Here is a 222,881-nt window from a genome sequence, read left to right on the forward strand (position 1 = left end):
AGAGAGAGAGAGAGAGAGAGCATCATCAACAAGCATCAAGGAAGGCATTGATTGTGTTAATGAGAAAAGCCATCGTTATCATCATCATCATTATTAAAATGGATCAACATTCGATGGCCAATGGCCAGAAAATTGTTGTCGTTTTTTTTATTGAACATATTGTCCACACACTAAACAATGGCAATGACAATTCAAATCAATTTACAATGAAAATCGATGGCAAAAGCCAATAACCCGAAAAATGAATGGTCAACATGTTAATGTTGTTGTTGTTGTTGTTATTTGGGCGACAACTACAACAACAACTGTCAAGTTAAGTTGAATAATCAAATCAGTTCATTTTATTTATTTTTTTTTTAATTTTTATTTTGCATAGGCTTTTGTTTTGTTTTGTTTTTTTTTATTTATAATTTTTCACATCCGAATATTAACTAGGTCAACGCAAAAAATCAATCATGAATCACCACGACAATGATGATGTTTACCAAGTTAACCACCACCATCATCATCAACAGTCAACATGAATGACATGGGAAACTATTTTCTGTTGTCACCGGATATCAATATGTGTGATGATGTTCGGTAAAAAAAAAATCATTCTAATTCAATCGATCAATGATCAATTTGTTATGAAGAAACAACCACATTGATAATTACACGATTTTTTTTCGCTTTGAAAATCGAATCCAATCAAATTAGCAAACAAACAAACGAACAAACAAACAAAAAAAAACAAATAAATCAAATTCAGGCGACAAATCAAGGTCCGATGACGAACAAATGGGGAGTGGTAAACAAGAAATTAGGAAATTTTTTCTTTCAGTTAACAGCAGTTTTTTGTTGCCTCAAGCTTTAAATGCTTCCGTACACACATTAGTAAGTAATAAGTAGATTATTATAAATCTTGCTAGAGTGATAATAATTGATTGATATCGATTTGCAATTTGTCGATCAACCATCATCGATGGCCATTCAATCGATCGATTGCATGCCAAATATCATATTACAATTATATACTTATCACACACACACACATACACAAACATAGGGGATCAACATTTTTTTTCAATGTTTCGAAACATTTTTATTCGAAGATTGTTCAATGTATGTTAATTGGAGTGAAAATGAATTTTCTTTCCGGTAACAAAAAAAAATTTTGAAAATTTCCAGTTTGTAGTCAAAGAAACTAGATGGCGTTAGTTATGTTGAAAAGTCATTTTTTTTGCAAAAAAATAAAGGTTAAAGACTTTTTGTGTGATTATAGCCAAACAATTGACATTGACATTCGAATGATGATGATGATCATCCATAACGATATAGCAAAAAAAAATAAAAAAAATTGGTCATAGTTATTTATTATACACGTGCAACAATAAAAACACGCGATGATCATCGATGATGATGATGATGATGATTGACAATTGTATCTGACTAATTGAATACTCCACCTTCTACCACCATTCATTCATTCATTTATTGACTATTGTCATTGTAATCACAAAACAACAGATTGTGTGTGTGTGTTTGGCACGCGTCATTCACGTTCAAAATTTCAAATGAAAGTTATCGACGAACAAATAAAAGAACAACAACAGAAAAAAAAATCATCATCATCATGATTATTGTCGATTGGGTTATATCGAATAGCATCGTAAGTAAAAAAAAAGCGAGTCGATCGGTTTTTCTTTTATTTTCTTCTTTTTTTTTATCTCATTTCTACCTGCCTGTCTATTTTTTTCTACCATCAAAATATACACCATCGTTTGACGGTTGATTGCTCACACAAAGCATATGGTGTACGCGCGCGTTTACGATACACGAACGCCACGAACGTTTTGTTTGTCAAAATTTTATTCAATTCAAAATTCATGATTTTGGCCATTTTTGGATTCGAACATACAAACACACACAAAAAAAAAACATTCGATCGAATATTTTTATTGTGAAAAAAAAGAACATGAATGCCAAGACAGGTTGGTTTGTTTGTTTGTTTGTTTGGCATCTAAACCAAGAGTAAAAACCTCAAATAATTTGAATATAATTCCTACCCTATATATCATTATTTTGAAATTCAATTGATTTTCAATTGGTTGGGTGTTATTCAAGATCAATGCTGATGATGATCGATCCATTGAATAACGGTTAGATTGTTGTTGATGTGATGTGATGTGATGATGATGGTAATTTATTTATCTTTGTTTGTTTTGTCTTTACAGATATATACGAAAAACTTGGGCGAGTCATTTTTTAAAATGTAACAAATACGAGATATGCAAATCACCAACAACAACACACACACCCACATCCATCGAATTTTGTAACAACAACAACAAAAACTACCGTTATTACGTGTACATCAATTCATTGTTGTGATCGATAAATAGCAACAAGAACAACAGTTGAACCAAAAAAAAAAAAAAACTAGACAAGACCAAGGCCCTAGTCTAGTAGTGTTCAAATTCAATGTTGATGATGATGCTTGACTAACCTTGCCTAATAATTACAAAAAAAAACAAAACAAAACCAAAGGGACCCTATGGCGATCTTCATCAAGTCATTGGATCATAGACACTGACATCCATCATCATCATCATCATTGGATGATGATGATGTTCCAAATGTCCAAAAAAAACAGAGATAATTATTCGTTTGAAAAATTTTTTTTTCCTAATTTCGTTGTCTAAAATTGATATACGTGACATACATATTCATACATATAGGTGAAAGCACCAAAAAAAAAAAAAAAAAAAAACAAAAACAAAAAGCTACTGTGTGTTTGATGGACCATAATGATAATTACAACACACACACACAAGGATCTATTACTGACTAGAAAAAAATCTCGGATATTCCCATGACAACCATCATCATCATCATCATTTTTTTTTTTTGCTACTTGTTGCTAGTTTTGTTCAATTGTGTTGACTATATATGCACCTTATTGGTGTGGATGAATGTAAATTTAGCAAAGAATCCATGAGAATGGAATCCAAAAAAAAAAAACAAAGACAGACTTTTATATGTCAAACATTGCGTTATCTGAATTTTAGCTTTTTTTCAAACAAAAAAAAAAATTTTTTTTTGGTGGTTGATAATGGTGTGGATGAATGTAAATTTTTTTTTTTTTTAATTAATTAGCTTATTATTATCAAACAGCAACAAAAACCAAACGGTTTTTCTCTCTCTTTTGACTAATTTTTTTTTCTGTTACCAAAAGATAATCGAAACAGACACACAGACACTGAACATTGATGATGGATGATGATGATTTTTAATTCTGAATACAATCATCAATTGGGTTATAATTCGTTTTTTGTTCTGTTGTTGTTGTTGTTGTTGCTCAAATAAAATAATAATAATCCTGGCTAATTCGGTTTACCATTTGTTTGTTTGTATCGCATCGTTGGTTCCAACAGCAACAACAACAACAACAGTGGCTGTATAGTAAGAAGAGGGAAAATGAATGACCTGTGTGAATTGTGAATAAATGATGATGGTAAGATGATGGCCATTACACAACCAGAAGAAAAAAAACTGATCATTTCGATTCGAATATAATGGCTATATTTATACTGATGACTTTCTTGGTACAATACCTGGAATCGAATAAAACTAGATCATTATGGTATATGCCTCATAACTGCTATTCACAAAGCTACTGGCCATTCATTCAGAGAACCATATTATTCAACGAATCGATGATGATAATGATTCAATCAATCAATCAATCAACAAACAAATAAAATCATATTATAACACTTGAATGCTTGTTTGATTATTATTTTGAAAATTTTTTCTTTTTTTCATCATTTCAACAGAAATATTATTGACATTCGAACAGAAAAATAAAATATGATGATGATGATGATCAACAATATTGTCACAACCACCAACACATCGATGTTGAAATAGCCATTTTTAAACGTAGTTCTGTTTTTTTTTTTTTTTTTTGATTCCATAAATAAAGAATCTTTATTTTCATTCAAAAATTTCTCAAACTAAACTACCACGACGCGACGCACCTTTCTTTGCACCACAGACAATCATCTCATCTCATCAATATACAAAACTGACAGGTATGTCTGGTAGATATTTTTTTTTTTCGTTGAATCATCACTTTTTTTTTTGATACATAGTTGTTACCAGAATAATCGTTACGGAAATTGAACAAAAAAAAAAATTTTGAAACTTGAAATTAATTTCGCTTACCCCAGTGAAATAGAAACACACAGTGCCTTATTATTTTCCAATTATGATTTGCTTTTCAATTTTTTTTTATTCTCCAAAAGAAAAGATCAAAAGAAATTCTTTTGTTCTTCATTTGAACTTGTTGGTTTGTTGGTTGGTTGGTTGGTTGTTCAAACAATCAGCCGCTCGACCTTATGGACCTAATGGATAAATAATTGCAACTCTCTCTCTCTCTATCTCATTGCTCGCACCCAAAGGTGCTATTTTCGGCACCTTTTTTTCTTGTTCATATCCCAAACCTTGGTTAACACTTTGACATTTCATAATAATAATAATAATAACGGTCAATTGCATGGTTTAATATGGTTACATTCCAGATATATACGCCCAATATATTTCACACCATACAAACCATAGAATGACCAATTCAATTTTTTGAAAATTTTTCAAAAATTTAATGGACATCCAATGTGTATTATCGGTTGGTCTGCTTGAATTGATTACGGATTTTCATTTTCTTGTCCGAAATTGATTATGATGATCATCGTCATCGTCATCTGTATTATTCGGCACTTTTGAAACTTTATATACACAATTACGAATAGGTATATGATGATCAATTTCAATTTTCCAGTGTTGATCATCTGATTGATTGATTTGAAACTAAAAGGAAAAAGTAATATAAAAAAAATGGTCATTCAATGAAAAAAAAACAATCATTACAGCAATTACCTTTGTCCATAATCACCATAATCATCATCATCGTCGTTGTTGTTGTGAACCTCCCACCGTGAAGCAAAAAAAAAAATATTCGAATGTTTTCAAATATCTCTATGTTCGATAGTATCGATTGTCTTTAAAAAAAAAATCACCATCCTAATTGATTTGTTATTGTTTTTTTTCGGGTCAGCAAATGAAATTTTTGTTTTTTCATTTTCTTTTCTGACCACCCTCAACAACCGTTTCCTCTTTTAATTTCGAGAAAGAAAAAATTTACCCACATAAAAAAACAACAGCAATAATAATTCATCATCGATCAGAGAAGAGATCTATCAAAAAAATATTTTTTTTTGTTCTTCTTTTAATTTCAATGACAAATACACCACTGAGATATGAAGAATGATGAGAAACAACAAGATCATAGATGGAACAATGGAACATACTCAATTATGATTATGATGATGATGATGACGACCCACTACTGTGTTTTTCATTTTTTGATTTTCTGTTCGAATCGAACTAGAAAAAAAAGTAGGCAAGTAATTTTTAATTGCTAAAAAAAGTAATTTCTTTTCTTGTTACATACCTTTCCTCTCCCCCCGAAAAAAAATCGATCTTATTGATGATCCATATTGTGTTTTTTTTTTGTTTTTATTTCATTTTCTTCTTTATGTAGACAGATTGTTGAAAAGTTTAAAAAATTCATTTTTGTGTGTCCATGGTCAGAAAAGAACGAATGAAAAAGGGTCATATCATCATCATCATCGTGAGAACATCGATAGTTTTCGAATGAATTTCTATAATCTCGATGTATCGATATTGATGGTGTGTCAGCGTGTGTGGTTGTGTTCTACATTTTGACTTCCGAATAACAACAACGGACTTTCAATCATTCTTTTATCTCAGGTTAGTCAGTAACAAAAAAAAACCTCATTCTCATTAATCAACTTTTGATGATGATCAACTGAAACAACCCGTTATATTGAACTACGTGGACTAACCAATCTATCCACAAAAAAAAATAATGTCCAGACTTATCACGCGATCTTTATTTTTTTTTTTTTTTTGTTGCTGTGGCTCAAAGTTTTTTTTCGTATGTACAAAGTTCTTGGGACCATAATTCATTTTTCATTATTCCTGTTTTTTGTTTTGTTTTGTTTTTTCATTTCATTTAGATCCAGAAAACAACAACAACGAAACGAAAATGAACACTTTTTGATTTATTACTAAAAGTGAAAAATAGAAGAAAAATTTACAACTTTATCAATCACATTAACAACAAACAAAGAAAGACAATTTTTTTTTTTTTTTTTGATTTAAAAGCTCTAAATTCACAACCAACCAGTGAACTTATTGTGTGTGTGTGTGTGTATGTGTATGTGTTCCATATAATGAAGAATATATTTGGCTACTGGTTCTGGCTATATCAATATCTAACAACTACTGGTATATTATCATATAAAAATACGACAATGAAACAACAAGTGAACTATCGTTTACACTTGTTTTGTTTGCTTCTTGAATATGGTCTGATAAACATTGCCCAGCATTTGATGATGATGATGATGATTACCGGGATTCATATAGAAATACCATCATCTTCATCATCCTATTCGATATATTTTGACTTTTTGGCCCCCTTGAAAAAAGGTAGTTAGATTGTTATCATCCTTATATTTATTTAAACACTGGTAACGAATACTATTCTTTTCTATAGAAGTGTATGTGGTAGCCATTCATCCACATCGATCACATTCTTTGCAATGATTATCTGTGTGTGTGTGTGTGTTTTTGATGATGAAATTAAATTATCACACCATCTATATATGAAGACAATGAACATCATCATCATCAACAACAACAACAACAGGATGGAAATCTGTCATTTAAATAAAGAGAGAACATCATCAAGTAAAGTAAATCAAAGCAATCATGAATTGTGGAAAAAAAAATAAAACATCGGTGGCAATTGATCAAAGATGATGATGACGATGGACACCACCCAGATTGTCGGCATTAAAGAATTTTTTTTTTGAAATTTATCAATTGTAATTTGCTACAAATTAGAGGCTATATAGCAAATGATGATTATTTTGAAATCGAAAGTGGGTGGAGGTGTGAGCATTATACGATGTCCATTGCAAAAAAACATTGATCTTGTTGTTGTTGTTGTTGTTTTCATACGACAGCGACAACAATCAATCTATTGGTCAATCTCAATTCGAATGTTTTTTTTTTGTCATTTTGGTGGCCCAACAAAAAAAAATTGTGATTGACAATGTGATCGCGTGTGTGTCTGCGTACACACAGAGAGTATAATTTAAGGACCACACACACACACACACACCGAAAGTTTCTGGATCATTGATATAATCATTTAAAAAGATATTTGATATCTTAACTTGTTGTTGTTGTTGTTATTACAAACGTTGTCATTATTTGATGATAACAACCTACAACATGTCAAGTGATAATCTCAATCCTTTTTTTCTTTCTTTTTTTTCATAGACTTGTTCATGTACCAATTGGACAAAGACTAATTGGTGGTGGCCACATATATTGTCAATATACATGAATATATGACCAGCGACAAGTCAATTTGTTATTATATGAATGAATGTTCTCTACAGCCAATTATGAATCGACAAATTTTTCTTCTTTCTTTTCGTTCGTTTTTTTTTTGGAGAGACCCACGATAATTTATAATCACTTTCCATATGTTTATAATCACTTTCTTGTTCATAAATTACAAATTCATATGGTAAGGCCATGTGTGTATACTGTGTAATCAAAAACAAAATTTTTTTTGCTTGTCCAGTTTTTTTTTGTAACCACAATATTATATGGTGTTATAATAATACTTTCGTTTTTTTTCACAGTACAGGGGCCAATTTTGTTTCATCTCTTTACAAATTGATGATGATGATAATTTGCAACGGTTTCAACCAACCGATCATCATGACAGGTAACAATAACCAAAAAAAAAAATCGATCGATCCATTTTCAATCAATGATGATGATGATGATGATGATGATGATTAGCAGAAAAAAAATGGAAAGTGACGAAGCATTTTGTTCACCGAAAAAAAAGTATAATCCAATCATCGCCAGTAATAATAATAATAATAATAACAACTAAGAAGAAAAGTTTTCACTTTTTTTTTTGATTGATCACCAGTACCAGTACCATCGATTCGAAGGGGTTAAATTTATTAGTTCGTTCGAATATAACATAACCTGCTGTGAATACCATACCATAAACAAACTGTTCGAATATTGAAACATTCGAAAAATTGTATCAAAAATAAAATGAAATGAAATGATCACCATCATCATCATTCAAGGTAATTGTCATCTGTGTGTAGCATCTAGAAAAAAATATCTAATTTTGCTGTTTTTTTTGTTTTTGTTTCAGATATCAAATTGTAAAATATCATTAGCTACCGAAGGTGACAATTTACCATCATTATCATTTTAACCTGTTGAGATTAATCTCAATCTAATAGTCAACCTATTGTTTTTTTGTCATTTGGAAAATGTAAATGGAAAATCCGTTTTTATTTATTCGATCCAGATATTTTTTTTCTGTTGCTATCGACAAGGTTGTCTCCTGTCTAGACTTTTGGTTCGATTAATCAGTTTTTTTTTGGTCATTATCATCATTATGGTTGGAAAAAAATCTAATTTTTTTTAACATTGAAAAGATGTTTTTTACAATTGATGATAATGATGATGATGATGACAATTGGATATTGAAAAATCGCCATCATCAAATAAATAAATACAGTGAGTATAATAATAATAAGAAAAGCCAATTTCAGATAATAGATCCAACAATGTTTTTTTTCTTGTTGCAGTTTTAGCTGTTGTTGTTATCTATCGACAAGTGTTTTTTTCTCTTGTATGGATGACCAGACCAGAATGTAAAAAAAACTTTGTATCTTTACTCCGTGAATTGTCCAATGATGATGATGATGATGATGATGATGATGGCTCATCAACAATCGATGGACGACGACGATCAAACAACGAACATTGTCCGCATACACACACACACACACATATACAATGATAATATGAATCGACCGCCTACCGCCTCTATTGCTACTCTACCTGTCTCGAATGAATGATCACAATCTAACATTGTGTGTAGTGATCACTTATATATCGGTATTTGAGAATGATGATGGGCAAAAAAAGGCACCAAATCAGCAGCGGAACCAAATAAAAAAAACCAGCCCCATATACCTTTAATATTCAGTGATGATGAAGATTCATTATGAACGTACCAACCAAATGATGAACGTGAAACCCTACATATGTGTGTGCAGACAGGTAGACAATAACAACAACACACAACAGTCTGACAGTATTATCCATGATTTGCTTTCTTTCTTTTCGTTTTTTTAGCTTTTCACCAATCATTCATTTATTCATGGTCGCGTATATAAAAAGGTTCGTCGAGGTCGTTTGTAAGGTCCATTTCACATCATCAACGTGGACACAACGTACACGCGCTTGTTTATCGTGTTATCATTATCATTGTGTATGTTTGTGTGAATGTGCCAATCATGTTGACCATAACATCAATGGATTCTCGAGGTCACCATCATCAACAGCATCGATCTGCAACAAGTGTATCATCTGAACAACAAATATATTCACCACCATTATCTATTTATAGCCAGCATTCATCACCACCACCGCCAACAACATCAGCGATGATCAATAATAATGAATTCTTACATTATGAATTAAGTAATAGTAATGGTTGTCCGGAAACACCTACATCACCCATGGCAATGTTTCCAATGACAATGACATTTCCGGATCATCATCATATTGTTTCCTGTAGTAGTAGCCAGCCAAATTATTATCATCAACAATCTACCACAATCACTGATGATGATGATGATGATGATGATGAAGATGATGATTCTGAAAATGATAAATCAATATCTTGCCCATTTTCCAACGCTGCCAAATGCTTGAATACCTCAATAGCCAAGATAAATAATGAAAATCCATGTAAATTATCAACATCGAAACGATCCACTAGCCGAAACCATTCTAAAACTAAACGAAATCGAGAACAACAACAACAACAACAACAATCATCACGTTCAATCGTATCGAATATAATTCTCAAGAAAAGACGTATAGCTGCAAATGCACGTGAAAGACGTCGTATGCATTCATTGAATACGGCATTCGATCGTCTACGGCAAGTAGTGCCATCAATAGGTGATGATAGAAAATTATCAAAATTTGAAACATTACAAATGGCTCAAAGTTATATAATGGCATTAAGCGATTTATTGGATTGTGCACGTGCCACCACCACCACAACAACAACCAACATTTCAAATTCAGATGGCTAACTGAAAAGAATTTGTATCGTTTTTTTTCTGGCTTTCTTTTTCATTTTTAATGTAGATATTTGTACAAACAAAAAACATGTGCTCATTCATTGTACATCGTATTGTAACCACATTGTATTTTTTTTTTCATTTAAAATTGATGATGATTTTTTCGGATGTTTTGCTATTAAATGAAAAAAATAAAAAAAAATTTCCTAATTGATCTTAAATATTTGACCTTGTTTCTGCTGCTGTTGCTGCTTTTGTCTTTTTTTTCGTTGAAATGAAGAAAAAAACGGTTTATGAACAATTAAAAAAAGCCTGAAAAGTCCTAGATATGTCAGTTGCAAAAAAACAAAACAAAAAAAAATTTTGACACACGTTCATCTATAGATGATGATGAGCAAATGTAACAGTCAGTTTTTTGTAATTTTTTTTTCGGTTTTGTTTTGTTTTTTTCTGTTTTTGTTTTCGATTAAAATCGATCATAGATCAATCAAAAAAAAGATGATGATGATGATGGTATGTTGTTTTTTTTACAAAGAACGTTCTGGATCATAATGTTGACCTCAATGTTATATATTTTTATGACCTTTGTGTTGTATAAAGGTATCAATCAGCCAGTCTTGAATACTATGATGATCATAACAAATCTTATATGCCGCGGTACTTTTCGTCGACCATTGATTTTGATCTTATGGCCATGATCTTTTTCAAATAACTCACTCATTCATTCACTCACTCAGTCACTCACTGGTTATATATCGAATCAGATAATGATGATGATGGTCTTCTTATCTAAATGATGATTTTATGCTTATTATATATCGACCAAACAACAGGAAAAAAAAGACATGGTATGTATACACACACACACAATAAATCGATACAATTGATTGGTTGATCATTTTTGAAAATGAATGAATGGAGACATTTGTTGCTGTTGTTATCGTTGTTGTTGTTGTTGTGAACAAAGTTTGCAAAAAATGATTATTCATTCAGTAATAAGGTTGACAATTTGATTCATTTTGGGTCTACACAAACATAATGATTTCATTCAATGATTCGATGACAGATTTTTTTTTCGTTGATTTCAATGCAAACAACAGTAGCAGTAGCATTAGAAGATTTGTATCTTGTCATGATCATCGTCAATCAACACTTTCACTTTCTTTAAAAAAAAAAATTCAAATTTTTTTTTTATCTTCCATTCCATAGTTGGTTTGTGATGATAATAATGATCCTCTGTCTTATCACAATCAATCAATTGCCTCTTAAATATTTTTTTTTTCGATCGCAATAGGAGACAAGAGACGATTAAAATCATTCATTCATTCGAATAAAATTGAAAAATGACCATCACCATAATAAATAAAGACATCAGAATTTAGCCATTCTTTCTTCTTGTTTATCAAATGACAAATCTGTCTATAGCGATGGTTGTGTGTGTGTGTGTGTGTGTGTGTGGAAACATTTAAATTTTGATGATTGTATAATCCGAAAGCTTTTTCTTCTTCTTCTTCTTCTTTAGGTCGAAATATATGTAAAATACATTTTAAAGTTTTTTTTTTATTATTGTTATTCATTACAATTTGATGATGATGAGGCTCCTGTTCCATTACAACAATGTAGCCACAATATTCTGTTATTGATATTGATTTTGATGATGATGATGACGACATGAGGCCAACATTTTTATTTTATGCATCGGCTTCTTGTGTTTTTTTTTTTTGCTTGCTAAACCAAAGGTAATCCAATGACCCATACAGGTGACATCAATTCATTTTCTTTCCAATGTCAATGAACGAAATTGAAATCAATTAATGAAAATAAATGGTAAAAAATTGCGAAATAAATGATGACGATGAGAGATGTGAATGAATCGAAAACACATGTCTATATGTTTTCTTTCGGTGTTTGTTTTTCTTTTCTCCTCACCAAACATGACAACCAAACACGATTCATTTAGCACTTAATTAATCATCATCATCATCGCCATAGTATTGTTGCTCTCTTAATTGATTTGTCATTCAAAAATGATGATGAATAAAGCTGACCACATTATATTGACGAATCCATTTAAATATCTCCTATAATATAAATAAAAAAAGAAAAAGAAAAAAACATAATGTTATACTTTCACCAACAACAACAACAACAACAACAAAAAAACGAAATGAAATGAACAATAAAGTTTTGAATGATGATTGAATCATTCATCAACAGCCCGTATGTGCTCTTTCAATTTGAATATCGACCATCATCGAAACATTGATAAGATATCGATATGGCCATCTCTTTTTTTATTCGATTTGGACATTCAGTCAGTGTTTTTTTTCTTCTTCTTTTTTTTATATTTTCTGTCTTATCGGATCTGTACGTGTGTGTGTAAATAGAAACACGATAAGGCCATCAAGGTCAAGACCATATGATGATGGTGATCATAATAATTGAGTTGGTGAAAATTTTTTTTTCTTCAAAAAGATCATTCAATTGATAAATATCTTCGTCGTCGTTTTGGATTTTTTTTTTTTTTGGAAATCAATAAAAAAAAAATAACAAGATTGTTTTCGTTTCTCTTCGTTTCATGTCTGGTGATGATGATCGTCGTTGTTCGGGGAGTTACCATTCACGATCAACTTCCGAAAAAATATATATATGCTGTAATAATGATAATGACAACCATACGATCATTTAACCAAGCCAGCCAGTGTCTAAAAATAACAATCGACACCTCATTAGCACTTGGTGGTGGTGGTGGGTTTCAACTATATCGAGACAATCACGTTTTCTTTCTTTTTTGTTTTCATTCCATTTCGACACGTTTTTTTCTGGTTTTCTCGTGTCAAATTCATCAGATGATTCAATCGATCAATGTATTCAATGATCGATAAATGATGATGATGATGATCATGTCACTTTTTGGCATTAAAAACATTCGAAATCGTGTATACATGTTTAATGTTTTCCATTTTTCATATCCAGATAACGTGTTTATTTATAACATGTTTATTATTATCGATGATGTAGAAAACTCAAAACAAAAACAAAAACAAAAAATTTGTTTTCACATTTCTTTTTTTTTGGTTCGAGTTTTTCGCATATCCAAATGGCTGGTTGGAAATCAAAATTTTAGTTTGATGAAAACATTAATTGTCGGCTTGATCATCGAAATAGATGGATTAGATTAAATTCTTTTTCAATAAAAAAAAATTGAAAATCAATCGAATCCAAAAAAAACGCACACATTCATATACAACGTACGGAAATCTTTTGTATGAGATGAGCTGTCCTTTTGTTTAGAAATTCCATTTCATTTTTTTTTCTTATCATTTTCGTTAATGATTTTGTTTTGTCCATTCTTTCTGGATTCGAATATCCGACATTTGACATTCCTGAATCTAATTATCATTTGGTTAGTGTGTATGTGTGTGTGTGTGTTTGCTTAAATGTGTTTTCGAATTTCATCATCATCATCATTTAGGCTAAATGGATAAAAATTTACTTGATATCGATTTCGGAATGGATCGTTTGACAATGAATGATAATGATGGTGATGTCAACAGTTATAGCTATCATTATAATGAAGTGGATAATGACGTTCTTGTTGCTGCTGCTGCTGCTGCTGATGATGATGATGATGAAAAAACAATCGAATGGATTATAAAAGAAAGCAATTTAATGGCAACATTTGCTCTGGTGCCCATTACAATCACCGTTATCAAATTACGTGATATTATTGTTAATAATGATAGTAATATTCTTACATCTGATCAAGAATTTATGAATACAGTTAAATTTATAGAGGAAAAATTGCTCATCAATTCAAATGATTATGAAGCCAAAATAAGTCATCGTTATTATGATGAATTCATTGTCAAGTAAGTTGCATTTTCATTTCATTCTATATATTCATTCACTCGTTCATGTGTTCAATACAACATTGAATTGGCAGGATGAACGTTGATTTCTACATTAATCCCGATCCAATAAATCAATCATTCATGTTGGATTTGATCTCAAGATTTCGTTCGGTACAAATTTTTCAAACAAATTTTCGAATCGTAATGGAATTTCCTCATAATTCTCTTCGTCATCTAATAAAAGAATCGCCAATTGATGAAATGGATGATTATTCCGCATCAATGAATTCATTCTCCATTGGATCGGTTATTAATCTTTGCTATTTTACTAGTCGATTTAATGCCATTCCATCGCAATATCATCCACTGAAAATGATATGGAATTTTCAAAAAAATTTAATAATTTTCTATTTCCATATCCAACACAATCGAACATCCCAAAGGTAAGTGGGATTATAAAAAAGAAATTTGCAGAAAAAATTAATCCGTTTTTTTCATTTTCATTTCAAACACCAGATATAAAATAGAAATATCATTTTCATCGATTCAATTCATATTGCTCGAGATCAATCAGTCAATCAATACACCATGCGGTATTGGTGTTTGTTTCGAATTAAATTCTGCTCCTTTATTGTTCACAGAAAAAATGTGTCGAAATCGAATAAAATGGATTCGTACCAAAGATTTAAGAAATAATGTTGATTCTGATTTAATTGGTTATGCACATGGATATCGTATCACGATAGATGATTTGAATATCATAAAAACTACAATCAAATTAAGCTACCTGTGTAAAGAACGAACTCGAACTTTTGCTTTTTACATAGGCAGAATAAATCAAATCATGCTAAATAATAGTCGATGGACAATGGATCGATTATGGAACAATATTGATCAAACTTTTGCAAAAAGTTTTGCCAGAAATTATGCTTGCCGTGTAATTTTGAGATCATATCGTATTGTCGATCGAGTTATATGTCGGCACGGAATATTGAATGAAGATAATGTGAAGAATTTTCTCGAAAATATCAAACAATTAGAGTCGGATTTGTATTTCGAAAATTGTCTATATCAATTGGATGTAAAATCAAACAATCCAGTTATCGATTTCATTGCTGAATTCAATCGTATCGTTCAGACTGTCGACACAAATCGGCCCCAAAGAATTAGTATTTTTGGTAGTAATGGCAAAAAAAAATTGCTTGGACCAGATCAAGATCATTATATTATTATGCGTCGAGCTATCATGACACCAACTCGATTACAATTTTTTCGTCCTATCGCCTGTTTACGTTCACGATTCTCAAATATTGCCAATCTAGACTATGCTTTACGATTAACATTGTCTGAAGATAATAATCGTTTTTTGAACGGACCATCCAGCAGCAGTGAATTCATTAAAGAATGCATTATGCCACGATTATTGGCAGGCATAAGAATAGCAGATCGTCATTTTGAATTTCTTGGTTCATCATCAAGTCAAATGCGTGAATCTGGTATCGTATTCTATGCTCGTGATACTGACAATCGAACGGCCGAATCGATTCGTCAAATAGTGGGTGATCTATCGATTTTCAAACGAAAAGTAGCCAAATACATTGCACGATTTGGATTGATATTTTCACAATCAATTGCTTATTATCAATGCGATCAATCAGTTGATATATATCGATCAGCTGATCTTACGAATGGACCGTTTATATTCTCGGACGGTGGTGGTATCATATCGAATAGTTTGGCACGGAAAATTACACCATTATTGAATACACCACCAGATTATTTTCCATCTGCATTTCAAATCCGTTATGGTGGCTGCAAAGGAATGCTTGTCCGTTATGAATCGAGTGATGACAATGATATGATAATGTTTCGTGAATCAATGATCAAATTTCAATCGAATGATTTTTCATTGGGTATATTGAAATTTTCAGCACCAAGATCTGTCTACCTGAATCGGCCATTATTACAGATTCTTTATGAACAACAAGTACCGGCTCATGTTTTCTACAACATCATCACCCAATCGACAGAATCATTGGCGCATTCATTGATGTTTGAAGCTAATGCATATGAATTAATGAATATGTATTCACAACGAAATCTTAATTACAACAAACTTCATAAAGCCGGTTATTCCTTCTTAAACGAACCTTTTCTTCGTCGAATCCTGAATCATTTATTATTCTATCGACTAAATGAACTGAAAAGTAAAGCTCGAATCAAAGTACCATCATCACATGGTCGAACTGCATTCGGTGTAATAGATGAAATGAATCAATTGAATCCTGGCGAAGTGTTTTTCCAATATAGTCAATTGAATGATGTTGATGGTCTACCTACTGGTGAAACAATTATTCTCGATAATCAAGAAGTGATGGTCACCAAATTTCCTTGTCTTTCATTGGGTGATGTGCGAAAATTTAAGGCTATCAACGTTAAAGGTTTGGAACATGTCAAAGATTGTCTCGTTTTTCCAGCAAAAGGACACAGACCTCATACCGATGAGATGGGTGGTTCAGATCTTGATGGTGATGAGTATGCCATCTTTTGGAAGACAGACCTAATATTTCCTGGATCAAATTATCATCCAATGGATTTTCCATCACAAACATCACCAGAATCCGATCGAGATATTGTTATTGATGATATTGTCAAATTTTACTGTGATTTTCTTGTCGATAACAATATTGGTTTGGTCGCCAACTCACATCTAATGTTTTCAGATTTCCATCCTGAAGGTCTTTCTTCGTGCGAATGTCTAGATTTGGCTGCTAAATACAGTGTATCGTTAGATTTCCAGAAAAATGGTGTTAATGCCAAAGTTGAAAACAAATACATACCGGATTCGAATTGGATTCGTCCAGATTTTATGTCGAAACGTAATGGTGAATCTGATGTTTATTTATCTACCAAAATTCTTGGTATAATTTATCGTCATTGTTCATTGATGGAAGATATGATACGTGCTTCAAACACATACCTAATGGCTAATCAGGAAAATCGATTGGAAAAACCGAATCCAAATTTAATACTAAATTGTTGGCAATTATTCGAACAGGAAGCAATGAAAGCATATGATGATTATTGTCATCTAGTAATTGATCATATGGAAATGTTGGATATTGAATCCGAAGCAACTTTGATTAGTAATGTTTTTGAAAATAAATCCGAAGCAGCCACCACAGTTCTTAATGATTTATTCAAACATTTTCAAAAAATATTCGAACTACAAGCACAAGGAAGATCTGATGAAGAACGATTATTATTGATATCTGCATGGTATGCAATTTGTTTTCAACGTTCCGATCATATTCGTTATCGATATCATGATGAACCATTATTTGGAATGCCATTTTTAGTGCCAGATGAAATGATTAATCTGATTAGACATGTTGAAAAATCAACTGTTGCCAATCCAGTTATATGCATTAAGATTGAATTTGAACATATTGAATTGACATGTATGATTATATTGTTTTGGATGGCACAAATGAATCGTATATTTAAACGTGGTGCACATCTTGGACAATTGTTGAAAATTTTTGATCGTCAAAAGAATAAATGGTATAGTACTACTGAACATCAATTATTGAAAGGTATAATACAGGTATGTGGATATTGAAATATTTTTTTGTTGTTGCTGTGATTACTTATTTGTTTTATTATTCTGTTACCAGGAACAATTGATCATTATTGTTGATCAATATCAAGAAATTGCCATTGTTGAACCAAATGAACAGACTCATCATCAAGTGGTTGCATTTCTTTTTGATCAATATCTTTTATATCTAAGTCGTTTATTTAATCAATTGGAATTATTAATCGACAATTCAGATTTGGATCATGTTTTTTTGCTAAAATATTCATTGTTTGCTGTGAATTTTATAGAAAAATTGAATCGAATGGAAAATCCACCAATGAACGCTGCCATACTGCGTGATAAAATGTTTGAATATAAATTGTTTCTAAAATTATTGATTCGTAATTTTCGATTGGAAACACAAACCTGTGAAACGGTGGAATTTGCCATATTAAATGTTGATCGATGTCTAACAAATGGTTGCCATAGAATTGATTTTAATCAGGTAAGGTTTATTTTCAAAAAAATTTTTTTTTAGACAACTTGTTTTTTTAAATATTCTGTACATAGAAACATTGTCTACTTAAACTTCGATATATGGCTGGTAATATTACGGAAATTTTTATCCACAAAAACAATGGAATTTGTATTCAATCGTTGATTCAATCAAAAGGAAAAAAAATAGCAACAAATACAACCAATACAAATGAATGGCGACAACAGCAAACAACACCGATTGCAAATAATTTAACACGTTCAAATGTTGATTATTTTATTGTCAAAGTTTCTGGATTTCAAACATCAATATCATTGTTGAAATGTTTGCTGGGACATCCAAAATTGTATCCAAACATAATGATTGGTTATCAATTTATTTGAATCGAATGTGCATTATTTGTACTTTCCAATTCGGCCGATAGATGGCGTAATATGTATTTAATTTAAAATCGAATGATGGTCATCATTCTTTTTTTTTGTTTTGTATTTTGTTTAATAGCCAAAATCGTTTTATGTAAAATTTTTTTTTTGCTTCAATCACTTTATGTCCAAATGGTAGATATTCACTCACACAAACACATCGATAAAATTTAGCAATAAAAATTGGTATATACATCAAAATCGAACCATACAAGTCGACGACCATGACCATCATCATGACCGTTTTATGAGCATGTGATGTGTAAAGTGTAAAGTAAGTAGTACGTGCATCGAACCATTTTATTAGCTATATTTATTTTTCTGTTTCGTTTTTTTTTCGATTGATCGATTTTTTTTTCAACTATGGAGATTAGCTATTTTTCTATTCTCTATTTTTCTTTTTTGTTGAATGGCCTGAATCGAATATAGAGTGAAACAAATTTGTTTAATTCAAAATGATAGGCCAATAAGCACGTATCGGACGAGAGAGCGAGAAAGAGACAGAAAAAACGAACGGACTCGATCTGATGAATGAATGAATGAATGAAAAAAAAACAGTTCAGTACCCATTGTCATTATCATCATCATCATCATGGATGATGTTTAGCTCTCGACAATAGTGTATAAGTAATATATACAAATTGTAATTTCATATTGGTGAAAACAAAAAAAAAGAATAAACGTTAAAACTATTTTAACTATTTTGGTTTCGATGATGATGACGATGATGACTATTTCGGTGGTGGTCCCCAAGCGTCATCATCGTCATCATCATCATCGAATTTTGAATTCAATCTCATCTTAAATTCGACTCTTTTTTTTTCTGATGATGAATGAAATACAACTAACCAACCAACCAACCAACTAACAAACAAAATTTTTTGATCATCTATCCATCCATTTTTGTGTATAATATAACGAGAACGACCACAATGTCATTTCTAGCCATCTGTAACAATTGTCTGTGCATGTACATTTATTATAAGGCCACTTTTTTTCTGGATCATCGCTCTTATCATCATGAACATACAATGGATAGAGAAACGGGAAAAATTTCCTGCATCCCGGGTCCCGAATACATGCATGTACACATCATAGAGACAAAAGAATAGAGCATGCTAATATTCTCGATCGATTCATCGTGTTTTTTTACGTTTTTTTTGTTATCGAATATTTGTTTGCAATTAACGAATAAATATATAACAAACCCTCACTCATTCATTCATTCATATATATAACAAAAGAGAATTACAATTGATTGATACAAGCACAATTGTTCACATTGTGGCTATGTCTTTCAATTGAATTTTTTTTTTTCGTTTTTTCATTTCTGTTTGTCATTGACACACACACACACAATGGATGGACTGGTAAAAATATAGTTAATATGACATTCATAAGTGATTAATTCTCGTTTGATTCTGGCAAATTCATTCATTCAGCAATAAATTTTTTTTTTTTTGCTTGCAGGTGTAACTTTTTTTTTATTATTGTTGCATCGACGAATATACTACACAATTTTATGTGAATCGAATCAAAATCACAGACGGAAAAAAAAGTTACACAAAGACAGTTGTTGGTTGTAATAGTTGGACAAATAACCAATTTGTATGCTTCATTTGGATCGATCCATCGAATAAATCGGCTTGAGACGATGGTTTATAATAGGGAGGCCACGACGGATGGGCGGTTCGGTGATACACATGATGTCGATACTGTTGGAATGGCAAAAATTGGCAACCGGCTTGTAGCAGTATGGCTACGTTGACTCGGTAATCCTTCGAGGCGACAATTAATACAGGTTGGGGCATCTTCGCGACTCATGCATTGATCCAGCAAATGGTCACCACCACAATGTAGACAAAATTGACGGTTTTTACGTGGGCAGAATTCGGCAATATGCTTAAGGGGCTAAATCGTTATATATCTCCAAGGAGAAGGGCATTTTTGGGCCAATTTAAACTTAGGGTTGAAAAATTAACAGTTTTTTCTTCACATTCAGGCTAATATCCGCCATAATATCCGGTTCTGAGCCATTAACTGATTTTTGGTTGCGGCTTGGTCGGATTTTGGCGCTTTTTCCTGATTTCGATGGCCCGGTCAACATCCAGTTGGTTTTCGTCAAGATAAGCAGAAATCTCCGGGTTGTAAACAGCAATAAGCCCCGGGATTGTTTGCTCCTCGTAAGCCATATTTAGCCCTTTCAGGTGCATGGTTGGCATTAATCGACCCGAATCATTGAACCGAAATTTGTCGTCAGTAGCAATAATGTTTTCAAATTTTTTCTTACTATTCGGGCTTTTAAAATTGACCAAAAATCGCCAATCACGCATCTTGGCCGTATCTTTTATCTTGATGCCGTGTTGGGCGGGAACCACTTTTGAAATTATTTCGCGTCGAGTAACATCAGCATCATCATTATTTGCGATGGTCACGACAGTTTTCCCTTGAACGTTCCCTTGATCCATCGAATAAGATGATTGGATAAGGTTTTTTTGTTCCAATATCATCCCCTTTGAATGAATAGTGCTTTTGGAAATTGAAACACACGCACACTAACGCATTTTTTCTGTTGATATTTAGAATAATTTCAGATATAAGTTTAGGTATAATATTGAGTTCTTCAGGACTTACTTGTATACCAGTGGTCAATAGTGAGAATTTCTTTTTTTTAATATTCTACAAATAATTTTCCATTTTAGAAGTTAAAATTTTCGAATCGCTTTTTTGAATTTGTCTCGATGATATGATTGCCGTTTTCTTATCAGAGAGTGGAAATAAGAGAATCAGGTTCAGGAATATTTCAAAAGTTTTTTTTTTGCTATGATGAATGGATTATCATTTTCCTGTATTAAAATGAAAATTAAAATATCGTTATACATTGTATACTGAGGCATTTCCGGCATGTGCTTCTTCGACCAAATAACATTTTGGAAACCAAAAATTTCATATTGTGCCAGGTTATCACAGATTTTGTATATAACTGGAAATTTTTTTATTGACTCTTTCCACAAATTTGAATGAAATAGATCCAATACATTAGATTTAAATTCATGTATGCGGTTTCCGCTTTTTTGAGAATGCTCATAATGAATGTTCATGTTTGATCACGTTTCTATTCTATTCTTTTTTTTTTGTAACCATGCTCGATGGGGTCGGTCATAGAGATTGTGTCGCAGTATAAATTGTGAGATTCTGGATGATGATGCGAAAATCGCGAGTACCAAAAATTTTTTTTTTGTGATGATTTAATAATAAAAAACGACACACGTGTGTTTCGGATATTTAAGATCGGTAAATAACACTGCTCTCATCATTTTGTTTATTCAGACACTTCATCATCTTTATCATCATTCAATGAATATTAAAAAAATCCTTCAAAGTCAATCCAAATTATTTTTTGTTTATTTGTTGTTGATATAGTAAGAGTGCGACACGTGTTGTCACGCACACACACACACACAATGTTTTTATTTTGATTCGTTATAATCATCAACGTCAACACGTGATTCTATGTAAAGATTCTGTATTATATGAATATTATTGTTGATTGACTGACTGACTGACTGGCTGACTAATTGAGTTATATTTTTATGATGATGATAAACACGTGACCGCTTAATCTAAATAAATGTTAAGTGTTAAGTAAAGTAAAAATTGGTTTTTTGAAACCAATTTTTTTTTCGTTTTCGTTGCAACAACAAATAATCATCATAATATATAATACGGTACGTACTTTTTAAACAGTTTTTTCATCATCTAACAAACATCAATTCAATTCATTTCATTTCATTTAGAGACAAAACTGACTGAATAAGAAATAAAGGTCGATTGATTATCATCATTTGAAAAAAAAGTGGCCTGAGAAAAAATCTCTATATATATTGGATATATACCAACGATCATCAATGGCATTTTGGTGAAAATGTTCATTCATCCATTAATATAAGAGGACGAAAAAAAGTAAGTTTTAAAGAAGATGTGTTTTTTTTTGAATGAATGAATTGAATTTGTACTAATAATATATATAACCTTTAAACAGGAAATGATTTTCTCTCTCTCTCTCTCTATTTTTTTTCATTCAATGAATGAATTTCCACGTATCGTTGGTAAAGGTCGATTACTATGAATAATCATCATCATCATTATTACTATGAAACAAGGTTTATGGCAACAATTTGTTATTTTTTTTTGTGTTGGGGGTCCTGGGAACCTTTCAGGTCCAACATCGTCAACAACACCCAAATAATTGTTTCGAACAACAACAACAACAACGACGACAACGACAACAACAAAATGATCACGATCATCACGCGTATCAAGAAAGAAAGTATCGCCCATCATCATTGATCTTGATTATAGTTAATCAATGATGGGCTATATATTGAATTGTTGGCCAATTTCTGAGATGGAAGATAATTATAATGATCATCATCATCATCATGTGGTTTTTTTTTGACGATCGATACTTGTTATGAAAATCGGAAATGTCAATTTGTATGTGTATGAGCTTGTTGTTTATCATCATCTAGTATAAATCAAATATAATAATCATCATCAATATTTACCAATTATAATGATTGGAGGATGATGATGATGATGATGTAAAATTTGGTTCCCATGGACCCTATTTAATGATCATCATCATCATAATAAAAAAAAACATCGAAGCAACTTGTTGCCCGCATATACAACATCAATCCATCAATGGACTGAAAACCAAATATCAAGATGTGTTCATCATTATGTGAATTGTTCACATTTACCACAATTAAATAAATCAATTTAGCTCAATGGAAATGATAATTTTTTTTTTGGCGAAATTTTCCATTATGGATCGTGATCAATATTTTTTTTCGTTGTTCAACCTTCAAATGTTGTCCATGATGATGATTGCCAACCAGGGACCAGGACATTTTGTTTGGGTAATAACGATGAGGAGGAGTTGCAGTAATAAACTAAACCTACAGTATACAGTATTGCACCACTGAAATATACATGTAGCATTGGTACAATAGCAGACGACCAACCGCGCTAGCTATTACAATTCATGGAACCGTTTTTAATTCAAAAGAATAAAAAAAAATCTGATCATCATCATCATATATAAAAAGCTTACATGGTGACAAAAAAAATATTCAAACACATTTTTTTTTTGGAACCAGCTCACGCGACATTGTCGCCGAATTTTTAAACTTTACAAATTGTTGTTTCGGTAATATACCGATGTTCAATGTGAAATTGTGTTCAAAACGTTTGTTTGTGGTTATTTTTTTTTTTTTATTCATCCGAAGAACAATTTCCATTATCCCGTTTGTTTTATTACCATCACGACCATCAAATACCAGTGACCATCAAGTGAATTTTTGAACCATAAATTTTCAAAAACATTCGAAAAAAGGTATGTGTGAATTTTTTTTTTCATTTAAATTTTAAATTCGAATTTTTTGATCTTTTCAAATATAATGTTACACATATACACACAAAACAAAACAAAAATTTTCCATTTTTGACTAAAAGTTTTTGACCTTTAATGAAAAAAAAACGTGAAATCAAATCTTCAAACAACAACAAAAAACAAAATGATCAAAAAAATAGGTAATAGGATCGAATGTTGTTTTTTTTTCTGGTCGAATTGACAATTTTTTGGCCAATCATTTTCTTTTGGATTGAATATCATATGTCACCCAAAATGAAACAAAAAAGAAAGAGAAAAAAATGACCAGTTTGAAGTCCTTATACCACACAACACCAAACACCATCATCATCAGATTTTTTTTTCTTTTGATCATCAATAATTGGACATTCGTTATGGACATTGGTTATGCTTGTACCATCATATCTCGGTGTGTGTGTGTGTGTGTTGTATACGCGTCATTCGATATGGCTTTGACGTGAATTTTATTTGGGATCGAGGATTGGCTTTTTTCTTCTTCTTCTTCTTCTTCTCTGTCCATTGATTTAAGCGATCCGGTCATCGTGATAAGCTGATCTGATCTCATTTTTTTTCATTACTAGACAGGAACAGTGAAACATACAAACAAAACACACCGTAAGGGAAACAGAGAGAAGGTGGTAATGTAATATTACAGCAGTAGTATACCACCTTGGCTTCAAAGATTAATAATAAAAAAAAACGTTTAATTCTTTGTCTCTCTGTCTCTGTGCTGCATATGTGTCACCATTGTGATTTACTTGATTGTTTGTTTGTAAGGTTAAAATTTCAATTCTTGGAAAATCTGAAAAAAAATGAAAAACAATGAATGAATGAATCGATCGAGATATTAATCGTTTTGACAGTTAAAAAAAAAACTTACACACTGATTTTGTTTTCTGATTTCGACAGTAGAGATAAACAATGTGAGAGAGAGAGGTTAGGCAATCAGATAAGATTCATTGATTATTGTATACTGTGTGATTTTGATTATTATGAATATTTTTCACCATATTCATATTATGGTGACATTTTTTCTACCAATGAATGAGAAACGAATGCAACAAATGCTACTCATATATGATTGATTTTGATCTCGATCTCGATCTCGATGATGATGACGATGAAACAAATCTCTAGTGATTGATGGAAAAAAAATGAGATTGACATTCAAATCGATTACGATATACAATGAAATGATGCATACCGGTTGGTTGGTTAGTTGGTTGATTTGGTTTGTTGATTCGATCGGCTATTGTCATCCTTATTTTAAATTTGAGTAGAGATAGAAAAGTTGACAGAAAAACACACAGACAGACAGACAGAGATATTCATTATAGATCTGGCTGGATACAAAAGATTTTTTTTTTATGGACCCATAATAATAATGGTTCATCATAAAGAAAAACAGAAGCATAATATGACCTGTGTATGCATAGATTTGCGAAGAAAATTGATTTGATTTTCTTTGTTGAGTGAAAGAAGAAAAAAAAAATTCGATTAAAATTGTGTGGTCAATAATAATAATGGATCATTAAGAAAATCAACAAAATGGATCGTACATTTTTTATGGTCTCAAAACCGTTTTTTTTTTTCGTTTGTTTGGCTAATTCCATTTGGACCACCTTGGATTTTTTTTTTTTTTTAGGCAAATAAAATTAGCTTGGATTTCATTTCATCATCTGATGGAAAATTGACGATGTTGGGTTCTGTAAAAAAGAAAAAAAAAGAAAAAATCTTGAATCAATATTTAAACAAACACAGTGCAGCTCGATGGCTATTCTATTTCAATTTTTTTTTGTTTGTTTGAAAATTTTTAAATTGATTTTTTTTTCTATTCTCTGATCGTTTTCGTTTTTTTTTCTCAATGACGGTATTTCATTTTTATTTTTATTTTTTAAATAGAAAGATCACCACAAATATTTACCCATCACCGGACACGTCGATCATTAATAATTTGGCAAACACTTAAATGGATTCACAAACGGCCACCAATTTTCTTATTGCAAATCATCATCATCAGACAAATAATAAGCCTTTCGTTTCGAACCTATATCCGACCACAACTGCAACAACAACAACAACAACCACCAATAACAACATGTTGAACATCAATCATCAACAACAACAGTCATCATCGACAACAACAATCGATACTTATTTTCTCGATGATTTCGATGGTATTGATGATTGTTTTGATGATCTTAATAATTTGACAACCATCCCTGTTAATTCGGATCATCATCATTTTGTATTTTCACCACAAAATAATGGCCAATTATCGAACAACGTGATCACTATGATACCAAATGATAACTACGATTTCATTACCGTTGATTCTGCTGCTGTGGCCAATGATCAGGAAAATGAAGAAATTCAAGCCATAATGGCTACATCATCATCATCATCATCATCGACTACGACATTGGTATCCACAATATTACCGGAAACATCAAAACGAAAAATGGCGAATAATCGGAAAAAATCATCCACAAACGGACAGGAGAAAAAACCTAGACAACATCAACAAAAACAACAATCTAGAAATCCATCGAAACCACGATCACGACCGAAAAGTCCATCACTTGTTGTGAAATTGAAACGAAATCGTCGTTTGAAAGCAAATGATCGTGAACGTAATCGAATGCATATGTTGAATAAAGCATTGGAACGTTTGAGACAGGTATTACCATCATTTAATGAAAATGATGATGATTGTCGTAGTGAACATAGCCACCATCATCAACAACAATCATCAAGTAATAATAAAATGACAAAAATTGAAACATTACGTTTTGCACATAATTATATTTGGGCCTTATCCGAAACATTACGATCATTGGACAATCAACAACAACAGCAACAAAATCATGATGAAATTAGTTCATCATCATCACCTATTCCGAGCGATAGTCCACATCATCATCATCATCATCATCATCGTCGGATATCCTATATCAAGCATTGGCTTCAACATATGACAATCATTATTCTCCAACCAATACATCATCGTCAACATCTTTTTTTGAAGATAATAATAATATCGGTATCGGCAATCACGACGATAGTCCATCGACAAAGATATCGGTTATAACGATGGCATCGAAAATTCATTGACCCATGTTTAACTAGAAATCTATCTCGTACATAGCTGATCGATTTTTTTTTCTTTTATTTTTTTTTTTGAAATTGACCCGATGACATGATCGATCCATAACACACACACACATATTCATACATTACATACACACACACGGTTGACCTGATGTCCTCTTTTATTATCCATTTTAAGAATGGAACCATTATGTACACGATACATGTCGTAATGACATTCGTAATTCATTCCAATCGATAACAACAAAAACGTAAAAAAAAACCTTGGCTGTGATTTCATGCTACACACATACACACACATTTTGCTATAATTATCGTTGTCATGCCGTCCATCGTCGAATATATTATCCAAATACCCGCTCTCTCAATCTTAATAACAGCTTCCAATTTATATAGCTCCCCCCCACCAACCACCAACTTATAGCTGCCTGAATGGCTTTTGAAACTTTTCTTCATCATCATCATCATGTGTTGATATGCCAGCGTTCCAAAATTTCTCCTACATCCCCTCGATTTATACATGTATGAATTCCATGAATAAAATGTACAGTGAACAGCAAAAAAAAAATTAAAATTAAAATAAAAAAAAATCATTTCATTCCCTCTCTTTAGCTTTCTTTTTCAGTATTTATTAACCCCATGCGATAATTCACCGAGCAATAAATGATGATGAAGAAAAAAAAGGTCATTTTGAAAAGGTTCCATTCACGATATATAAGGTGTGTGTGTGTGTGTGTGTATTTCGAATGGATCGAACTTTACTATATTGGTGGCAGGTTGACAGTTTTTTTTTCTTTCCATCTAGTGTGCATTATGCTTGCTTGATTTTTTTTTTTGCAAAGATTTCTATCCATTCATCCATCCATATTCACATTTATTCGATTTAAGATTTGACGACGACGATGATTTTTTTCTTCTTCCATTCAATATTCAACATTCAATCTGAATAAGATTGTGTGAATGGTGTTTCAGCAGCAGCAGCAGCAGCATAAATCCTCATTCGTCCATCCATCCATTGTGTACCTGAATGCCATTATAATCATTTCATTCTTTCGAACATATATTACGACGACGATTGACGGTCCCAAATTTTTTTTTCTCTCGTTTACCTTACCGTCCTACACACACGTACTGTATGAATGAATGAATGAATGTATGAATGGCCAAAGAAAGATTCATTGTTTTGTATTTGATCAAAAAAAAAAAAAAGAAATTTTTTTTTCTTTTTCAATATATATGCATGTTTGTTATTGTTGTAAAAAAACTTTTGAAGAACAATGGGTCACTCTACTATATTAATATCGGGTCGTCATCTTCTTCAATAATCATCATCGTCGTCGTCGTCGTCGAACCGTTATTACTATGCAAATTTTTACTTATGAAAATTATCAATCAACCATCGAAACGAACCAGAATGATTTTGGATATAAGCTATTATTATGGCAACAAAAAGGGCTCTATGCTTAACTGCACAATGGTCCAGTTAAGCCATAAGTGTTTGCCTGCATGGTCTGATATTCATGGAACAGGGGGGCAGAAAAAAAAATCTTTATTGAACCGACGTTTCTGCTTTCTCTCTATCTCTTTGGATTAATCCTTGTTCGTTTTTGTTTGGCAAAAAAAAAATAAAAGTCCAACAAGATGATGGTGATGAAGGTTAGAATAACAAACACGATCGACTTAAGACTTTTTTTTTGTATGACATCAAAAGCAAGTTTTTTTTATGTATATCTGACTGGTATTCCAAGGACAATTTTTTTTCACTTGAACATTTCTCTCTCTCTCTCTCTCTCTCTCTCTGGTCGTCCTTGTGTATGTAAATATATCTTACCTGTAGCAGCAGCAGCAACAGCAGCAGATATACAATTTGATCATCAAAAGAGTTACTCCAATTTATGTGGATATAGCCTGGCTATTTCGGTCCTATATGGTCAACAACAACAACAACAAAATCCTATCAATATCTGGTCGAACAGTTCGAACGAAATGATTATTGTGAAGAAATTTTAAAAAAAGAGAAACAGAATTAGAAGGTAAGAAACCAATTTGTACGTTTCAGATTTCAATGTTTTTGTTTTCTATTCAAAATTTAAAATTGAATTGAATTTTTTTTAGTGGCTACCGGGTTCAACTATTCGAATTAATGTATTGAATGTGAATGAAAACAAATTTGAAACACGAGAACGGAAACCAACCAACCAACCAACCAACAAACAGAGTGGACAACAACAGCAGTGAAAAATTCAACTAATCAAATGGGTTTCGATTTCATTCGATCATCAATTCATTTCAATTCAATTTTGGTGCAGGATTGATTATTACTGAAAATGAAACCATAGAATCGAATGAACAAAAACACAAAGAGGGAGAAGAAAAAGAAAAAGAGTTGACAAAGACAAGTTCACCAACAACAACAACAAAAAGAGTAAGTCTCGCATATAGAACATAAGCTTTGATTTGATTTGAACCAATATTGATGACATTCACACACACACACAATGGTCATTCCCTTCCTATAGGATCTGAAATCCATGATGATGATGGCTATTCGCGTGCTGACCACCAAAAATATCACCACTATTCATTCATTCATTTTGTTTCATTGTATGGAACTGAAGCCAGTCAACAACAACAACAGCAACAATGAACCCGAATGAATGAATGAATGGTACACTATGTTTCAAAGCCGACCAATCAAACAAACAAACAAGCAATGTGAATGAATGATAACGACAACAACAACTTCCATCATCATCATCATAAATGTCGTCTCAAATATAGCCGAATGGTCAACAAAAAAAAAATTTGATTTTGTTTGTTGGATTTGTGTGTGTATGTAAAAACAAATTGGCTTTGAAACGGTTCGTTACCATTCGACATATACAATACACATTTGCATTTTTGTTTTGGAATATTTGGGTCCATTGTTATGATGATGATGGTGATGATGACCAATGGTCAACGACCAACGATAACACTGGCTGCCATTGGTAGATTAAGATTTGAATTCTTTTTTTCTGAATGGTGCAAGAATCTTCAACCAGAATGATGGACCTTGTTGAAATAGTGATACGTTGGATGTTTTTTTTTCTTTGGAAAATCTCAATGACAATTGTCACCATTGGTGACAAAAAAATAAATTGGCGTTGTTCCTGTCATTTGCTGAATTTAGTTATTCACTATATAATATATGATGAAAGTGTTTCCAGGTTTGTCATACACACAATGTTACAGGCCATTTATCACGATTTTTTTTCTCGATGTTTTTTTTGCTGTAAATGAAACTGAAAAGAAAAAAATTCATCAAATACTGTGTTTGTTTCAAACAATAAATTGACGAACATTCATTTGAAATATGAAGGAAATATACAATAATTATAATGACCATTTTTGTTGGTTTGTTGTTGCTGTAATAAATCCATAGAATTCAAAAGGTCCCCTTTTTATTTAATGAAACAAAAAGTGGGCTGTCATTAATATTTATTAACACACACACACACACAAACAGGGAAACAAAGAATTTGGGCAATTTACAAGAAAAAAAAATTTTTTTTGGCCATTAAATAAATTAGCTTACGGACTATGGAAATGACACATTTGGATTTCCGATTTTTTTTTTGTTTTGGGGAAAAATATTTCGAATTCAACCAGTATAGTCTAAATCCACCCACCCAATCCACTATTTTACATCAAATGGCTATAATTTGTTCATTTCATTCAAATTTTCCTGTGTGTGTGTGTGTGTGTGTCTTATGTAAACAAAACCAATGACGGCGGTCATCTTTGACTTTTGCTTGCATATGTGTGTGTGTGGCCCAAATTGATCCAGAAAAAAAGGATGATGTATTTATTTATCTTACCAAGTTTTCAATTCATTCGATATGTCAACAACAACAACAACAACAACGATTTTTCGTTTTTTTTTGCGGTCAAGTTGATCAAATAAAACATCATTCTACATATAGTAGAGTGGTGTAGAAACAGAAAAGACCGAGAACGAGAAACAAATTGAAACATAATCGAACGACAAAAAAGAAAAAAAAACTTTCAAAGACCACACATTGTTGTGTAATGTAAATATAAATGAGAATAATATTAGCCTCAACAAAATGGAAAAAAAACCTTATCAGAACACAGGTCATTGGTGTGTGTGTGTATGTGTGTACCAAAGTCCATAATCATCATCATCATCATTTTTTTTTGTTCCATCATATATTGATTTATTATTACTTTATACAAAATTGCAACAAAAACAAAGAAAAAACAAAAAAAGAATAGCAATCATCATCAAGAATATTTTAAGTTGTGTGCGCGATTATATTTTCAGTATACTGTGGTATGGTACACAATTCATTCATTCATTCATTTACAATATTATGACAAATTAGAGGAGTGGCAGGTAAAATGTTCCATGTATTTATATATAGATTATCATTAGATTTCGGATTTTTTTGTTTGTTTGTTTGTTTGTTCGAAGGAAATTATGAAATGGGTTTTTTTGGACAATTTGACTTGATTTTCAATGAATGAATGAATGATCAGAATGTATACAAATTATCATTAAGGTCGATAAAAAAAAACGGAAAAACATGTTTTGTTTTATCCATAACCAACAATGGTTGGCAACTATAGTCCACAATTGTACGAATAATCGGCTTTATTGTGCATGATGAGACGATTGTCGACAAAATAGAAACTATCGGATTTTGTTTCATATGGATTGTTGATCATTTCTTGGCCTTGAAAAAAAAATTCGATCATTATTCTGTTTTCGGATCAATTATATTAAATGACACTTACATAGCTCGGACGTAATCGATGGAAATTCATAAATATGTTCACATGTATTGATACTGTTCGGTATACAAAAACCGAAATCAAAATCAAATGTTTTGAGCAATGTATCCTGGAAAAAATGACGTTCAATCATTCGAAAATTTTGAATCGGTTTTGGTCCAACTTTGAATTCGATACTAATGAAATAAACAAAAATAGAATGGAACAAGATTACACAGTTTATCTCATAATTTAATTTCAATAATAATAATTCGTACCTGGCTCCAACGGTTTTTAATTCAAGGAAATTTGGTGTAAAATTATAACGTACAAAACGGCCAATATTGGTCATTTTTGGATCTGAATAATCTTGTCGTCCATTTTGATTGGTGGATTGTTGTTGTTTAGCTGATTTGACAATTTCAAACAAAACGACACCGGTTTCCATATCACGAATTTTAAATCGTGTAAATTCAATATCATAAATATTGGCTGCTGAACTACAAAGATATTGTTTCGTTATCGATGGTAAGCTACACACATCGTCAGGTGATATGAATTCTTTGACCAATAAATCATCTTCATTGATCAATTTGGATGAACCATCTTTGCCTGAACGACGGCCTATTTTATTGGTTTTTTTCGATGTTGATGTCGATGATGATGAAGATTGAAGTTGATTAGTACCACCACCACCACCACCACTACCGGTGGTAACTTTTACGGATGATGAGCTCATTTTTTGTTTGGTTAGAAAAAAAACAAAAAACTTTTGGACACAAAAAAACCGATAGAAAAGTCGCAATAGATCAATAGTGCGAAATGAATTGGCAAAAATTCTGAATCGAATGCATGAACAACAACAACAAAAAAAAAAACAAAAATCTCTGCGACAGTTTTCAATTTTCTTGTTCACCTGGGTGTTTACCAGGACGACGACAAAATTCGTTATTTTTTTTCGTCATATAATGAAACAAACACACATATATGCACACGAACGAAAAAAAAATACACAACAGCAAATAGAAATTAATGATTCTATAGAATTCTGGTTTTTTTTTCTTTGGTTACAAACACACAAACATAATAATCACAGATGGTTCAGAACAAAAGTTCAATACATTGACGCCGTTGAGTTTATTTATTATTATTGAGAATTAAAAAAAAAAGACGTCTGATTATTTTGTTTGTTGTCATAGAGAGAGAATCACAAGAATGATATCATTCATATAGAACGTAATCAAGAATTTGAATATCAAAAAAATATTAGATTTTGTTCAACTATATAATATAAATATTAAAAAAAAAATACAAAACATACAAAAAATATAATTATAGAGAAAGAGAGTGATAAAGCATAAAAAAATTAATTAATAATTAATTAGAATAATAAAGCAAATTATTATTATTATTATTATATTATAAAAAAAAATATTCACTAAAAATGTCGATCACACAAACACGATAACACACAACACAACGTTGTCCGAAATGCATTTATAGAGATAGCCAATGATGACGATAATGATGGTTTCATGTTTTGTTTTGATTAATTTAACTCCAAACATCGGCCGAATATCGTTTTTGTGATTCCATTCGTTTAAGAAAATCTTCGGCTTCTTTTTGTGTTTTGTTACCATATGTTTGGATTGTTTCCAAAATGATTTCCTTCACTTCACGAGCCATTGTACGAGCATCACTTAATGAAAAGAAAAAAAAACAATTGTCATCCATTCGGTTATATATTAATTATATAAATGAATGTAAAGCGATACAACACTTACCCACAAATATAAATGTGACCATTTTGTTCGCCAATTACTTGCCATGTTTCTTGCATATTTTGTTTCAATAAATGTGTCACGTACACTTTTTTATCTTGATCACGTGAAAAGGCTAGATAAAGTTTAGTTATCACTTTCTTTTCCAAATAATCATTCAGTTCTTCTTCGTATAGGAAATCCTGCGAACGTTTTCGACAGCCAAAATAAAGGATTGTATCACCTAATGGTTTGTTCTGTTGTTCAAGCATATGATGACGTTCTTGGAGAAAACCACGGAATGGAGCCAAACCAGTTCCAGGACCAATCATAATGACAGGTGTTTGTGGTTTGCTAGGCAAACGGAATTGTGATTTTCGAATAAAGATTGGCACAATTGGTGCCGGTTGATCAGGCAAGACTTGTTTATTTTCTTGCATCCAACAAGTGGCAACGCCTTTATTAATACGAGATGTTTTCGTCTCGTATTTGACGACAACGGCCGTTATATGAATCGAATCGAGATAATGTTTCGGCGACGAAGAAATCGAATAGTATCGTGGTTGTAGTTTTTGAAGAAATTCAATCAGATGATCGATTGGCGGTTTACATGATGGCATATCTTCAAGTACATGTACAATGCTACGACAATTATTGATGATCCATTCTGAATATAAAGCTTTTCCTTGTTCCGTAGGCATGGTCATTGTTTTGAGCAACTCTTTCTCTTTTTCATCACTACAATATTCAGCAATTTCTTTTAATACATGTGTTCGTGGCGTCGATGTTATATCCAGATAATAGGTAAGAGCTGTACGATAAGTGGTAGGGCATGGAAACGGATGTTTCTTTGAACTATCTTCATCAAGGTTTTTCAATGTAAAAACAGTGTTCAAATCAGCATTCAAAAGTTGGCCAATTCGTTCAACTAATTTGGTATCATTTTGCGGATAAATGGCAACATGATCTCCAGCTTCATAACGAAGTTTTGAATTACGGATATCGATCTCAATATGCATACATGATCTTGGTCCTTTATATAATTCACGATTAACGGTGATTGGAGCCAAAAATGGATTCTTCTGATCAAATGGCCTAAGTTGAATAGTTGTATAATTGGATGATATAATATAATCAGATAATAAAATTGACAACATTATTCACATGACTTACGGTTTTTGATTTCGATAGGATCCCAGACGAACCACTTCACCAGTGAAAACTTTTTCAGGTGGCAAATCTTCATGCAAGATAAGATCATATTGCCTAGTGTTGAAATCTTCACCAGATCTTTCAACACCGAATTTTTCACAGATACACATCCAGAATTTTTCTTTCCATGTGATGAAATCTTCTTCGATGCTTTAAAAAATAAACAAAAATATAAATCAAGATGAAAACATGGACACAACAAGACAACTTACTTTCCATCATCATCACCTAGGCCTAATTGAAATACACGTTCAGCACCAAGATTGTCAAGTTTTGAATCCAAATCGATACCAACTTTATTATAATGTTCATAGGTTTTATTACCCAAACCGAATACAGCATAACGAAGCCCGTTTAATTCGGCACCACCACCATTGAGCCATTCAAAAAATTCTTGTGCATTATCTGTAGGATCACCTTCACCATAAGTGGCCACACAAAAAACGGCCAATGAATTTTCAATCTCTTGTAATTTAGCCAGATCTTCCATTTCACATTCTTCAGGATCGGCAACCATTGCTTTCATACCATAACGTGTAGCTTCTTTCGCTAAACGTGCAGCAAATTCTTCAGCTGTTCCAGTTTGAGAACCATAGAATACAATCATATTTCGTCCCTTTATGTAAAACAAACATCATTAAAGAATTCAAATCATCATTTGTTACACTTACACCTGATTTCATTTTGGCAATAAATCCCGATTCACTTTGTGATCTTTGAAGTGATGGTCTAGTATGGAACAAAAAAAACGAAAAAAAAAGATTAATCATACAATACATATACAAATGAAAACAACAATAAAAAAAACATACTCCAAAGCAAATGTTTTGATTGAACTGGCATCAAAATCATTTTGTGTTTTCTTTTTCGACAATAGCCAATATGTCGTTATGCCAATTAAACTGACAACTATGGCATAATCAAGTACACTAAATTGAGCGATGAGACTGGCTTGTGTTTGTACATTAGCTGCTTGTTCCATTTTTGATTTTGTTTTCTTTTTGATATTCGTTCCAGAATCGATTATCGAGCAGAGTATTTTTCAATTTTCCACCACCAAAAAAAAAAAAAAATGATATGTTCATAAAAAGCAAAACAAATGTTGAGTAAATGTGGAATTCAAATTGTTGACGACAATCACAAATAGTCTATGATAAATGAGTGGGGAAAAAAAGAGGTAAAAATTGAGGTAAACCAAATAAATTATTATGACTGTTATTTGATATTTAATGTTGTAAAAATGAAATCAACAACTCTCTCTCTCTCTCTCTCTCACTCTCAAACAAAGAAAATGAACGCTTGGTTTGCTGTTTTTCATTTGAGCCGAAAAAAAAGCAAATTCAACAACAAAAACGGAAATGGCCAATCAGGCCGCAATTTCAAGAAAAAAAAACAGCAACAAAAAAAATGTACGGTTGGTTTGCTGGATTGTTGTCACACGCATATATACAAATTATATATATCAACAGATTGAATGAAAAAAAAAGACAAGGTCGAATATTGATGTACGTTTAGGATTGACACTCGATTTCAAATGAACCAAAAAAAAAGAGAAAAAGAATCTTTGAGAGGGAAAGATTACAAATTCAATCAACGATATGATTTTTGATTGTCCCTATGGTTGCACTGAAAAAAAAGAGTGAAAAATATCATTAAGGATCAAATGATGATTAAATTATTATTACCATCATCAACATGCAAACCTAATCAGAAAAATTATTAGTTTGCTAGTGCAAATATAAATGTTGGGCCAAAAAAAAAAAAAAAAAAAATTTTTTTTTTCCTAATCAACAACAAATGCTGATGATCATTTGATGATTAGATGACATTGAATGGAAAATGATAACATTTGTAGAAAAATTTGAATTCAGACTTAAGATCATCGGATTCATCCAACTGTCATACCCGATTGTGGTTGTGGTTGTTGTTGTTGCTGTTGCTGTTGTTGATGATGATGATGATAATGATCAAAACGAAATTTTTCAAATGCAACATTTATGTTTTCTACATGTAATCACATTAAATAAAACTGGGTACTCGATAATTTTCATCATCATTTTTTTTTTCGATTGATTAGGTACCTTTTTTTTCGATTGGTCTTGAATCAGATTGATGTGTATGGATGGGATAATCACATACAAAATGATCGCATGTCATTTATGGATGGGGGTGTTTTTGTTGGTACTATATATGGGGGGTAGTTCATGAAAAAAAAACATTCGAAAATCACAAGATTTTTTTTAATTCAAAAAAAAAAACAGAAAAAAAATTAACCAAACAACCAACCAACCATTCAAAATCAATCAAACACACAAATACATCACATTGTTTCAATATGTACAATCGTAACCACGATTATCAATAACAACAACAACAACAACGTCATCGTCATCATTATCATCATCATCATCAATGGATGTAACAAATTGAACCGAAAAAGTGCAAAAAAAAGAACAAAACAAAACGAAAAAAATATTATCAAGTTATTCAGGTTAAATAAAATATAATATTCACACCTTTCAAATATATTAGCAAATAAAATTGAAAAAAAAGACAAAACAGGACATACACACACACACAAACAAAGAAAGAGATAATATGTCGACCTACATCATCATCATCATTTTGGACAAAAATTCAGGTAAAATGAAAAAAAAACTTGTATATGAATAAACAATGAAATGATGATGTTTATAACATAGTTCGAGTTTGAGTTTGAGCTAGAGAAAAAATGATGCACCATATGGATTTGTTTGAATGAATAAATAAATGAACAAGAACCTTGAGAATGTGTCATTGTTTGGCCATGTCTCCATCTCTCTCTCTCTCTCTCTATCGTTTATTTTCAAAACGAGAAAATACGTCATCAACAAAACAAGATGATCGATGCAAAATAATGATGACGATGATGATGGTCAACAATGATGATCAATAATGTTGGCCTAGCATTCAACAAGCTTACCTTATTTTTTATTTTTTTCACTATCAAAGTTGATGTTGTGTATTATGGTGAGAATATATTATATTTATATAACAACAACAACAACAAAAAAAATGCGTTCGATTACATGTTGATCATTTGAAATTCATTTTTCAATGGCTAAATAACAACAACAACAACAAAAAGGCGATGCACAAACACAATTAAATGAGAACATCAAACATTATTAAATAGAGAAAAAAAAATCAAACCAGGAAAAAAAATGACAAACAAAACAAAACAAAAACAAAAACATGAAAGATCGAATGATGATGAAAACGATGAAATTTTTTTTTCTCGCTAATCAACAAAAGTTATTGGTTAATTAACCAAAAAAAAAAATGTATCCGTTCGATTTTTTTTACAGATGGTTCCTACACTATTTTGTCGTCGTCGTTGTTGTTGTTGTTTTGAATCTCAAATTTCTTCAAACAAATGGCGGTGTTTTCCATCCATCCATTGTTTTTTATTTATTTTCTATGATGATGATGATGATGATGTGGTTACAAAATGTAAACGCGCAGTATTTTGATACACACAGCGGGCAAGTAGGTGGGGAAAAAAAATTTACAGATGATTGATTGATTGATATGTTTTTGTGGTAAATTAACACACGTGTTTTTTTGTTCCAATTTTTTTTTTGTTTTTTGAGGCTAAGAATACAATGACTTTTTGTTTTTTTTTGTCGATGTTGTTGTTGTTGCTTGGTTGGTTGGTTGGTTTTGATGATTTAGTTCCAAATGATTGATAGTCGTAGCAGTTCCTGTTTTTTTTTGTTTGTATTAATTTGTTGATTTTGTAAATTCATGAAAAATTCAGGTACATGAAATGTTTTTGTGTGTGCCATGATGATGATGATGATGATGATTAATCGATAGTATCGCGATTATAGCATGTGTTTTTGTGTTTGCTGCCAACTCTCTCCAGATGGTTTGAATTTGAATTTTTTTTTAAATTCTGAAAATGGATAATAAGAATGGTGGTGGCCACCATGAACAACAAGAGCCAATAATTCGATTTAGTGAATTACGTGATGCACTGATTGGCCCGTATAGACGTCGTGAAAATATGGTGGTTCCAAATGGTTATCTGGGTGCCGAACCATTAAAACCGGACAATCAACGAATGGTAGAAAGATTTTTTGAAAGTTGTGCTTTCAAAACAACGCTCAGCTGTGTTGCTGGTTTTGGCCTAGGTGCAGCAATCGGTCTTTTCACGGCCAGTGTTGGTCCTGAATTGGCACCAGTGAATGAACGTACACAAACTGTACGTGAAGTATTGCGTGAAATGAAATCCAAATCATTGTCATATGCAAAGAATTTTGCCATGTTGGGCGCAATGTTTTCCGCTACCGAATGTGCTATCGAATCGGTAAGTTTAATTTTATTTTTTTTTTCATCATTAATCAATATTCTGATTAACATTGTCATTGATTCATTGAAGTATCGAGCAAAAAAAGATTGGAAAAATGGTACAATGGCTGGTGGAGTTGTTGGTGGTATGATCGGATTACGAGCCGGTATCAAAGGTGGTATATTTGGTGCTGCTGGTTTTGCTGCATTTTCCACTCTTATCGAATATTATCTAGATTAACGTTTTATGTTTTATCAATCAATCAATTGTTGTAAATAAAATTTATTTTCATTCAATTTTTGTAGTAATTTTATCTGATTAATAAAAACTTTTTGTTAATATGTGTTGTACATATCAATCAATAAAATAAAAATTTAAGATACATGCAAATTCAAGAAGCTCTTTGAATATATATAGAAAAAAATTGATGATGAATAAAATAACGACATTGTTGGACTAGCATGATAATAATAATAATAATAACGATAAGACATAGCCATTTAGTTCAAACCGATAAAGATGTTGCAATCTAATTATGTGTGATTGAAAAAAAATGATCCATTTATAAATTTGATAAATATTCATAATGCTTACCACTTGTAATTGACCATCTTTTCGTTTCATAATTTCATAACGATGACCATCGACAAATTGTATTTGACCTTTTTTACCATTTGACATTTGATGTTCAATCATATGACCATCATCGATGGACAATTTATCCTGACCAGCGAATGCGGAAAATTTGGTCAATAATTCAATCAGTCTAGGATGACATTCCAAAATGAGATCGCCCTATGCAGAAAGAAAAATGTAAAAATTTTCAACTATACATAGAGCTAGGGCAACAAACCTTTTCCTTTTTCATTATGGGTATCCGTACGATGAATAATCCATCGCTATGGCTACTGGTGACCATTTTGATCATACTAAGTGATAACGATTCTTTCATTGTTAGGGTGGTTTTTTTCACCTCTAGCAAATAGAACCGTTTATTGGTTATGACCAACATTCGTGGTCGACAATTATAACCACGGCGATCGTATTTATTGACCATCGTACAATACTGAGTTTTTTCATCATCAACTTTAAATTTCATTTCGAAAATATTGCGTCGCATTTCGTCCATTCGACCATCTATTAGTGTAGATAAAAAGATTCGAATCAATTTAGCCATCCAATAAAGAATAGGATACACACTTACCAAGACGATTCGATTCGAATGGTTCGGGAATGCTTACCACATAAGATTGTTTTTTATTCTTAAACAAACTTTCAGCCAATACTTTTTCCTGTAACACTTCTTTACGTTTGGGCGTAATAGCCAGACAATAACGACGAGCCAACCATTGTTTATGCATATTACATAACAATCGTGATGTTTCCCGGCAACAAATCGGTGCCATTTGCCATCGGTGTTTTATAATCGAAGATGGCAGTGATTCACTAAGTGTTGTGAGCCAATGAATTTTCACTTGCCGTACAAACTATTCAAAACATAAAAGTTGTAAATCAAATTCATACAACAACAAAAAATGATTTGTAATATAAACCTTTTGATTGAATTGATTCGGTGGTCCGTTTCGGGTGATAAAACCTTTAATGAATGCTCGAATCTGATGTGCTGCATGACGTCTTCGATGATAATTTTGTATAGCGAGATAACGACGAATATTTGTCTGCAATGCAATAACCGATTTTCGAATTTTTTTGTATTGTTCCTTTGTATGCCATCCACGATATAAGGGCTTGAATTCGTGTAGCAAGAACATGTTTGTGCTGTTGAAATGCATCTTCGATTCGAAACAAACTTTGAGGAGATCGAATGAAAATTTTAGTCAAACCCATTCGGTATTCATCTGCTTTGAATCCAAAATGATCGACTAGCTCTTGGACACCATCTCGAAATGATCCTCGATAATAAGGCCAAGTCTTCGGACAAAGACATTTATAACGTTCAAGGAAATCATTAAAATTACGACGATAAGCAAACCCTGCCCGTCTAACACGAAGATTTTCCATAAGGCCTAAATATTGAATTTGATGACGGACGATTTGATCGTCGAAAAATTTGCTTCGTTGAAAATTATTTGGCTTTATACAACGAATATACCATGGTTGTTTAGAGGATAGTAATGACATTAAATCGGATAGACTTTGTCGAAATTGTGTGGCTGTAGTAGTTGGCCGCCGATGAATTGATAATTCATCATGACCAAACAATTGTTTGATAATGGGATGATTGGATGAACACATGGTCTTTTTCAGATCACGATACAGTAGATCATTATTTTTATCTATGAATCCATCAATCTCATAATCAACATTGCCGGCATAATGAGTAATTCGAAATTGATTCATCTCATGACCAATCATTCCATTTTGACGATTGTTTTTCGAATGATATTGTCGCACTGTACAATAATGTGGATGACCGGAAATATTTTCATCCAATTTCGCCAAAAAAGTCAAATCAGTAGGATCACCTGGACGTAAACATTCTTCATCCAAAAAGGCAATGATTCCACGATGTTTTTCTTCAATTAGATCACAAATGATTTGATTATTGAAATATTCGACCGGTTCCCACTAAATATTTGAAAAAATGAATAACTCAATGATAAATGATCGGCAAAACACTTACCTCAATCTGTTCTCGTCGATATTCTTCCTGTTCTTGTTTGAGCGTCAATTCAATAAACAATTGTTGAAGTTTTTCATTACAATAATTGATGCAAAATTGTTCGAAATTATTTCTTTCAAATATTTCAAATCCATAAATGTCAAGTAATCCCATTACTGTTTTACGTTTATCTTGTCGTCGTTTCGAATGCAAAGAATTGTTGAGTCTTGATACAAGCCATACGAATAGCCGTTGATAAATGGCTTTAGCCAATGCATCTCGAGCATAGATAGCCTGATCACGTGTCAATCCGGTCATCATCATTTCATCTCTGGCTTCGATCGTACGATTAACCAATGCTTGTTTGAGCAATTCAACATCACATTGTAATAATTTACTTATTGTCATCACTGGTTTCATATTCGATATGATAGTTTTGCCATCATCTTCATCGAAAAATCCAACATTACCTAGATGTAGAATAGCAGCAATGATGGCAAACATTCCCTGTTCATCTTCGTCGCTAAAATCAAACATTTTCAAAGCATTTCGAATTATATCGAATTTATCACAATCCACTTGGTAATCGTCATCAGCATTTTGATTCAAATAAAAATAATTTTGTGGATCACGACGAAGACTGAATTCTGTTAGCATTTGATCGGACGATCCTCGAAGTAACAGGTAGAAAATATGAAAATTCTGTTCATTCTTACTCTGATATACGACACGAGATTTTTCCAACAAATAAATGTTTATATGACCAGCTAATGGATGTCCGAGATAATCGAATTCAACATCCATGTATTTACCGAATCGGCTTGAATTATTATTGTGACTAGTTTTAGCATTACCAAATGCTTCAAGTACTGGATTTGAAAACAATAATTTATTATTGATCTCTTTGATATTATGTTCCGATCGGCTAGTCACACTAGACAAATATTCGAGAATCTTTTTCGATGCTTCGGTTTTACCAGCACCACTTTCACCTGAAATCAATATACATTGATCACGAGCTTCATCTACCATTACACGAAATGAGGCATCAGCAATGGCAAATCTATAGAGAAGGATAATGATGACATATCGTTACTTTGAAATAAAAATAGACTTACATGTGCGGTGAAAGTTGATAAAAATTGAAATTGGCATAACTTTGTTTGTAACTATCATTATAGATTGGTAATTCTCTATATGGATTGATTGAAATAAGAACCTGGCCAATGCATGTCTGTGTGAACAAAAAAAAATACGAACGATTAGATCAATTTATAATTACATTTTGGCCAAAAAAAACTTACATAGATAATATCTTCATTAAATCGTTTTCGTAGATTATTTAAAAACAATTCACAATCACGATAATCATCAAGTAAAACACAATCATCAACACCGACACGATCACGTTGATGAAGATTTTCCATGGTTTTTTTTCCAAAAAAAAAAAATTCGAATTCAAAAACAAACGTCGTCTATGAATGAGATCAAATTCCAGAATTCCGTTCCAAAATCTTTATATTTGTTTGTTTTTCGTGGCCAAAATAAACGAAAAATATTTATTTGTTTTTTTTATAATAATCAAAAATGTTATAAATAAAAACCAACACCCACACCTTAAAAAAATTGGCAAAATAAAAATCCGTTTAGACAACTACAATCATGACAATCACCATCATCACTGCGAAATGTTGTCTCAAGTTTAAACAGAAAAAAAATCATCAATCTAACCTTGTAAGACCAAAAAAAAAGTTGTGACAATAAAACAACGGGTTATTAGATATTTGTCGCCAATAGACAAAAAAAATAGACATGCAAAAATAGAGAGAGAGAGAAATAGGAGCAAAAATTATCTGAAAATTGTTGTCATATCCTGTATTCATAAGCTAATTGCGTTTGTGTGTGCATGTGTGGATGGCGCATTCTTCTAACACTCAAAATTACCATTATCATCCATTCATTTTATACTGGTAAAAAAAAGTAATCATTATGTACAATAACAACAGCAACAACAAGTGGTAATTAGGTGAGATATACAATGATGATGATGACGATGATGAGTTGTAATAATTTTTCTATTAATCATCATCATCATTATTGATGATAGAAAGCTTATTTGTTGTTGTTGTTGCTGCTGCTGCTGCATAGCAACATTCTGATTAGAAAACAATTCATTCCATTCAATATAGAATAAATATAAATGGAAAGAAGAGCTATATACTCATATAATATTAATTTAAATACAATCATCATTATCATTATTTAGGCAGGATATGAAAACAAGTTTGTTATTGATAATAAAAAAAATTAAATTGGTCATGATTTTTATTAAGATCATATCATATATACTTACATTATTACATTAGTTGTCGACCAAATGAATGATGATAATTTTCAATTAATAAAACAAATATATTCAAATATAGAATCATTATTATTGCACTTGTGTAGCGAAACATTCGAATCGAATGTTTGAATCGAATCATTGATTGTAATGATGACCATTACATTCAAAATGGCATACACAAATACATAATTGGCGACCAAAGTTTTTGTTCCCAACAAAAAAAAAAAAAAATAGAGACTGACCTATGATGGTTTGTTTGTTATTGATGTTGATTTATTACTGGACAACAATAATGAATCATATAAATTCTTAGAAGAAACGGCGGGGTAACTATGGACAACAACACAAACAAACAAACAAACAAAAAACACAAAGAAACACACACACAGACACACAAAGCAAGTTATTAAATGAATTTCATTTCATTTTTTTTTTCATTTCAATGAATTGGGCGCACATGGAGTTTATTTTTTTTTCATATGAATTTTACTTCGAAAAACCGAAACACACACAAAGCAAACATGCAACATGAGATATATATAGTAAAAAATGCTGTCTGTTGAACTTTTACGTAATCAATCGGATGATGATAATTCTAATTAGTCTGATCACATTATGACCATTACTCTGTTATTATTCTATTTATGGCCATAAAAGTATACTACTATTATTTTTTTAATACAATCATTCATCACTACCGTTAGCATTTAACGTATACAAAAACATTTAACTATTGTGACCATTTTGGAAATTTAAACGTAACATCATCTATCGAATCATTGAATGGTTGGTTGCATTTTGGTTTTTTTTTCTGTTGATGACTTGTAGAATCATCATGAATACAGATGTTTTGATGATGATGATGATGATCGGCTATTTTTGTTCCATCTTATAAGAATTTCTTTCCACTTGTGTGGGTGGGTTCTGAATATTTATCAATGAGTGCCAATTCCGATATTTTATTTGTGAAAGAATTTCATTCATTCATTCATTAAAGTAAAAACTGTGCGATTTAATTAATTTATGTGACATATCGAATGTAAAAGATAAAAAAAATAATGATGATTCGAAAAAATAAATCTAGTCATCATATGATGATGATGATGATGAAAATGAACAACAACAACAGCAAAAATATTCAGTGCATGACAATGATCTATTGTTTATCGATTTACCCATCAATCATTATCAAACATCTGCATCATTTGTTATGATATTGAATCGACAAGCACCGATCAAAACAAAACGATGGTTAATATCATTATTACAAGAAAATCATTTGAATTTATCGATAATCGATCTAGATAATCAACACAGGCAATCATCATCATCATTGCCTGAAGATCTTATATTATTAATTAGTTGTTCGGAAAAACTGTTGGAAGAAAATGCTAATCATGTTTATAAACAATTGAAACGTCAACATTTGAAACAACCGGATGATTTGAATAAATTGAATACGGCGGAAAAACAACGTATTTTATATGATTGGATCCGACGAATTTGTTCGACCAATCGAACGTCGATTGTTGGCTTGCCCGATGTTACACTTTATCCTGGACAATCAATAATTGAAATTTGTTGCTACCAAAAAGTGATTACACATTATTTTCCTTTACATGATTATGAACATTTGGAAAATTTACGATCCAATTATTGTGTCAGCTTTAGCCACAATATAGGTAATTTTTAAAATGATCATAAATCAGATGTTCACATATATAATTCTGCTTTTATTCTCATATTCAGATTATGTTCGTAATTATTTTGGTGAAATGATTGGATTCTATTTTGCTTTTCTCAACTATTATCGTGATATGTTTTGTTTGGCCACTATTGTCTATCTAATCAGCTGTCTATTACATATTCCAAATGAATTATACACGATAATCATATGTTTTGGTTCATTTGTATTCATAAAAATGTGGAAACGTTTTGCTAAACGTTTAGCATTTGATTGGGGTACAATCGATTTGATTGAATTGGAAAAAGCAAGGCCAGCTTTTCGTAGTAAAGGAATGCGTATGGATCCAACCACCGAAGAAATGGTTCCATATTATCCAATAACAAAAACCTGGTGTAAAGAATATTTCATTTCCGTACCATTCGTTATTGTATGTCTATATCTTTCATTTGAATTAATGTGTATTTATTTCGATTGTGAAGATTGGATGGCTAGCCATTATAATGAAGATCCATCCATATTGAATTTTATATTTTGTTTCGTACCAAGTATTGTTTATGCAGTGATTGTTATGTTTATGAATCATTTGTATATTGTAGCTGCAACCAGATTGAATAATTATGGTAAGTAATCGTGAATAAACAGTAAAAAAAAGTTTTCATTGTCAAATGATCAAATCAAATAGAAAATCATAAAACACAAGAATCACATGAAAATCATTTAATCGTCAAATTGGTTCTGGTAAGTTGTACAAATCAAACAACAATTTGATATATTTAATTTAACATTCTTTTTTTTCGTTGATTAGTTTGAATTTTTCAACAATTTCATCTGTCTTTTCTATATTGCTTTCTATATGAAAGATATGGACATGTTGAGATATGTAAGTTTTCTTTTTTGTTTTGTTTCCAGAAATTCATTTTTTTTCTCATCCATTGATCATGTATTAGACACTGATAACAATGTTGACTGTGAATAAAACGGTGGAAAATTTTCTCGAAGTATTCATACCAATGTTTTTGATTTATCGAAATGATCCGAAAAAATTATTTGGTCAATCTTCAAACAAATCACAGTGGCAGCAACAGATTTATGATGAAAAAAATCTTTATATCTATGAGGTAATATTTGAAATTTAGCCTGCTAAAATTATCTCTGATTACCTCTTTTCATAATCATTTAGCATACGTATTATGATTGTCTTGAATTATTCATCCAATATGGTTATGCTTTTCTATTCATATCGATTTGGCCATGGGCACCACTTGTTGCCGCAATCAACAGTGTTATGGAAGTTCGTATGGATGCTGCTAAATTGGTGTATTGTAAACGGCGTCCATTTCAGAAATCAATGAAATCGATAAATAATGCATGGATTGTAAATTTTTTTTTAAATGTAGATTATTTATTCCAGAATAATGTTTTTTTTTGTAATATTTACAGAAATCATTCGAAGTTCTTTCCATCATTATTGTGATTTCAAATTTTCTAACATTGGAATTAGTATCCGATCAGGTTCAATTGTTGGGTTTTTATTTCAATCTTTCAACTTTTAAACTTGTCGTCTATGCTGAAGTAAGAGAATTTGATTGATTGTTGTACGAATTGACATTTGATGATGAAAATGATTTTTTTTTTGTTTTCGTAGCACATTTTTCTTACAATAGTATTGATTTTCTGGTACGTAGTACCAGATATTCCACGTGATGTTCATCATCGATTAAATCGGCGAAAATATTTACAATTGACTACCGCCAGCACCACCACCACCATTGCCAGTCAAGACAAAAAGCTCGATTAATCTCAGATGTTTAAGCTAATCTAGTTATGGTCATATCATCAGTTTGTTGTTGCTGCTGTTTTTGTTGTTGGTGTTGACGAAATCCTTTTGCAAATGGATTACTAGCTATTTTTAATTGTGTTATCTATGTGAAAATTGAAAGAAAAATTTATAATTTGTTTTTATAAACTTGAGATGTTTTTTTTTATATACCCTATGATTTTGATATGCAGTTACAGCAATAAATTGAGTTTCATTGAAAATAAATGTTCGAAAATTTCTTTTATGATGATGATGATGATGATGATATTTTGATGTTTGTTGATCATTTGTTGTTGTTGTTGTTGTTGGCTGCTCACAACCAATTACATGAAATCGTGGTTGATATCGATGCATTGAATTGAGAATTATCTGTATGACAAAATTTAATTAAATTCGAATTAATTAATTGACATAACTTACATGACCATTATCATCCAAAGGATTATTCGTAAATTTAAGACGATCAAATGCAATTGTCTGTCTCATCCATTGACCGCCTTTGGCTGATGAATCTTGATGAACATGTATTCGTGGTGGTCCACTAGAATCAGCTTGTCCGGCAATTATCCAACTTGAGCTTTTTTTTAAAAAAAACGTGATTTAAAATTTGAAATGTTGTTATGTCGTGAAACTTACTTGTGAAATGCATAACGATAACGTTTATCATCGGCCAAAAGGAAATCCATCATTAAAATGTAATCAGCATCAGGATTCATTCCTTTCAAACGAATCTGAAATGTTGGAAATGGACGACGGCCAGCTTTTGTTACAATCATTTCATTACCAATTTTATTAAATTCATGCCATAAACATCTAGATTCTAATGACATTTTTATTGATGAAAATTTCCAATAATCATCATAATGGTCATAATGGTCATCATTCATATTCATCATATTCATCCATGTATCAAAATGATGAACATTCGAATTTTGTTCCATACGTAAAGTATGTATGAAAAAAAAATGGATTTGTGTGATATATTTTCTTAGACAACCAAAACAGAATGCAGAATACGGAATTTCGAAATGAATCGTCGTCGTTTTTCTTATTATTCATTGTGAATAAAATAACAAATAGCGATCAATACGAAAAATAATAACAACAACAACAACAACAACAACAATTTTAATGTAAATCTAAATCAAAAAGAAAAAATTCGTTGTATCAAATGGATAGATGGATGGATGGATGGATCGATTTGCAGTAAACGTCAATCACTTTTATAAACAAAACAAAACAAAAAAAAACAGTTTAATCCGAAATGAGACACCACGATAGATTGATTGACTATAATCTATCTATTGTCATGATCTTTCTCTTTTTTGTTAGAAATCAAAGAAAAAACATCAGGAAAACAAAACGAAACAGACAAACACACAAAACATTCCTGTTTATTTTACCCGATCACACACACACACACATCAACAGCATTCTGGATTTAATCAAAAAAAAAAAAAAAAATCAATTCGTTTTTTTCTGTTTTATTTTGTTTTTTTTTGCCGTAACAAAAACGCGGATAATGTTCTATAAGTGCTATTATCCTTTATATGAAAAAAGATGTGGCATCACATTCACATTCACACTCAATGATCGATTTTGAACAAATTGACTTCAACAACAACAACAACAACAAAAAACTTCAAAACGATAAAATTGTCAAAAAAAAAAGATTAAATTGTTCATGGTTCTTTTCTATAGATGGCAGTACTGGTGTTTAAATTCAGATTCATCGATCAGTTTTTTTTTTGTTTATTTCAAATTCATTGTTGAATATTAAATATCGTATATCGTATAATAAAATAAAAAAAAAGATGACTCAACTATCCGATAAAATAAAAACATGCTCGAGTTTTGAAAAATAATAATAATAATAATTGACAGATGCACACAAAGGATAAATGAAAGAATATCCAAATAAAAAATAATTCATGACGATTGTGTTGTTGTTGTGATCAATTTGAATCAGAATTTGACAATGATTCTGCAAGATGATAATGTGCACGTCGTATTGATGCTAAACGTACACGTTCTTTTTCCAATGCATTTTCCAATTCCAATACTTTAACTTGACATTCCATTTCTGAACGTTTTGCTTGATGTAAAGATAATTTGGAAAAATCTGTTTCAACTATAGACACAAACACATAAACCATGATGAATAGAAATACAAATAGTTTGTTCATATATAGTAGACTTACCATTGTCTTCAATCAATTTACTACAATGTTTAGTGATGGCAATAATATTGCCAGTTTCTTGTAGCACAGATTTCGATGATTTCGATAGATTCGATAAATTCTGACTGGAAGAATCAGCTTTCACACGTGATGCGACGACTAGTTGAGCACAAGATGCAGCAATTTCTTGTGAAGCTGCCATTAATGCTTCGAATTTACCAGAACCGGAGATGATTTTATCGGCTGTTTCACTGGTTTTTTTTCGTTTGAAAAAAACAAACAATTAATTTAATCATTTTTTTTGGCCACATGAAATACTACTTACACAAGAAGATTAGCATCGGCAGCAACAGTTTTTGCGGCCGAAATTAAACCTTCAGTCCAACGATGATTACGTTGATAGAATTCTTTTATAGAAAAATTTCCTTTCTGTTTTGATGCAATTTCCAGCTGCAAATGTTTCGAATCAACAATCAATTGTCGAATTGCTTGCATCAATGCTGTACAGGCGGTAAGAATTTTACCATTCACTTCCAATTTGATTCCAGTTTGTTGAACATTTGATGCCGTTAACATTTGTTCAATTTTCGATACAGCATCTTGAATCGCTTGATCCATCTGTGCCATTTCTTTATTGAGCAATGATTCGAGGTCAAGATTTTTTTGATTCAAAGTTAATTCTGGTAATACTTTCTGGGTGATCACGTAAATATCTTGTAAACATTGTTTAATCTTTTCAATGTAATCACCATTATCTTTATGGAAATCATTCAAAATCAATGGAACTAAATCGGTATTTAACTGCACCAAATGAACACATTTGTTGGACAATTCCTGTGAAAGATCAATATTAGCAATACTACGGACAGTTGTTTTGGAACAATTTATCATATAGAAAAGTTGATAATAATAATGGAATGCTTCAAGGAATAGTTCGATAGAATAGCCACGTGATTGAATCAAACGTTCATAATCACTGAATCTTGTAATTAATATCTGAATTTGTGTGCAAAAATATTGTGGACTACAATTGACTGATAAAAGGCCCAAATCCATTTCTTCATCAACTAATCGTTTAGATATTTTTGTTGATTCATTCAAAAGTGTAGCTATGAAATGATAAAAAAATTCAAATTAGGTTGAAAATATACGATCAATCAATATCTTACCGATAAATGTTTTGTTAGTTTTGTCAATTTGATTCGAATGCTCAAGTTTTTGTTTGGACAATTCTTGTCGTGCATGTTCCAATTGCGAAATCATTGATTGATATCTGTCATCAATATCTTTTTTCGAACATTTCAATGTTTCCAATTCATTTGCAACTTTTTCATATTGTTGTTGAACAAATTCTAGCTGTACTCTTAGTTCACCATTGATATTCGCAATGGAATCCATCTGTACATCTTTTTGATGATGATCATTTAATTGTTGCAACAATGTCTTTGGATGAAAAAAATGATATAAATTAAGTGATGATCCATAATTTAATTTTCGGTCATTATAATTACCTCTTTTTCATTTTTCAATTGTTCCAATGATTTCAACGTTGTGGCCAATTGTTTATCGTTTTCTGCTTTCTACAAACAAAACACTTCAATTACAAAAAAATATATCAATCGACAACCATACCGTTTTCAATAGTTCAATATGTTCGGCACGAAACTTGTTATAAAATTCTTTCATTTTTGTAAATTTTGATGCCTGTTCTTCGGCTACACAGGATTTTTGTTTTTCCATTTCAATTTTCATTTGTTCCACTTCACGTTCCATACGTTGGGCAGCGGCACATTCTAATTCAGCAATCTGTCGTTTATAATCATCCAATCGTTTTTCATATTCAAATTTTGTTTGCTGCATTTCTACTTCTAATTCACCGATTCTATTACCGAATCTTTCAATGATACGATCCCTTTAACAACAACAACAACAAGAATGAAAAATTAAAATTCGAATTCATTCGCTCTTTCCACAAACTATGTATGACAAATTCTTACTTTTCTTCGATTAAATTACGTTCATGTGAAATGGTTTTATTTGCTTCATCATCTTGAAATGACCATACTAATGATTCATTTACTTTATCAGCATCATTCTTCAAGAAAAAAAATGAAAAATCAATAATCATCAATATTCATCAACGATTTCCATCCAAAAAACTTACATCATCAAAAGTAAGATCAAGTAAATTATCTTCAATTGGTTCTTCATCTTGTTGTTCCGGTATAACCACAATCGGTGTAACATGGCTATGAAGATTTGATTGGACAAAAAAATTCGGTGGTTCCTATAAATAAAATCATTGAATTGAATTGGTTATTGTTTTGACAATTATCATTATCAAAAAAAAAAAAAAAAAAAAATAAAAAATAAAAAATAATAATAAATAACCTCTGGCAATTGTGGCATTTCAATAAGATTCCTAATATATTGCAATCTGCTGTAATTGGAATAGAATGTCTTCAATCTTATGAGTAAGTGGAAAGATAATCATTATTATCATCATTGAGTTGTATTAATAGATAATTTTTGTCTAACTTACAATTTAAATTGATTTAGAAATCGTTCTCTATGGCCCTCAAGCGTTGGATGTGGCAATGCTATATATAATGTATGTAATAACAATAAATTGAATAGAATAAATAACACATCGACAACAATTTATTGATTGTATCATTTATAATCAATCAATACATACCATGATGAAGTTTAAATAAAATTTTCACCGTAAAATCATATAGTTGACTTGAATCCTGTATGCACATAATAATTGGTGCAATACGACATTGACCAGAGCTTGTCATCGAAGAGGAAAAGCTTGTATCAAGCAAATTGTAAACTATTTCCATTGATTAGAGTGCAAGGTAAAAGTGTGAAATGCAAAAAACAAAACAAAACAAAAAAAACTAATTGCCACAAACCATTGTTCTGTAAGCATAGAATTTCATCCATATAATCATAGATTTCGCAACATAATTGAAAACTAGAATCATCAGAAGAATGAAACAAAAAAAAATTCAAAATTCATTCAATCAATATATATATGAACAAACTTACAAAATGTTCACATCATTTTCACCGATACGATCCAGATCATCATCAGTGATTTTAAGATTACCAGGAAAACGGGGATTCTATTTCAACACAAAAATAACAATTTCAAATATGATGAATTGACAATCCACTTGAAAACAACTTACACGAATATGGAAATCAATTTTATTGACTAGTAATGAACAATAGTTTTGAATAAGTCTGCCATAGCCATGTTTGAGTAATCCCCACATTTTACAAAGTTCCAATAATCTTGTCCGATAACGATATGAATCTGGAATAGTTTTTGGATGGCCATCACGAATTAATTTATGTAGAACATGACAAAATTTCCAACAAACAATTGGATGGCCATCCAATTGTAATTGTCGTGCATATGACCAGAAAATCTGACCCGATTTGGCCAGATATGTACCAATGACAATTCCTACGGTGATGATGATAAATCATTAAAAAAATCATCAAATCAAAACAAACTTTCTTACTTCGAATATGTTTTTCTTTCACCGGACATTCTGTTGAATTGATTGCTTTACGAACACTGGTATACTGTGGAAAAAAAATGATGAACAAAATCCAAAAAAAAACAAGACAAGCTTATCATCAATGAAAACAAAAAACAAAATGAACAAAGATTCGAAACTTACGAAACTTTTCTCAAAATTATCTTTCGTTATATCGAGACTTGTTCGTGGAAAAACAAGACGATCGTGTAGATTCATCGTTTGTTTTTATTGTTTGTATGATTCGTCATTTATTTTGTCAAGTCAAAAACATTGTGCTGATGTTGTTTATGTGTGTGTATGTGTGTGTGTTATCAATCAAATGATTTGATGTGCATTTTTTTTTATTATTATCGGTTTCCATAAAATGATTTTATTTTATTTGGATGATGATTGTGATGATGATTCAAACCAACAAAAAAAAAACACTGTCAACGACACACATACACTGAAACGCACATTAAAATTTCTACAATGAAAATAACACACACACACAACAACGAGGCAATTTTGTCGTTTTTATGTTTGAGACTGATGCGTGTGTGTGTGAAGTGGTGGTGGTGGTGGTGGAGGTGGGCACATTGGTCGGTGAAATCAATCCATAATAAATAGATATATATATGGTAGTGCATCGGTTAACGACAATATTTTCGGGTGGTTCCAAGATGGCCAACTAAACATTGTTACGTTATCATAAACACAGGGTTACGTTTATATCAAACAAACATAAACTTTGCAAATAAAATCAATCTGTCTGTTTTTATTGTTTTGTGTCCAAAAAAAAAAAAAATCATTCATGATAATCATCTCTATTGCTCAATGATGAAAACAAATCGTCATAACCGAAGTATAACTGTAAATCGAATGTACTTGCTCTATCATCATGATTCTAAAAAGTATTTTACTGTTCTAATTTTGACGAATCTAGTCTAGTTTAACGAATACATTTGCCATTCAAATGTATTGAAAACAAGAAACATATAAACATTTGGAACATTAAGAAAAAAACGGGGTAATAAATTACTTCATTCTCACAAGAAAACAAAAAGATCTCTATAAGTTAATCGAGTATAACGGATACTACCAGTTATTATAGATTGGATTGTTATAGGTGGAAATAAAAATAACCACACGGTTATTAGTGGACTAATTTTCTTTTATTGAATATATAAATATAACATGATGATTGGTGATGATGATGCACACATGATATTTGAAAATAGACAACAGAAAACAAAACAAAACAAAACAGAACAACAAACAACAACAAATAATTTATGCTAATGAGACAAATGACAAATAACAAACAATTTGATTTCATCAAACACACACACGCATAAAAATTAATAAGGAATTTGATTCTGATAATATTGTATCATATCATAGGTACGTGTACGTAAATTAAGGAATGAATCACGAATAATTTGTAACATATATGTTGCAGCATCTTTATCATTATATTCTGGACAAAAACGTGTAGTCAACTGTTTAACTGTTTGGCCACGAAAACATGGTAGCCCAGTATCAAGCATTAATGATACTAATGTGATTATTGATTCACGATATGGCCGTACGGCAAGATATGCTTGTACACAAAGTATTTCGAACCATTGAAATGCCGGTGCATCAATCTTGCCACCCATTACTTGTACCATTTCATCAGTAAGTTTAATGTCTGGTTCAAATCCTAAATTTCCACCTGGTGAACTTTCAAACATGAAACCAAAATCTAGGAAAAAAAACAAAACAAAACATGAGTTCTAGTCCAAAAAAAATTGGCTCACATACCAATATGAATAATGTGTCCATCTTCATCAATCATAATGTTACCATTATGACGATCTTTGATTTGCAACAAGAAACCAACCACACTATATGCAGCCATACTTTTAACGAAATTAGCACGAGCTTCTTGAAAACGACCAGATGATTCATCACCATAGATGGTGAGAAAATAATCATAAAGCGAAATGTCCGTTTTACGGCCTAATTGATCACGTGATTTAGCATTCGGTACACATTCGATAACACCACACTGTTACAAAAAAAAATATCAGAAAAAAAGAAGTGAAATATCTCGAATAACAAACTTACACCAGGAGCTGTGGCCACAACACGATATGGATAAAGGAAAAGATCAAGTCCAACTTTTTTGAATACATTCTTGAATAATTTAATGATCTGTAATGCAAGCATATCCTGGCGTACATCATCACCAACTTTAAAAATGGCTGCTTCCCACATTTCTTGGCCCATTGATCGAAGATATTGATCATCCTGATTATCATCATTCATTGCCAATGATTCCAATTGATCTTGGCCACAATAAATAATTTTAAATCGTGCCAAAAACGGTGCTTTAGCAGCACTTTGTAACGGTACACCAGTTAATCGATCAATATCAATAACTAATGCTTCTGGTTTCGAAGGCAAATAACAGCCTAATTGAACATCAATACGTGAAAGACAACGTAAAAGTGCATTTTTTCTTTCCTCGCCTTTTGGATATGGACGTATTTCACCGGAAATATTTGTAACTTTACCGAAAAAATCAAATTCTTTCTCATAGAATGCTTTCGCCGGTCCAGACAATGAATTGACAATTGAATTGATAATCATTTCGTATTGATCATAAACATCAAGATCTTTTATCACTCCTTCTTCATCTTTATACAAATTTGTGTTCATATTCCAAATGAATTGATGTGCCAATAATTGTGATATTTTAGCAATTGATTTAATGAATTCAGTTATGTAGCCAATCTATGAATCAATACAAAAAAACAATGAAATTTCAACGTTTTAACAAAAAACAAAAATCAAAACCTACCGCATCATAACGAACAGCTTGTAATAATTGTGGTATAAACATCATGATGACATCAGGTTTTGTTTGAAATAAATTCCGTATGGCAAATTGTACCGTTATTGGATGATTGGGATATTTACGTGAAAAAAATGACAATGCTTTTATCGGTGTAATTGGTGCCCATGTCAGCATATAGTTGAGCTACAAGAAAAAAAAATTTTTGGAAAATTAGTGAAATCAAATCAACACACACACACACAAACTTACCTCTAATCTTTCATTTAGAATCATATCACTGGTGACTAGATAATCAAGTGCTTCTGGAATATGACAAACAGCCATAGGATAAATCTGTACTAAACGTGAAATTTCTTGTACAATTTCCGTATTCTTAAATCTACATGGTAAAAACACTGCCAATGATGGTGAAATATTCCATGCCAATCGTACAATTTCACGTAGATTTCGTTGATTCATTGGTTGATTAAACCATTTCAATACGGTTTCTTCGCCGGGTATGGCTAAATCCGATAAATTGAGTGGATTATACCAAGAGATAAGAAATTCAATTTCAATAGCCAATAAACTGAGCACCAAATTTCGTTTACGAATATAGTCTTTGAGAAAACAATCTAGATAACCATTATTTTCTTTATTTTTATAATGTGATCCTTTAAATGCCGATGAACGTTTCGATATTGTCGATACATTACTGGACAATGGTACAGTGTTGATCCAACCACCAGTTGGTGTTATACGACTTTGATTCAGATTCGTATCAATCGACAGACTACGTTGATCAGCATTCAAATGTAATGATTGTGAAATATTATCAGCAGAATTTAAATCCGGTACATTAACCGTTTTCAAATATTTACGATCAGCATGCAATGATTGCCAGAATTTAATCAACGAAACAATATCTTCACGTAGTTCAGTACTTTTTTGTGATGGACAAATTTGTGGTCCACAAAAATAATCAATAGCGGCCGAATATATTCGTTCACGTAGTACAAATTTACTAACTGAATTCAGCATTGTTTCACCTTGAACCAATGATAGGCCACAATTTAGTAAACGAAATCTTGTGCCAATCGTCGATATATTACGTGTACTATAATAAACACGACCAACGCTCATATGTAATGATCGATGAAGAAGATTGACGAATATTTCCACCTGATCTAATGATGAATATTTTGCAATTTCAATACGTTCATTTAGAAATTTAACCCATTCAGCATGAGCTCCAAGATATGGTGTATCTGGTTTTAGTTGCAAATCATCACTACAAGATAATGGATCCACATTGATTGAATCTGGTGCAAACAAACCAATTTTCTTATCAAATGTTGCCACCCATGCTGCGGACATTTCTTTTGTGAACATTAATTCAAGATCCGAACGAGCTGATAGTAGCCATTTCCATGATGAAATAATTGAATAGATCGTTTTGTGTGAAAACAGATAAACAGGTGCCCAACATAATAGATGAAATAGATGTAGATCACATTCCGGTGATAAAATAATCATTGCCGTGATTCGATAAATACATTCTTCATGCAAGTAAACATCGCCAAGATTACAACTTTGTTGAAATTCTGCAATCAATTTATTGATAATATCTTTTTTCGATTTTTGTTGCACTGTTTGAGCCAACATGCCGGATATTTCACCCAAATAATATGTTCGAATACTAGTGGTCGATATGAATTCTGAACATTTATTACGAACAAAAAATGGTATTTTACCCGCTTGAACCATCATCGTCGTCGTTGGTAATGTAATTTTTTCATTCGGTGCCGAACAATTTGCTATTGAATGTACGGCTAATGTTAGACCACTATGTTGACCAAAATCATCCAATGCTGTACGTGAATTTGTCATATATTCTTGCAGATGTGAACGGGTTATATTTGGCGCCCATTTTACCGCCTCCTGTATAATGCCTTCACAACGTGCACCAAAATCTCGGACAATACTTTCTCTTGCTTCCATTGTTTCAGCTAATTGTATTAAATAATTTGTATCTGGTACTTGTAGTTCAACAATACCTTCCATGTGATTAAATTCCAACGAATGACCCAATACTTCAAGAATATTCAACATTGTTGTCAGTACACGTTTGCTCCACAGTAGATGTGGAAAACGATCAACCAAACCGGACAGATAACGATCAGCAGCACGACGTATTTGTTTTTGTCGATTATTAAACTTGACCAACAACAGGATTGAATATTCTTCCAATTCATTATCACGGGTTTTGTTTTTTGGTTTTTTCACCATCATATCGAGAAAAACATTGAATATTTTATCCGAAATGCTCAATATACATTGCCAAATACCGTATTTATCTTTCTGTATGGAATGATCTTCAAGATATTGCATGATTATATAGAATGGATTGATTGAAAAATTCGTTTGAACACGAAATACTTCTAGACGACAAATTGACAATAGATAAATACATTGTGCAAATGTTAATTTATTTATTATTGCTGATACTTCAGAATTATATTCCAGATCACCAAGAATTTGATTTCGAATTTCTTGTAATTCCAGACCAGATACGGCATCATTTCGAATGGCGGAATTCAAATGTAAATCTGATCGTAAATGTGATGATGATTTCAATAATGGTGATTTGGCAGCAATTTCTTTTACACCAATATACCAATCTTGTGGCCACAATGATGTATTTGAAGTGAAACCCATGACAACACAATAAAGCCAAAAATCACGAAATAATTTATGTAACCGGGGTTTTGGATTCTCCAGGAATGGTAATCGTTTCGTTATTGTAGCAATAACCGGTATGAGAATGCCAAGATTACCAGCACTGGTTGAAGTTTTCACCAGCGTTGGATTCTTTTCATTTGCACGTTTACTTTCCAGGCCAAGTTGTACGAATAATTCCAATAGACGGCCCAATAAATCAATCAAATCGGATTCTTTATATAAACGACGAGCAAAATAACCATATGAATTGATCACAGCCAGCGATACATGACGATAACTATTTTTATAATCATTCATATCATTACTATAGGCTGCACTTGATTGTATGGTTATAGTGGCAAACATTTTCATTGCATGATCATAAACAACATCACGACATCGGTCAGCAATGGCCATTTCACTTAATTGTTCTACGATTAATGAATCAATACCGGAAACTGGTTGACAAAAACGTTGTTGAAAAAATTGAAATACAATCTCAACGGTACGTGGAATATCCGATAATTTTATTGCCATTCGTCCCAATGTTACAATTGTATTCATTGAAATTATCGTAGATTCTCTTGCTGATTTTTCTGCCTGATATAAATGATTTGATATGGATGCTATTGCTGCTTGTATGCAATGTGAATCGTATTTAAGACCATGTCGTAAACATATGCAAAGATTATCAATGGCACAATCACGTAATTTGTTGAATAAAGTAGATTTTTCACCTAGAATTGAATAATTAATGGCCATTGATTTTCCATTATAATCACTTATAGTGATGCTTAATGAATCGGTAAAACTTGAAACTGATTCTAAATTTTGACCATGATGTTTTTGTTCCGATAATTTCAACAATATTGGTGATGGAACAATAAGAAAATCACGTAACACAGATATACAACTGACTGCTGCCGTTGGAAATGATTGTACCAGATAGCCGAGGCCATTTAGACAGGATAAAAATATAGGTAAATGTGTGACAACTAATCGATGACCATGTGTTGCATTTAAACGTTCAGATATTCGAAAACTAAGTGTATCAGCTGTAGTTTCATCTTGAGCTGTCCAAACTAATAGATCCAAACAAAGGGCATTGGTAAGAACATTAAATTTGAATACTTTGATCGATGATGACGATGACGATACATTTGATTGATTTTTAATACTCAATTCTGATTGACAACTCAGATAAAGAAGTTTAACAAATTCTTCAATTTCAGCAATAAATTCTGGACTTAGATCAGTACGTAAAAATAGCAAACTTTTCAATAATGCAATGACAGCCAGATGGACAATTTCGTTGAATTGTTTATAATGAAATATTCGTAATTTATTTTGCTAAATGAAGAATAAAAAAGATCAAGTCACGTGAATAAAAAAAGAAAAAGAAAATTAACAATTTGTATATCTACCTCATATACTTTGGCTGCAACATCATCGAATGTTTTCAATAAATCTTTGTTGAGCAATGCGTTGAACACAACGAATAATCGCTGTAAATGATCATATGTGAAATTTTTTTTAAATTGTTCGACATTACGAAAATATGTGGAATAATCATCGACAAACCAATCGAAATTTGAACCATATTTATGGAAAAAAATACTCGGATAATCTACATCTTCCCAAATTCGTTTATGTTGTTCGCCACTGTTTTGATGATTATGGTGGTGGTTATCCAATAATAATAAACTTTTCGAACGTAATGATTGACTAGTATCACTTTTTGGAATACTTTTCCGTCCTATTGATGAATTTATTGTCGGCACATTTATGGTAATCTTGTCAGCATCTAATGATGGTTCTTGTGATAGATCCGATTGTGGTGGTTGCCATTTCGCTGGAAATAATTTCAAAAATAATGATTCTTTTGTATCGTTACGTTTGGCAGCCGAACAACGACCAATTGATCGACAAAGACCAAGAAATATTGGTAATAAATGGCCACAAAGTCTGATACAATCGTCAGCTACAATATTTAGTTGAAATTCAATAAGCAAGTTGGTCAATCGTTCTAATAGATCAATTTGTCTGTCAATAATTTTTCTGGTAAGTTCTGGACAGAAATAAGCAACATCAGTAAGTGCAGTATTCACACAGAAACTGAATCTTTCGGCAATCGGTATACGATCTTGTTCATAGATTTTAATCTCTTCAATCCAATCGGCATCAATCAATTTGTCGAGTAAATCTAGCAAATAATCCACAATATCATCACGATAACGTTGATGGAAATTTGATTCAATCAGAAAAATGATTAAAGCAACAACTGAATCTTGTGATTTTTGATCAATTTGTACACGAGGAATATGTGATGATGATGATGATGAAGGAAGTGATGGACAGCAACTAAGCAAGAAATTTATTGCATCGGTTGGACATTCTTTTTGTTTAGCACATGATCGAGCTAGATTTTGGATTGAATTGAAAAAGAAATTGTTATGATTTGCTATTCGCATGGCCTGGTCTTTTTATTTACTCTCAATCAAATACAAATTATTCAAATTCAAAACAAAATTAAAATTCTAAAAAAAAGATCTCATTCATTTAAAATAACACTCAAGATTTGACTTTTGGAAAACAAGAAAAAAAAAATTTTTTTTTTGGTCCAATCAATTCCATGTTGACTTTCATGGTCTTTCGGTGGTAGAAATAGTAAAAAAAAATGAAAAAAAATCACATGAAATGAAATACATCCACATGCATGCATTGCCACATCACACGAATTTCAACGTGACGTTATCTCACGCGTGGACAAATGATGATTGATCAGCTGTAAACAGTGATATTTTAACCCGATACCCGTAAAGATTCAGAAAACGAGTTTGTCGTTACCGGTGTGTGTGTGTGTAGATCGTATAACCAGTTTTTTGAGCTGAATCGAATGTTGTTACCCATTGAAATTGTTGTTGGCCAATATTTCCGTAGTTCAACCATACAAGTGGTAGGAAAATTTCATCCATTGTTATTTAGAAGTCGATTGTTGTTTAGTCCAATCGTTGCTGCACGTAGATTATTATATTTATCATCACCGTATTCGCTGCCAAATAAGAAAACTTTGTCGAATTGGGCATATAAAAAAATTAATCGATACAAACCTTTGTATGTTGAAAAAATTATGGCCGAATTAGATCCAAAAATTGCCGCTGAACTTGAACCATTTAGACAATCAGTGAAAGAACAAGGTAACCAGTCACATTGCAGTTCAGTTGATTCATAATTCATTCTTTTTTTTTGCTGTTGTTCAGGTGACCTAATACGTCAACTTAAAGCGGACAATGCACCTGAATTGGACATTAAAAAAGCTGTGGCCGAATTAAAAAATCGAAAACGCGTTCTTGAAGAAAAAACACTGCAATTGGCACCACCAGATTCTGGATTTGAACGTGCCAAAATGGAAGATCTGATTAAACGTCGTTTCTTTTTTGATAATTCATTCGCCATTTATGGTGGTATTACTGGTCAATTTGATTTTGGTCCAATGGGTTGTTCCATCAAAAACAATATGATTGATTTGTGGCGAAAACATTTTGTTCTACAAGAACAAATGCTTGAAGTGGATTGTACGATTTTGACACCTGAACCAGTATTGAAAGCATCGGGACATGTAGAACGTTTTGCTGATTTAATGGTCAAAGATCTGGCAACGGGTGAATGTTTTCGATTAGATCATTTGATTAAAGCTCATCTGGAGAAATTGGCATCCAATTCAAAAACTTCTGATGAAATTCGACAAGAATGTCAATCTATTGTAACCAAATTGGATGGTTTAAGTAAAGAACAAATGAATGAAATTCTTCAGAAATTCAAAATCAAATCACCACTCACCGGTAACGATCTAAGTGAAGCCATCGAATTTAATCTTATGTTTTCAACAATGATTGGACCATCTGGCCAGGTTAAAGGTTTTCTTCGTCCTGAAACGGCACAAGGAATATTCGTGAATTTTAAACGACTTTTAGAATTCAATCACCGACGATTACCATTTGCAGCTGCACAGGTAGGCAATGCTTTCCGTAATGAAATCAGTCCACGATCCGGTTTAATTCGAGTTCGTGAATTTACATTGGCCGAAATCGAACATTTTGTTGATCCATCAAATAAAAGTCATCCAAAATATGAAACGATTGCCGATTTGGAATTGAATCTTTACACTGCTTGTAATCAAATGGACGGAAAAGCAAGTGAAATGGTACGAATACGTGATGCTGTCGATAGTAAAATTATTGCCAACGAAACGTTAGCCTATTTTATTGGACGTATCTATTTGTTTATGGTGAAAGTTGGAGTGGATCCAAAACGGCTTCGATTCCGTCAACATATGGATAATGAAATGGCTCATTATGCTACCGATTGTTGGGATGCCGAATGTTTAACATCGTATGGTTGGGTCGAATGTGTTGGTTGTGCTGATCGTTCCTGTTTTGATCTATTACAACATACAAAAACTACCAATGTTAAATTGGTGGCGGAAAAAGATTTACCAGCACCTAAAATTGTAAATGTTGTTGAAATTGTACCAAATAAGGGCCTAATGGGTAAACATTTCAAAGCTAATGCTCAAAAAGTAATGACCAGATTAAGTGTACTTGATGAATCAGAAATCAAATGTATTGAACAAACATTGAATGATGGCCAGAATGAATTCATATTGAATCTTGACGACGAAAACAAAGTGACCATTACGAAAGAAATGGTAACAATTAAACGATATGAGAAAAAAGTTCATGTTGAAGAATTTACACCAGGTGTTATTGAACCATCATTTGGAATTGGTCGAATAATGCATACACTATTCGAACATAGTTTTCGTATCCGTCAAGATGATGAACAACGAACCTATTTTGCATTACCAGCTGTTGTATGTCCAATCAAATGTTCACTATTACCATTGAGTAATCATAATGCACTCAAACCATTTGTTACACGGCTATCCACACAATTATCAGCAGCAGATATTTCATTTAAATTTGATGATACCGGTTCGATTGGTAAACGTTATGCACGAACCGATGAAATATCCGTACCATTTGCCATTACGATCGATTTTGATAGCTGTAAAGATGAAATGGTTACATTGAGAGAACGTGATTCTACTGAACAAATTCGATTGCCGGTAAGGCTTTTTTTTGTTTATTTAATCATCATTTTATTTATTTATTTTACCCTAGATAAAAAATGTCGTCACCATCGTTAAAGAATTGTCGATGAATCTACGTCAATGGGATGATGTTCGTAATCAATATGGTATCTTTGATCCTTCACAAAGTTCATCGGAACCACCACCATCATCACAATAACAATTCTGTGGTCAATTTTGTAAAAGCTGATCAATATCGATATGAAGAATCGATTGTAACCGATCATCATGTTCAATATCACGAATCAAATGTTGTAATTGCTCTAATTTGATCAAACGATCATGGAGCAGATTTCGTTGCTGTTGTAGAAATTTATCAAGACGATCATAAATCAATTGATAATTGGAATCAAATAATTTGATGAATAAAGTATCCCAAACTTGTATTTCTTCAGACCATCTGTCACATTGTTCATGCCATTGTTTTTCACGTTCTTCACAAAACATTGTTTGAAAATGACCATCACGTGATTCATTTAGATTTAGATACATATCAATAATCTGTAAACATCGATCATTCAATTGGCCAAGTTCATTACGTTCAGTGGCAGTGAATAATTTTTCATCAATAATCGAATTCAAACGTTTCAGGTTATCATCGACCAATGATTTATAGAAATGAAGTAATTCTCGTATAGCAAAACAAATCTGTCGTAATGGATCTGATTGATAATTATAATTTGAACCACCATTACATTGGATAACATATCGATTCCATTGTGAGAAAAAAATATTTCGTTTCTCTTCGATTAATTCATCCAGTTCAGCCTGCCGTAGGAGATAATCGACAGCCATATTAGTATCGATGAAATTCGTTCGATAATCTTTGGCTGCCTGGTGATATTGACGAAAAATTGTGGCCACTTTTTGCACATGATTATCATATTGTTTTCGATCAAATTCAATTTGAATATCATCTTCAATGTAGAATGGTGGATCCGTTAGATTTTGCATTGATCGATGATGTTTGACAAGACTTTTGTTCTGGTCCCAATTGTCCAACAATTTTGTTTCCTGATTCCATTTGCTTATTGAAATTGGGTTTAGTCGAGTCGAGCTTAATAATTGTAAAAAAAAATACTCACCGATAATATTTGTTAATCCGTTCGTTTTGGATTTGTCGATTGGAATTCGATTCATGTTTATAGGCTAATCGTTTTTCTGTTGAATATTTATCACCTGGAACATAGTACCATGGATGAATTGTTTGAGCCGAACTCGATGTGGTCGTCAACTTTCCATGTGAACGAGGCATTTTTTAATGACTAATGTTTTCGAAAACTCGATGGATGAAACCATTTCATTGAATTTGGATTTTTTTTTGAAAAAAAACTCCAAATCTTGTCACCAATAATCACTATGGGCAACCGTCGTTTGTTCTTAAATGATAGTTCGGAAAGTTCTAGTCCATTTTTAACGTTATGTTTGATTTGGAAAATTTGGAATTTACTTTTTGGACACTATTAACAATTGACAAGTTCATACATCGCATGTAGACTATAAACTTGGTTATTTTTTTTCACGTGTTTCGAATGGATTTTTGTTTTTTGATCCATCCATGATGATCGATGATTGTCAATTATTCATGTCGTTATTCTCCTTGGAATTGGATAAAACATTTCGTATTTCGTAACAATACTTGGGCCATGAATGCAACTGTTGTCAAACGTAAAATTGAAGATGAAACCGAAACCGTGGTTACGAAATCATCGATGTTGGAAGTACAACAACCAACAAACGATCAGGTTGGTAGATTTAAATTCAAATTTAAATTAACAAAAAATTCATTTGCAGGATACAATAATCGGTGATAAGCCACCGACGAAAAAATCACGAATACGTAAAATGGATTTGCCAAAAGAATCACTGGATTGTTCTGATTATTATGTTGAAAATGGCAATCGAAAAGTGTATCCTTATCATTATACATATCATTCCTATTGTAAAGGTAGATGGTTAGGCAAAACTTTAGGCGATTTGTTTGCCGAAGAATTTCGAGCTTTAACACCGGAGATCACAGCATTTCGAATTGAAAAAGGCTTCCTTAAAGTGAATGGACAACCAGCACCGTTGGATTATCAACTCAAATACAATGATTTAATCACTCATCGAATCCATCGCCATGAATTGCCGGTTTTAGCTGCTCCAATACCTATCATATATTCAGATGATGATTTATTAGTCATCGATAAACCACCATCATTACCGGTTCATGCATGTGGCAAATTTCGATTGAATTCGATCATTTCTGTGCTTGAAAAAGAGCAAAAAATCAAAGATTTACATCGTAAGTTATTTACATCAAATCATCATTAATGACAAGAATTAGATAATCCATTTATTCATTCTTAGTTCTCCATCGGTTGGATCGATTAACTTCCGGGATCATGGTAATGGCCAAAACAAAAGCACGAGCTCAAAAACTTCATGAACAAATGAGAAATCGAGAACTTCATAAAGAATATCTCTGCAGAGTGGTTGGTCACTTTCCAGAGTAAGTAAATCCATTTTTCAAATTTTGATTCAAAATTCAAAATTTTTTTCTCTTGCAACTAGCGGTACAATTGAATGTGATCAACCAATTGAAACATTAGATCACCGGATCGGTATTTGTATTGCATCGCCAGATGGAAAACCAAGTACTACAAAATTTACACGTTTAAATTATAATGGTAAAAGTTCAACAGTTTTGGCACAACCAATGACTGGACGTATGCATCAGATACGTGTTCATCTTCAATATCTTGGCTATCCAATTGTCAATGATACGTTCTATAATAGTACAGTATTTGGTGAGAAAAAAGGTTTCAATGGTGATCTGGGCAAATCACGTGAACAACTTTTGAAAGATCTTGAAGAAACACATGCTAAATCTATTTATATTTGTAATCAACCAATCGATCCATGTGAACAACAAGCTAGAATCAATGATGAAAGAAATAGTTATGCTTTGAAAGCTTTGGAACATTATACTTCACAATCCATATGGAATGAATTGAAATCAAGGTAAGAATAAACAAAATAAAAAACTGATTGATTGATGGCTAAAGTTTTTCTCTATCTCACACACACAGTTACGTATTCGATTCAAGCAAATATGAAAAAGATCCAGACTGTAATGAATGCCGCAATGAAATGGTTGATCCTGTCGCCTATGAACAATTTATCTATCTACATGCATTACGTTATCAACATAAAGAATGGTCATTCGAAACACAGACACCTGTTTGGGCTAAAGATACATGGACTTTTGATTGAAATTAAAATTAGCTAATTTTTCAAATAAAAAATTTTTTTGTTTGTTTTAAAAAAGTTTTTATTTTTTTATTTTTATTTTCGTTGTTGTTGTTGCGACGTTTAGAATAATTTACACAATAAAGTAATGAAAATTGTTACAAAACTGATCAATAGATAAACGGTAACACAATCGATACATTGTGCTAACCATAAAAATGTAAAAAAAAGAAAAGTTTGTAACAAAAATCCAAATGATGCCATAAAACGTAGATTTATACGTGGTGGAAGTTTTTCAATACGAATTTTAGGCTTTTGGTGGTGGCCACCATTATTTGCTGAAGATGATTCCTGTGGACAACGTTCATAATGTGCATAAGAAACAGGAGATGACAATAGTATTCGACATAATGTTCCATAAAAATTGGGCTGTTCATAATAGCTCTGGAAAATGGGACCAAATTTTTGATTGATCACTGTGGATAAAAATAATGTCAATTTGACCAATATGCCAATTTCATATGATCGAATTGGTTGCCGGTCAGGATTGCCTTCAACAATTGTGGGCAATTTATCCAGTTTCAATGATCCATTCATTATTTGTGAAAGTCCAAATTCTGTTAGTTTTGGTACACCATTCACTAATTCATAAATCTCTTCTTTCGAACGATGACGTTTTATATCAGCATCATCGTCGTTGTTGTTGTTGACAACAGATTTTCTTGCATTTGCCAATATAGTTTCAATACTTTGTTGCGGTATATCGAATATACAGGATATAAATTCAATTGATGCATTTAAATGATTACGAATTTTATCATAATTAACACGGCTAGTCTGTACATTTGATTGATTATTGACAGAATAATCGATGGTGAAAAAATTGACAATCGATTCGAACAAAGTTTCTGATTTGCCTTTTTGTTTTCCTTTGCTATTGTTATTCGCCGATGATGATTTATTCTGTAATTCAGTGACCGTATGTAATGATTTAGCAATCTTGAGCAATAATTCAATAATTTGATCACGAAATCCTGGTGAAAAAATTGATATATATTCTGATTGATGAAATAATTCAGCTTCCAATAATGTAACATTTTTATCGCTACTTGAATTATGCATCCGATAAGGTGATGATTGACGATGTGAAAACAGCGAAGACGTTGATTGATGGCCACCATATCCATGATGACCAGTGGCCGTTGTTGATAAATCACCAGCGTTAAGAAATTTTATTTCCGATTCTTTCATCATTTCTTTGAGGCTATCTTGACTGAAAACTTTCAGTACACGAAACAAAAGTAATGAATTATTAGCTGAACCAAGATCCAGTTGTCGTGCCATTCTAGTGATAACCTGTCTAAACAGAGTGGTATAGAAAACAATATTTTCATCAATAAATCGACGCCAATCATAACGATCATGTGTGAGAGTTTCATTTGAATTACGTCCAGGTATATAACGCCATGGTTGAATATAACTTAGCCATGTTTCCAATGGTATACGAAACGTTGAATCATTTGGCCATCGATCGAATACAATACGTAGAAAAGCATATAAATTTTTCTGTATCGAATATTTTGTACCCGACCACAACGAACGTTTCAATTCATCCAATGAAGCATTGAGCGAGCCAGAAACAAAACCACCACTATTAATTTGATCACCTGAACTAATCACTGAATAATCATTATATTTATTCTTCATATGGCTATTATTACTGAAATAATGTAGATGTTTGATGAAAATACGAACAACACGCATATGTTCAATAGTAATATTGAATTGATGATGACCAGTAGTAGCAGTTATCATTCTTAAACGATTATTATCATCACGTTGAACAGTAAAAGATCCGATGGTCAACCATATTTCTGAAAATATTCGCAGTATTGTATCACATTTATATGAAACACTACCAATTGGATCATTTGGATCATGTATCATTGCCATATTGTTGTTGTTATTGTTTAACATGAGATTTTGTTGTCTTTGAAATTGATTAAATATTTCGGGATTAAAAATGGATGAACCACCACCACGATTACCGAATATTGGATTTTTCATTGCTAAACTGGAATTCGGTTCAGACATAAATCTATCGGAATTGGTGATAGTATCGTTGAACATTGTTTTCATTGGTCTTCCATAAGAACCATATCCAGGTTGTTGTTGTTGTTGTATATTGTTGGTAGACGAAGATGAAAGATTCCATAGATTGGTAGTTGTAGATGAAAGTGATTTCCATAAACTACTAGATTTCATATGAAAAATATTCGAATCTTTTGTTTTGTCCGTCGATGATGATGATGATGTTGATATAGCCGTTGTTGATTTCATAGATGATAAATTAGCATCAGTAATTGGAATGAAAAATTCCAAATAATTTTCAAGAAGAATATAATACAATACATTAAGTGTTGTATCTTCATTATTCATCATATTTCCCATCGATAATGTTGAATTGTATGCAAATGAATTGTTTGCCATACTAGTAGTAGTAGTTTCTTCTTTTGTTATGTAACAAGCAAAATGAAATAAAAAAAATTCGAATGCATTTAAACTCAATGTTGTTGATGATGATGATGATGTAGACATTTTATCCATAAAGAAATGATGATTGACAATGTTGTCCAAATTACGTAATGATAATGGTAAATGATTGATTGAAAATTCATGACGATTATTCATTGTTTGATCATTACTCATTAGATGACGAATCAGTTTAAATATTGGACCATCAATATTGAGTAGAAAGAAAATGGAATCAAATTCTTTTGGTGCTGTTTCTTTTGTCAATGATTTAAGACGCCAATTATTTATTGATCCATATGGCAATGGATTACAAGAGAAAATATCTTCAATCAATAGTACGTAACGATGTTGCATTTCCTTTGATATTGAAATATGATTCATCAGTAGTTTAAAATAAATTTTAACAAACCTTGATATTCGTTGAAGTTGATTCATAAATTAAATCGGTCAATAATTTACATTTGATCAAAATGTTTGGCTCTTTCAATGCGTTCTCGAAACGAACCTGGAACTGTGTGTGTGTAAAATAGAAAAAAAACAAACCATTGGTGGCCTCATTGATATTCGAACGATCGATCAATCAATCAAACTGGAAAACTTACCGGCAATGTCATGTAACCATGATCCGAGATTGTCATCGTATCCATCATCGGTTGTCTTGTTTGAGTGTTGTACATTTTTTTTCTACCAATCAATCAAATCGATGTAAATTTGATTAACAAAAAAAAACTTGAATAAATTTTTTTGAATAAAAATCTAAAATGACAATCAAACGGCTAAAAATTAAGAAAAAAAATCGTTGCAATCACGTGACCAACATGTGGTTCTATTTCCACACAAACAAGACGTTTTTGATCGATATAGTCCATTGTTGTACGATGGTTCGATTGTTCGATGTTAATCATCCATTCATTTATTGGCCAGTCAGATGAATCAGCAACCACATCTATTTCCTATACAACCGGAACAATGATGATGATGTATTGGCAAACAATTTAACCAGCCATCTTCAAAAACTCATTCAACGGATAACAATAATAAAATTCTATTTCTGTAAACTCGTGAACAAGAGAGAATGGTGGTTGGATACCACTCGATAATCAAACGAACAAACAATATACTTCGGTATGTAAAATTCAAATATTCTTTGTTCCTGATCATCAGCCTAGATTCTTTGTTGTTCTCTCTCTCTCATTTTGTTTTTTTGCTGTTATTTATGTGTTTAACGGGTCGACAATATATCTATGCCAGTATAATTTTGGTGAAAAAAATTACAGAATTGAATGATTGCCAATTCTATTCTATCACAAATAGTGAACCCGGCTAATTTTTTTTCTGAAAGACAATGAATGAGAACAACACCAACAACAACAACTTTATTCAATTGGAATGTTGTTCATCAAATCACGTATATATACGAGAATTAATTATCGACAAACAACGACAATGAAATTTGACACAACTGTCAATCAATCGATCTATCAATCGATTCAAGTTAATGAAAAAAAAACAGCAGACAATTTGTCTATCAATGAAAGAAGAAAAAAAACAAATGAAGAAAATCTAATCGACAATGATTTAATTGGGACACCCGATCTCATTATTCGAATCGAATTCGAATGCTAAAAAGGTGCCAACCAAAAAAAAAAAAAAAAATCAAACCAAACAATAAAATAGTGGTGTATGTGCCTCATTCTATACAATTCGAATATTGACGCACTTCATCATCAACATATGAAGAATGAATATTTGCGGGGGAGTTGTTTTTAAAAGAATGCAATTTTTTATTCCATCATGATGAAGCTCTTCTAATCTTTTCACCCACTTTTTTTCTTGGCGACAAAAAGTTCTATCCGCAACTATCATCATCATCATCAGAATCATCACCACCACTAGCAATTCACCATATATTCTTCATTCACTTCACTTCACAAACAACAATTCCTCTTCTATGTGGTTTGGTTGACAAGTGAAGAATTTCTGATCAATCTTTCGTTTTTTCCGTGAATACTGATGATGATGATGATGATGAGAATGTTTACGCTTAAGGAAATTATTTGATTCTGATGTGCAATCCTCTCTCTCTCTCGTTGTGTATGTGCTGAGATAATCGCCCACCAGAATTCGAGTTTATGTTTTGTGTGTGTGTGTGAGAATCGTAATCAACAACAACAAAAAAAGAATTAAAAAAAATAGTGATTCCACATTAAACATCAACATCAACGGCTGATTTCAATGATATTTCTGCCTGGTGTTTCTCTCTCTCTTGTGTGTGTGAGTGTCTGTTTCTATATTATCTGTGTGTTTTAGTGTGGGCTTTTTTTACCTTAACCTTATCGTCGGGCATTTTTGCCTATACACACAATTGGATTGAATTTTTTTCGATCAATAATGGCTAATTATTATTAGTGAACCATCTTAGTATCGCATCCATCAACAAAAATGTCTTATATGCGATCATCATACAAGGCATCATCATCATCATCATCATATCGATATAGTAGTGGAAATGATGGCCTAGGAACTGGTAGTTCAACATCCGCTTCACGATTTCGAACATCATTCACATCCGGTGATGATGATATTGGTGGTGGCGGTAGTAGTAGTTTTGGAACCTATTCAACACGTCGAACATCCAATTATGAACCAACATCATTAAGAAATATAGATGATGATCTGGGAACATCATCCATCGGTAGACGTTCGTATCAATCATCACGATTTACTACTGCCAGTCATTTAGATTCTGATTATGATATGACCGGCGATAGTTCAACAAGTCGTTATTCATCAAGTAAATATAAAATAACCAGCATCGATGATGATGATGATGATTTGGGCAGCAGCAGAATCACTAGCCGTAAATATTCTCGTTACAGTAGTCGAGATGATAATGAAGGAGGTATCACAGGCACGACTACCACCAGTCGTATATCACGATATTCAAGCTTAGAATCACCTGGTGATGATGATTATGGCTTATCTTCAATGACAAGTTCATCAACAAGACGTCGTACTAAACTTAGTTATCTCAATGAAGATGATGATGTCGATAATGATGATGATGGACGATTTACAAGTTCACGTAAATCATTTCGACCATCATTAAGTTATGATGTAAAATCGCCATCAATAATCGATGATAATGATAATCGATTTTCATCATATTCCGATAGACGGCGTAGTACCGGTGTTACGTCCACTATGAATCGTTCATTATCTCGAATGGATTCAAAAGAGGTGAGTTCATTGCGTTATATTTTTCCTTTTTTCTGTCCTTTTGTTTTTTGAGTTTATTCCTGACAATCAATTTTTTTCCAACTCGGGTAATCATTCATCATCATCAATTATTATTTCTCATCGACGCATACTGTTTCTGTGTCAATATATCTGTGTTTTTAATGTGTGTGTGATCATAACATCATCATTGTCTGGGCCAATATAATGTGCTTACATCAACATTGTGTTTTTATTGATGTTAACAACAAAAGAGTTAAATTCTAAGTACATTTTTTTTAAATCGGCGAAACGAGATCATTCATTTAGAGAATGCCAGAACCGAATTTAGCTATAATAAGTTATATCTTGTTGTCGTTGTCGTTTTCGACGACTGCAATGATGATGATGATGATGAATGAGCTAAAATGTTTGATCACATTATTGCCATTACTAAGAGATTTGAAAATTCCGAATTCAATATACTCCACCAGTTTCCTAATTTTCGAATGGTCAACAATATTCTCTATTAAATCCGATTACGATGATGATGATGATAATCTAGATTATGAAAATTGTAATGAGGACAAATTATGAGAATTTTTCTTTTGCCAAAACAATGATGTGTGTGTGTGAGTATGTGTTTAGACAAGCTATGTCATCATCATCATCAATGAGATGACTAAACATTGCCTGTTATACATTGAAAAAGAAGAAGAATTCAAGTTTAAAAAAGAAATCTCATTTTTTTTCATTTCTATAATAATAAACGATAACCATGGCATCACACACACACACACACATTATAATAATGGGCTAATAATAGAATCACCGTTGTTAATGTTGTTGTTGGTTTTTTTTTGTTTTTGAAAGCAAGCAAGCAAACATTCTTGGCGAATATTTTTTTTGTATATTTCAAATTTTTTTTTCATAGTTACAAATTATCCATATTATACATTATACATACACATAACATTATTTTTAAAAGTATGAAAAAAATTTCAAACATTGCCGCCATTGCCACCATCAACAACACCGACATTCAAAATTTTTATTTAATGCTGCCTCTTATGATGATGATGAGAATCTTGATCTGGATTCATCGTCGTCGTTGTTGTTGACAGACCCAAACAAAATATCCATAAAAGAAAACATTCTAATTCAACCCTGAATATATGAGAGAGAGAGAGAGAAAGATGAAAAAAAACAATTGTTGCCCATTGTGTTGATTGTGGTTGACGTGGTGAATGTATTTTATTACATTACTACGTCATTTTAATGTTGCCATATTTTTTGTTGTTGTTGTTGTTGTACTCAACCAGGGACTATTTTACGATTTACGATAAACCACCGTTTTTTGTGTGTGTGTGTCGAAGGATTAGATTTTCAAGCTTCGCTGATCATCCATTCGATTCGATTCGATGGTCAATCATCAACAGAATGAACATCATCATTCTCATTCTGTCAAGAATGATGAGTTAACATCATCACCATCATCGAGTCCTACTCCTGGTTCGAATTGCATAATGAAAAAGAAATCAATTTCCGGTAGAAAAAAACGTAAAAAACCATCAGTTAATCAAAGAAGTTTAATTAGACAAATATCGAATCAAGGTGGTAGTGGTAATCTAAAACGTTGTTCATCTGATCTTTTATTGGAAAAGATTAAACATTATGAAGTTATTGATAAAAAAACGGCAAGAAAAAATTCACTTACACAATATCTGGAATCAAATCCACATCATGATCCAAATGATCAACGACATCAACGACGATCATCATCATTATGTCGTGTTACAGGACCAAGTTTTAGTATGGATGAACCACATTATTTTCCAATGAAAAATGATTTCCCTTTATTTGATCGTCGTAGTAGCTGTCATATAACAATGAAACATGATGTACTTGGTGATAATTTCCATTTTCCTGTCGCTAATCAGGCCGGTATGGCAACAGGTACTGAAGATCCAATACTTACCTATGGTAGAATACCTCAAGATGTGCAACAAGCTAAACGGCAAAAATTACGTAATGATCGTGATGAGAATCCATCGCAATTGCTTCGTGCTAGATTCAAGGAAAAGAAACGATCAACAGATGATGCTTATGGAGAAAAAACTACAACTACAATTACGAATAACGAATGTGATGATCGAATTCGAAACACGTGTGACACTAAGAAGGAACAAAATCAACCTAATCAAAGATCTCAATCATTAGAACTTGATGTGAACAATAATCCCATTGATAAAAATGAAGACAATGTAGCCTAAACATTAACTTGAATCCATAGTGAATGTGGATATATAGTTTCTAATTTTAATTTTTTTTCCATCCAATTTTTCTCTCTTAGGCTCAGATATATCAAGTGATTCTGGATTATAAGCCACCACGTAGTGCTACCGATGAAATCTGTCTAAAAGAAGGTCAAGATGTGATTGTGTTAAGCAAGGATAAGCCACACAAGTGAGTATTATTCATTAATTTTTTTCAACCTTCACATTCATCTGCAAATTTTTTATATTTTTTTTACATATAGATGGAAAGTACGAACGAGAAAAAGTGTAAATTTTCCGAAAATCGAAGAAGGTTTCGCTCCATCAGCCTATCTAAAACCGACTAATGAAAAACTTGATGCCAATGAATCTGCATCATTACCATCAGCATCATCGACAATGGAAACCGAACGACCGAAATCGGATCAAACAAAAGATTTGAATAAGAAAAAAGAGTATGAATTCTATTAGCTATTTTTTATTGGTTTTTTTTGCTCATGATACCAATTTTCAATCAATCGATTATAGCATGATTGTTCGCGAATTAATAGAAACAGAAGAAGACCTGATACGAGATATGCAATTTGTTGTTCGTACATATATTCGACAATCAGATTCATCTATTACGCCAAAAGAAATTCGATCAGTCAAAGATGATATATTCCATTGTTATAAGGAATTACTTGAATTTCATAAAGATATATTGCTCAAAAATTTCCAAACATTGGCTAAAGAGCCAAGCAAGATTGGTACATTATTCCTACGTATTCAATCGGATTTCATAAATCATAGCCGATATTGTCAAAATCTACCGAAAGCATTGGCCATCCTGGATGATAATTCTGATGTTGCCGAATATTTTAATGTAAGTTTTCTTGTTGTTGTTTGCCAAAAATGATTTAATTTCTTTCTGATCTGTGTGTGCGTGTTTGTGGGCTTATATCGTGGTTTTTGTTTGTCTATCAAATCCACCCAATTATTAACCATTATTTTTTTGTCAAATGAAATTTGACAAATGAACAGAATTATTCAGTCAAAATTAGGGATGAAAAGCCTTTGTCTGATCGCTTGAAAGTAAGTCGACATTTAAAAAATATCTTAAAATGTCGATTCAATTTGCCTTAATTTTCCTAATGAAATATTGCCTTGATTTTTACCCATTCCCAATTTATTCAATTTCCACACTCACTTATACAAACAAACAGCTACCATTACAACGGCTCAATGATTATCAACTATTGTTAAAGGTAAGGTTTTAATGGCTAATTAAATCAATGTCATTGATTATCATATTTTGTTCATACTATTTATCATAGGAGCTATCGAAAAATTTATCACGCCTAGACGAAGATGTTAGTGATCTGGAAAAGGCAATCAAAGTGGTAGCATCCATACCCGATGCTGAAATTGAAGATGAAAACAAATCTTTCGACACAGCGACATTGGACAAAAATGTTGATTTCAATTTGCCCACTGGTTCATCCGAAAAGCTTAGTAATCTTCTTAAGAATGTTTTACAGGCCAAAGTAAGATTATTTAAATGTATGAATGATGAATATAATCATGAATATTTGGATGTAGGATTTCTTTGATGTAATTGATACGGATGGTACCACTCGTGAACGATTCATTTTCTTTTTCAAATCTCGTATGTTTATCACTGAAATTAATAAAAATCTAACCGCTGATCAACGAACGTATAATGTTGAAAAAATTATCAAGGTAAGCATTTTGAATCACTTTTAGGGCTTCGTACTTTAATTGAATAATATATCTAGTTGCCGCAAGTGGAAATCAGTGATGAAGATGCCAATACATTGATCATTAAATCAAAAGATACCTCGGATTCAAATTTTCCCATACGGTTACGATGTCAAGACCAGGAACGAATCAAATCCTGGTTAAAGATGATTAATTCATTGCCAAGTAAGTAGAATCAGCATTATTGATCTATATATTTAACAATCAACCATTCATTTGATTTAGAAAGCGAAGAAGAATTTGTCGAGGATCAAATAAAGTTACCTTTTGTCACACAGTCCTCAAGAAAGAAAGCAGGAGCCCAAACAGAATTTGACTGATGAGAATAATAATAAAATATTGGAAGAACGATCTAGATTTAAAGATTCAAGACCACCTGATCAGAAACCCGAGCAAGAAAAAAGTAAAGCACCTGAAGAAGTAAATGAAGAACCGATTCAAACAAAAATAGTCAAACCAATAACAGCGGAAAAAGTCGATTCAACAGCGGTGGACACACCAACCAAATATGCCATCGTTAGAGATTTGAAATCCGAAACCAAACAAGTAGGCGATATGGCCACTTTTCATTGTCAAGTTACACCCGGTACCACTAATGTTCAGTGGTTGAAAGATAATGCTGTCTTATCCGGGACAAATTATCGAACCTATAAGAAAGGTGACAGCTACTTTCTTGAACTTAATAATCTGACTATCGATGATAATGGTATCTATACATTTGTTGCGTCTGATTCGAAAACATCGGTTGCATCCAGTTCAACATTAAACGTTCTTTGCGGTGATTCACGTCCAACTAGTCCAGGAGGTTCATTTCTGCCGCATCCACCGAAATTCAAAGTTAAACTCAAGGATACTGATTTATTGGAAGGCGCCAGTTGTGTACGCTTTGAATTGATTGTTCGAGGCCTGCCAATACCGATAGTTCAAATTTTCAAAGATGATCGATTGCTAGAAGTTAATGACCGTGTCCAAGTGCTTTTTCAATCAAAAGAAGTGTTTGAAATCGTCCTGACGAATGTTTGTCAAAGTGATGCTGGTGTATATCGATGTGTTGCAACCAATCCTGAAGGACAGGCTGAAACTTCTGGCAGAATAACCGTTACGAAGAATAAGGATGTTTTCTTTGGTCTGGACGAGAATGCCCCAATACCGCCAAGAGATCCATACAGTCCTCGTTGTATGTCACCTGCATTTAAATGGTTCAAAGATGGTAAAGAATTCGAAGCAAGTGAACGTTTTCAGGTTCAATTCGATGACCAAGAAGATACGGTTGCATTAATATTTCAGCATGTAACACCGGACGATGCTGGCCTATATACGTGTGTTGCATCCACTTGTAGTGGGAAAATCTCCTGTCATGCTGAACTTAATGTTCAAGGTGTTGTGGAACAGCTACCGAAACCGCCTATAGCTCCAAAATTCCTCAAAGAATTGTCTAATGTTGATGTGTGTAAAGGTCAAAATGTTGCGTTGCTCGAAGCCCAAGTAATTGGCTATCCGAAACCAGTAATTTCCTGGTACAAAGAAGATCGTAAAATTGAATCTAATGATCACTACAAAATGATGGCCGAAGGTGAAGAAAACGTTACATTGATGATTAAAAATGTCAGTGCTGAAGATGCAGGAAAGTATCGACTTCAGGCTGAAAATCAATTGGGCATGATTGAATCATCGGCCGCTTTAGCTGTTGTCAAACAACCAGAATTTACTAAAGCTTTGGATCGTATAGAAGTCAACGACAATCAACAACTGGTCATTGAACAAACATATGATGCAGTACCGGCACCTACCACTGTTAAATGGCAAAAAGATGGCCAAGATTTGCCCGCATCCAAACGAATTCAAAGTTCAATCGATGCTGACAAACAAATTGTACGACTAGTAATAGATAAAGCAACATCAGAAGATGCTGGCAACTATGTATGCATGATTGCTAACAATCTTGGAACAGCCAAACAGAACACACAAGTTCTGGTCAAATGTAAGTCCCTTCCATACATTTGCCATCATTTAATTTAATTTTGGTTTTTTTTTGTTTATAAACCATAGCATCGGCTCCAAAGTTCCTACGGAAATTAGAAGCTATTCAGGTTAAAGAACACGAGAAAGCTATATTCACTGCTCAATATGATGCTGCAGCAACTGGTACTCGTGTAGAATTCTATAAAGATGATCGTCTTATTAAATTGGATGAACGTATTCAACTTAAACAAGAAAAAGATGGTCATTTCTCTTTGATCATTGATGATGCATCTACCGATGACGAAGGCAAATATAAATGCAAAATAAAAAATGATCAAGGTTCCGACGAAGCTGATGCTAATTTGGTCGTAATCAAACAGAATGCTGCCCCTGAATTCAAAGAGAAATTACAAGATTTACAAGCTCAAGTGAACGATGAAAACATTCAACTTGCAGTGAAAGTGGATGGACAACCACGACCTGCTGTACAATGGCTTCATGATGGAAAACTCATTAGTCAATCCAGTAATGATTTACCCTATAAAATTATCGACAAAGATGACAGCTCAATTTTGATCATACCAAAAGTGGCTGCTGAACATGCTGGCCAATATGTCTGTCGTTCAGAAAATGCTCAAGGTCAAGCTGAAACTGCCGCTGAATTAATCGTAAAATGTGCACCCTATGTTGTCAAACATCTAGGCAATGTCGAATCAAATGTGGGCCAAGAAGTTAAATTAACGGCCATCATCAAAGGCATTCCAAAACCAGATGTTGTGTGGACATGTAACGATAAGAAAATTGTGGCTACCAATAAAAAAACCGAAGGATATGATGAAGCTAACTGTGAATATTCATTGGTCATTTATAAATTTCAGGATGATGATGCTGGTGAATACATGATTAAAGCCACCAATCACCTTGGTCAATGTGAATCAAAAGCACAGGTTCAGGTGGCATCCAAACCGCTTTTCAGCAAAGTGTTGAAGAATATCGTTGCTAAAGAAATGCAAAGCAATGTAGAAATGGTAGTACAATTGGATAAAAGTTCCAGTAAGCCATTGGTAAAATGGTATAAAGATGATAAAGAAATCAAAGATTCGGATAAAAATTACAAAAAAATTGAAGATAAAATGGACAATTCATACAAATTGATCGTAATGAAAGCCACTGAAGAAATGGTTGGTAAATATAAATGTGTAGCATCGAATGATTTTGGTGCCACTGAAACGGCCGCACGATTTGATTTGCTTGCTCCACCTCGATTCATCAAAGGATTACAGGATGTAGACATTATGGAAGGTAATAATGTTTCGATGACCGTACAATTGGCTGGATTTCCAAGACCTGAAGTTACATTCTACAAAGATGGTGAAGAGATCAGTACATCTGCTCATGTGGTTATCCGTAAAGAAATGGATGATATTTATCAATTTGAAATTGAAAATATCCGTATCATAATGAGTGGTGAATATGAATGTCGAATCAAGAACGAAGCTGGTGAAGCATCAACCAAAGGTGTTATTACGGTTAGTTCGAAACCACAGTTCTTGAAAAATCTAACCGATCAAGTTGTGAGCACTGGTGATGATATTCGATTAGAAGTGACAGTTACTGGAGAACCATCACCACAGATTAAATGGTTTATCAATGGTAAAGAAGCCAAAGGTAGTGAACGAATCCTTTTCGATGCTCATGAAGAATCATACAGTATGAAGGTGCCAAATGCACAGGAATCTGATTCTGGCACTTATCATTGTTTAGCATCGAATAAAATTGGTGAACAAATGTCTGATAAAGCTGAGATTAAAGTGATGACCAGTAATACTGCTCCGGTGATTTCAAAACCAATTCAAGATTCAGCCATTGTAATTGATGATAATGTACGTTTCGAAACCGTCATTACTGGTGTACCAAAACCAGATATAATATGGACAAAAGATTCAATTCCACTTAAACCAAATGATCATATTCTCATCAAAACTGATGGTGATACACATACGTTGATTATGAAGAATTGTACACAACAGGATTCCGGTGTTATTGGTTGCGAAGCTAAAAATGTGGCCGGTACCTTGAAACAAAGTGCTCAACTTGAAGTAGAAGGTAAGTGTTTTTTTTAATGATTGATTCATGATTTTGTTTTTCCCTTCACGAATTACATTGATTTTCATTTGATCGATTAATTGATTGAATCGTATTACATTTGAAACTTATTGTCGAAATACACAATCGAAAAACCAATAGAGCCAACAATTCCTACCATCAATGGTCTTGATGATAAACGTGTTGTCGATGGTGAACCGATACGTTTCGAATCCAAAATTACTGGTTTTCCTAAACCAATTGTTGAATGGTTTCATGGAGAAGATCTACGACCGATCACTGAAACAGATGATCTAGCTATTGTTTGTGAACCTAAACGAAATGTATATGGTATTGATTTCCAATCGTTTCCTTCAAATATGGCTGGTCCATACGTATGTCGTGCTACAAACAGTGCTGGTACGATTGAGAAAAATTTTGCTGTCGAAATTGGTGGTAAAAAGCCAACTTTCATCAAAGAATTGGATGAAACACAGATTGTCATGTCGGTGGACAAACAAAACAATAAATTGAAATTGGGTCAAAGTGCTATATTCGAAACAATTGTTGATGGTGTTCCTACGCCCGATGTTCAATGGCTTAAAAATGACCAACCATTATTGCCATCTCCACGTGTACTGATCGATTCGAATGATATGGAACATAAACTGGAAGTGAAGACCATCACCAAAGATGATGTTGCCAAATATACATGTAAAGCAACAAACAAATTTGGTGAAGCACAAACAGTTTGTTTGCTAAAATTTCTGAATGAACCGCACGAACCAATCATCAAGAAACCATTGGAAGATGTGAAATTAGAAGAAGGTGAAGATCTAAAATTATTTTGTAAAGTAGATGGTGAACCAATGCCAGCTGTTCGTTGGATGAAAGATAAACAACCATTGGAACAAAGTTCAGATAGTCGATTGACGCTAGCATCCAATAAGGATGGCAGTACACAATTAGTTATCGAAAAAGTACAAAGATCTGATTCAGGTCAATATCATGTGGAAGCCGAGAATGCTAAAGGCGTTGCTTCTACCGAAGCTAAAGTTTTGGTTGTCGAACCACAACGTCAACCATCATTCCCTGAACCATTGAAAGAATTGGTACAAGTTGAAACGAATAAACCATTAATATTGGAAGCACAAGTTTTTGGATTACCTCCACCCAAAATTGAATGGCTCAAAGATGGAAAACCAATCGGAAAAAGCCCCAGAATACAGCTGGTCAAATCGGACGAAGGCAAATGTCAGTTACAAATTAATCAGGCCAAACCTCAAGATGCTGGTGTTTACACATTGAAAGCTACAAATGCTAACGGTGAAATGTTAACCGAATCGAAAGTAGAAGTAACACCTGAACCATATGCTCCGTTATTCGTTGAAGATTTACCAGTCAAATTACAGGTGCAAGTGGGCGAACCAATTGAAATACGTTCTAAAGTACAGTCATATCCAGCTGCCAAAGTGACCTGGATGAAAGATAAGATTCCATTATCATCAGCTATTGATGAACGAATCAAAATTACCGATGATGATCAAGGGCAGACTTGTCTAGCGATTCAATCTGCTAAGCCAGAAGATCAAGGAACCTATACGTTAATGGCTGCTAATCTGATTGGTGAAACTTCTGTCAGCACCAAAGTTGAGGTTGCCCAACCACAGCAACCGATCACGGAAGAACCAATGGTTGCTAAAGATAAAAAAGATGTCGAAAAAACCAAACCTGAACCAGAAATCACTATCAAAGAAGGTATGCCAAATCAACAGAATGTAGCCGTTGGTCAAGATCTTCAATTATCGATGAAATTATCGACAACTGGCCCAGCTTCTGCTATCAAAGCAAATGATGTTCGCATTTACAAAGACAATATTCCATTGCAAAAAGCCGATGTTAATGATTTGAAAATTAACGATGCTGGTGAAGTACAATTTACCCATGTGAAATGTTCTCCACAGGATAGTGGATTATATCGAATTGAAATCGAAACGCCCACTCAAAATTTAAGCAATTCTTGTTTGGTCAATGTTGTTTCTGGTATGTATTTGGTCGAATAAATTTGAAGCCAATGAATCAATGATTCTTGCTGGGCTTGCTTTGTTTGTTTTTGCCAAAACAAATGACAATTATGCCAACGCCGTAGCCAACGATGATGATCATTTTCATTTTTAATTGAATTTTGAAATGTGTCGTCTTTTACGCCCAAAAATGCTGCCTTTGATTGCCTTTTTGCTCTGTGACCATAATCTAATTTTTTATTTCTTTCTTTTTTTCATTCATTTTTTTGTTGTAGATAATGACCAAGCAGCCAAAGATGGAGCGAAAGATTTAGCGAAATATCCACTGAAATTTGAACGGGAATTATCTGCTGTACAAGTCGAATCAGGCCAACCTTGTCGTTTACAATGTGCTGTTGATTTGACCAACGGTTTGAATGTCAATGATTTGATCGTTGCCTGGTTCAAAGATGGAGAAGAATTATTACCTGGTGAACATCATGGTTTCGTAAAAGAACCAAATGGAACCATTGCTCTTCTCATTGATTCATTTGCGACCAAAGATGTTGGTGAATATCAAGTGAAAATCATGGACAAACAAGGCACAACGATTTTCAGTGCCGCTCGAGCTTCCCTTAAAGCGGCTGAAGCTAAAACAAAACCAGAAATTGTGGAAGGACTAAATGATACGAAAGTAGATGAAGGCAGTCAATTGTGTCTCAAATGTCATTTGGCAACTCCGTTGCCCACACCTATTCAAACTAAATGGTATTGCAATGGAAAAGAATTACAGGAAACAGATTCAATCAAATTTCTCAACTTTCCCGATGGAACAGTCTTGCTTCAAATGAGCAAGATTGAATCAGCAAATTCTGGCCAATACAAAGTGGTAATATCAAATCAGCATGGTGATTCTACAAGCGAAGCAAAAGTTTCCATCATGAAACCAGTACAAACTACTGTCAAACCTACGATGCGTAAAGGTTTAGAATCGACAACTTTGATAGCCGGTGAACCAGGTGTCATTGAATTTCAAGTTGATTGTGGTACTGACAACGATAGTGGTGATATTAAATTCTTGCTTGGATCTCAATTGATTACACCAGATGATCGTATACACGTACAACGATTACCAGATGGTACTATACGACTTAAATTTGATCAAGTCAAATTAACCGATGGTGGTACATATACGGCCATATTCAAAAATGATGGTGGCGCAATCGAGACTGGCTGTCAGATTACTGTACATTCAAAACCAGTAATCCTCAGTCCATTGGAAGATATGATTGTGAAAGAGAAATGTTCAACCAAATTTGAAGTGAAAATTGAGGCCAACCCTGAAGCAGATATTGTATGGATGCGTAATGGTTCCAAGATTCAAATTGATGGTAAACACTATTCAACTGGCAAAACAAATGACAATACATACACATTGACAATTAATGATTGTGTTCATCGTGATAAAGCTGAATACACTGTAAAAGCAACAAATGATCTTGGAACGGCTACATCTAAAGCTCATTTGGATATTCTTTATGGCAGTGAATTTGAAGAATGTCCACCGACATTCACTGAACAACTAAATGATCTGAGCGCTGGTAAAGGAGATGCCGTTCAGCTTAAGGCTAAAATCAAAGCTCATCCGGTACCGAAAATTGTATGGAAAAAAGATGGACAAGAATTACAAATGTCACCAGATAAAGTGTTCACCTCTTTCAACGGTGAAGATATTGAATTGACCATATTGAATTTCGATAAATCAGATGTTGGTATCTATGAAGTTTTTGTGGGAAATTCGTTAGGTCAAACCAGTTCGACTGCTCGTGTTGTTGAACATGCAATGACTAAACCACAATTTGTTCGAAAATTATCCGACTTGGAAGCTCGGCCAGGTTCGGAAACAAAATTAACATGTCAAGTAGAAGGATATCCATTGGCCGATATCCAATGGACATTCAATGGTCGACCTATTGAAAGTGGTTCAAAGTATTCTATCACTCGTGATGATCACAATGGCAATCAAATGTTGACCATCTTTGAACCTACTTTGGCCGATTCTGGTATCTATGAATGTGTGGCCACCAATCAAGTTGGATCGGATAAAACATCATCGAATGTTTTGTTTGGGTAATGTATCATAATCATAATGTCTATGTGTGTGTATGTGATGCTCATAATTTTTTTCATTCATATCTACTTGCAGTGAAAAAGCAGGTGAAGCAGCTCATTTTATCACCAAATTGCAAGATTGTGATTGTTCCAAAAGATCAACATGTCGTTTCACTGCCTGTGTTGTTGGTAATCCAACACCAGATTTCAAATGGTAATTATTTGTTGTTTAAATTTACAGAATTTTATTTGTTTTTATTATTATTTTAAGGTTTAAAGATGATAAAGAAATTACAATCGATGGCTCAAAATACATTTTCCAATGCAATCCAAATGGAATGATAACGTTTGAAATTCATAATATTGATGATGGAGACATTGGCCGATATCGATGCATGGCTAGTAATAAATTTGGCAGCGATAATTCTATTGGACAACTAAATTACGAGAGTAAGGCTAATCTATCTAATAATAATGGCCGACGCTGTAGCCAAAATAGCAGCGATCATAGAATCGACCATAGAACACTCACATGCAACACTAATAGATTAATGCTTACACGTAATCAACGTTTACTTCGACAATCAATACGTTTGATAGGAAAAATCTTTTTGAATAGTCCACCCATTGTTCAGGTTATAATCTATGCCATAATAGTTTATTTTGTATCGATCATATTATCCCATTACCTATTTCCAATCGATACAATGATGATAAATGATTCTGCTTTTTGAATCAAGTATCAACAACCGATGATTGTTCAGGCAGCATTAGTACTAGTGGTAATCCAGATGTAGATTCCATACTGAAGAATCTACAAGAATATATATTCAGATGTTCGAATAACAAATGATAGTAGATTCCCTAATGTCCTTGTTATTGTTATCATAGTCAATTTTTTAATGTATAAAAACATGAGAATGTTTTCTGTGTTTTTGTTTCTTGTTTTTATTGCTGTTTGTTGCTGGAATAAACCTTTTAACATAGTGAAAATTAATTATTCTTTGTATGATTTTTTTTCGTCATAAATACATACACACACACACAAATGCAAATAGCCACCATTAATGGTTTAGATCGAATGCAACAATCACATAAATCAATGAAAAGTGCACAACGAATCAAAGATGCTGCTGATGAATTATCATTTGGACAATCAGGCGTGCCAAAAGCATTATGTGATAAGCCTATTATTACGAAAATGATTGATAACAGTCTTACCTTGATATGGTTTCCATCAATTCCTGAACAACCCCGTTTTCCTGTTTCCTATGTGGTTGAATTTTCAAAAATTTCCGATGGCATTTGGAATGTTTGTCATGGCAGTAAGTATATATTATGATAATTCTATTCGAAAAATGTTGCTGATGATCATTATTATTAATATATAAATAGACATTAAGGATTGTAAATGTGACATTGTTGGTCTTGAACCATTTGAAGATTATGGATTTCGTGTACGTGTAGAAAATAAATTTGGTATAAGTGATCCATCACCATCGGCCACTGCATTCCGATCACAATTGAAAGATGAAGAAGCCACTGAAAAAGCTGCAAAAGAAACGAAGAAAAAACCAGATGATTATTATTTGGAACATCGTCCACCTGAAAAAGTTGGTAAGTATTTTGTGTTGGCTAATTTGACTGTTGATGTATGATTATCTTGTGTTTGTTTGTTTTTTTTTGTACCACAAAGCTGCTGCACCCACTTTTGTCCGAGATGAACATGAATCAATGTTTGGTGTGATTGGACAACCGGTTACAATAGAATTCTGGGTTTATGGATATCCAGAACCTGAGATTGAATGGTTTTTTGGTGATCATAAGGTATTGTTTTTTTTTCACCAATGGAATTTGTCTCTTAAATCGAATCATACATGTTAATACAGATTGATAGCAATGATCAACGTTTCAAATTCATGAAAGATCGAAATGGTAAAACATGTTTATTCATCAATCGAATGACCGATTCTGATGCTGGATATTACACTTGTGTGGCTAAAAATGAACATGGTGAAGAGAAAAAAACGATCAAAGTTGTAAAAGCAGGTAAATTTTTTGTTTGCAATATTCTCTTCTACTTGGTTTTGATGCTGGATTTTTTTTCGTATTCCATTTTGTTTGTGAAAAGATGCTCCAAAATTCATAAAATTATTGGATGAAACAAATGCTATTGCTCGAAATCATATTCGCCTGTCATGTTCGGTAATGTCATCACCGCAAGCAACAATCAAATGGTTCAAAGATTTTCAACCATTACATGATACTAGTCGATTAAAAATTGTTGGAGATACAGATAATCTGTCCATTGTAATCAATGATGCTATTGTTCGTGATAGTGGTTTATATTCATGTACGGCTACTAATTTTGCCGGTTCGACTACAACTTCGGCTTATGTAACCGTACAGGAACAACAGATCAGCTATGATAAATATCCATTTAGCTATAAAGATGCAATGAAACCGAAAAACAAACCAATGGAACAATTATATGATATTGGTGATGAATTGGGCCGTGGTACACAAGGTGTTACCTATCATACTGTTGAACGTTCTACTGGAAAAAGTTATGCTGTAAAAATGATGCATGGAACCGGTGAAATGCGGCAATTTATGAATTCAGAATTGGACATTATGAATCAATTAGGTGCTCATGAACGCCTAGTACAATTACACGATTGTTTCGCTAGTACACCATATTCAATGTCATTGATAACCTCCATGAATGGTGGTGGATCATTGATGGATTTCGTAATGAGAAAAGGCACAATCAGTGAACAAGAAGTTGCCGAATACATTAAACAGATTCTTGAAGGATTGCATTATATGCATTTCAAAAATATTGGTCATCTTGGCCTTACTATCAACGATATTCTAATGGAACGAATCGATGGTCCAGATATAACCATCTGTGATTTTGGACTAGCTCAACGCCTGACACCCGGTGCATCAGTCTATGTGGAATTTGGACAACCCGAATTCATTTCACCTGAAATTGTCGAAAAGAATGCCGTCACGTTGACCACCGATGTTTGGTCAGCCGGTATCGTTGCCCATATTCTTTTGACCGGCATATCACCATTCTTGGGCGAAAATGATCGTGCCACAATGCATAATATCCAGAACAAGAATCTTGATTTATCCGATGATAAACTTGGTCACATTTCTGAACAGGGTCGTGATTTCCTGAGGAAAACATTGAATTTCAATGCCACTGAACGTTTAGATGTGAAACAAGCGTTGAATCATCCATGGATTAAATCAAGTTTACATTCACCATATAAATCTCCCTTGGACATTATGGATAAGCTACGTGATTATAAGAATAGTTCATATAAATGGTATCAGAATGCATCGTGTCGTCGATACTATCGCCGTCGACCACTGCATTCATGTTATACACATCCAAGTCGAATGATTTATCCACCTGGCGAACAATATAGTCCTTTAGTATCACCGGAACGAGAAATCAAAAGATTTCAACGAAATGTTGCACCATTCGAAAATGTTTATCCACCAAATCAAACATTTGGTGCAGAGAATTTTACATCCGAAAGTCATTATCAATGTGGCCCAGACACTTATCTTTTACAGCTTCGTGATACAGATTTTCCTGCACGTATTCGTCGATATTTGAAAATTGCTGCTGCCAATAGTCCAATGATGGCTTCGAATCTACAACAAGCTCATTGGAGCCGTACATCATATGTACCGGCCGGTACATTTTCACAACCATCGATCAAAGAACGTCGTAAATTTACCGACATTATGGACGAAGAAATAAATGATGAAATGCGCGGTAAACCGGGTCGTAAACCTAAACGTTTAGCAAGAGAAGTTGGAACTCCATTGTATTTACATGGCCAATTGAAAACATTGAAAAAAGAAACTGGAATCTCTAAACCCGAAACGATTGATAATTCTGATTTTGTAATGCCATTTTTCCGGGAAAAACTTCAAGATACATCTTTTCAAGACGATGGAAGAGTGGTATTCACTTGTTATGCTATAGGCTTGCCTACACCATCATACACTTGGTTCCGTAATGATTTGATTGTTATCGAAACAAATCGAACCAAAGTGAAAAGATTAGATGATGGTCGCTGCCAATTGATTTTGGATCCAGCCAAAGAATATGATTGTGGCGTTTATAGGTGTGTTGCACGTAATACCCTAGGCTCTGTGGTAAGCAGAGCACGTCTATCGATTGGTGATGTTCCAAACAATGTTGGCGCTCCTTCAATCAAAGATTATTCGAACCATGATGTCTATTTGCAATGGTCAACACCAAAACATGTAGCTGATGCTCATATAGAATCGTATCGATTAGAAATGAAAAAATTTTCCACTTCTGAATGGTCAATCGTCGATTCGAATGTTCATCAAGAATTCTACCTGGTCACCGGTCTTGAACCAAATGAATCATATCAATTTCGATTATCAGCAATGAATAAATTTGGAAATAGTGATCCAAGCCCACCAAGTGAACCTGTCACTATGTTATCTGCTGATGATGCTAGCATAAAAACTATCGCTTTACCAATGGCCATGCAATTCGTTTGTAATGATTTGATGGAAACGAAATCGATTCCAATCGATTACAATCAAGAAGTTCAACCAATACAATTGATTAAATCTGAATTTAAAGAACTTTATGATTTTAAATCAATAATTTCTACAGGAAAATTCTCTGTTATTGCTCGTGCTTACATTAAAGATGGTAGCAAGAAAACATTGGCCTGTAAATGTGTTCTTGTCCAAAGTGAATCAGAATCATCGATTAATCATGAATATGAAATTCTTAAATCGCTAGCACATGAAAGAATCGCCAGATTAATGTATGCCAATCGTGATGGTAATCTTTTCACTTTGGCTATTGAACTTTGTTCTGGTTTAAATGTTCTCACATATATTTGTCGACGACAATCATATAGTGAACAACATGTGGCAACCATACTGTGTCAGGTTTTAGATGCCATACAATATTTACATTTTCGTGGTATTGGCCTATTGGAATTACAACCAGATAATATACTTGTTATAAGTGAACAAAATCTACAAATTAAATTGACAGATTTTGCCAATGCACGATACATCAATTCCAATCACACTAGTAGTGCTAATACAAATAATTTGACAATTTCCGCTAATCCAGAATATATTGGTAAGTTTTGTTTTGATTTCGAATCTTTGTCTCATGACTAATGATGACTTGATTAATCATTGAAAAATAGCACCGGAATTAATTCGAAATGAACCAGTGACGCTTCCATATACGGATGTATGGACTGTGGCGGTATTGGCATACATTTTGCTTAGTGGCCATTCACCATTCAAAGGCCATGATTCACAAGAAACGGCTGAAAATGTTGTTTTCGTCAGATACCTTTTCGAACGTTTATATCCACGAGTTACACAAGAAGCAATTCGATTTTTGTTGTCTGTTTTTAAATTAACACCACAGTGAGTATATATATTTCTTTTTCATTGATTATGATTTTGAAGTATTGATTGTTTTTTTTGTTTCTCGTTATAAAACTAGTAAACGACCCACAATCGAAGAATGTTATGAAAGCAAATGGTTATTACCGAATGAATTTATGATGAAAAAACGTGAAGCAGCATTGTTTGACACGAATCAAATGCAAATATTTACAAAACAATTTATGGATGATAAATCTTCATCAAAGCATTCTCGTTTACTTGATTTGATTGGATTGAATGAATGAATGAATGATCTATCTATTTTTCATCAGATAATCATCAACTTTATAGTGATTGCTCAATCAACAAAAATCTGTGAATGAATGTACGTTATCATTATTTTTTTTTTGTATAACCTTACCCATCTTTAAGCATACACACACACACACCGATTATTTATAACTCTCTTTTTCTCTAAATCTAAACCATTAATATCATCAATTGAATGATAATGTATAACCAATATCTATCTATAGTGTACGGTATTTTCTAGTCAGAAAAAAAACAAACAAACAAACAAAAACAAAACAGACGATTATATAAAATATGATGATGATGATTTATTTATTTATATATACATCACATATGATGATAATGAAAATATATCCAATTTATGGGGGGAAAAAATCATTTATTTGTTTGATGGTAAAGTTTTGTTTGTGTATGTTTGGTGGTGATCAAATTATTATTTTTGTTTTTTTATATACAGGCGAATTTTTTTTTTTGTCAATTTTGAACTTTTTTTTTCATTTTTGTATGAGCAAAAGGAAGACAATGGTTACCAATAATGAAAACAATATCTGCACCAATGGTGGTGATGGTGTTAATTGTGATGCATCATTACAGCCATCTTTACTATTACAGGTACAATATTCTAGATAAATATCATATGTACCTTTTCTATAAAGACAATTATGTTCATTGCCGGTACCTTCACCAGGTGATCCAAGAAATGCACAATCTCTGATTGTACGCCAATTGCCATGAATTTTTTGTCTAATTTTTCTACACATTGTTGCCATTTTTAATTGTGGTTGTTTTTGTTCATCTTTACGTATCAATGTTTCATATGGTGTTTCATCTATGGTTGTTCAATAAATCAATGATTCGATCAGATGTGATGTTGAATTCAGAAGCTTACCTTCAAAAAGATGGCTACGTTTCACTTCACGACAATCTTTTATGGGCAGTGTATTATTATCAAATGGATCGGCACATTTTGGATCAGAATCTGAATGACATACCCAACATTTTATACACGATACTATTTTCAATAATAATAATAATCGACAATTAATCAAAATAATGGTTAAAGTAAATTCAATTTAAAATTACCGTTTGATAGGAAAAGACCAAGAATCATGATTGAAATGATCCATAGTTTGATGATGATTTGATGATGATTTTTCATGATGATTGCCGAATGATGATGGTTACAGGAAAAAAAATAAACAACTAAACTGACATTTAAAGATACACACGAGCTACATCACACCTTGCTGGTTTTTATTATTAGCCCAACGTGTTTCAATGTGTGTGTGTGTATGTTATCGACATATCTTCGAATAAATAGCCACCACAATGAAAGGTGAGGCTCAATTTTAGCTGCCAGTTTTTTTTCAGTATTTATCTATAGTTGCCGCCGCTTTTGTTTTCATTTCAAGTTACCATGACGTTCCCATCTATTCACACACACACACACAGTATTGTATGTTCGGGGTTTTAGCTGAATTCAACATGATGAGTTTACCTGCTGACAGACTGTGACCAACAACAACAACAACCACCACCACTGTTGCATTCCCACAGGTTCCAAACAATAAAAGTATATCGACCCCTTTGGGACGTTGACAATGGATTTATCTGTCTTTTGTTCAATGATGACCTTGATGGTCATAACCATAGTATCGATATTGTTGTCAAATTGTAGAGGTTTGTTTGTTTGGATTTTTTTTCTTCTGTAACCTACCTGTTTGCTAATGATCATTCATTACCCCTCATGTGATTGATTTCCTGTAGTTGTGGCAATCAAATGTTATCAATGTAGTACAGAAAAAGATGGTAAAAATTCCGATAATTGTGGAGCGTATCGTGCATTCAATCATAGTCAACATATTGCTGTCGATTGTATGGGTGAAGAAGCAAATACACCAGGTACATTTTGTTTCAAATCCATACAACAAGGACCACGTGGTTTCATTTGGGATGGCCGTTGGCGTAGTGTAATACGTCGTTGTGCACAGGTCAGCGAACGTGGTATATCATGGAGTTGTGATTGGGGTTATTATGAAAATGGTGTATATTGGGAAGAATGTTATTGTGCCGAAGATAATTGTAATCGTGCTACTACGCAACAATATAATCAACAACATTTAATAATTTTGACTATGACAACCATTATCACATGTTTATCATACATTTTTATTCTATTGCCATTAAGATGAATAAAATCAAAATCAAATCAAAAATAAAATAAAATAAAAAATCATGTAATCAACATTTTAAACGTAATAAGTCCATTATTTATCACATGTGTGTGTGAGTGGTTCAAAAACGCATTGAATCTGATGATACAATTGATGGCCGATGTCCAATAGATCCAACATCTTCATCAGGCATTGGTATATAATGTATATTCGAAATTTGATGACCACGATATTGATTTAAAATCATCAATAAATAGGCAAACGATGCTTGAATAAGAAAAAATATGCCCAATGACAGATAACCAGTATTGGTTAGATAATCAATAACCATCATAACAAATGCAACCATTAGACAGCAAATAAATGTAGACAAAATGTTTCGATTCTGTTTCAATGCACCAACAAGACCAAATAATTGCATTAAGGCGAATAACATAAGCATAAAGAAATTACGGAAATAGTATAGTACTGAAACAGAAAAGACAAAAAAAACAAAAAAATGAATCATTTGAAATGTAACATTCATTCGATAATTAATAACTTACCTTTTCCGGTTGTCATTGGATCATCGGATTTATGGCCACCATCATGCATATTGGACGAATTCGAAGGGCTATTTTGAATTTCATCCACCAATGTGGATATCAAATCAAACATCAAGTATCCGATAAAAAATATCGATGCACCACATAATGAGATGACAATATGTTTGACAATATGAGGAAAAAGAACTTTTTTAATATTTCCACGAATCGACATTTCTTGTTGTGTTGTTCTTGTGTGATATCATAGAATCATATATAAGTTACCGAATTGTCAATTTAATACCACCAAAAAAAAAAAAAAAAAAAAAAATGAAATATCGGTTTTGAGTGAAGATGGTGGTGTGAGTGTATTGAAAACATATCAACGATCATATAAACAATATAAACAATAAAATAATAATAAACAAAAAACTCGAATTTGCGTGTGTGATGGTGTGCGCCTCGTTGCGTCATATAATCCAATCATTTTATTTTTCGATGATGATGATGAACAACGATTTATTCAATACCACCATCATCATGTATGCAACAATGTTGTTTTGGTGGCCTTGAATGCATCGTCTCATCAATATTATATATACCAATGATGATTGTATTGTACCGGCTATTGATTGTTATAAAAAAAAAATTATATCTGGATTTCTGATCATATTTGATTCATCGACGACGACGACGACCATGATATTATCATTTCATTGATTCATAGAAAAGATTGGATCGAAAAAAAATCATCATATTGTTATGAAATGGCCAAGCATACGTACTATATGAACGACTATCAAAAAAAAAAAAAAAAAAATAGAATGTTGTGATATTGTGTTCACATTTTATAGGACAAAATCTTTCACTGTGCAGCATTAAAATTCACACACACATTCATTCAGACGATTATTATTGAAAAAAAAGTGAACTGTCTACGCTAGTATGTGTGACCTGTTTACTTTATAAAATTATTTAAATTTAAAAAAAAACCGAAAAAATACCGGCAACAATCTTCTCATTCTAATTGTGAAACAACGTTGTATTCTTGATTTAAGAAAAAAATTAATCATTAATCATGTTATATCGTACATCTCTTACCAAGGTATTGAAGTGATAATTTTTTTTTTGATTGTCTGTGATGATTATGAGAGGTTATCATTTTTTTTTGTTTGATAAAGATCATATGAAGGACGAATCTGTTTTGTTTACATGATGCCATTAACCTTTAAATTTTGTTTTTTTTTTTTTTTTGATTCTCATCTATGAATTATTATCATCATCATCATCATCATTAAGCCATATCTTGGTGTTTGGCGTTGGTCGTTGAATAGTAAAAATTCACGATGTTTTGCATCAGCTGCCGTACCAATGAGCCGTTTCGATAATGAACCGATGCCATATACAAAATTGAGTGAAAATTTAAAAATAGTTCGTGATCGGTATGGTTTTTTATATTTCATTTAAGAATTTTAGTTGTAACTGATTTTTTTTTTGTTTTGTTTTGTTCAGATTGCAACGACCATTGACTTTATCGGAAAAAATTCTTTATTCACATTTGGACAATGCACGTGAACAGGACATTGAACGTGGTACAAGTTATTTACGATTACGACCTGATCGTGTTGCTATGCAAGATGCCACAGCTCAGATGGCATTGTTACAATTTATTTCCAGTGGTTTAGCTCGTGTTGCCGTTCCTAGTACGGTTCATTGCGATCATTTGATTGAAGCACAAATTGGTGGTGCTGAAGATCTGAAACGTGCCATTAAAATCAATGAAGAAGTGTACAATTTTCTCAGTACTGCTTCAGCTAAATATGGTGTTGGTTTCTGGAAACCTGGTAGCGGTATCATTCATCAGGTAAAACTTGATTTTCGTATTTTTTCTGATCTCGTTAATCAATTGATCATTGCGTGGCAATTTGCACATAAGCTGCCTGATTGTGACGTGAAGTTGATTAACAGAAATTGAAATGATCATTTAACAGGTGTAGAATCGATACGAGTTTTCATCATTTTGATTCATATGTATTATAATGATGACATTTTCTTTTCACTTGTAGATCATCCTTGAAAATTATGCCTTTCCTGGCGTTCTTTTAATCGGAACCGATAGTCATACCGTGAATGGTGGTGGTCTAGGAGGACTTTGCATTGGTGTTGGTGGTGCTGATGCCGTAGATGTAATGGCCAATATTCCGTGGGAACTTAAATGTCCTCAAGTGATTGGTATTAAATTAACAGGCAAATTAAATGGATGGACATCATCGAAAGATGTTATATTGAAAGTAGCTGATATACTTACCGTAAAAGGTGGTACTGGTTCCATTGTCGAATATTTTGGTCCAGGTGTCGATTCGATAAGCTGCACTGGTATGGGAACGATCTGTAATATGGGCGCCGAGATTGGTGCCACAACATCGGTTTTCCCTTACAATTCTCGAATGAGAGATTATCTGGTATCGACGAATCGAAAACCTATTGCTGATTTGGCCGATCAAAATCGTGGGCTATTGTCGGCTGATCCTGAATGTAAATACGATCGAATCATTGAAATTGATCTGGATACTCTTGAACCACATGTTAATGGTCCATTCACACCGGATTTGGCTCATCCAATCTCAAAATTGGGTGAGAATGCCAAAAAGAATGGTTATCCATTAGAAGTTAAAGTTGGTCTTATTGGCAGCTGTACGAATAGTAGCTACGAAGATATGAATCGATCGGTCAGTCTAGCAAAACAGGCATTGAATCATGGCCTGAAAAGTAAATCAATCTTTACCGTGACACCAGGCTCTGAACAAATTCGAGCGACAATCGAACGTGATGGTCAAGCAAAAGTACTTCGTGAATTTGGTGGCATTGTTTTGGCCAATGCTTGTGGCCCATGTATTGGACAATGGGATCGTAAAGACATTAAAAAAGGTGAAAAAAACACAATCGTCTCATCTTATAATCGAAACTTTACTGGCCGTAATGACGCCAATCCTGCAACACATGCATTTGTAACATCACCAGAATTGGTCACAGCTCTTTCGATTGCTGGTCGTTTAGATTTTAATCCATTGACCGATGAATTAACTGGTGCTGATGGCAAAAAATTTAAATTAGAACCACCTACCGGTGATGAATTACCTAAAGATGGTTTTGATCCTGGTCACGATACTTATCAAGCTCCACCAAAAGCTGGCTCAGAAACTCAGGTACAAGTTGATCCAAAATCCGATCGTTTGCAGCTACTATCACCATTCGATAAATGGGATGGTAAAGATCTTGAAGATATGGTTATTTTAATCAAAATCAAAGGTAAATGTACCACCGATCATATCAGTATGGCTGGTCCTTGGCTCAAATATCGAGGTCATTTGGATAACATCTCTAACAATATGTTTATCGGGTATGTTGTTTGTTTATTCATCATTGTTATGTTTCTGTCATTTCAATTAACCATTCTGTTTTGTTATTTTGTTATTGTGTAGTGCTATCAACTCTGAAAATAACGAGGCCAATAAAGTTCGTAATTTAGTCAATGGTGAATGGGGACCGGTGCCTGATACAGCTCGATTCTATAAATCAAAAAATATGAAATGGGTTGCCATCGGTGAAGAAAACTATGGTGAAGGTAGTAGTAGAGAACATGCTGCATTGGAACCAAGACATCTTGGTGGACGTGCCATTATCACCAAAAGCTTTGCTCGTATCCATGGTAAGTACTCGTTTGTTGTTGATGATGCTAAATCAATGTTTTTGACTCTTGTTTTTTTTTCTAGAAACCAATTTGAAAAAACAAGGCCTATTACCACTTACATTTGCCAATCCAGCTGATTATGATAAAATCCAACCAGATAGTCGAATTTCATTGGTGGATCTAAAAAATCTGGCACCTGGAACGGTATGACAAAATGTTTGATCATGACCTCATAATTAAATTATTGTTTTCTTTTCAAAATCATTCCACTAGCCTGTCAAATGTATCATTAAACAAAAAGATGGAAAAACCGAAACCATCACGTTAAATCATACAATGAATGATCTTCAAATTGAATGGTTCAAAGCTGGTAGTGCATTGAATCGAATGGCCGAATTATTGAAATGAAACAAAAAAACCAACTCTGATTACTAATCAACTAAATGATGAATTGTAGAATTGAATTATTTGTTTGCTTTGTTGTGTTTATTATTTTATTATAATAATAATTGCCAGTTTGTTTTAATAATAATAAAAAAATTCAATATCTATCGAACAGAAAAAAAAATTGATCAATTATATTCCAGATAATTGTGATAATGGTGCCTCCAGATGATCAGCTAAAGCTTTCATTTTTTGTTTCAATGTTCCAATATCAACATTGACAGGAGAATCACGTGAATACAAACAAAGAAGAACATCGGCTACGGCAGCTATCAAAGCAATACCATGTTCAGCTTCAATGTATACATAGGATAATTGACTTGAAGCCAGATGATTACGGCCATAATTACTATATGAAGCCCAAATTCCGCTAGCTATTGCAGCAATCATTCGAACATCTTTATCACCATAACCAGAATAAGCTAATAAACGGCCATCTTTGTTGAACAATCTAATCTCGACAAAAGTAAAGTTTGAAAAAGATCGGACCAAGATCAAACAAATCAAGTTAATTTGTTTTACTTACAACGTAGCAGAAATACCAGCAGTGTTGGCTTGATTTAGGATTTGTGTCAATGTTTTTGGTCTCAACATTTCATTGATATATATTGGAATTTATAAATCGTAATATTTAAAAAAAATTCATCAATTCAAATAATTTTTAAAGGGTGGATTTATATTTGTTGTTTATTCGATTTCAAGCCGTCACGTACTATATGAACAGTATAGATTTATTTCGAAACTTTTCCTTTTTTCTTTTTTTTTCGAAAAAAATCCCTGCTTTTTATTTTTTTCTGGTTCTTATTGTATAAAATGCTTGTTATCCATCGATCCATCCATCAAAAATGATAGTCATTTTCAGGTATTTTTCTTGGGTAAAAACCATAAAAAACAACGACTATAATGATTTCGTTGACGGATTCTCTTGATATTCTTTACTCATCATTTTCAAAAACGGTGCCACCATATGACCGTTATCATTAAGATTGACAATTATTGCTCGCTATTTTTTTTTTCTTTCATTTGATGATGATGATGGAGAATTTCACTCTCACCAAATAATAATACTGACTATGGTAAAAAACAATGCAAACCAAAATCAGAATTCAAATCGAAATCGAATCGACCAACGAAACGAAATGAAAAAAAAATAAGCTCTTGCTTTCATCATTTGCAATGGGTTGGGATACCTGAACTGGTGGGCGGTTGTTTCCCATCCATATACACACACCGTATCATTGATGATGATGATGATGACGATGATGCGATGCAATAGTTAGCATTCTATTTTTTTGGGTTATATTTCGATAGTCGCATCGTCGCTGATGTTAACTATCGTCGAATTATTATTGTTCTTGGTTAGAATATTGTGGTTGTGGTTGTGTGTGTGTGCGCCAACCTAGCCGAAATGTCGAATCTAACCAGGTATGTGTGTGTGTGTGTGTGTGTGTGTGTGTGAAAAAAAAACAGTTTTTATTTTGCAGATGCAGAAACAACGGCGCGCGCCAAACACATCACAATCATATAATATACATTCAGCCATCCATCCTATCCAAAAAAAAGGTAAAAAGCAAATGTTGGAACCCGAGGAGTAAGTATATATAGCCTATATATATGGGAAACCTTCTTCATTCCTAACCAATCATTCATTTGCTAACATTTTATTCTTCTTCTTTGTAGGGCCAATAAAACCAAAAAAAAAAAAAAAAAAAAAAACGAAACGAAATGAAACGAAGCTTCGAATTGTGATCAACAACAACAAAAAAAAAACATATACACAATTGGTCGATTCATTCACATCACGATTCGTATCCTGACCTGTTCTTGTTTTATGATGATGCATGCATGCATCTTATATATCTGAAAACATTCGTCATCTAGCCATCATTGTGTTTGGATGATGATAATGTGAACCATTGTGTCGACAAATATTTCAAACATTTCTAGTCAATTTATTGTGATTATTATCATGGCCGATCTATTTGTTTTTATCTGAATCATCATTCTATACCAATTATTCATCATTATTAGTGTTTGATTATCTTTTGTGTGTGTGTGTGTGTATGACCATCGATTCGATCAATTAAATTGATCCATCGCAAATTTTTACCACAATTCACATTCAACATTTACAAATCAAGGTGAGTTTTTTTTCGAACAATTTGTTAGAAATCTCCCAAAGGTGATTTTCATGTTATGGTATTGTGGTTATGATGAGTAAACATAAACATGCTGGATTCTTGAAAGGCAATCCTGTCCATTGCTTGCCACAAAACACACATACACACGCACATTGGTCAAGCGACAATTTGGATAAAGCACATACAATTTTAACAATGAGATATTGAGCTCCTGGAATATAATCGAACGTCATGCTACTGGTTATGCCATTCGATTCTATTTTTGGTTTCACCACCAAACAATACTTATTTTGTATATGTTTATGCGTATGTGTATGTGTGTGTGTTTGTGTAGCGGTTAGTGTCAAATCAATTTTGGCCGATAATTACCACATAATGTTCACACGCTAAAATCCATTTAGGTAATAAGAGAATGATGACCATAAGGGCCGACCACCCTATTTTTTATTCTCATTCTGACCACCATGGTCAAAGACTAACCTATGACTATATTTATCATGATGATCAAATAGCCAGACAGGTATTCTCATTTATCGATTGATTCTTGTGTTTTGAATGTATTTCATGTCATCGACAGAGAAATTGTAATCATTTCGATTGAATGGTTGTGTGATTCTTTCGTTCAGGGATGGCAACCTTTTTTTCGGTTGAACCGTCACTATGGAATTGATGAATGAAACATTTACATTTAGAACCGTTTATGTGAAATAGTAAATGAAACAATGAATGAACGAGATTGCAATCGAATAATTCATTTGATTGTTTCATCCAAGAGACAATCATCGTGGCGAGAGAAAAGAGAGAGAGAGAATGATTGCCATTTCCACGATTACCTTGGGCCAAAGAATGGGAAAACAATAGCTTTGGGTGAAGGTAACACGTGTCACCATCACCAGCAGCGCGTGTCAGGGCAACGATGCTGTTCTCTACGACACAGAAGACAATTACGTGAACATATTGTTCAATAGGATATTGTCATCCCAGATAAACTGTAGAATCAGCCATACGTGTCGAAAGAACCGTTGTTTCTACGGCTGAAAAAGAACGGTTAGCTAATTATACATGGCTTACTGGAGATGTTTGTTTGAATACAAGTCCCTCTGAGTTCGATGGCCGTTTCTAAAACTTTCTTTTTTTTATCCTATAGTATTGGACCAATGATGTCCTCAGTAACCACATACGAACAATCACCATCAACAATCTGGCCATCAATTACATCACCAGCTGCAGCTCGTACCGATACTTTAGATCCAATTCAATCGGTACGAGCATCTTCTTCATCCAAGTCTTCGATGGATATTGCCGCCTTTTCCAACGTTGACGATGATGGCCTCACTAGTTTGAGTTGGCTTCAAAATCTTAACATGTGTATGACTCGTTTAGGAGCGCCAACGCCACCCACACCGCCGGCCAGTCCAGTCTGTTTTCCTCTCAATTCACAAACATCAGTAACCGCTTGTCAAAGCAACAATGGTATTATACAGCTTCAATCGCAGTCAAAAACAACAACAACAACAACAAAAATTCCATCATCGGTGTCAATCAAGTCAGTCAAATTGACATCCATCCCGAGTCACAAATCAAAAGCAATCTCCAGTTCATTTCCAGAAAGCAGCCATAATTCCCTTACTCAAGCCATTAACATCGGCAAAGTCGGTTTGTCCAATGAAAAGATTTTCTTGTCCAACGGAAATGCATCCAAAATGGCCAAATCGAGCCGAACAACCAATAACATTCATCATTCATCAACCGATATATCGGTGATTGGGGCCAAAGAAAAGACGACGACGACAACAACAACAACGAGTAGCAATAAAAAGAAATCGAGTAATCGAAAATCGATGGCCAATAATGTTAAATATAGCAAAAAGAATAGAGCCAACGCCGGTAATAGCAACAGCCAGCAGCAATCGAATGGCAATTCGAATGCACCATCATTGAATACATCATGCTACCAGCAGCCACATGACCCCCATGATGGCCATCATCAACTACAGGAATCACAATCTACCATTGTCGACTATAAAGTGAATGGCCAGATAAAACCCCCATTTTCATATGCAACGCTCATCTGTATGGCAATGAAAGCCAATAAGAATAAAATGACGCTCAGTTCCATCTACAAATGGATCAAAGAGAATTTTCTCTACTACAAAAATGCCGATCCAAACTGGCAGGTATGTAGGTGGTAGTGATCACAATCACTAGAAAAATTTTCCTGCTAGATAGTACACAATGTGATGATGATGGTTACACAATCGATCGTTACATAGTCAGATGCCTATTGCTTATTTTACTTCAACTAACAAATGAATCTCATGATGGAATAGAATGCGATAGCTTCATCATCATCATCATCATTATAATGAACATTGGATTCAATCTATGTATGGTTCTTTTTTGAATTCGATATAAACTTATCTCTGACTGTGTCTGACAGTATCAAACGATCATATCGATCGTTGCCTCTCTTTATCTCTATAGTAGTTTTATGTTTTACAAGCATATTCCTCCCTCATTCGTTGTTTGTGTGATATCGCGTAGCAACCGACCAATCAGCAATATAGTTACACAATTCCAAGCACATAAACAAAGACAAAATCACCGACGCCACGGCTCCACCGACATAAATAAATGGCCATTGTTGTTAGTCTTATGTGTTGTTTGTGGTTTGTGGTAGCACACAAGGCGTGGGTTACCAAAGTGACGGTTTTTTTCTGGTTGTTCAAATTCATTTTTTCATCATATATGCACTATGTAGCGGGATGGATTGAACAATAAAAAGAGCCGCCTTCTTTTCTCGGTTCTTCCATCTTTTATCCACAGAATTTCTATGTATGTATGAATGTATGTGTGCATTACCAGAACATGATGGTTGGAACCAATAGGAATTACCTACACATTACCATTACATCTTTTTTGGTCGGTTTTTTTTTTGAAATGATGATAGGCCAATTTATATAATAAAAAAAACATGATCATGCTGATGATATATACACACACACATACACACTCACAATTACGTGATGTACGACAATTAATTAGACTTTTCCTGCTAATTATTATTGTTCCGGTCTTTGCATGACTCATTATTTTCTGTAGAATTTTGTATTTGTATTTTTTGTAAAAATTTATTCATATACCTCATATTAATATGACTTTTGAGGGTTATCACAAGCATCCAATCTAATTTATCTGTAATATTTTGATGTAGGTAGAATATAATAATTTTGTTAATGATGTAAAAAAAATGCTTAAAAAACATCATTGTTTTGTTACAAGCATATGAAGAATGTGTATCGGATGAATTAATCGTCCATCGTTTTTTTTTCTTCACACAGAATTCAATTAGGCACAATCTTTCATTGAATAAATGTTTCATCAAAATTGCCCGCAGCAAAGATGAACCGGGCAAAGGTGGTTTCTGGAAACTGGATCCCGTCTATGCAAATAGCCTCGTAGATGGTGTTTTCAAGAAACGACGACCAACACTAAATGCAAGTCATATGAATGGTAATTGTAGATCGAATAAAAACACCAGCACAATACAAGAAAATGGATCGATTGTTGGAACCAAGAAAAAGGTAAGTCCAATGGTTAATGCCACCTATAATGATCGTTTTCGTTTGCCAATTTATGCCAAACACAATAATAAGCGTAAAAAGCGTCAATCAAGTGGATCGACAGCTTGGTTACATTCTGCTGGCTGCATTAATGGTCACAACGAATCGTCCTCTCAGTTATTTATGGGTTATATAGAAGCGACAACTTCCTCCAATCTTTCCAGCCATCGAGAACCAAGCATTGAACAGGAAACTCCCCCAAATTCGGCTGAATCGTACAGCCAGGTGAGTCCAAATTTTATTAGCCATTCATATTGATGAATTGTAATCATTACAATTTTATTTTTTCGTTTAGCAGCAGCACAAAATAATGATGGACATGAATGAATTGAACACAGCTATCGACAATATCGACAAGAATAATGTGGTCTGTTCTGATACTAGTTATCCTAGCTATACATTCTCGTCTACAGTAGCCAATCTGGTCGAATGCGACACTAGCAGTAGCAACAACAACAATACGGCAAGCACTACCGCCACTGTCGGATTCGGAAATGAAGTGTGTGTCCAAAATGTACAGGATATGATTGAAACCGATTGTTGGAATACTATACTTACTGATGTCGATCTCTCTGAATTGGTCGATCCGATTACTTATACCGATTCAGTGGCACAAATCATCCATCCGATCGAGAGTGATAATAGTCTGGTAGCCGTCAATTCTAGTAGTCCTAACCCAGATGAAACAAGCAGTAACATTATTAATGTCAAAAACAATCAGCCAACCGGTACAGCTCAACTAAGACCAAATGAATTGGATACTAGTAATCTACTTGATGAAAGCCATTTCTTCTACGATCATCGAATCCATGGCCTAGTGTTCAATGCCAATGTACCGACCAATGTTCAACATCAGGTTATTTCGGCCACTTCGAATGTGGTTACCTGTATCAACGACACAAGTGATCTGATTGTCACGGATCATTGGGACAATCATTGGACTTCATACACATCGAATGATGATGGTTCGACCGTTCAATTAGATTGCGATCCAAACACTTCCACCGAATTGATACTGGGTCCTCTCGAACAAAGTGAAGTAGTAAGATTAAACGAAATTCAAGTGCTTTCCACAACCGATAATCAAATTGAAGAACGGACCGGATATGTAACCACCACTGCATCAGTTATGCCTAAACAACCATCAAATGAATCGATCACGACGATCACTGATTCATCACCCACCTCAACTATAACGACTATAGTGGGAAATTTTGATCCGACGCCTCCAACGAATTCTATTCAAATCTGGGATTGTGGAAAAGCTCTAATGCAAGTGGATGCAAACGCACTCGATTTGTTTCACACTATAGATGTCGAACAATTGCCGCAATTTTAATATACTCGAGAAGTCTGTCTGTGGCGTGATTTTGTTTCTGTACATAAATCTATCTATATATTCTATCTATATAATAGAAAAGAATTTGACCATCCGAACATTTATTTTCAACTTTGCTTATTTTTGTTCGCTTATTATTAAAAAGTGAAATTGTCAAAAAAAAGTTATTTTCTCTTTTAACAGATGGCAGCACTTTCATAAATTGAAATTGCCGATAATTTTCAATTTCAATCATATTATTATGATGATTTAAATGAGTGAAAACTGAATTATATATAAATTAAATGTTCAGTTCTTTATTTTGAGTTCATGTATCTCATCTGGATGATTATTGTCAATAACAGCAGGCCATATATAACAAACAGCATATATGTCTTGTTGAATAATGCAATAATAATTCATAGATTGCATAATGTCGAATATAATAAAGGAAACTCTAAAAAAGCCCATCACATTAATTGTTATCATTTCGGTTTTTAGATTTTTGGTAAAAATTTGTATGTTCATAAATGATGGGTAGTATTTTTTTATCCAATTGTATCCTGGGATCATTGATCGATTTGAATTCGGACCAGCCATGAAAACATTTTCGAAATTTGAGTGTCTCTTTCCCTTTATATGTCAACATCAAAGTACGTGGCCGTTCTGGTTGTTTGAGTTTCATGTTTTGCACATATACCTGGAAAAGAATTTCAATAAATTAATCTGTAAATCAAAAACAAAACATATACCTGTGCACTTTTGTAAGCAAGTTTCACTTCGATTTCGCTACAACGAGAACCCAGCCAAATGAACACTTGTACTCCGTTGTCCAATATCATAATGTCATCGTCAACCAAATCGTCCTGACAGAAATCCGAACATTTTTCAGACACAGTAAAGTAGCCTTTGTCGTTGGAACAACGAAACAGCCTTGAATGTGACATGAAAGAACAATCATTATCGACAGTAAATTTTCCGAATTGTTGTTTGAACATTTCAGGTTCAAATCCTTCATTGATTACGGTCATCGGATATTGTTCGGATGGATACATTTGGTTAACCATTTCTTTGGCCACTTGTACGTCGTCATCATCGGCGGCTGATCCGACCCAGATAAAAACGTGATTGGCACTTTGACCGGAGATGGCCGATTCGATTTTGAGGATGTAAATAAAAGCCGAATACAGGATGACAGGTTTGTCCAAATTCAGTTGTATGGTACGAAGCGTAAGAATATCACAATTGGAACGTAAATGGTAAAACTCATTCTGGCTTGGCCTGATTAAACGCTCAGAAGTTGACCGGTTTAGATCCCTTCGACCAGAATGAATAACGAATTTCCGTTTGAAATGTGATAGAAATTTGGCATTTTCTTGTTGCTGCTTAAATCTGATAATTTTGAGTTTACCTTTGAACCAGGCTTCGAATTTGCTTTGTACAGTGAAAGTGAAGGTCAACCAACCCATGTTGGATGCTTCGCGGCCTTGCCAAAAGTAAACAATCCAGATCTGGGCATCTTCGTCGGCCAAATCTTCAGCTTCTTCGACACCATCCTGTGAATCAGTATCGGATACCCAATAGTAACGGCACAAGAAGAAATAACATTCACCACTAAAGAAATGTCCCAGTTCTTCTTCGGGTAATTTTTTGAACGTTTTATTTTCTAATACAAAAGCTTCCATATTGATTAGATCTTCATTCCATTCTTGAGCCAATTGAATAGATTCCTCTTTTGTTACGATCGGTTGTCTAGGCATGAACAAAGCATTCAAATCATATTTGAAATCAGAATGTTCGCTAAGCCACTTGTTCATGTCGGCACCAATTTTTTGAACAGATTCTGCAGTTCTTGTGAAATCGACGGCCACAATCTCATCCCAGGTGGCAAATCGAGATTTGAAAGACTGTGTTTCGACTCTAAATAGACATTATTATAAATAAGATTCACGCATCAATGATTCAAATGAAACAATACTCACCCTTCAAGGCATCTGGTAACCAGTGCAAATTCAGGCCGTTTAATCATGGCAAACATCTCTTGGGCCAATTTAAGAGCGGCAGCACGTACTAACCGGGCAGATTTACGGCCAACCCTGTACGTAATTATTTGATTAAATCATGTATTTTTTTATCATGGGAAAATTGATATACATACCATATGTAAACATCGGTCATAACATCCATGATGTAGACATTTTTACTTTCAAAATAGCTTTTACTTAGCTGTTTCGGTTTGTAACGAATTTGTGGTAGCTCTAGATAACCAGTACCTAGGCAAACTTGATATAGAACCGGGCTAGTTGGACGAAAATCTTCGATACCTTCAACGACAAAATTATGAGCCATATTGGCAATGTCTTCGCCTTGATTGTCCAACTCGATCCAGAATTCTTCCGGTTCCTGATATTGATCAACAAATTCGAGTGTCGTCTTATTTTTTCTTTCTTCTTTTTTTATCTTTTCGACAAGTAAACGGGCCTTTTGTTTGACAGTATTTTTGGAACGCTTACCATTCCATACAAAAATTTTGTAGCCGGTGTCCAAAATGAATACAAATCTGGTGTCCAATGAGCGAATATCCACAGCGACCGATTCCATATAGAGCTGTTGATTGGAAACTTCATGCAGACGATATAATCGAGTGGCTACGGCAACTTCTTCAACCGTATAGAAACCGCTCAATGTACGGCCACCTTTAATGTATGTTATGCCTTCAGGAAACAGTGACAAAAACTGTTCACTTTCTTCGCCCTGTTCTTCACGAATTGTTCGGCATTTGGCCGAAAGATAATTACGAAGGTTGACGGCGTGAATGGCAGCACAAGCTTTTTTGTCCAACGATGTATCAGAGCCTATCCAATAGTAAATGTCCCAATCAGGATTTTGATTTTCGTTTTCGAACGTCTTCAATATGATGTAACAATCGGCTTCGTAAAACTTTCCATGACATGCTTCGTCAAGCCTGCTCGGATAAAAGTTGTCAATCTCCCAGATTAATATGCCCATAAATTGGCCAACATCATCTTCGAAAAAATCGGAATAATCAAGTGGTGGTTTCTCCAGAGATTCTTCCCATCGTTTTGGCTTCAGATTCGTGTCGCTTTCGTAGATATTGACATTAATATGTTCGTTCTCTTTGGCCAATTCGGTCATTGCTTTAAGAACTTTTGATGAATCCGATTCGTTAGTCATTTCCTTAGCTCGACGTACCAGTCTTAGTTTTCTAGCGATCGGATCTTTCGAAGGTGTATTCATCGGATTGAGGCCGTTGCCATAATTCGTGGATGCTTTACAAAGTCGATTGGCAATGTTGAAATCAATATTATAGATATTTTTATTGCTTTCTTTCAGTTCAGTGGGTTTCGGTGGTAGAATCAGATCTGGATTATCGTTGAGATCCAATACTTTTAGATCGGTTAGAAAATAAATGGCATCCGGTAACGTGACCAATTTATTTTTGGATAAAATCAATTTTTTCAGCTTTCCACATCGAACAACTCCTTCGGGTATGAGCTCTAGATTGTTGTTGGATGCCATAAATATTTCAAGATTATACAATTTGCCAATACTGTTTGGTATGCCATCGAAAACCAATTCATTGTCATTCAGATAGAGGCATCTCAATCGCTCTAATTTACTCAATAATTGTGGTAATGATTTCAAACGATTTCTCGATAGATTCAACACCTCAAGATTAAACCAACATTGATCAATAGAGGTGGATATCTCGGTTATTTGATTATCACTTAAATTCAAACGTTTCAATGAGGTAAGCGTATATACAACATCGGGAATACGATGTAATTCATTACTGGATAGATTAAGTTCAGTAAGATTGGTAAGATTGTCAAGTGATGTGGGCATATTTTGTAATGTTCGCTGGGTATTTGATAGATTCAATGATTGCAATGAATGCAGTGATTGCAATAGTTTCAATTGATTATGGCCCAATGGATTATTGCTAAGATTAAGTATCTGTAGATTGACCAATCTTCTCATTTGAGGAGGCAGCGTAACTGTTCAGGTTAAATTCGAATTATGTTAATCATTTGAGAGCACAAAGGAAATTAATCGTGTACTTACCTAGATTATTATCACTCAAATTCAAAATGAGCAGATCAGTCAAATTGATGAACAAATGATTGGGTATAGTTTCGATTTGATTATTGGATAGATTGAGCACAAGCAACGTACGACATTTTTCCAGATCACAAGGTATCGATTTAAGACAATTGTGGCTAAGATCAAGAACAAACAATTCTTCTAGCCTGAACAAATCAACAGGTATACCATTATTGTTGATTCGATTGTGACGTAGTATCAATGATCGTAATGTTTTCAATGATGAAAGTTCTCCATGCAAAGTGACCAGATTATTCTTGGCTATGGACAATGATTCCAATTTGTTCAATGAAGCCATTTCTTCAGGAATCCAATCTATTTGACTTGAATCCAATTTTAGCCATCTTAAACCGGTCATATTCATCACTTCTTTGGGAAACTTTTCTTCTTGAAAATTATTATGGCTAAAATCAATACCCCTAACAAAGGGTAATACACGAGTAGAACCCATTCTTTTAATTAGCCACTATAATGGCAACAGATTACCTAAAACAAAATGAATTCAAAATTATTATTGTGAATAAAAAAAATAATCGTCGAATGATGATGAATAAGGAAAAATGAAGATTATAGAATTCAGAATTGAGTTATCGTCTGTAAATTTGTTGAATGGATGATATGCAACAGGCAATGTAAAGAAAAACAAAACAAAATAAATAGAATCACAAATTTTACTATACAAACAAATATATAATTGTTGTTGGCAACTGGATTCTTCACTTGCAATCATCAAAATATTGACATCTAGCCAGACGAACAGATTCATATAACCTCATTATTTTAATTACACTCAAACAAATATTATTTTTGGGGGAAAAATTAAGCTCCTCCCATTTTATATTTTTTTTGACTTTCGATCCTTACTTTGGCTGTACAAAGTCTAAGTGTACATAACATTTGCAATATTTTGGCAAAAATAATGCCCGTCAAATAAAACGTATGAGCGGGAAATTTAAAATTTTATTATTATCGTAATCAAATACAAATAACTTTGAATTCTAATTTGAAAATCATAATATTTTTTGTCTTGTTTTTGGCAACATGATATAAATAACAATGATCGATGATTTGATGATTTGACTTGATTATAATTGCAAAAATCGAAAAAAAATTGACTAAATTGACCCATCATCATTTGTTTTCGGTTGTAAAATAATTCGCTTGAACAACATCGCCAGCAACATTGATCAAACATTGGGCCTGATTTTTATGTGGATTAAAAAGCAATAAAAGTTGAGTTATATGAAACGAAGCCATAGCATTACCACTCAATGATGATACATGTGATCGAACAATGGCAAATACTTCGGTCATAAAATTGTGTACAAAACCACTAAGGCCACCATACTAAAATAAGAAATAAACATAAACAAATTGTCAAACACAAATGATGATCTACTTACATCTCGAATACTACTGCTTTCACGTATGAAAAAGAAATCCAGATTACCGAGGTAATGGCTAATCTGAGCTTTTGGTATATAGCTTAATGGTGTCAATTCGATACCATAATGTTCTTTTGGATTACTCTGCAACGGAAAATTGTCTAATTAATAATGACGAATGTGAATAGACAAATATTATATGGATCATACATGATAATGGATATTTTTCGGTTGTTCACAATGGCCATTATAATTGTTTTCGTTGTTTGTATCGGTTACGTTGTCCATGATAAATATGAGATCATTGTCACCATGTTCGGATTGAACTGTCAATGTAAACAAAGAATTTAGTTTATTATAGTTTAATTAGTTCACAACTCTTACCAGTAACTGAACGTTGTCGTGAAGGCATTTTCAATGGAGGGCCCATACCTATCGATGTACCCGTTACGGTAATCTGAATGATATCTGCTTCAGGAATATCAATACGAAATTTCAAATCAGTCAAACAACATGGTATGAGTGATCGAAATTTAATGAACAACGATTGAATAATCCAATCAAATTGATGGCCAAATTGTTTGATTGATTGTAATTTGGTTCGATAGACCTGGGCAAACATCTGTAGATTGCATACGAATTGACTTTCTTTACCGGGCATATATTCAGCATTACAAACATCGAATCCTTTGGGTACATCAGAATCGATCATCAATGAAATAATATCGGCATCTTCAGTATCATCCACTTCCAAAAGAACACAAGTATCTTTGCTTTCCACCGGATCAGCTGATGCTGTCGTGTTGACTGTTTGTTCAGTAAATTTGATTTCTTCATTTTTAACCACATGATCATCGGCAATAGCCGAAACAGTAGTAGTTGTCGCTAGTTTCGAATCACTAATTTTGACATTTAAATTATAAAGTTTTCGATTACGAGTTATACTATCCGATATCAGTGCTTGTATTTCGTTCAATTTTGAACACCAAGTTCCTTTACCGGATGAAATTTTAGGTGGCGATGGTGGATGCAATGGAGAAAGATAAGCACCAGTTCCTGTAGCCACAGCTACCAACATGTTTTCACCGAATGAAACTAATGAAAAAATTATTCATAATCATGTGATGATAAATTCAAAGAAAAAACTTACTTTGTATGGAAATGTTGAACAAACAATTCATTCCTTTTATTTTCAATTTGGTAAGCAATTGTCTATACAATTCATATTCAAGAAATGGAAGACTCTACAATTCAAAAACCAATCAATTAATTGATACCAAAAAAAAAAAAATCAAAATTACTTACATCGGATATTTCTTTGGCACAAGCTTCACCTTTACTTTCTCGTTTCGGGCGACATACACGTGCTTGTATCAATGTACCATAACCAATAGTTGGAACACTATCATATGGCTCAGTAGTCATGAATAGAAAATCGGGTACTTTACATTTATTGCATATTGAACACATCATTAAATTGGTCGGAAATGGAACCTGACTATCCTGATATGGTACATGACATATATGACATGTTGTTGTATTTGATTTAAATTGCTGTTGACAATGAAATGGCTGTGATGATTGAATAAAAGAATCTATGTTAAAGAGAAAAAGAAAAGAAAATGGTGAATGAGTGCGCGTGTTAATTAAAATCAGCTGGGTAATACAAACTTTTCAAATCATATAAATGACCACTTTTTGATTCATTGGCGGCAATATTTTGATTATAATGATTGTACAATTGTTCGATATCTGTTTCTGATGTTTTAAGCAATGCTGCTGTACCACATGCGGATAGAATACAGATTTCATCATTAATATAGGCAGTTTCTGTGTAGCCTAAAACCGCATTACAATTCAATGTTTTTTTGTGCGATCTAATCTCTTTACGTAATTCGGTCCACCATGCATCACGTGTTTCTGGATCATCTGGATTGTTGATTTGATCCAATAATTTAACCGAACGTGCCGATACAATGCCACCAATATTGGCTATGAGACCAGGTGGGAATGTTTTCAACGTTAGAAATGGATATTCAAGTAATTGTAGCTTCTCTGGTGATAATTTCATTTTGCTCACATTATTCAATAATTTTGTGCCCGGATTGCCTATCGTGGTCATATTAAATGATGATGATGATGATGAGGCTACATCTACTGAATTACTACTTTTATTACTACAATCGTTATTAGCATGATTCAATTGATTGAGATCTGAATCGGATAGTCGACGTAAAGAAGAACTAGAATTAATGGCTGTATGATTTTCACCTTTAACCATTGTGGTCATTGACTGTAATGATGGTGGTGGTGGTGGTGCTGGTATTGGTCCAGTGTCGCTATCTCGAATATACATGTTGGACGATCCATTATAAAGTTGAACAGTTGGTGATGCTGATTTACAGGTTAGTTCATCGGGCATTGGTTGCATATCGGTGGCCAAATTATTATTTAGTGAGACTAGTTTGGATATAAGAACGGCCGTACCGATACCTCGTACGACAATACCAGATTCACCTTCTAGATCGAAATGTTGTTGATAACCGACAACAGCATTGCCACCTAAATCCAATGCTTTGATTCCAATTTTACGTTGAACTTCACCGGATATTTTTGAAAACAAAGTCTGACGAGCTTCATTCGATGCTCTTGGTGTTCGTATTTTATCGATCCATTGATATTCCGGATCATGATTTACGACTAATTCTTCGACAAAGCCAAGAATCGCTTCACATATGTAGCCTTCAGGAATCTTGGGACAATAAAAAAATTTGAAACCACAAGATGACTGTCTATAACGGTTTGCATCAGATATAAGGGCCACTTTAACAATGCAATTAACTTCGCCACGAATACCGTGCATTGTATCGTAGATGGGAAACCAACCAGACAGTACGTGTTTCGAATCTTTTTGCAATAATGGATTTAGATCGATATAAACTTTACCAATAGCATCATTGGCTGAATAAGTATCATAGTCCATGATTCGAATCTGTAATGGTTCATCCTGTAGTTCTTCATCATCGATTTCGAATCGAAACCATTCAGAATTCCAATATGGATTAAGTGATCGTCGATAAACTTCAGTTTTATAGGTGGTACTACCAAGTTTCACCTATAACACACACACACACAATTTAGATTCTATTGGCAAAATATTCTACTACACTTACCTCGACAAAAGCATCGGAAGCATCACTAGATTTGTCCATGACTGGTAGATTACGGCCAGCCAAAATTCTTACTTTAACTTTGCCCGGCATCGTCGTTTTGGTTGTGATGTTAGCTTCAATACCAATGAAATTGGATCATGCATATATAATTATGGCATCACATGGATGGATAAATGATGGATTTACCTAGTTTAATCTTTAAAAACAACCGTCAAGGCTAATTTTACGAACTTGGGCGATAAGATAGCTACTATGGCGATCTATTTTTTTACCACTAAAAAACAAATTGTTCATTTCATTCGCTTTTAAACAACTCAGACAAATACTTCATATATGATGACGATCACCTGGATTATTGCAAAATACAAATCAGGTTGTTGTCAGGTATAAAGAACCAGTCAGGTGAAACGTTGTTGTTGTTGTTGTTATTATTATTATTATCAATCAGCAGTAATCAAATTGAGAATTCATCATCATCATCATGATAAAAAGTGAATTGAAAGCAACATACCCTATTATCACGGATTTAAATCATATAGCATCATTTATTATACAATGGTCAATTTATTCATAAATATTGTAATAATATATGATAATGTAAATTGCAATTAAAAAAAAACATTGCTAATAATCGTGAATTGACGGTAATTTGGCAATGTTTTTGTTGTGGTTATAAGCATGAGATTGGCTATTGGCTAACGCAGAGCTAACACACACTCTTTACAGTCATAATGGCTAAACTCAACACACAATTAACGACAACTAGCTTTCACACATATATATATACACAGAAACAGAAACAACATAATTCATCAAACACAAACACAAACACAAACAAATAAACAAGTTACGAATACGAATATATTACGACTTAATTTTGATAATAAATAATAATAATAAAAAATCTTGGTTCTTATCAAAAATATTTATCAATTATTTAGATATTTTAACGGTCATCATTATCATCATCATCAATTTTTTTCCCTCTTTCTTCTCGTTAACCTTTTACCCGATGCTTTCCAGTGACAAAATACTATAACGATAACGATGAGTTTCTCACATTCAAGTGGTGATGATGATGAGAATCGTGTGTTTGTCAATTTTAACCATGAATCAACGTAAGTAATATTATAATTATTATTTTTAGCTCATTTGATCATTTTAGATTTAGTTCTTTGGCCGTAGGCACTAGAAATCGATTCCGTCTGTACAATATTAAAGATCTGGATCGTTTAGAACTTTTATATGAAGATGATTCCGATTATACAGCTATTGCTGAACGTCTTTTTTCATCATCATTATTGGCCATTGTATCATTGTCATCACCAAGAAAATTACGTGTTTGTCATTACAAAAAACGTACAGAAATAACATCATTTTCATATACGAATACGATATTAGCCGTAAAATTGAATCGACTTCGTTTGGTGGTCTGTCTGGAGGATTCGATATTCATCTATAATATAACTGACTTGAAATTTATTCACTCAATTCGACAAACGCAACGCAATCCAAATGGCATAATCGCGTTAGCTTCAAGCAGTGAACAATGCTATCTAGCCTATCCTGCCAAACAGGACAAAGGAGAAGTTAATATATTCGATGCTCATAAATTGGATAATAAACTGACCATTGCCGCTCATGATAATCCACTTGTTTCGTTGACGTTCGACACAAAGGGAACCAAATTGGCCACCGCTTCTGACAGGGTATATATCATCATTATCAAATTAAAATTCAATTCTCAATTCGATTAAACATGGACTATTTTCCCTTTCCTCAGGGTACAGTCATTCGGGTATTTGACACATCGAACGGTGATTGCATTTATGAATTTCGTCGTGGTTATGCCCGTTGTGTATCCATTTATTCGTTATCATTTAGTCCTGATTCACAATTTTTATGTGCATCTAGCAATACAGAAACGGTGCATATCTTTAAATTGAATGAACCGTAAGTTTTATCTGATCATATAAATCTTACCAAGTTTAATCATTTATTCATCATATATGCCCATAATAGCCAACCTCAGGATGATAATTTAGCCGTTATATTTAAATCATATGTAAAGAAATTTTGTCAAACGGCCGGCTATTTTGATTCGGTTGCCGATATAATGAATCAATGGCGTTCATTTGCAACGGTTAAACTGCCTTTGGTTAGTCCTGGATCACGAACAATTTGTGCCATCACTTATTCGAATCAACGATCCAACGTATTGATTGCAACGACTGATGGTTATCTATATGTTTACGATCTAAATCTAAACGAAGGTGGTGATTGTACACTAATTCGTCAACATCGGTAATTATATCATCGATTCAATTTCGAATTTTCATTTGATTTGAAAAATTGATGTAATTTTTTTTTTTAATTTATTTCGTAGGCTAATTGATGACATAGCCTGTAGTGATGGCCAACAATCATCAACAACAGCTACGGCGACCACTTCAACCTCATCACCGTCATCTTCTTGATCGGTGAATGGCAATAGTTCAATTCAAGTACACAATCAGCAAACAGCTGATCTTTGTTTTTGTATTTTTGAAGACATGACCATTAAAATATAATAATAAGGCTTATAATTCAAATGTTATATATTTTATTTTATTATGGTGAATATATCTCATAAATCGTTTCCTTTTGGTAAATTACACATTTCACAAGAACTTTTTTGTAATTCATTTTCAAATGTACAATACGTACATGACCATTTCTGGCCAGTACTTGTACTGGATGCCGCTGTCGACGACGATTGTTGCTGATGTTGTTGAACATTTGTTGATTGTGTTGTAGACTGTTTACCATAATCTGAATGAGAAAAAAAATGATTCAGATTATTTATGCCTACTATTTATATAATTATTATTACTTACCATCCGAATGAGCTTTGAACAATTGTTCGACAGTGGACCAATTTTCTCGTTTTGACCATTCGATTGCTTTAGAAGCATCTTTGGATTTGAGTGCTTTTAGTAAATCGACCAATGCATCACGTAACGGGACCGTTTCCATTGATGCAAGGTAGATGAGTAAATGAAAATCGGACATGGCTTGAAAGAATTGATCTTCCGAACGGAACTGTCGCATGTATTGAAGTAGCGCCTGAAAATCCTGCAGATGGCCTTCAATCATTCGGTTTTCGATGGGGAAAGGCCGAAGTCCAGGAATTGGATTGAACGTATAGGTCTGCTCTATCGGTGCTGATACGGGAACATCGACCAGTAAATATTCGATTGGAAAAGGTCGAGCAATCTTGGTAACTTCATTGCCATATTGATCGTTGACTTTGTAGAAGACATCAGGCACGTAGCGCTCTTTGTTTGATTCGCGAACATATGCCAGCATTGGTACATTGGTCGGCAAAAGGCAATCATCACGAACTAAAGCCATACACTGATTAGTTACCTGATAGGCTTCGATGTGAACTTGGTTGTTGCGATCACCAGTCAAACAAACGGTAACAAATTTGGAGCCAAAATAACCACTTTTCGACAATGAACATGGATTCGGATGACAATTTTGAAAGAATCCTGCCATAATGCATTCTTGAGCTGTAAGAAAATAAGAATCTGAACAACGGATGTATTTGACGGTACCCTTCTCCTGTGGTATGAGGTCAGTGAATATCCAACCAATTCGCTTGTAGCCCAATTGCATGGCCATCATATCAACATCAGTGAAATCCAATCTTTCCATGTGTATTTTAATCAGATCGCGTGTACTTTCCTGTGGTGGTTCGTATATGGCCACCACAACAGCTTTGATACCAAGTGGCACATCCTTGTGTGGTTCATAATAACCGTACAGGAAACCTATACGTTGATTACCGGTCGTACGCCAATAATCGAGAAAATTCTCCACGATCGAGGTATTCTCAAACGTCACATTATCCACATGACGATATGTCTGACTATTCAACGTAATTGCACTGGGCTGACATTTAGTACATATTCCTCTAGGCCAGGAAGGATGGCCTTTACAATCGGGTTTTATCTTACAGCTGATATCTTCGAGACAGATAAATTTGCCCCTGTTCAAAACGAATACAGAGTTGAATAAAAATAGATTTGATTGATATAATGATTACTTACTTATCGGCTCCACGTTTCAGTTTACGTAAATAGGAATGAAACGACATATGTTTGATGTTTTGCTTTTTCATATATGATTCATCGTACGGTTCAATCGGTGCACAATGGACACATTGAGCTTTTGGACCATGATGACATAGATTTGGGTCCATTTTCCGTACGATCAGACCATCATGTTTCATTAGGATCGAATCAACCATTTCGATCTCGCCAGAAGTTGGCAAATTGAATAATTTGCTCCACATAGCCGAATTGTTAGTGCTGGCCATTGAAATTGAAATTTGAATTTAATTTTACAGAAATGAACAGGTCAGAAAAAAAAATATCAAAGCAAAAAAATATCGAATCATGCAGATGATTAAAAAGAAAGGCGTGGGTCGAAATAGGTATACTATTTTTATCCACTCTCAAATTCTGACTCAGTGTTTGGATCGTCAAATTCTGGTCAATTGAATTTGTTGCAATAATTTGCCCTTTTGTTCCTTTGATCATGTCTTCATCTACGTCGACCAATAGCGGTGGTAATAATCTTGGTCGATCTGCTGAAACAAGCACGACTACCGAAACCTATCATTCGAGTCTAGGACAAGTGAATATTACATCGTTTGATTCGATGCAAGAGATAGCCATCCATGATTCAAATTCATCACCAGGACAACAATCGATAGCTTCCGCCCGACATCATCATCATCATCATCGACCTGCTACATTACCATTGACACCGCCATTATCCGGTTCAAATGATATGATTCAATCGTCGGCTATCATAACAGCAGCCAATTCATGTGGTTCGAACAAACATACTCCAATGGATGCCTTGAAAGAATGGTCAATGTCCACCTATAAATGTACAAAACAATTGATCAATGAAAAACTTGGAAAATGCTCACGAACGGTCGATGCCGATCTTGAAATCGAGATCGAAAAATTACGTGAAACTCAACATAAATATGAAAATATATTGAAATTGTCACGTGACATGTCCAACCAATATCAGACTATCATTGCCACACAGAATTCCATGTATGAACATCTGAATGAATTGGCCTTAAGAGAAACCAAATCACCCACCATTATGAATGACGATAGTGAACGAAGTTTGATGAATAATCTTAGCCATGATTTTAAACAGAATGCCGAAATGATGAAAAGCATAGCCAGAAATGGCGATAAATTGCTCATGGCATTACGATTTTTCATATCGAATCTTACCACTTTAGTGTACAAGACAATTGAAGATACTATTGTTACAATCAGAGCATTTGAAGCGGCCCGACTTGAATACGATGCCGAACGTAATTGTCTAAATGGACTTATGTGTACATCACATGCATCTGCTGGATCATCGGGCACCACCACCGCCACCACCACGACTTCAACGACTACTAATTTAAGTTCGGAAAAAATGCATCAGGTTCGAGCCAGATATGAAAGGCTCAAAGAAGATGTAGCAATTAAAATGAAATTCTTGGATGAAAACAAAGCCAAAGTAATGCATAAACAATTGGTTCTGTTTCATAATGCATTCGCTGCATTTGCATCGGGCAATGCAGCTGCTTTGGATTCAACACTTAAACAATTCAGCATTAGACCACAGCCTAGTTCATTTCTGGAAAAATGACCATTGGCTATCGACCGTTTTTTTCACCAGTATCCGATTCATCTAGTCAACCATGAATGGATCTTTGTGATACATTGTATTTGTATTGGCCATTGATTTTTGGGCTTTGCTTTTAATCAACCAACCAGCTAATCATCATCATCATCATCGGTATTATTATCATTCATTGCCACCACAATAATTTTCATTCCATGCATGTGTTTGTGTGTATCATGTATCTGTATGTGTGGGCCCAACAACACTTTCTTTGTACAAAACATACATTTATAGTCACATCTTATATAATCGACCCGGTTCACAATTAATTAATTATTAATCAATATATTTAAATACTTTAAATTTTGAAAAAATAAAATTGCAATTTATCATTTTATGACATGAGTACTGCTATAGCATATAGTGTAGCTATATATAACATTTCCTCTCATCCACTTCCACGGCCGTATTGAATTATTATTAAGTGTCCAATACGATGATGATAGATGATGAGAATGTGAATAATCATTCGGCCACAGTTTTTTTTTCTTTCTATAGACAATTCTATAACATCATCATCTCTATAGTAAGAAATGTGCGCGCACCAAAATCTGCTTTTATTCGGTCCTGTGATTCGGGAAAGACCAAAAAAAAAAAAAAAAAAAATTGAAGAAACAAGAATAATCGAGCAGCAAAAGAGCAGAAATTAGATTATTGCTGTAAACAAATCAATACAAATTCGATTCACAAAATCATGGATTTACCTGGTGAATTAGGATTATCATCATTATTTGGCCATACATTTGGCAACAACAACAACAACAACAATAGTTCATTGGAATTGTTGTTGGAAAATCCATTGTTATTGGATTATTGCCGTCGACAACAACAATATCCTAATATTGGTGATGGTGTGGTGGTGTTGGTGGTGGTGATGGTGGATCAACCGGTTCACTACCAGCTACACCAACACAAAGTCGTTCAACCAACGAATTAATATTGTTCGTATTCATTATCCTCTATTGTTTGGTATTTTTGGTCGGTTTTTTCGGCAATTCATTGGTCATCTATGTGGTGTTGAGATTCTCAAAAATGCAAACAGTGACCAATATGTACATATTTAATCTGGCTATTGCCGATGAAATGTTTCTGATTGGTTTGGTATTTTTGATTACAACATTTTTCGTTAAATATTGGATGTTTGGTCGTATCCTGTGTAAAATCTATATGACATTCACATCGATCAATCAATTCACCAGTAGCCTTCTATTAACGGTAATGAGTGCTGATCGTTATGTTGCTGTTTGCCATCCAATAGATGCACCACGTTTTCGAACATCTTTTATTGCCAAATTTGTTTGTTTAACCGTTTGGACGGTAAGTGTTTTTATTTTTTTTTTGTTTTGATTTTTTTTTGATAATTATGATAATGACCGATAGATATCAGCACTATTAATGGTACCAATATTTATGTATGGAAATACAATGGAATCGGAAACCACGGTCACCTGTAATATAATATGGCCAGAAAGTGATCAAATGAAAGGAGCACGTACATTTACATTGTATTCATTCTTTCTGGGATTTTTCATACCATTTGTATTGATATTTTTATTCTACATTTTGGTCATTTGTCGTTTACGACATGTTGGACCGAAGAAAAAATCAAAAGAAAAAAAGAAATCACATCGTAAAGTAACCTATTTAGTATTGACAGTTATATCTGTGTACGTACTTTGTTGTTTACCATATTGGATTGGACAATTCTACATTACATTCATTGCATCTGGCCATAGTCAATTTGCATTCATTTTTAATCTATTGGCCGGATGTCTTACTTATGCTAATTCGGGTATGTGTGTGTGATTTGTTTCAATTGCCATTTTGTGTTTAATAATGATGATCTCTTCATTTTTTTTTCACTGTAAAGCGGCAAATCCAATTCTATACGGTAAGTGTGTTGTGTGTGTGTGTGTTTAAATAGTCGCTTATTAAACATTCGATAACATTATTTTTATTCCTGTTTACGTTTTTTTTTTAGCATTCTTAAGTGAAAACTTTAAAAAAAGTTTTTCCAAAGCATTTACCTGTGCATCCGGTAACGATGTAAATGCTCAATTAAATCTAGAAAATAGCCAAATAACAACAAATCGATATAATCATCATTATCATCATAATCAACAACAACAACAACGGCGACGTATAACAACAACAACAACGACAACAACAACAACAACATCAACAACAGTGGCTACTACATTGAGCAGTCCAGCTATAATTACATCGAATGATAAGGAAAAAGATTTGATTGAAAATAATTTGTCCAGTGTTGGTGAATGAATGAATGAGCAATGACAATTTAAATATAAATAAAATTTGTTTCAATTGATCAACTCGTTTCGATTGATGTCATTGAGCATCTGATTATTTATAATCAGTAATGTAAAAAAAAACAACAAATATGTGATGTAATAAACACAGAGATAGGATAGATCAACAGTATTGTAATATAGCAGCAGCAGCAGCAATGTAAATGAAGCGACAGAATCGAGAATATTTTTGGTGATGGTGTGGGCACCATACACACACACACACACATCATTTTGGATCCAGAGTTCCAACTCATCAGTTTGGCGCAACAGCAGGCCAACCAATCTATCTAGTTAGCTAGCTAGTCAGCCATTTAGATAGATAGATTGAAGCCACGTATCGTGTTTCATCAACATTTATTCATTTTTTTTTGTTTTTGATTCGAAAATTTTTTTTTTCATTATTGAAGATTTCAGAAAAAAAACAACGATTTAAACAAAACAAAGGAAAAAAAATCGTTGAATGTTGTTATTTCAAGTTAGTGTTAATAGTAGTCTTGACGACTGATCCGAATGTTGACCAGCGATAATGAAGAATCCAATGGTTCGATATCTACATCAACAACATCATATACATCTAGTGGTCATGATAAATCTTCCGCAATCGAATTGAATATCAATGATTCTGGTTCTGGACAACAACAACAAAAACAAAGAAGAAAAAGAAAAAGACGACGACAACGATCATCACGAATTTCTTCATGTTCTTCTAACAATCATCATAACGATCGAATCATCAAACGGAAATGTTCGACTTCAATGTTATCGACTAATAATAATAGTAATGAAAGAAAAATGGTAAAAATGATTTGTTCCTATATATATAGACATTAATAGTTAACTAATATTTTTTTTTTTAAATTCAAAAAAAAAAACAAAAAAACAGAATTCATCAACAAGAAACCAGACAAGCAGTGCTCGTGATCGAAACTTACGACGTTTAGAGAGTAATGAACGTGAACGGATACGAATGCATAGCTTGAATGATGCATTTCAAAGTCTTCGTGAGGTAATACCGCACATTAGTAAGGAACGAAAATTGTCCAAAATTGAAACATTGACTTTGGCCAAAAATTATATAGTTGCTTTAACTGATTATATAATGCGATCATCATCATCACCATCATCATGTCATGAACAACAATTAACGGAAATTGCCAATAATCTAAGATTTCGTAAAAGTAATCGTAAAACAAAAACTTGACCATTACCACTCATTGTTATGTACAGGATATACACATACATAGACAAACACACATTACCTATTTTTGACCAAATAGATTTTTTTTTATATAGATAAAAAAAAGTAGACAAACCCATGTACATTTCATTTGACACACACACACACACACATACCTTTGTTGGAACGTTATTTATTTGATTAATAAATCCATTATATTCATTGCAACAATAATGATGTTCAAGGTATTCGTCGAACAGATGTACAACCCGGACAAACATGTGATATATCGTGTATGATAACATCACATTCTACACAGAATATCTGCTGACATAAATTACACAAGGTTGCTGATTTGCCATTCAATCGTTTTAGGCAGCCAAAACATCGGCTGCCTTGAGAATCGGAGGCAATAGTTTCGCTGAATGGCTCAACAGGAAACAGGTGGTGATAGCTTCGTGCCAGATGTGATGATGATAATAAGGTTAGTCCACAAATTTTACATTCGACAGGAAGATCACAATACTTGGAGTTGCATTGGCGACAAAAGTAGCCAGATACTGTTAGTTTAGGTTCATCACCATCGTCTAGATGACAAACACAGATTGATGGCACAGTGTTCATTTCGTATTTGGGAAAACCAATCTTCATCAGTGTTGATTCTGTATACGTAGATGGTAATGGATTCAGATATTGGAAGAGCAAATCTTTGAGATGAGTTTCATCCGTTGCTACATTGTAAACACCGTTTGTTTTTTGTGTCAAATTTGTACAGACATAAACTTCGGCAGCCAAACCAATAACCGAACATCGAATACGATCTTTAGCAAGCAAATCGATTGTTTTATGAATATCAGAAGGATCGCAACTGGTAAGACTACCCATTATGAAAAGAATCTCTTTACTTGTATGTGGTGGCATATATCGTAGCATAGCATGTGCTATTTGTAATGCATTCTGCATCGATGTTTCTCCGTTGCAGCTGGCATTCATTTTCAATGAATTTAATGCTTCAAGATGTGTTTTAATATTTCCGCCTAATTCGGATATCTTTTCGGCACGTTTATTTTTGGTGCTAATAAAACATAACTGACTGATTGGATTCTGATCAACAAAATCTTGAACGAATTTTTCCAACAATCGAACACAACAAATAAGACGATTAGGTTTCAAATCGATTTGATTCATAGCGGACGACATGTCAATAATGATGGCCAAATGTCGCATCTGTTGTAATTGATAATTAATTTAAAAATAAAAAATTTTAGTCCATTGCTCACTTACCAGGCCAAGACGAATGTTTTTCTTGTTCAATGTACGTTTACGAATCGCTTTGTAAAGCATTTCATCCACCGAACCTTGAATTCGACCTTGATCATCTTCTTTGATGATCTCCCAGGTTTTTTCATATTCGGTTTCCCAACGATACGATTTACCATCTTCATCGTCCATTGTTTAATGTTCGATTTGATTAACTCAATTTACCACTTGACAGATTCGAGAACGAAAAAAAATGTGACAGCTGCATTCATTCGCGGCCATTCATATAGTCCATGTCGATGTTTTTTTTAACTGTTTGATTAGTCTTGAATTTCATTCAAATGATATCATTGTAAGATATAAATCGATATATACAAACGATGCATATGGATGTACCCAATTCATTTACTGTGATTATATAAATCATATTTGGTATGGCCATGATGCTTAGATATTCATCAATCTTTAGACAATCGTTTCGATGGATCGGGCAACCAATACGATGTAAATCATCTGCAAACACGGGTATTCAATGTGAACAACGAGATCAGGTATATTGGATCCGTTTGGATAGGACCAAACAATATAATGCCATATCGTTGGAACTGTATGCTCAGTTGACAAAAATATTGCAACAAGTAGCCAAAAATGATCATATCAAATTAGCTATTGTAACAGGAAATGGACCATACTTTTCCAGTGGTAATGATTTGAGTAAGTATTGCTTCTTATCACTTCAAAGTATACCAAATAAATGATAATAATGAATAGCCAATTTTTCGAGGACGGACATGGAACGAATCAAACTGACAGAATACATGGTTGACTTATGTAGGCAATTTGTTGGAACGGTCATTGATTTTCCTAAGCCTTTGATTGGAGCAATCAATGGTCCAGCATTTGGAATAATGTTCACCATTCTTGGCCTATTCGATTGTTTGATAGCCACCGATCGAACGTATTTCATTAGCCCATTTAGTTCACTTGCAATTTCACCTGAAGGATGTTCAACGTTTACATTTCCAAGAATATTCGGTCCATCTCTTGCTTCCGAATTGCTTTACTTTAATCGTCGTCTTGAAGTGGCCGAAGCACATCGTCTTGGATTCGTATCTCGAATCATTCCAAATGATCAATGGAATGATCATATAGAACAATGGATTTATGGCCAACAAGGATTAGTGAAAACATGTTATGCAAATTCAATGATGAATGCGAAATCTTTGGTACGAAACCAACAGATTCGTAATGAACTTCATCAAACGAATCGAAGAGAATGTGAATTACTTTTTAAACATTTTCTTTCCGATGAATGTACTGCTCGATTGGAAAGTTTTTTTTCAAGAAAAAAATAAAAAATTCATTCGAAAATGAAACAATCGTAATTTTTTTTCCATATCGATAGTTAGTCGTCCTCATGTATCGAATGAAAAAAAGAGGCGGGCCAACAGTTTTTAGCGGGTTAAAATACGCGCCAATAAATGTGTGCACATTTGCATTTGTGTGCGTGATGCGAGTGAATAAGCGTTTTTTAAAGTTTAAAATTCATCTTTTAAAGACTTTTAATTTTCATCAACAAAAGAAAAAAAACAATGACACGATTATCACCATCAAAACGATCTCATCTAAAAATGTCTCATCCATCAAATGGTGGACAACAGCATCCAAATATGGAGCCAATTTCGAATGCAAAAACAATGCTTAGCTCATCGAATGTTGATCGAATCATTGGCCGAGATGATGAATATAAAAAAATCATGGAAATCATTGATCAAGGATTGGCATCAAAACAATCGTTGACCATATACATTTCAGGTCCAGCTGGTACTGGTAAAACGTTGACAACAACCACCGTTATCGATGAATTATCACGTAAATGGAAAAATTCATTCAAATTCATATCAATGAATTGTATGTCATCATTCCAGAATGCCAACGATTTCTATGCTTCAATAGTCGCTCATTTTGAACGACGACCAAAACGATTGGCCACGTCGATCAATACCGTGGCCACCGCCAATGCATCTAATCAATGTTTAGAAGAGCTAAAAGCGATCCTCATTGGTCGAAAATCAATGACCGTATTGCTTATGGATGAGATTGATCAATTACAAACGAAAAATCAAAATGTTTTAAACAGCATCTTTAGGCTACCATTACAGCTATCCGATCGTGTCATTTTGGTCGGCATTGCTAATGCATTGGATTTTACCGCTAAAACAATGTCCTGGTTACGTGCTGGCAGCCAATGTAATTTTCACGAAATTCGATTTTTGCCTTATCGAAAAGAACAGATTGTCAAAATCATTGAAAATCGATTGCAAATGTTTCAGAATGAAAACAAACCACTGATTGATCGTGCTGCTATTGAATTCTGTGCCCGTAAAATTGCTTCCTTTAGTGGTGATATTCGCAAAGCATTGGATGTTTGTCGACGTGCCATCGAACTTATTGATAATGATTCACAAAGTCACAAAGTTAGCAGGCCAAAAAAGATGATTCCATTTCGTGCACGAGAAAATACGATGATGACCAACAATGAACCGGTGACCATACGTCTTATGATGGACGTTCTCAACAAAGTTTACGGCAATGCCATCGATAAAATTGATTCAAATTCTCGAAGCTTCTTGCCATCTGATCAGCAGGTCGTTTTAAGCGTATTCTTGGTGTTGCTCAAAACACGTTCTTTACGTGAAATACGATTGTCAGAATTTCGTGAAACACTCATCAAAATCTGTCGTCGTCGAGGCATAAGCGTGGAAGGCAAATCTGAATCCGACATATTGAATATGTGTCAATATCTAAGCGATTATGGTTATGTGACAGTAAATGCAGCACGACGTATTGAAAAATCGACCGGCAGTCCATTTGCAAAACGAACACCATCAAAAAATCATCATAGTACTGACACACATTCAACGACTTTATCATTGATAATCGATCCATCTGAAGCCGAACAATTGATCACTGTATTTCATCGTTCGATCGTTGATGATGCATTTAGCTTTGTATAATTATCAATGCACAACCTAACCAATCTGTTTGTTGATATTGGTATCATCATATCGATTTTACATTGAATAACTTATCATTCTTACACACACACACAGTATACTGACTTGTCATCATCATATATTGTTTATAAACAAACACAAAGTTCAATTCACTTTTTACATCAAGATTCATATTCATAATATTTGAGTACACATTGTTCATTTATTGTTGATTAATAAATTATAAATTAATTCATTTCAATTAAATTTAGATTCTCTTTACGACCGAAATTTTCTAATTGTTTTTTTTAATTATTATTCGTTTGTTGTGAATGAGTGTGGTGAGTGTGTTGAAAGTAAACATAATATAAACATATGGCTAAACAATTTGATTTACTCATATTTGGTGCTACTGGATTCACTGGACGTTTTGTTGTCGAACGTTTAGTACAAACAATCGAACATTATGGTCTCAATGATTCATTTCGTTGGGCAGTTGCCGCCCGTAATGTTGTTCAATTACGTCGATATCTTCATGAAATCGAACAATATACTGGCATCAAATTTGTTCATAAATTGGACATTTTTGAAACGGATATTGAACGTGAACAATCGCTGCGTAATGTGTTTGCTCGTAGTAAACTTGTCATGAATTGTGTTGGTCCATATAGTCTGTTGGGTGAACCGGTTATCAAAGCCTGTCTGGATACTGGTAAGAAAATTCTGGTGACAAGTACAAATGATTCAAATGAATGTTTGAATGTTTTTTCCAGACGCTCATTACATGGATCTAAGCGGTGAACCTTTATTCCTGGAACAGATGCATCTTCGTTATGATCGTATCGCACGTGAACGGCAACTATGTGCCGTCGGTTCCTGTGGCTTTGATTCGATTCCATCCGATATTGGTATTTCGTATTTGAAGCAAAAATTTCCAGGCCGTCTAAATCATGCTGAACATTATCTACAGCTACATACGGATGGCCGTAAATTTAACTATGCTACATGGAGAGCACTTGTAGAAGGATTCAAGTACCGAAATCAACTTCGATCAATGCGTGAACAATTGTTTAGCCAATATAAACCATTTTCATGGCCAGTCCAATTAAAACGACGAATTTTTCGACGACACGATCAATTTGGTTATTGTATTCCATTTCCTGGTAGTGATCGATCAGTGGTCATTCGTAGCCAAATGCAACGTTACAGTGAACGTGGAGAACTTCCAGCTCAATGTGAGGTTTATTTTTCACTAAACAATCCGATCGATATTTTGAAATTGGTAGCAATGAATTATAATCTTCAGCTGCTCAGTCGATTTGAAAAAGGTGAACAACTGTTGCTTCAATATTCAAGTCTGATGTCGTTTGGTACATTCGAACGTAACGTACTACCCGATCGTCAGGCGCTCGAAACAAATCGATTTAAATTCACATTGATTGGATATGGATGGCCAAATGGCATTTCCACTTTAACCTCTGACAATATGACTCAGACCAGTGCAGTGACCATATCTGGTGGAGATTTAGCCTATATAGATACGGCTAAAATTGCCGTTCAAACAGCATTAGCATTACTTGATAAGCTAAAACGAAACGATAATGTACATTATGGAGTAATAACACCAGCTGTAGCATTTGAACCAGATGAAATTGTACCACGATTACGTAATGAAGATATCAAGATTGAATTTATTACCAAATTATGAAAAAGTCATTACATTTAGCCTTCATTCCGTTGTGTGTAATACATAGGTCAGTGTGTGTGTGTGTGTGTGTGTGTGTGCTGCGTTTCATTAAATAAAATCATTGTTATTGTCTAAAGAGAATAAATCATACATCGATGATAAGTCAAGTTGTTTTGTCCTCGATATATACAGTCAGAGGTAAAACGTTTTTGTTTCTCTTTCTCTCTCATCATCATCAATAATAAATCACTGGTCAAATCGAATCGATAAAAAAATGCAACTAAAGGTGAAAAAAGGGAAAGGAAATGCCTAGCAAGAGAGAGGTGTATTTTTGTGTGTATGTGTATGTGTGTGGTGATTGGATCACATTGCAAACGGATTATTTGGTGATGACAATGTAAAGGCAGACGATTGGCCATTATTTGAATTTCCCCATACAGAATTCTGTTGGCTACTACTGTGTAACGAAGATGACAATTGCGGCAATTGTGGATACAATGGTAACGTCGTAAAATTGTTGCTGGTTTGATGGAACGACGATGAAGAAAAGGGCACAGTAGTATTGACTGATGATGATGGTGATGACGATATGAGAATTGGTGCCGATCCAATCAACATTCCACTGCCTTGTGTTTGTGCTCGTAATTCGTTAATGGTTGGCTGGGATGGTTTATTAGCCTGGAACGGATTCATTACTGGTTGTGGAACGGCCGATGCAAATGGATTGTTGTTCGGTGATGTAGCTACAACGATACAAACATGATAAACAAAAAAATAGCAACAAGATTCTTTTACTTACAACTTTGCAATTTGCTACTGCTAACCAATGCGTCTAAATTTACCAGATTCGAATTTGGACCAAGAAAACTTTCTGGTGTACGACGAATTGGAGTTGTTGTCGATGTCTTTACTGGTTCAGGCAATCCTGTGCATATCAAAAATAAATAAATAAAGTTATCATGTGAAACAAGTGATACAATAGCAGCATTACCATCAAATGATTTTTTGTCCAATGTGGCTGATGAAGATGGGGAATTCCAGGGATCATTCCTTGCAACATTCGGACCAATAGCAGTAGTATTCAATGACCATGGATCATTGGAAGCAATAACCGGAGCCTGTGATGAAGATGTTGTCGACCATGGATCATCGAAAGCCAAACTATTCGATTTCAAGTTATCAAAATCCATGGAATTAGAACCAGTAGGCTGTACTGTAGACCAAGGATCATTCTGTTGATGATTTGTTACCACCCTATGACTTTTGCTATTTATCGGTGGAGAAGGCAACAACGAACCGGCTGATGTGGATGACTGTGATATAGGCGCTGTGGCTGGTGTTGATGTCGAAGACCATGGATCATTGACACGGCTGCTGGTGCTTGGGCCAGCCAGACTGAGCAGTTCATCGACAGCTGATTGATGAGAAGTTTCGCCAACATCGCCAGATTTAAGTCGATTCTTCTCGCTTTCTTCTAACGCCAATTTTAGACGAAGATCATCGTTTTTACGTAAACGTTCTTCTTGTTCGGCTTCCTCTTTACTCATGGCTAACGCCAATTCAAGTTGAAGTTTTTCTTCACCTGCAGTCTGAGGTCGTGCTGATTCCAATTCAGAATTCAAAGCACGTGACGATGTTTCGTTATGCGATAATGATTCTGGATAACTAGTTGAAGCACGAAAAGCTTGTTCACCATTATCACTACGTTCACCCATATAAGACATGGATTGAGAGAATCGTTCTTTTGCTTTAAGGGCACGTGATCTTTCTACTTTTAATTTTTCCTCATCTTTAAGCAGATTAACAAGCAATTTACTTTTTTCACGAATACTTTGACCTTGGTCTTTATTGTCTTCCATGTACTGGAAATCCTTGAGAGTTTGTATGGCGAATAAATTATCTCGACATTGTTGGGCCACTTTTTCTGAACCAGTTTTAATCAAATATTCCAACAACACCAATGCTTTATAAACATGACGCCAATTTTTACCATGATCATTCAATCGTTTCCAAATAATTTGCATAATCTCTGAAAATGCTACAACATTATAGGTAAGATCAGCGATTTCGGCCATCAACGTTGCCGATGGACCCCATGGTTCATTCGATGTTGCTTTTCGTACTTTGACTTGTGCATCGGAATAATTTTTCACCACATTGATCACGTTACGGCGTAGCTCCTGCACATTCAACATGTTAGCCATTTTTATAGAGATTAAACTATAAAATCAAGAAAAAAAAGGTTAAAGGTGAAAGTCAAAAAAAAAAAAAAAAAAAAAACATGAATACCGTTACTACTCACTATTTGTGATTGTTTTCGTTTCAGAATCAAAATCGGAATGTGTATGCATATAATAATGATGATGATGATTAAAAAAGATGTTCACTTGTTGTTGTTGGAACAGTTGTTTGATTATCGTCTGGCTATCGTTGATTCATCCACAAGAAGCTGGTTTGTCCATTAAAAAAAAAAGATACGTTCGGTGGATTTTTTACGATTGTCTCAGTGATGATGATGATGATGATACGTTTGAATGTAAAAGTTATTGTTCGATGTTGTGGATACACACACACAACAGGATCGCCTTGTTGCCGTTATTATTTTTTTTTTTTATTATCGTTGTCGTCGACGTCGATGTCGTTGTTGTTGTTTTCGATGAATTCAAGAGTTATTTAGTCAGAGACACATATAATTGCAAGACACAATGGTAACCACGTAAACTCAACTCAAAAAAAAAAAAAAAAATTATTTTCTGTCCGTCTGAGGTAGTGGTCGAATAGATTCGATCAGTGGTTCTCAACTTGTAATTGATGGATATTGATTTCTAAAAAAAAAAAAATATCCCCAATTCAGTGGTCACCAAAAAAAAAATGCTGATAATTGATTGGAAAGATGAATAACCGTTATGTAACTGCGTTTTTTTTTTGTTTTATTCAGAAAAGAATTTGAAAAAAAATTAATGTTTGTGACTTTTTTTTGTTTTGTTTGAGAATCACTGTTGTTCAATATAAATAACTGACTGCAGTTTTGCTTTCCTTGCAATTGACTGCTGTTCTACATATATATATGCGTCATCAAATAATAATATAAAATGAATGAGAATGACTCTTATCATCATCATCATTCATTAAAATGTTGAAAGGAGAAAGAGGAAAGGGGACAGTTAGTTAATTATCATTTTCACACGCACACACACGGGAAAAGGATTCTTAATGATCCATGTTGTTGTTGTTGTTGGATCGACTGTTGAAGTCAATAACAACAAATGATAATGACGAATGAGGTGTTAGACACAAACGAACGAAAAAAAAAATCAACAAATTGGCTCTGGATCAAAATGCGACGTGCTTATCAATATTAATTACCAGAATGGCCATGACTTCATGTTAATGATGGCGATGTTGGTCTTGGTGAAAAAAAAGTCGACAGTCGCTAGATCATCTCATCATTATGTATGCATATGATGAATTGCAAACGGTAATGATGATGACGATAATGATGAAAAGCGGCCAAGTCATGCTTACTTGATTGTGATAGCAACAAGTTATAACCTTGATAGTTGATGCATAGACACCATGATTTTTTATTATTATGGTGATGATGATAATTATTTCCGATCCAAAGTTCATCAATCGATCGAAAATAATTATTTACGAACGTTCTTTGTGAATGGTCTATTATATGAATGAATCCAGATCGATTTTGATTGAATCAAAAATATTGTATTGTCATGTTGACACAATAATGGGCATCGAAAACGTTAAACATGTGCTACTTGTTTTATCGGGTAAAGGTGGTGTCGGTAAAAGTACCGTTTCTTGTCAATTAGCATTATCGCTACAACATCGTGGCTATAAAGTTGGTATACTTGATATTGACATTTGTGGACCAAGTACGCCTCGTATGTTGGGTTTGCTTGGTGAAAATGTCACCCAAGGTTCGAATGGGTAAGTGTGGTCAATTTACATTATTGTACGATAATTCATCGATCAATATTTCGTAGATGGATCCCGATAAAATATGAAAAACATGATCGACCTGTATTGAGTGTTATGTCGATCGGATTCTTATTGAATGATCAGGATGCGGCTGTCATATGGCGAGGACCACGTAAAACGGCAATGATTCGCCAATTTCTTACCGATGTTGATTGGGCTGAATTAGATTTTTTAATTGTTGATTCTCCACCTGGAACTTCTGATGAACATATCAGTGTTGTGGAATGTTTAAACAATTTGCCAACCAAATGCCAAACAAATGCTATACTAGTGACCACACCACAATCGGTGGCCGTCGGTGATGTACGTCGTGAAATAACATTTTGCCATAAAGGAAATGTACCAATTCTTGGTCTAATTGAAAATATGAGCGGATATGTATGCCAACATTGTTCGGTAAGTGTTGCTGATTATTATTATCATCATACATTCATCATCACTTACAATGTCAACTTTGACTATACACAGGAATGCAGTCCAATTTTTTCACAAGGTGGTGGCCAAACATTAGCAGAATATGCTCAATTAGATCTTCTTGTAACGATACCTATTGAGACTGGTCTAGCAGAATGTTGTGATGAAGGCAGTGATTTTATTGAAAAATATCCCGAATCTGAAACTTTTAAACGATTTTCTGAATTAAGCAATAAAATCTGTAATAAACTATGCATACAGAGTTGAACAAATAAAAAAAAAGTTTATCATTTATTCAAATTCAAATTTTTCAAATAATAAAAATAAGGGTAATTATTATGGATTGCCAACATTTGAATATCTATATTGTGTGTGTATGTGTGTGTAAACGATTGTTGTTGTTGTTGTTGTTGATTGTTTTTGTTATATAATAATCGATAAATTTATAAATTGTAAAAAAAATGTAATTTGCATGCACATAATTATCTCTATAGAATAATAATTTTTTTTTGTTTTGTTTTGTTTGAATTTTTTATATATATCACAGCTTTTGTATTAAAACAGCTGAAGCACCACCACCTCCATTACAAATGGCAGCAATACCCAATTCTTCGGGATTAAGATGATGTGCTAAAATGTTAACAATACGTGCACCGGAACATCTGTGAAAATTAATATTTTAGAAATGATGTATGATTTATTGATGATGAATAATAAAAAAAAACATACCCAAGTGGATGACCCATACTGACGGCACCACCATTAGGATTAACTTTCGTTGGTTCAAGACCAAGTTTTTTAATATTAGCCAAACCTACAGTACTGAATGCTTCATTCAATTCCCAATGTGCAATTTGTGATTTTGAAACGCCAGTTTTTTTAAGTAATTTTTCAATAGCATAAGCTGGAGCAATACCAAAATCTTTTGGTTCGATTGCAGCATCAGCCAAGCCAATCACTTTTGCCATTGGTGTATAACCATATTTAGATAATGCCGTTTCGGACATTAATATACAGGCAGCAGCACCATCATTCAATGAACTTGCATTTGCAGCGGTTATTGTACCATCTTTTCGAAATACAGGATTAAGATATGGTATTTTATCAAAGTTAACTTTTCCAATCTCTTCATCATCGGTAATGGTTACATCGGGTTTTCCTTTACGTCCTGGTATAACGACTGGTACAATCTCTTTTGAATGTATACCATTATCACGGGCTTTTGCCGCACGTTGATATGATTGTCTTGCAAAATCATCAGTCTCTTCACGGGTAATATTGAATGTTTGTGCAAGATTTTCCGTACATAAACCCATATGTATTTGATCATAGGCATCGGTAAGGCCATCACGAACAACGCCATCCACAAGATTGACACCACCGTATGGTGTATTACCTATTGGAATTTCGCAAAAAGAGATATGAAAATGTTAGATTAGATAAAGAAATTTTTGTTTTACGTACTACAAGTATTTGCTAATGTAAGGAAAAAAAGAAAAAAAAAGAGAGAGAGAAGATGGACAAGAGTAAAAATAGCATCCAAACAAAAATTTGGGTCATCAACCTAACCTAAATGGATTGGACACTCTTCTTCAGGCACTGTTTGTAAAATTATTAACATCATTAGGTTCAATGAAATTTCACGACTCAATCAAATTAAACAAAAAAAAAAATGAAACAAATGAAAATCTAGGTTAATCAGAAACATACCTCTTGAAAGATAATATGGAACATTCGACATGCTTTCCATACCACCAGTAATGATAATATCATTATCACCAAGCATAATACTTTGTGTACCAAACATTAACGCTTTCATACCGGATGCACAGACCTTATTCACTGTTGTACAAGGGGCCGATTGTGTAATACCAGCACCAAGTGATGCTTGACGTGCTGGTGCTTGTCCAACATTTGCTTGCAATACATTTCCCATAATAACTTCATCGACATCATTACCGGATAGACCAATATCTTCTAAACATGCACGAATAGCAATCGAACCAAGCTGTGTGGCCGATACCGATGAAAGTGAACCTTGAAACGAACCTAATGGTGTACGTTTAGCCGAAACAATATAGACTTCCTAAACAAAAAATTTATCAAATTTTAAATTTAAAAAAAAAATTAAATAAAAGAATCAAACCTTTTTAGCTGGCGACATGGCTGATGAATCGAGTTGAATTTAAAAAAAAATCCAAAATGAACTATTTATTTATAAGGCAAAAAAAACCAAACAAACGATGATTGAAAAATATGAAGAAAAATAAAAACAACAAACAGCAACAGCAACAATAACAAAAACAAAAAACGAAATGAACAAAATGAAAATCAAGTTTGAAATGGTTAACAATTTCAAACAACAACGATGGGCAAAATTTAAATCCACCTTTGATGATGATGATGATGGTGAGAAAAAAAAACCAAATATACACACACACACACAGTGAATACACTTTTCTCTTTGATCTCTTTTTTTGTGGTTCGTGGATGATGATGATGATGATGTCGATAAGTAAAAATTCAATGTTTGTTAAACAACAACAACAACAACAAAACTAAGAAAAAAAAGAGACGTTGATTGATTTATGGAAAGTTTTTTTTGAGATTGAAACAACAACAACAAAAAAAAGAGAAGAGTAGAGTAAATAAATAGGTTGTTGTGGTCAACATTTGATGTTTAACAACCTATTCGATTTTGAAATTTTATAATTCCAATATATATCGATCATATTCTTTCATTTTTCGTTGATTTTTTTTTCAATCTATGGTTGTTATCTTTTTTCTTGTTACCATGGATGTCATATGCTTCTTTATTGAAATGGAATTTATATTTCATTAAAAATGTTTGAATCAACGCAATCGATAGCAACCAGTTGCGGACAACTTTTCAATGTTTGAATGTTTTTTTTTTAAATAAATTTCTCTTTCCTTGTTATGATTAAGGTTGTTGATATGATAATAAATAAATATAAATGATGATGATGATGATGATTACGTCATCGTCAATAGTGGTGATTCATTGATCAAGAAAAAAAAATGTTCGAATGATGCGGTTATGATTTGAGAAAACACAGCGTTTGTGTATATGATACAAATGCGGTTGTTTATTATTATTTTTTTTGTTCTATAGATAACAATAAAATAAATTATTATATAAGCATCATCAAGAAAAAAAAATTGTTGTTGTTTTACTGAAATCAGAAACAAGAAAAACTTACCTCGATCAAATATTCCCGATGATGATGAACGCGGAATCAGAATATAGTTCTTTGATTACAGGGATGTAAATATATGATGATGATGGTGATGAGTGAGAATAAAATTCATTCACAGTTAGAGGACCATTTATCGGGCAAAGAACCGAATAAAAATATGTGTACTACTTACATTGCATTGAAGAGAAAAAAAATGGAAAAAAAAACACGCGCACTAAAATCGAATGATATCAGACACACACACACACACACACACGCCACATTGGTGTTGAAAAAGTATTCTTTTTTTTATCGTTACCATTTTTTATATATCAGAAACATTCATTGAACTACATGTATTACAATTGTGTTTGATAAACACACACACACACACACATGTACAAACAAATCGTATGATTTTTTTTTTTTTTTTTTTGATCTTCAATAAAATATGTTTGGCGGTGCCATATGAGGATATAAAAAAAACTTTAAAGTTGATGATGATGATGATAATGCGTATGGAAGACCAGAATATATTATATTTATATTTTTTGTTGTTGATGGCGGAAATCAACGATCAGATGTTATGATAATCGTCGGCGATCATATAATCGTAATAATCGATTAAAATTGATTGATTTGAATAGATTTTTATGTTGATTTTTTGTACAGATTAATTTTTCATCGGATAGGAATTTTACTGATTCATCATCATCATTATTCGTAGCTAGAATTTGATTTCGTATGATTGTTTCTTCTCGATTTGTGGTACGAATTTGTTCACGAATGATTTGTATTTGTTCACCAATTATTCGATAGAATCGATCATTATCGTCATCGGCCACATTGTTGTTGTTGTTCAAAGATTTTCGATAATTTTGTATGGCCACTATTTTCTCTAGTGTGGATACAAGTTCGGATCGTTTACGACCAATTTCATTCAATAATGGTTCAACTTGTTTTCTATTCAATTCATTTAGTTCATATTGTTGTTTTCGATGATCATATTCATTGCGGATTTTTTCATAAAATTTACCAACTTGTTCATTTGATTCAGTTATCATTAGATTCGTTAAATGTTTAGCTTGTTTACGGTTAGCACGACGACGAATCAATTTCATTCGACGTCTTTGATTTGATTTTCTTGGCTTTGATTGTTTATCATCGGCTGTGGATGTTTCCATTGTATTAATTTCGAATACGATTTTATCATTCGAATCTAGAAAAAAAAATTAAAAAAAAATTCTACACTATTTTCACCTATACAGTAGCACACACATTAGTCGAAATATCTTTCGAATCTTCATGTGTTCTTCATGAATTCATGTGATTCAGGATTTGTTTTTTTTTAAATTTCATTTTCAAAAAAAAAAAAATGCTGGCCACATCATTTCTACGAAATTGTTCCCGATATTATCATGGAATGTCCACCATCAGAATTTCTAGATTATCTGGGCCACAAATTCTACAATTTCATAATACATCGCAACAACAACAACAACAGGTAACAATCAAAAAACAATTTTCAATAAATCATCATCATTTTATTTGATTTTCATTCATAAATAAATTAGGAAGAATCATTTGTAAACAATACATTCACTGGCTATATACCAATAAATCAATTAGATATTAGTTATTGTACTAGTTCTGGACCCGGTGGTCAAAATGTTAATCGAAATTATACAAAAGTAACGATGAAATTACATCTACCAACAGCTAAATGGATACCAGATGATATTAAAAATCGTATCACAGAATTGGTATGTTTATTTCATTTTAAAAAATTGAAATCTTTCTCTGATTATAAATTGAACAAAAACAACAATTTCAATTTTTATAGCATAAAAATTCCATCAATAAAGATGGATATTGGCTCGTACGATCAGATAAAACAAGACAACAATTATTAAATGTAGCTGATTGTATGGATAAACTACGCTGCTATTTGGCCGAAGCGGCTAAACCGCCTAAATTGGAACCATCATTTGAAACGCTGGAAAAACAACGTCAAGATCGTGAACGTGCTGCTATACGACGTTTAGAGATGAAAAAACAACGATCCATTTTTAAGGCACAAAAACGAATGGAATTTTGATCGTTATTTCTTTAGTAAATTTTTCTTGTCACTTGGATTTATTTTCAATTCGGGTAATGATTGATTCATGTAGGCAAACAATGCTGTTGCCGGTCCTACAACATCACTATCGGCTGTTTCAATTTCTTCATTCAAACTTTTCAATATATTGGATACTGCATTATATTTGAGATCATTTTCTTCATTGTCATCATCATCATCATCTGAATCTAATTCTTTTGGAGCTCGTTCAAAACTATTTGCCAAAATTGTTTGTGCTAATTCACTATCCATTTTGGCAATATAGGCTTCCATTTCTGGTAGTTTATTGGAATCATCATCATCATCGTCTGTATCGGTGTCATCATTTTCAGATTTATCTGAATAATCTTCAGATTCCAATATAGCCATTTTTTCCATAAATTCAACAAATTCTTTTTCATTAAATTCTTTGATTAAATCAAACGATTTTGTTGATTTTGATTCATTAGCAGCTTTCGGTTGCAGTGGTGATGGTGGAGGCGGCTCAACACCATCTAGGCCAGCATTTTGATTTTGAAAAAATTTCATCAATGTTTCAGGAATATTTTTGACAATTTCTTCCTTTGTTGCTGATGATGATGATGATGATGGTTGTTTTTGTTGATTAAATTTCACACTTAATAAACGATCAAATTGTTCTTCATCGATATTTAGCCAACTATCATCATCATCTTCGGATGGTAATGATTTTTGTTCCTATTGTATAAAAATTTGCTGGTCAATTCATCGGTCAAAGTGATCGTAAGAAATTCATGTACACGTTTTGCTGCCGAAGCAAAATTTTTTTCAAAATTTTCACTATCCAGTGATGATTTCATATGTTGATAATTTTTCAGTAAAATTTCGAAACCAGCAATAATTTTAGCTCCATTCTGATGAATTCGATCTTCATTCGATAATGATGACAACAACAATTTACGGACATCAGTTACATCTTGTGATACTAATTGAGCATAAAGGCAACGATTAAATCGAACATTCGTAATGATTGTTGCTGTTTGATTATCCGAAGAATAGAACTGATGTGTTCCAATGATTTTCACATCATCTGGTGTACGATAATAGAATGCACGAACAGCAGCGGCGATAAGTTCAGGATGATGATCAAGTAGAATGGCCAATGATATAGGCAACAAACAACGTGCATTATGATGTAATTTATCCAGATTATGGGAAAAAATTTTAATTCGATTTCGGATACATTGCTGTATGGATTCATTACATTCGGTCTTGTTCGGATTCGATCGAATGAAATCGATACAATCCAGTGAAAATTTATTCAAAGCATTTGAATCTTTTTTCACATATTTAGATGAAACTAGATGAATATTTCCACGGTGAATAAAAACACGATCAATTGTACGATGTGGTTCTTGTGCCCATCCAGGTAGATGTTCAGCCGATTCAATTAGAAGAAATTCACCATCTTCATCTTGTATACGAACGAAAAGATTTTCATCAAATTCGGTTAATGTTTTCAATAAAAATACAATGAACCATTCATCTTCAATATTTTCACCATAATTACATTGACCAAATAGATATTGTTGATCGATGATATTTTGATGATCAAAAGATTTTTTTTGCTGTTTCAAATGAAAACATTCATTATGCCAGATATAGCCATTAAGATAGACGGCAAGATGTTCAAAATAATGATCAATTATTGAATAATAATCTGGTGAACATGATTTACGATAAAGATGATAATGAACGGTATTTGTTTGTGGATAATTCATTGCAAAAAAATTGAAATTCTCAAAAAAAAAATTCTTCAATCAAATCACCAACATTCATTCATTTAGGTGTAATCATCAAGGTGGAAATAGTTGAAATTCAAAAAAAAAAAAAAATTTCGAATCCTCGTATAACAAACATTTTTTCAAGAATAAAAAGAAAAGAATCAAGAATAAAATTTTTTTTTCAGGTAAATATAATTATTTAAATTGTTTAATCAATTTTGTTTACAATATTTTACATGCGAAAAAAAGATTTTTATATTTCTGTGTTTGAAATGTACAAATAAATTGGCCCATTTGGATGGAGAAAATTGTTAGACTTTTTTGTGTATGTGTGTGAAAGGTAAGTAATTAAAAAAAAAGAAAGAATTCCAATAGGTAACCAAGGATAAACAGGTAAATAAATGATTTGTTGTTGTTTGTTTTTGATAGGAATAGGAATAGGAAGAAAAAAAAGAAAAACATAAGATAATGTGGCTGATTATTTTCTTCGTCAATAATTTGAATATAATTTTGGCATCAAATGATCAGGATTTTATAGCAAACAAATAAACAAACGCAATGTTGGTGTGAATTGTTGTTAACCGGAATCATTATTGTTGGACCATTGCTTTCTATAATCTTTTCCTTTTATTATTCGATCCATGATGAAAATGATTATTTGGATTCAATTTTTGCATACGACGCCGTTCAATTATCATTTCATAAAGATGTTCAAGACCATCTTCAAGATCATCACCAGTGATTGAACAACATGATTGTATATGCCATAAATGTTTGCCATTCAAATCATTTAGGCCTAATGCTTGTGTTATTTCATCTGGATTTTTTGAATTTGGTAAATCATGTTTATTGGCAAATATTAATACCGGTACTTGTGCATTTTGTGGAAATTTTAATGTACGCATCAATTCAATACGTGCTTCCTCAAAACGATCATCATCAACCGAATCGACCATAAATATAATACCATCCGTACAACGTGTATATGGTATCCATAATGGTCGTAATTTATCTTGGCCACCAATATCCCATATTGTGAATGAAACACCCTGATGATGAAAATGAAAAGCAAACATCAATGATCAATCAATGTATTCAACAACAACAACAACGACAACAACAATAAAAAGCAAACCTTGGATTTTTTAAAATCAATACGAATCTTTTCACAATTGAAACCAATAGTTGGCAATGTATTAATGTATTGGCCAAATTTCAGACGATATAATGCCGTAGTTTTACCAGCTGAATCAAGGCCAACCATTGTTATGTGTAATGTTTGAAAAAATGGTAATGATTCAATCAATGATTGTAAACGTTTTGAAAATGTTGATCCCATTATTGTCATCAAGAGAGAAAAAAAAATGTACGTATGTGTATGTTTGTTATATCAACCAACATCTATTATTATATAACAAACAAACAACGTCGTGGTCATATATATATATAGATTTTATTATTATGTCAATGACGATGACATTAAAATTAAAAAAAAAAATTTTTAATCACAGAAAACAAACTATAAATCAAAAAATTGAATGATTGGCGGTGATGTGAAACAAAAACAAAAACACAGACTAATTATAATTTAGTGGTAATAAAAAAAAAATTCTTCAAGATTTAAAGGTATGTATGTATGTGTGTGTTTGTGTGTGTGCAAAGAAATGTAGACAAAAATTTATTTTTCATTCATTTGTTTGTTTTTTTTTGTTTATTACACACACACAGAATCAGAGATAGAAAAAAAATCATCAGGAATATTGATCGATTCCATTCGCGAATATTTAAAATTTGTTGTTGTTGTTGTTGTTGAATATAAACCGAAAGACTTGATATTCGATAAATTGATTTATATCGAATATAAGATGATGATGATGATATGATCTTAAGGTTTGTTTGTTTGTTTTGTTTTGTTTTGTTTGGTTGGTTGATTGATTGTATACAAATATTATTATTATTATTACATATTACATACACACAGACACACAAAAACATCAATAATAATAATAAAAAAACATCCAAAAAAGAAAAATAAAAAAAAAATTTCATTGAAACTCGCCCGTTTTTTTGTGGCTAATCCTGAAACATTATTCATATAGGACGTATCGAAATTTTTTTTTTTTTCATTCGAAATTTGATTCAATTGAAAAGAAAAATGATTTCTTTTTTTTTTAAAAAATGTTGATGATCAATAAATCATCCAAAAAAACCTAGAATCATCTTCTCATCGATAATTGGCAAATTTATTTTTTTTTCTCGTTTCAACATGTCCATCATTTATAATCACCATCCATCAAGCATCAGTGTTGACCATTTTTGGCAATATCGAAAAAGAAACTATTTATAAACGAAAAAAATGTTGAATTTATATTTGACTTTTACTTTTTTTTACCGTTCTTATTATCGATCATTGGTTACGGAAAAATCAACCAAATTTACCCGAAAAAAAAATGAATAAGGAAAAATTGTTTGATCGGTCGTCGACACAATTAGTGAACAAATGATGAATGAATGATGATTATGATGGACCAGATTGGAATTGTAATATGGAAACAATTTTGAATGATCATCATCATCCTCATCACCATCATTCAATAAATCCAAGAGGGAAAAAAACATCGACGGATATTTACATTTCACACACACACGTAAGTGTAAATAGAAATAGAAACATTCGAAACCGATAACAGCGGGTTTATGTGTGTGTGTGTTTTTTTTTATATTTATATAACACATACACTTTTACTTTTACTTTTTTTTTTTGATTTTTTGTCTATAACAATTATATCGTCCATTCATATTTCCATTAGAGATTATCGAATACGTCAACATTAAAGAATGTAAGTATCATCTATAATCAATATCCATCTTTTCATATGGTCATTTAACATGATGTCCAAGATAATAATGGTAATATCATAAGTTTGTTTGTTTTCTATATATTCATTTGATGATGAGAACGCGCGTTTTTAAAATTTATTTTTACCATCTATTAAATTTTATTTTACGTTTTTTTTTGTCTTACCATAAAAAAAACCTTCCACTAAATTTTTTTTTCTATCGTCATTCAAATGTATCTAGGTCAAAGGTTGTCTAGGTTCGATCATCGATCGTGATCGAACGATCATCGACCATTATCATCATCATCATCATTCGAATCGGCCGTCAACAATTCAAAATTCAAAGCATCAAGTTCACTGTACTCATAAAAAAAGAAGAAAATATTGTCATTCAAAATGTTCGATTTGATTGGATTCGATTGATTGAACAATTTGATTTCTCATCAAAATCATGTTTCCTCTCTCTATCTCTGCCTATCACTTTTTCACACACACACACACACACACCGATTTTAAATGAAGAAAATGATGATTCTAAATTTAGCCCAAAAACACACATAAAGCAATTGGGTTGATGATCAAAAATTCATCTCGTATTTATAATTTTTTTTTTGTTTTATTTCATTCATTTTATTAACATAACAAACAAGAGTTATGTCTAAAATTTTTTTTTCATCATCATTATCATCATCATGATCATATGAGTATCGAATTTGATTTATTGATCGATCGAAAAAAGCGAGAGAGAGACCGACAGGGAGAGAAAACAACCTCTCTCTCTTTATTGGGTTCCACTGGTCCATAAAAATACAAAAAACGAAAGCGAAATTTTTTTTTTTTTTTTTTTGAATAATTTCCCAATGATGAGACCAAGAGAGAGAGAGAGAGAGAGAGAAAAGATGGTCAACAACAACAACAACAACAACAAGACCAAAGAGAATGAAAAAGAGCCAAAAGAAATGGCTATTTTTGGCTTTTTTTCTGGATCAAACACTGTTGTTGTTGTTGGTTTATCTTGTTTTTTAGTTTTTTTTATATATAACTATTATTATAAAGTGAAAGTCAAACACCTGTTTGTTTGTTTGTTTATTTTGTTACGTTGACCTGGGAATGGTCAATAACAGTGTTTGTGTCTAGCCGATTATCGATCAATCAATCGATCGATTAATTCATATCGACATAATCATCATTCATTTATTTAGTCAGTTTCATATTGGATGGTGGTGGTAGTTTATAATCTAGGGCCTAGCAGTTTTTTTCTCACCTATCTCTCACCTACAATTTAACAATGTATGGTGTAAAACCTGGTCATCATACCAAACTAATCAAAAGTAGATTTGTCGTTGTCGTTGTTGTTTGTTGACCATTTGTTTTTCTCATTTTCTCAATGAAAAAAAAACAAATTTTTTTTCCTCGTGTAAAAACGAAAATTACATAGAGATTTTTTTCCAAACTTTTCTTGATTCACTGTGTGTGTGTAAGTGTCTTCTCTTATCTGTGTTCCATTTGATGACGACCCAAACGAAACGATCCAAAACGGTTAAATTTACCTGTGTGTGTGATGATGATGATAAAAACGACCAACCAATTTTAAATTGAATGGTCATATTGCAATTTGTCTCGTTTGTTGATTGATCATTTTTACAAATTACACTGTCTTGTTTGTTCTTGTGTGTGTGTGTTTGTGTGTTGTTCCATTGAAATGATACTGGAATGATGGCCATTGAAATTTATCATATTCGTCGTTGTCGACCAAATTTTTTATCAACAAATAATCAATCAATTTTATTCATAATTACATTATTATTATTATTTTTACATTCATTATTCGTTTCATCTTACAATGATAATAGTAAAAATAGTAGTGATGATGATGATGGCACCACCACCAGTGAAACAATAATATTACATCCGGCAAATTTTTCAAAAATCAAGATTAAATTCGATTTCGGTACGGATGCACAGAAATTTTTCAAAGATCAATCATCATCATCATCATATGTACCATTGAAGAATGGTAAGAATTTAATGATTTTATTCTGTTTTTTTTTGATTGAATTTTTTTTTCATTTTGCATATAGATAAAGCATTCGATGTAAATGTTGTAAATCCGATTATAAAGAATAAATTACAACGTTTACGTGAATTTCTATCACTTGAACAGCTTACATTTGATCCACATACATTGAATGGAACGGCACCATTGAATGATGAATTGGTACTGTTGGATACATTCAATATGCCCATTCATCTACCGGAATATAAATTGAATGTATCAATTGATACAATAAAAATATCCGGTATTAATCAATTCAATGTAGCCGATATTGCAGCCAATTCCAAATCGAAAAAAATCTCTGCATTACTTCGTATGCCAAACGTTCGTTTGACAATGTTCTATAAAGTAAATGGCATATCATTTAAATCGAAAAAAATGGAATCATATTCAGATAAAGGACGTTTAACATATACAATATATGGATGGCGTACAATATTTGCCGGTAAAATTGCCGCCATTCGTAATGATGATCATCTGGAGATTGCCGGTTTTGGTATGCGATCACATTATAATTATTATGATTCACAAATGGTAACATTCATTAATAATGGTGGTGAATATTCATCATCATCGTCTTCGTCTTCGTCGTCGCCGTCTTCATCTACAATCGATATAAGTAAATTGATTGCATCAAATTTAATGAAAAAAGTAATCAATGAAGTTGATGATAAATTCGAAACCATTATGATTGATCATTTGGGCATACATGAAACCGGTACATGGAATCTTAGACCAATGTTAGATAGTTTTACTCTGTCGGATGATGAACAACAACAACAACAACAGTCGCCATCATCATCATCATCAAAAGAAGAAGAAGAAGATGATGATGGACAATTATGGATGATGGAATCACGTATGAATCATGAATCAATATCAGGTCGTGCTGGTCGACGACGAAATAAACGTCAAGTTCCATGTGAACCGGGTGAAGAATTGGATGAATATGTGGACAGTTTGTTTCGTTTCTTAAAACGTTTAGTTCGTGTTATGGAACCATTTGCGGTAAGTGAATTATTTGTTTCATTTGTGTATTATTTATGTACTGATAATTTTCTACTTCATACAGCTACCGAATGCAACTATCGAATTAGAGGAATATAATTTACAAATCTTTTTACATAGCGGTGGTGTAACACGTGCCTATACGTTTGAACGTAAAAAACCAGCATGGGTTCTTTGCCAGAATGATACAATTTCACTTGGTTTAACCGTTGGTATTGAAGATGCACGTATACATTATAAATATCGTGTCATACAAGATTGGCGTCTATTATTCGATGGTGATCTTGAAGCACAATTAAAAAAAGCTAAAGCACAGGTACAGATTACACAGTTATCGCCACCAGAAAGTGAAGATGATGAATTCGATGTACAGGATGGTGGTAGTGATGAAGAAGAAGAACCACAAGTACAACAACGTGTTGATAAGCTAAAAGTATGGAAACCAGGTCAAATTACTGTATTGATTCGTGGCCTAGGTAATTTTAGTTCAGCATTAAGTATGTTGATCAATCAAATGCTTTCCGATACAAGTATGTTTGATCCAATTATTCGTATGATTGAAACCGATGGTGTTGTATTGGCCAATGAAATGTTACGAAATGTATCGATTCCTATATTTAGTATCATCTAAATATTTTAGATACCATGATAGAATATTCAAGCAAAAAAAAAATTTTTTTTTTTAATTTAGTTTATTGTAGTGCCATTAATCAGCAATTATTTTAAAGATTTAAAATTTCTCACACACACACACACACACATACACACAAACACACAGAAATCAAAATTTTTCTGTAAATAGAAATTGTAAATAGGTCAAAAATGAAAAAAATTAAACGCACATTTGCATACACAAACTATTCGTGTCGTCGTTTTAAAAAAAATTCAAAATTATTTTAATCATGTTTTCATATAAATAAATAAATTTTCATTCAACTATTTCATTCATCATTTATATTCATCATCATCGTCGTAATTTTCATACACACACACACACAGACACGTGTTTTTGGAATGTTTTCATTCATTCATTTTTTTTATACAGATCCAAATTGATTTAAAGAAATAAATTAGAAAAAGGAAAGAAAGGGGTTAGAATGAAGAAATAAATTAATTTGATGATGATGATGAATGAATGGTAAATGGTGAGTAGTAATTTTGTCTGTTTTGTTTATCTGTTCATTTGTTTTTTTGTTTTTTGTTTTGTTTTGTTTTTTTTGGTTAGGTCAGTAAGATTTTTTTTTGTTCTTCTTTAAAAATTAACCGCTTGTAATGCCTGATGATGATGTCCAGTTGGTTTTGGTGCATTCGGTCCTTGAAATGTACTCGTTACACGATTAATAATATCATTAACAGCTTTTTGTAGATCAGTAACACGTTGTTGTAGATTTTGCATCATACCAGATTGGCCAGGTCTTCCACCACCAGATGAACCAGATGATTGTGATGGTTGTGCAACAGAAAATTGATTCTGTATACGGCTTATATTGACACGAATTCTATGTACGGAATTATACATTTGTCTCAACATTGTTGATGAAAAATAACGGCGACGAGTTTGTAATTCATTTATGGTGCTCTACATTTTTTTTTCATATCAATCCAATTAGATTTTCATCAATCACACAAACATTGATGTAAACAAACTTACCAACAAACGTTTTTCCAAATTTTCCAATTGTATTGTCAACGATGCTTGTTGAGCATTTGTTTCAGTTTGTCGTGGATAAATATCTAATTCACGATTAGCTGCACTATAGCTTTGTACATCGTCCACAGCGACGGCTGTTTCACCACCATCATCTTCACTTTTTTCTTCTTTTATCGGTAATAATGATGATTCATCAAACAATTGTCGTACTTGTGCATCTAAATCATATAATAATTTATTTGCATTATCCACCGGTATACGTATAGCTGCCGATGATGCATCTTGATCATTTTTATCATCATTTTTACCAGCTAATTTTTCATCTGGTATAATTTCTGCTGCTGCTGCTGCTGCTGCTGGTTGCTGTTGTTGTTTTGGTTGCGACTGGTCTTCTGGTGTTGAAGATGGTGCAGCATAAACTAATAGCAAAAAAAAAAAAAATCAATGAAAATTTTCATCAATTCAAATTATTCATCAACTTACCATGGCTGTTTATAGCAACCAACAACAGTAAATAACAAGAAATGTTGATCAAGAATTTCATTGTCGACACACACACACACACACACCAAAGAAAATTTATTTGGAATTCAAAAATCAGAACAACAACAATAATAACAACAACAACAAAAAAAATTGACGAAATCAAAAACCATCAAAAAAGTTTAGTTTCTTTGCTTTTTATATGCTGTGTATGGTGGTGGACCCTTCTTGACCGTTATTCCAATTTTTTTGTTGTTGTCCACAAGTTGTTTGCCAGGTTTTCTTTCTTTCTTTTTTTTACATTCTCAGTTATCTTTATTCACAAATCATATCATTGTAGGTCGACCATATTCGGGTTGACCATGACCGCGACGACCTTTTTTCTTATCTTTCTTGTTTTTTTTTCTTTTCTCTTTATCTCTCTCTTTCTCTTTCTCTCTCTAACCAATGTTCTTGTGTTATCATCAAACATTATGCTAATCTTTCGGGTTCGGGTCATCCGCTTTTTTTTCATTTTGATTTTTTGATTCTAAATAATTTATTATTATCATTTAAAAAACAACAACAACAACAACACGAACAAATTGAAAACTAGAATTCAAACAACCAACATCTCATCATCATCATCATGATCAAAGATTTCGGGGTCATACACACATATTGAACAGATTTTTGTTGTTTATTTTTTTAGTTCATTTGATCGACATACATTCACCGTGATGTTGGCTTTCCACTATATTTTCAAGGTTTTTTTTATATCAACTGACCGATCAAAGTGACCGATCCTTCTCTCTCTCTCTCTCTCTCTCTCTCTGAATATCCGCATCATTATATATGAGTCAATCACACCATGACGAACTTCCTTGATGTGGAGATTTTTCATTTTTCTTACCAATGAAAAAAAAGGTGCTTGGTACACGAATATACACATTATCAATATTCATATGAAAAAAAAACAAAAAAAAAATGAATAAAGAATTCAATCAAATCATCACCGATGATGATGGTGATAATTTTCCTGTTCCCATTTTTTTTCCTAAAATTTCTTATCTTGATTTCTTTTTAGGATTTTTCTAGTTGTTGTTGTTGTTTTTTTTCGATAACATTACCTGCTGCTGCTGCTGTTGCTGCCGTATGAGCATGACCTGTTGAATGTATTTTTTTTTCTCCCCTCGGTTATACCATAAAAAATTGGTAAGGTATGACCTAATTTTTGTTGCTTTATATCGAAATCCTAGATCAAAATTTAAAAAAAAAATCTCCAGAGATATGAATGAATTGAAAAGAACAGAACAGGTCCATCATCATCATCATCATCAATCAATCAATCAATCAATCGGATGAAAAAACTAGTTCAATTTAGTTTCACAATTTTGGATCTTTTTATTAATCAATTTAAAATCAAATTCTTTTAAATCTTTTCTTTATCGTTTTGAAATAAATAAAATATAAATCGATAGAGATGATCGATCGAAATGTTTCGCTTAGCTTTTCTGCTGTTTTTGTTGTAATTGAAAAGCCGTCATCTGTATGATCGTATTCAATGTTTTAATTGGATTAATTGGATTCGATTTTGCTTGTGCCATTATTTTTGTTGATGATGCTAATGATGGTTGTTGTTGTTGTCCATTATTATCAGCAATAATTTTACCACCAACATCGTTGCTACCATCAAGACTTGCATTTAATCGTATGACAATATCATTAATTTTTCTCGATGTCGAATAAAGACGTTGCTCAATTTCTTGTATTATTTCTTTATTCATTTGCATTTGTTGTACGGTAAATTCTGGTGCCGGTGCCGATTGATTCATCGATTGTATGATTGGTCTTGGCAATAGCGGCACCTGTGTGGCCACATTGTCCACTGATATTAATTGTGTATGCATACGTGATACATTGGTACGAATTCGACGTACAGTATATTGCATTTGTCTGATCATTGCACCCAATACATAACGTCGTCGTTGTTGTAGATCATGAAATGTTGACTTTGGATGGAAAAAAAACAAATTACAATCGGTCATATGAAACATCATTTATGAAACTTACCTGAAGTTTTTTATCCAAATCATTTAGATTCGTCAATAATTGATTAACATTTTCTTTATCATTCGATTTCGTTGATGATGAAATTGCCGATGAAGATGATGATATTGGTGTATTATCTTTATAACGAACATGTTGGGCAGCATTTTTGGCCATTATCATTATTTTTTCGGATAAATTTTCTTGTCCTTGTTTATTCTGCGCAACAATTAATTGATCTAAAAGCTGATCCAAATCGGTCAACATTTGGCTAGCATCATTAAATTGTTCCATATAATCTATATCATCTACAATCATTGATGGTGATGGTCGTTTGTTGGTGATGGAATCCAATTCCAATGCCTGAATCATGTGAATTATCATCATTATAATGATAAATGTTGTTGTTGGTGAATGCATTGTTGGTGTATTTTGCAGAATGATCAGAAAGATTTACAATCGAAAAGCAGCAACCGAAAATGAAGGAAAATAAAATTTGATGATCGAATCGAACATAGACGATCGACGATGATGATCAATTGAACGTGATGAATTTTTTGTTTCTTGACTTACCATTCGAGTGAAAAAAAACCCGATCAATCAAGTTGTTCGAATTTTTTTTCATCACAAAATTCGAAAAAAAACATAACCCTATCGAAGGGGTTTTTCGATTTGTGTGTGTTCATGTCGATCAAACGAAGAAAAACCTGTTTTTATTGATTATCTATTACAAGGATGACCCCCGTTATTTACGCGTACTCTTTCAAAATGCTATTGACCTTTTTGATTGATCCGAATCAATCAATCAATCAATCAAAAAAAACAACAACAAAATGAATATTTTTTTTCATTCATAAAATATATTATTATTATTATCATCAATGATTAGATATTTGAAATTTTTTTTTATTTTGTTTTGTTTTGTTGATAAATGAGGAAATTCTTTATCAAATTGAATTAATTAATGATGATGATGATTGGTGATTGGGTGAATGATGATCATCCATTGTTCTGGTTTCATTTTTTTTGAACCATAAAAAATGTGTTGTTTTTTTGGTGAAAGAACAGAAAAAAAAATGAAAACATCGACTTTAAATCAATTTGTGAGATATGAGGACGATTCATGCATGACATGACGCTGACGATGATGATGATGATGATGATGAATCGAACGAATAAACAAAAAATAAAACGAAAACAGTGAAAGAAAAAAAAATTCAAAAAAAAGAATGATGCTAAAAGATATCGATTGATTGAATGAGATATGATTTGTTTTTCTTCTTCTTCGAATAAAATGTTTTTATTTTTTTTTTTTTTTTTTGTTTGATTTACAAATTCAGTTTGAATATCATCATCATCATCATCATCGAGTGAAGAAATTCAAAGAATCAAAGTATATATTGGTTATCAGAAATTTATTATTGTTTGGTGATCATAATGTTGTTGTTGTTGTTGTTAAAGAACATTGAACATTTTTAATAATAATAATAATGATGACAAGCTTTTGTTTCGTGTATATATATATATATTCAACGCCAGAAAAAATTAAAACAAGAAAAAAAAAGAAATTCGGATTACAATTCAAATTAATTTATGCGTATTTTGTTTCATCAATCAAAATAATAAATGTGTGTTGTTTATATTGGTTGTGATGATTATATTGACTGAATGTTTTCATCAGAAAAAAAAACTGTGGAAATATATTAGAATCATACAATGATGTTATTATACTAATGGAAAAAACAAAATTCGATTGTGATTGTGTGTGTGTGCATGTATGTTTGTTTTGGATCATTTGGATCCATTGATATCAGATTCAAAACGATAAAAATCAAATCGAAATACAAAATAGATATAGATAGAAAACATGCAAATTTAGAGAGAAGATATTATTGTGAATGGTATATAGGATTGACAATATAACTGATTGGAACTGATTGATCAATCAATCGATTTGATGAAAAAAAAATTTTTTTTTTTTTATTATAAATGGACCATTTGTTTTCAATTGATAAAAATATAAACAGTACACACACACACACACACAGACAAACAACGAAACAAACAAACAAACAAAAAACATCTAACATTTGTGATGGATACCTTCTATCATAAAGAAAAAAAAATTTTTTGAACTTTTTGTTTGTTTATCGATTGATTGATTGATTGATCTCGAAAAAAATTTTCATTATCATGTTATTGTTGTATTATATGTTTTCTAAATCATTCTCATTAATTATGAATCAATAATTTCTAATAATAATTTCATATATATGGTGAATAATGATAACATACAAACACACACACACACACACACATACATTAACAAACGATGATGATGATGATGATGATAATGACCAAAAAAAAAGAAATAGAAAACGGAACCAAAAAAAAAAAAAATCATAACAAAACAGAATGTTTGTGTATAAACAGAGCATTTCAAAAGGAGATGTTGATATTAGTAATGATTATGAATGGTAATTTTGATGGCTAAATTTGATTCTTAATGATTAATAATAATCCAATCATTGTTCTATGGTTTTTTTTAAATGATAACATTTTCTTCAAGTTTTATCCTTTTATTTGTTTCATCATCATCATCATTTTTGACGGTTAAATCTCTTTTAATACCGGTAGTAGATGTCAATGTTGTTGTTGCTGTTGTTAATGCTGATGATAATGATGATGGTGTTGATGTAGATGAGGTAACAACAACAAAAACTGGCATAGGTTTTTTATCATCCAACGACTGTGATGATAATTCTGTTGATGATCCTACCACTGTATCATTATTCTGTTGTACAGCTAAAGCAGCACTTGTTAATAAATCAATTGCTGATCTTGAAACAGATGTCGCTGTTGCTGATGTTGTTGTTACCGTAGGTTTTTGTTCCATTTGAATTGTTGTGGCCGTCGCCGTCGTTGTTGATGATGGCGTTAGTGATAATGGATGTAATTGTGAATTTGAGATAGAATTGTTGTTGCTATTATTGACATTGGCCGTAATCAATGCTGTTGTTGGTTTTATTATATTCATCATACCAGCCGTTGTTGATGTTGTCGACAATGATGATAGTGATGATGATGTATTAAATGATGATAATGATTGTGGTTGACAAATAACAACACGTGATAAATTCAATTGTTCTGTTGTTAAAGGTAGATTATTATTTGTATTATTTGATGGAGCTTGAACAATAACCGTAGGTTGCTGTATAATTTTAGGCGTTGTAGAAGGCGATGGTTGTTGATTTGGTTGTTGCTGCTGTTGCTGTTGTAAGGTATGAATTTCAAATTTATTCTGTAAATTTGTTAATGCAATAGCAGCAGCTGTTGCTGCTGCATTAGCCGATGATGATGATGATGCTATTGTTGCGGGTTGTTGTTGAACAACTGTAAAAGTAGTCGTCGCTGGTGTTGATGTTATGGATGATGATGTTGTTGACAATGATGATGATGATGATGATGACAATGATGAAAATGATGATCGATCCAATATAACCTTGGTACCATTAGCTAATGTCAATTGTTGTTGATGAGGATTCAAAGGAAATGTTTCATTATTATTATTGGTCATCGTCGTTACCATTGTCGATGGTGGTAGTAGTTGTTGTTGTTGCTGCTGTTGCTGACTGATTACTTGTTCATTATTGATATTTTCTTCTTGGAAAAAATAAAACAAAACCATTGAAATAAATCGATCAATTGATTTAAAAAAAGCTTACCTGATATTGAACCAGGACTACCAGGTGCTGAACGACTTGAATAAATTTTATTATTATTATTATTATTATTGATAATCAAAAAATTATCCGCATTAGGTATCGTTAGATAAGCCGGCGTTACAATTGATCCAACATTAAATCCAGTAGAAATGATTTCACTTTCAATATTTTCCTGATGTGTTGGTGATGGACTTGGTTCACGTGATAATGAATCTGGTGTTACAAGACCGGATACATAATGGCCACCACCGCCTTGATGTGATGGTGATGTTGGTGCCGATCGTGATGGATGATTACCACGTCCAGATGATTGTCCGGAAGGTTGATCACCAATACCACTATTTGGTCGTTGTCGTCGACGTTTAAATGCCTGTTCAATCAATTTATTTTCCGATGATGGATCAATACGCCAAAATGAACCTTTACCCGGTTCGGATTGTGATCGTGGTACTTTTAAAAAATATCGATTCAATGATAGATTATGTCGAATGGAATTCTATTTTTTAAGAAATCAAACAATTAATTAATTTCACAGAAAAAAAACATTCAAATTCAAATCAATAAAAAAACAACACTAACCTGCCAGCCCTTTTCCGCTGTACGATAATATGGATAGTTTTTCGTTATAAACGTATAAATTCCACTCAAAGTTAATTGTTTATCCGGTGCCGATGCTATTGCTTGTACAATTAATTGTGCATATGAATATGGTGGTTTACCATCATCATCTGCACCGCCACTACCACTATTACTACCAATTTCAATTGAATAATGTGGTGGTGATTGTGATGGTGTATGTATAGTAGTTTGATGTTTATCATTTGCATTATTCTGCAATGATGTCGATTTCGACGACGTTAATGTTGTTGTGCCAGTAGTAGTCAATAAAGCTTGACCATTTTGTGTTTTAATGAAATTCGATCCATTCGTATGATGATTAATAATGATACTTTGATGTGCTGAATTATTCGATATACTTGCAATAATTGGTGTACCATGTTGTTGAGCATATTGCTGCTGCTGCTGTTGTTGTTGTTGTAATGATGGTGTTATTTGAAATACTTTAATATTCTTGATTTGTGGTTGTTGTTGTTGTGATTCATTACTATTATTATTATTATTATTACTAATAATCAATTCTTGATTACTATTATTATTCGATGATTCTTCTTTACAAGACATTGCTGCTGCAGCAGCATATGCAACCATTTTATGAAATTCTTCCGGTTTATGTATTTGATTTTGATTATTATTATTATTAGTGGATGATGATGTTAAATGATGATTCGAATTATTATTACCAAATCGAAATCGAACCGAATTTGAACGTGGACTTGCTGGACATGAATTTGCAGCACTAAAAAGACAAAATTTATCAGCAAAAAAAAAAAAAACAAAACAAAAATGTTCTTATACTTACCTAATTGTACCGGTTGGTGATGGTATTGGACTAACAAAATCTGAATTATTCGACGTGTTTGTTGCTATCTCGGGAATGTTTACTTTCAATGGACTAAAATATTTTGACGATTGATTACCATTACTATTATTGATTACATCATTCATACGATTCGATGCCATCAACATCATTGATTTATTTTGATTTAAATCATCTGATGATGATAAGCCATCTTTATCCATCGGATAATGATGATGTTTGCTTTCAATTAATGATTGAAATTCTAGCCGTATATTGGTCGATGGAAATCGAAAAACACATCTGTTTATCAATAATAAAAATAAAAATAAAAACATTAATATTTAAAAAAAGGGTAAAAAAACAAATGACATCATCATCATTTAACGGATTTATTGATCACCCAACTATCAATCAATTTCAATAAACAACAACGCAACAAGCTAAAACTAGTTGTTACAAGTTGCAACTTGAAACTTTTTGTTTTCTCATTTTGATAATTTGTAACAACAAGCAGCAATAGCGGGATGATTGATGTTGATAACACAAACATTACAGACAATGATGACGTACATTTGTATCATGATCATCATCATGATGATAAATTTCAAACGAAAAAAAAATAAAAAAAAATCAATACATACGTTGGAGGTAGTTTATATGGTGGTGAACCACGTCGTTGAAACACACCATCAATGAATACACCATTTTTACCTTTACAGGTAAGAAAAAAATTTGATGACGGTGGTTCAAAATGAATTTCCAGATGTCTACGACTTATAAAATTCGAATGTCCCATATTTACATCGACTTTTCCACGTGAACTATCTCTGCCGATTATTGTACGATTACCACGAATTAGATATTCAAAACCACGTGCTTCTAATTTTGCCATTGGTATTTGTCTCGGTTGTTGTTGTTGGTGGTGTTGTTGTTGTTGTCCATTATTATTATTTTTCAGTAATAATTTTTGACCACTTACTAAATTATCATTTTTCATTATTAATGGCCAATTTGCTGATGGCTGTATTGATGATGGTGATGCCGGTGCTGAACGTAATGATAATAAAACATGTGCATCATATGCATCTGATGCTGATATATTTGTTGCTAGATGATTATTATTACCACTACCACTATTATTATTATTATTTATTGATGAAGGTGATGATGAACGATCATTATTATTATTATGGCGATTATCATTGGCTATTTCATATTTAATTGATGATGATTGAGATGATGAATTATTTGTTGTTGTTGTTGTTGTTGCTGCTACTGTTGCTGTTTCGGCCATTGTTTTTATTGCCGATATTGTCAAATTATCTGTAGAATCAATAGGTTGTTGTTTGCTGCTGTTGTTTTTGTTGATCAGAATTATTTGTCAAAATTGCAATTGGCATTCTTTTTCATTTTGATTTTCAATACACAACACACATCATTTTCATTTTGTTTTGTTTGATTTTTGAAAAGAATCTTTAATCAATTCTAAAATTAAGAGAAAAAAAAATGAGAAAAAAACAGAAAAATTTTAATTTTTTTGCGTAGAAAAAAAAAGAAAATCAACAAAATCATCATCAGCATCATAACGACACGACGACGACGACGACGATGGAAAATAAACTTGAAAAAAAAAATTTGCTAGTGGCGCCTTATGTTTTGTTGTTTATTACATACACACCACAACACATACAAAACATACACACACAAAAACAAGACAAATTTGAATCTTTTTTTGTTGTTGTTGTTGTTGGTGGCTGCAGCAAAAAAAAAAAAAAAAATATCGTCATCACCATCATCACATGAACATCAATACAAACAAACACACAAACATAATCATCATATGAAAAGAAAATTTTGTTTTGCTATACATCTATACATGTGTTATATATATGAGTATAGTACATACTAAAAAAAATACATTGAAGAATCTGATAATGATAAAAAATTCTTTAAATTTTCTAAAATATCAACGAAAAAAAAATTCATTAAAAAAATCAAAAGAAACACAAAATAGCAAGCGAAAAAAAACGTGGATTCAATTTATTTAAATCCTAATCCTAATAACTAAAAATACAAAAAAAACACACCACACACACACAAACACACGCAAACAAAACATAAATATCATCATCATCATTATAAACATGAGATCATAACATCAACACCACCACCACCAGCACCACACCGCCATAATCACAATCTCAACAACAACAACAACAAAAAAATTTATTATCATTGGATTGGAGACGAATGGATGGCATTGAACATCAACATCAACATCATCGACGACAACAACAACAACTATGTTGATGATGGCAGCAACATTTCTTCTCTCTCTCTCTCTCTTTTTTACACACTATAAAAAAGATCTCATTTTTTTTTCTTGAATTCAATCAAAATCAACCAAACACACAGAGAGAAAAAAAATTGCAAACAACCCAAAAAGAAAAAAAAAATCCAACGACACATAACACACACCAAAAAAAAAAACATTAACCACTTCACACCATTCGTCGTTTGTTAATGATGATGTTGATGATGATGATTATGAATTCTCAAATCGTTTCCACATACCGGATGAATTCTTGAATTACTGGTCTTTAAATTATCATTAAAAACCTGTATATCAATCAATCAAACATTAATATACACAGAAAAACACGCGTACAAAGTATGGATTTTTTCCCATTTTTTTTTTTGGTTCGAGAAAACAAAATTTTTTTTTAAAAATTTCAAAGAATTGGATGTGAAAACAAAAATTTCGAATGAATGATGAGATAGGGGTGTTGTCAACAAAACAAAAAAATATGAAGGACACAACAACCACCACAAAACACACACACACACGAATTGATTATTTATTCACATTCAAAAAAAAAACCAGAATTAAATAAATGATGAAATTCGACGACTCAAACAACTAAACATCAACAACATCATCAACAACAACAACCATCAACCATCAACCAACCAACAACAAAAACACTTTTTTTTCTTCTTCTTCGTAGTCGTCGTCGTCGTCGCCGTTGTTGTTATTGTTTGGTTTTGGATCTGGTGTTTACTTTTTTTTTCTTTCTTTTTTCTTCTTCTTTCGCTTTTCATCGATGAGATCGAGACATCAAACAACACACACACACACAATCTCACACGCTATAAACACACACACACACAGACACTTTTGAAATGTTATCGTTGAAATTTTTTTTTTTTTAGAAGTTAGAAGCACAGCAGTAAACTCATATATAAACAACATTGTTGTTGATTTGTTTTTGTTGTTGTTATTGGCCAAAAAAAAAAAAAAAATGATAAAAACGCCGCCATCATAATAATAAAAGAATATATATATGATATAAAATTGTGGTTGTAAGCTAGTAGTAGTAGTAGTAGTGGTAGTAGTAGCATTGGTATTTTAAAAAAAATAAATAATGATGGGTGTATGGTGATAAAATATTTATGTAATAGTAGTAGTATTGTAAATAAATATACATACATTGCAATATGAATAACCACTACTTTTTTATATATATTTTTATGAATAATAAAAAAAAAACACATATCAACAACAATAATAATAACAACAACAACAACGATGATGATGAGATACAATGTGTTTTCGAAAAAAAAAAAAAAATAAAATGATGATGATTATCACCCAATGAACTAATTTTTTTCATTAAAAAACCAAAATGTAATAATGAAAATAGAAAATATTTTGCGGGCGGGGGTTCTGTGCATATGTTTTTGTATGAATGAAAAACAATAATTCGTTCCCTTTTTATTCTGGTTACTAGAAAATGTTTCAAAAAATATAGAAAAAAATGGTTTCCATGGAAATGATTCCGTTTCCGAACGTAATAGTACCAGAGGTAGTAAAAGAGAAAAAAAACATTCCGGTCAAATTATAATCATTCAAAAAAAAACCAGAAGGCCAAAAAAAAAGATACAGAGGATTGCGTTCCCACTACAACAAAAAAAAAACAAAACATATACCTATTATCATCATTTGGTATGTTGTTACACACACACACATAGGTATGTTTGTGTACATGTCCTCTGTGATTCAAATATAAATCAATAGACAGCAACGAAAACTACAATAATAATAACAACAACAACAACAACGGTTTTTTTTCATATTGGCGCGCCAGTTATTATTACAACATGAATTTCATATTTTTGTTGTTTCATTTTATTATTATCGAATTGATATAATCTAAATCTAAATGTAAACTTACCACCATTAAATTATTAGACCGATTACAATGATGATGATGATGAACGTTTGGAAATAATAAAGTTTTAAATACACACACACAAACACTATGACGATGATGGTAATGGTTTGTTTATCATTTAAATTGATTAACAACAAGAAAAAATGGCTATTTGGCTAGCTGGATGATGATAGATTATTGTTAAATTAAAATAATCAATCAAAATTAAAAACAAAAATCACGAAAAACTCAAGTGCTGAAAACAAAAACAAAAGTGCAAAAACAAAACACAAGCTTTCGAAAGAATCTTTTTTTTTCGATCACCAAAATCAATCAAAATGGTGAGCCAACAAAACAAAAACGATGATAAAATTCACTGGACAAAAATTCTCAAGAATAAAATTCAAATGTTTTGAATGATCATGATTTGTTTTGGATTCGCGATTCAATTATTGATGATGATCATCAGTCTATTAGTGTGTGTGTGTGTGTCTTGGATGATGGTGTGCTTTTTTTTCGTTGTTGTTGTTGTTGCCGTTTCTCTGAATATATACCACAATCACTGTTGGTGTGTTATTTGTGTGTGTGTGGCGTGCAATGCAATTTTTAATGTGAAAAGAAGCAAAAAAAAACAAAACAAAACAAAACACAAGTAGGTCGATGGTGTAAGTTTTTTTGCTTTCAGTTGTTGTTGTTGTTGTTGATATTCGTCAGTGGTAGTGGTTGTTGTTATATTGTTGATGATGATATTGATTCGATTCGATTTTCGATTTGATGACGATAGATGGATCCGTTTCAAGAATGAATTTATTCTTTTCATTTATTCGTTTCGAATAATGTTTTTTTTTTTTTTTTTTGTTGTTTATTCGTTTCGGTTATGTGCTGCTGCGTTTTTACAAAATTCAGATTTTTTTGTTGTTGTTGTTGTTGATGTTATTTGGACAAGAGGAGAGAATACAAAAACAGCATGGCATGTATAATAAACGGTTTTGGTCACAAATAATATTTAATTTTTTTACGTTTTGTAGTAGACGTATGTGAATATATGAGAGGAGAGTATTCAGACTTATTAGAATTGATGCATTGTGACCAAACTTTGTTTACGTTTTTTTTTTTGGTATATTGTTATGCAGCATACCGCCCATGGATTCGATCAACAAAAAACATATGCGTATAACACACAACCGGCATCCAAAAAAAAAAAAAATATCCAAGCAAACACACTCACACATATGCTACTACTACTACTATTCCATATAAACAATCTAAAAAAAAAAAAAAAATGATGGCTATCATTTATGGAAGTGATAGGTGGTGGTAATGGTCGTTTCTAAAATTTTCATTTAATCATTTCAATCAACAGATGGCAATACTTATAAAAATGATGAATAAATACAATCTATGAACGATGAGGTAAGTTTTAAATTTTTCGCGAAAAAAACCCATGTAAAAGAATCTGAATCAAGATAACAACAACAACAAAAAAAAAAATTCATTTTACAGCCGTTTTTTTACATTATTGACAGCTACATGAAAAATTCATTTATTCCTTCATACAATTCATTATCAAAAAATCAAATTAAAAGAACGCTGAAGAAATAATAAAATCATACGATTCGCAGATGAAAAAACAACCCTAATGATTTTCACTTGGATGAATAAATTATTAAATTCGTAAATTATCAATCTTCTAAGATTTAACGATTAAATTCCACACACACCAACACACGCGTGTATCGATATGAGAAATATCGTCATCGTACAATCGTCCATCGATCAATGTTGTTTTCATAGTCCAAAAATTCAATGTCATTAATGTTTTAAGATGATTTAATTGTTTTTCGTAATTTTTCGTTTCCATTTAATCATCTACAATCACAATGATCACAAAAAGTGAATAAAATAATCGTTAGATACAAATCAACTTTTTCAAGGTTACACGTTGTGGTTGTATAGAAAAACAAGAAAAAATAAAGCAAGCACAAAAAAATTTTCCAAAATTCGAATCATTTTACAAGTGTCATCATAGGGAAATTTTCTCGAAAAATTAGATTCTTCTTCAATTTCAAAATAAAAAAAAAATTGCCAACAAAACTCACATTCCAGCCAAATTTTCAATGAAACGAAAAAAATACAAAAAGTTTTTCTTAAAAAATCTGAACCAAAAATTTCAAGCACCAAAAAATTGAAACAAATTTATCTTTTATTACAACTATAATTCAATTCAATGCGAACGAAAATTGTGAGTTAAGTACATATGTAAATGTTTTATACAGCTCAGGCTGAGGATAATCTTGGTCCAAAGACCACATTTATTGTCATCTTCAAAAATGATAATTACAAGCATATATTTTTTTTACAAAATCAAAAATTGACTGTCGCAGCCAAAAACATGTTCGAAATTCGAACACCCCAAAACAAAGAGCCGAGAACCATCCACTCGATCTGCTTCTGCGCTGTTGTTTCTTAGTTTATTTTTCTACACATATAATACTTTTCCTGGAATCAAATGAATGATGATTATCAAGTGTTGATTGTAGTGGTGTATAATGTATTAGGAGATAATTTTTTTGAACGTAATTTGTTTCAAAAAAAAAAAATCTGTCTTTCATTCTGTCGATCATCATCATCATGGAATCATCAGCTCCAGTATTGAAACGAATAAATTTTTTGCCAAACAATCAAAATCAAAATGTATCGATTGCATGGAAAAATCTCCGTTATGAAGTGAATAATCGATTCATTTTTGGTGGTGGACGAAAAGTGATTCTACGACGTATGAATGGCCATCTTGAATATAATAGTCTAAATGGATTTCTTGGACCAAGTGGTGCTGGTAAAACGACACTTCTTAATTGTTTGAATGGCAAATATCAATCTGGACTCAGTGCCGATTCGCAAATCTACATCAACCAACGAGAGAGTGATAAACCGAGAATAAGATACATTCAACAACATGTCCATGAAACGATAATCGGTTCGATGACAGTTCGTCAGGTGCTTTACTATGCCTTTCGATTCAACAATAGCTACAAGCATGGTCGATCCGAAATGGATAAACAGATGACCAATGTCCTCGATCAACTGTTGCTCGATCACAAAGTTCTCGACAGAAGGTTCGATCTTTGCAGTGGAGGCGAACAAAAACGTATTGCTCTTGCCCAAGAATTGATGTCATTGAAGGCACCGAAATTTTTGTTCGTCGATGAACCGACCACAGGGTTGGATAGTCATGCCGCATTGTTGATGGTACGTTGTCTACGAAAGTTGGCTGACAATCCACAGAATCGATTGACTATTCTGGCATCGATACATTCGCCCAACTCGGACATTCTCAAATTGTTCGACAAACTCTACATATTGGCAAAAGGTGGTGTCTGCATCTACTCTGGATTGCCATCATTGTTACAGCAGAATCTTCACGACCACATTGGTCATGTGCAAGATCGAAGCAAACCGCCGATTGAAGAATATCTGGCCATCGCCTGCAAAGGAACTGACGATGAAAATGTTCGTCGATTAGGAGAAGCTACTTGGTCACAACAACAAACCGAATTAAAACAAGTCATACCGCAGATGAAATTCTTACCACAAGGAATCCATGTCAACCATAAGAGATTTTCATTCGGTGATTTTCTGATTCAAATGTCAAGAATGTTTGTATTAACATTTATCAAACAAGTCGATTCGCGTATCATTACATTAATCATGATAGCGTCGATGTGTTTTGTCCAAACAAATCTCTATGATTCGGATATCGTCACACCTAATACTTGTGTGTCAGCTGCCAATTTAAGCGAATCGAATGAAAAACAAAATCAAACCTGTCTAGAACAAATCAAAGATGATTATCGTGTTGAATTTTATTTACATTTTCAATGTTTTTTCATTATGATGCTTGGCTATCTACTTAGCGGGATTAGTAGTTTAACATTATCATCATTAATGAAAATATTCAAGAATGAACATCAAAATGGTAAGTTTTTTTGAATTTAAAATGATCAACAATTGATTACTTTGATTAATTTCCTCTCTACAGGTTGGTACAGTGTTGGTGTTTCATATTGGTCCATTGTCATTGTTCGATTAATTGATTTTACAATCATCGCATTACATGTGACAACATTGATGTATTTCTTAATCGATCATAGCTATGTTGATAATGGTCAGTTCAATTGGTATCGATTCATCAGTTTTTTCCTATTTTTATGGATGTTCATTGTTTACCTACAATCAATGGGACAATTGTTGAGTTTGGTTTTCGCCAGTTTATCCGACATTGCTGTCGCCATTTCGTTTATTGTTTATGCATCCATTGATTTTAACAATGGTTATATGTTCCCGTATAATCATATTGTTATGATGACAAGTAAAATCATTAGCAATTTGATTGGATCAAGAATTATTAAGAATGGGTTGGTTTATTCATTTTACGGTATTGATCGTTGCGATACGGATGAAATTTCGTCCGTATTGATTGGTCATGATATTGATCCTGATACGGTTTATATTGATCTATATCGAATCGTAATCAATTCAATCATTCTACGTTTATTAACGTTAATATTAATGATGTTTAAATTACAAGGATTCCGCCGCAACCATCATCATTGGTTCGTGTTACGAAGAGACCAATCACCATCTGTAAATCGGGTAGATTTTATCCCGATTGATTATGATGATTTAAATAATAATCATGAATCATTTAATGGCACTGATGATGATCAACGTATGAAATCAGCAGTGGAAATTGAATTTGACAGATTTGCGAAAAATCGCATTATCATTGCTTGGAGGTCATTAAGTTTATTTAATTGTGGCTCAATATTTGAATTACGTTCTGCCACCGATCTTGAACAACCGAAGTATATACTGCGTAATCTGAATGGTCAATTTCGTTTTGGCACATTGAATGCTTTGATGGGCACGTCTGGAGCTGGCAAGACTTCTTTTCTCAAAGTGTTGAATGGACGGGACAAGACTCGATTGAGCAGTGAAACCAAATTCTACCTAAGCAAGTTCACACCACTTAGGACCTGTTATATAACTCAAGAGATTTCTTGTCATCTGACACCGGGATTGACGGCACTTCAAAGTCTCATATATGCAAGCAGATTGAAAAATCTTGGTGAAAATATCGATCATAAACAGAAGGCTATGGCCATGTTGGAAGAACTGGACATTGCCGACACAGCCAACACATTGGTCAATAAGTGTTCTGGTGGTCAACGAAAACGATTGGCAGTGGCTTTGGAACTAATGTCGCTACGAATGCCCAATTTCATTTGTATCGATGAACCAACCAGTGGTTTAGATTCGAATTCAGCCGAAGTGATCGTTACATGTTTGCGAAAAATGTCACATAAACACAACATCACCATAGTGGCAGCCATTCATCAACCGAATACTGAAATGTTAATGCTTTTTGATCAGGTTTACATCCTGGCTAGAGGTGGTGCTTGCATCTTCTCGGGACCACCATCACAAATCAGTGACCATCTCCAGCAAGTTTGTAACGACGATAATGGTGATGGCGATGATAAATTTGCCGTTGAAGAAATGATGAAATATTCTAGTTTGAATCATCTGGATCAACAAATCAGAACATTGGTTCAATCGACAAACGAATCAATTTTGGATGATCAATTATTGACGGATACACAATACATTTTAGATGGACCACAGATGAATCGAACAAGATTTTCATTACAATCAATCAGAATATTAATCGAACGTCAATTCTATTTCTACATTGGCAGTCCAATGGCAAGATTTTTGATTTTGGCTGTCACCACATTTACTATGTTGAATGGTTTGGTCATAAAAAGTTTAATTGATCCAGATATTGCCTATAGAAATGGTTGCATTAGTTTGGACGAAGATTTATTGGATTGTAATCATTCGATTGAAGGAAGATTAGAACTTTATATTAGTTATCAATACGCCAATTGTTGTCTAAATAATTTCGGCATAATTTGTTTTATATTTTTCGCAATGATTTTTACATCACAAAGAAAATTATTTCAAATTGAACATCGTAATGGTAAGTGTTTGTTGGTTTGTTTGTTGTTTTTTTTCATTTTCGTTTTGTTTTACAGGATGGTATAGTTCAGGTACATTCTATGTGGCCAAAGCAATTTCTGATTGGATGCTGATGATACCATCAATCATCATCTATCCGTTTATCGTTGATATTTACTCATCAGTTCGTCCATATGTTCCTTATTATATGATCATCATCACCATATTGCCAGTGATTGCATTTCAAGGTGCTAGTTATATATTGTCTATTTTGTTTGGTCGAAATCCATTAAATTTATATATATCACTACCGATTTTATCGCTACTATCGGTTTTTTGTGCAATGTCACCACATGCATTATCACATTTGGCATTTAAATTGTTGGCAACATTCAATCTTTTCCGATATCAAAATGAAGCCATTTTATTGTTGATATTTGGTTTCGGACGTTGTAATGATAGAGAAATACAGATTATTTTGTATGAATTCGGTTATCGACATGATGATTATTTTTATTATTGTATTCTGATGACTGCTGTTAATGCATTGCTATATCAAACCATGGCCATTACATTGTTTTGTATTCGACATAATCCATTTGAAAATCGTCGTAAACGTATTGCACGTATCGAATATTTAAATCAACGAAAATTACCATCGAAAGTAATTTTTCCCGGACTTGGTTGTTCGAATGATTGTTTCTCTATTAAAACAATTCAGTGAATTAAGTTTTTTGTTTTTATTCCCATAAATTTTTGTATAATTAAATCTTCAAAATTTTGTGATTAAATAAATTTGGTCCATTTTTTTGCATATTTAATCCTTGATTAAAATTCGAGAAATTGAAAAAAAATGTCCTCATCATCATCATCATTATTATTACCAAGATTTGTACGTGATTATCAATGGAACGAAGTGAAAATTCTGAAACAATTTGGTCCATTAATTTTAATTGAAAAACGTCAACAAAGTCAACAACAATTGGACCATTCAAAAATGACGAGCACGAAATCATTACCATTGACACAAAATCGATATGAAATTCTTTATCAAATGAATAATGTGAATAATCAAGAAATGAATATTTTATGGCAAACGAATAATGTACAGGAAATATTACGACGTTTTCGTTATATTGAAACAATTCTAGCGACAACATTCACCAGGAATATGATGCAAAAAAGTCGTTGTATACGATTCGTTTCAACCATAATAACGACAATGATTGATCATCCAAATTGGCATGATATTCATATTGCTGCTTTTGTGAGTTTCGTTTGTGTTTGAGATTGAATATTTGGTGATTGGTTTTTTTTCATTTTCTATTTTTGATTTGTAGCACGGATTAATTGATTATTTTAAAAAACGTAATTTCCATACCAACGAAATCACTGTGCGAAATGAACCAGATAATTTTACTGTGCTACATATAGCAATTATGAAACAAAATGATTCAATAGTCGAACGTATTGTTCAATGTGCAAAACCACCAGATTCGATTGTCGGTCTGGTTGATTTCGAAGGAAATTCACCACTACATTTAGCTGCAATGTGTAGTAATTTGAAAATATTCAAAACAATCACCACCATGTTATCCATGGATAATAAACATCGATGTTTATTACAGTTGAAAAATCGTGCTGGTTTAAATCCAATCGAGATAATTGTACGTAATTCACGCAAAGAAAATCTTTTGCATCTAATGAAACAAACAGGTTTGACAGCCAGAATGTTAACAATTATTATTGGTGATCACGAATTCTTGCAACAAATTGATAACGAAAAAATCGTTCCATTCACTGATGGTGATCTGGTGGATATGGATTTCAGCCACATGAATAATGGTGGCTGCCCATTACATTGGATAATCAGGAAAGAAACAATGAAAAAAATGCTACAATATTTCGATTGTAATACACCAAATTTTCGTAATGAAACACCATTGATTACGGCGATAAAATCGAATAATTTTGATTGTTCATTATGTTTATTGCTTCATGGTTCGGATCCAAATCATGGTGATCTAAATGGTGATACTGGTCTTCATCATGCTGTACGATTGTCGAATAAATTGATGATAAAATCTCTATTAATTTTTGATGCTGATATCGATGTAAGAAACAACATTATTGGTGAACAGCTGAATCCATATCAAGTGGCAACAAAACGTCAGGATCAAGAAGTGGTAAAATTATTCGATTCATTTATGGAAGCCCGACGAACAGCGATGGAAAATCCACCACCACCACCACCAATGGTTTTGAATCCAAATCAACAGCAGCAGCAATGTTGTTATTATTTAAATGTTTCCAAAACAGAAACGAAAACAAAAATGAAAAAATCAAGATTAATCTGTTTCGATGGCGGTGGAATCAAAGGTCTGTTTACCATACAAATGATGATTGAATTGGAAAAATGTCTTGTTCAAAAACAACGTAATCTCAAAAAACAAGAATCATTATTATTATCTGATTATTTTGATTGGATTGCCGGCACAAGTACCGGTTCAATAATTGCGTATTTATTTTCACAACAAAAATCTTTGAACCAATTACGTTTGTTGTATTTTAATTTTAAAGATGAAATTTTCCACGGTAATCGGCCATATTCAACGGATAAATTGGAATTTTTATTGAAAACACAATTAGATGGTAATAAATCAATGGAAGATGTGTGGAAACAATCGGCAAAACATTTATTGATTGCTGCATGTCGTATTGATTGTTATCCACCTAGATTGCAATTATTCTGCAGCCATCATCAGAATCAAACGAATAAAATGTTTGTATGGCAAGCATTAAGGGCATCATCAGCGGCACCAACTTATTTTCATCATTATCCACCATATATTGATGGCGGTTTGATGTCGAATAATCCAACAATGGATGCCATTACGGAATATTTTCATTATGAGCAACAACAACAACAACGTCGACAACAACGACAGCAATCAACAGAATTTCGAAAATTGGATCTTGTATTATCATTCGGTACGGGCATGATACGACATCAGGAACGTAAAAATTTTTCTGCTGCATTCGATAAATTTAATTATTTTCTTGATTTTCGTTCATTCGTCAACGATCTATCGTATCGTCATCATCATCAATCATGGACATATGGTAATGAATTGGCAGCACAGATGAAAACACAGGTAACCAATTGTAATGATCATATTGTATCACGTTCATTATTATGGTGTTCATGTTTAAATATCACTTATTGTCGTTTGAATTCATTATTAACGAAAAAAATTCCACTAGATGAATCACGTAATGATGAACTGGTACAGGCATTATGGGATGTTAAATTGTATTCATTGAAACAATGGAATTATTTTAATAAAATTATTGATTGTTTATTATCATCAGATGATGATGATGATGATGATAATGGTAATGGTGAAGATGGTGGCAATAATAATCAACAATCAGCCACTAGCCAAAGTGATGATGATGATGATGATGATGATATATTTCATGATCCAAGCTAAAAGAGATGATGATGATTAAAATTAGAAAATTTTTTTTTTTTCGCAAATTATTAGCCATTCAAACAGACACAAAGACACACACACACACACTTACCTGTTGTTTATTGTTTGTTGTTATTATTGACAAATTCCCAGAGATAATGTGTGAGTATTTCAATCTATTCAAATGAATAATGAGAGCATATCGTCACCTGGTTTTTGTCGTTGTTGTTGTTAAGTTTTTTGTTGTGGTGGTGGTGAATCCCGAGTTTGAAAACGAAAAAAAACTATTCTTAAAGAGAAAAAAAATTGAGGTTTATGATCATCAATAAGTTTAATTTTTGTTATTATTATATTATCGTTGCTGTTGAATTGTTTGGAAAGAAAAGTTCTGATTGTTCATTGAAGCACAACTACGAATACGACGACAACAACAACAAAAAAAATTGAATGAATGAATGAAAGAAAATTGTCATCAATGGATAATGATTAATGGTAATGATTTTATATCAGATATAATGAGAAAAAACAGCCCGCATTTGTGTTCAGATTAATTTAATTGTTCACCATGATCATCATCATCAGCGGCATTCACTGAAATTTCACAAATAATGGTCATTCATGTTTTGGTGCATTATTGTTATTGACCTTTAATCATGTCCAGTTTTTTTTAGAAAAAAGAAGGAAAAAAACCTTTCAAATCAACGATCGATTGATGAAACCATACATCTAGAGAGAGAAAGAGAGAAAGAATTTGAGAATAAAAATGTTTTCTCTGTACTGTTTTGTTCACTTACCCGTGTTTTGTTTGTTTTTTTTTCAAATAAACGGTCCGTAACAAATAACAACTATTCAACCAAACGACCATGAATGGCCATGATTGATTTTCTATTTGTCCATATATTATTGTATATTACGGATTTGTGTATTTTATAAATCGACCAAAAAGATGAGATTTCATTTTTTTTCCTGTTCATTTAAAAAAAAAATAGTAAACGGATCTTTTTTATTTTGCAAAACCAAAACACATTTTAATTGTTGTTGTTGTTGTTGTTGATATATCCGGGTAATTTGAACTCTATGAATGGTGGAATAATATCCGTTCATATTTATCGATTTAATGGACCATGAATGAAGACAATTTTTTCCTGGACATTTTTGTATGTGTGTGTGTGTATGATTTGCATAAAACACAACACACAGACAGATAGACACGTGATCATCATTTTGGATGATCACGAAATCGTCATCATCATCATCATCATCATGGCTTATGAAGAAAAGTTTTTCATGGTGCACACAAATTCACAGCAGAGATTAATCATTAAAAAAAAGAGGTGAGAACATTTTTTGTTTGGGTAATGTTTTAGCATAATTTAATGATGATGATGGGAAAAAGAAAATTTTTTTCTTTTTTTCCATTTGATTTCACAGGGTCCATTTGTTTTTCCATTGCAATGAAAAACTTTTTGTTTGTTTGTTTGTTTACAACATTCAGATATTTTTCTTTTTCGAGCAAATTTTTCATACCACACACACACACATGGAAAAACAAATAAAAAGAAAAAGATTCATTTGTCCAATGATTCTGGAATTTCATTGGTCAACAAATCAAGTTTTGCATGACCTATGATGATGATGATGATGATTATTTGACTTTTTACATCTGACAAAAGGTCATCGATTTGAATATTAATGTGTGAGTTGTACATAAATACCCAGTATATTAAGAACGAATTTGCATTCGAAATTATCGATTATCATGTGTTTATATATAATTGACAGTTTTTTTTTGTTTGTCGATAATTAAAAACAATGATGATGATTATGATGATAACAAATTTAGATCATCATCATTAGAAAAATGTATCATTTCATTTTTTCTGGTTGCTTCGCTTCGTTTGTTTTTAACAATGTGATAAAATGGATCAAACACGATTGTTGTTGATGATGATCCATCATCTTTACCAACACAATCGATGATGATGATGATGATACCATTTACCATTTTAATATGAATGACGATAATGCAAGATGATTTTCAAGATTTTTTTTTCTCTCTTTCGTTCGCTCTCTCTTTTTTCTTGAAATTGAAATAGAAAAAAAAAATTTGAAATTTCATATTTTCTCTTTCGAACACACGACAAATAACCGGCTGTAACCACCACCACCACCACCACCACCATCAACGACCGAGATACACTCACCAGCACAGTCATCACCGCGGTGTTCAAAGCAGCAGCAGCAGCAGTTGTATACAATCATTCGTCGCTGTCATTCATTGGCTTGAGATCAAAAACATTCGAATTTTTTTTTTGTTTTTTGTTTTTGTTTTTGTTTTCTACAAAAACCGGTGTTTTGAATCGATCAATCAATCGATTTATCGATTTGTTATTGATATCAACGGTATAAACAACAACAACAACAAAAAAATCATCATCATCAACATCTTTATTATCATAAAAACGATTTCTGTCTGTGTGTGTGTGTATGTGTGTTTGTTCCGTTTGTTGTTATTGATCGATTTCAATTTTGAAAAACAAATTAGAAAACAACAACAACAACAACAATAAATTTCCGATCAATTGAATAAAGTTTTTTTTTTCTTCAAATTGATTCAATCACCATCAACACCACCACCACCATCACCAACGTTTATCAAATCCACCAGCAAATTATTATTCATCAAACAGAAAATGAACAATGAATTGACCCGGATGTTATATTGTGTTGTTGCTGTTGTTGTTGTTTGAAAAAAAAACATTGCGGATGCGTTTTTCAAATATACAAATTGAATGAAATTTAAATTTTTTTTTTCCATCTTTAAATAATAGCTTGATGCTGTTTTTTTTCGGTTGAAATAACAACAACAACAACAACAACAGCAGCAGCAGCATCATGATGAATAATTATTATTCTGTTGTATGTGTGCATTGGCTATAATTTTTTTTTCCTTCAAAATTTCGGGTGCAATTCTCATTTGGACACAACGCACACACACACACACACCTGGACTTTTCATGAATTTTATCTATGATGATTTTTCCATAATACGTGTGTGTATGTGTGTGTGTATTAGTACACATAAACACCCATCATCGGTGATATGGTCGAATGGTTTTTCATTCTCTAGACAAATTTTTTTTTTCGGTGTGTGTGTTTAATTTTGTCATCATTCGTTCGTTCGTTTTGTTTTTTTTGGCTGATCCACAACACAACGACAAAGCTTTGATGAGCATCATTTTGTGTTTGTGAATCATCATCATCATAATCATCATCATTGTGCTTTAACACAGGTAAGAGAAAATATGAAACAACAACAACAACAAAAAAAAACACATCTATCTAAAGTACTGAAAATAGTTTTTTTTTTTGAATTTTTCAATTTTTTCTGTCTTTATTTTTGTAATATATTTACATGTGTGAAGTGAGTTTTTTTTTGTTTGTTTGTTTGTTTGTTGGCATTTGCATTTACATTGCATTATGGACATGTTTTTTTTTGACATGCACGCATATACACACACAAATCCAAAAATTATTTATTTATGGCCATATATCCATATGATATAATAATAATAATCATCATCATCATCATAATATCATTTCTTCATTGAATTTTGGTATCATTATAATCATCATCATCATCATCATCCAATGAAATGTTACAAATGCCTTGAAGATGATTTGTGGATGATGATCATCTTTTTTTTTGGGTGATGGTGATTATTTGATGTTTTCGTGATCACCATCATTCACCATCATTACCATTCATTCATTGAATCATTGTTAAAGATTATACAAATACACACACACACACACACAAATGTTTAGTGGATTGTGAAATGTTTGATACCTATATACCTTGGTATTCAACAACAACAACAACAAAAACACTTTAGACATGGACATCGTTTAAATTGTAGATATTTTTTTTTATCTTGCTTGAAAATCCGGATGCTACAATCGGTTTTTCAATTACCATCATCATCATCATCATCATCATTGTTGTTGATGATGGTGAACCTGCATGGTATGAAAATAGAAAAAAAAACATTTAATCGGCAGTAAAAAAAAAATTCTCTTTTTGTATCCTATTTGCGTTCACACACACACACACACACAAAAGACTAACGAACGAATCAATCGAAATTGGTTTTTTTTTGGTGGAAAAAAAATAAAATCTATTATTAGAGATCTAAATTAGATTTTCAATCATTCATCATCATCATCATCATCATCACAATCACAACGACAACATCGAGCTATCGACGATAGATGAATCAATTTTCTTGGTTTTTTTTTGCGAAAAAGTTTTCTGTCGTTTTTCTCTTTATTCGATGATGGTATCATCATCATTGAATTTTTTTCTTCTATCGAAATTATCATTTTTTTTTGCATTATCGTCGTCGTCGTTTTTTGTTGTTGTTGTTGTTGTTGATGGTCGGTAAAGAAACATTTTTTTCGATTATTTTCAACAAAATGTTGATTGATTGATTGAAAATTGTTTTTGGTCGAAAAAAAAAGTTGCTGAAATCATCATCATCATAATCATCGAATCGATTGTCTTTTTAAATGCATTTTTTTTTGTCTTAACAAAACGATGATGTGTGTTCCTGGAACGACCAAAGATAGTCCTACAAGGGAGATTATCGACAATGTATGTGTGAAAGTGATGAGAAATGAAATAGTAAACACTCATCTATCAAAGATTTTCATATTTCAATCGGTCAATTGTGGTCAATGATGATGATGATGATGATGATGTTTTCGAAACGAAGAAAATGGAAATTTTTTTTCTGATTATCGATCGATTATGATGATGATGATGATGATGATGATGGATCATAATGTTTTCGCACTTTTCTTCTGTGTATTTTTTTTTTTAATCCACCTTTTTGTTTTTTGTTTGAAACATGATGATACATCATTCATCTGCATTCGAATTTTTTTTTTGTTTTTAGTTTGCAATTTATACTTCCGATGTATAACACCATTTTTGGATGGTCCAAATTTTTTGTTGTTGTTGTTGTTTTGATTCGCCCAAAAAACAAAATCTTGTACTTGTTTTTGATGTCAAGATCTCTCTATTGTATGTATATATACGTGATTTATGATCTATCGCTGTTGTTGTTGTTGTTCCAGGAACACAAGTTCATCAAAATGTAATGTTTCCAAAGAAAACATTGAATAATAATAATGATACATTTGACCTGTTGAATTTGTTTTTTTTTTACTTGATGATGATGAAAATGTGTTTTCAATGAAGTGGATCCTATAATTAATAATTTTTTTTTTGTTTCTGAGATGAAAAATTATGATTACATTTTTGATTGTTTTTTTTTTAACAAATTTTTTTTTCATTTCGTTTTCTTTTTTTTTTTTGTTTGCTAAATAGGGAACACAAGTAAAAGTAAAAAGTGATTTGGATTCGTGAAAACAAAAAAAAAATGGAAACATCAGCTGAACGTATTCGACAAGCAGTTCGTGATGGTTATCTGGATATATTACGTAATGCAACACGTAAAGAATGTAATCATCAAGATGATGATGGTATGACAGCAACACATTGGGCAGCATATAGTGGACAATTGAATGCATTAAGAATAATTGTCGGTAGAGGGTTAGTTTTTGTTTTTTTTGTCTGTTGATTTTTGAAAATTAAATTCAAATTTTTTTTTTTTTTTTTAGTGGCGATCCAGAAAAATGTGATTATTTTGGCAATACATCATTACATTGGGCTGCACAGAATGGCCATTTGAAATGTGTATCATTTCTAATATCATTCGGTGTGAATCTATGGTCAATGGATAATGAATATCATATGGCTAAAGAAGTGGCAGCATTGAATAATCGTGATAAAATTGTCCAATTAATTGATCATGTTGTTGCACAACAAAGTGCATTGAATTCCAAGACTGTCATAAAATTAAAGGAAAAAGCACGTTTGGAAGCGGAAAAACGGATAAAATTATTTCGAAAAATGCAACAAAAAACCATACGACAAGCGGAAAAAGATGAACGTAAAAGAGTGGAAAAAAATTTAATGAAAAAAAATTTTTGCCTCATCAATACAACAATGGCCGGTTCGACAACAATCATTGATAATGATCAACAGGCTGATGAATTATTCAATATTTATGATACATTGGATAAAGCGGCAAAAAATGGCCAACATTCTAACAACAATAATAATGTTTTACCAAAATTTTCCGATCTTGTCAATGGTAATGGTGGTGGTGGTGGCGGTGGAAACGGAAAAACATCCATTACAAAAATGCCAAAAATTCTATCAAATGTCACACGTAAAGTACGTATGACAAAAAAACATGATGATAATGACCATGATAATAATTCCATCGATACGATAAAATCAACAACGACCACCACAGCGAAAAAAGGAACATGTCGTTCAATACAATCAATGATGATGATTGGTATACGTCGTGATGATCATATTGTTTATGTTCCGAAATTTAATTCATTAAGTGTAAATGATTTAGTTGCAGCAGCAGCAGCAACTAGAAGTGAATCTAAGAAAAAAGATTCCACTGATGATGATGATTCATCTTCAAACAACAATGGTATTGGTTCAAGATTACCATTAAAAAATGTTTTCGATTTTCAATTACAGCAACAGCAAGAGAAGCCAGAAAGATCAACTACGAATAATAAATTGACAAGTACATTCAATAGAAATCATATCAAGACAACGTTGAAAAATAAATTATTCCGTATGAATAAATTGGCCAACAACAACAACAACTCAACAACATCGAAAACGAAACTGATTCGTACAAGATCGGAACCAGATTTTCTTCAAATTGATTCGTTGTATAATAAAATGAATGATGATCATGAAGATGATGATAAAAAAATCAATATGGAAACAAGCAGTATATTTGAAAGACCAGGATTTGGATCGGTTGCATTTCGTGGAAAATTTACACCTGATTTATTGTTTTCAACAACATCCAATCGATATTATAATCAACATTCAGATGTGGATGATGACGATGTTGAAGATGATAAAGAATCCAAAGATTCAGGTCAAGATCATAATAGCAATGATGATGATGATGATGATGACGATAATAGTAGTTTGATAAAAAATAATCATCAAATAATATGGCAAGAACGTGACAATAGTTTAACAAGTGATAGTATTGGTAGTGCTGGAAGTCTTTTATTGAATTATTCCGATATTATTGATCATCATTCAGATTTTGTTGTTATCGGCGGTGACGATGATGATGGTGATGATGGAACTAAAAATGAAAAACCAACAAAAACAACAACAACTACTACTACAACAACAACAACAGAATCGAAAACCATTTCGGTGTTATTATTTTTATATGCACATGGTCTAAAAGATTATTATGAAATATTTGAACAAGAACAAATCGATATTGATACATTAATGATGTTGAATGAAAATGATTTAATTACATTGGGAATACCGTTACAACCACGACGTAAATTGATGACTGCTATTCATTTAAGAAGAAAAATTTTATCAATGAATAACAATGATGATCAAAAATGTTGCTCAGAATATGATGTATTTGAAACAAGATTATGATGAAAACAGTTTTGCTCTTGTTGTTGTTGTTTTCTGACTTTTTAGAATTTTATTTTCAATTTTTTTTTTAATGATGATGAATAACAAACAAACAAAAACAATCTCAATCAATCTGATGACAATTTTTTTTTTCGTTATTGTTAATTTTTACCTTGGGAGAATTATTTATAAATCGAAATGTTCAATATTTAACAGAATAATTTGCAGAAATGAAATGAAATGATGATGAAATTCAAAAAATGAGCACTATTTATATGAATGTTTCTGTATCTCTGTGTGTTCGAATATTTTAGTCAGGTTAGGCACACTTTTTTTTTGTTTTTTTTATGATAAACTTGTGAACTTGTGTATGCTAAAAAATATCAATCAAGCTAAATAAATTAATCAATTGATGAATTATGATGACGATGATGATGATGATGATGATGATGATGATATGATATGGAACATACCATGCCTATAGAATTATTTTTTAAAAAAAATTCTTGTCATAATGTTCAGAATCAGTGGGTGTAATAGGTGGCTATTTATACTGGAAAATCAACAAATCAAAAGCTATTTTAATCGATGATTCGAATGTTTTTTTTTGTTCGTTATATTTGTGTCTGTGTCTGTGTGAATATTCTTGTTGATGTAAATGATTTATATGCTATCCGATACGATACGATACAATAAGATGGTGATATAATGAATAAAGATGGCTGATTTGTGATTCGATTACTACTTTTAAAAGGTAAGTTTTTTTATTGCTATTGTTTGTTGATCAATATGATGGTTGTTGATAATTAACATTTGATTCTTGTGTAGCCATTGCTGTAAATGGATTTGAATGATAATTTGGATCATTATCATTTGCAGTTGTATATTGTTGTTGTTGATAATTATTATTTGCTGTCATATCTGCGGCTGTTGTTCCGCTTTGTTGTTGTCCATATCCAGCTGTATAACCATCACCACCACCAGGAACACCCATATTATTATTATTATTGAATGCTGATGGATCAAAACCGCTTGTAAATTCTGTCATATCGGCTCCTTGTTGCCAACGTGCGTGAGCTAAATAGGCGCAAGCACCCTTTTCAAAGTTGGAAAAAGTAATATTCAGCAAATAATTTGTGATAAAAAAAAAATCACACAACATACCCAAGCAGCAATGGAAAAAAATGAAAAAACAATAGCTGCACGACAATTATTGATACCATTGCCAAGATATGGATAATCAGCTTTGCCCCAAGCAATGCCCAAATAACCGAAAACAATCAGATAAAGTATGGACCATGATGCGGAGAATCCAGCATCAACCAATACAGCACGACGACGTAATTTAATACTGGATAAATTCTGAAATATTGCTTCCAATACCAAAAATGCGGTTGCAGCTAAAAAACCAATGAAACCTATTGTTGAACCAAAACGACATGCAGCATTATCATTATTGTAGAGACAAAATTCTTTGCGTCCTTTTCGATGCCATGCATTGAATGAAATACAACACCAAACAATTATTGAGCATAACTATAGGAATTCAAATGAAATCAAATCAATTGATCAAGTTTCTCATGTCAATCGCGACTACTTACCCAGCAAATAATTCTCAATATAACTTGTGGCCGTGTTAAATATGTGATTGGATCAAATGCGGCTCCTATTGATAATACAGATTTATTGAAATCCGGTTTTTGTTTTGGTTGCACAAGAATAAAAAAAAACTTACCCGTTTTACCTGCACCAAATGCTACATTATTCATACTATTCATGGCTTGGAATCAAATTATTATTTAGATCAACACCAGCACTTGGAATTTAAAGAATTTTTTTTCTGAAAAAAATTGTTGTTTTTTCTTTCTTTTTTTTGAAGAATTAAACAACGAAAAAGAAAAATCTCAATTCCAAATATTGCTTCTGCTATGGCTGGATTAATATTTCCATCAATAAATAAGAAAAATACACAAGAAACCAAGAAAAAAGAATATTCTTTGAGATGCTCAATTGTGCAAATATTGATTGTCATGGACGGTCACACGCATATTTTTTTTGTTGGTCTACTTTTTCCAATTCAAAATCATTCACATTCATCAGCGTCGTTGATATAATAATAGTCAACAATATTCAACTCGACTCAAAAAAAAACAGAATTTGCACGTTCCAGAATTCCAGAATTTCGTCTATATAACACACACACATACACAGAGAGAGACTGTGTGATCTTGTGTCCTAGCCCATGTGTATATATAGAATAGACATCAATATTCCTATAGGACGATAAATTTCGGCTAACTTGAAACACACACACACAATTGGACATGATCATGTTTTCAATCATCATCGATAATGGATTGCTATATAGAATTATTCGAAGTTTTTGGTTAAAATTAGAATTTGAAAAAAAAATATTCCGTGTGTTAACGGATTTTTTTTAATTTTTTTCAAATTGAATGAAATGAAAACAAAATGAAAAAAAAATTTGTCAACAACAACAAAAGGCATTGAACCAAGAAAAAAAAACATTCAAATTAAAAACATTTCAAGGATTTTTTTGCACAGAAAAAAAACAAAACTTTCCACCATGATTATTTTTTTTTTGTTGAAATATTTCCAGTCTCAAGGTCACAATCACCATTATCGTCTGGCCATATTTTACATCATGGTTATGGTTATGGTTATGTTTTTTTCGTTGTTGGTTGACAAAATTTACGATGATCCCGAAATAGAATCTGTCGCATGTGTGATAATAATAATAATAATAATGATGGTGACGATGGATTGTGTATTTTTTTCATGCCAAAAAAAAAAAATGTCCAGATTCACCACAACGATGATCAATGAATATCCCAAATGGTGGTGCTGAATGAATGAATGAACCACGCCTGGATATACTGGCAGTATAAAATTAATCATCATAACCAATCGATTGAATTGATTGATCCAATTAAAATCAATTCATGATTATTGATGCCATTGATCTTTTTTTATTTTATTTTTGTCAATGAGATGATTGAATATTGGGCAGGATCAAATTCATGATTTCCAATATTTGACCCTTAAATAGACAAACAGACCAGACATACCAGAAAAAATATCCAATTGAAAGATTCGAATTTTTTTTGTCCGAGAAATCCTACCACAACCATAATTCAATTTTAAACAAAAAAAAATTCAATTAAATCGTAGTGGTAGCAATAATGTTATTTACGTATCTCTAATATTATTTTTAACTACGAATGTATTGTGACTTTAACAAACATAATTTAATTCATACACTCTCAGCAGTTGACGAATAATCAATATTTTAACATTTATAAATGCTACTACTATTGAACGTTTAACGAAATGGACATGATGAAATCATATCAATTGTGGCCATTACTCATTCAATATATTTATTTATTATACAGCTATATTTTGTTTGTTGAAAGTTGAAAGTTGATGAACTTTTGTTTTGGGTCACTACTACTATTTATTTATGTGGTTTTTTTTTTGCTTTCGATGTTTTCTCTGCTCTTCATCCATCCATCTATCTATCTATCTATATCTTTGTGTATTGATATGCTGCTCTGTGAAACAAACTATCCATCCATCGAGAGAGAAAAAAAAATCTGCGCGGATTTTTGTTTGGATCTTGAGATATTGTGAGTTCAAACCACCACCAAACAACCAACCAACCAACTATCCATTCCATTTCATTCAAGCGATCCAAAAAAATAGAGAGAAAGGGAGAGTTTCTAGTTCATCAACCGACAAACGAATGTAGAAAAAAAACACTTTCGAAAGTTTTTGTGCTGCAATTTTTGTTTCCAATTGGAACTTTTTTTTTGTCTATTCAATTCAATTCAATTCAATTGTATCCTTTATTGTTGTGGATGATGTTGTTCAATCAATAAAAAGGGAGGAAACATTGTTTTGTTGTCGTGTCGTCGTCATCTTTATCATCATCAGGGGATGTCTTGAAGATGTTTTGTTGTTGTCGTTGTATTATTTAAATTTTGAATGGATTACAATGGCGAATGTTTTTTTTTTTTTGTTTGGTTGAATATAGAGGGATTAACGACGATGGATTTAAAATAGAGACATGAATGAATGAATGACTATCTCTCCATCTCATCGATGCTTAATTGTTTTCATGAATTAAAATTCAGATTAATAGATGGTTGATCATCATCATCATCATTGTTTCATCATTCGAATCCTCATTTTACCACAGCCACATTTTACAACCGCAAACCAACTTCATATTTCGAATGTTTTTGTCTGTCTGTGTGTATATTAATCTGCCTTTGTATTTGCAAATTTTCAAATTGAAAAAATCCCAATATATATTCTATTTATTCAAATTCATTTTTTTACAATTAAAATAAAAACCAAAAACAACCCGATAAATCAATTTGCTCAAAATAAAATAAAAATCACATTAGCCAAAGAAAAACACTCAACAATAACAACAATTTCAATAATGCGACTATATTGATCATCATCATCGACTGCCATTGATTTCAAGGATCAAACAACAATTTCATTTTTCAATCCCCACCAACCAGAAGATTAGTGAAGAAATATAAAAAAAAATGAAAGTCATTTACGATACATATCGTCGTCATCGACATAATAGCTCAAATAAGAATAATAATAACAACAACAACAACAACAATAATAATAATAATAATAATAATCATATTGAAATCTGTCATCCAAATTCATCATTGATGAATAACAGTAGTGATAATAATGGTATCGGTAATAATCATCATCAAAATCATGATTCATCATCATCCACGATAAATGTTGATCATCATCATCATATGATTGGCCGTGTACAGCAAACAACATGTCGTCATATTATATCGGCTGATTCATTGGTCATTAATAAAGAACTTGGTATCGGTGAATTTGGTGTCGTACAACAAGGTATGATTGATTGATTTTTTTTTGATTCAAATTTCATTTTCATCATCATCATCATCATCATTATCATTATTATTAGGTGTTTGGACCAATGAAGATGGACAACGTATACAGGTGGCCATAAAATGTCTTTCGGCAGCACGTTTAGAAAATTCAAGAATTGAATTCCTAAAAGAAGCATCAATTATGCATTCAATTTCACATGAAAATATTGTAACATTATATGGTGTTGTGTTGGAACCTTCGGTTATGTTAATCACAGAATTGGCCCCATTACGTTCATTATTAGAATGTCTTAAAGAACCGACATTGATTGCACATTTTCCATTAACATCATTGTGTTTATTTGCTGCACAAATTGCTGATGGTATGTCATATCTGGAATCTAAACGACTTATACATCGTGATCTTGCTGCACGTAATTTACTGGTGTTTAGTAAAACAAAAGTGAAAATCTCTGATTTTGGTCTTTCACGTGCATTGGGTGTCGGTAAAGATTATTATCAGAGTAATTTTAATGTTAATCTGAAATTACCGATTGCATGGTGTGCACCGGAATGTATTAATTATTTGAAATTTACATCACAATCCGATGTTTGGGCATATGGTGTCACATTATGGGAAATGTTTTCATTCGGATTTCAACCATGGGCTGCATTAACTGGACAACAGATTCTTGAAGCTATTGATATGCCAAATTATCAACGACTAGAGCGCCCAGAATGTTGTCCAAAAGAATATTATCAATTAATGTTAAATTGTTGGACACATGAACCAAATTTACGGCCAAAATTTTCCGAAATTGTCACACTATTACCGGATTGTAAACCAGAACTATTACAAGCAATCAAAAATTCCGATAACGCGAATATGAAAGATTATCTTTCATATAAATCTGGTGATATTGTCACAGTAATCGATAAAGATAATCTGGATGATGATGATGATTTGAATGATAGCAGCAATGGTAATGCGAAACTTTTATGGAAAGGTGTTACTAATGATAGAAAAACTGGCCTAATTAATCCAAGTGATTTTGTTGCATATTTGGGACAAAATTTACCATCATCTAATAGTCATCATAGTCATTATCAATCTTCAAGCTCATCATTTGTTCATTCATTACTTTCCGGTGGTGGTAGTGGTAGCGGTGGTAGTGGATCCGGAAATTCAAATGCTAACCAAAATCATCACAATAACCACCACAATCATCATCATCATCATCATTCACATTCATTAGCATCAACAATAACATCAACTGTTTTACAATCATCGAGATTTTTACGTGGATTTTTGGAATCAAAAAATCATCAACATAATGGTGGTAATCATCATCATAATTCACCACATGGTCAACGTAAACACCAGCACCATCAACAACAACAACAACAACGTTTACGTCCAGAAATGATTTCTCGTCCACAAGGTGATCTCAAACATACTGGTCATGTTGGTGCTGATGGTGTTTTTTTTGGTGATGTTTCATTTCTTGAAGGTAAATATCATCATGTTCCACCATCATCATGTTCATCAACTAAATCAAATGGTGCATCCAATAATGATATGGATACGAAATCTTCCAAGATTAATAATCGTAAATTAATCATTTCTGGTCCTATTCCGAATTTCAATCGAAACAGTATAATTGATTCAAAAACAGCAATCTATTCAAATTACAAATCATGAATATCATGAAATTAGTGATGAAGAAAATGATGATATGGTTGGGGCATTAGAAAGTCCACCGTTTGAGGTTTGTTATTATAAATCAATAAATTGATGATGTTTTGTGATTGTTTTTTTTTCTTGTAGGTTCTTGATTTTGGTCCATCATTAATGGAGGAAGTATTCCGAGAATTGGATCACATAAAACCAGATTTAAATAATGATGCAGCTGAAAGTGAAACAGCTATCAATGAAAACAGTATAAATGTTAAAAATGAAGTTCGTGAATTAAACCTGAAGATTAGTAAAGAAACGAATAATTTGAAAAAGAAACAATCAACCGTGAAACCAATTTCAGAAGCTGAACAAAATGAACTTGATTCAGCCATTGCAATGGCTAAAGATATTGCTAATCGAACAATGATGGAAGATGATCTTGATATGACGAAAAACGACTCACCGAAAACACCAAATTCACCAAATAAACAAAAGAAATTTTCATTCAAATTTCCCGTTACTGGACATCGATCACCAAAAAGTGAACGTCGAACATTTAGTGAAGAAACCGAATCGATTGGAAACATAATCGAAAGTATTACACCGGCAGCTAAAGAAGCTTATATGTCATTAGTAGACAAAGGTGTATCATCCAGTAATAATGTTGTTTGTCCACCATCATCGGCACCACCACCACCACCACCACCTTCGTCTACAACGACACATAAAGAATCAACGACTTTCAGCGATTATGATCCATCATCATCCACCACTATGAATTCAATGTACAATGTTGATAATGATCATCATGATCATTGCGACGATGGAATCGAAAACAATCCATTACGAATGTTACGAACAGCCGGTATTGGTAAAGTTTTACGGCCAAAAGTTCGTGGTAATCGATCATTTTCACAACCACGATTACCAACTACAGCACAAACGGCTGGTCTTGCCCGTGTAGCGTCATCACGATCACCATTAGGTTTGTTTGTTTTTCATTTACATTACCATAATTCTGATAAATTTTTTCATGTTTAGAAACTTCAAGCCATTCATATGGTGAAACAAACATCAACGATCAACAAAGAATACAAACACAACAACAACAACAATCGCAACAGTCAACATTAATCAATCAAAATCAGAATGCATTACCATTACCACCAAGAGATCGTAGTCGACCTTTGATACAGCTAAAAACACATCAACGTCGTCATCCATTGGTAATACCAGCCGAATTATCGGATAAATTGAATGGTTCATCATCAAGTAATTATCATCAAAATGTAATGGGTGAAAATGGCTTATCAGTTGATGCAGGTTATCATCAACAACAACCATATGAATCATCGTCATCGGGATATAGGCACGTTCCAGTACTCAAACAAGTATCATGTCCACAAGTACCAGCTGCTTTCCTAAATAAAACTAATCAAAACTCAGGCAAAAGCTTTGATGTAATAGAAACAAATTCAGGTGATGATCATAAATCAATTGCTTCAACAATTCAACCAACACCACCATCGAAACCGACACGAACCTATCTGTACGTGATTATTTATTAATAAAACATCTGGAGATTTGTTTTTTTTTATTAATCGCTTTCTGTTTTTAGGTCGAGTGATTTAACCGAATCATTGGAAAGTGAAATACAAAAAGCATTTGATAATATTAAATTGGCTGTATCTTCCTCATCATATATGCCACCGATTACTTCATCATCATCATCATCATCGACAACAACAACAGTTACATCACAACAGAATGGCAAAGAAAAATCAAATGCTGAACCGATTAAATCATCGGTTACAACATTTACCGTTCCTACTGCTTCTGCTGCCAATAGTAATGGTCAGATTATGGATTTGAATAGTAGTAAAAAAGATTCAAATGTACAGAATAATGTTACGATTAAACTCAATCCCACTGTTAGTCAAACGAATTCATTTGAATCAAAAAGTCAAAGTTCATCATCAAAGTCATTGAATGCTGCAGCGCCACAACAACAACCACAACCGCCGCCACCACCACCAGTACCGAGACATCGAAATATTGATAGTGATGAAATTCGAGTCATGCAAAAAGTTCTTTCAAATGAGGTATAATGAATAAATGAATGAAACCAATAGATTCATCATTTATTTAATTTTCATCATAGATAAACTTAAAGGCCGAAGAATGTGCTAAAATTTTAGATTCAACCGATTGGGATATACATAAAGCCATCAAATGTATTGTAAGTACCAATCGATTTGATTTGATTTGATTGATTGTTAATCAAATTCCACTATTCAAAATAGCGATTACGACAACAACTTCGTAGCCATAATATTCATGTTGATTGTGATTGGGCACAAATGTTAACGAAATTTAACTGGAATATACGACAAGCATCAAATTATTTGATTGCAACACAAGGAGTTCCTGAAGATACAACCGAAGTTTAGTTATTAGTAGCTCGCTATCGGGTGAACAAATTCAACGCACAACAAATACAAGACAATAGAATATTATTACAATCAAATATAGCCAAAAATGATCAAAAAAAAATCCTATTTATAATCCAATTTGGTAGCTTTGTTTTTTTTTTGTTTACAAAAATTATAATCAAAACAACTATTGAACACACCCCCACTACTACTATGAAAATGATCTACAACCACACCTACAATACACAGCTAGTCTATCCATTTATTTGAAAAAAATTTTTGAATTTTTTTTCTATTTACTCTATGAATTTTTTCACAATTTTGATGTGACATTTTTTTTATATTTGAAATTTTTTTCTCTATTATTATCATCGATTTTCTACAATTTTTTTTATATTGATTTTTTTTTCATTATAAAATACAAAATTCTTTTTTTCAAATAAAATTGAAATTTCGGTAACGTCATTTATGTACGTACAGATTCTGGATTCTGTTTTTCGTTGTGTGTGTGTTTCTGGAACATTTTTTTTTTTTGGTATTGTTTTGGCTGGTTGATCCATTCACTCGAATTGTCGAATGCGGGTTTTTTTTGTATTTGTTGCGAGCGTAAAAAAATGTTTCTCAATCACCATCATCATTATTTGATTTGCAATATGTCTAATTTATGCCGTTTTTTTCGTTTGTTTGTTTCTGGTTCACCGGAAAAAGAAGATGTTCAATAATATCTGACATTTGGATCCGAGAAAGAAATGAAACGACCATTTATTGGAAAATATAATTTCATTTTATTTTCATTCATAATTTGGATTAGTTTTTCATTCATACTGGATTCGTATGCAATATCCGATTATTATCGTCGAATAATATCATCGAATGATACAATTTTCGGTACAATTACCAACGATCGTGATGGTGAACATGAATGGCTATTCAAAACGAATGATCCTCTATCCATCATCAAATTTATTAATATTCAATTTATTTGGATTAATTTATCAACTTGTAATTCAACAACGGATACAATCTATTTGTTCAATGGTGATTCTTATGAAGATCGTCTCATCGGTTCTATTCATGGTCCATTTTATGGCCAATCATCACAATTGAAACCATTTGTTGGTAATCGAAATCGATTATTGATGATATACCATCGTCAATCATCATCATATGATGATTTGCCAACATTTTCATTGCAATATTCATTTACGAATTGTCCATTGAATTGTACGAACAATGGACATTGTATCAATAATCAATGTCACTGTAATGATCACTATGGTGGTGATGCTTGTGATTTAGATACACGTACTGAATATGATTGCCCCACCAAACGTATTGGTTCATCATGCAATATCAATATCAATGATGTACAGTCAACCAAATGGTTCGAATTATTTTCTAATCAACACATTTTCTCTGCTCGTGCATCTCATGATTCAGTTTATGATCGCCATACTGATCAAATCTATACATTCGGTGGACGTAGCTATGAATCAATTTATGGAGATTTATTATCATTTTCAATTACGAAAAATAAATGGTTCAATTTAACTGACTGTGATAACAAAAATACTTACAACAACACCAACAACAACAGTACAAATCAACCAAAACCACGATGGGGTCATACCATGAATATTATTAATGATTCATTGATTATATTTGGGGGAATCGGTGCAGATGGACATCAATTCAATGATATTTGGATATATAATCTAACCAATTGCCGATGGATCCAATCAATAGACAATAATATTCCGGCACTTGCATTTCATGTTGCAATCATTGTAGATAACCAATGGCTTCATATTCATGGTGGTCGTTTCGAGAATTCCACATATTCATCAAATATTTATCGTATCAATTTATTATCATCATCAAATTATCAATGGGAATTGGTTCGATCATTGAATAAAGGTCGAACATTAGCTGCACATACTGCCATTGTTTATAATCGATCTATAATTGTATTTGGTGGAATCAGTGGCACAAATGGAAAGCTTTCGAATGCAATGTATCAATATGATATCGATCACAATTATTGGTCCAAATTACGGTATTCACAAGAAACGAAAAAAAATGTTGTTGTGCCAGAAAAACGTGCATTTCATTCCATGATACTTGTTGATGATGATGATGATTATCTTGTGATTTTTGGTGGATTCATTCAAAACAATGATTGTCTTGGTGATGGTTCGCTAACATATGCTTTCTCGTTGAAATCTAGATATTGGACTAAATTGAATGATATCAGTGAAAAATTTCCATTCAAATCAATCATTTCACATACCTTGGTACGACGAAAAAATTTATTATTCATTATTGGTGGTTATTATGGCCAGATTCGTAATGAAATTTTTGTCACACAGATACACTGGAACAGCAGCAGCTATTTCCATCATTATCATCACGTGGACAACAAGAATTCTGAATTAATCATATGGAAATATTTTAATGTGCCAAACATTTCAATGCCTGATGTGATGACAATTCAGACAGTGGATCAAATGACCATTCCTTGCCAATTACTGCCAAATGAACAAATGATACGAATTTTTGGCTTTATTCATCCATTTGGCGCGCAAACATTTGATAAAAATTCTCTAAGAATTTATCTTCATAACGATGTTGATAATGATTCCAAGAACAATAATTCTACATTCGAATCGATTGCAATCAATACATCATCATTTGTTAATCATCAATTTATTGATTATATAATTCACTTACCGATTCGAATTGTAATGGATCAATTAGATTATGACAGTGATATTCAAATGACTTGGAATGTAATTACTACCGTGATGACGAATGAATCGAATAATTTTCAGCTATCATCATTCATCCATGCTCAAGACCAATGTCATTCATATTCAGATTGTTATAGATGTCTTACGAACGTTGCTTGTGTATGGTGTCCATCCCGGTCACAATGTTTGATTCGTAATCATTATGAAATGAATTTATGTTCCGGGTATAATGAACATAATTTAATGATTGATCCAGAAGAATGTATCCAATGTTTTAATGTGGATAATTGTCAACAATGTCTTCAACAATGGCCATATTGTCAATGGCTTGTTGATTATGAATTGTGTGTACGTCGAGGCCGAATAATCAACAATTCGATTATGATTACAAATATTGAAAATTGTCCAATGGATTGTGCTCAAAGAAATCAATATGAACATTGTGTCGATGGAAACGGTAATTGTATTTGGTGTGAATCAATGAACAAATGTCTCCGGTGGTCACAGCGAATCATTAGCGAATTATCATTATTTGATTTTTGTCGAAATTCATCATCATTCATCATAACCAATGATCGTAATGTACGTTCGACAAATGAATGTGCAATGGGAACTTATGGCAATAGCAATTCTGGTTGTCTGCCTTGTAATTGTAATGGACATGCTAATCTTCATCATGGTGTATGCCATTCACAAACCGGTATCTGTTTCTGTCAAGATAATACCGAAGGTTATCATTGTGATCGTTGTCGAACCGGTTATTATGGTGATCCACGAAATGGTGGTATTTGTTTTCAAGAATGTCAAAATAAAGCATTCATTTCGATGGCAACATTTGGTCATTTTGGATCATACATTCGTTCTGATATTTATCGAAATTTTTATTCAATGAAAAAATCTGAATCACAATTGTTGTTGACCACCAAATCACATTGTATGTGGATTATTTCAACTGGTGATGAACAACAACAAAATGAATTTCAATCCGAATCAGATGGCCATAGAAACCCAGTTCAAATCAATATATTTCAATCATTTAAATTGAATTGTTCACATAGTACATTAATCATTTATGATGGAATACCCGATATCGTTTCGGCCGATAATCGTATTGCGAATCCTCAAATTTTAGCATCAATTTGTGGTGCTAATCAACGATATGATTTACAATTTATTGCTTATTCTGGTATTGCAACCGTTTTATATAAAACCGATAACCATCAACAACAACAAGGATTCAATGCATCATATCAATCATTAATGTCTTCCAATTTAACGGCAACAACAACAAATCAATCGAATTCATCATCATCATCAATATTGATGACAAAAATTCAATGGCCACTACATTCACATACACTTGAATATTTTGATAATTTTCTAATTTTTATTGGTGGTCATCCGCATTCAAAACATCATCTTGGTTTGTCATTATATTCACTAGATAATAATCAATGGATTCAATCAGATCTTGAATCAAATTCGAATGGACTTTTTTTCCCATCGAATCGATATCTTCATGCAACAGCATTAATTCAGAATAAACTTTATGTTTATGGTGGATTAGATATTCGTACGAATGAGATTTTATCAGAATTTTGGTGTTTATCATTTGCCAACGATCACCATAATTCCCTTAATCCAATATGGATCAACCTAACAGCAACAGTTAATTTTACCAATCCAATGAATCATCGAATACCACCATTAGTTGGCCATACATTGACCAAGATCAAATTTGGTGAATCATTGAAAAACAATAATGATGATGGATATGCATTGATTTTAATCGGTGGTTTCTCTACCACCAATGGTTATTCTTTCAATCAATACATTTACAGACCACATCAGAATGAATGGATATTATTGATGACTAAAGGACCATCACCATTAGGTATTGTTGGCCATTCAACTGTTTATCAGTCCGAATCAAATATGATTTATGTATTTGGTGGATTAGATTTTAAAGAATCACATAAAATGGCCATTTCGAATACGTTGTATACACTTGATTGTCAATCATTGGTTTGGCATCGTATACAACCACGTTCGGTATTGAATTCTATAACACCGCTTTATCTACATTATTCAATTTCATTTAGAAATTATATGTTTGTATTTGGTGGTAAAAAAATCATCAACGATTATCGTAACGATGACACAACGACGACAATGAAGAAATCAAAGAAAAATGACTATCCAATATCATATGCCTATTTCTATAAATGTAATCGATGGATTGCAATGATTAATGTTTCCACGTCATCCTGGTGGAATACATCGATTTTAAATCATCACCACCAACATGGATCATCATCATCATCATCATCATCATCATGGTCAATGACTATTGATTCGAATGATTCAAAAACTATTTATTTGTACCAGTCATCATCAAAATCGTGGTCAATTGAAACAATTCGATTACCAGATGATTTTTGTAAATTTTTTTCCAACGATCAAAAACGATGTTTATCAACTGATGGATGTTCATATTGTCAACAACAACAACATTTGAATGAAACTTTAACCGGTGTTTGTTTTGATCAATCATTGTCATCACAAAAGTCAACGGGTATTGAGACTTTGGATTGTTTGAAAATAATAACAAGTGATAAAACAACAACAACAAATTGTGCAACGAAAAAAGAATGTAATCAATTTACAAATTGTGGTGATTGTACGGCAGCTAATTATGAATCATCGAGGCGGCATGATGATGGATGTCAATGGTGTGCTGATTGTCATATGGCTAATGGACAATGTTTACGTATGAATGATACATGTCAATGGGAAAATGAATTCACATCGTCGGTTGGTGGTGTTGTTGTTGTTGGACCGACAACATGTAGTAATATTAGCCTAATTGAAACGGATCATTGTTCTACTCGTCGTTGTTTAGCCACCGATTGTCAGAAATGTTTATTACTTAATGAACGTCGTTTACGATCATCATCATTTTATCATCACCATTCACATCATAATCATCAGCTTGGTGATTGTATATGGACCAAACAGGTATATAAATTTATTCGATTTGGCCATTCAGCAATACCAACGAATCCAATATTTGATTGGGCATGTATTGATTCATCGATTGTTAAATATTCGGATAATGAAAAATGTTCCCACAATACCACCATTAGATTGTCCTAAACGATGTAATGATTACAATAGTTGTACAAGTTGTTTGGAAGAAACCAACCACCGGTGATGAAAGTGGTAGTCATGAATGTGTATGGTCCGAATTAACCAATGAATGTATGTCACCAACATATATGGCCATTAAATGTCAACATGGTTTTTGTGGCATCGGTGGTGGTTTTATTTATCGTCTTCATCATACAACACAACAATGTCCACCGGAATGTGAAACATTTGAAAAAGCCGTCGATTGTCTTTCATTATTACATTGTGGTTGGTGTGCTATCGATGGTTTAGCTATCGATGGTGTTGGTTTCTGTTTGCAAGGCGGTTTGTTTGGTCCTAAATATCAATCATGTTCAAATCAATCATCAATAGATTTATTAAGTCAACTTAATCACAAACCTTATTATGTACCAATGACTGTGTTGAAAACATCATGGCATTATATACAATCACCACCGGAGAATGAATGTCTTAATGGTCATCATACATGTGATATGAAATCACAGAATTGTATTGATCTTGATGAAGGATTTATGTGTCAATGTAAAAGTGGTTATCGAATGTATGAAAATAATAATATTTGCAAACCAATCTGTCAACAAGGTTGTGTTTATGGCATATGCGCCGTACCAGATGTTTGTCGATGTCATTTTGGCTATATTGGGGATGATTGTTCTATCGAATGTCAATGCAATGGTCACAGTACTTGTCCATCGGCTGATCAACGAAACATTTGTAATGAATGCCATAATAATACACAAGGAAAATGGTGTGAAAAATGTAAACCATTTTTTGTTGGTGATCCAACAACAACATCAACAACAACAACAACGAAAAATCGTCTATCATCATCATGTCAACCATGTTTTCGGTTTTGTCATAATCATTCAGAATTATGTTTCGATGAAAATGATTTACAGAATTTAACGACAATGGAAATAACCAAATTCGATGATGATTATTGGCATGAATATGGTCGAACAAAAATCCAACATGGCCCATTATCGGAACCATCGACAATCTGTGTGAATTGTAAAAATAATACCGAAGGGGAACGTTGTGATCGTTGTCGACTTGGCTATTTCAAGATCAGTGATAATATTCATGATGGTTGCCGTAATTGTATGTGTAATGGCCATGGTACTGTTTGTAATCCATATAATGGTGAAAATTGTGATTGCCACAATAACACCGAGAATGATCGTCAATGTAATTATATGAATTCAAAAGAATATAGTAATTACATAAATAAGACTTATTTTTTTAAATCATCACAAATAATGACCACATATTCATTGCCATGTTGGATGTTACAATGTTCAAAATGTAAAGATTATTTTTATGGTCAACCAACTGGTGGTCATCAATGTTATCGTCATATGTATTTGGATAAAGAATATTGTATTGATCCACAGACACAAGAAAATTGCCTACATCATCGATTACAACAACAAAAACCATTGCTAAATGGTCGTACAATGTTTTTTGGAATACAACCACGTTATATGAATGTTGATATTCGATTAATAGTGTATGCTATTGAAGGCCGTATTGATCTTTATTTGGCATCAAGAGATGATATTTTTATCGTTAAAGTTGATCCAGAAAATGGATTTCATCGTTTGTTTATTGATAAAAAATATCTGCGTAATATTTCACAGTATAATATGGCCAATAATGATTCTAGCAATGTAATGATGACAACAATGAATGAAACAAAAATTTCTGATCTTTTGGATTTGGGCGGCTCAACCAATGTGACATTAAAATCACCATATCAAATGATTTTGGCCGATATGAATGGTGAGATATCATCATATTTTACAATGAAAAATTTATATGAAATTATTGTGGTGAAAAATATTGAAAATCGTCTCGAAATAACCATACCATATCGATATCATGATCTTCGAACGACACGTTATTATATAATGATTCGTGGTTCATTCCATAATGATTCGGATGAAAATCAAGCGTTCATTGTACTACGACAAGATCAAAGCCGTATTGATTTATTTATATTTTTTTGTGTTTTTCTTTCATGTTTTTTTCTTTTCTTGTCCATGTCGATAATGTTTTATCGTGTAAAACAAATAATTTCCGTATATCGTGCAAGACATTTACAAGAAATTGAATTAGAATATATGGCTAATCGGCCATTTACATCGATAACCGTTCTCATGGATGATGATATAAAGAATCGACGCGAATCATCAGAAATGATATTTCGGCTATACAATGAATCAACAACAGCGATGATGATGACACCACCATCAAAACAATATCGTCGAACAACTACGACACAATCAATTTTTCGTCAATTAACATCTGGTTTTAAAGAATCACCAAGGAAAATTTATCCAGCAGATCATCAACATCATTCAATGATGAAAGAACAGATGAAAAATCGTAATGAAAATCTTGTGACACCGATGCCTGTATCGATTGAATTTACAAATGATAATATGGCAGCAATATTTACAACATTAATTCGATTTCCAAATGATGATAATAGTAATCGACGACCTATACAGATGGCAGCTGCATCTACATTAGTAAGAAATTGTCCATTATTATTGCAAAAATTATCAACAACATCAGCAGTTACCAGTAACAACAACAACAACAACAACAACAATCCAGGATCTGTTGCTGGTGATGAAAATAATGCAAGATGATTATGACATTTCCGTTCCAAATTCTACAAATAAGAAAATTATTTTGTAATTAATTATATGCTCATTATATACATTCATCATCATCATCATAATGTACAAACATTTTTTTTTTGTTCAGAAAAATCAATAAAAAAAACTTTGAAATTTTTGAAAAACCCGGATCTGAATGATTCGAACAAATATTTGTTGTCCACTGGTTGTTGTTCTCGTATAAATGATGGTGATGCAAACGACATTTTTTTGTTTACTTTGAAAAAAATTTCCATCCATTTTTTTTTCGTTTTCGCCAAACAATCACCAATCATTTGTCACACACACACACAAACAGACATTTTGAATCGAAATAGCATCGAATTTTTGCTTGATTTTTTTTTCTCACAAAAAAACTATTCCATCATCATCATCATCATCACCATCATCTAAAATCGGTAATTTCAACAACAACAAAAAAATCGGTGTTGATTCGATTCAAGTATTTTTTGTATATTGTGTTTCATTCATGTTTTTTTTCATTTCTTCACTACTAATTCACTACACTACTACTACTACACGCACACACGTTTCTCCCCGTTTTTTGTTTGATTCACAATCAATTTAATGGGCCTGTTAATAGGTCATCGTTTTTTTTGTTGTTGTTTGTATACTGTCTAAACACATGTGTGTCTATCAAACAAACCGATAAGCCGTAAAATAAGATGAAAAATATTCGAGCTTTTTTGGATGGATGGATGGATTGATGATGATGATCATCATCTGCAAATTTTTCGTTGAAATACAGAAAACATTAACGATTCACACCATTCATGATTGTTGTTAACAACACAGCTTTTTTTCAACAACAACAAAAAAAAAAATATCATTATATGATCATGATCAACATGTTTGATTGAACAATATTCGAATTTTTTTTGTTGTTCTGTGTTGATTAGACAACGAAGATGATAGAAAAATTCTTAAATGAAAATCCTCATCATCATCATCATCAATTGATTGATTCATTCAAAATATAAAATAGCCGGTAATGATCCACACACACACACACAATGTTGTTATTGATGATGATGAAGATAAAAAAAGTATGAATCAAAAGAAGAAAAAAAAAACCATTTTGATTCAATAATCAATCTTATCGTCGATCAATCTTTGAATTTTTTTTCCTTATGTTATTCATTCATCTTTTTCTGTTGTTGTTGATCATCATTCTCATTAGGTTTTTTTTTGCGGAGATATTTTTTTTTGTCCATAATCTACAGGTGATCATTATGGTGTGGTTTGTTGTACCAAATTGATTGATTTTATTTTTCTACATATGATAGGGGGATTTTACCCAAATGCATTGATCGGTCATTGATATATGATGATGATGATGTCAGTTATTAAAAAAAAAATTTCCATTGTAACTTTATTACAATGTTTAAGAGCCACAGAAATAGAAAGTTAAAGCCAGATTTTTTGTTTGTTTGTTTTGTGAATATTCGATATGGTTCAGATTCAGATTCAGATTTTTTCATATAATGGTCTTATCATCATCATCATCATCATCATCATCGAATGATTCGAATCGAATTATTTTTCCTCCATCACTATCGATATATCGATCTCTTCATCATCATCATCATCATTAATAAATAGTAAAAATAGACATATATCCAATAGATCAGATCATTGAACCATCATCATCATCATCATCAATATTCATTTCGATTTATTCATAGATTTTTTTTCTGTGCAAAAAAAAATCATTAATGATTTTTTTTCGAGATTTAGATATGGACATCATCATCATCGTGTCCATCAATAATTCCAATGATAATAATAATAATAACATTCATTTATGTTACTAAAATTGGAAGAATTCCAATTTGAATTGATTGAAATTAATTTTTGTTTTTTTTATTTCTCGCTCGCTTAATTTGGATATATTATTATTATTAGATTGATTTCAAATTTGATTTGATTTAATTTACTTAACATTGACATAATACTAATGTAATGATTAATTTCTGATTTCATGGTGTGTTCATAAATGTCGTGTTCCTACTCGTTCTGTAATATATACAGAATTTTCATTTGATTGATATTGATATTGATGTGAAATGATTAAATTGTGAAGAGAAAAATTGTGTCACCTTGATGATGATGATGATGATGATGATATGCAGCCTTGATTTTGAATGATTTGAATGTAAATGAAATCAATTACTACAAACTTGAATTTATTTATTCATAAGGAATTTGTTTCGTTTCGTATTTTTGTTTTCTTGTTTTTCATACAAACTTGGAATGCATAATGATGATGATTCAAACACGCCCTGTTTTGACCATCATCATCATCATCCTGTCCGAAAAAAGGCCATCAATCGATACTATCGATAGTAACGATAAGATTTTTGTTTTTTTTTATTATTATTATGTTAAATAATAATTAACATTCAACGTTAATCAACATTCTCCATGTCTTCAACATGGATTCATTCATTATCATGATAATGATGATGATCATCATCAAGATGTTAATGATGATCAGACTCATTAAAAAAATGATGATGATGATCGCCCTGTGCATCATCATCATGTGTGTGTATGTGTTTCAATTTCACAGATCGAAGGTCCATCTGTTTCATCCATTTTTTTGTTTCTCGTCAACAACAGCAACAACAACAACAACAACAACAAACGATAATTGAGATGAAACTGAATCCTGGTTAGTGATGTAAATTCAATGGAAAATAAAAATACCAGCAGCTTTTTTTTCCATTCCAGCAAAATTAGTATTCAGATTTAGCCTATTTTTTCCAGAGAAGCAAAAAAAAAAAAATGATAAATTTGACGCGCCGATAAAAAAAAATTATGCCTCTTTACCTCGTGATTATCTTCATACTAGTGTGTTGAATCTGATTATTATTATAATCTAATAAAGTCTAAATTCACCAACCAGAAAGAGAGAGAGAGAGAAAGAAATGGTAGCCATCATCGATTTGGTCAAGGTTTGTTGATGCTAAATAAGGGAAAAAATTTCTTTAAAAATCATCTATTGTCTTGTCTATATTTGTTTTTTTTTGTTGACCGGTAAATGCAAAGAAAAACGTCAATCAAATTTGTTTTTTTCTTCGTTCTTCTTTTCCGTCGATTGATGTATGTGATCCAAATAAATGATGCTGGTTGAATCAAAATAGTCGCCCGAGTAAAAAGAACCGATTTTTTTTTGGTTAGTTTCCAGCCACCAATGGTAGGTAAATTATATGGTTGGTTTAGTTTAACAGTGAAACAGGTATTTTAGATATAAAAATTATATATATGGCGTGTTTATTTAAAATGACACATTCAGCAAGAAGAAAATCCTATTTATCAATCAATCAAACAATGTTGAATATTCAACACAATAACACACAAAAAAAAACCCGCACGCACATCAAATCGAATCTTTTTTTTCTGATTCATCTCATAACATTGTTTTGATTGTTTGGGTTACACACACACATACGTCGTATATGAAAAATTCTGGAAAATTTCTTCATCATTTTTTTTCTCAAAAAAAAAAATTATCTTGTCAAATTGTTTATTGAATAATCGTTTTCGATTAAATAATGGACATTTTTTTCTGTTTTGTTTTCAGCATTCCTTGCGTGAGTCTATTATGTAAATTTGTCATTTATAAATGGCGATATAAATGGAATGATGATGATGATCGATATCTTGTTGCATATATATGTGTGACAAAAATATCAATGTCCTTAACGAACACAACAAATCATGTCGTTGTTTCGAAATGAGAAAACAAAAACGACCTGAACTGTGATGGCCGACAAATAATAAACAAATACAAATACAAAAATTTTCCCGTTAAATTGTCGAAGAGAAATGACGAGGTAAATTTTTTTTTTTAATTTCAAATCAGAAAAACTGATTGAACTTGAATGTTTTCGTTTTCGTTTTCATTTTTTTTTTTTTGCTTTTGAAATGTGAAACTAGATCCTGATTATTACTGATGATGATGATAATTATTATTGTTTGACTTTGAAATCGAAATGAGTTTTTTTCCTTCTTTCTTCATCATCATCATCATCGTCTTATTCGTCATTTAATCATTTTTTGTTTTGTTCAAAAGGCCACAACAAATTTTTTTGTTTGTTTTTTTTGGACATTTAAGGGCCAAATAGAGAACGACAAATAAGCATTGAGATGACAACAACAACAACAACAAACAACGATGATGACAAGACAAACGAGCAATGTCAATTAGGTCGAATGATTATTGATTTTTTTGTTTTACGGTCGTTTTGACGATTTTTTTTAAATTTCATTATTACAATACATGGAATTCGATACAATCGATATTTATAATAATAAAACATAATCATCTCTATCCATATAGACAGCGATTAATTCTCATTCATTGAACCATTGAACATAATCAATCAATCAATCAATCAAAAGAAATTGAATAAATTCAAAAGACACCATTATTATTTGTATCCGACTGGAAAGAAAATGAAAATTATTATCATCGGATATTAATAGAGCTGGAAAACAAACTGGATGCCACGCCGGTTCTCGAAACATAACATTCGAAATAATGGTAGAAAGCAAGCTAGCAAGCAATGAATAAACAAATATCAGGTTAGAAAATGAAATTTTCGTTTTGATTTGTATGTTTTTTTTTCTTTACTTTTTTTCAGATCCAATCATCATCATCATCATCATCATCTGTATATCAACCACATTCACTATAGTGAAATTCAATTGAAAAAAAAATTCCTGTATAACTCTTGTCCAAACCAAAACCAACATTAATCTCTTCTTCTATGTGTATGTCTAAAATGTTGAATTTTGATTGAAGCACCCCGTTAAGATTTTTTTTTCCCGTTGTTGTGAAAGTGGTCATCATCATCATCATCATCATCATCGTTAAAAAGTAAACAACAACAACCACGAGAGATGATCGTCTTTAATAGAAAAAAAATATACCCGAAATAGAGTAGTAGAAGTAGAAATGAAATATAAATCAAATCAAATCAAAATATTATCAGGCCACACACACCATTCATCCATTCATCTATATATCCATTTATTATCCAAACAAACGAACGAAAAAAAAATCAACAAACGGAAACAACAAATTGATATATGAAGAAGATGTAAGTAGCTATTTTGATTGTTTGAATTAAAAAAAAAATGTCTGTCTATTCTATAGAATTGAATAGAATTTTTTTTGGTTTAAATTTTTTTTTCACATCGAAGAAAAACACCCATTTTTAGGATTTGTTGTTGTTGTTGATATTAGTCTAACTGAACATTTAGCTTAGTTTATTTTTCTTCCTTTCTCTCTCTCTCTCACTCTTTTTTTGTTGATAATTTACTTGTTGCTGTTTGTTCAGTTAGCTTGTTGATCGTCGTAATAATTCTCTTTTAGTAATAATCATCGTATTTTTTTTCATTTCGTTTCGTTTTGTTGATGTTGTTGTTGTTGTTGTTGGTAGGTAGACACTACTTTAACAAGCTTTTTTTCGAAACGAAAAAAAAACTCTTAATAATCATCATCATCATCATCATTGGAAATCAGCATTCACCATCATTCATTCGACAGGCAGAGTGATTCGAAAATGGTAAGGATTTTGTTTGTTTGTTTGAATTTTTTTTCTGGACTAATCATGATTTTTTTTTTCATTTGATATATATATAGTTTAAAGCATATCATCTCAAGTCTAATAATTAATAATAATGGCATCGGATCCGAAATTATCATCACAACGACAATCGCAACCACAACTACAACAACAACAAGATTATTTCGAATGTCAAGTTAATAAAGTATCATTATATTCATTACCAACAAACGTAAAAATTGATTCCATTGATTTTGAACAATGTATACTTGAATGTATAACACATAAATTGGATGATAAAAAACCGGATAATGGCCTAAGTAAACGTTTAATAAATGAATTGATTATACAATCAGATTTATTATTATATCTACCTGATAGTGGTAAAGATAATAATCAAAATCATAATGAACAATTAATCTATACAGTCGGTATACATCGTAATCGATTACAATGGTCAGTAATGTCACCACCATCTTTATCATCAACACAATTAATTGATGATGATGATGATCAACAAATATCAACGAATCGTCATCAACAACAACAATGTCATTGTTATATGCAATCAACATTTGATCAGATAAAATTGTGTTATGTAAACTATGAAATGCCAACAATGATTATTTGGTTATTATTGTCATTACCTAAACGTGTGGTGAAAAATGAATTTTCCGTTACTAATTATTGTGATATTCATCATCATTCTACGTCCACACAATCTTTGTCTTCCTCATCATCATCATCGTCTTCCGAATCATCGACATTATTTGCGCTAGTCTGGAAATGTTTCAATGAACAGGATGTTGTACAATTACGTGAAGTTTATAAATATTTACAATCATTGAGACGTTTGAATCAAACACCATCATCATCATCATCATCATTGATTAGTGATGGTCATTTAGATTTATCATTCATTGATCATTATCATAATCAACAACAACACGATGTTCATTCATACATTTATCCACCATCATCACAATTCACTGTTGGTGGTGGTGGTTGTGGCAACGGTTGTTCTTCATCAACTTCAATCATCACGTTGAATCGATTAAATCATCCAAGGTGCATTATCAACAACAATATCATTCGTAATGATGAGATTGTTGAAACAGCAACAACAAGAGAGTCATCATCGCCGTCGTCATCTTCCTATTTGAACATTACCACCACCAATACAACAATGAATAATAACAAAATATTTTCACCAATCGACATTAATGAATCAAATAATAATAATGGCGGTAATACGTTAATGATGATTTCGACAAAGACCTTTTCCGGTCATCATCATCGATCATCATCATCATCATCATCATCGTCGTCTTCGACATTAATTGCTTTGGATGAACAACAACGTATAAGACAACGACAACCGGCTAAAATTATTCATGAATCTAAAGATGATGATAATAATAGGAAATCGACAAATATTGGCAATCAACCACAATATTTAGTAGAAACAAAAATGATGGATAATAAATCTATTAAAAAATCAAATGTAAATAATAATACACAGTCAACAACAATGTACAATGGATATCATCGAATGAATGGTTCAACAATAAATACACAAAGTGAATCAGAATTTGATACAACACAAATTAATTTATATCTAAGACAGAAAAGATTTCCAAAAAGAATATTACATACACGATCACATTCTGTGGATTCATCACGTCATCATAGGCAATCATCGTCGATGAATATTTTGAAAACATTTGACCAGGAAAATATTTCACCCATATCGAATACGACCTATACGATACCGATAAAATCGTCAACACAACCAAAAACAATATCAATATTAAAATCGTCGAATAATAATAAACGTAATAATCAGATGGAAAAATTACAATCAACAACAACGATGGATATTCATCTTAATTCTGAAGGTTCATCAATATCTGGAGAAGAATCATCATCCGGTGAATTTAATGATTGTAATAGTGATGAATTAAATTGTAAATTGAAATATCAAAATCGAATTGATTACCATGGTGACAATATTTCCACCCATGTTAATTGTAATAGAAAAAAGCCTACAACAATAATGAAATCGGTATTGAAGAAATCAAGTAGTGAAGATTCGAATACAACAACGACGACAACAAATTCCTCATCATCAAGCCATTTTACTGCACCATTATCATCGTTGTTTGGTATTACGGATCGATTTAGATTTGGAATAAATCAACAACAATTAAAAAATTCCAAACAACAGCAAACGAATTCGGCAATCGTTTTGAATTATAACAACAACAACAACAACAACAGTAGCAACAATAAAAAGAATGTTACATTCAGCGCCTATGCAACAATTCAAATGGTCGATACATGAATTTCAATTTGAATTTGAATGGATTTCTTTCTTTTTCCTTTCAATCAATCTATGTATCTATTTCTGATGTTAATTAGGTTTTTAGCCAATTTTTTTCCATGTGTATAATTAATTCATAAATCGATTTTTGCTTTGAAAAAATTTACATTTTTTTTTTGTTTTCATCTCAAATTATTATTATCATCATTATGATTATGATTAACCCTCGCCTATATATACCAATATTTGTATAAATAGAAATCGAATGTGTTCGGATATATAGAACCATTAAAAATACATGATGATGATGTTCTTTCTCTTATTTGTTGTTTGTTTACTGTAAACATGTGTTCATAATTAATCATTTGATTTTTCATTTCTTGTTCGATTTTACATCATTTCAAAATCTTGAATTACAATCACCGAAATGCTATCATGTTTGCTACACATACACATATGACCCTATACCCGTAATGTTATATTGGCCGATCGCGTTTCGATTTTTTTTTTGGATGGATGGATGGATCAAGATTTTTATTATCGTCGTTTTTTAATTAAACTTTGCAACTTTCTTTCGTTCGTTTGTACATGTGTGTGTAATAATCGACTGTTAAATAGAATCTATTTATAGATAGGAAAAAAAATGAAAATGTTATATATGTGTGTGCGTGTATTTGGTCAATCGAAAACAAAATAACTGCTTGGTACTAGAGGTGAAACAACAACAACAACATGAACCTGTTGAAATTTTTTTTTTGGATACCTGACGGGTCAATTGGTCGAAATGAAATCGCAAAATTTATCTACAACCAAGATACGAAACGATTTTGGTGAGAAACGAAGAAATATTTATATATTCCAGAGACAGAGAGCGTGTTTTTTTTTCATTTTCATCATTCATTCATTCATTCATTCCCATCTTCTTTAAACAATTTAATTTTCGTATTCGATTTCAAATTCGATAATGATTTTCTTCCCTGGACTATCTATGATGAACATCTCATATATGGTTGCCTCTCCAAAGGTTTATGTTTTTTTTTCTAAGGTGTGAATGATTGGGTCAACTATACGCTGTTCTGTTATATGATGATGGTATTAACGATTTTTACATAAGACAAAAAACAGGTTAACTTTTAAGACATGACTATCATTTTACCGGCTTATTTTTTTTCTTTTTCTTACCTAGTGACCCAGCTTGACTCTGGTCATACACTATCATCATCATCATCAGGCATCAAGATCATCGTCATAATAATAATCATCATTATCATGATCATCATTTACTAACTAAATTTATGATTCGCTTGATGGTCAACATTGGATTGGATTTTTTTTTTATTTAATTCGAAAGATATTCTTATCTTTATTAATTTAAATATCAACGATGACCGAATATATTTAAATGGATAAAATGAAGCAAGCGAAAACAGGTTAGATGATCTATCATTCGATCGATCCAGTTAACCATTTTTTTCTGTTTTTTTTTTCGTTCATAAGTTTTTGATGAATCAATTGATGTAATAATTATCATCCGTAGTTAATATTCAGCAAGAAAAAAAACAACTGTCCAGACTAATTATTAATTAAATAAGATAATAACAGGTATGTCTTATTTTCATGTATTTGTATATATATCGATTATTTTTTTCAAATACGGAAGCATCGATAAATAATATCGATTGTTATGATTATCGTCGTCATCATCATCATCGTTAGAATGTTTGCCCAATGGGCAAATTTTCATTACACCACCACCACCACCATCGAATTCAAAAGATACCAAAAATAAACCATTTCCGTTACAATAATAATAGTGATAGATTCAAAAAACCGGAAATCCTGTAGCTAAGTGTTATTTGTTGCTGGATGTAGATTATCATTAAAACAACATCACCAATGATAATTAGCATTGCATACCATTGCAAATCATGATGAGATAATAATCATGTGATATGGATCTTATGTACATACAACATTCAATTCATTGATTAGATTTTCGATGTTATTGTATAATTTGTAATAATGTTCGATGGATATCCGAACATTATCCGATCATCATCATCATCATCATCATCAATAATAATGTTTTTATTTTATTTTATTTTGTTTTGTTTTGTTTTGTTTTGTTAGATTCAAACACGATTTCGTGATCAACAATTTCGAATATCAAATCAAATGAATACCTTTTCGAAGAATTTTTTATTGTAAACTTTCTCTTTCGAAATAACAATAACAATGCCTATATGTGATATGATGTACGTCCTGATGTTAATGGTGAATTGTTTGGATGAGATTTTTATGCAACTTCACGCTATCGATTGGCACATTCTTTTCTGGTAGATTATTGAAACAATCCATTTTTTATTATTCTATACTAGCCCTTGCCTGGCACTTCAAATCAATCAGCATTATTCTTATGTGATATATGAAGAAATTTCTGATTATGATGCTATTTTTTTTATTATAATTTGTGATTGTCTTAAAACTCAAATAAAATTTTTTAAAATAAAAATTGAACTCAATGTGCCTATACTTTGCCCATTAATTCAAATTTTTACACAATTTAATATTTTTCTGAACCATGTGCTGCCATCTATTGATAACAAAAACAACCACGTTTCCGAGGTACCGAAAGTGGCGACGCCTAGCGGATTTTTACTGAACTAAAATTTTGCGAAAAAATGACAAAAATTGCCAAAAAATGCAAAAATTTTAGTTCAGTGAAAATCCGCTAGGCGTCGCCACTTTCGGTACCTCGGAAACGTGGTTGTTTTTGTTATCAATAGATGGCAGCACATGGTTCAGAAAAAAAATTGGCGCGCAAATACTTGTAAACATTTGACTAAACAGCGAACATGAATTGATGTCCCAGATACAATACAATCAAAACATGAATTATCATTTAGACATTATCAGAATAAAGGTAATAGATAGATTTATTTATTATTTATTTTTTGGTTTTGAAATTATTATTTATATAACAATAAATCATATCCAATTAGTGTTAATCATTCGAATAGCATTATCAATGAATTGTACCTGTTCCATTGGCATCTGTACAAGCATATCTTCATTATAACTAATCCATGATAATTGTGAACGCGTTGATGATGGACAATTTGAATGACGATAATCACCATCATTCATATCATCATTTTGATCATCATCTCGTGTAATCATTGTATCGGTTAATTTCCAATCAATTTTATCATTAAAATGAAAATGATAAATTTTCACTTCTTTCCATCCATTATCCGTATTATCTGGACTGTCCATATAATATGCTTGTGCTGGTATCACCGATTTTATCTGTGGATCGATTGAGCGAAAATATTCCAACAAATCATTATCATTATTCCATTTATTGTAGATGGAATTTTTGTCAAACTTTCGAAATAATTGTCGTAAATCACTGAACATAATATCATCACCAATAAATCTCATCGGTGCGAATAATGAGCTATATTTTCGTTCCAAAGCAAATTCATGTATAGCATGAATTTGGCCACCACCACCATTAATAATTCGAGTTCTTGATACTAATAACATCACATAATGATTTGGTCCCCAACGTGGTAGATTTCCTTTGCCACGTAATCCGGTACGGCCCCAAACATTTAATGGTATACCATCTTCATCAAGTTTATAAATGATAAGATTATTTATTGGCTGTTCATTAGTAGCCATGATTTTCGGTGATAAATTACAATCAAGTAGGTCCCATGCACCTAAATCTTCTTTGATCCACGAACGACGATCGATAGTTAATCCGGCCGGATTAACCGAAACGGCATTCCAATTGAATACAGGTAAATGAGATGAGATATTGGAAGAGGTGAAAGAACGTTTAACAATTGTTTTTAAACGTTCTTTCACAGCCAAAAGATCTTCATCTACCCATTTTTTCAATGATGTTGGAAAATTTTCACGTTTCCTCGAGTAAATAACTGGATCATAATTAATCCAGATAATATCCCAGGATACGAATTTATCCGCTACAGGAAATCGTTGAATTCTTGTACCAGCATATGGTGATAATCTAGCCAGATAATGTAAGCCAATCGCTTGTATTTGTGATTGATTTGTCAAATCCATCATTGTGGTTGATCGTTGAATTGTTGTTGTGGCTGTTGCAATCGTACGTTTATGCAGTTGTTGTTGTTTTGGTCGCAATAATGTTTGACAAGAATCACCAATGATGCCAACACCACCAACATTGGCGGATGATGTATCGATATGTTTAATTGTTTCCAAACAGATTTGTGTCTGATACATCATTCTTTCAAATTCATTCATTTTAGTTTTAATTGTACGCAGAATAGTTTTTTCATGTTCCAATTCTTCACAAATTAATTGAATCGTATCAGTTTGTTTACTGATAACATCTTTTTCATCTTCTTTACGTTGTTGTTCATCATAAATTGCTTTAGCCAAATGACGCCAATAATTATAATCTTCTTTTGATAAACGTTTTTTGTAATTATCGCCACTACCACTACTACCATCATTACCATTATCATCTTGAACAAGAAATACTCCTTCTCTTGAAGAATCGATTGTATCACCGATACGATTGTTCTTCTTTTTCAATCGATTTCGACAACAATTACAAGGGAATGTTAGGATATTGTACCAAAATTTGAGAAGAACATAGCCATATTTAAATAAACTTAATGGTGCATGTAAAGCAGGACGATTAGCAAAATCAATGACTAAAATATAACGTTGATATTTCCAAATATTATCCGTCTCGGTTTGTAATTTAGTTGCAGTAGATGCAAATAGTGCATACAGCAGTGTCATTAGGATCAGTTTTAGACAAATTAAAAATTGAAATGTAAATGCATATGACCAAAAACCGGATACTGGACATGATTGTGACATTGGTATCGGTTTCACTGGACATAATTCTTCACGATTTATCGGTTCATTCAATGATTCAGTACCAAGTATGACGGTTTGAAGAAAAATTGATGTCAAATTAGCCATCGATTTAAATGTATTATCTGCATCGTTTGTTTTTGGTGTCGTCGTTGTTGTTGATAGATGTTTCGGTGGTTTAATCGTACAATTACGTGTCAATTCATCAACAGGTGTTGTAAATAATGAAACAATAGATCGATGGATGGCTTTATGAAACATTTCACGACTAAGTTCGGTATTTGGATATAACAATGCTTGAATTATTATACCCGAACTAATCAATAGGATCAGTGCCATTCGCATAAAATGAATAAAATCAACAGATACCATCAATTTGAAACGATACAATAATGGACCCAGCGTTGGTGATATAGGCAGATAAATGTAGAATAAACGATAATAAAAATAAAGTAAACCGGCACTAAGTATAACTTTCATTGTGTATGGATCAATATTATAACGAGAAAATAGATGACCATGTATTGAATATGAATAAACGATCAGTACACGTCCCCATGTATACGTAAGCCAGAATATTATCAATAGAATGCTTTCCAAAATACGAAAAAACATTGGTACCGATGTATAACGACGATAAAGAACATAAACACGACGTATATGTTCAATTATGTTTAAAACTGGTGAAGAAATTAAACGAAAAAAAAATTCAAATTATTTTCATTTAAATTAATCATTACAAATAAATACTAACAGGTCCAAACACAAACGGTTAAATCTAATCGCCATTCACCACAGCCAGGCCATATTAATGCTAAACTTAAAAGAGCTAAAAAAATAAAATTTAAATAAATAAATTTATGATCAAGTAATAACGAAATATTCATATACCAAGATAGATAATATAGAAAACATGATAGGTCCAAAATTTCGTAATCGGTGAATTCCAAAGTAAATTAATCATCTTAAATAATGGTGGCTGTTTATCGATGAATAGATTGTTTCTTTCACGATCATATGATGATTTATTTTTACTACTACTGCCATGTTCTTGATCAGTACGATGATGGCCGTAATGTTTTTGTCGTTTACGATTCCAACGTGTTAATGCTGCACGTACTTTATCGTCCAATGATGAAATTGTTAATTGATTATCAAATAATTGTTCATTCAAGTTTATGTTGGATTTTTTCACATTTTCATCGGGATTTCTTCGTCGTCGTTCATCAATAGCTTTATGATCAGAATTCAATGGTATTAATTTCAATTCATCTACTGCTTTCGCTAGGAAATCATCATCATCATCATTACTATCGTTTGAATCATCAGCTTGATTGAATTCTTCTAAAAGTTTTGTTTTATATTCAGTCCATTTATGATTTGTATCAAGAAATCGAATCCAAATATACATTGGCAATATGAAAAAAGCCGAAACAATAATCTTGATGACTGGTGGTATTGTCAAGAAGCCCCAGCTTAATTCACGTACACGAATACGTCCATTGAATGTATTAGTGAGCCATTTCTGACAGCAAGGATGTGCAATAAATGCACGATGACTACCATTCGCTGCTATATCCACTGCGGTTTGTTGATCCCAATCGGAATTTTTTTGGTCCAATAAATCATAACCACGTTGTTCATCATTACGATAACATGCGTCCAATACATCGATAGCAAATTTAGCGAAAATTTTCGATTCATTTTGTAAATCATCTTTGATATTTTGTTCCGACACAAACCATGCCATACGATCGAGTATCATCGATAATATCAATCCGAGGTGGATAGGTTGATCCGAATGTTTCCAAAGAATTTCAGCCAATTTAAAACGACGATTAAAAACCGCCCACATAGCTAATGTTGCTAATGCTTTACGTTCAGAGGAACCGGCATCCACCTGATACATTCCCATTATGTTTAGACACATATCATGTGGACTAACAAAATTATGTAACGATGTCGTAGTAAAAATTAATTGATTAAATTCATTGGAAATAAATTTTTCCGGATCAATATTCGAATGACTAGGTGATGCTAAACGTCCTAATAATTCTTCAAAATTATCTGACCATACTGGTACACCAAGTATGGCTTCCATACAAACTGTACGAAAGAAATCCGATTCCAACAGACTATAACGAATTAAACGAATCAAACGAAATGGTGTTAAGTATTTATGTATTTTAAAACCATGCGTGAGAAAAAGATCAACAAAATCTTCACGATTTGATTTCAATACGGCTAATTCAAATATTGATTTTTCCAATTGAAGATTATATGATGGATTACGTGATAATACTTCATCCAATGCAACCAATGGACAATTCCAATCCAATGTTAGATAGAGATCTTTTCGTATTAAACTAGAATCTAATTTATCACGACGATGTTGTGATTTAAATAATGATAACAATATAAATTCTGATAGATTTGTTAAATCACAACTAGAATTGTGCATATTCAATATGGAAAGATAAACACGTCCACGTGGTGATCCAGATTCACGGACACATTCAATAATACGATCACGAAATGTATTTCTTGCCATAGCATTATTACGAAATTCAGGAAATTGTTTGACAATTTTCTGCACTAGTAATGGTTTCAATGTTTGTTCAACAAATTCAGCGTCCCATGCATGATACAAATCACGGCAACGATGTTGCATTTCAATATAGGCATAGGAAAGAAGATCAGCAAAACCGCCGGATCCACGAAGAACAATAATTGGATTACGGCGACGTATATTATCCAATACTAGTTTAGCACAATGATAATCACCTTGTATTACCAGACATACGACTGGTATCATTTTTTCATTCGTTTCTTTCATTGATCTTGAATCATTTTCCAACATTGGTGACATTGGTCTTGCACCACTTACATCATCTTCATAAACCACAGTACCTTCTGGGCTAATGAATGAATGTTGATCTTCATCAAATTTTTCATCATCACTATTATCATCATCATCATCATCTGATTCGGCATCAACCATATCTTGATCGTAACCAAAACAATTGGTTTTCTGTCCATATGATGGACGAACAATTATATCTAAATTGGTGGCTTGTTGTTGTTGCGATTTTTGAGGTAGTTTTTTCGATGATGAATGCATTTTTCTTCGTCGACGAATAATATTTGATTGTTGACGATCACCAGATGATGGTATATAATGTGAACGAAATTGTGGTGGAATATTTGAATCACGATAATGGTGGTCATGATCATCATTATCATTATCATTGTATAATTGTTCCGTTGAAGATATCGTTCGTTTAGTTAGATGATCAATAAGATTAATCATTAAATTATGATAACAATCATCAGAATTTGAACTTTGAAGTACGATGAAATTTGTATGCATTGGATTCAATTCATAACGACGTTGATTTGGTATTGGGCCCGGTTTACTGAGCTGAATATTTGGACCGAAAAATTCTTGTGTATAACTTAGATTAAAATCATTTGTAATGCCAATGATGGGGAAATGTTTTCGTGATTTTTCAAATGACGAACGATAGGTTTGCATTTCATTTTGTTCTTCAATCAATGCATCACCAATCAGTTTACCAACACCGATATCAAGACCATTGGTTACAAGCCACATACTTGTAGTTTTAGCTGCCTAAGAAAATAAATGGAAAAAAATTATGAATATTTCTCATTACCAACAACAGCAACTTACTTTCATAACACCGGTACGAAATGAAGCCATTTGTCTTGGATTATTCCATGTACGAAAATGATCTGGATCGGAAAGCAGGAATAATGCAATACGTGGCATTGATACGTGCCATTCATCGAATAAAATTTCTGTAATATTTTTCATTTCAACATCCGCTGTTAAATAGATATATGGACGTGAAATAGATCGTTTTGAATCACTAATCGACAGTGGATAATCAACATCGAATACAAGATTACCGCCACTAATGACACCTTCTTTAACATTACCATCTTGATCATGATAAAATTGTTTGCTCTGTTGTTGTTGCTGTTGTATGAAAGGTGATAATTGTTTTTGGATTTTTTTAATCGATTTGGTTCGACAACTTGGTTCTTCCAATAATGTGCCAGCATTGATCGCCATATTTTCCTCTTTACGTTTAGCCTTGGATAATTTATTAGCCACCTGTACTCTGGTTGCAAACTGTTTGAATGTTTGATCAATACGTGAACTAACACGTGAAATATTTGACATTGATACAGTTCGTGATAGATTTGTTGTTGATATATTCTGTGGAGCATCTTTTGATGTTGTTGCATTTGTTAATGGTGATGGTGTTTCATCTTCATCATCATTTTGATTTATTGGTGGTGATTTATTCGACGACGATGATGGATCCATTTTTTTCGTAATATTCATTCAATGTATTTCGGCAAAAAATAAATCGATTGATCAATCAATCAATCATAAGCGGTAATGGTTTTCATCAATAATTCATTCGATTGAATTAATTGACGATGATCAAATGATGATAAGGCAATGATAAAGCAAAAAAAAAATATTGATGATGATGAAATTCGATATTACTAAACAAAGGCCATTATGGTTATGAAGTGAGTATTTAGAAAATCACAGAATCTCGGTACATAAATCGAAATGTTTAGTTAAAGTGATGAAGATGATGAAGATGAAGAGAGACAATTGTTGCATGTGGTGAATGAATGATGTTTTTGGCGCCGCACGAATAATCACGATTCAATAAAAACATTGAGCGCATTCAATCATGCATGATAGATATTTCAATGAATCATATGGAAATCTATTAATCGTGTTGAATCCATTGTCTTGAAACACACAAACACAATGCACTGGATTTTTTTTTCTTCTATTTTTGGTCAATAAATGATGAACGGTCAACACAAAGGATTTTCTCTTTTTCGTTTCACGTTTGCTTCCAAGGATACTAGATGGCATAACAACAACAGCAATGTTTTGGAAAAAATTCGAATCTTTTTTTGTTGTTGCTGAGTCAATCGATTCTTTATTCGAATTTTTTCGTTTTTATAAAATCAAAAAAAAATGATGATGATGAAAACATGTCTTATTTAGAAAGAAAAATCATTTTAATGATGACATAATAAAATCGAATGGCGTTTCTGTTGTTGTATTTATTAATCGGTTCAATATTCTCGTTTTGAATAGAATATAAATTGATAAGTGATCATACAAAGAGAGATGATAAGCAAATTTTTTGCCATCTTAAGTGTGTGTGTGTGTAGATGTTACACCATGGAAACCGATATAAAACAAACGTTATATTAATCAATGACAATTATAAAACAATAATAATTAATTATATGATGAAAAAATTGAGCAACAGGTATGGTATGGTGTATAGGGAAAAAAAACATCGAAAACATTATGAAAACAACAAAAAAAAATCATCATCATTTTTTTCTTGATTTGATTTGATTATCGAAATCATAATGATGATAATTTGTTTGTTTGTTTGTTTTTTATATCAAATATCGATTTCGAAAATGAAAATGAGAATGAAAAAAAAATGTTAATCAAAAATTAAACTTCGATCTTGATTATTGCTATTGCGGATATAAAAATCATTCGATATATCGATTGTAACAGGATCATTCGTTGTTGTTGTTATCATTGGTTGGTTTTGTTGTTCGATATATTTCGATTCGTTCATCACCATTCTTCGAATTATATCATTATTTTTCAATAATTTTCCAACAACATTTGGATATTTATCAATAACATAACCGATAAGAAATTCACGATATTGTTCCCGGTGTTCTGGATCCATTTGTTCAATAGAAATATCGATCAATTTCTGTACAGCAATACCACGACATTTTGGATGAAATGGATTTTTCATTCGACAATAATCACCCCATGTATCATATGGATTTGGTAGGGCGATTTCACGACGATTTTTCACTGGTAATGCATCGACAATGACAATATAATCGTATGGAAACAATAATAATGGGATTAAAACCGTGATAATAACCATCTTGACGAACATTATCATCATCATTTTAATTGTTTAGATTCGCGAAAAAAAATGTCAAACTAAAAATGAGTGAATGTAGCTTGCAAATGAAAAAAAAACAAAAGCATTTTTTTATAATTTAAGCATCTTGATGATGTGAGCAAAGTTTAAAAAAATTGAAATTTTATTCATTTTTACACATTTATAAAAAAAACGTGTGTGTGTGAGGGAAGAGGTTATTCATCAGTTTTTTATTTGATTCAAAGTTCAAATTTTGAAAAAAAAGAAAAAGACACACAAACACATAAGTAAGAGACTTGGGTGTGTTATTTTTTTTGTTATGATAAGAATTTTTAAATTCTTTGGAACTGTTGTTTGTTTATTTGTTGTGAAAATATTTACACACAGGTGAAAGATTAAGATTTTTTTTTTGTTTTCAATATTCATCTAGGCTGATTTGGTAATCCAATTTTATTCGATGATGATGCATTTTGTTGTTGTTGTTGTTGAGGATTTTTAATGAAATTTACAACCGAATTTATTAATGTCTGTGTTGTTGGTTGACCATAAGATAATGGTTGTGTTGTTGTTGTTGGTGATGATGATGATAATTGTTGTTGTTGTTGTTGTGGTGGTGGTGATTTTGCTATCAATGATGATGCCGAAAATGATGATGATGGTGATATTTTGACAGATGATGCCGATGATTGTGTGGATGAAGTTGGTGTTTGGTTATTCAATAATAATGAAGGATTTTTATTCATCATTTGACTTGTGGATTGATTCGATGGTTGTTTACTATTCACAGTCATCGATGATGATGATTGCGATGGTGATGGTGATATTCGATTATTCGATGGTGATGATGGCGATGGAGAGGATGATGGTGAATTGTTTAGAAAATGGCTTATTAAATTGGCATTAGTAAACATGTCGGGTATTTGAAAAAAACTTGAAAGAATATCATTACGTGTGACTGTTGTATTCGATGTAGATTGTGATTGTGTTGTTGATGGTGATGGTGATTGTTTCGAATTTGATCTATTCGATGATGATGATGATCCGCTAGTATTAAGATTCGTTACGCCGAAAGCCGCTAATAATGAATTTGGATTCGGTACATTCATATTACGAGGCATCGATGTTGTCGGTGTCGTTGTTGATGAACGAAGTTGTTGTTGCTGCTGTTGTGAATGATTTGTAGATGATACGGAAAGTAAACTTGATGGTGATGGTATCTGTGGCGGTGGCATCGATGTTATTGTAGCCGATCGTATCGATGATGGAGATGATTTATTATTATTCGATGATGATGATAATGTTCCAGAACCAAGAAGCATTGATGATGCCGATGGTGATAAAGATGATGAGGTAGTGGTAGAATTTGTTGATGATGATGCTAAACAGGCTAATGATTGAAGCATTGCTAAACCACGATGATTTGACATTGAATATGGATCATGAATACCGGATTGTTGTTGTGGTTGTTTGATTTTTCCAATCTAGTGATTTTAAAAAATTGAAAATTTTTGAACTCAACAAAATACAATTCAAAATACACATACCGATAATGAATTGGATTTATTGCTGCTGTTGCTGCTTGACGATTTCATCTGATTATTGGAAATTGTTGCTGTTCGATTTGTCAAAATTGATGAATTATCATTTGGACTACCGCCACTATTATTATTGGTGACCATTAATTTACCAGCCAATCCTTCATTAAATGAAGATGATTGTTGTTGACTATTATTCGATGTACTAAGATTAATAGCTTGTTCAGTTGTTGACTGTTGTTTTTGTATTGACGATTGTTGTTGTTGTTGTATTGATGATGATTTTGATTTTGATGATGATGATAATTTTTGTGATTGTAACGATAATGGTAACATTGAATTTTCCAGACATAAACGTTCCGAATATCTACATAATGCCTCTCCAGAAATACCATCATCAATATATTTGGCTAAATATTCATAAATATTGGTTCGATTTTTCGCCGATGTTGCTGTTTTATGATAGACACTAAAATTGGAAAGAAGGAAAAAAATCAGAATTACTTTTAAATTAAAAACTAAAAACATTGTTGTCACTTACTCGATGAGAAAACGATTCCATTCATTCGTAATGATTCCTTTTTTATTCATTGGTTTTGATATTGGTATACTGGATACAATATCATATGGAGTTTTTAAACTCAACAATCTAGCTTTAAGTAGAGCTGAATTTTGTATCAATTGTGATGGTGATGAATATGGATTCGTTGTCGTAGATGATGACGATGATGATGATGATGACAATTTAGATTGTTGTTGTTGTTGTTGTTGTCCAGATATAGTGCCCAGTAAACTATCCGTTATCATTTGATGATATAGATTTTGTGCAACAAATGAATTTACAGCAGCAGCTTGTTGTTGTTGCTTGATAAGTGATGATGATGATGATGATGATTGGTCCAATACAGAAATTTTATTACTCGATTTTCGTTGCTAAAAGAGAAAAAAATGATTAGTTTTTTCAATTTTAAAAAATTTCAATCAACGTCACTACCTTTGTTGTTGTTGTTTGACCATCCGATTCGGTGGTTGATGCATTCTTTTTCATTGTTGTTGATATTGTAGCATTCAATTTGGATGATGATGGTTCTTTTTTGATTTTCTGATTATCAACTGATGATGATGATGGAACTTTTTTACCACTGGTGGATTTCTGTTGTTCAAATAGTAACGATGTTTCAACTAAATGACCAATAATATCATTATGATGATTTGCAGTTTGATTATTCAATTTTTTCGACATAACATTCGATGATGATGATGGTATTGTCGATTGTGATTCTTTCGATGATTTCGTATGTGATGACGATGATGTTGCATTCAAAGTTGATTGTGATGATAATTTTGCTTGTTTCGATTGTTTTCGACTACGATTCTGATTATGATTATTTTCCATTTCCATATCATCATCTTCAATTTTATTTGGTTTTCGCTATGTTTTTTGAATTTCAATAATTAGAAACAACATAACATAACATGATAGATTAATTCTTACCTTTAATTTTTGTAAAATATTTGCCTTTTCAAATTCATCATCAACATCATTATTATTATTATTATCATCATCATCATCGATTGGTTTAAATTCTAATTCACCACAATTAATATAGAAACCACCATGTAATGCAGTCATATTATGTGGAATAAGTTCATCATATGCTTCAGAATTATCAACAAATGAATCATTTTCATCGTAACCATCGCCTTTATCAATATAGCCATCATCATAACAGGAACCATATTTTTGTTCAAATGATGCGGCAATTCTTGCCACTTCCTTCATCAGAATCTTCATCATCAAACTAAATTGGAAATATGAGAATAAAAACGAAAATTAATACAAATTCAAACATTCGAACCAAGTTTTACAACATACTAATTTTGGTGGCCGTTTTGGATCATGATCCACCGATGATGATTGTTTATTTTTCATTTTCTTTTTATTCTGTTTTTGTTCATCATGATCAGTAATCAATTTTTTCAACGAAAAATGTGGATAAAATGTTTTCGAATCATCGTTTGATAAATTTAAATCAATCGATAATCGTAATGCTTTTTGTTTTATTTTTGATTTTTTCGATATCATCGTTGGCGTTGATGATGTTGCTATTGTTGATGATGGTGATGAAATACCAATTTTAGCCGCCATAGCCATAGTTGCTGGATGCATTTCGTGGCCACTGCTACTGTTTGCTTGTTTGATTGATTGTTATCGATTTTTTTTTCGCTCCTTTTCAATTATTATCTAACACTGGAATTTATTTGATTTTTATAAATAATGACGATGAATGATGATTGATCAATCACTGAATATTAATTGATTTACATCCATTTAATTATCAAATGGATTGAAAATGAACGATGAAATTGAATCACTTTAAATCAAACAAAAATATACACATCAAACACACGAATCAAAAAATTGTGCAGACAACAAACATATAAACAACAACAAAAAAAAAAATAAAAAATAAAAACAAGACACGAATGCCCATTGTTGTTGTTGATGGTGATGGTGGTGGTGGTGGTGGTCGTTTATAATAATCACACACACACACAGCCAATTCAATGGAAAAAAGAAAGCAAAAAAAATCCAATTTCGGGCAACTATTTTAACATGGATAGTCTTTCCGCTATGTTGACGGGTTTTTAAAAAAATTTCATTTCACGGAAAAAAAGAATCATTTTCGATAAATCAAATGAAAATCAATTGAATTTACCAAGGGAACAAAAAAATTGAAACCAATCAATTTGGAATACTATGGATTCACACACACACATACACACAAGGTTATCATTACAATGAGGAAAAAACAATTCCAGAACGAAAAAGAAAAAAAATCTTATTGATGCTCAAATCATCATCATCATCATCATCATCATAATCAGGTCATTGGCTATCGATTGTTTTAGGCCATTATCATCAATCAGTTATACAATGTTTGTTTGTTGTTGTATGATGATATAAACTGTCAAATCATAGCGGTGAAGATGTTACCATAAAATACGTTGATCGTAACCTTTACCACAAAAAAAACGTTGATGATGATGATGATGATTTCCCGTTTCGGTTTGTCGGTGAATCGCGATTGAACGTTGTATGTGTGCGTAACGAAATTATATCGATATTAATATCAAAATTTTCGTCGAGTCGTTCATCTTTCGAATCATCGTTATATAATCGATTATGTCATATTCTCTTCCGCATATTTATAACTGTGTTTTACATCATCATTTCCCTACACCGAAAACAACAAAAACAAAAAGAAAGAGAAAAGTAACTTTCTCTTGTAGACCAAAAAAAAAGTATAAAAGACAAGGATGAATTTCTCCGAGAAAATCAAATCAAATTATTCATTCATCAACAAATTAAATCAACAAATCAATTTAAATTTTTATTTAAAAAAAAATGTCCAAGGTTTGTCTAATAAACGTTGTGGTCGTTTTGTTTGACATTTTCAAACACCAGATGGTCACACATTTGACATTTAATTTCATTTTCGTTTTTTGTTTGATTTTAATTTTTTTTTATAGAAAATTTTCATCGTTTACTTTGTTGCCATCATGTTATTCGTGGCTCAATTTCAATTTCCTATGGTACAAGCTGGTCGTAGTAAAAAAAGCATGATGATCGGTGTTGCATTAGGTGCAGCTATTGCACGTTCACAACATCATGATCTGAAATTATTACATGTATTGATACCATTACGATTGGCTGCTGAAGCATGGCGTCAAATGGGTAAACATCATCATCATCATTTTGATCTTTTAGGTGGACATCATCATCATCATGATGATTATCATCATGGTCATGGTTATTATCGACGACGACGATAATCAAGTTTTCATCTATCAATTATTTAGCCATCATATTCATTCATGTCTTGACCGTCAATCAGAAATCGTCATCAACATTCGTTGTGTTCATTTTATCTCATTATCGATCATCATCATCATTCATATATAACGTAACCTCAACATTATTGTCCTCTGTGTTATAATCATTATATCCGGTGCGGAAAAAATATTTTTTTCTGTCTTGTCATCATCATTTTATTTATTCAAATTTTTTTTTGCCACTGACGAGATGTTTTGTTTTTTAAATAAACACCCCTGTAAGATATTAGATTCACACACATCCAGCCAAACACCCAGCCAGCCACCCACCCACCAATTCTTAGCTTTTGTTTCATCGATGTTGTCGTTGTTTTGTTTTAATTTTTAGCCAGCAGCATAAAACCAGACTATGTTGATTCTTTGATTTAAATAAAAAAAAAAACGAAAATTCATTAAATATTCCTGTCTAATTAATGATGATGATGATGGTGACTATGAAAAATCAACGGGGTTTGTATATTAAAATATTAAGAAAGAGAAAAAAAAATGAAAAAAAAAATTTCAAGCGGGTGGTCCATAGACCAAATTCTCGGGATTCATTTTGAAAAAAGTCAATGGAATCGTCGTGTTGTTGTTTTTTTTCACATCCATCAAACACGTGTGTGCGTGTGTGTGTGTGCAATGTCCACCACCACCATCACCACCATCATCGATAAATGGATGAAATACAGAAACAGCGTTATTATTTGGCCATTGAAATGCAAATTTCTTTTTCTTTCCACCAAAACCTCGTAATAAGGATTATGATGATGATGATGATGCCGTTATGTGACAGTGACGATTATCATTATATTTCGTGAAAAAAAAACATATTGTTATCGCTGCTTATATTTTCTGTTTCACTGAACTATCATTTTCGTCTAAATGATGATTATTACATAACAGCAAACAAAACAGAAAACAGAAAAAAAAACGAAAATCGAACCTTAGGGACTACACAACAACAACAACAACAAATGAACTGAGATGCATGTATCTATCATTTTGCACAATAAAACATCAATTACCGAATGATGGTGATCCGAAATTGGAATATAGTGAGAGATGAATGAATGGATGGTTGGATGGTTAACCTCGATCGTTGTTGGATGTTAGAATATCCCCGACAATTTCAGTGAAACATTTTAGAACCAGAATCTGAGCTGAATTCATATTCGAATAGGAAAATCTTTTTTTTTTTTTATTTGCATTTCATATGACGTTGTTCGTTTTGCCCAAATGGGAATTTTCAATGTGACAACAATAACACATATACATACGGTTATTATTATTATAAATTCGAGATATATGGATGGAATGGAAAATTTTTGAAGTAAAAATGACAGTTTTTTTTGTTGCGATTCTGTGTTTCATTTCTCTAGATTTTTGTTTTATGTTCCTATTCAAGCATCATCATCATGGGATTGATGATTAAAAAAAAAACAGTCAAACACAAACCACCACTACATGATGATCAAGAATTTGTTGTTGTTGTCGTTTTTTTTGAAACTAAATCACAGGTGCCATTATCATCGATTCTGGTTCCAAAATATAAATGTCCAGAATCCAGAATTGGATACGTAATCAATAATGTTTTCCATCTAATTTGATCAATTGAATGAGAATTCGGAAACATATACAAAACAAAATTATTTTCGCATGATGTGATCAAGATTGAAGAATAATTACACAAAATACGAAACACAAATAGGGTAGAGGAAGGGCGTGTGTATGAGTGTGTATTTCCAGTTGAATAATTGCACCAAAAGAAACGAATTGTAACGATATCTATGATAGGATCATCATTTGTGTGACACACACAAAAAAAAAATATTTGAATGGTTCAATGAATTGAATTGAATTGAATGATCAAAATATAAATTGAAAGGTTAATTTTCTGTCCATTCATTCAGTCATACGAAAATTTTCTAATTCATGAAACAAATTGACTTTCTCTCTCTCTCTCATTCCATTTTTTACAATAAAATGTTAATCACACACACACAAACACACAAAAATGGGCGAAACGAAACGAAATGACATCTTTACATCACATAAATATACACATGCACACACAAAAAAAAATCTCATTTAAACCCAAAAGAAATTTATATTTTATATCCGATTATAAATCGTGGATTCATTTTGGAACACACACACACACACACACACATCGAACGACCAACCAAAGAAAAAAACACTTATTACGCGTCAATTAGCATTCGATTATCGAAAGAAAAAAAATACGCGTGCGCGTTCAAAATTCTTATTCTGTAAATGATTTGGTCGGTCGTTGTTGTCGTTTTTTTGTTGTTGTTGTTGTTGTGGATCATAATATGGATCATGATCATCATTGTAATATTCCAAAAATTTGATGTGGAAATCTATTCTATTCTAAACAAAACAAAAAAAACTTGTCACATTTTTCACTCTCTCTCGTGGGACACGTGACTCAAATTTGATGGCTTTGAAATCTTTTTTTATTATTATTATTATTATTTGGAAACCAGGAAAAATACCAGATTTCTTTTTTTCTTTGCATGTAATACGTGCTTGTGATTACCCGAATAAATTCAATGTCAATTTCATCATCATGATCATGATCATGATCATTGCATTGGTGGCTTATTATGGTGTATAATACCGGCCGGATATTATGATTATATTATATGAGATGCTCAACGGGATTTCGCAAAATTTTTTTTGATTTTCATGTTCAAAAACAACAGCAGAAAGAAAAAGGATCAATAGATTTTTTTTTCTCCAGACCGCTCCAAATATTTCAAGTTCCTTAAAGGGCGTTACCTTCCTTCTCCTTTACTGTCTGATGATGGAATTAAGTTGTCTTAGTCTGTATGTGTGTGTGTGTGTATGGCAGACAATCAACCAACCAACCAACCGACCAATGGGATACCACCATCATCACATCATTATTTGGATATTTCAAGGTTTCTAAAAATCAATTTTTCTCTTTCACTTTATTTCAACATTAACCAAATGACATTGATGACCATCATCATGAAACAGAACCAAAAATCGTGCACGTTTCACGAAATGAAACAAAAAAAAAAATAAAACGGTCGATCACCCTCATCAACCCCACCCGCCGTTCATCATCATCATAATCATCCACCTACACTTTTACAACATTGGAAAATGAAAATTAATCCAAGACAATCCCTTCACACATTCGGTTATTGTTCGGAGAAATTAGGAACGAAGAAAAAAACCGATGTGAATCAAACAGGAAAGAAAAATATCGACATTGAACTCATTCATTCATTCAAAAAGTGTGCTGTTGTTGTTGTTGTTGTGTAATAAAAAAAAATCAAATTTTTCGCTCCAACATGCAATTTGAATTCAATTCTAAATTCAGAAGCTGAATGAGTGAGAGAGAGAAAGATCAACTTAAATAGGATCAATTTTATTTTCCTTTTTTTCTCTCTCTCTCTCACTCACTTTCGTTTGTCTGTGTTTATTTGGAATTAATCTTTATGGATTTATTTTATTCAAAAGAAGAAAATCCCAACAAGTGACGATGATGATGACACTTATTGTGTTAAAAATTGCCATACAAATTACCGGGATATATGTTATGAAACGAAATCAATTTATTGATAATAATCGATTCAAAAAAAATTCGGTAATTAATCGATTATTCTGGCTATTGGCTTTTTTAAAAAAAAAAATTTCTTTGTGTCCACACACGTACAGACCAAGAGGATCAAGTTGATCCTTTACTGTAGTATTGGTGAATTCACTCACTCACTCACTCATTCATCATTTTTTTTCTCTCTCGAAAATGAAAATTTGATTGTGTCACGTGAGTGTGAAATCATCTGTTGATGAAAAAACTTTTGATGAAATGGAAAAAAAATTTTTTAAATCAAAAAAAAATAAATGAAATTCATTCATTTGATGATGAAATTCCGTTTCCGTGTATAATGACAACAAAAACTCATACGATTCGAATCGAATATGCGCAAAGCATCATCATTTTCAACAACACTGTGATTTTAGGCAAAAAAATGGTTATGATGTGAATCTATAATAAAACAATTCGAACCAAAAAAGTGAAAACAACAACAAAAAAACTAAAAACAAAAATGACAGAAAAAAAACACCCACCATCAGTACACACAAACACCCAAGAAAGTTTCACATTTCTCCAAACTATATAAAATGCTAAAACAGAGAATAATTCTCTCTACATACAACGAAAAAAATAGAGATTCAGAATTGTTTTTTTGCTGACTGTTTGTTTGTTTGTTTGCACTTG

General features: G+C 32.4%; 55 protein-coding genes and 2 long non-coding RNA genes across 94 annotated transcripts; 31 read left to right on the forward strand and 26 right to left on the reverse strand.

Moving 5' to 3' along the window:
• The first annotated feature begins 1,517 nt into the window (after positions 1 to 1,517).
• LOC124496631 (uncharacterized) lies at positions 1,518 to 2,858 on the forward strand. Its single transcript, XR_006959375.2, has 3 exons — positions 1,518 to 1,651; positions 1,789 to 2,141; positions 2,217 to 2,858. It is a non-coding gene; the product is annotated as an uncharacterized LOC124496631 (long non-coding RNA).
• A 3,868-nt stretch (positions 2,859 to 6,726) lies between these two features.
• On the forward strand, positions 6,727 to 10,490 carry LOC124496632 (uncharacterized). The gene is made up of 7 exons (XM_075732936.1): positions 6,727 to 6,824; positions 7,417 to 7,669; positions 7,788 to 7,998; positions 8,087 to 8,252; positions 8,324 to 8,694; positions 8,766 to 9,243; positions 9,319 to 10,490. Exon 7 carries the CDS (start codon positions 9,480 to 9,482, stop codon positions 10,287 to 10,289), a length of 810 nt encoding a protein of 269 aa, XP_075589051.1. The 5' UTR covers positions 6,727 to 6,824; positions 7,417 to 7,669; positions 7,788 to 7,998; positions 8,087 to 8,252; positions 8,324 to 8,694; positions 8,766 to 9,243; positions 9,319 to 9,479; the 3' UTR covers positions 10,290 to 10,490.
• A 196-nt stretch (positions 10,491 to 10,686) lies between these two features.
• LOC124496566 (uncharacterized) lies at positions 10,687 to 18,830 on the forward strand. 7 transcript variants are annotated; one of them, XM_075732935.1, is made up of 6 exons: positions 10,687 to 10,790; positions 10,878 to 11,125; positions 14,464 to 14,574; positions 14,648 to 17,738; positions 17,809 to 18,216; positions 18,282 to 18,830. In XM_075732935.1, the coding sequence occupies exons 2-6, from the start codon at positions 11,082 to 11,084 to the stop codon at positions 18,588 to 18,590; spliced, it is 3,963 nt and encodes a 1,320-aa protein (XP_075589050.1). In that variant the 5' UTR covers positions 10,687 to 10,790; positions 10,878 to 11,081; the 3' UTR covers positions 18,591 to 18,830. The 7 variants fall into 7 exon arrangements, with proteins under 7 accessions (XP_075589050.1, XP_075589048.1, XP_046916056.2 ...); XM_075732933.1 differs by adding an exon at positions 13,753 to 14,149 and having other exon boundaries at positions 10,763 to 11,125; positions 14,224 to 14,574; XM_047060100.2 differs by adding an exon at positions 14,047 to 14,149 and having other exon boundaries at positions 10,763 to 11,125; positions 14,224 to 14,574.
• A 7,205-nt stretch (positions 18,831 to 26,035) lies between these two features.
• On the forward strand, positions 26,036 to 27,784 carry LOC124497173 (uncharacterized). Its single transcript, XM_047060797.2, has one exon. The coding sequence runs from the start codon at positions 26,036 to 26,038 to the stop codon at positions 27,155 to 27,157; it is 1,122 nt and encodes a 373-aa protein (XP_046916753.2). The 3' UTR covers positions 27,158 to 27,784.
• A 137-nt stretch (positions 27,785 to 27,921) lies between these two features.
• LOC142597710 (uncharacterized) lies at positions 27,922 to 30,760 on the forward strand. 2 transcript variants are annotated; one of them, XR_012832346.1, is made up of 4 exons: positions 27,922 to 28,873; positions 29,015 to 29,210; positions 29,293 to 29,602; positions 29,697 to 30,760. It is a non-coding gene; the product is annotated as an uncharacterized LOC142597710 (long non-coding RNA). The 2 variants fall into 2 exon arrangements; XR_012832347.1 differs by having other exon boundaries at positions 28,433 to 28,833.
• Positions 30,761 to 31,370: 610 nt separating this feature from the next.
• unc-119 (unc-119 lipid binding chaperone) lies at positions 31,371 to 33,149 on the reverse strand. 2 transcript variants are annotated; one of them, XM_047059933.2, is made up of 3 exons: positions 32,232 to 33,149; positions 31,978 to 32,150; positions 31,371 to 31,916 (listed from the first exon to the last, which is right to left on the reverse strand). In XM_047059933.2, the coding sequence occupies exons 1-3, from the start codon at positions 32,690 to 32,692 to the stop codon at positions 31,804 to 31,806; spliced, it is 747 nt and encodes a 248-aa protein (XP_046915889.1). In that variant the 5' UTR covers positions 32,693 to 33,149; the 3' UTR covers positions 31,371 to 31,803. The 2 variants fall into 2 exon arrangements, with proteins under 2 accessions (XP_046915889.1, XP_075588568.1); XM_075732453.1 differs by having other exon boundaries at positions 31,978 to 33,090.
• Positions 33,150 to 33,200: 51 nt separating this feature from the next.
• Positions 33,201 to 38,760, reverse strand: Cpr (Cytochrome P450 reductase). Of its 6 annotated transcripts, none has more exons than XM_075732449.1 (7): positions 38,477 to 38,760; positions 35,738 to 36,073; positions 35,597 to 35,654; positions 35,138 to 35,541; positions 34,887 to 35,075; positions 33,738 to 34,808; positions 33,201 to 33,652 (listed from the first exon to the last, which is right to left on the reverse strand). In XM_075732449.1, exons 2-7 carry the CDS (start codon positions 35,905 to 35,907, stop codon positions 33,508 to 33,510), a joined length of 2,037 nt encoding a protein of 678 aa, XP_075588564.1. In that variant the 5' UTR covers positions 35,908 to 36,073; positions 38,477 to 38,760; the 3' UTR covers positions 33,201 to 33,507. The 6 variants fall into 6 exon arrangements, with proteins under 6 accessions (XP_075588564.1, XP_046915885.2, XP_075588565.1 ...); XM_047059929.2 differs by having other exon boundaries at positions 37,888 to 38,753; XM_075732450.1 differs by lacking the exon at positions 38,477 to 38,760 and adding an exon at positions 37,007 to 37,146.
• A 6-nt stretch (positions 38,761 to 38,766) lies between these two features.
• LOC124496418 (mitochondrial import inner membrane translocase subunit Tim22) lies at positions 38,767 to 39,498 on the forward strand. Its single transcript, XM_047059935.2, has 2 exons — positions 38,767 to 39,276; positions 39,349 to 39,498. Exons 1-2 carry the CDS (start codon positions 38,869 to 38,871, stop codon positions 39,496 to 39,498), a joined length of 558 nt encoding a protein of 185 aa, XP_046915891.2. The 5' UTR covers positions 38,767 to 38,868.
• Positions 39,499 to 39,524: 26 nt separating this feature from the next.
• LOC124496407 (unconventional myosin 61F) lies at positions 39,525 to 44,681 on the reverse strand. The gene is given in 10 exon segments (XM_075732447.1): positions 39,525 to 39,787; positions 39,853 to 40,053; positions 40,112 to 40,395; positions 40,463 to 40,745; positions 40,812 to 41,003; positions 41,005 to 41,847; positions 41,903 to 42,944; positions 43,000 to 43,115; positions 43,186 to 43,395; positions 44,235 to 44,681. Coding segments are annotated over 9 exon segments (3,108 nt in total). The 5' UTR covers positions 43,309 to 43,395; positions 44,235 to 44,681; the 3' UTR covers positions 39,525 to 39,763.
• Positions 44,682 to 44,988: 307 nt separating this feature from the next.
• On the forward strand, positions 44,989 to 47,959 carry LOC124496413 (anoctamin-10). Its single transcript, XM_047059930.2, has 8 exons — positions 44,989 to 45,910; positions 45,978 to 46,535; positions 46,598 to 46,653; positions 46,721 to 46,795; positions 46,863 to 47,033; positions 47,096 to 47,290; positions 47,356 to 47,487; positions 47,561 to 47,959. Exons 1-8 carry the CDS (start codon positions 45,439 to 45,441, stop codon positions 47,711 to 47,713), a joined length of 1,812 nt encoding a protein of 603 aa, XP_046915886.2. The 5' UTR covers positions 44,989 to 45,438; the 3' UTR covers positions 47,714 to 47,959.
• On the reverse strand, positions 47,724 to 48,810 carry LOC124496417 (T-box transcription factor TBX1). The gene is made up of 4 exons (XM_047059934.2): positions 48,371 to 48,810; positions 48,155 to 48,311; positions 47,906 to 48,103; positions 47,724 to 47,837 (listed from the first exon to the last, which is right to left on the reverse strand). Exons 1-4 carry the CDS (start codon positions 48,673 to 48,675, stop codon positions 47,724 to 47,726), a joined length of 774 nt encoding a protein of 257 aa, XP_046915890.2. The 5' UTR covers positions 48,676 to 48,810.
• A 704-nt stretch (positions 48,811 to 49,514) lies between these two features.
• On the reverse strand, positions 49,515 to 54,413 carry LOC124496410 (huntingtin-interacting protein 1-like). The gene is made up of 16 exons (XM_047059926.2): positions 53,616 to 54,413; positions 53,454 to 53,517; positions 53,115 to 53,395; positions 52,972 to 53,048; positions 52,836 to 52,897; positions 52,613 to 52,753; positions 52,457 to 52,514; positions 52,306 to 52,381; positions 52,079 to 52,201; positions 51,912 to 52,009; positions 51,547 to 51,826; positions 51,426 to 51,494; positions 51,084 to 51,357; positions 50,240 to 51,023; positions 49,936 to 50,165; positions 49,515 to 49,865 (listed from the first exon to the last, which is right to left on the reverse strand). The coding sequence occupies exons 1-16, from the start codon at positions 53,688 to 53,690 to the stop codon at positions 49,690 to 49,692; spliced, it is 2,868 nt and encodes a 955-aa protein (XP_046915882.2). The 5' UTR covers positions 53,691 to 54,413; the 3' UTR covers positions 49,515 to 49,689.
• Positions 54,414 to 54,609: 196 nt separating this feature from the next.
• Pi4KIIIalpha (phosphatidylinositol 4-kinase III alpha) lies at positions 54,610 to 61,630 on the reverse strand. Its single transcript, XM_047059923.2, has 6 exons — positions 60,423 to 61,630; positions 56,548 to 60,348; positions 56,302 to 56,481; positions 55,566 to 56,234; positions 55,260 to 55,506; positions 54,610 to 55,200 (listed from the first exon to the last, which is right to left on the reverse strand). The coding sequence occupies exons 1-6, from the start codon at positions 61,467 to 61,469 to the stop codon at positions 54,815 to 54,817; spliced, it is 6,330 nt and encodes a 2,109-aa protein (XP_046915879.2). The 5' UTR covers positions 61,470 to 61,630; the 3' UTR covers positions 54,610 to 54,814.
• A 47-nt stretch (positions 61,631 to 61,677) lies between these two features.
• GlyRS (glycine--tRNA ligase) lies at positions 61,678 to 64,544 on the forward strand. Its single transcript, XM_047059927.2, has 3 exons — positions 61,678 to 62,195; positions 62,259 to 64,126; positions 64,182 to 64,544. The coding sequence occupies exons 1-3, from the start codon at positions 61,895 to 61,897 to the stop codon at positions 64,308 to 64,310; spliced, it is 2,298 nt and encodes a 765-aa protein (XP_046915883.2). The 5' UTR covers positions 61,678 to 61,894; the 3' UTR covers positions 64,311 to 64,544.
• LOC124496415 (uncharacterized) lies at positions 64,134 to 65,529 on the reverse strand. The gene is made up of 2 exons (XM_047059932.2): positions 65,236 to 65,529; positions 64,134 to 65,177 (listed from the first exon to the last, which is right to left on the reverse strand). Exons 1-2 carry the CDS (start codon positions 65,403 to 65,405, stop codon positions 64,322 to 64,324), a joined length of 1,026 nt encoding a protein of 341 aa, XP_046915888.2. The 5' UTR covers positions 65,406 to 65,529; the 3' UTR covers positions 64,134 to 64,321.
• A 66-nt stretch (positions 65,530 to 65,595) lies between these two features.
• RluA-2 (RluA pseudouridine synthase 2) lies at positions 65,596 to 67,462 on the forward strand. Its single transcript, XM_047059931.2, has 5 exons — positions 65,596 to 65,895; positions 65,945 to 66,437; positions 66,503 to 66,644; positions 66,707 to 67,156; positions 67,225 to 67,462. The coding sequence occupies exons 1-5, from the start codon at positions 65,719 to 65,721 to the stop codon at positions 67,406 to 67,408; spliced, it is 1,446 nt and encodes a 481-aa protein (XP_046915887.2). The 5' UTR covers positions 65,596 to 65,718; the 3' UTR covers positions 67,409 to 67,462.
• LOC124496409 (sphingomyelin phosphodiesterase 4) lies at positions 67,441 to 70,761 on the reverse strand. The gene is made up of 3 exons (XM_047059925.2): positions 70,522 to 70,761; positions 70,329 to 70,430; positions 67,441 to 70,276 (listed from the first exon to the last, which is right to left on the reverse strand). The coding sequence occupies exons 1-3, from the start codon at positions 70,594 to 70,596 to the stop codon at positions 67,508 to 67,510; spliced, it is 2,946 nt and encodes a 981-aa protein (XP_046915881.2). The 5' UTR covers positions 70,597 to 70,761; the 3' UTR covers positions 67,441 to 67,507.
• A 3,400-nt stretch (positions 70,762 to 74,161) lies between these two features.
• Positions 74,162 to 77,533, forward strand: LOC124496603 (protein Obscurin-like). Of its 2 annotated transcripts, XM_075733003.1 has the most exons (11): positions 74,811 to 74,947; positions 75,009 to 75,399; positions 75,489 to 75,601; positions 75,675 to 75,866; positions 75,940 to 76,276; positions 76,435 to 76,485; positions 76,617 to 76,658; positions 76,728 to 76,937; positions 76,993 to 77,133; positions 77,190 to 77,337; positions 77,398 to 77,533. In XM_075733003.1, the coding sequence occupies exons 1-11, from the start codon at positions 74,922 to 74,924 to the stop codon at positions 77,490 to 77,492; spliced, it is 1,746 nt and encodes a 581-aa protein (XP_075589118.1). In that variant the 5' UTR covers positions 74,811 to 74,921; the 3' UTR covers positions 77,493 to 77,533. The 2 variants fall into 2 exon arrangements, with proteins under 2 accessions (XP_075589117.1, XP_075589118.1); XM_075733002.1 differs by lacking the exon at positions 76,435 to 76,485 and having other exon boundaries at positions 74,162 to 75,399.
• A 194-nt stretch (positions 77,534 to 77,727) lies between these two features.
• Positions 77,728 to 91,068, forward strand: Obsc (Obscurin). Its single transcript, XM_075732983.1, has 13 exons — positions 77,728 to 79,153; positions 79,222 to 81,240; positions 81,382 to 83,262; positions 83,519 to 85,352; positions 85,429 to 85,548; positions 85,606 to 85,784; positions 86,393 to 86,659; positions 86,730 to 86,951; positions 87,031 to 87,161; positions 87,224 to 87,383; positions 87,466 to 90,498; positions 90,569 to 90,797; positions 90,877 to 91,068. Exons 1-13 carry the CDS (start codon positions 77,728 to 77,730, stop codon positions 91,061 to 91,063), a joined length of 11,688 nt encoding a protein of 3,895 aa, XP_075589098.1. The 3' UTR covers positions 91,064 to 91,068.
• A 291-nt stretch (positions 91,069 to 91,359) lies between these two features.
• LOC124496601 (crooked) lies at positions 91,360 to 92,291 on the reverse strand. Its single transcript, XM_047060141.2, has 3 exons — positions 92,154 to 92,291; positions 91,960 to 92,082; positions 91,360 to 91,899 (listed from the first exon to the last, which is right to left on the reverse strand). The coding sequence occupies exons 1-3, from the start codon at positions 92,227 to 92,229 to the stop codon at positions 91,565 to 91,567; spliced, it is 534 nt and encodes a 177-aa protein (XP_046916097.2). The 5' UTR covers positions 92,230 to 92,291; the 3' UTR covers positions 91,360 to 91,564.
• Positions 92,292 to 92,457: 166 nt separating this feature from the next.
• LOC124496602 (uncharacterized) lies at positions 92,458 to 93,267 on the forward strand. Its single transcript, XM_047060142.2, has 2 exons — positions 92,458 to 92,750; positions 92,838 to 93,267. The coding sequence occupies exons 1-2, from the start codon at positions 92,672 to 92,674 to the stop codon at positions 93,260 to 93,262; spliced, it is 504 nt and encodes a 167-aa protein (XP_046916098.1). The 5' UTR covers positions 92,458 to 92,671; the 3' UTR covers positions 93,263 to 93,267.
• LOC124496600 (uncharacterized) lies at positions 93,198 to 94,503 on the reverse strand. Its single transcript, XM_047060140.2, has 2 exons — positions 93,790 to 94,503; positions 93,198 to 93,712 (listed from the first exon to the last, which is right to left on the reverse strand). Exons 1-2 carry the CDS (start codon positions 94,001 to 94,003, stop codon positions 93,366 to 93,368), a joined length of 561 nt encoding a protein of 186 aa, XP_046916096.1. The 5' UTR covers positions 94,004 to 94,503; the 3' UTR covers positions 93,198 to 93,365.
• An 87-nt stretch (positions 94,504 to 94,590) lies between these two features.
• On the forward strand, positions 94,591 to 98,040 carry mAcon1 (Mitochondrial aconitase 1). The gene is made up of 7 exons (XM_047060119.2): positions 94,591 to 94,873; positions 95,068 to 95,210; positions 95,281 to 95,632; positions 95,835 to 97,168; positions 97,251 to 97,477; positions 97,542 to 97,663; positions 97,733 to 98,040. Exons 1-7 carry the CDS (start codon positions 94,847 to 94,849, stop codon positions 97,865 to 97,867), a joined length of 2,340 nt encoding a protein of 779 aa, XP_046916075.1. The 5' UTR covers positions 94,591 to 94,846; the 3' UTR covers positions 97,868 to 98,040.
• Positions 97,928 to 98,585, reverse strand: Lamtor2 (Late endosomal/lysosomal adaptor, MAPK and MTOR activator 2). The gene is made up of 2 exons (XM_047060144.2): positions 98,430 to 98,585; positions 97,928 to 98,354 (listed from the first exon to the last, which is right to left on the reverse strand). The coding sequence occupies exons 1-2, from the start codon at positions 98,495 to 98,497 to the stop codon at positions 98,036 to 98,038; spliced, it is 387 nt and encodes a 128-aa protein (XP_046916100.1). The 5' UTR covers positions 98,498 to 98,585; the 3' UTR covers positions 97,928 to 98,035.
• A 35-nt stretch (positions 98,586 to 98,620) lies between these two features.
• On the forward strand, positions 98,621 to 105,155 carry LOC124496582 (uncharacterized). 4 transcript variants are annotated; one of them, XM_075732999.1, is made up of 7 exons: positions 98,621 to 98,765; positions 99,388 to 99,494; positions 99,584 to 100,044; positions 101,192 to 102,221; positions 103,386 to 103,628; positions 103,701 to 103,892; positions 103,963 to 105,155. In XM_075732999.1, the coding sequence occupies exons 4-7, from the start codon at positions 101,202 to 101,204 to the stop codon at positions 105,004 to 105,006; spliced, it is 2,499 nt and encodes an 832-aa protein (XP_075589114.1). In that variant the 5' UTR covers positions 98,621 to 98,765; positions 99,388 to 99,494; positions 99,584 to 100,044; positions 101,192 to 101,201; the 3' UTR covers positions 105,007 to 105,155. The 4 variants fall into 4 exon arrangements, with proteins under 4 accessions (XP_075589114.1, XP_075589116.1, XP_075589115.1 ...); XM_075733001.1 differs by having other exon boundaries at positions 98,622 to 98,765; positions 103,966 to 105,155; XM_075733000.1 differs by lacking the exon at positions 98,621 to 98,765 and adding an exon at positions 99,303 to 99,328.
• Positions 105,156 to 105,280: 125 nt separating this feature from the next.
• On the reverse strand, positions 105,281 to 109,919 carry fliI (FLII actin remodeling protein). The gene is made up of 5 exons (XM_047060113.2): positions 109,072 to 109,919; positions 107,144 to 109,004; positions 106,968 to 107,081; positions 105,738 to 106,905; positions 105,281 to 105,685 (listed from the first exon to the last, which is right to left on the reverse strand). The coding sequence occupies exons 1-5, from the start codon at positions 109,559 to 109,561 to the stop codon at positions 105,461 to 105,463; spliced, it is 3,858 nt and encodes a 1,285-aa protein (XP_046916069.2). The 5' UTR covers positions 109,562 to 109,919; the 3' UTR covers positions 105,281 to 105,460.
• Positions 109,920 to 110,056: 137 nt separating this feature from the next.
• Positions 110,057 to 114,151, reverse strand: LOC124496581 (C2 domain-containing protein 5). 2 transcript variants are annotated; one of them, XM_075732997.1, is made up of 9 exons: positions 113,669 to 114,151; positions 112,167 to 113,610; positions 111,801 to 112,090; positions 111,646 to 111,739; positions 110,880 to 111,590; positions 110,706 to 110,821; positions 110,514 to 110,639; positions 110,376 to 110,457; positions 110,057 to 110,310 (listed from the first exon to the last, which is right to left on the reverse strand). In XM_075732997.1, the coding sequence occupies exons 1-9, from the start codon at positions 113,756 to 113,758 to the stop codon at positions 110,063 to 110,065; spliced, it is 3,201 nt and encodes a 1,066-aa protein (XP_075589112.1). In that variant the 5' UTR covers positions 113,759 to 114,151; the 3' UTR covers positions 110,057 to 110,062. The 2 variants fall into 2 exon arrangements, with proteins under 2 accessions (XP_075589112.1, XP_075589113.1); XM_075732998.1 differs by having other exon boundaries at positions 110,057 to 110,457.
• A 224-nt stretch (positions 114,152 to 114,375) lies between these two features.
• On the forward strand, positions 114,376 to 116,253 carry Atg18a (Autophagy-related 18a). 2 transcript variants are annotated; one of them, XM_047060129.2, is made up of 5 exons: positions 114,376 to 114,786; positions 114,840 to 115,377; positions 115,452 to 115,621; positions 115,691 to 115,972; positions 116,055 to 116,253. In XM_047060129.2, exons 1-5 carry the CDS (start codon positions 114,716 to 114,718, stop codon positions 116,143 to 116,145), a joined length of 1,152 nt encoding a protein of 383 aa, XP_046916085.2. In that variant the 5' UTR covers positions 114,376 to 114,715; the 3' UTR covers positions 116,146 to 116,253. The 2 variants fall into 2 exon arrangements, with proteins under 2 accessions (XP_046916085.2, XP_046916084.2); XM_047060128.2 differs by having other exon boundaries at positions 114,395 to 114,786; positions 114,834 to 115,377.
• Positions 116,248 to 118,117, reverse strand: Npl4 (nuclear protein localization 4). The gene is made up of 3 exons (XM_047060123.2): positions 117,763 to 118,117; positions 116,545 to 117,701; positions 116,248 to 116,479 (listed from the first exon to the last, which is right to left on the reverse strand). Exons 1-3 carry the CDS (start codon positions 118,029 to 118,031, stop codon positions 116,295 to 116,297), a joined length of 1,611 nt encoding a protein of 536 aa, XP_046916079.2. The 5' UTR covers positions 118,032 to 118,117; the 3' UTR covers positions 116,248 to 116,294.
• A 16-nt stretch (positions 118,118 to 118,133) lies between these two features.
• On the forward strand, positions 118,134 to 119,754 carry Arfip (ADP ribosylation factor interacting protein arfaptin). The gene has a single exon (XM_047060131.2). The coding sequence runs from the start codon at positions 118,253 to 118,255 to the stop codon at positions 119,381 to 119,383; it is 1,131 nt and encodes a 376-aa protein (XP_046916087.1). The 5' UTR covers positions 118,134 to 118,252; the 3' UTR covers positions 119,384 to 119,754.
• Positions 119,755 to 120,002: 248 nt separating this feature from the next.
• On the forward strand, positions 120,003 to 121,750 carry LOC124496606 (somatostatin receptor type 5-like). Its single transcript, XM_075733007.1, has 5 exons — positions 120,003 to 120,261; positions 120,303 to 120,736; positions 120,800 to 121,211; positions 121,290 to 121,310; positions 121,401 to 121,750. The coding sequence occupies exons 1-5, from the start codon at positions 120,114 to 120,116 to the stop codon at positions 121,697 to 121,699; spliced, it is 1,314 nt and encodes a 437-aa protein (XP_075589122.1). The 5' UTR covers positions 120,003 to 120,113; the 3' UTR covers positions 121,700 to 121,750.
• A 27-nt stretch (positions 121,751 to 121,777) lies between these two features.
• LOC124496605 (uncharacterized) lies at positions 121,778 to 123,142 on the forward strand. The gene is made up of 2 exons (XM_047060145.2): positions 121,778 to 122,526; positions 122,615 to 123,142. Exons 1-2 carry the CDS (start codon positions 122,242 to 122,244, stop codon positions 122,930 to 122,932), a joined length of 603 nt encoding a protein of 200 aa, XP_046916101.2. The 5' UTR covers positions 121,778 to 122,241; the 3' UTR covers positions 122,933 to 123,142.
• Ssl1 (general transcription factor IIH subunit 2 Ssl1) lies at positions 123,086 to 124,425 on the reverse strand. Its single transcript, XM_075733010.1, has 2 exons — positions 124,193 to 124,425; positions 123,086 to 124,135 (listed from the first exon to the last, which is right to left on the reverse strand). The coding sequence occupies exons 1-2, from the start codon at positions 124,358 to 124,360 to the stop codon at positions 123,149 to 123,151; spliced, it is 1,155 nt and encodes a 384-aa protein (XP_075589125.1). The 5' UTR covers positions 124,361 to 124,425; the 3' UTR covers positions 123,086 to 123,148.
• A 154-nt stretch (positions 124,426 to 124,579) lies between these two features.
• On the forward strand, positions 124,580 to 125,544 carry LOC124496607 (enoyl-CoA delta isomerase 2). Its single transcript, XM_075733011.1, has 2 exons — positions 124,580 to 124,882; positions 124,940 to 125,544. The coding sequence occupies exons 1-2, from the start codon at positions 124,603 to 124,605 to the stop codon at positions 125,521 to 125,523; spliced, it is 864 nt and encodes a 287-aa protein (XP_075589126.1). The 5' UTR covers positions 124,580 to 124,602; the 3' UTR covers positions 125,524 to 125,544.
• Positions 125,545 to 125,623: 79 nt separating this feature from the next.
• Positions 125,624 to 127,455, forward strand: LOC124496588 (cell division control protein 6 homolog). The gene has a single exon (XM_047060125.2). It carries the CDS (start codon positions 125,761 to 125,763, stop codon positions 127,183 to 127,185), a length of 1,425 nt encoding a protein of 474 aa, XP_046916081.2. The 5' UTR covers positions 125,624 to 125,760; the 3' UTR covers positions 127,186 to 127,455.
• LOC124496589 (saccharopine dehydrogenase-like oxidoreductase) lies at positions 127,362 to 129,010 on the forward strand. The gene is made up of 2 exons (XM_047060126.2): positions 127,362 to 127,876; positions 127,938 to 129,010. The coding sequence occupies exons 1-2, from the start codon at positions 127,540 to 127,542 to the stop codon at positions 128,870 to 128,872; spliced, it is 1,272 nt and encodes a 423-aa protein (XP_046916082.2). The 5' UTR covers positions 127,362 to 127,539; the 3' UTR covers positions 128,873 to 129,010.
• On the reverse strand, positions 128,836 to 131,842 carry lqf (epsin homolog lqf). Of its 2 annotated transcripts, none has more exons than XM_047060121.2 (4): positions 131,154 to 131,842; positions 129,843 to 131,071; positions 129,651 to 129,776; positions 128,836 to 129,594 (listed from the first exon to the last, which is right to left on the reverse strand). In XM_047060121.2, the coding sequence occupies exons 2-4, from the start codon at positions 131,053 to 131,055 to the stop codon at positions 129,215 to 129,217; spliced, it is 1,719 nt and encodes a 572-aa protein (XP_046916077.2). In that variant the 5' UTR covers positions 131,056 to 131,071; positions 131,154 to 131,842; the 3' UTR covers positions 128,836 to 129,214. The 2 variants fall into 2 exon arrangements, with proteins under 2 accessions (XP_046916077.2, XP_046916078.2); XM_047060122.2 differs by having other exon boundaries at positions 131,141 to 131,553.
• A 150-nt stretch (positions 131,843 to 131,992) lies between these two features.
• On the forward strand, positions 131,993 to 136,393 carry Nubp2 (NUBP iron-sulfur cluster assembly factor 2). The gene is made up of 3 exons (XM_047060135.2): positions 131,993 to 132,799; positions 132,856 to 133,246; positions 133,319 to 136,393. The coding sequence occupies exons 1-3, from the start codon at positions 132,522 to 132,524 to the stop codon at positions 133,529 to 133,531; spliced, it is 882 nt and encodes a 293-aa protein (XP_046916091.1). The 5' UTR covers positions 131,993 to 132,521; the 3' UTR covers positions 133,532 to 136,393.
• On the reverse strand, positions 133,528 to 136,759 carry LOC124496590 (acetyl-CoA acetyltransferase A, mitochondrial). Of its 2 annotated transcripts, XM_075733008.1 has the most exons (6): positions 136,486 to 136,730; positions 135,654 to 136,391; positions 135,411 to 135,471; positions 134,975 to 135,350; positions 133,994 to 134,660; positions 133,528 to 133,926 (listed from the first exon to the last, which is right to left on the reverse strand). In XM_075733008.1, the coding sequence occupies exons 3-6, from the start codon at positions 135,426 to 135,428 to the stop codon at positions 133,806 to 133,808; spliced, it is 1,182 nt and encodes a 393-aa protein (XP_075589123.1). In that variant the 5' UTR covers positions 135,429 to 135,471; positions 135,654 to 136,391; positions 136,486 to 136,730; the 3' UTR covers positions 133,528 to 133,805. The 2 variants fall into 2 exon arrangements, with proteins under 2 accessions (XP_075589123.1, XP_075589124.1); XM_075733009.1 differs by lacking the exon at positions 135,654 to 136,391 and having other exon boundaries at positions 136,648 to 136,759.
• A 983-nt stretch (positions 136,760 to 137,742) lies between these two features.
• Positions 137,743 to 138,596, forward strand: LOC124496757 (large ribosomal subunit protein mL62). The gene is made up of 3 exons (XM_075733012.1): positions 137,743 to 137,965; positions 138,036 to 138,224; positions 138,305 to 138,596. Exons 1-3 carry the CDS (start codon positions 137,837 to 137,839, stop codon positions 138,557 to 138,559), a joined length of 573 nt encoding a protein of 190 aa, XP_075589127.1. The 5' UTR covers positions 137,743 to 137,836; the 3' UTR covers positions 138,560 to 138,596.
• ecd (ecdysoneless cell cycle regulator) lies at positions 138,217 to 140,350 on the reverse strand. The gene is given in 2 exon segments (XM_047060120.2): positions 138,217 to 139,279; positions 139,282 to 140,350. Coding segments are annotated over 2 exon segments (1,755 nt in total). The 5' UTR covers positions 140,320 to 140,350; the 3' UTR covers positions 138,217 to 138,562.
• A 145-nt stretch (positions 140,351 to 140,495) lies between these two features.
• Positions 140,496 to 142,321, reverse strand: LOC124496599 (ADP-ribosylation factor-like protein 4A). The gene is made up of 2 exons (XM_047060139.2): positions 141,458 to 142,321; positions 140,496 to 141,371 (listed from the first exon to the last, which is right to left on the reverse strand). Exons 1-2 carry the CDS (start codon positions 141,668 to 141,670, stop codon positions 140,934 to 140,936), a joined length of 651 nt encoding a protein of 216 aa, XP_046916095.1. The 5' UTR covers positions 141,671 to 142,321; the 3' UTR covers positions 140,496 to 140,933.
• On the forward strand, positions 141,540 to 147,170 carry LOC124496756 (uncharacterized). Of its 4 annotated transcripts, XM_075733004.1 has the most exons (6): positions 142,453 to 142,970; positions 143,133 to 143,232; positions 143,404 to 143,755; positions 145,016 to 145,179; positions 145,244 to 146,226; positions 146,291 to 147,170. In XM_075733004.1, exons 5-6 carry the CDS (start codon positions 145,402 to 145,404, stop codon positions 146,855 to 146,857), a joined length of 1,392 nt encoding a protein of 463 aa, XP_075589119.1. In that variant the 5' UTR covers positions 142,453 to 142,970; positions 143,133 to 143,232; positions 143,404 to 143,755; positions 145,016 to 145,179; positions 145,244 to 145,401; the 3' UTR covers positions 146,858 to 147,170. The 4 variants fall into 4 exon arrangements, with proteins under 4 accessions (XP_075589120.1, XP_075589119.1, XP_075589121.1 ...); XM_075733005.1 differs by lacking the exons at positions 142,453 to 142,970; positions 143,133 to 143,232 and adding an exon at positions 141,540 to 141,688; XM_075733006.1 differs by lacking the exon at positions 142,453 to 142,970 and having other exon boundaries at positions 143,078 to 143,162.
• On the reverse strand, positions 147,099 to 148,720 carry LOC124496598 (uncharacterized). Its single transcript, XM_047060138.2, has 3 exons — positions 148,361 to 148,720; positions 147,878 to 148,296; positions 147,099 to 147,805 (listed from the first exon to the last, which is right to left on the reverse strand). Exons 1-3 carry the CDS (start codon positions 148,419 to 148,421, stop codon positions 147,479 to 147,481), a joined length of 807 nt encoding a protein of 268 aa, XP_046916094.2. The 5' UTR covers positions 148,422 to 148,720; the 3' UTR covers positions 147,099 to 147,478.
• Positions 148,721 to 149,731: 1,011 nt separating this feature from the next.
• On the reverse strand, positions 149,732 to 151,235 carry LOC124496595 (uncharacterized). Its single transcript, XM_047060134.2, has 2 exons — positions 150,413 to 151,235; positions 149,732 to 150,351 (listed from the first exon to the last, which is right to left on the reverse strand). Exons 1-2 carry the CDS (start codon positions 150,806 to 150,808, stop codon positions 149,845 to 149,847), a joined length of 903 nt encoding a protein of 300 aa, XP_046916090.2. The 5' UTR covers positions 150,809 to 151,235; the 3' UTR covers positions 149,732 to 149,844.
• Positions 151,236 to 151,656: 421 nt separating this feature from the next.
• On the reverse strand, positions 151,657 to 160,711 carry LOC124496580 (uncharacterized). 12 transcript variants are annotated; one of them, XM_075732990.1, is made up of 7 exons: positions 157,621 to 157,850; positions 157,363 to 157,403; positions 156,175 to 157,018; positions 155,534 to 155,833; positions 154,693 to 155,470; positions 154,114 to 154,609; positions 151,657 to 154,051 (listed from the first exon to the last, which is right to left on the reverse strand). In XM_075732990.1, the coding sequence occupies exons 3-7, from the start codon at positions 156,825 to 156,827 to the stop codon at positions 152,934 to 152,936; spliced, it is 3,345 nt and encodes a 1,114-aa protein (XP_075589105.1). In that variant the 5' UTR covers positions 156,828 to 157,018; positions 157,363 to 157,403; positions 157,621 to 157,850; the 3' UTR covers positions 151,657 to 152,933. The 12 variants fall into 12 exon arrangements, with proteins under 12 accessions (XP_075589105.1, XP_046916072.2, XP_046916071.2 ...); XM_047060116.2 differs by lacking the exons at positions 157,363 to 157,403; positions 157,621 to 157,850 and adding an exon at positions 159,769 to 160,711 and having other exon boundaries at positions 151,657 to 154,048; XM_047060115.2 differs by lacking the exons at positions 157,363 to 157,403; positions 157,621 to 157,850 and adding an exon at positions 159,769 to 160,711.
• Positions 160,712 to 161,120: 409 nt separating this feature from the next.
• LOC124496577 (uncharacterized) lies at positions 161,121 to 166,589 on the forward strand. Its single transcript, XM_075732984.1, has 5 exons — positions 161,121 to 161,160; positions 161,274 to 161,998; positions 162,218 to 163,723; positions 163,787 to 165,790; positions 165,846 to 166,589. The coding sequence occupies exons 3-5, from the start codon at positions 162,379 to 162,381 to the stop codon at positions 166,490 to 166,492; spliced, it is 3,996 nt and encodes a 1,331-aa protein (XP_075589099.1). The 5' UTR covers positions 161,121 to 161,160; positions 161,274 to 161,998; positions 162,218 to 162,378; the 3' UTR covers positions 166,493 to 166,589.
• Positions 166,287 to 169,262, forward strand: LOC124496755 (85/88 kDa calcium-independent phospholipase A2-like). The gene is made up of 2 exons (XM_047060316.2): positions 166,287 to 167,035; positions 167,109 to 169,262. Exons 1-2 carry the CDS (start codon positions 166,622 to 166,624, stop codon positions 169,260 to 169,262), a joined length of 2,568 nt encoding a protein of 855 aa, XP_046916272.2. The 5' UTR covers positions 166,287 to 166,621.
• Positions 169,263 to 171,494: 2,232 nt separating this feature from the next.
• Sans (SAM_USH1G_HARP domain-containing protein Sans) lies at positions 171,495 to 176,823 on the forward strand. Its single transcript, XM_047060315.2, has 3 exons — positions 171,495 to 172,537; positions 174,637 to 174,861; positions 174,930 to 176,823. The coding sequence occupies exons 2-3, from the start codon at positions 174,689 to 174,691 to the stop codon at positions 176,821 to 176,823; spliced, it is 2,067 nt and encodes a 688-aa protein (XP_046916271.2). The 5' UTR covers positions 171,495 to 172,537; positions 174,637 to 174,688.
• A 25-nt stretch (positions 176,824 to 176,848) lies between these two features.
• Syngr (synaptogyrin) lies at positions 176,849 to 179,073 on the reverse strand. Its single transcript, XM_047060137.2, has 4 exons — positions 178,538 to 179,073; positions 178,404 to 178,468; positions 177,967 to 178,338; positions 176,849 to 177,898 (listed from the first exon to the last, which is right to left on the reverse strand). Exons 1-4 carry the CDS (start codon positions 178,578 to 178,580, stop codon positions 177,587 to 177,589), a joined length of 792 nt encoding a protein of 263 aa, XP_046916093.1. The 5' UTR covers positions 178,581 to 179,073; the 3' UTR covers positions 176,849 to 177,586.
• Positions 179,074 to 180,272: 1,199 nt separating this feature from the next.
• Ack-like (activated Cdc42 kinase-like) lies at positions 180,273 to 186,297 on the forward strand. Its single transcript, XM_047060114.2, is given in 8 exon segments — positions 180,273 to 181,725; positions 181,802 to 183,375; positions 183,377 to 183,475; positions 183,535 to 184,369; positions 184,426 to 184,933; positions 185,003 to 185,486; positions 185,546 to 185,623; positions 185,688 to 186,297. Coding segments are annotated over 8 exon segments (4,065 nt in total). The 5' UTR covers positions 180,273 to 181,385; the 3' UTR covers positions 185,835 to 186,297.
• Positions 186,298 to 186,396: 99 nt separating this feature from the next.
• Megf8 (multiple EGF like domains 8) lies at positions 186,397 to 194,411 on the forward strand. The gene is given in 3 exon segments (XM_075733013.1): positions 186,397 to 191,677; positions 191,679 to 191,765; positions 191,767 to 194,411. Coding segments are annotated over 3 exon segments (7,827 nt in total). The 5' UTR covers positions 186,397 to 186,565; the 3' UTR covers positions 194,395 to 194,411.
• Positions 194,412 to 198,017: 3,606 nt separating this feature from the next.
• On the forward strand, positions 198,018 to 204,835 carry LOC124496752 (uncharacterized). Of its 2 annotated transcripts, none has more exons than XM_075733014.1 (8): positions 198,018 to 198,263; positions 198,367 to 199,014; positions 199,074 to 199,532; positions 199,875 to 200,000; positions 200,078 to 203,448; positions 203,510 to 203,753; positions 203,821 to 203,925; positions 204,454 to 204,835. In XM_075733014.1, exon 5 carries the CDS (start codon positions 200,116 to 200,118, stop codon positions 202,342 to 202,344), a length of 2,229 nt encoding a protein of 742 aa, XP_075589129.1. In that variant the 5' UTR covers positions 198,018 to 198,263; positions 198,367 to 199,014; positions 199,074 to 199,532; positions 199,875 to 200,000; positions 200,078 to 200,115; the 3' UTR covers positions 202,345 to 203,448; positions 203,510 to 203,753; positions 203,821 to 203,925; positions 204,454 to 204,835. The 2 variants fall into 2 exon arrangements, with proteins under 2 accessions (XP_075589129.1, XP_075589130.1); XM_075733015.1 differs by having other exon boundaries at positions 199,879 to 200,000.
• Positions 204,836 to 205,241: 406 nt separating this feature from the next.
• LOC124496568 (transient receptor potential cation channel subfamily M member-like 2) lies at positions 205,242 to 212,153 on the reverse strand. Of its 2 annotated transcripts, none has more exons than XM_075733037.1 (4): positions 211,866 to 212,153; positions 208,096 to 210,750; positions 207,959 to 208,033; positions 205,242 to 207,884 (listed from the first exon to the last, which is right to left on the reverse strand). In XM_075733037.1, the coding sequence occupies exons 2-4, from the start codon at positions 210,737 to 210,739 to the stop codon at positions 205,312 to 205,314; spliced, it is 5,292 nt and encodes a 1,763-aa protein (XP_075589152.1). In that variant the 5' UTR covers positions 210,740 to 210,750; positions 211,866 to 212,153; the 3' UTR covers positions 205,242 to 205,311. The 2 variants fall into 2 exon arrangements, with proteins under 2 accessions (XP_075589152.1, XP_046916059.2); XM_047060103.2 differs by having other exon boundaries at positions 208,096 to 210,835; positions 210,896 to 212,153.
• Positions 212,154 to 212,305: 152 nt separating this feature from the next.
• On the reverse strand, positions 212,306 to 213,343 carry LOC124497259 (uncharacterized). The gene has a single exon (XM_047060895.2). It carries the CDS (start codon positions 213,213 to 213,215, stop codon positions 212,724 to 212,726), a length of 492 nt encoding a protein of 163 aa, XP_046916851.2. The 5' UTR covers positions 213,216 to 213,343; the 3' UTR covers positions 212,306 to 212,723.
• A 66-nt stretch (positions 213,344 to 213,409) lies between these two features.
• Positions 213,410 to 217,175, reverse strand: LOC124497260 (uncharacterized). Its single transcript, XM_047060897.2, has 6 exons — positions 216,603 to 217,175; positions 216,222 to 216,528; positions 215,721 to 216,158; positions 215,268 to 215,659; positions 214,736 to 215,195; positions 213,410 to 214,672 (listed from the first exon to the last, which is right to left on the reverse strand). The coding sequence occupies exons 1-6, from the start codon at positions 216,626 to 216,628 to the stop codon at positions 213,614 to 213,616; spliced, it is 2,682 nt and encodes an 893-aa protein (XP_046916853.2). The 5' UTR covers positions 216,629 to 217,175; the 3' UTR covers positions 213,410 to 213,613.
• Positions 217,176 to 218,077: 902 nt separating this feature from the next.
• LOC142597711 (uncharacterized) lies at positions 218,078 to 218,966 on the forward strand. The gene is made up of 2 exons (XM_075733019.1): positions 218,078 to 218,144; positions 218,261 to 218,966. The coding sequence occupies exons 1-2, from the start codon at positions 218,136 to 218,138 to the stop codon at positions 218,561 to 218,563; spliced, it is 312 nt and encodes a 103-aa protein (XP_075589134.1). The 5' UTR covers positions 218,078 to 218,135; the 3' UTR covers positions 218,564 to 218,966.
• The last annotated feature ends 3,915 nt before the right edge of the window (positions 218,967 to 222,881 follow it).

This window comes from Dermatophagoides farinae, chromosome 7 (genome assembly GCF_024713945.1).
Source record: "Dermatophagoides farinae isolate YC_2012a chromosome 7, ASM2471394v1, whole genome shotgun sequence".
Taxonomy (NCBI): Eukaryota; Metazoa; Arthropoda; class Arachnida; order Sarcoptiformes; family Pyroglyphidae; genus Dermatophagoides; species Dermatophagoides farinae.

Bases quoted from the DNA above. Each gene is read 5' to 3' on its own strand.
- LOC124496632 (XM_075732936.1), top strand. From the start codon at position 9,480: ATGTTGACCATAACATCAATGGATTCTCGAGGTCACCATCATCAACAG.
- LOC124496566 (XM_075732933.1), top strand. From the start codon at position 13,758: ATGGATAAAAATTTACTTGATATCGATTTCGGAATGGATCGTTTGACA. The intron at 14,150-14,223 runs GTAAGTTGCATT...TTGAATTGGCAG, and splicing joins TATGATGAATTCATTGTCAA to GATGAACGTTGATTTCTACA. The intron at 14,575-14,647 runs GTAAGTGGGATT...TTCAAACACCAG, and splicing joins CACAATCGAACATCCCAAAG to ATATAAAATAGAAATATCAT.
- LOC124497173 (XM_047060797.2), top strand. From the start codon at position 26,036: ATGGATTCACAAACGGCCACCAATTTTCTTATTGCAAATCATCATCAT.
- unc-119 (XM_075732453.1), bottom strand. From the start codon at position 32,692: ATGAGCTCATCATCCGTAAAAGTTACCACCGGTAGTGGTGGTGGTGGT. The intron at 31,917-31,977 runs GTAAGTGTCATT...TTTTTTTTCAAG, and splicing joins ATCGATTACGTCCGAGCTAT to GCCAAGAAATGATCAACAAT.
- Cpr (XM_075732449.1), bottom strand. From the start codon at position 35,907: ATGGAACAAGCAGCTAATGTACAAACACAAGCCAGTCTCATCGCTCAA. The intron at 34,809-34,886 runs GTAAGTCATGTG...TATTCAACTTAG, and splicing joins TCCTATCGAAATCAAAAACC to GCCATTTGATCAGAAGAATC. The intron at 33,653-33,737 runs GTAAGTGTTGTA...CTTTTCATTAAG, and splicing joins GGTCACATTTATATTTGTGG to TGATGCTCGTACAATGGCTC.
- LOC124496418 (XM_047059935.2), top strand. From the start codon at position 38,869: ATGGATAATAAGAATGGTGGTGGCCACCATGAACAACAAGAGCCAATA. The intron at 39,277-39,348 runs GTAAGTTTAATT...GATTCATTGAAG, and splicing joins CCGAATGTGCTATCGAATCG to TATCGAGCAAAAAAAGATTG.
- LOC124496413 (XM_047059930.2), top strand. From the start codon at position 45,439: ATGATATTGAATCGACAAGCACCGATCAAAACAAAACGATGGTTAATA. The intron at 46,796-46,862 runs GTAAGTTTTCTT...ATCATGTATTAG, and splicing joins ATATGGACATGTTGAGATAT to ACACTGATAACAATGTTGAC. The intron at 47,291-47,355 runs GTAAATTTTTTT...TAATATTTACAG, and splicing joins CGATAAATAATGCATGGATT to AAATCATTCGAAGTTCTTTC.
- LOC124496417 (XM_047059934.2), bottom strand. From the start codon at position 48,675: ATGGAACAAAATTCGAATGTTCATCATTTTGATACATGGATGAATATG. The intron at 48,312-48,370 runs GTAAGTTTCACG...TTTAAAAAAAAG, and splicing joins TATCGTTATGCATTTCACAA to CTCAAGTTGGATAATTGCCG. The intron at 48,104-48,154 runs GTAAGTTATGTC...TTTGTCATACAG, and splicing joins CTTTGGATGATAATGGTCAT to ATAATTCTCAATTCAATGCA.
- LOC124496410 (XM_047059926.2), bottom strand. From the start codon at position 53,690: ATGAATCTACACGATCGTCTTGTTTTTCCACGAACAAGTCTCGATATA. The intron at 52,754-52,835 runs GTTTGTGGCAAT...CAATGGAAATAG, and splicing joins TCTATGCTTACAGAACAATG to TTTACAATTTGCTTGATACA. The intron at 52,010-52,078 runs GTAAGTTTTTTG...TTTTTCTTGAAG, and splicing joins TTGATCTTACTTTTGATGAT to AATGATGCTGATAAAGTAAA.
- Pi4KIIIalpha (XM_047059923.2), bottom strand. From the start codon at position 61,469: ATGCGAATAGCAAATCATAACAATTTCTTTTTCAATTCAATCCAAAAT. The intron at 56,482-56,547 runs GTAAGTTTGTGT...TTTTTCTTGTAG, and splicing joins TTCTAAATGAAAGATTAGAG to CTCAACTATATGCTGACATG. The intron at 56,235-56,301 runs GTAGGTTTTGAT...ATTGATTCATAG, and splicing joins AAGCTGTTCGTTATGATGCG to ATTGGCTACATAACTGAATT.
- GlyRS (XM_047059927.2), top strand. From the start codon at position 61,895: ATGTTGTTACCCATTGAAATTGTTGTTGGCCAATATTTCCGTAGTTCA. The intron at 62,196-62,258 runs GTAACCAGTCAC...GCTGTTGTTCAG, and splicing joins ACAATCAGTGAAAGAACAAG to GTGACCTAATACGTCAACTT. The intron at 64,127-64,181 runs GTAAGGCTTTTT...ATTTTACCCTAG, and splicing joins CTGAACAAATTCGATTGCCG to ATAAAAAATGTCGTCACCAT.
- LOC124496415 (XM_047059932.2), bottom strand. From the start codon at position 65,405: ATGCCTCGTTCACATGGAAAGTTGACGACCACATCGAGTTCGGCTCAA. The intron at 65,178-65,235 runs GTGAGTATTTTT...AATTTCAATAAG, and splicing joins CGGATTAACAAATATTATCG to CAAATGGAATCAGGAAACAA.
- RluA-2 (XM_047059931.2), top strand. From the start codon at position 65,719: ATGATTGTCAATTATTCATGTCGTTATTCTCCTTGGAATTGGATAAAA. The intron at 65,896-65,944 runs GTTGGTAGATTT...ATTCATTTGCAG, and splicing joins AACAACCAACAAACGATCAG to GATACAATAATCGGTGATAA. The intron at 66,438-66,502 runs GTAAGTTATTTA...ATTCATTCTTAG, and splicing joins AAAAATCAAAGATTTACATC to TTCTCCATCGGTTGGATCGA.
- LOC124496409 (XM_047059925.2), bottom strand. From the start codon at position 70,596: ATGTACAACACTCAAACAAGACAACCGATGATGGATACGATGACAATC. The intron at 70,431-70,521 runs GTAAGTTTTCCA...ACACACACACAG, and splicing joins ATGGTTACATGACATTGCCG to TTCCAGGTTCGTTTCGAGAA. The intron at 70,277-70,328 runs GTTTGTTAAAAT...TCAATATCAAAG, and splicing joins CAACTTCAACGAATATCAAG to GAAATGCAACATCGTTACGT.
- LOC124496603 (XM_075733002.1), top strand. From the start codon at position 74,557: ATGGTCAATCATCAACAGAATGAACATCATCATTCTCATTCTGTCAAG. The intron at 75,400-75,488 runs GTAGCCTAAACA...TTTCTCTCTTAG, and splicing joins TTGATAAAAATGAAGACAAT to GCTCAGATATATCAAGTGAT. The intron at 77,338-77,397 runs GTAAGTAGAATC...CATTTGATTTAG, and splicing joins GATGATTAATTCATTGCCAA to AAAGCGAAGAAGAATTTGTC.
- Obsc (XM_075732983.1), top strand. From the start codon at position 77,728: ATGGCCACTTTTCATTGTCAAGTTACACCCGGTACCACTAATGTTCAG. The intron at 79,154-79,221 runs GTAAGTCCCTTC...TATAAACCATAG, and splicing joins CACACAAGTTCTGGTCAAAT to CATCGGCTCCAAAGTTCCTA. The intron at 90,798-90,876 runs GTGAGTATATAT...TTATAAAACTAG, and splicing joins GTTTTTAAATTAACACCACA to TAAACGACCCACAATCGAAG.
- LOC124496601 (XM_047060141.2), bottom strand. From the start codon at position 92,229: ATGAAAAATCATCATCAAATCATCATCAAACTATGGATCATTTCAATC. The intron at 92,083-92,153 runs GTAATTTTAAAT...TATTGAAAATAG, and splicing joins TGGTCTTTTCCTATCAAACG to TATCGTGTATAAAATGTTGG. The intron at 91,900-91,959 runs GTAAGCTTCTGA...GAACAACCATAG, and splicing joins ACGTAGCCATCTTTTTGAAG to ATGAAACACCATATGAAACA.
- LOC124496602 (XM_047060142.2), top strand. From the start codon at position 92,672: ATGGATTTATCTGTCTTTTGTTCAATGATGACCTTGATGGTCATAACC. The intron at 92,751-92,837 runs GTTTGTTTGTTT...GATTTCCTGTAG, and splicing joins ATTGTTGTCAAATTGTAGAG to TTGTGGCAATCAAATGTTAT.
- LOC124496600 (XM_047060140.2), bottom strand. From the start codon at position 94,003: ATGTCGATTCGTGGAAATATTAAAAAAGTTCTTTTTCCTCATATTGTC. The intron at 93,713-93,789 runs GTAAGTTATTAA...TTTCTGTTTCAG, and splicing joins TCCAATGACAACCGGAAAAG to TACTATACTATTTCCGTAAT.
- mAcon1 (XM_047060119.2), top strand. From the start codon at position 94,847: ATGTTATATCGTACATCTCTTACCAAG. The intron at 95,211-95,280 runs GTATGGTTTTTT...TGTTTTGTTCAG, and splicing joins TTAAAAATAGTTCGTGATCG to ATTGCAACGACCATTGACTT. The intron at 97,169-97,250 runs GTATGTTGTTTG...GTTATTGTGTAG, and splicing joins TCTAACAATATGTTTATCGG to TGCTATCAACTCTGAAAATA.
- Lamtor2 (XM_047060144.2), bottom strand. From the start codon at position 98,497: ATGTTGAGACCAAAAACATTGACACAAATCCTAAATCAAGCCAACACT. The intron at 98,355-98,429 runs GTAAGTAAAACA...TGTCGAGATTAG, and splicing joins GCTGGTATTTCTGCTACGTT to ATTGTTCAACAAAGATGGCC.
- LOC124496582 (XM_075732999.1), top strand. From the start codon at position 101,202: ATGATGTCCTCAGTAACCACATACGAACAATCACCATCAACAATCTGG. The intron at 102,222-103,385 runs GTATGTAGGTGG...TTCTTCACACAG, and splicing joins ATGCCGATCCAAACTGGCAG to AATTCAATTAGGCACAATCT. The intron at 103,893-103,962 runs GTGAGTCCAAAT...TTTTTCGTTTAG, and splicing joins CGGCTGAATCGTACAGCCAG to CAGCAGCACAAAATAATGAT.
- fliI (XM_047060113.2), bottom strand. From the start codon at position 109,561: ATGGGTTCTACTCGTGTATTACCCTTTGTTAGGGGTATTGATTTTAGC. The intron at 109,005-109,071 runs GTAAGTACACGA...TAACCTGAACAG, and splicing joins TTTGAGTGATAATAATCTAG to TTACGCTGCCTCCTCAAATG. The intron at 106,906-106,967 runs GTGAGTATTGTT...ATGTCTATTTAG, and splicing joins GTTACCAGATGCCTTGAAGG to AGTCGAAACACAGTCTTTCA.
- LOC124496581 (XM_075732997.1), bottom strand. From the start codon at position 113,758: ATGCCGGGCAAAGTTAAAGTAAGAATTTTGGCTGGCCGTAATCTACCA. The intron at 110,640-110,705 runs GTATGATCCATA...TTTCCGTTGCAG, and splicing joins CGAAAAATATCCATTATCAT to AGTAATCCAAAAGAACATTA. The intron at 110,458-110,513 runs GTAAGTAGATCA...TTCTTATTTTAG, and splicing joins AAAGCAGTAGTATTCGAGAT to TATGGTGGCCTTAGTGGTTT.
- Atg18a (XM_047060128.2), top strand. From the start codon at position 114,716: ATGAGTTTCTCACATTCAAGTGGTGATGATGATGAGAATCGTGTGTTT. The intron at 115,622-115,690 runs GTAAGTTTTATC...TGCCCATAATAG, and splicing joins ATCTTTAAATTGAATGAACC to CCAACCTCAGGATGATAATT. The intron at 115,973-116,054 runs GTAATTATATCA...TTTATTTCGTAG, and splicing joins ACACTAATTCGTCAACATCG to GCTAATTGATGACATAGCCT.
- Npl4 (XM_047060123.2), bottom strand. From the start codon at position 118,031: ATGGCCAGCACTAACAATTCGGCTATGTGGAGCAAATTATTCAATTTG. The intron at 117,702-117,762 runs GTAAGTAATCAT...CGTTTTGAACAG, and splicing joins CTGAAACGTGGAGCCGATAA to GGGCAAATTTATCTGTCTCG. The intron at 116,480-116,544 runs GTAAGTAATAAT...TTTCTCATTCAG, and splicing joins GTTCAAAGCTCATTCGGATG to ATTATGGTAAACAGTCTACA.
- Arfip (XM_047060131.2), top strand. From the start codon at position 118,253: ATGTCTTCATCTACGTCGACCAATAGCGGTGGTAATAATCTTGGTCGA.
- LOC124496606 (XM_075733007.1), top strand. From the start codon at position 120,114: ATGGATTTACCTGGTGAATTAGGATTATCATCATTATTTGGCCATACA. The intron at 120,262-120,302 runs TTGGTGATGGTG...GTGATGGTGGAT, and splicing joins ACAACAACAATATCCTAATA to CAACCGGTTCACTACCAGCT. The intron at 120,737-120,799 runs GTAAGTGTTTTT...AATGACCGATAG, and splicing joins TTTGTTTAACCGTTTGGACG to ATATCAGCACTATTAATGGT.
- LOC124496605 (XM_047060145.2), top strand. From the start codon at position 122,242: ATGTTGACCAGCGATAATGAAGAATCCAATGGTTCGATATCTACATCA. The intron at 122,527-122,614 runs GTAAAAATGATT...ACAAAAAAACAG, and splicing joins ATAGTAATGAAAGAAAAATG to AATTCATCAACAAGAAACCA.
- Ssl1 (XM_075733010.1), bottom strand. From the start codon at position 124,360: ATGGACGATGAAGATGGTAAATCGTATCGTTGGGAAACCGAATATGAA. The intron at 124,136-124,192 runs GTAAGTGAGCAA...CAATTACAACAG, and splicing joins AAAACATTCGTCTTGGCCTG to ATGCGACATTTGGCCATCAT.
- LOC124496607 (XM_075733011.1), top strand. From the start codon at position 124,603: ATGGCCATGATGCTTAGATATTCATCAATCTTTAGACAATCGTTTCGA. The intron at 124,883-124,939 runs GTAAGTATTGCT...AATAATGAATAG, and splicing joins TTCCAGTGGTAATGATTTGA to CCAATTTTTCGAGGACGGAC.
- LOC124496588 (XM_047060125.2), top strand. From the start codon at position 125,761: ATGACACGATTATCACCATCAAAACGATCTCATCTAAAAATGTCTCAT.
- LOC124496589 (XM_047060126.2), top strand. From the start codon at position 127,540: ATGGCTAAACAATTTGATTTACTCATATTTGGTGCTACTGGATTCACT. The intron at 127,877-127,937 runs GTAAGAAAATTC...TGTTTTTTCCAG, and splicing joins CAAAGCCTGTCTGGATACTG to ACGCTCATTACATGGATCTA.
- lqf (XM_047060121.2), bottom strand. From the start codon at position 131,055: ATGGCTAACATGTTGAATGTGCAGGAGCTACGCCGTAACGTGATCAAT. The intron at 129,777-129,842 runs GTAATGCTGCTA...TGATATGCACAG, and splicing joins GGACAAAAAATCATTTGATG to GATTGCCTGAACCAGTAAAG. The intron at 129,595-129,650 runs GTAAGTAAAAGA...GTATCGTTGTAG, and splicing joins CAGTAGCAAATTGCAAAGTT to CTACATCACCGAACAACAAT.
- Nubp2 (XM_047060135.2), top strand. From the start codon at position 132,522: ATGGTCTATTATATGAATGAATCCAGATCGATTTTGATTGAATCAAAA. The intron at 132,800-132,855 runs GTAAGTGTGGTC...AATATTTCGTAG, and splicing joins GTCACCCAAGGTTCGAATGG to ATGGATCCCGATAAAATATG. The intron at 133,247-133,318 runs GTAAGTGTTGCT...GACTATACACAG, and splicing joins ATGTATGCCAACATTGTTCG to GAATGCAGTCCAATTTTTTC.
- LOC124496590 (XM_075733009.1), bottom strand. The intron at 134,661-134,974 runs GTATGTTTCTGA...AAATTCCAATAG, and splicing joins TCCATATTATCTTTCAAGAG to GTAATACACCATACGGTGGT. The intron at 133,927-133,993 runs GTATGTTTTTTT...TAATTTTCACAG, and splicing joins AGTATGGGTCATCCACTTGG to ATGTTCCGGTGCACGTATTG.
- LOC124496757 (XM_075733012.1), top strand. From the start codon at position 137,837: ATGCTGGCCACATCATTTCTACGAAATTGTTCCCGATATTATCATGGA. The intron at 137,966-138,035 runs GTAACAATCAAA...TAAATAAATTAG, and splicing joins CGCAACAACAACAACAACAG to GAAGAATCATTTGTAAACAA. The intron at 138,225-138,304 runs GTATGTTTATTT...CAATTTTTATAG, and splicing joins AAAATCGTATCACAGAATTG to CATAAAAATTCCATCAATAA.
- LOC124496599 (XM_047060139.2), bottom strand. From the start codon at position 141,670: ATGACAATAATGGGATCAACATTTTCAAAACGTTTACAATCATTGATT. The intron at 141,372-141,457 runs GTTTGCTTTTTA...TTTCATCATCAG, and splicing joins TTGATTTTAAAAAATCCAAG to GGTGTTTCATTCACAATATG.
- LOC124496756 (XM_047060317.2), top strand. From the start codon at position 144,876: ATGATGGCCATTGAAATTTATCATATTCGTCGTTGTCGACCAAATTTT. The intron at 145,180-145,243 runs GTAAGAATTTAA...TTTTGCATATAG, and splicing joins ATATGTACCATTGAAGAATG to ATAAAGCATTCGATGTAAAT. The intron at 146,227-146,290 runs GTAAGTGAATTA...TACTTCATACAG, and splicing joins GTGTTATGGAACCATTTGCG to CTACCGAATGCAACTATCGA.
- LOC124496598 (XM_047060138.2), bottom strand. From the start codon at position 148,421: ATGAAATTCTTGATCAACATTTCTTGTTATTTACTGTTGTTGGTTGCT. The intron at 148,297-148,360 runs GTAAGTTGATGA...TTTTGCTATTAG, and splicing joins GGTTGCTATAAACAGCCATG to TTTATGCTGCACCATCTTCA. The intron at 147,806-147,877 runs GTAAGTTTGTTT...AAAAAAATGTAG, and splicing joins ATTTGGAAAAACGTTTGTTG to AGCACCATAAATGAATTACA.
- LOC124496595 (XM_047060134.2), bottom strand. From the start codon at position 150,808: ATGCATTCACCAACAACAACATTTATCATTATAATGATGATAATTCAC. The intron at 150,352-150,412 runs GTAAGTTTCATA...TTCCATCCAAAG, and splicing joins ATTTGGATAAAAAACTTCAG to TCAACATTTCATGATCTACA.
- LOC124496580 (XM_047060115.2), bottom strand. From the start codon at position 156,827: ATGGCCGAAACAGCAACAGTAGCAGCAACAACAACAACAACAACAAAT. The intron at 155,834-156,174 runs GTATGTATTGAT...ATTGATAAACAG, and splicing joins CCATATAAACTACCTCCAAC to ATGTGTTTTTCGATTTCCAT. The intron at 155,471-155,533 runs GTAAGTATAAGA...TTGTCTTTTTAG, and splicing joins TCACCAACCGGTACAATTAG to TGCTGCAAATTCATGTCCAG.
- LOC124496577 (XM_075732984.1), top strand. From the start codon at position 162,379: ATGGAATCATCAGCTCCAGTATTGAAACGAATAAATTTTTTGCCAAAC. The intron at 163,724-163,786 runs GTAAGTTTTTTT...TCCTCTCTACAG, and splicing joins CAAGAATGAACATCAAAATG to GTTGGTACAGTGTTGGTGTT. The intron at 165,791-165,845 runs GTAAGTGTTTGT...TTTGTTTTACAG, and splicing joins TCAAATTGAACATCGTAATG to GATGGTATAGTTCAGGTACA.
- LOC124496755 (XM_047060316.2), top strand. From the start codon at position 166,622: ATGTCCTCATCATCATCATCATTATTATTACCAAGATTTGTACGTGAT. The intron at 167,036-167,108 runs GTGAGTTTCGTT...TTTGATTTGTAG, and splicing joins ATATTCATATTGCTGCTTTT to CACGGATTAATTGATTATTT.
- Sans (XM_047060315.2), top strand. From the start codon at position 174,689: ATGGAAACATCAGCTGAACGTATTCGACAAGCAGTTCGTGATGGTTAT. The intron at 174,862-174,929 runs GTTAGTTTTTGT...TTTTTTTTTTAG, and splicing joins AGAATAATTGTCGGTAGAGG to TGGCGATCCAGAAAAATGTG.
- Syngr (XM_047060137.2), bottom strand. From the start codon at position 178,580: ATGAATAGTATGAATAATGTAGCATTTGGTGCAGGTAAAACGG. The intron at 178,469-178,537 runs GTAAGTTTTTTT...TATTATCAATAG, and splicing joins ATTTGGTGCAGGTAAAACGG to GAGCCGCATTTGATCCAATC. The intron at 177,899-177,966 runs GTATGTTGTGTG...AACTTTGAAAAG, and splicing joins TTTTTTCCATTGCTGCTTGG to GGTGCTTGCGCCTATTTAGC.
- LOC124496752 (XM_075733014.1), top strand. From the start codon at position 200,116: ATGGCATCGGATCCGAAATTATCATCACAACGACAATCGCAACCACAA.
- LOC124496568 (XM_047060103.2), bottom strand. From the start codon at position 211,576: ATGAATATTACGAAAAAAATGGATCCATCATCGTCGTCGAATAAATCA. The intron at 208,034-208,095 runs GTATATGAATAT...TTATTTTTTTAG, and splicing joins TTTCTATATTATCTATCTTG to CTCTTTTAAGTTTAGCATTA. The intron at 207,885-207,958 runs GTTAGTATTTAT...TTTCTTCACCAG, and splicing joins AACCGTTTGTGTTTGGACCT to TTTTAAACATAATTGAACAT.
- LOC124497259 (XM_047060895.2), bottom strand. From the start codon at position 213,215: ATGATGATGATAATGTTCGTCAAGATGGTTATTATCACGGTTTTAATC.
- LOC124497260 (XM_047060897.2), bottom strand. From the start codon at position 216,628: ATGATCCAAAACGGCCACCAAAATTA. The intron at 215,660-215,720 runs GTAGTGACGTTG...TTTCTCTTTTAG, and splicing joins GTCAAACAACAACAACAAAG to CAACGAAAATCGAGTAATAA. The intron at 214,673-214,735 runs GTATGTGTATTT...TAAAATCACTAG, and splicing joins ATAAATCCAATTCATTATCG to ATTGGAAAAATCAAACAACC.